The sequence below is a fragment of the Marmota monax genome, unplaced genomic scaffold, assembly GCF_021218885.2.
Source record: "Marmota monax isolate L192 unplaced genomic scaffold, Marmota_monax_Labrador192_F-V1.1 WCK01_AAM20220418_F8-fsc00006, whole genome shotgun sequence".
Taxonomy (NCBI): domain Eukaryota; kingdom Metazoa; phylum Chordata; class Mammalia; order Rodentia; family Sciuridae; genus Marmota; species Marmota monax.
Window position 1 is genome coordinate 8,870,029 of NW_026693712.1, and position 237,947 is coordinate 9,107,975.

At 48.9% G+C, this 237,947-nt stretch overlaps 4 protein-coding genes and 1 long non-coding RNA gene across 13 annotated transcripts; 2 read left to right on the plus strand and 3 right to left on the minus strand.

Moving 5' to 3' along the window:
* Positions 1-27,461: 27,461 nt before the first annotated feature.
* Ndst1 (N-deacetylase and N-sulfotransferase 1) lies at positions 27,462-118,793 on the minus strand. Of its 7 annotated transcripts, XM_046460295.2 has the most exons (17): positions 70,007-70,030; positions 67,932-68,017; positions 62,241-62,443; positions 57,319-58,215; positions 51,948-52,442; positions 48,607-48,694; positions 47,187-47,341; positions 46,392-46,577; positions 44,667-44,795; positions 43,682-43,864; positions 42,352-42,448; positions 41,141-41,264; positions 39,071-39,245; positions 36,454-36,624; positions 35,449-35,558; positions 33,320-33,422; positions 27,462-32,470 (listed from the first exon to the last, which is right to left on the minus strand). In XM_046460295.2, the coding sequence occupies exons 4-17, from the start codon at positions 57,829-57,831 to the stop codon at positions 32,351-32,353; spliced, it is 2,649 nt and encodes an 882-aa protein (XP_046316251.1). In that variant the 5' UTR covers positions 57,832-58,215; positions 62,241-62,443; positions 67,932-68,017; positions 70,007-70,030; the 3' UTR covers positions 27,462-32,350. The 7 variants fall into 7 exon arrangements, with proteins under 7 accessions (XP_046316251.1, XP_046316255.1, XP_046316252.1 ...); XM_046460299.2 differs by lacking the exons at positions 67,932-68,017; positions 70,007-70,030 and adding an exon at positions 118,652-118,793; XM_046460296.2 differs by lacking the exons at positions 67,932-68,017; positions 70,007-70,030 and adding an exon at positions 87,697-88,053.
* A 17-nt stretch (positions 118,794-118,810) lies between these two features.
* Positions 118,811-123,762, plus strand: Rps14 (ribosomal protein S14). Its single transcript, XM_046460301.2, has 5 exons — positions 118,811-118,920; positions 121,300-121,450; positions 121,944-122,105; positions 123,099-123,175; positions 123,648-123,762. The coding sequence occupies exons 2-5, from the start codon at positions 121,302-121,304 to the stop codon at positions 123,713-123,715; spliced, it is 456 nt and encodes a 151-aa protein (XP_046316257.1). The 5' UTR covers positions 118,811-118,920; positions 121,300-121,301; the 3' UTR covers positions 123,716-123,762.
* Positions 123,763-126,106: 2,344 nt separating this feature from the next.
* LOC124103609 (uncharacterized) lies at positions 126,107-127,575 on the minus strand. Its single transcript, XR_006855240.2, has 2 exons — positions 127,476-127,575; positions 126,107-126,679 (listed from the first exon to the last, which is right to left on the minus strand). It is a non-coding gene; the product is annotated as an uncharacterized LOC124103609 (long non-coding RNA).
* Positions 127,576-147,154: 19,579 nt separating this feature from the next.
* On the plus strand, positions 147,155-156,229 carry Cd74 (CD74 molecule). Of its 2 annotated transcripts, XM_046460302.2 has the most exons (9): positions 147,155-147,378; positions 151,910-152,082; positions 152,195-152,274; positions 152,770-152,832; positions 153,506-153,601; positions 153,876-153,963; positions 154,736-154,927; positions 155,343-155,405; positions 155,681-156,229. In XM_046460302.2, the coding sequence occupies exons 1-9, from the start codon at positions 147,302-147,304 to the stop codon at positions 155,689-155,691; spliced, it is 843 nt and encodes a 280-aa protein (XP_046316258.1). In that variant the 5' UTR covers positions 147,155-147,301; the 3' UTR covers positions 155,692-156,229. The 2 variants fall into 2 exon arrangements, with proteins under 2 accessions (XP_046316258.1, XP_046316259.1); XM_046460303.2 differs by lacking the exon at positions 154,736-154,927 and having other exon boundaries at positions 147,182-147,378.
* A 999-nt stretch (positions 156,230-157,228) lies between these two features.
* Tcof1 (treacle ribosome biogenesis factor 1) lies at positions 157,229-192,819 on the minus strand. 2 transcript variants are annotated; one of them, XM_046460248.2, is made up of 27 exons: positions 192,673-192,819; positions 190,255-190,310; positions 187,519-187,661; positions 184,915-184,988; positions 184,249-184,435; positions 183,645-183,718; positions 181,486-181,716; positions 179,858-180,070; positions 179,460-179,678; positions 179,180-179,362; positions 178,810-179,019; positions 178,390-178,644; positions 178,103-178,300; positions 175,436-175,570; positions 175,049-175,243; positions 174,676-174,876; positions 171,808-171,915; positions 167,037-167,223; positions 165,576-165,694; positions 164,422-164,532; positions 163,932-164,175; positions 163,357-163,442; positions 162,490-162,661; positions 160,033-160,572; positions 158,670-158,767; positions 157,974-158,019; positions 157,229-157,704 (listed from the first exon to the last, which is right to left on the minus strand). In XM_046460248.2, the coding sequence occupies exons 1-26, from the start codon at positions 192,778-192,780 to the stop codon at positions 157,993-157,995; spliced, it is 4,374 nt and encodes a 1,457-aa protein (XP_046316204.1). In that variant the 5' UTR covers positions 192,781-192,819; the 3' UTR covers positions 157,229-157,704; positions 157,974-157,992. The 2 variants fall into 2 exon arrangements, with proteins under 2 accessions (XP_046316204.1, XP_046316205.1); XM_046460249.2 differs by lacking the exon at positions 179,858-180,070.
* Positions 192,820-237,947: the final 45,128 nt, after the last annotated feature.

Genomic DNA, 237,947 nt, shown 5'->3' on the forward strand with positions numbered 1-237,947 from the left:
CAGCCAGGGGAACACATCGAGGAAAGGTCTGGGGACCATCTCAGCCTTCACTCCCTTCTTGATCCTCAGCAAAGATGTGTCTCCCCAAGGCGGAGGCAGGCTCCGACCCAGACATCAAAGGGCCTACGCGGCTGGCGCTTTGATGGGAGCCTTGTAGAGTAATAGGAAACATGAGGATGACGCTGTGCCCCAGTCAAGCGCGAGGCCCCGAGAAATGAGAAGAAGAAACTTGGCAGCCTGCTCACGGGCTTTGGCTGAACCCAGCCCGTGCAGCTGCCGGCAGCCTGTCCTCTCCCCACCAGGCCATTGGCTGCTGCCCCTGGGGGAGACAGGTTCTCGCATGGCTGAGGAAACTGGGCCTCTCCCCACAGCAAGGAAAGGTCTCCACGAGGCCCCTCTCCCAGGCTCCAGAAAGCACTACAGAGACCACCAGGGTTCAAGGTTAGGAAAGAGCTCCCGGGCCTCAGGATGGATCCATTAGAAGACCCTCCAGCCTGTCTCAGACCTTGAGATTGTGTGGCTCATAATCCAGTCATTGGCTCTTTCCACTCCCTACCAAATGCATCAGCAGCAGTGAACTAGACCATGGAGGTGACAATTTGGTAATATCTGCTGAATAAAATACACACACCCAGCAACACCAGTTCTAAGAGGTTACCCAGCACATGAACCAGACCGTGTGCTCGAAGGGAGGCGCCAGGAAGTATATTCACTGCAGGGTTATTTGCAAAAGCAAAAGGCTAGAAACAACGTCAATGTCTATCAGTAAGGACCAAGTAACAAAGTGCAGAGCATCCATTGCAGCAGGCCAGCTTGAAGGGATAAAATCAATGACACAGACCTGTGCGTGCTACCAAGAAAAAGCTGTCTAAAGTCCACACTGGACAGAATGGCGTGTGTAATAAAGAGGATACCATTTGTAAAAAAGGAGGGCTGGGCTGGGGTGTAGCTCAGTGTACAGGTACAGCACCTGCTGAGCATGTGCAAGACCCCAGCACCACAAAAATAAATAAACACATAAATCAATCAATAAAAAGGAAATGATGGACACATTGAGTCAATATAACCGAAAATATCTCTCCAAAGATGTGCTCAAGAGTGGTCCTCAGTGGAGGGGAAGGGAGTTCAGTTGTGCAGTTTGCTTTTTAAATCATTTTTACAATAAGCATTTGATATGAATTTTTAAATGTCCAAAGCCTTTTTAAAAACAGAGTAATCATGGAGGATAAAGTCCAAAGGCCTCAGCCTGACTTTTATGGCCCCTGGGAGTGTCACCCTGCCTCTTCTCTCTGCCCCTTCCTGTACCCGACTCTTGCATGGTCACGTGGCATGGTTCTCCCCGGGCCCAGCAGCAGAGATTGAGATGCCCTCCTCGCCTGACTCTGTAGCCCTGTGTCTGGGCCTCCGAGCACGCTCAAGACCTACTTTCAACCATGACTGTCCTTACTTACCAACATGAGACCCTTTTTCTCCGGGCTGGGACAGGCAGCCCAAGGCCAAACGCACCCCCAGTTTCAGAGGCAGGGGCTACAGGAATCCAGGACAGTGAGGAAGTCCCAGGCAGGGCCACATGTTCTCTGAGGGGCTTCCACCACTGACCTCCCTCAACACACTGGAGTGGAAATCACACATGAGACCCGGCAGGTGGCCAGGCTGCCTCAAGTAGGGATGGAGGCTGGTCCTCTACCACAGACCTGGGGCCTCACTCCACACTTGCAGTCCTCCTTCTTAGATCCTCGTGGCTTTGAGGAAGGGATGAGGAGGGGCATCAAGACCCAGATCTGACAAAGCCCAGAGAGGCTGGCCTTCTCAAGAATGCAAAAGAAATGCTGCATGTTGGGTCCTTGGGGAGAAAATGGAGGTCAAATAACTTGTCCCAGGTCACACAGAAACATCAAGGCTGGAATGAGGGATTTTGACCCCTTTCCCAGAGGTTATTTCACACAGTGGTGAGAAAATAAGGATTTGGGCTCATCTAATTTGCTGTGTGACCTTTAACAAATCTCACAGAGTGCGTCTGGTCTCTGATATGACAGAGGTGAGCTCTGTAATTGTCCCTTCTGATAATGTTGAGGCTGTTACGTTCAAACCATACGAATAAATAATATCTAATGTTAGCAATTAGAGTTTCATGCTCATTAATATTCTAACAGTCTAACATCACAAGTTCCACCCACACGTCCTTCCGTCTACCCTGCCATCCACCCACCCACCTACCCATCTACCGACTTATCCAGCATCGATTCATCTAAGCATCCTTTCCCTTAACCACCCACCCATCCATTTGTCCTCCTGTTCGCCCATTCACCCATCCATCCACCTACCCACCCACCCTTCCATCCATCCATCCATCCCACATCCATCCACAGGTACCTGTCCCCATCTGCCCATTCATTTGTTCAACAAACATTTCTTGGGTTCTTACTCTATGCCAGTGCCTGATATCTCCCTGGTAAATATTACAGAAATATTTCCTGCCCTCTCAGAGGCTGCAGCTAGAAAGGGCCCAATGTCAATCAAATGACCCCACAAGTGAGGGTACAAGGACAAACAGAGAGGAGGAGCAGCCCGACTCCAGACGGTTATTCTAGAGGAGTCGAACCACATCCTTGAGGGTGGGGCAGGTTTTCCAGATGAGGAGTCACTGAGCTGAGACCTGACACACGAGAAGGCTAGAAGAGGGGAGATGGAGCTCAAGGAGGGCCACAGGCTGCAGCTCCGGAGGCTTCTGCCTAGGTCACCTACAGGGTCACCTACAGGGTCTACGGTAGTGTCGCTGATTCTTCCATTGATTTGGGGATGTACCTGAGCACATCACTCTGCTGGCCCCAGATGCTCCACTCTACAGAGGGATGACTAATGGCGGTGGGGTCGCCCTTCTCCCGTCCCCACCTTCCAGCCACCCCCACCACCCTCTGCAGGCCTGCCAAGGCCAAGGGCAGCCTCTGCCTGGACTCACCCGGGTCAGCCTGGAGTACTGGCCTGCAGCCACCACGTACACAAGGGAACTGGATTCTCACGCATCCTGAGGACCTTGAGCCTGGTACCTGTGCCCGCCCCTGACAGTGTCCCTCTTTGGGGGTGGCACAGCCACTAGAGTTCTCTTGGCTCCTCCTTCCATGAGGCCTGGTTTATGACACTGAAGAGACCTTTGACCAGCTCAGGGCCTCCTGCAGCTCCTCTGGCAGAGCCTCCAAGGGCTTCCTGGACCTCGGTATCTGCACCAGACTGACTTGGTGGCGCCTCCTTTGAGAAATAATTTGAAGGATACCAAGAGCTCATCTTGCTTCCCAGCCATCACCCCTTAATTGCTATGTCCCTTCATTGGTTGCAGGGACTCACAAGGATCATTTCTGCCTCCATATGTTGGCTTAGACAGTGCCCACTTCCCAGAACACTCTCCCACCCCCATCAATTTTTTTTTTTTTTTTTTTTTTTTTTGGCAGTACTAGGGTTTGAAGCCAGGAGCTCTTTCTCCTGAGCTACTTCCTCAGAATATTTTATTTTATTTTGAGGCAGGATTTTATTAAGTTGCTGAGGCTGGCCTTCAACTTGCAATCCTCCAGCCTCAGCCTCCTGAATCACTGGGATTGTGGGTATGTGCCACCGCACCCAGCTCCTCCTATCCCTTTTAAGTCTTGCTCACAGCCCAGCTCCTTGTCAAAACCGTCAGCCAGGGCAGAGCAACCTGGTGGGAGAGCTTGGGTTTTGAAGAAAACAGACCTAGACCTTGGCTGTCTGTGAGCTTTGGTTTCCTTCACTATATAAAATGGTAACAAGATGGTCACCACGGTATCCACCTGTCAGGTCATCAGGACAGGTAGGAAGGAGAATGCAGACACGCGCTGATGCCTGGGGGCCGGGGCCTGTGTCAGGGCTGCGCTGCACTCCAGAGCATTCCAGGTCTGAGCCACGAGTTTGCGCCGCAGTTTACACTGCCTTCCGCCGTTCCTTCTGGCAAGCCGGTACTGGTTCCCCAGATGGAAGCCCTGGCCTGAGCAGAGCGGCCTCAGCCATCTGGCCTGGCTCTGCTGCTCCTTCCTGTGTGGCCTTGAGCAAGCCCCTTCCTTCTGGGCCTCCTCTCGACGCAGGTCCAGCATCCATCCCTCCCAGGGCCAGGCACACAGTAGGTAGATCCTCACGGCTGGCTTGAGAGGGCAAACAGGGAGCAAGGGGAGAGGCCTGGGAGGGAAAGAAAGGGGACTCTGAGACATGGAGGGGGTGTGGCGGCTGTCACCTTCCAGTTAAGAAGCTCAGGTTTGGGACAAATTCTTGTCTACACAAGAATCCAAGAAGGTAGTTTATAACCCAGATTTACTGCATCTCCAGCAGCCTAAATCTGGACAAGTCAGGTCTGTTCAACTGTGTACCAAGGGTTGGGTGAGGCGAGGCGGGGACTATGTGGCAAGCGCTGAGCCACCACAGCCTGGGCAGGAAGGCAGCAAGCAGCGGAGCGAGCAGGCCAGGGAGTGTCCAAGTGGGGTAAGGGCAGTGTGTGTGTGCAGGGCGGGGCTCCTCAGCTCAGCACTCCTCTGACCTTAGACAAGTGACTTCACCTCCTCCACGCAATGGAGTTAACAATGGAAGGATTAGACAATGCCTGGGAAGGGCCTGGCACATAGTAAATGCTCAATAAATCAATGAGTGTGCTATTAAAAGTATCATTCTATTATTGTGTATCTTCGTGCAATGACGTGAGTGCCTGAGGCATTGAAAGTGCAGGCTTCAGTGTGTGTGTGTGTGTGTGTGTGTGTGGTGTGTGTGCTTGTGAACATGCATAGGGCAAAGCATGCTGCTGGGAGTAGTTGACCAACAAGTTTTCAAGCAAAGATAAAGGTGAATATGTGCATTCAAATGTCACAAAAGTGCTGGTTCCATGCAGTCGACAGGATTCTTGGGTTTCCGGAAGCCTTGAGTCATCACCCCCAAGTCTGAACTCCTCCAACATCCTCTGAGTGTCACAGCTCAGGCTGCCTCATCACACATCCCTGTCCCCAGGGAGGAGCAGCCAACTCTTCCTGAGCTGCCCACTTCAGGGCTGCCCTGCTCCCATCCTAGCCAGGTCTCCCAGTTTCTGTGGCCAGAAGCACGGGCCCAGGCCTGGGGCAATCATTCATGACGTGGGCATCCTAATTGTGTCCACCAGTCTCCACCCCAGTTGCAGACATTAGGAAATGAAAAGCCACATCGACCTTTTTAGTGCATTGTGTAGCCACCCATGTTGGAGGGATTTTAGGTGATTTTTCAAAAACTGCCTCCAGTGGGATTAGAAAGGAGGCATTGTAGGAACCAAGGATCTGGACACTGGATCCCCCAGGTCCCGATGGGAAAGTGTGAACCAGACAGGAACCTACCCGATGGCTGCTCCCCCTCCTTGGAGACTCCTAGGGAACCCTGGGACCACAGACGCAGGCCAGGGCCCCTGCAGGGCCCATCAGCCACCTTCCTCCCCAGGCAGGGCCAGGGCATGGCAGACACAGAGAGGATCTCCTGAGGGAAGGCTGAAGGCAGGCGGGGGGTAGGAGGGCCTGCCCGGGCCAGTGCAGCTGATTCATATGAATTAGTCTTTGAACAGTTTTATCTCTTGGAATTTCTTCCAAGCAAACAATCCACATGTGTACCAGTGTGCAGAGTCAGAGACTGGGCTGTCTTGACCATATTAGGGCAATTTTTGAAAATCACCTAAAATCCCTCCAACACGGGTGGCTACACAGTGCACTAAAAAGGTCGATGTGGCTTTACATTTCCTAATGTGAGCAGATGTTCATGGCCTGCTATGGAGTGGAGAAAGGCAGTTTAGGAAGCTAGACAGAGATGAGGAGTCTCTCTCTCTCTCTCATATATATATATATATATATATATATATATATATATATATATACACACACACACACACACATAGGTGTGTATATATGTACACACACAGATATTTATATGCATTGACCTAGAATATAAATACTAGAACAACTTATACCAACATGCTAGCAGTTGGTCTTTCTGCATGGTGAATCTCTTTTTGTTTTCTTTCTTTTCTTTTCTTTGTGGTGCCGAGGATGGAATCTAGGCCTTGCACATGCTAGGTGAGGCCCCACCATGGAGCTACCCTCATGTTCTTGGAACTCGGCAATTCTGCTCCAAGCTTGGTGCTAGAGAGGAGCTCATGAGTCAGCATGCCGGTCTGTCTTAGCACCCACTGCTGGAACCTTCTTTGAGGAGTCCAGTCTGCCTTCAGACCCACTCTCCAAACCAGGATACAGGAGCCTCCTCTGTATCTCTCCACCCTCTGGAATGTTCAGACCCTGGTCACATCTGAATAGAAAAACACGAGCACCTCAGGCAGGTGGAACATGGTCCTCTTTGGAGCAAAAAGCCCCTTCTTGGGCAGCCATCTGCCTCTCCCAGCAGAACAGGGTAAATGAGAACCACCATCCCCAGTTCTGCACAAAGTTCAGGGAGACCCAGCTAATGGCCAAGGTCAGCAACAAAACCAAAGCCACCTGAGCCCAGTTGCTTAGGAGGAGGTAGAGGCCAACATCTGGGTGACTGCCCTCCGGCCCACTGCCAGCCTTCCCTGCCCCCACTTTGAGTTCCCCAAAGGCCAAGAACATCTGGCTGCTGGCCTCACTCCAAGAGGGTGATGGGGGGCCTCCTTCCGCCAGGCCCAGCCCCGGGGCTGCCTGCCGCAGTGCAAGGCACATCAATCAAGGCTGCAGAGCTGGCTGGTGCGGGGAGAGAAGCAGGCTTCTCCCCACCCCCTTCCCAGACATTCCTGCGTAATGGAATCTCCTTTCCTGTTCATTTATTACCAGCCCACAGAGCTCCGCCAAGCCCAGTCTGTAGACTCAAGCCCCACCAGTGCTGCCTTTTCCTGGGGAATGAGGTTCCCTGGGGAGGCTGGAAGAGCATCAGACCCTAATGCTCACCAGCATGCCCCTACCACACCCCCTGCCCTGCACATGGACTTGCCCAAGGGGCCAGCTCTGCAGCATGCTTCACCTAAGGCATCTTCTGTGTCTCTGCTCATGAACTGGGAACATTTCTCATTACGTTCATGTTAACAGATGAGAAAACTCAGGCTCAGAGATATTAAGTCACTTGCTCAGAGTCAAACAGCGAGACCATGCAGAGTTTGCTTGATCCTCAAACCCAAGTTCTTTCCTTGCCCTTCTCTTCCTGTTGAAAAAAATTATTCTTTCCTCAATGAACGTTTAGCAACACTTGTTGACAATCTGTTGACCAGAGGTGTGTGGGTTTTCTGGACTTCCAGTTCTAGCCCCTTGATCTTCAGGGCTAGCCTTGGGCTGGTACCACATTGACTTCATTACCGTTGTTACATCCTGAGATTTGAGATCTGGATCTGGATTTTTGTACTTGGTTCTTCTTTTCAGGGTTGTTCTGACTATTTTGAATTCCTCAGAGTTCCATCTGAATTTTAGAATCAGGTGGTCCGCTTGAACAAAGAAATCAGCTGGGGTTTTGATGGAAGGGTGTTGAATCTGTAGATCGTTTGGGGAAGAGTTGCCTTTTTAACTATGTGAATGTGTCTCCTGGTCCATGAATGTATGATGTCTTCCCACTTACTTAGATCTTCAATCTCATCCCCCCAGTTTTATAGTTTTTAAAATGTTGTACTTCTTTAAAGTTATTTCTATGTATTTTATTCTTTGGAATGCTGGGTGGATAGAATTGCTTTCTTAATTAATCTTGGGTTGTTCATTGTGAATGTACAGGAAGACAATTGATTTTTTTTATACCGATCTCATATTCTACAATCTTGCGGAACTTATTAGTTTTAATTATTACTTAGTGGATTCCTTAGGATTTTTTTATATATGAGATCATGTCGTCTGTGATTAGAGACAGTTTCATTCCAGTCTGGATCTATTTATTTATTTATTTATTTACCTTGCCTAATTGCCCTGAGTAGAACTTCAAGTTCAATGTTGGACAGAAGAGGCCAAAGTTGGGCATCCTGTCTTGGCCCTTTTCTTCTTTATGCCCTGCATGACCCCCCTTCCTTCCTAGGCTTCCTTTTCATTCCCTTCCACCCTAGAAGGGATAGAGCGGGATATTAGGAGAGAAGAGTGTATGTACAAGGTGAGTGGGAAAGAAAGACGAAAAGAAGGAAGGGAGGGAGGGAGGGAGGAAAGAGAGAAAGAAAAGAAAGCCAGTCAATGTATTGGAGACCTAAAATTCCTAAGGACTCTACCAGGATGCCCCCTGAGGCCCAGAAGAAGAGATGTGACAATTAATATCTACCAAACACCTACTCCATGCCAAGGACTCAGGATACAAAGATAAACCAGATTCTCAAGAGTCAAAGCTGGAATTCAAACTGAGAAAGCCCGAGCAGACTCACACTTCCATCTTGTTGAGGGGCAAAGGAAAGGAGCCCATCACTGTCACTCAAAACCCCTTTAAAGCTCTACAAGTGGCAGGCACGGAGCTGCTGGGAGGTGGAGAGTCCTGGTTCAGGTCGAGAGTCTGATATTTCACTTCCTAGCTACGGGAAAGTGGCACGTAAGAGCTTCCCTGCAATTTAGTTCGCCCTTCGGTGAAATGGGGTAAACTACAGCAGCCATCTCAGAGGGCTGTTGTGAAGATCTCTAAGAATTGTTCCTCTTCTGCATGTTTGGAACCCAGAGAAGCCAGCCTGGTATGGTGTGGGGTAGGCCACTCTCATACTGGGGGAGCTTGGGAAGGGACCTCTTCTTGCTGCCTGCACCCCTTTGGAATTATGAAAGAAACTGCCGTAACTTCTACTCCCCCTTCTAAGACAGGATTCCTTGGCAATTGCCAAGGTCCTACTATGTGCAGATTGGGAAGTCCTCAAAGAGGATCATGATTATTATTATGACAGCTCACTGTGTGACCAGTCCGGGTTCATGAAGAGGAACATAGTGAGAGATTTCTTTTATGACATTTATTCCCCGGATCTGTCCTACGACTGCGGAGGCTGACTAGGAGGTCTGACATCCACAGGCGTGGCGGCTGATCTTCTGCATACATTTGACTGGGCCACAGGGTGCCCAGATATTTGGTCAAACATTATTCTCAGTGTTCCGATGAGGATGTTCTTGGATGGGATCAGCAGCTGAATCCCTGGACTGAATAAAGACAATGACTCTTTCCAATGTGGGTGTTCAATTAATTAAAGACCTAAAACAACAAAAAGTTTGACCCTTTGGGAAGAATTCTTTCTGCCTGCCTACCTTGGAACTGGAACATCAGCTTTTGGCTGCCCTTGAAGTTGAACTGAAATATCGGCTCTCCTGGTTCTCAGGCCTTCACACTTCAACTACAACCATCCCCTCGGCTCCCCTGGGCCTCCAGCTTGTTAGCTGCAGGTCTTAGGATTGGTCGGACTCCATAGTCGCCTGAACCATTCCTTATAACAGACCTCTTTGTATGTACAAACACACATACACACACACACACACACACACACACACATTCTATGGGTTCCTTTCCTTTGAAGAACCCTGACTACTCCAGGAGGGCAGGTCATCAGGAAGGACAGGCTGGAACTGATGTCCACAGGCAAACTATCCTCTGCAAGGGGACCTCAGGTCTGCTTACCCTCAAATTGACTAAACTAGGTGCACCCAAGTCATTGAGGATAATCTCCCTCACTTAGAGTGAATGGATCATGGATTCAATCACTACTAGATCTCTTCAGGCAAAACCAGGTAAGTGTCTAACGACACACCTGGGGACTGTGGCCTGGCCAAGTTCACACATCAATTGACCACCACGTGTGCCAAAAGTAATGCCAAGCCCATATCAGCTGATTTGCTTCCCCAATAATCCCAGGAGGAAGATTTTTTAAAAAATCTTTCCTAGAAGAATGTGACCTGCCCAAGGTCACACAGCTGCAGAGAGAAGAGCTGGGTTTGAACCCAGGAGGCCTCCAGGGCTCTGGGGACTCTGTGACACTAACTCACCACCTCAGTTCTCCTGCAGCCCTCCCTGGTGGGATGGTCTTCTCTGCCTTAAGGACATGGGGGCTCAGAGAAGGCGGTGGCCACTAACTGGGGAGAGGAGGGCCGTCCCACCAAGGCTCCAGTCCCTCCCCTCACCTCAGCAGCCTACCACACTTGCAAATGCTCCATGTGAACCCTGGGGACCATGGACTCACTTCCCCTTGGCCTCAGCATAGCCCTGTGTAAGGAGGCTCCTCCGGCTTCACGTTGAGGGCCTGGCCTCAGAACCCAGGGTAGTCTGGGGGTCCTGACTCCAGACAGCTGCTGTTCTGGGGAGAGGCCACCCTCGGGAGGAGGAGAGGAGGGCGCTAATCATTCAAGACCAAATGCCCCTCTCCCCAGCCTCAAGCTACACAGGCCCAGAGTAGCCCCAGAGAACGTGCATTCCTTGGGAAACCAGAGTACCAGAGACCAGCCCCCAAGGGGTCGCCGCTAAGCCAAGCCTGCGGTCAGTGCTGGCCATGGTCTGGCCTACCCACCCACCCCTTCCTGTGGGGGCCTCGGTGCCAGGAGACGCAGGCCTGTGAACAATGCCCACTCTGTTCTAGGGCTGAGCGGGGGTGGCTAGTTCAGGTACACCTCACACTGCTGGGCATCCTAGGTTCCTGCTCACCCTCACCAGCAGACACCTTGGGGCCTTGGAGGAAACCCAGATGGTCTACACACAGAATGTCCTCGCTCCCTGACAAGTGACAGCTCAGAAGTCAGGAGCCAACCAAGGAACCTGGGGTTGGGAGACGAGGAATAGCAACCCAGCAGAGCCAGCCATGGACATCCAGAACCCCACCCCAGCCAACATGGCTCCGTCTTTTTTCACTCAGCAACATTAACCAGGCCTAGATCATCATGCAGTGAATGAGGACAGAGGGCTCAGAAAGGCTGGGCAGTTTGCCTTTGGTCACACAGCCCAGAAGTAGCAGAAGCGGAACTCAAGCCCAGGTCTGTGACCTCTAAAGCCTGCACCAAACCACGCTTGGGAAACTCTGAAGGGATCATGGGTCCAAAGTTCACAGATTTCAGCAGATACATGTATGTTCACACCATGTGCAAACACGCACCTCGTTTTTAGTAACCAAATGCTGCCGGCAGGGTCTGACCTTCCTGGAAAGGTCTTTGCAAGGGGCTGAGGCATTCTAAGCCTGGTTCCCCACCCTCACCTGGAGGGAGCCTCTCTGCCTCCCACATACCCAGCCTGACCCAGGTTTCAGGGTCCCAGTCCAGGGTGCCCTTGGTGTGAGTAGATGTCCCTGCCCCGAGCACCAACAGCCTGGTAGGCCTTTGGGTCAGCAGGCCCCCCTCCTCCCCCACCTCCCAGAGCCCACAGGCTGTGGGCCAGGCCTGGCTTCCGGAGCTGCCGCCACCTTGGCCGGCCACACCACACATGGTTTTAATCAGCAGCCCGCCTGGATGAATGGCGCCTTGTGAAAACGCCACAGGGCTCACCTCCACGGCAGGACTGCGCCAGGTGGGGCCACCTCCGGGAGGGAGGAGAGTGAGGGGACCCCAGTGGTGGAAGGGGCAGAGACAGGGGATAGCACAGCACAGCAGTTACCAGCCAAGGCCTGTGGTCAGACAGAGAGGGGAGGGTCCTGGCCCTGCCACTCACAGTCTGAGTCTAGGCAACTGAGTGGACCGCTCTGAGCCTTGGGTCCACCCTCAGTACACAAGGGTGGTCACAGAGCTCCTGTTGGGGGCTGTGAGGACTCAGTGAGGGGACATTTGGCACACACTGCACTTCACACCTGGAGTCCTGCCCAACCTGTGTGGGGCGCAGGCAGGAAACTCACAAACCAGATTCACTGGGACAGCAGAGGACCCAGATAGGAGCCAGGGAGTGGCATTTCTGAAGAGAGGGAGGCTACAGTTGGCTCTGGGGTTTCATCAGCTCCTAGGGCCTGGGCCTCTGCTGCCCCTTCCTCACCTCCAAGGAGTCTCCTCTGAGCGTCAGGAGAGACCCCAGTACCTGAGGGCCCTCAGCCTCCCACTCAGTGACGACAGCTAGACCTTCAGGCAGCAGCAACTGATGTCCCCGAGCATTCACTGCGTGCTGCACCGTAGGCGCCTCAGGCCTTGACTCAAGTAACTTCCTTCTTTTGTTTTTGTTCCCATTTACACACAACGAACTTGGAGTCAGAAAGGTCAGCCAGGCCGAGGCCACGCAGCTCTGGGGAGGAGGACCTGGGCTGTGAAGCCACACGGGTGCCGCTCCAGAGCTCCCGACCTTGCCTCTACACCTCTTGCCTTTCCAGGGAGCACCGTGTCCCACCTGCAGCACCTGAGGGTGGCCTCAGGTGGGAGCACCTTGCCTTTCATGAGACCATCATGTCCCACCTGAGGGCGGCTTGCCTGAGAGAGCTCAGGGTGACTTCCCCGTGGGCCTCCCGCGGACAGGGCTGTTTTGCACACCAGCACCCCTGCCCAGCTTCCTTTCCCACCCGCCCAGCTTCCATAAGCTCATGCTAAGGCCCAGGACCCATGTCCTCCTCCTTGCCCCGACCTGAGCATCCCACTACCTGGCACAGAGAAGGGGCTGCTGGGCATTGAGAACAGAATGAAGAGAGGAAAGAGATGTCTAGGGAAGGCCAGACCTCACCACCTCTCCTCGCTGGACCAGGGAGATCCTGCATAGGCTCCTATCCCCTGCACTAGGCCCCACGGGACTCCAGTTCAGCAAAGGTCCCCGGTTCCGTGCACCTCTCCCTGGCTCCTCTCCCACCTCTACTGGGCAGACTGAGTGGTTAGGGCCTGGCTGTCCTTGCCTTCTGGCTTCCACCTCCAGGCTTGCTCATGCTTCCCCTGCTGAGTCCCCCTCCCCACCCCGTAACTAGTCCTCTAAACCCAGCCCAGCCCCCAGCACCCTGTGTGCCAGGACGCCTGCTTTGTCTGACTGGGTCGGGCCCCTTTGCTCCTGAGCTCCTGAGCCTCCGCCCCAGCACTTCCGGGAGCAAAGCCCTGGGGCTTCTGGGAGTTGCCTCAAATTCAAAATCCATCTCTGCAGAGACAAAAGCTGCTTCCTCTCCCTTCTGCTGAGGACTGATGCCACCGTTTCAGATTGGTTTGTTCTTGTTCCTCTTCTAACCCACAGCCTGTAGAGTCGTGGGTGTACTCGCAGGTCACCATGGTGTCATCTGTAGAAGGGTCATTCCTAACTCCCAGCTTTTGGGGCTTCTCTGAACTCAGCTGAGAGACCCGTTTCTGGGGGCCCATTTGAGCCAGGAATGTCCCCCTCAAGCTGAGCCAGCCCAGCCAAGCCCGTCTGACTGGGTCTGCTCCAGAGCCACCCTGACTCCCTTGCCCTTTGGTAGAATGGGTCAGTGAAGGCCACTGGGGAAAATAGCACTGTGAAAATAACTATGACATGCTCAAAGGTTAAGCCACAAAAATGTTCAGCATGCCTTTGTTTATGATACTAAAAAAATCTAAAATAATCCACATACTCTTCAGTTAAAGTGGGGGACCTTCGCAAAACTGAACCCCCTGAAGGATATTTACGTCACAATTTTATCTGTAAGTGAAGAAAAACAGATTGTAAATATTATGTAGAAAGAGGAAAACCTCCAGGCAGCTCTGTAAAAGAGGCAGAGGGCTGTGGAGCAGGGAGCGCTCATAGTGGAGCCCAGGTCCACCGGAGAGCCTACCCTTTCAGAGCAAGACACTGCGCCATTCGCCACCTGCAAATTGGGAACACTACTGTGTCTATTGACATGTACTGGCACTGAGCACAGTGTAGGAGGCACAGACTGAACCCTGTTAATACACCAAATGTGGGCCGTGCTTATTTCCATATCATGGGTGATAGATTTTTCTTAGATTTGCTTATTTGTATTTTTAGAATTGTCTGCAATGACTGTGTATTACTTGTATTAATCTTAAAAACAAAAGCAAACATGGTTCTATAAGGAAACAACCCAGTGGCACTCATTCCTGTGTTTACTGACCACATGTTTTTGAGGACACTGCTGGTTATGTTGCCCGACTGAGATTTTGGGGGGAGAAATTGTGATCTGATCTTGTTATCTTGTTAACATTTTCCCTAATCACACTGGCTGCCTGTGGGCTTTAAGCTGCAACTGTACACGTAACCTCAGTGCTCAGTGTGAAGGGATCACTTAAATAAACTATGACACAGCTATACCACATACCTTTGTTTGCAGTGTGCAAGGAAAATGTCTGAGGGATTCCCACCAAAGAAGCGTTACCCCAGATATGGGGACAGGGGGACACTTGTGCTTTAGGTTCTGTGACCTTTACTAATAATTGCAATTCTTTCAAAATAAGCTAGTATTATGAGACAAAATGGAACTTATGGAGACTCAGTCTCAGAATGAAAATAAGAAGGACTCTCAGTGGTAGAGTGATCCTGGATTCAATCCCCAGTAACATACACACACACACATACACACAAATTTGTCTGTATAGTCTCCTTTCTACAAAAACAACTTTATATATAACAGATAGAAAGCAAAAGTCCTAAAACGGTGGGATATAAACATTTACGTTCTTTTTGGCCTCTGTGTTCTAAGTTTTCCACAATGAATGAATGAATGAATGAATAAACACACACGCACATATGTCAATCACAGCATACGTGTGTATGTGTGTGTATGTGTGTGTGCATGTGTTTGTGTGTGTGTATATGTGTGAGTGTGTGTATGTATATTCTTAAAAGAAAATACATGGCCAAGTCCTGTGGTGCAGGCCTGTAATCCCAGGCTCTCGGGAGGCTAAAGCAGGAGGATCGCAAGTTCAAGAACAGCCTGGGCAACTTAAGGAGACACTCTCTCAAAATAAAAAATAAAAGGGATTGGGGATGGAGCTCAGTGGTAGAGTGCCCTGAGTTCAATCCTAGTATCCCCAAAAGAAAAAAGAAAGATTTGGCCCCCATTTCTTCCCGTACTAAGCGCCTAAGGCCCCACCGACTGCACTTTTAGCCTTTTCCCGGCCTCCACTCTCCCCACCCACGTGTGTCTGTTTTCTCACCTGCTTTTAATTTGCGCCATCTTGCTGTCCTTCCTGTGTCCTTGTAAAAGGCCTTAAGTCCTTGCTGGAACCAGGCAAGGCAGAAGCCAGGGCACGGGCCATCCAGTGGTCCCCCACCACCCCACGCCACCTCCTGGGGTATTGTTCCAATTAGAGGGGACTTGAAGCCGATCCAAAGGCAGAACTATAAACACCAGAGGCAGGGACCCATAAACAGCTGGGTAACCAGCTCCAGCTGTGCAGATGGGCCCTGGCCCATGTTCCCACTGGGAACAGAGGGGGACTGAACTGGCCACTGAGAGTCGCCCTCTGCCTCCCCTCCTTAAAACATGAGCTGCCATGATCAGGACAGGCACAATGAGTTAGAGAACTGAGGGGACTGGAGAGGCCTGAACAAATCTGGGTGAGCTCATATCCAAGGGACCAGGGCTGTGGGGGCCAAGGGTTCTTAATCACCTGAGCCCCATGACCTTTATACCTGGACCTCAATTTACCTGTCTGTAAAATGGGGTAGTCAGGAAGAAATGGACTGATGGGACTTCTCAGCTCTACCACAACATGATTAATTTGCTATGCACTGAGCCTCAATGCTTATAATATAGTTCTACAATATGATAAAACTATATACCATCTGATAACATATATATGGTATAATAAAATCATCTGTATATAAGCCATACATATTCTGTATTATCCACTCATACTCTTGATTACAGTTTTTCTGTATTTTGTAATGACCATCTCCGGGTACCTGTGATCAGAGAGTATGTGAGGCCAGCCAGGAAGATTTAAGAGACATGAGTTTAACAGGGGAAATGAGCCTCCAAAAAGGTCTTAGTGGAGGGGAAGGGGAAGACTGCGAGTAAGGGGATTTCCAGGACTGCTTGGGTGGGTGGTCATCAAGTATAAGGGAGTAAGATGACCAAGACTTATAAGTCCATTTACAGCTCTTAAACTTGGCTACACAAGAGATCCCCTGGCAAACTTGATAGACTCCGGGCTCTTACCAGAACTCCCAAATCAGAATCAAGGGCAGCAGGGCCCATCTGAATGTTTGATAATTGTGTGGCGAATTCTGAGCCTAGAATTCAGAAACAGGTGGGTGTTGGAGAAGCCCTGGCCCAAGGGCCGTGGATAGGATGTGGGGTAAGGAGTCCCCCATGATTTTCACACCCTGCCATGTGTCTGATCACCCAACTACAGGGCGCGATCCTCGCCAGGCAGCCAGGTGCCACCCTAGGCTTGGACCCTGGGGAAGCAGGGTGCCTGGCAGGGTATGGGACCCCGGGGAAGCTCATCAGCTAATGAGGGCTGCACATCCCCCCGAGTCAGTCATCTGAGCTCCGTGCTGGACGTTGGGGTCTTCCTGGCATCCTAGCCCAGAGAGTGGGTGCTGGAGGAGCTGAGGCAGGGAGATCTTACCCTGAGAGCAGGAGTAGGAGGGGCCACCAAGGGGCCACCGAGGGCGGGGTGCAGTCCAGCCGCAGAGCATCACCGGAACCAGGGTTGGATCCCCAGCACTGCAAAAACACCAGCAAACAAACAAACAGAAGGACCACAGAAGGCGTCCTGGAGAAGGTACCCTGAAAGATGGGAAGGATCCATGCCACGTGGCTGAAGAGGAAAAGTGGAGATTCAGTAGAGGGGGAAAAATGTCGGGGTTCCTTTCTGGCCACACAGTTTGCCAGGGGCTCTCCCCTCTGGGCACTGAGTAAAAGCAAGGCACTGGATAGCACAGGGCCCAGGGCCAAGCAGCGCACCCCCATATCACAGGCAGCTGGCCAAGCCCCAGGTGGAAAGCCCAGACCCGGGGCTCCCCAACCTGCCTGTGGATTTCTCCCCTCACTCCAGGCCCGGCCACGTGACTTCCCAGTTTCCCCCGCCTACAATCCCAAGGGGCAGGGGTGAGTGGCAAATTCCTGTCTCCAGTGTCAAAATCTCCTTTTTCAGAAGGGTCCCCAAGGCCAAGCCATGCTTGACCCAGGTCACATCTCCCCGGGCCAACTCAGTTCCAGTTGCCTACCTATCCGCATCCCTTTATCTCACCAAAAACATTTCCTATGTTATTATAAAAAACAGCAGAGCCAGACTGGGGACACTTGAAGCTACAAAGACTCCTTGAAAACAAGTAAAGATGATATAAATACCTGGAAAGACATCCCCTGTTCCTGGATCGTGGGAGACAGTATTAAGATGGCAATTCTCCCCCAAATTGATCTATAGATTTATTGCCTTCCCTATCAAAATTCCAGCTAAATTGACAAGCTGATTCTGAGGTTCACATGGAAATGCAAGGAACCCCAAATAGCCAGAACCACCTTGAAAAGGAAGAAGAAATCTAAAGGACTCACCCAACCCAGTTTCAATAATTACGACTCAAGTACTTTTGTACTTTTTCAGTACTCAGACAGAAAAACTGGCGTGGGCTTAGACAAATAGACCAATGGAAGACAACTGAGAGTTTATTTACATATTTATATCTAAAGTCAATTTTTTTTTTTTTTTACTAGAGCATCATGACAATTCGTGGGGCAAAAGAATGTCCTCTTATTTAATGGTGCTGGGATACTGGATATTCACGTACAAAAGAAGGAAGGCTAGTCCTCTGCTAGCTTACACCATACCCCAAAATTATCTCAAGCCTAGTGTGGTGGCACATGCCTGTAATCCTAGCAGCTCCGGAGGCTGAAGCAGGAAGATCGAGAGTTCAAAGCCAGCCTCAGCAACTGCGAGGCGCTAAGTAATTCATTGAGACCCTGTCTCTAAATAAAATACAAAAAAATAGGGCTGGGGATGTGGCTCAGTGGTTGAGTGCCCTGGAGTTCAATCCCCAGTACCCCCCAAAAAAAAATTTATCTCAAGTTTGAGGTCTTGGGTTAATCCTCATCATCTCACACACACACACACACGCACACACACACACACACTTTGACTCAAAATGGATCAAAGATCCTACTCTACAATAGAGCTAGGCACAGTAGTTAATGCCTATAATCCTAGGAACTAAGGGGGGGCCAATGCATGAGTGTCTCAAGTTCAAGGCCAGCCTGGGCAATTTAGTGAGATCCTATCTCAGAAATGGAGCCTGGGATGTAGGTCAGTGGTAGAGGAGCAGTGAGTTCCATCCCCATTACTGGAAGGAAAAAAAAAATCTCTACAACAGAAAGACAAACAGCTCAACTCACAGAAGAGCAAAGAGCCTGAATAAACATTTCTCCAAAGAGATACACAAATGAACAACCAACACACAAAAAGATGAAAAACATCATTAGTTATTAGGAAAATGCAAATAAGCACCATAATAAAATACTACTTCGAACCCATGAGGATGGTTGTGATACCCAAAAAAGTGGAAAATAACTAGTTTGGGTGAGGATATGGAGAAATTAGAACTTTCCTACATTGCTGGTAGGAAAGTAAATTGATTCAATTGCTAGGAAAAACACTGTGGTGGTTCCCCAAAAAGTTAAACATAGAATTACCTTGGGACCCAGCAATTCCTCTCCTGAGTGCAAACCAAAAAAATTTCAAACAGATGCTAGTATGTGAATGCTCATAGCAGCACCATTCACAATAGCCCACTGTCTATCAGCTATGCACTGATAAACTACACCAGACCATGGAACGTTATTCAGCCATGAAAATGAGGTCTTGACGGACCCTATGAAATGGGGAAACTTTGAAAGCACGATGCTAAGTGAAAGACACCAGACACCAAAGGCTACGTGTTGTGGGATTCCACTAGTGTGAGATGTCCACAAAGAGTAATCTCTAGAAACAGGAAGTAGATTAGTGTTGGCCAGGGGCTGGGATGGAGGAAGAATGGGGAATGACTGCCACTGGAGAGGAGGTCTCTTCCTGAGGTTATGAAATGTTCTGGAATTAGATAGTGGGATGGTGTACCAAAAAGCCACCAAATGATGCTTTAAAACATCATGTTATGTGTGTGAATTATAAATTGATTTTTAAATACAGATCTTACTTGATTTCTGTATAACCCTACATATTTATTTTTATGGTGGTAAGATACATATGAAATTTGTCGTTTTAACCATTCTTAAGTATACAGTTCAGTGGGCGTAGGTACAGTCAGCATTGAGTAACCGTCACTACTTCCTATTTCCAACATCTCCATTACCCCAAGCAGAAACTCGGAGCCCATTAAGCAATAACTCCCATCCTCCCCCTCCCTTCATCCCTGGTTAGGGATCATCTGTTTCCTCTATGAATTTGCCTCTTGTAGATATTTCATGTAAATGGAATCATCCAATATCCTCGAGTGTCTGGCTTGCTTCACTTGGCATAATGATTTCAAGTTTAATTCAGGTTGTAGCATATATCAAAACTTCATTTCTTTTCTGGCTAGAAAACATTCCTTTGTATGTATCGACCTCATTTCGTGCATGCATTCATCTGTTTGGGGGCACTTGAGTTGTTCCCAGCTTTGAGCTATTGCATCTAATGCTTAGCTTTCTGAGAAAGCACCCAATCCTTTTCCATAGGAGCATCGCCATTTTACAGTCCCACCAGCAATGTAGGAGCATTCTGTTTCTTCACATCCCTGCCTTTAAAAGAAAAAAAGGCACAGCCATCCCAGAAGGTGTGAAGGTTTGATCAGCATTTCCCCAATGACTAAGGTTGAGCACTGCCTCCCATGCTAATTGGCCATTGGAGAAGTCGAGTCAAGTCTTCTGCCCATTTTTAAGTTGGGTTGTTTATCTTTTTATTGTTAGTAGTTCTTTATATGTTTTTGACATTCAACCTGTATTAAACATGATTTGTAAATATTTTCTCTCATTTTTCTGTGTATTTTTATCACTATCTTTATAGTGTCCTTTGATGTACAAGAGGGTTTTTTATTATTTTAATGAAGACCAATTTACCTATTTTGTTTTAACCAATTTCTTTTTCTTTTATTCATCAGAGCTTTATGGTTATACATAGTAGTTGGGTTCATCCCGACATACTCACATGCATAGAAATCAATTTCAGTTCATGGTCCCCCATTTTCCCTCCCAACCACCCCAATTTATCTATTTGTTGTTGTTATTGCTAGTGCTTTGGGTGTCATATTGCAGAAACCGTTACCAAATCTAAGGTAATGGTCATGGAGAGGTGCGCCTGTATTTTCTTCCAGTAGTTTTATAGTTTAACTCTTACATCTAGGTGTTTGATCCATTTTGAGCTTATTTTTTCTGCATGGTATAAAGTAAAATCCTATCTTCTTTTGCATGTGATATCCAAGTTTTGCAGTGCCATTTTTTTCAGATTTTGTTCAAAAGTCTGATCTTTCCCCAGAAAGTGGTCTTAGCATTCTTGTCAAAAGATGCCTGTAGTCCCAGCTACTGGGGAGGCGGAAGCAGGAGAATCACTTGAGCCCAGTAGTTCAATACTGGCCTGGAGAGCATAGCAAGGCTCTGTTTAAAAAAAAAAAAAAATTGAGGGTGGGAGTAAGGATTTGTTCCAACTCCATCCCATAGTCCATGTATCTATACTATGCCAGTACCACACCATTTTAATTACTGTAGATTTATAGTAAGTTTTGAAATCAAAAATAGTGAATCCTCCTCAACTCTGTTCTTTTTTGCTTTTTTAAAATATGTTTTAGTTATTAATGGACCTTTATTTTATTTATTTTTATGTGGTGCTGAAAATTGAACCCAGAACCTCATACATGCTAGGCAAGCGCTTTACCACTGCCCCACAACCCAGGCCCAACTCTGTTCTTTTTTAATATTGTTTTGCCTATTTGGGAGTTTCTTAAAATTCCATATCAAAATTAAGGTGGATATTTTTACTTTGGGGTTAAAAAAACCCTGTTGGGATTTTGATAAAGATTACATTGTATCTGTATATTCCTTTGGGTAGTATTGTCATTTTTTCCATTTTTAAAGAAATTTTATTAATAATTGATGGACTTTTATTTATTTATTTGCTTATATGTGGTACTGAGGAACCCAGTGCCTCACACATGCCAGGTAAGTGCTCTGCTACTGAGCCACAACCCAGCCATTTTTTCTTTCATTTTTTATTGGTTCTTTTTTAAAATATTATTTTAGTTGTTGATGGACTTTGTTTATTTATGACTTTTATTTATTTATTTACAGGCAGTGCTTAGAATCCAACCCAATGCCTCATACATGCTAGGCAAACACTCTACCACTGAGCCATACCCCAGCCTCTGTGAGTTCTTTACAATTATACATAATAGTGGAATTCATTGTTGGATGTTCATACATGCGTCTAATGTAACAGTATAATTTGGTTAATATCATCCCCCAGTATTTCTTTTTTCCCAGTATTTTTATGTTAACAATATAATTTTTTAATCAATAAATATGGGCTACCCTTCTATTTATTCAGGTATACTTTAAGCAATGCTTAGTCATTTTCAGAATATAAGACTTTTACCTTCTTCATTAAATTTATTGATACCTCTTTTATTATTTTTGATACTAGTACAAATGGAATTATTTTCTTAATTTCCTTTTGGGGTTATTCATTAGCAGTGTATAGAAATACAACTGATTTTTTTGTATGCTGATTTTGTATCCTACAACTTGCCTAAATTCATCAGCTCTAATATTTTTCTGTGTGTGTACAGATTCTTTAGGGTTTTTTCCTAGACGTGAGATCATGTGGTGTGTGACTAGAGAGTTTCACTTTTTCTTTTCCATATTGGATGCCTTTGATTTCACTTTTGTGCTAATTGCTCTGGCTAGAACTTCCCATGTCATGTTAGATAGAAGTTCCCACACAGAAATGATGAAAGCAGTCATCCTTGTCTTGTTCCTGAACCCCAGGGAAAAGCTTTCCACATTTTACCATCGAGAATGGTGTCAGCTGTGGGCTTTTCATATCTGACTTTTGTCATTTGAGCAACTTTTCTTCCACTGCTAGGATATTAAGAATATATAATATTTTTTATCACAAAACAATGTTGGACTTTGTCAAGAGCTTTTTCTGCTTCAATTGAGATGATCATTTTCCCCTGACATTAATGTGGCATATTTTGTATGTAATTTTTTTTATTTATATGTGACAGCGGAATGCATTACAATTCTTATTACATATATAGAGCACAATTTTTCATATCTCTGGTTGTATACATAGTATATTCACACCAATTCGTGTCTTCATACCTGGACTTTGGATAGTAATGATCATCGCATTCCGCCATCATTAATTACCCCCTGCCCCCTCCCTTCCCCTCCAACCCCTCTGTCCTATCTAGAGTTCGTCTATTCCTCCCATCTCCCGCTTCCTATCCCACTATGAATCAGCCTCCTTGTATCAAAGAAAACATTTGACATTTGGTTTTTTGGGATTGGCTAACTTCACTTATTATCTTGATTGATTATCATATGCTGAATCACCCATTCTTAGGATGAAATCTACTTGATCATGACATATGATTGTTTAGTATGATTGTTTAGAATTTGGTTTTCTAGTATTTTCTTAACAGATTTTTGCATTTATAATCATAAGGGGTACTGCTTACAATCAGTGTTCTCTAGCTTTAAGATCCGGGTAACAATGGCCTTGTAGAATGAGTTAGGAAGTGTCCCTCCCCTTCAGAATTAATTCTCGTGTAATTCTCCCTTAGATGTTTGGTAGAATTCACCAGTGAAGCCATCTGGTGCTAGATTGTTCTTTGCTGGAAGTTATTTGATTACTGACTGATTCAATCTCCTGACTTGTTATAGGTCTATTCAGATTTTCAATTTCTTTTTGAGTCAGTTTTGATAGCTTTTGTACCTCTAGGAACCCATCCATTTCATCTAGGTCCCCATTCATTTCATCTAGGTCATCCTACTTGTGTGTGCAGTCCTCCACGGTAGCATGTTAAACACATGATCATTTCTGTGAAGTGGGTGATTGTATGTGGATACTGAAGGGTGGTTCTCAGTGTCCCAGATCACCCAACTACTTCCATCCCAAGGGTCTCAGGAGGAGCCATCAGATGTGATGAATGTCTATAACTGGTGGGCCTCTCAGCCTCTCATCCTCATCCTCATCACTCTCAGGACAAGGTGGTAGTGGTGTTCCAGGTTTGGGCTCTGTCATGGGGATTACTTGAGTGTGACACCAAGAACCAGAGAAGACTTTACAGGTTACTAACTGTGCAGCAGGCTCCTGCCGTGGGCTTTCCAGGCACTGACTCCTGACTCCTCACAACAGCCCTGTCTTCTGGGTGCTACTACCATCCCCATTTCACAAATGGAGAGACTAAGGCTCAGAGACCCAAAGAACCTATCCAAGGTCACACAGCCAATCTGAGCCTATATTTGAGACCAGATTGGCCCATCTGTGGGTACTTTGACAACTATGCCATATATAGTCTCATCCTTTCCAAAGGTAAGTACCTCAGAAAGGGACAAAGGCTGAGTATTTCAAGCTCCAACTTCTCCCTCTGTCCCTGAAAGGCATAATAGAGCTAAGCCCCCCGCACCCTCCAAGTACTTAAGGCAGAAGACAGCTTCCATTTGTTGTCTCACAAAGCAGCAAATAACCCTCCACCTTTGCCCAGGACATGAAGGTTACAAACCAGCAGGGAATATATACATAGCTGCTCATATATGTAAAATAATTTCTGGAAGGGTCCACAAAACTTGGTAGTGGTAGTGTCCTCTGAAGAGGTGAACTGGGGACAAAGATCAGGGGCTGGAAGGAGACTTATGTCCTGCAAAACTTTTTTATTTTTTAATTGCAGGGGGGGGCTTTAAATTGGTGGATACATATATTTTTAAGTGCCTGACATCCCTGAGAGGGGCAGGGTGGGGCTCAGGGCATTGGCCCACTCGGGGCATGGCGTCTCAGCTCAAAATGCCAGGGCTCACACCCAGCCTCAGACTCAAGAGGACGTCAGGCTGGGGAGTGAAGGACCAGGGACTCTGGCTATGTGATCCTAGCAGCTCCTTGGCCTCTCTGCATCTCAGACTTCTGCACAGTACCAAGGTGGAAATGCCTCCCCCAGAGAAAGCCCTAGGCCAGCAGAGTGCCTGAATGATGCACACTGAGAAATACTTTTTATTTATTCCTGTTTACTTAATGTGTTGATGTTATTATCAGAATAGCTTTACCTCACCATCAACTACAAGCCCAGTCTCCTTGGGCCGACAAGTCAGAGAGACTGGGGTGAGAGTGCCCCCTGGTGGACACATTCTAGACTGCACTGGGTAAGTGCCAATCTAACCCTCCAGGGAAAGGCAAAATTTAGTTCCATTTCTTCTGTTAGCCCTAGATCAATGTTTGCGTCTTAAAAACAATGATATACCCCTACAGAACAGCATAATAGTCAAAGAGAGAAATTTTAACATCTAGAGAATACCGTTCTCTAGTCCCCACAGTCCATATTCCCGTTGCCGGTCATCCCTCCGGTGTCTTTCATAGCTCATTGCTTCCTGGTCCAAGACCCCACCAGGGTCTCTGTGGCCTTTGATTACCAGCTATCTCTGCTATCCTTTAATGCCAAGCCATTTCTCAACCTTTCTGTATCTTTCATGACCTTGACATCGTTAACATCCGGGTCAGTTATTTGGCAAAATGTCCCTTTATAAGGTCATATCTGCCATTTCCTCTCAGCTCCATTCAGGATCCCTGTTTTTCTGGGTCCTCAGGGGTCACAGCACAGGGCACATGATGTCAGTTTGTCCCAATACTGGTATTAATCTCACCACCCTGTCGGTGAGATTGGAGAAACTGAAGAGGAGCTGAGACTTGCCTCAAAAGCCAGGCTCCCCAGCTCAGGATAAATATTGCCGGATGACAAATTCATCACCACCTGTGCCTGCTCAGGACAAAGCACTGGCCTTGATGACGCCATCCTGACCAGTCTGGTTATCTGGAGTGTCCCTTTCTGCGTCATCCATTCCTTTTTTTTTTGTAAGAAAAACAGTTTTTAGTTGTCAATGGACCTTTATTTATTTATATGTGATGCTAAGAATCAAACCCAGTGCCTTACACCTGCTAGGCAAGTGTTCTGCCACTGAGCTACAACCCCAGGCCCCTATTAATACTTTTTATACCACAAATGGTATGTGATTACATTACCCTTGTTTTTTTTTTTTAAGTGTTCACCAAGACTAATATCTTCTTTGAAAATTCCATCTTCCAGGTCTCCGGATTCTCCAGAAGTAACCATATTTTTTAGTTTGCTATGTGTTTTAGTCAGCTTTTTCACTGTGTCACTAAAAAGACCTGACAAGAACAATTAAAAGGGGAAAAGTTTATTTGGGGGCTCACGGTTTCAGAGGTCTAAGTCTACAGACAACCGGCTCCATTCCTTGGGACTCAAGGTGAGGCAGAACATCATGGCGGAAAAGTGTGTAAAGGAAAGAGGCTCAGGACATGCCAAGGAAGCAGAAAGTATCTCCACTTGCCAGATTAAAATATATATCCCAAAGGCACACCCCTAATGCCTACCTCCTCCAGCCACACCCTAACTGCTCTCAATTACCACTCAGTTAATCCCATCAGGGGATTAGTTCACTGATTGGGTTAAGACTCTCATAACCCAATAATTTCACCTCTGAATCTCCTTGCATTGTCTCACACAGAAGCTTTTGGGGGACACCTCACATTCAAACCATAACGATGAGGATATTTATATTTATACCCCACAAACGGTAACACTGTATAATTCCATATTATAGAAATTTCTTTGGCAGGATTTAGAAATGAATTATTTTTTATTGCATCATCATTTTCCAACATGTAGATATACACGAGGTCATTTAGCTGATCCCCTATTGATGGACATTTAGGTTGTTGTCATCATTTTGCTGTTATGACACCTTTCAGCAAAAACACATGATCGTGGGCTTCTCTGAGGGAATTTCCTACCTCTAGAAGCCTGGACCACTTTTGAGGTAGCAGAGTCCCTCCATCAACTCCTCACCCAAGGGGACGAGGAGGGCCCGATGGACTTTTATTCCTGGAACCTATTAGAATTTTAAGGTTCCTGTGAGCAGGACTTCTGTGAGCACCTGGGCTAGATTCCCATCATGTGTGTCAAGGAATCTTAGGGTTCCAAGATGGCAGGGAAGAAGAGAAGGAGCTGCGCTAGTGAGACCCTCACCCCTACCCCAGCAAGAGTACCCTGGTCTTTATCTGGTTTTCTATTCAGTCTTTGAACAATTTTATTTTTTTTTCAGCTGTTTTCAAATCCAGAAACCTCTGATTGGGTCTGACCCATAGCTGGCTCGGGTGTCCCTTCGGCACCATGTCATCCGGATCTGCTTCTGGCAGTGCAGCCTCTAGTTCCAATGGTGTTGGTGACACCACATGACCCGTACTAGGCTCCCACTGGCAAACTCAAGAGAGGCGTCTGCAGGAGCTACCCTGTGCCATCAGGATTGGCATCTTGGTGTGTTTTTAGTCTTCTCTCTTGGGTCCCAGGATCCAGGACTGCAGCTACATCCCTAGCACACCCCTCCTCTACCCCTGCAGAGTTGTGCATGGACTCACACTTGGTATCAGAGAGATCGTTAAATACACATTGCTGGGTCCCAAATAGGTTCTGAATGAGCGGATTTGGGGGCAGCCCAGGAATATGCATTTTTAAAGCTTCCCAAGGGGACTCTAGGAGGTGGTTCAGATTTCTGCCCTGAAGACAGCCGGCTTGGCTGGGCTCTGTCCCTTCCCTAGCAAGTCTCAAATCTGGCCCTTTATGAGGTGAGGAAGTCTAGAAAGTCACTTATTCTACCTAAAGTTTTCCTGGACAGTGGGGCTCTCTGCATTAATTAAAACCTGGAGGAACTTTCAGCCAGCCAGGATTTCCCAAAGTGGAGCCTTCTCTGTGCTAGAGAGCTTGTTCAGAAGGCTCACCCCACATCTGCAGGAGCTGAGTCACTGCAAGTGAGGTCTGGGAATCTGCAGCTCAGGCACATTCTCTGGGTAAACAAACTCCCTCCACATCCCCAACAGACAAGAGAAACTGAGGATCAATAGTAAAAGTAAGGCCGAGCGCTGTGGTGCACGCCTGTAATCCCAGCGACTCAGGAGGCTGAGGCAGGAGGATCGCGAGTTCAAAGCCAGCCTCAGCAATGGTGAGGTGCTTAGCAGCTCAGTGAGACCCTGTCTCTAAATAAAAAATAGGGCTGGGGAGGTGGCTCAGTGGTCAAGTGCCCCTCCGAGTTCAATCCCTGGTACCAAAAAAAAAAAAAAAAGTAAAAGTGAATTGTCCCCAGTCATGATACACATTAGTAGTAGAAATGGTGTAGCCTCTGAATCTCCTCTTAGCTGAGTGTCAACTCCTCGGAACTCTCTGACAATCCAAGGTGTCTGCAGGCTCTTGGTCATCTGAGATGCCCCACGTGGCTGCCCTGGGATAGGCCTCTGCTATATTTGAAAAGACTTCAATTTCTAATCCAGTGGAAACTATCTGCTTTGGCCAGGCCCCTATGTGTCTGTGTGTGTGTTGGGCAAATATTTGGGCTATCCATGCAAACCTCCCTAACTTAGAAAGATTTCAGAAAGACAGACAGGAACAATGTGTACAAACAGAACCCCACTTTATTAGCAGTTAGTTCGAGATTGTACATTAATGGAGGAAGGTTCCCACTTTTAACACAACCCAAAACGGCTGGTTCGAGAGCCCTCGTCAGGTGAGCCAGGTAGCATTCCCTGGCCTACCCTCTCCCCACCCCCACAAGGGAAGAAAACCTCTGCCTGCTCCCTAATGTGCCCCCCACCCACTCCAGTCAGCCCTCTCCTGTCCCCAGGGAACAACATGAATTTCATGCACACATTACAAAAGGAGCCCTCTTGTGGATGAGAGAAGCCAGGCCAGCCCAAGATGCCCCGGCCCTCACCCTCCTCCAGGGCAGAGAGAGGAGTAAGTGCAGGAAGATGAGTGTCTTAGGAGAGAGCACAGCTGAGGTCTTCCCCAGGTCCTTGGCACTGACTATACACCAAGCCCACACCCGTCCCTCAGGGGAGCTGGAAACTCACCGGTCCTCTAAGCAGGAGAGCCTCCAGACCAGGAGGGCAAACCCCACATTGCCCAGAGGGCCTGGGGGTGGGCCTGGACCCCATCCACACTTCAACTCAAGCAGAGCTGCTTCCTGCACCTGTGTTTCAAAACCCCTGCTGTAGCCCCCATGGGCTCATTCTAGAGGTGGGGAAACTGAGACCCTGGGAGGAAGACTGTCATGCAGGCATCCAATGGATGCAGTTAGGATAATATCTCACAGCTCTGCTCCAGCCCAGTGGTCAGTCCTCATACCACAACTTAGGGAGGAATTTCCCCCAAGGACATTCCTGGTACGGGCCAGAGGCCTAGCTCTGCTCCAATGCCTAAGACCATGGGCCTCCAAGAAGTGAAAACCCTGGGACCACAGAACAGAGAGATGGATGCTATGTCTGGGACCCTGAGGTGCATCCCAGAGTCAAAGGAGCAGCCAGGCTCTTCCAAGCCAGAGACGTCTCATCCCAACAGGCCACATGCCTGGCTGGCATCCATGGTGCAATCACTTCTGCATGCCCTCCGTTCTCTCTTCCCAGGCCAGCATGTGCTGCTTGTGTCCATGGGCACCCCTCCCTGGCGCTCCTGTGGCTCCCATGGCCCCTCTGCTGGTTTGGCACTTGCTACAGGTGATGGTGGAGGTGCGTCTTAGGCAGGAGGGCACTGCCAAGTCAGCACAAAAGAAGGCAAAACCACCCTTGAGAGTACAGGAGATGGGGAAACATCAGACGGATTCTGACAGTGTGACAGTGCGACCTGACAGCAGGCCTGCTGGCCCCCAAAAGGATGTCACTTAAAAAACCAGATGGGCAGAAGGAAGACTTTTCAGCATTCCGAGAGATTTGAAAAACACAGTGACAAAATGCATCATATGCACCTTGATTGGATGCAAGTGCAAAACCAGGTCCGTTATTTGGGGGACAACTGGGGACAGCAGACTGTCAGGAAATGTCCATTTCTTGGCTGTGGTATTGGCCAGTGTGTAGGAGAAGGCTCTGACTTGGGTGATACGGGCAGAAGCATCTGGGGGCAAAGTCTCACAATGCTTGCAACTTACTTTCAAACTAGGTCAGAAAAACACACATATGTAGAGAGAGAGAAAAAAAGCCAATGTGGCAAAATGTTAATCATTTCAGCTCTCAATGCTCGGCAATGGGCATTCATGACCAATGTCTGGTAAAATATTTTTGACCTTGCTCTTCCCACTAACACCTGTGGGATGGCTCCATGTTGAGACCTCAGCCTCAGTGGGTCAGGCCAACAGTTTTCCTTTGCTGGGAGCTGATGGCCACCTCGTAAGCATGACCCAGAGCACCGGCTGCTTGTAGGCAGGGGCTCAGAAAAGGTCCATCTTTAAAGGTCGGACTCCTCTGAACTTTAAATGCAGTAAGATGCTCCAAACAGAAAATTCTCTCGAACCCTGAACGACACTCCACCTGCACCCACCCTAGGGCAAAGGCTGGCAGAGGGACTGCAAACTGGATGACAGAGTTACCAGCATAATTTAAGCTATTTTTCTCTCTCTCTTTATTTTTATGTTTTGCCAAATGCTTACAGTGGACAATGAAGACTGGTGATGCTGCATTTGCTCACCCTGGTTCTGTCTTCTCATAAGGGGGATCAACGCCTATTAGCTGAAAGCCCCTAGGACAACTCATTTCCCTGTCCTTACCCAATAGCTACAAGTTCCGGCTGCGTGTGGCCTGGCAGGTCCTTGAGAAAGGCTTGTTAGTGGGAAGGGACGTGGCAGTCACTAACACAGAAATTTAGAACAGGGGCAGGTCCAGTTCCAGGCTTCCAGAAAGATCTAAGCCAAACTCCAGAATATCTTTTCTGCTCTCATGGGTTTCAATCTGCCTGCTCCTACCTGAGGCCAGAAGCAGAGAGAAGTAGAGCCTCCCACCCCACCAGGGCCATTCCAGGCCAGGCCAGGCCAGGCCAGGCCAGCTTGCTGAGCTTCAGCTGAGAGCAGGCCTCCAGCCCAAAGGGTGTGTGAGCCTCCCAGATCACGGGCCCAATTACCCATGGACAGTTGGGGAGTGATGATCAAGGCTGGCATTGGTGGAAGCCACTGCCCCACTGAGGGTCTAGTTCCAGCTTGTCCCTGGGAACACAGCAGTACAGGAGTAGACAAGCCACCCTGTCCCCAGGCACTGTGCTCCTCAGCCCTGCGGGGCCGACAGGGGCCAGGATTCTCCAGCTCATGGGCCCCAATGAGAAACACGGTGGAAACTCTGTTCTGTCCACACTAAAACCACCACATAGCGGGTCTGCCCAGTGTCCCACTTCCTTCTTTACCCCGTGGAAAATTCGAGAAGAGGGAATCAACTCAGAACAAAGATTGATGGGGCCACAGGATGGGGAAAGACCTCCCGAGATAGAGAGAACAAGGCAGGGAAGTGAATGCAGATCTGGGGATGAGAAGGCTCAAAGGCACCTGGCTGGGAAGGAGTGGTTTGTCCCCATATCCTGGAATGACCACGGTTGTGACTGAGGGAGGGAAAGGAACCTGGCACAGAGTAGCGTCCCAAGGGTGGGCTCAGAGGCAGTGTGGCACTGGAAGAAGAGCACTGGACTCAGATTTGGGTCCCTGAGTTCAATTCTTGGCCCTGCTTCCAACTAGCCCTGTGACATCAGCCAAGCAGGCTATCTGCTTCCTGGACCCACTTTATACCTGCTGAAGGACCCTTCCAACCTCAAGATGCCAGAATCTTCTGAATAAGACCAGGCTCTCCAGAAAGAACTTCCCGGGTGTCAGGTGGAAGCTGAATTGGCAGTTGAGGGGCCAGGGAGAGGCACCTCCCTGGGTGCCTCAGTCACTTCACATTGTTAAAAGAAGGGGGGCAGGAGCAGAACCCAAGCAGAAAGCAGCCCAGAAATCCCAGGTCTGCAGGGGGCCTGGAGACACTCTGTGAGTCCCAGTGGGCACCCCTGCTCCCAGGGCAGCTCCCAACCTAGCACCATGTGAGGGGAGAGGGACAGGCCAGTTTGGGGCCCCAGGTCTCCCACCCTAGCCCCGGCTGTTTCCTTTGGCCACAACCCCACCCTCAGACTCCTGGGCTTCATGAAGCCAGATATCCTAGAGTTAGTCTTCCCTGTCCATGTCACCACCACTGTCCCCCTAGGGCAGGCCTAGGACAGCTGTGGCACTTGAGAGAGGGAACAGAGACCTCTCCAAGGGCACCTCCATACGGTCTCCTTGAGTCCCCAGACACGTGAAGACACACCCTCCCTAACTTCCATCTTATTCTCTAGCACTAAGATATGACATCCTTTGAGGCTGGGGCTTACCACCATTGTGTACGACTGAATTAAAAACAAACCCAACCAAAAAAAATATAATATATATATATACACATTATATATATATATATATATATATATATAAAACACAGTGCGACCCCAGCACCCAGGGTATAAACTCTGGCACCAAGAAAACAAAACCCAAATATTAAAATACTTTAGCTTCTTAGTATTTGAGAGGTTAAGGGGTCTCTGAGAACCCTCGGCCACAGGTGTCTGGGGCAAAGCAGCGGGCGGCAGTCTTGCGAGCTCTGCCATGTCTGCCGGGGCCGAGGCGGTGGTGTGGGGACAAGGTATGTACAGGGGAACATGTATACTGCAGACTCCTCAACAGCCTCCGTCTTTTACCACAGGAAACCACGCTTGTCATTACCCAGGGTGCAGCCAGGGGGCGGGGTTGAGCCGGAGTCTCTGGGCCCACATGGCATGGCAGTGCCCCAGGCCCTGCAGGAGGCCTTGAGGACTGGGTGGATACTGGAGGAACCAGAGATTCCTTCCCCAAAAAGGGAAGGTGAGATGTGAAGGTACTGACCCGAATGTGGCGGATCAGCATTCTTCCAAGGTGGCTGCCCTTACATGCAGCCTAGAGACTGCCCCTGGGTACCCAGCTGACCCCTGTGAAAGGCCTGCCTCAAAACACTCAGAGCCATGTTCAGTCTCTCCCCCTGGGTTGGTGAAAGGCCCAGCTGGGCTCTTCTCCCTTCCTGTCTGGAGAACAGGGAAGATATGGCAGCTAATACTGAGGAGACGCCCTGCTGCAGCAGGGGTGGTGGAGGCAGGAAGAGGGGGTGGTCAGTAGAGCACAGTGAGGGCCAGAAAAGAGTCTCACAGACTCCCTCTACCAGGAAGTGGCCTTCCACCAACAGGAAGCAGCCTCCCAGCACAGGCTGTGCACAGAATGGACCTCTGGTGGAGGGTGGTCCTGTAGGTCACAGACCCAGCAGTGGATGCTCGGAGGTGCTTGTGGGCCTGCCTGGCTTCTCCTGGCCCCACGTGGGCCTCAGCAGAGTATTGCTCATAGAACGCTGCCTGGCCCACTCCCCTCTCTGCAGGTCAGTCTGGCTCAGCGCACGGCAGGACATCCCGCCAACGTTCAGTCTGGCTGTGGTAGCTGCAGCTACCTGGTGTTCTGGAGGTCCTCCCGCAGCCAGGTGGGCAGTGTCTGGCCCATCTTGTACAGCAGCTTGGAAAGCTCGACATTGTGGTCCCGGTAGTAGTCCTTCAGGAAGGCTCGGGACTGCAACAGGAAGGAAAGCTCGGATGGGGCAATGAGCTGAGGTGGGCGTGGGCCCCGCCTTGCTGACCTACTGGCCTACACCATCCTCTTACAGATAGCAGGCTCCCCAGAAGGCCCCGGCACAGGAGCAGCAAACTCTCGCCCACAAGGTCAGAATTCTCATGACAGGGAGGAGAGAGAACTCTTCAAGCCAGAGGCTAAGGAAATACCATGAGATGCAGTCTGCACCCCCATCTTATGCAGTCCTCTCCTATGAGAATGGCTATCCTTCCATTCCATGGCTCCAAATCTTGTGGCATGGACTCCAACTCCAGAGATCTTGCCCATCCTCTGGAAGCCTTCTTCCCCTCCCAACCCCAGCTTCTAGCGCACCCCATCCTGAATGCCCATAGCACAGGATGCACCTCTTCCTGCAGGAAGCTCTCCCTGCCATTATTCTAGCCCTATATGTGACTCATCTCCCCCTGGACTAGGCGTCCTTGAAGGTGACGACCTGTCTGTTATTCTTAAAACCTCATAGCACAGCCCTTAGCAGAAGGGTAGGGTACTGAAAACTTGTTTTAATAGATCAGTTCTGATCCACCATGGCCGAGACTGTCTTCTTCCCCCTTAAGAATACTGCCCAAGGGCTAGGCACGGTCCTGCATGCCTATAATACCAGCAGGAGGATCACAAGTTAAAGGCCAGCCTCAGCAACTTAGAGAGACACCCAGCAACTTAGAAAAACCCTATCTCAAAATAAAAAATAAAATGAACTGGCGATGTGTCAGAGGAAGATAGAGGCTCTGTCCTTTATGGGGACAGCTCCCCACCTGTCCAGCTTCCACAGGTGGGGTTTCTGCCACTTACGTCCAAATCCATCTCTGGATACTTCCGGCCTTTGCTTTTGCCCAGACACTTGGTTTTTCCTCCTTCAAGCAGCTGGCACCAAAATCCTTTCTTTGGATCAAACCTGTAGAGGTGAGGAAAGATTGGATGGAATTGGCCCAGCTATCCCTTCCCCACTCCAAGGCTTTGTGCACAGATCTAGGAAGAGCAGCACCCAGGAGCTAAGGAAGTCCACCCCCCTGTACACATGCTTGCACCCAAACCCACTGTGGAGCTGATATATGCCATCACTTGGCTCAAGTTTTGCCCTTGCGCTACACTAAACACATCCTCACTTCTCCCCATCAGAGGGCGGTCCCGTGTTCTGAGTCTTCTTTTGTTGGGGCTGAGCAGCCCCAGTTCCTCCAGCAATACATAACGTGGACCCATTCCCATCCTGCATGACCAGGGAAGAGTTTTCTGAGCATTATTATTATTATTTTTTTAAGTCAAGAAGTCTTCTTTGGGGCTGGGATTGTGGCTCAGTGGTAGAACACTCGCCTAGCACGGGCAGGACCCGGGTTCAATACTCAGCACCACATAAAAAAAAATAAATAAAGGCATTGTGTAGAGTCCATCTACAAAAAAGATTCTCTCTCTCTTAAAAAAAAAGAAGTCTTCTTACCTGTCCCAACTTCAAGTGAAAAAAGTGTAGGGAAAAGGTTTAGTCTAAGATTTTTGCTTTTAAATAACTTGCATCTTAATTAAGAAATGCTAAGGCATTGGCACTGGAGAGTTTCAAACTTTGGAGTAACTTTCAGAAATGACAGTACAGGACTAACTCCCGTGTGTGACATCATGGTGCCTTCAGGGACCCAATGTGCGCTGAAGCTCAGGAGCCATCAGAGGGTCTTGAGCCTGAGGGCATCAGGCAAGCAGAACACACATGTGGCAGGGAAGAGAGGTAAAGAATTCCGCACGATGACGGGGCAGGCATAAGACGACGATGACAATGACAATAACACTAGCAGTCAGCACCATCTAGCTCTGAGCCAAGAGTGCCACACTCATGCTCTCATCGAATTCAGGGACCCTCAGGAGGGAGGAGTCATACTCCTTAACCCCATCTTACAGGTGAGGGAAGCCAAGCCCCAGGCTAAGGGACTCATCCAGGGTCAGAGCTAAGGATGGGTCTGCGGTCCTGAGCAGGCCTCTTGGACACCAGGGCCCACCCCTGGGGCTGCCGCTGCTTTCGGTTCTGACATGAAGATCTGACTTCCCTTCCCTTCTCCACTTTCAACCTCCAGCCCAGTGAGGAAGGGAGGGAATATTCCTTTTTTTTTTTTTTTTGTACCGGGGATTGAACTCAGGGGCACTCGACCACTGAGCCGCATCCACAGCCCTATTTTGTATTTTATTTAGAGACACTGAGCTGCTTAGCACCTGGCCGTTGATGAGGCTGGCTTTGAACTCGCGATCCTCCAGTCTCAGCCTCTCAAGCCACTGGGATTACAGGTGTGCTCCACCCAGCCTGGCTAGGAGGAAATATTCTTGCTGTAAGATTTCCCAAGAAAGCGCCAGGCAGAGGGCTTTATTCCACCTTCTCTTGGGGCCCCTCCTCCAGCCAAGTGTGTCCTTTCTCTATGACACCGCACTGGAGGCAGCCTCTCCCCCAACCCCCCACCTGGCAGCACAGGGTGGCTCTTCCTCACGGTGAGAAGGCATTCCTGGTGCACTTGCACCAGGTTCTGGGTGAGTGGGGTTACTGGCCACCGACAACAATAGTTCTAGCTTCCTTTTCCTGAAATCATATTATAAGTCAAAATCTAATGTTAGGAAACTCTTGTGGAAATTGGGATTAACACTCTGAAAATGTTCAGCCCAGACAGAACTGAACTGGATACTCCAGGGTGGGCTGACTGGAGCAGAACAGATTCATCACCTCCCTTTTCCTTAAGTTAGTACTTTTATTAATATGATTTTTTATTAAAATAACATATTGATATTAGCTTTCTTGCTGAATGGCCATCAGGGCAGTGCTGCATACTTTCTCAAACTTGCCAACTCTATTAAGTTGTGTCCCCCCATTATTATTCAAGCCTTTGTCTTTTTTGGCCCAGGTGCCAAAAAACAGGGAAATCACCCTGTTGAATGGTCAATACAGTACTCACGCCAAGGTTTTGTGGTAGTCAATGGTATTGGTCACCCCAAGGAATTTCTGCACTGTGTCCATCACTTTGGCAGGTTCTGTTCTTAGCAGTTTGCCATCCAAGACCAGAATCTAGAAAGAACGAAAGGAAGAAAGGTGATCTGGACTTGCTTTCACCTAAAGGGCAAAACAGGATCAGAGGCCTCGACAGCAAGAGTGGCCTGGCTGTGGGTTGGGGTCTGTGCTTTCTAATCTGCCTCTGCCTCCAGCTCTGAATGGCAGGTGTCCCCAAGACTCAGTCCTTTGTGGTCTAACTTCTTGCTCTCTGCCAATTTCCCTTGGCCCATATCAATCTTTCCTAGAATTTAAATGATCAAAAAAACCTTGCTTACGCCAGATGCAGTGGTGCACGCCTGCTACTAGGGAGGTCAAGGTAGGTAGACTACAAGTTCAAGTCCAGTCTTGACAACTTAATAAGACCCTGTCTCAAAATAAAAAATAAAAAGGATTGGAGATGCCAGGCATGGTGGCACATGCCTGTGATTTCAGACTCAGGAGGCTGAGGCAGGATGATCGTGAGTTCAAAGTCAGCCTCAGCAATTAGCAAGGCCCCAAGCAGCTTAGAGAGACCCTGTCTCAAAACATAAAAAGGGTTGAGGATGTGGCTCAGTGGTTAGTGCCTCTGGGTTCAATCCCCAGTACCAAGAAAAAAAGGCAGGGGAGGGGTGGTTGGGGATGTAGTTCAGAGGTAAAGCACCCGTGGGTTCAATCCCCAGTGCCACACAGAACAACCCGGCCTACTCTGTGTATCCCTGTAACCTCCCTCTTCCACCTCTCAACAAGCTTCCAGCCCACACCCCCATCTCCAGCTCCAGACTTCAGGGGGGTTCTCTGAAAGGCCTCATGGAATCTGACCTGTGCCCCTCTCCAGCCAGGCTCTTGCTTCCCCCAGCACACCCTAGCCTCCTGGTCCCAGCTGCCACCATGGCAGAACTCACCCTCCCAAAGGGCAGGGGCAGGGAATTACCTGGTTGGCGTGAAAGGCACTAAGCCAGCGCTCAATGTGGGTGGCATACCAGCCAGGGACCAGGCAGCGGCTCTGGAGGGCACGCAGCTTTGCGGACGCAGCAGGGCCAGCTGTGATCACCTCGTGGAAGGTGTACTTCAGGGCCACTGGGTCATCATGGGCTCGCTGGTGCTGCAGGCAAAGGGGGGAGGTGAGCATGTCACAGGAAGAACCAAAGAGGAGGCCTTTGTGGGACAGCAGATGGGTCATGGTGCTGGAAGATTCTAGCTGGAAGCAAGAGGCCTGTGCCCAAGTCCTGAGTCTGCCTCTCCTCATTGGCTGGCCCCTGGGAAGTACTGGCCCCAGAGTCCTAGTTTCGCCATCTTTGAACAAGATCAAGTTTCCAGCGTTGGTCATTCTCATGTGGTCCCTGAGCCCTGCTGGGCAAGAGGCCACGCCGTTTCCTTTACATCAACTCACCTTTCTTTTTCACATATATTTATTTCAAGAAAACTAAATAACACTTCCAAAAATGGAAAACTGGAATCAATGATTACATATAGAAGGCAACCATTGATAAACACAATAAAAATAAAGCAAAGTTCCTAAACTGGAGGCAAACACAGATGTCTGCTGAGGTCCCTGATCCCTAGGCTGTTGTGAGCAGAGTGTGGCTGTTTTAGAAAGGATGTGAGACCCCTGCGCCAAACTGAGCACTCTGTTTCAAGGAGACCAGAAGAACTGAGTAAAACTGAAAAAGAAAATGCCAGATCTGAGCCACCTCAAATAACCCCAGTGGGCCATCAGCATCTGCAGAACTCTGAGTCCAGAGCGTGGGGACTTGCCCACCAGGCGACGCTCACCAGCCCTGGGCCTGACGAGCACCACAGGCAGCCCAGGGCAGGAGCCGCAGTGATAGTGCAGAGCAGCCTCCTGCTCACCAGACCTCCCAGACACCAGCCTGCCCTCATCTGGCTCCTTTTTAGATCCTCCTGGTATAAGTTAGTCTCCATTACCTGCCTTCATCATGGACAGAGAAAACCAGGTCTTAGATTGACAACAACTGGGTTCAAAATGCCATCACATGAACCTTGCTGAGTGTTAGTTTGCTCTTCTGTGTGAAGGGAACACACACACACATACACACACACACACATACACACACACAAACGAAGCCTTCCTCTGCTTTCTAGAAACTACTGTGAAGCTCCAGTGAGGTGGCAGAAGTTAAGCACTGTCACTAGCATGGGACTAGCTTCACCTCTGACACCCTAATGTCCCCCATGAAAGTGGCCAGCCAGCGCCTTCCTCCTTGCCAGGAGGTGGGAGCACAGGCGCAGCAGGATGGGGATGTGGCCTACCGTGTTGGTGGGACTTTCCCCTAAAGAGTCAGACCACAGGAAAGGCAGAATTAGGGCATGAACCAAAGTCCTGGGGACAAGAAGCAGAGAGGGCTCAGGAAGGGGCAGAGAGGCAAGAGGTCTGAGGGACTCGGAACAGGGAGAACATGGCGCCTGAGCACTGCAAAGACACAGCACAGCTCAATGAAGCAGTACAGAAGCAACCAAGTGAAGAGGACCAAAGGGTGGCACAGAGCCACCCAAAGTGGCCAGATTGGAAAGACAGCTTCCTGGCTGGAATAATGGACACCTCCCCCATAACCACACGCTAAGGCCCAGGGGTCCCCTGACACCACAAATAAATCTGGTCTGCTGGCCTGATGAGGGTGGTCAGGATCCTGGCCTTGGTCACCAAAGGTACTTCTGAATCAAAGCACTTGGCAGCATGGCATAATTCCAGAAAGACTGGCAAGCAGAGGAGGGACAGGCCTGTCCCAGGAGCCCAGGGAACAGTCTATAAGCATTTCTATAAGCCCAGAAGACTGCACTTAAGGAATTCAATCAGGTCATAGAAATGAAAGAAAGCTCTGCCATTTAACATGTCTCCAGTAGAGACTAAGACTCATCCCTCTCGAGATGTCCTGCAATCCAGGTAACTGCTGTCCCTGATCAGACACCCACTAGGAATGGCAGGTCCTGAGCTAGGTACACTGGCACACACCTACAATTCCAGCTACTTGGGAGGCTAAAGCAGGAGGATCACAAGATCAAGGCCAGCCTTAGCAACATAAATTGAGCCAGACCCTGTCTCAAAATAAAAATTTTTAAAGGCTGGGCTTGTGGCTCAGTGGCAGAGCACTTGCTGGGCATGAAGAAGCCCTGGGTTCAATCCCCAGGACTTTCCCTCTGAAAAAGGCAGGTCCTGTGTCTTGTCCTCTGAGTTCCCACTCCCTCCCCACTAGTGTCCGGCAGAGAAGACGCAGTCAGTGTGGCCCGACCACTGTTTGCAAATCTAGACTGCATCAAGGTCTAATCAGCCTCTAAGCCATGTCCATGTCAGAGTCACAAGCAGGACCCTCTGAAGCTCAGGGGTAGACCAGTAACTGGTGCCGCCCTTCAGCATCAACTTCTGCCAGTCACCTGCACATGCTAGAGGCATCATGAAGACAGGCTCTATTCTGACCCATCGCCACATCCACACTGCTCAGGGCTGGCACACAGCAGCATCTGATCAGCATTCGCTGAGCGAATGAACATCAGACAGATCCCAGCCCCCAGGACCTCTACCATGCTCTCACCTGGTACCAGGAATAGGCCCGGTCAGCTGGGTTGATGAGGATGGTGAGGATCTTGGCCTTGGGCAACAGGGCAGCTGCACGCTGGGGCGCCACTTCCGAATCAAAGTAATTGGCGCTTTTCTCAAAGTAGAAGTCGGAGGTGGTATTGGAAGGGATAGGGAAGAACTCCATGTACCTGCAGGAAGCCCAGAGAGGGGTGCTCACAGGCAAGACTCATGAGGAAGGGGCCGCAGGAGAGCAGTGTGAGAGCGAGTGTCCCAGCGGGTAGAGCATCCTCAGAAAGCAAGCAGGGCACACTGCTCCAGCCAAACCAGGACTCGCTGATTCTAGAGAGAATGGTCACCTGGCAGTCTCCCTAGTCAAATTCGTGCCTTTTCAGTGGAGGCTGTGGCATCAGGAGGATCTGAGGATTTGTGGGTGTGATGGGGTTGCAGGCACGGGGTGGGGGTTGTGTCCTTTATCCTAAACTCATATCCTGCCCCAGTGGAGGCTCCCACAGCACAACTGGCAGGCCCTAACTCTGCCTCTAGGGGGCAGGATGGGGCTCAGAGTGGCTCCCCTCTTAGCCCACACAGGACCAGCCCCGAGGGGATGGCTGCCCTCTGGAGCTTTTTTCCTGACCTGGGATGATGTCCAGTCTGTCTCTATGGACCTGGAGACAAAGGGGAGGGTCACCTGCCACCCTCCCCAGTCTGCTAAGCACAATTTTTGAGAATACTGTCCCATATCCTGCCCACAGGGATGACTAAACAAACCGCCCAGACTCCCCCAAGAGCACCTACTCACATAGAATCACGTGCAATTGGGGATTCACAGGAAGCCAAATATTCCCTAATTAAGGGTATAGGTTTTCCATCCCATAAAATGGGGTTTCTCGAGGGGGCCCGAGGACCCCTTTACAGATTGCCTAGAGCTTTTTAGATTCCTGTGCCCCATCTAAGACCTATCTACAGAATCAAAATCTTGGGAATGGGGTCATGGAATCTCCCTCTCTCACTTTTCTATATCTTGATTGTGATACCTACTTTGAGAAAGCTCAGAAAACAGAAGTTTTTGCTTCCTAAGCTATAGCAAAGACATTTGGCAGCCAACTTGGCTTTTCTACTTTACCTGGTAATAAACAGCCACACTTACTACAGACATGCAAATGTACTGCTGCGGGTGCTGCCCCCAGCCCTACTGAAGACTGCTACCTACATGGCTTGCACCATATTACCTTTATTAAAACAAACACAACACTAACTTCCAATAATATATCTGGTCACATGGGGTTTTAGGTAAGAGACTAGACATGTTGAGAGATGTAGAAAGATGGATGGATGGCTGAATGGACACACAGGTAGACAGACAGACAGTGAGAAGATAGGTAGATAAAAGAAAAACACCAAATAGCAAAGGGAAGGCACACAATCTCTCCCTCCAGGCAATCTGTCATTATAATAACACTACATCATGGTCACACCTGTACATACAAGGTTTAAAAAGGCAACAACAGGGAAAGATGCAAACTGAGAAACTAGAGAGTAGAACCAGCCCAAGCTATCCCCCAGTGCACACTGACGGTCACCTCTGTAGAAGGTTCTGGTGGGCAGCCTCCACTTTAACTACCTCCCCAGGTGCCCCCTAGAATTCAGCCAGTGCTTCCAAAGGCCCACAGGAACATCTTCTCTCCACAGTTGGCCACACATGGTGGGAAGGGCCAGTTGTCAGCCAGAGCACTTGGATTTTAGTCCCTGCTCTGTCACCAGCAGACCTTGGGACCTTGTGTGAGTTCCTCCCCTCCTCTGGGACTCAGGATGTTTTGTACAAGCCAGGGAAGGACTCAACCCTGCCTTCAGCAGTCTCTGTCCCAGGCGATAATGCAAAGGGGCAAAGGGCTTCCTCATGGAGCACCCTGCCTGTGACAACACTCCCACCATGACTCAAGGGTCACTGTGCCTTGTCCCTGTTTATAGGAACTGTAGCTGTGTGTGAACAAGCAGCAGCTGCTTCCTGCTGTGGCCACAGTGACCTCCCCACCACCTCTGGAATGGCCTTCCTGTCCTGCTATAGATTGAGAGGCTCACTCACCAGTCAATGCCTCTGTGATAGTTGTGGCCATTAAAAAACTGGATCTCCTCGAAGGTCTCTGAGCTGGGGTAGTTGCTGCTTAGGTCCGGGTGCATGCCCAGGAACAAGTAGAGGGCTGTGGTGCCTGTAGGGATGGGAGGCAGCTGAGCCCACAGCCGAACCCCCAACTCAAGGATGGAGCCTGGGTTCTGGGCCTCGCTCCCCCTTTTCTCTACAAGGACCTGGGAAAATTCCTGCCTTTCTCTGGGTCTTGGTCTTCTTGTCTGTACAAGGAACTGCACTACATCCAGGATGGCAAATACAGGGCCTGCATGTGGACACCCCAACACCTGTACCCTGCAGACATCACTCATCTATTACAGCCTTCTTCATTCCTAAACAAGGGCTTGTCCTCTGACTCCTCCTCACAGCACTCCGACAGCCACGTCCCACTGACTGCTGTCTCCTTAAGAATTAGAACTAGATGCTTTCTGCTGGCCTTTTCTGCTTGAGACCTCTGTCCCCTGGCACTTGGGAAAAGCCCCTGCCCAGGCCCTCCCTGTGTTAACATGGAACTCTGAAGACCCACAAGTTCTGGTTCTGATGCCTCCTGTTCCAGCTCCGCTCCTCCCTCCTCCCTAGAAAGACTCCTCATTCATTCCCTATGGCATGTTTCCATGGTTCATATCTGCAGAAGCATCCAGAAGAGGAGGCCATAGAGTCTGGTGATTGAGAATATGAGCTTTGGGGTCACAGAGATCAGGGTGTGGCACTGTCATTTCCTAACGTGCTGTGTTAGGGAAAACTCAACCTCTCTGAGCTGTAACCTGGGAGTGGTCTTACAGACTCACGTGGGTGGCAAATGCCCGGCGATCATGTCACTGCTCCCTCCCTGCACCTCTGTTAGACACAGCTGACTGGCCACAGCCCACCCTGCACTGGGCCAGTTGTACCAGGTACTGCTTAAACTTGCAGATAAGCTGCCAGAACACAGAGAGAGGTCCCTGAGGCTGCAGTTCAGGACAACCAGGAGAATGCCATGCGCATCCCATCCATCCCCGTCCCATGTCCACACTGATGGGCGATTCACATTCCCCCAAATTTTACTCTCACTTCTGGGGAAGGAGTGGGTAGACTCCTGGGGAGTGGGACCAAGGGAATGTGGTCCCTAGAATTCTGTGGCTGAGATGGCAGGTGTTGGGAGAGGATGGGTGAAGGGTGGGGAGACCTACCTGTTTTCTGGGGACCAATGATGAGGAGCTTTGGGAAGCGGTCACATGTCTTCTCCTTGGACCAGATGTCCTTGTGGCGTTTGTCTTCGCAGGGGTCCTAAAACAACATTGGGAGGATGTGAGGGAAGCCCAAAACCCAGTGAAGAGGCTCCCAGGACCATGTGGCCCTTCCATTGCTGACTGACAGGCATAGTATCTGCATGTGGCCTTGCCACCTCTCACCCCCAGACACTTGGGCTGCAACAGGCAGGGACCATTTCTGGTTAGTCTCACGTGTCCCACAGAGTCTGGCGAAATGCCCAGCTGTATGCTGGACACATAATGGGAACTCACAAGCACTTGAATTGAACTGGACAAGCAGTGTCTGGACCAGGGGTCTGCAAACTCTCCCTGCGAAGTTGGTAAATCTCTTGGTTAGTGTTTGGTAAATATCGTGGGCTTTGGGTACTGTCCAGCTTCTGCTGCAACTTCTCAACTCGGCTGCGAGGGCATGAAAGCAGCCACAGAGAACGCTCACAAGAACGAGCGTGGCTGTGTGCCAGGAAAACTGTCTTTACAAAAGCAGACCACAGGCTGGAACTGGCCCACAAATCAAGGTTTGGGGACCTCGGGTCTGAACTGTTGAGACTGCCACCATTCTCAGGTCTTGCTTTCTATTTTTAACAACCCCCAGGTGCCGACTTTCCCAAGAACTGTTTTCCCCCAAACCCTCCCCGTGAGCTCCCTCCCCGGTGGCTTAGAGCCTGCTGTAGTTAAAGAGGCTGGGAGATGACCTGAGTCTGACCAAGTCAGGGCAGGTGCTGCCCACGCTCCCTGCTCTATGTTCACCCACGGGGCTTGGGGGTCTTTTTACTGAGGGCTTTGTGTGTGCGTGTGTATGTGTATTGCGAATTTAACTCAGGGGAGCTTGATCACTGAGCCACATCCCCAGCCCTTTTTATTTTGAGGCAGGTCTCGGTAAGTTGCTTACGACCTTGTAAAGGCCCTCGAACTTGTGATCCTCCCGTCTCAGCCTCTCAAGGGGTTGTGATTACAGGTGTGTGCCACCACCCCCAGGCTCCACGGTTTTTTTTTAAAGTTGTTCTTTCCAAGGCTGTGTATGAGTATGGATGTGTACAGGTCTGTGGGGAGGTGCACATGTACATATGCGTGCACATACATGTTCCCGAGAGGGAGCATGCCCACACTGGCAAGCAAATGGACACCTGGGGTTCCCTTGGGGAGAGTGTGTGAAGATATGAAGGCTGAGCCCTCACAGCCCTGGAGCATGAGCCTATGAGCAGAAGACTTTCCACCCCTGCAACAAGGCACGAGGCCTCCCTGTCCCCACCTGCCACAGTGGGTCCTTCTCCTCAGAGAATATCTGGAAGTACTTCTGGGCCAGCTGCACAGGTGGCAGCGTCTGCAGTCGCAGGTTGGTCCAGGAGTGCAGGAAGCGCACCAGGTGCTTGAAGGTGTACAGGCCCAGCCGGTCATTCCCGTAGTTGGACAAGTGCGTCATGAAGATGCTGATCTGCTCCAGGGAGGGGGAGAGGGAGGGAGCAGCTGGGTCAGCATCTGAGCCACTTTACCCCCACCTCCGACCTCACCTCTGCCTCACTTTGCAGGGCCACCTGATGACCAGGGCAAGATACCCCAAGGCCACCAACTCAATGTATGGGCTGAGTACAGACAGAGATGAATCCAGGTCTGACTGACCCCCAAGCATTTCAACCCTAAGGTGGGAGGCTGACCTGAGGCAGGAGCTCTGAGTTTTGTCTTGGTAATCACGAGGAGAGGTGTGGAGAAAAGGTACTAAGCTCAGAGAACTGAACAAAACAACCACTTGAGATTTATTTAATAGTATTAAAGTACAGGTGATTATTTCCATTTTGAAGATAAGGAAAGAAATGCCCCGAAAGCTCGAGCAAAAAGGTTTTGTGTGTGTGTGTGTGGGGGGGGGGGGTGCACATGTGCGTGTGCATGCACACATGCACATATACACACAGGAACAAAGACTGGAAAGAGAACAAACACAAAAATGCAAACACGCCAGTATTAAAGTGCAGAATTAGGAAAGAAAGAAAAAGCATGTATATCTAAAAAGAACAACAACAATAAAAGAGCAAAACGAAAGAAAGAAAAAGAAAGCTCCAATCCATTAGTCAAGGTCACACAGTGACCCTGACAGTGCCAGGGCTGGGGAGCAGGTGTCCCAACCTCCAGGTTCTCAAGGCAGCCTCTCCGGTCTTTCCCAGCCAGGGAGGTCCCTGCAGCCAAGGACAGGCCGCCCTGCAGCCTCACTTCCCATCAGCTGCAGACCATGGAGCACTCACAGGATTGAGGAGCACAGTGAGGAAGAGCTCGCCCCCATTGATGATCTTGTCCAGTTCACTGGAGCCCCCAGGGTACTCGTTGTAGAAGATGGTGTGGGTGAAGAGGCCACAGGTCTGCCGTGGGAGGACCTGGGAGGGGATGAGGAAAGGAGCTATGGTACCTCTGGCATGGATGGCAGTGGGAGATGGGGTGGGGTATCTCCACAGAAAGGCAGCCTCCTGTGTGGCCACCAATCCTGGTAGGTACTTGGTCCCAAAGACCCAGTAGCCTGTGATATTCCCCTAGGTGAACCACAGGCCCTTGACATTTTAGACTCCATTACTATTTTCCGCACAAAATAATAAGTAGGATCCAAAATAACAGAGTAAGAACATTTCTGGAAACTTGGGCCATTTGCAGTAAGGATCCTTGACCCTCCAAAGCAACTCTTCCAGTGGCACTTGGCAAGCCCTCTCACAACACCAGAGCCCCATCTGGTCACACTCATAGTCATGCACTGGCTTAACAGTTCACTGTGATCTCCCCTAAGGAAACGGGCTCTGAGGGAACAGGGAATGGGTCTAGCCTGTCACCACCTCATCCCAGAGTTAATATGAGTCCCTGGTACTGAGAAGGTGTATGGAGGGAAGGACAGATGGTCAGGGAGATTCACAGACAAATGCACAAATCTTGTCTTCCCACAGCTGCCCCATCTCAACTGATGATAGCTCGTTTTTCCAGTGTCTCAGGCTGGAAGCCCTGAGGTCAGCCTGGACTCTTCTTTCTCCTACATCCTATAGCCAACTGATGAGCAGATCTCAATGGAACGAACTTCTAACAAGTCCAACAGATGATCACTTTCTTGACCCCGCTCCAAGCAACCACCATCTTTGGCTAGAAGATGGCAGTGGCCCCTAATTGGTCTGTCTGCCTCTTTGGTACCCTATATTCTCCATTTCACACAACAAGAAATGATAAAAACCTTTGCAAGTATGAATGATGTCATGCTTCTTCAAAATCTTCCCATCTCTAACTAAAAGCTGAAGTGCCTTGATGATAAGCCTTACATGACCCCATAGCATTCTGCCCCCAACCCCTGACATCCTCTACCATCAGCCTCTAACTTGCTCCCCTCCAGCCATGCTGGCCTCCTACTTGGTCCTCAAACACACCCAGCACAAAGCCTCAGGGCCTTTGCACTTGTTGTTTTCGCTGCCTTGAACACTCTTCCACATATAGCAGCATGGCTCATCCCAGGAAGGTCCCTCCTAACATTTATTGAAAATTGCCTCCCTCATCTCCCTTCCTCGCTGATTCTCTGAAGGGCACTTATCACCGACTGATTGTTATATACTTTACACATTTTTTTTCTGCCACTAGGACATCAAGTCTATAAGAACAGGAACCTTTCTGGGTTTTAAGCAGTTCTGTGTCCCGAATGCCTGAAAAAAGGAAAGACCCAAGTAGAAGCTCAAGAGAAGTTCTTAATGAGCAAATGAATGGAGCAGAAGACTGTCCTATATCCTCATCAGGAACCCCTTTGAAGAATGCCCACTCCTTAATCCTCTACGGAGCTCATGAGAGGAGCCAGACTGGCAGCCCACCTTCCCAGGGACGGAGCCTCAAGCCACAGTAGCAGCAAGGGTTGGTCTGGAGGCCGAAGCCGGCCAGCCACAGCCATGCCTCCCAGGACAGCACACGCCCGCCCCACCCCCGCACTGCCGTGGCCCACTTGCTACACTTGCCATGATGCCATTGTGGATGAAGCCGCGGCGGTAGCGGGCTGGCTTCAGATGGGGGTACTCCTCTGTGCTGGTCACTCGGATGTTCCACACCTGCTTCCAGGCCTCGTACAGCTGCACATGCACGGGATACACGCCCGAGTGGTGGGGGGCCACCGCGTACCCCATGTCTGTGGGAATGCCATGCTCCTGGGAAGGGGATGACCAGGGCAGGATGAGCACGGGGGTCTTTCCCCTTTGGGTCTTATTCCCCCTTGGTAGAACATAAGAGAAAAATCAGAGGCCAAGACAGCAGGGCCGTTGGTCCAAGCCCTCCTGGCACAGATGGAGAAGCTGAGGCCTGGGAGGCAGGGGAGGGGCTCAGAATCTCTGAGTCAGAGTCGCAGGCAGAGCTGAGACTACAGCCCAGGTCTCCCAACTCTTGGTAGAGTTCAGAGGCCTCATGTACCCCACAGCGAGGGATAAGGTGGAGATCTTTCCTGCCTTCTCTTGCCTCTGGTTGGCCAGTGAACCCAGGCTGGTACCTCCCACCCCAGCTGAGAGGTAGTAGCTTGGGCCTAGGGCACACACAGCTCTGGGTTTAACTCCTGGGATGACCTCCCTGAGCCTCTGTTCCTGTCTACAAAGTGGGGCTCTTCTCTATAGAACCAGCTCCCCTGCCCTGCCCCCAGGCCCCAGTGCAGGCACACAGATGTTGGTGGGAGTCCATCGACTAAAATGCAAAAGCAATATGACAGCCAGGACCCCAGGCCCAGCCCCGAGCCCACCCAGCTCTGCCCTTTAGGGAATCTTACTCACGACAGCGAACTTCTTGTTCAGGGCCATCTGCTCCGCCAGCACCGACTGATTGTGGAAAAGGTGAGGCTGCATGTGGCTCCACATGTGGGGGAACCACCAGAACTCCTTCACATACGACAGCAGCAGGTCATCCCCAGCATCCTCAGCATCAGTACCTGCAGTCCCAGCACACAGCTCAGCCTGGCCCACAGAGCCATGAGGCCCTCCAAGCTGGCCCAGGCCTGGGATGGGCAGGCATAGCCCATCCAGAGGCTGCCATGAGCTACAGTGCAGGAGAAGATGGAGTCCCAGAGCCCTGGCTTCTGATCTAGAGTGTGTCCTTAACTCAGGAGTGACTTTGGCCAAGCTGCCTCAAGGGTTTCCTCCACCTCTGACATGTCTGCCCTGACCCTGTTCCAATAGGGAACACAGGTCATTTGTCTTCTACTGGATTGTAGAAGGGCTCTGTGTATACACAGGATGGTTAACCCCTGTCTTGTATGTATTACCACAACCACCACTGGTAGGCTGAAGATTAAGAAAAGAAAAATGCAGAGCTGAGTGTGGCAGTGCATGGCTCTGAAGCCAGCAACCAGGAGCTGAGGCAGGAGGATCACACACTCAAGGCCACCTGGACAACTCAGTAAGAGCCTGCCTCGGAACAAAATTCGCAAAGAAAGGGCTAGAGACACACCTCAGGGATAGAGGTTCTCCAGCAACACCCCAAAATGCAGAGGCCCAGCAGCATCACTCCTGTTTGTCTTGGGGGCTGTGTTGTACATCCTGCCCCCCTACCCACCCCACCCTGCGTCGTTGACCAACAAGTTCTCCTAGAATGCAGGAGAATCTGTCCTTGCTGTGACCTGAGCAGAAGACAGAAGGCAAGGCTACTACAGATGACCAGTTCAGGGGCTGTTCCCTCTTGCCTAGTCCCAGAAGAGCAGTATGGGAGGAACTTGAAAGGCTCAGAAGAGGAAGGAAGGCAGGCAGGCATGAACCAAGCGGCCTACTGCCCTCAAATTCAATCCTTTTGACTCCAAACTGAACTTAGAACTTGGTCATGCTGGGGAGGTACAAGTACAGGGTACCTTCATTTTCAATGCTACATATTTCTGTAATGTTCTTAAAATTCAACTAGTTTTTCTTACAAGCAGAAATAGCACAAATAATTTTAAAAGGATGAGGCAGGGGGAGTGGAAGGGAAGATGCACCACCTAGGACAGCACAGCCGAAGGTCAGGGAGTGAGGCATGGAAACTGTTGTCAATTTTGTCCCCAAATGCCCCTGCCTGGGACTCTCACTACTCTTGTGGCCTACTGGTCCTAGCAGACTTGCCCTTAGTATGGGCAAGCCCAGCTGCTGAGTCATGGCAGAGGACTCCAAGGTTGTGGGTGTGGACAGCCCTGGAAGTCCCAAGAGGGGGCAGGGCAGGCTTACGTACCTGTGTGGAAGAATTTCCCTGAGTATCCCAGGTTGAAGGTGAAGTTTGGGATGTGTGTGCGTAGTTCATTCTGTGTATCAAACAGGGCCTGGGACAGCAGAGGAGAAAGGAAGACAAGAGAGGAAGTCAGAAGCTCCCTTCCTTCCAGAGACCTGAGAAGTGTCCCATTCCAGCAAGACCAGCTGCAAAGCTGACAGGGCCCAATAAAAATGCAAATGCAAGGCTGTGGGTATGGCTCTGTGGTAGGGCTCCTGCTGCCACACAAGGCCCTGGGTTTGATCCCTAGCACTGTGTGAAAACTTGGGACCTTTATGCAAAAGTAACTAAGAATGAGGGGCTAACAGCAGAGCATTGCACTATGTTTGAGCCCCTTGTAGCACAGGGCTCTGCAGGACGACATGGGCTGCACACGGGGAGACTGGCCTGCACTGCCTTCACCAGGCCTCCAGCACGAAAAGACCTGGACTCCAGTCAGGCTCTGTCATGTGTCCTCAAAAAGCTTTGTGACGCCTCTAGGTCTGTTTCTTCAACTGCACAATGAAGATGGTGTCTTTCTCCCTCATGGGAGAATTAAGTGAAATGCTGTATATAAAACTGCCTGCTGGGTGCGGTGGCGCACCCCTGTAATCCCAATGGCTCAGGAGGCTGAGGCAGAAGGATCATGAGTTCAAAGCCAGCCTCAAAAACTTAGCAAAGTGCTAAGCAACTCAGTGAGACCCCGTCTCTAATAAAATATAAAATAGGACTGAGGATGTGGCTCAGTGGTCGAGTGCCCAGAGTTCAATCCCAGTACTAAAAAAAAAAAAAGAAAAAAGAACTGCCTGATGTTTGGTTAAGTGATGAAAAATGGGGGCCATCACAACATCTGTGGTCACTGCCACTGAAAGCCTCAGTATCTACATGGGAAGGCTTTCTCCCCTTTGGTGGATTGCCAGGCTGATGTCAAAGGATCATGACCTGTCCAGGGATGTGCTACGTGCCCAGCACCATGGCGTTCCCATGCCTGGCACGCGCAGCTCTCTGCAGGTCAGTCAAGGGCTGCTGGCCCTTGGGAAACAGATGTGCTGTCACACTCTAGGGCCAGGACTGCAGGGTTCACAGGCTGCCAGGAAACCTCCCAAACCCTGCTTTCAGGACATGCTGCAAAATAAAAGTCCTGGCTCTCTTAGGACAGTATTGTCACCACTTGACCAAGGCTGACACTGCCTGCTAGACATGCATGTTCCAGTCATGTGGTTTCTTCACTTCTTTGAGTCTCGGTGCCCTTCTCTGAAAAATAGGACTCAAAACAACACTCCCTTTGCCAGGCCACCGGGAGGACCAAATGAGGCAGTGCACAGAAGGGGCTGGGCACAGTGCAGCACCCACATAAACAGCTTCTGTTGGTATTTTGTCAACTGTGCTGCGGAGTTAACAAGGTGACATGTACATCTATGAAAGAAGGCCACAGTGGTCACCTGTGTTCAGATTAAAGAAGAAACTGCTCTGCCCTTTCCTACTAACAAGGATGTTTAAGGGTAATGAGACCCGCACCGGAGAAGCACTCTGCAGGTTGCTCTGAGCTGAGAGCACAGGAGAGGGCACCTCGATTTATATTCTTCCACAGAAATTGCTCCAAACTGTTATCATGCTTTTTTCACTTTATAAATGGGGTGAATAAGAAACCTAAGTACACGATCCAGAGCTCACTGGAAGACACACTGACTTCCCCATGGGCTCGACCCTGGAGCCCAGTCCTGGCCCCCAGTTTCACAGGGCTCCCCTGCACAGTAGCAAGGGCCTGGTCCGAGCAGGAGACAGCAGGGCTGGGGCATGGAAAGGGCATCCCAAGTAGGGAACAGAGCAATCTACTCTGCTAGAGGTTGGTCCACTGTGGCTGCATATGAAGATGTTTAGAGCAAAGACTCCGCAGAGGTCATCTTCAATTTTTCTTCAACAGGACAGCCCTCCAAGAAATGAAATACCAGGGAAAAACACAATCAAAGCCATGCTGCCCTGTCCAGCTCCACAGGGGGCATGGAGGATGGAGTCTGGCCATCAGAACATGACCCTCACTCCACCCAGCTCGTGGGGCACCCCTGTGAAGCCTCTGGGAGTGCTGTGAAACAGCCTAAAATCCCCTATCATTCCATCTCTTCATTTCACAGGGGAGACTCAGCGGTGGGACAGAACTGACATGTGTCACCTGGTCAACCAGGGTCACACTGGGACTCAAATTGATTTCAAATCCCTACAGGACAACCACTCCTCAACACAATCCACTCTATTCTTCTCCTTCGGGGTTATACAGAAAAGCACAAAGTGTACTCCTGACCAAGAAAAGGGCACAGACCCTACTAGGGTCCATCCTTGCAGACCCCGGGCCACCCTAGCAGAGATTTCAGGTGGACAGAGAACACAGCTCACCAGGCAGATCTGTTCAGGGAGAGTTGTGAGCCTCTCATAGGTCTCTTTAAAGCCTCCTGGGAGCATCAAAGAGAGCCCTGGTTTGGTGCTAATATGTTTCTAACACTCGCTAATCTCCTGTGAGAGAGGACACCGGTCAGCAGGCAGCCGCATCTCTCAGAATTTAATCCCCTGTTTTGTTTTCATTGGATTTATTGTTATCGTGCTCTCCACTCCCAGCAACCGACTCTGATTCCCGTTCACACTAGGATGTCGTCTCCTTTGCAAGTAACCTGAAAACTGCATTTTAAGACTGTTTAGTGGTCTTAATTCGTAGGCTTCTCCTTCACGGTGACAGCTCACATGTATAAAATCTTGTGGTTTGCAAAAGTGTCTTCACACACCGCTCTGTTGGGTAAACACTTTTGGAATTCAATGCATGCATTCACTCTCTCCATAGACCTAAGTTAAAATATGCCATATGGTAATCTGAGCTCTCCATTTTTGTTTTAAGAATTTTATGGGCACTCTGATGTTGACACAAACATTTTTAAGCGTTTACAATCATATCTAGATGAAAAGGCAGATGGCTGCCATTGCGGTTCCCACTTTCATGTTCTGATGACTGGATCTCTTCCTCCACACACAACTCTGCACTAAGATGCAAAGGTCTTCTGTGTCTGCCAAGCGCAGTGGCACATGCCTGTAATCCCAGCAGCTCAGGAGGCTGAGGCAGGAAGATTTCGAGTTCAAAGCCAGCCTCAGCAACTTAGCAAGGCCCTAAGCAATTCAGTGAGATCTTGTCTCTAGATAATGGCACTTGCTTTGAACACAAGAATTAATATAAACTTAGTGGTGGGGTCGGGGGACTTTATTTTGAATAACAGCACAGGGGAAGTGCAGGTAGGGAGTCACACGGGAGCCACAAGGATTGGAATCCGCGAGGCCCGCCTTACCTTCACGTCCTCCACCTTCATGCGTGTTCCCTCCTTGCCCACGAAGATATCGTCGATGTCCACCAGGATGTAGCGGTCCAGAGGCAGCGAGAGGCGCTTACCCGTGAGGAAGGCCACAGCATCAACGAAGACCAGCTTGTGCAGCCAGAAGTTGAGGTTGTTGCCAAACAGCACACGCTGGATGCCGTCGTGGAGGCCCAGGTCCTGGACCACCGTGGCGTGCAGTGCAGCATGCAGGCCCGCATCAGCTCCCAGGTGCGGAATGGACTCAGACGAGCGTGTCTTGGCCAGAAGCACAGGCTCATAGGTGGAATGGTTGGACTGGAACACCGTCCAGTCCTCGCCAGGCAGCACGCCCTTCTCCACCTCGCTGGGCCGTGTCACGTAGAGCAGTGGGGATTTGGGGTTGATGCTGCAGTCCTTCAGGCCCAGGTTAGAGTGCAGGAACAGGGGGAAGCCCTTGAGCTGTGCGCTCAGCAGGCTGTTCTCATTGGCCTACAGCCGGGCAGGGGGGAAGGGGAACCGCTGTCAGATCTGGAACTCCAAGGGACGTGGAACTCAGATATGCACCCCAAACTGTAACATCAACAATATTCATAACATTCACGGGCAGGCTCGCCATGCCCCGGCTCAACTGTCTACCCTCTCCTCTGTCTACAACAGAACACTAGTGAACACTTCTGATTCACTTACCAAAACTAGGCAGGGGGTCCGTGAACTGTGCACGCTGGAATGCCGCTAATCCTCCCAGTGACCCCACAGTGGAGGTGCTGTCAGACCAGACCATTTTATACATAAAGAAATGGAGGCCCAGAAAAGCCAAATCACCAGGGGAAAGTCCAGCAGTTGAGAGCATGGACTCTGCTACCAAACTGCCTGGCCTTGGCCAGTTATGACTCTTCTCCAGGCCAGAGAAGAGGAACTGTCTGTGGGGGGAAGCAAACACACTCTGCTACACAGCACTCCCAACCTCCCTTATACCGGCAGCACCCCTGAGGCCACCCTCTTATAGCAGTCCAGCTCCCATGCCCACCAATCTCTGCCAGCGTGGTGAGGTTTCTGGGGCTACCCAGCTCCCTGGGGGTCTACAGACAGCCACATCACTCCATCACCTCCTCCCTAGCCCATGGCTCCTGTTTCATCATGGTACATGCTACAAAGAGGAGATTCACAGTTATAGACAAGCGGCACAGTCAGCTGGCTCAGAGAGCCTTCCAGAGAAAGGGATTTCTGAGGTAATATTTAAAGAAAGAGTTATCAACTAGGGGAAAGGTGGGAGCCACGTCCCCAGGAAAGTGCAAAGTGCAAAAGCCCTGGGGCAGTAGAGGTTCAATCAAGAGGGAGAGGAGGAGATGAGGCCGAATGTTCTGCTGAGGCCAGACCTGAAGGACCCTGGAGGCTAGAAAGAGCAGCAGAAGTCAACAAAGACCACATCAAACAGTATCCACAGGGATGACAGGTTCCAATCTATCTTGAAAAGGTCTATATGACTGTCTTGTGGAGAATGAGTGTGGAGAAAGAGTGGGGTCGGGCAAACCATGAGTGAACAAAAAGTATATGAAGAATTTGGGGAGGGAGACAGACTCATGTTCAGGTGGTATCAGGGCTGCACGGGTGGGCACCAATCTGGGCACACAGCCAAGCAGTGAGTCCCAGCTGAGCCCTGTGCCCCAGTGTGAAACCATGCCTACCCAGAAGGGTGCCCTGCACTGGTCTCCTCCATAGACACTGCTTTTTTCCCATTTCTACAACAGTTCTTTGGGACCCTGGCCTTGTAAACCGCGATAAAGAGCCTATACTGGTTGCTCCACACACAGGGATAGCTGCCAACTCCACCCTGCAGCACCCTGAGCCAGCCGCAGAGGTGGCCCCATGCTAAGCCCCATCAAGCCCCGTCCTCAGAAGCTACCTTCCCCAGCTCCGGGCTCCCCACAGCCCAAGTCAGCACTGGCCAAGGATGTAACTGCTTCAGCTATGTGGGGGCCAGAGACCCTGTTCATATGTGCCAAGGCCTGGGAAGCCACACAGGACACGAGGGCTGAGGATCCCATTTCAAAGTCCCGACCCTGAGCTGACTGCCAGGTGCTGGCAGCTCAGCCCACTGCCCAGAGAGAGAGAGAGAAAGCCAAGTTGCTGATAGCTGACCCTGGTCGGCAATGACAGGAACCTGCCAGAGAAGGGAACAAAGTGGCTGGCCTGGCACTGCCGCCTGGCCCCACTTCAGGCTGCACCCCCAGGAGTAAAAGCTTCTGTTCCTCAGCTCTGAGGACCCTCTCAGGAGACACTAGCTCTTCCAATGGGGTCACCCAGGCACAGGAAGGAAGAGCCCTGAGCCAGGGATGGGAAGGCAGAGGCCTCACAGACTTAAGTATTAACTGGCTAGTGCCCTGGGGACCCCAAGTCCCCTCTCTGGGCTCAGATCCCCCATTAGCCAGTTTCTTCTTACATGGTATCCCGTGGTCAGATTAGAAGCAACAAGCTTAGTTGTCAAATCCTGGCTCTACGACTTACTAGCTATGTTGCTCTGGTAAAGCTATTTAACTTTTTCAGCCTCAGGTTCTTATCTGAAAATAAAGTGCCCACTTCACAAGGCAGCTGTGAAAATTAAACATGATAATGCCTGAGAAGCAATGAGCTCAGTGTCTGGAACATGTAAGTGCTTAATCCAAGAGGCCAGGTAGCCCCTGCCAGGCCTCTGCCAGGTGTGTTCAGGGCCAGAGCATCTGGAGTCACAAAGATGGGGCAAGACAGTGCCAGGAACTAGGGCTACAGAGGAGGAAACTGGACTCCACCCTCCAGGACCTCACAGGAGCACACTGGCCAAAGCCACAAGACAATGCCACCACTACTACGTTGGCTGAACTTAGAATGACAAAACAAGAGAGCCACCATTTATTTTGTGGCTCTGGGTCCCAGGCAGAGTGCTCAGTGCTTCCCGCCCATTGTCTTGTTTTATCTCCAACACAGACCAGCGAGGCAGGAGCTATAATTAGTCCCACTTTACAAATGGATTGAGCATCCTGCCCAAGGTCACTCTGCTTTTAAGTGCCAGAAAGATTTAACCCAGGACATGGAGCTTTAAGTCCCTGCTCTCACACTGCCCTAGAGTCCAGCCTTGGTGGGAACAGAAGCACAAGCATCTCCAGAGCCCCACAGTCCACAGGCTGCTCAGGGCTTGACAAGTCCAAGGCACAGAGCTGAAGCCCCCCTTGCAGAAAGGGCCAAGAGATGTGCCTCGACTACCAGGGGGCACGAGTTTGAGCTGAAAAATCACAGGCCTGTCATATGCACTTGTCATGTGCAATAATGTAGGAAGAGTAAGAAAACCTAGAACTGCCACTGACTCCGCAGTGGGACGCTACACAAACCCCTTCCTGGGCCTCACGTTCCCCTTCTGTAAAGCAAGGAACCGCAGGTAGACAGGGTACAAACTCTGCTGCACCAGCTGTACCCAATGTTCTGTGCCCACTGCCTGGTAGTGAGCCTGAGAGCTCTGTGCACTGCACATGGCCTCTGATGCAGACTTCTACTAAATAAACGGTAGCGGGACTCCTGGACTTGCCACACCGTCGTTAAGGCCAAGGCCTCTGGAGCTGGACTGCTGGGCTTCAAATCCTAGAGAATACTAACTGGAGGTGTGAGCTTGGGCACTTTTCTTAATCTCTTTGCCTCAGTTTCCTTCTCTCTTAAATAAGGACATTATCTGCCTGCCTGGGTAGATGGTTTATCAGAGTGCAGCGAGTTCATTTACGAGGAGCATGTGGGCAGTGCACTGCTCCAAGCAGGCGCTCGATAAATGTCAGCCATTCTGATGATTTTCAGGCCTGGGGCTCTGAATCAAACTTAATGAAGTTCATGGCAGGAAAGGGTACAGAGTCCAGGAGAAAAGGCAAAAAACACAGACAATGCAGACAGTCTGACTTTGTGCTTCTGTAAAGCCATAAACCAGGCCAGTGCTCCCCAGAGGGTGCTCTGTGAACGAGCTCAAGCCAGCAGGGGATGAATCTCACCGGCTCGCTCTGCAGCAGGACTTCTAAGGGCCTTGCGTTTCGGGGCTCACAATGCCTTTTCAGTGGCAGAGCCTCCTGCTGTATTAGTGCATGAAAGAACATGCCATGGGAAACGCTCAGCCAGACCAGTCCTCCCGCACTGAGGGTAGGCCCAGAACACAATGCGCCAGGGAGGCCTGGGACACAGCCACCTCTGATCATCTCCTACGCCTCCCCTCCTGACTCACGCCAAGCAAGAGCCTGCATAGGACCCGTGCACTTACCGTCCCTTCCTTCAGAAGGGCTCTTCGCACTGAAAGCCACCCAGAGCCTTCCCTCACTTCCCACAGTTGGTTTTACCAAAGATGACCTCTCTGGCCTACTATGAGAGCGCTGCCAACCGCCCACACCAGGACCCTCTGGGCTGCTCTGCGCTCTGCTCCTGGTGCACTTCTCACTGCCACATGCTAAGTGTGTTTGCCCAGTACCAGCCCCCCACCCATTTCTACTGCGCTAGTACGTCAGCTCCCTGGAGCAGGGGCTTTGTCCATTCCCATGACCACTCTGTCCAGCGCCTAGCACAGGACTCAGAACGCTGAAGTGGCTGGTACCTATTTGCTCAATGAAGAAGCAAATGTCCCCCAAAGCACCCAACCAGAGTCCTGTCAGCGTCTCTCTTCATCTTGCCTGACCACACCCTTGGAACCTGCATCCACTGCTCCCAACCTCCCCTTCCCAGGGTAGATTCTCCTTCTCAGCAAGGATCCCAGTCTTAGTGGTCATTTTGAGAGCTCCATCAAAACCAGAATAGATCCCTACCCACCCACCCATCCATTGGGATTTCTTTCTCCTATCTCCCAATGCAAAACAGCTCTGGTCTGGCAGGTGCATAAATTCCACACTCCACTGCAGCCAGGAGTAAAGAGCAAGAGATAGAGCCCAAGTTGCCCAAGTATGGGTTCCAATCTCAGCTCCCCACTTAGACTGAGAGCCTCAAATAGGTAACCCAACTCCTCAAGCCTTGATTTTCTCATCTGCAAAATGGGAACAAGTCGCCTCCATTGGGAGGATTGCCATGACAGGTTTCAGAGTCCCAAGCAGAAAATGCTCTCTCCAACCCTGCACCCATTCCCAGGGATTTTCCAGGGCAAATGCCTTCTATGTACTGAATCCACTGTGTGTCAGGAAGTCCCCCTGCCAAGCACCCCTAAAACGCATAAAGTACACACTGGGCACAAGGCCTGCTCCCACCTAAGCTTCATGACAAGCCTGGGAGTAGATATGACCACTACATGCATTTTACAAATGAGAAAAGTCCAGTGCTCTGCTAGTGAGCACAGAGATCAAGGCGGGAAGGGCTCAGGGACCTGCTCTCTGCCTACCTTAAAGAAGCCAATGATGCCCACGCCGTAAGCCACACAGTACTTGTCCAGCAGCTCGCGGTTCCAGGCATCCAAATTGACGTACTTGAGGATGTTCTCATAGATGATGAGGGCGAAGCGGCCACGGCCCTTGTCAGTGAGTGTGGGCATGTCCCCCTTGCCTGGTGCAATCTCGGTGCGATACTTGAAGCGGCTAGACTCCAGGATGGCCACGACCTCCTGACCCAGCTGTGAGTAGAGACTCTCCACAAACACCAGCACCAGCGGGTCGGTGCGGGAAGGGGTGACCACCTGCACAGGCTTGAGGGGCAGCAGGCGGCTGGGGGCCACAGGTGGTGGGTCCCCACAGTCAGACTCAGGGGCATCTGCAGAGGGCTCCAGACCCCGCTTCCAGCCATATAGGTAGTAGGCCGAGACAAAAACACTGAACAGGCAGAAGATGAACAGCAGGAAAAGGACAGCTTGGGGGGACACATGCCGACACAATCTCCGGAGGCATGCCAGGGCAGGCATCCTGGCCCCCAAGACCTTGGCCACCGGAGGTCTGCCCTGCCCTGGCCACCCCAAGGCCCCACGCAGGAGACACGAGAGTTGCTGACCGACCAAGAAATTCACAGAGACTTAGGAGGCAAGGCCCTCAGTGGGCAGCAGGAGTGGAGGATCCGGGTCCCCAGCCCTTCCTCCCAGCCAGGGGCGCAGTCTAGAGGCTGGTCTCGCTCCTTCCTTCCTCTGCGCCCCTTTATGTCACCATGGCAAACCCCCACTTGGTCCTGCACAGAGCAGAAGTGCCCCAGGGCGTCAGGGCCTCCTTTGGGGGCTGGGCAGCAGGCCAGAGGACACTAGGCTGGCCCAGGGGTGTCGCATGCTGCTCCCTTGGTAGGGCCCACGGGGCCGAGGCTGTGGAGAGAAGAGGAATCCATCAGTCACACAGGTCCTGACAAGGTCATCATAGTTTGAGTTTTGCTGCCAAACCTGGTGGAAAAAATGAGACAACGGAGCTGTTTAGCTTCTCTGGGCCTCTGTTTCCCCGTGTGTGAAATGGGCAGACAGTAAGCAGCACCCATCTCACAAGGGGTTGCAGATATGAAGTCCAATGATATATATATAAATCACATAAAGCAGTACTTAATGCACGGTGTCTATAATAGTAACTGTTCTTTTTCATCATTATCAGAGTCTAAGACCGGGCCAAGAAAAATTCAGAAGCAGAAAGAACAAAGTGAATCATTGAACAGTTGCAAAATGTAAGAGCAAGTGGTAGGACTCTAACCAGAACCTTCCCTTCTCTTCCCCTCCCTTCCCCACCCATTTCTCCGAGTGACCACAGCAGCCCATGCAGCAGATGACAAGACTGTCTCCAGCAGAAGCAGCCACAGCAGGATTCAGGCAGGGATGTGGGGGTCCCATGCCTTGGTGGTGCCAGAGGCCCAGGTGAATCACTGCACCTCTCAAGCACCAGCAAGCTCATCTGAGTAAACGTGTCCACGGGACTTGACACAGGACACACTCAGAAAGGGCAGCTGTCACCACGTGCTCCTAATGCAGCCACGCGTCCCTCGCCCTAGGGATACAGGCTAACAGTGCTCACCATGACTCTGGACACCAGATGACCACATCCCCTGCCTGGGGATCCCAGGTTGCCAGGAGACAGGAGGCTTCCCCCACACTGGTCTGTGTACCCAGACAGCCAGAACCTGGGGTTCCAGCCTCCTCCTCCTCCAGCCTGAAATGCTCACCCCGGCCACCTCACTGCCCCATTTCAGTGGGAAGAAAGAGTACACAAAGACCCACACACATTGTGCAAAGACGACAATTCCCTTGCCCCAACAGCAATCCCAACACAGCCCTCTGGTGTCCCCTGAACACGAGTGGAAGCCTCCAAGAAGAGTGAGATTTCCTAGTGATTCAAGGAGCTACTTTCTATCAGCCACACTTACTAAGAGGCGGCAGGAGATGACGCCAAGCCAGAAAGCAAGTGTGAGAGCCTGGGCTGAGGCAGTCAGTGAGGGAACTGGAGTCCCAGGCGTGGCCTTGAGGGTGAAGGCCTTTGAAGTCCCTCCCAGCCCCAGACTATATGCTGTGTTTGCAGGGATCCTGCCTACGAGAGACCCAACAGTTGCACTTCTAGGATAAATTCCTAGAAGTAGTAACTGCAGGAGCGTGTGAAGATTTCTCCACAAGAATACAAATCCCAGGGCTGTTTATAATGGCAATTGCTCAATAATGGGGGACTGTCATTATAGAAACTATAATGCAAGCATGTGACAGAATCCTAGGCAGCCATTTATAGTATCTCCAAGAAAGACATTTACTGACATTTACCATATATATTGTTGAAGTGGGAAACATTTATAAAACAGTTTGTATGTGTGGTCATATTTTTGTTAAATATTTTTATGCATAGGCTAGAAACTGGTACTAAGTGTAAAAGAAAAAAAAAGAAAAAAACAAAAAAAAACCTTAACAGTAATTACCTCTGGGTAAGAGTCATTTTCTGCTTTTTTGTCTGTGAAATGGAGAGAAGAGGGGGCAGCAAGTTTGGCCCCAGCTGTGCCAGGACACACTGTGAGATGCCCAGCACACCCTATCCCTCTCTGGGCTTCCTGCCTCTTAGAGGGAGCTCGGGTCAGATGGTTTCTGGGGTTCTCCCACCTCTGCTGCTCTACACTGTAGTCCTCACTATGTGTCAGCACCGTGGGGAACCTGAGGCACCAGGAAAGCAGGTATCCATGATGTGGCGGGACGGGTGTGGTAGCAGGGACAAGGAAAGGCATTTGGGAGACCAGAGGGGTACTTAACCTCTCCAGAGAGGGAGAGCAGGACCAGGGAAAAATTTCTGGAGGCACCAGAACTGGCCAGAACAAGGGCAGGCTGGCCAGGGACATGGAGAAAGAATGGCCTTCACTGCAACCTGAAGATAAGGGACTGTGTGTACTTTCTAGGAGACTCCGTGCAATTCTCGGTGAGAGCAAGGCAAGAAAGGGCAGGTATTCTAGGCAGAGCCAGGAAGGCTGCAGTGGCTAGTCCTGTTCATGCCCAGAGTGCACTAGTGTTCCATTTACCACTGATGAGGACCACCTGCAGTCGCAGCCAAGCCCCCGACCTTTGGCCTATGGCCAAGGCAGAGGCAGAGTGGGGTTGGAAGGCAGGATGCCCTGATGGTGCCCTGCCCACGCAGAAGTCCAACCCACGATAGAGGAAGAGAGGCTGAGCCATGGCCACTGACCCTCCAGCATATTAACAGCCTCTCAGCAAGTTAATGATGCAGTTCACAGAATCTCAGGCATCTGGGGGTCATGGACCCTTGTGGGAATCTGGCAATATTTCTCAGATATTAAAAAATATGCACATTTTAAAAATGAACGTGGCTGCCAGGGGTTAGGGGTGGAGAGATGAGTGGGGAGCGCAGAGGGCTGTTAAGCCACTCTGGAGGATGCTGGGTGATGGGTACGTGTCATCATGCACTTGTCTAAGCCCATGGAATGCACAACATCAAGAGCAAACCCTACTGTCCACTAAGAGAGCTGGGTGACAGTGACATGTCCATGTGGTTCATCAAATGTAGCAAGGGGGCCACTCTGTAGTGGATGCTGATGCTGCCTGCCCTGCACTTGGAGAGGTCTTCCTTGCAGCCCCCAAGTGGCCCCTGCTTCCTCCTCTCACTGCACACCTGAGAAGAATGCCTGTCCTTGGCGGCCTTGGCCTTTCCAGGGAGGCTGGGATAAGGCCATTGCAAAACCCAGGCCAGAGAGGGCAAAAGAAGCCCTGCCTCTGGAGAAAGCCAAGTGCCCTGGGCCTGACGCGAGCCAGCTGCCTTGTAAACAAAGTGTCGACCACCCAGCGTGCTGGCAGGGGCCTCGCACGGCCTCACCATCCGCTCAGAGGCCCACAGCCAGCCAGAAAGCTCTCCTCCCAGTCCACCCGGAGTTATGGAGTCCCGTGACTCTGAGGTAAAGTCCGGGGGGGCATCTCATCCCCCTGGCCGCCAAGGCCTCAAGGAGAGCTGGGGCTGGGACCTCAACGCCCGCCTAACACACAGGTCACACACCCTCACCACCCTTCCCCTAACCACAGCTGGGCCCAGCCCACCACCCAGCCTAGTCAAGCATCCAGGCCTTTGCTGGTGAAGTTCCCATGGCCAGGAATGCCTCCTCCAGCCGCATGGGACACTTACTCATCCTTCACCACCCAGTTCCAATGTCACCACCTCTCTGAAGTCATGTCCAGCCCCCACCTACCCCACTTACCATGAGAGGCTGGGAACCAGGACCCTTGGGCCTAAACAGAATGCAGATGTGTGGTCTTTGGCTTGCACAGTGTTTTTCTTTAATTTGGGATTAGTTATCAACATTTTTAAAAAATTTTTTTGTACTTATAGATGAACAGAATGCCTTTTTTTGTTTTTTATATGGTGCTGAGAATCGAACCCAGTGCCTCATGCATGCTAGGCGAGCGCTCTGCTACTGAGCTATAGCCCCAGCCCTAGTTATCAACATTTTAAAGTCAGGAGATTTCATAGAACTTCTCTTTTAAAACATCACGTTCTAGTGACACTGAGCACACATCGCAACCAGCCACCATCCGCCGAGGCACGTGCGGTGCCCTCCTCAAGGGCCATGCACCCTGCGGTCAGCACAGTCACCAGCCAACCTCCTGCTCTCACTGCCTCCTGCCAGTGTCTGGGGCACCAGAGCTTGTGATCTGTGCAGAGCAGGGGTAGCAATTTTACACCACCCTGCCCCTGTACTTGCACACCCACAGGGCAGGCCCAGCACCTACCCCTGCACAGATGGGCCCTGCCCAGCACCTGGTATACAGAGGCCCTGGGCAAACAACTTTTGCTTTCTTCCCTCTCCCCCAAGCCTTGGGTGCCACTCAAGGACAGGAACCAAATCTGGTTCATCATGGAAGCTTCCACTTACCCTAGAGCCAGGTCCTTATTGAGGACTCGGGATGTGAATGAAGTAGTAGCTGTTGTTACTCCCAATTTCCAGATAAGGAGAAGAAAGCTCCAAGGTAAAGTGACTTGCCACGGTCACATGGAATCAGCTAAATCTTGATTCAAACAGGTTTCCTTTCTGATTTTGAGTTTGGTCTTTTATTCCTCCATGACACTCAGGAGTTTCTATAATAAAATAACAACAGTGCCATTATAACTATCATCATTATTAATACTGACATCATACCTGATCATTAACTATGAGCCTGACACTATGCTATGTATTTTTCACACCTTATCTCTTTCCTTACAACTTATATTGCCATTATCTACATCTACAGCTAAGGAAAATGAGACCCAGAGAAGTTAAGTCATTTGTCCAAGATCACACAGAGCTTAAATTTAAGCAAGCCCAGACTCCATGAAAGGGAGCACTCCAGAGACTATGAGAGACCTTAGCTGGGGAGTATGAGGGGGACCTTAGCTACCAAGGCCTCCAGGCCTTGGTCAGGCTCCCACTGTGCTCTCCCAGCCCTAGCCCCAGCTTTCCCTGCCAAGGTGCTGGGGATAATGAATGAGATGCTCTGGTTGTCATGGAGACACCATGGCAACACTGCACTTTCAGGAAATACCACAGTAACTGTGGCCACTGCTCTAAGAGTTGAAAGTCATTCCTTACCCCACCTCCCTACCCAAAAGTGTTCTGGTCCTCACAGTCCTCCTAAGGATCCCTAAGGGAAGGGAGCCTCTTTTTTTTTTTTTTAATGTGAATTTTTTTAGTTGTAGGTGGATAATACCTTTATCTCATTTTTATGTGGTGCTGAGGATTGAACCTAACGCCTTGCGCATGCCAGGCAAGCACCCTACCACTGAGCCCCAGCCAGAGCCCGGAAGAGAGCCTTTTTACAGATCAAGCAGGGAAGGGGTCCTGGCTCGGGCCCTGGACGATTGGGTGGGCTCCAGTGGGGAGACAAGAGCTCCCTGAGAGCAGGCACAGACACTGAGCTAGCTTAGCCTCTGATGGTGAGGTGTGTCCAATAGCTCAATTCATGTGTGTTTGGCGCCTACTGCATGCCACCAGTCCCTAGGGAAAAGCTGTGTGCTCATCCCATTTCACCCTAACAGCCTGAAAAATGGAGTGCGTGGTCGCTAGCAATTCAGTAAGGTTTAGTCCAGAGCCAGCTGCCGGAAGTGGAATCTCAGCTCCATTTTCTATCAGTCTGTGACTTTGGCACAATTCTTTCATCATCTCTGAGACTACAAAATAGGGTTTGTACTATTATCTATCTTGAGGGGCAGTTGCCACAACTAAGAGAGATGATACGTGTATAATGCTCAGTTGAGTGCCTGGCACATGATAGATAATACAGGCTAATAAACTGACTGTCCATTCAACAGATTTGAAAACTGAGGCTCAGGAAGGCACTGGCCCAAGGCCACATATCAAAATTAGAGTGGACCCAAAAAGAGAAGATAGCAAGTCAGGCCAGAAGAAAGGAGAAAGAGAATAGGCTCCAGGAAGAAGCATCAGATGGGATATCACCCTGGGAGCTAGGAATGATGATGGTTCCCTGCTCCCTGGGTCTGTATATAAGGTGCTGAGCACAGTCTCAGGCACTGAAAAGGAAGTGGTAACTCAGACCCTCAAACTAGGATTTCTAAAGGCCCCTTGGGCATCTTGTGTGATGCTGCTGCCGGCCAAATGGGGACAGGTCCCTGCAGCCCCCAGGGCTCACCCACCACACAGTGTATTTGCAGCCTGGCCCCTTCCCACACACCCGCCTAACTCACTTGCACATGAATGCACGAGCAAACGCACACAGTACTGACATGCCCGAAAGGTGCCATCATGGGCATCCCAGCCACGTGGACACTGGGAGGAGGGAGAGGAAGCTGAGAAGAGGTCAGTGTGGGAAGAAACTGCAGGCAGGCTCAAAAGTGAGTGAATGGGAGAAGCTGGGGGTGGCAAGCTGGCAGACTGGGCAACTTAGCCAGACCCTCTCTGGAAACACACATACGTGAATGGGTACCAGAGCTGGGGCATGACTGGGGCAGGGGAAGGTAGTGTGGCTGCAGGCCAGGAACTGATAGCTCCACACCCTACACTCACCCAGAGCCACACCCCACAGCTGCCCCAGCCCCTCCCAGCCTGTCACACCCCCAGCACAGTCATACCACCACCCACAGCCCAGCCCCACCCCAAGCCACCCAGCTCCACCAACCATCCTGACAAGACCAACCCCACCCATCACATCCAGTGCAGAGAAGAAAATCCTTCACATTTGCTTCCCAGCTGTGCAGGAGTTTCTCGGGGGCAATTACACCCCTGGGAGGCAGAAACCAGAAGCAAATCCCTTCCTCTGCTGGAATCTGCCGCCTGCTGCGTGCCCCATCCCCCACCACCCCTGCAGTGCTGCCTGGCCAGGGGCCAAGTTGCTGCCTGTCAGTCACCCCACCACTACCAGGGCTGCCACCAGCAGGGAATGTCAGTGATCTGGCTCAGAATCACAGGGCCACAGAAAGCAAAGTCCACCCTGCAGTGGGCACTCAGGGACACTAAGGCCAGAGGAAAGGGAAAGGACCCTGGTGTTGCACCAGCCAGCACTGCCTCACTCCCACCTACCTTGGCCCCTTTTCTTGTCCATTAAAACCCTGTCCATCCTCCTCCAAGGCCAGTTTCAGCTGAGAATCAGATTTTGCTCATTGTGGATTTCAAAAGTCCTGTTGAGCTCCTTCTGCCTCCCCGCTCCCCCATGCCATGCCCAGCTCAGCTGCTTCCCAACTAGAACACCACCTCCCAACTCCAGAAAAGCTTCCTCCCAAGGCAAAGAAGCCTCCTACAAAGTAGGTGCTAGATCCGTGTGCCCTTGACAATCACCTTCCCCTTTATGAATCTACCACAAGAAGAATGAAATCCTAATTAGAATAAGTTATAGTCCATGTATGTATGTGTCAAAATATACTCTACTGTCAAGTATATCTAAAAAGAATTTAAAAATAAAATAAATGAATCTGCTACAGAGAATCTCTAAGCTAAATGCATTACTAATAGTAATGTGCATTTCTAGACCTTTTGTGTCCATAACACATGCTTATTTCATGATTATTTCTTCCCTACAGCAGCACCCTGACCTAGATCCCCCTTGTTTCACAGATGATAAACTGAGGCCAGAGAGGTCCAGAGCACTGACGAGTAATGGGTCACTAGGAAATACAGCTAGAAGCCTGGGCTCTCTCAGCTCCTGGCCCCTCTGTTCACCTGGCACAGCAAGCGCTTGCCAGGTGCCCTGCACATCCCATTCTCTGCTTCCTTTGACTAGTTCCCTTCATGGTTTTGTTTCCGTCCATTCTGTCTCTGTTTCAACTTCACAAGCAGCAGCTAATGATCCCTCCTGGAAACAACCGGACCAACCTGCATCAATCAGTGAGCACACACAGCACGAGGCGCAGGTTCACTCCCTGGTTCTCAGCTTGGGACTCTGTCTGGGTTCCCTGGCAGGCAGGGAGGCCCCAGAGAAAAACCTCAGGAACTTAGACCCCACTTGTTGGGAATCTGTCTTTCCTCCCACAGGATCTGAGTTGAGAGCTTACCTTTGTACCTGCTATGAAGAAAAGGTTTACCAGGCAAACAAACCAGATGGCCTGGGGGAGGGTGTGAGGGACAAGGCAGCCCGGGGCCACTGCCCAGGACCAGCTCCCTCCAGTCCTGCTCTCTGCAGACTAAGGCCAACAGAAAAGGATAGTAATTGCCCACAAAGCTTCTGTAAAAAGGGCTCTGCCCACTCCTCAAGTCTGTCTAGGACAGTCTGATCCATCCCCAGATTTTTTTGTCTTAGGTTCTGATCAGAGACACTCAAAAGGAAAAGAGCACTTCCTTACCAATGTCACAACCTCCCTCTTTGACAGCAGCCAACGTGGACTGAGCTCCTGCTCACTCCCTAGGGCTGGGCTCACTTCCCCACCATAAACCTCGCACCCTGAGAGGGTGCCTCTGGGCATCACTCCACAAACAGAGGCTGAAGAGGGGAAGCTACTGACTCAAAACATGGCTAGGCAGAGATGGAGCTAGAGTGGCCCCTCCCAGCCCACCTTGGAGCCCCTACAGGATCCTGATGCCCATACTCCACAGCCTCCTGCAGGGGGCCAGTCCAAGGGCTGCTGAGCCAGCTTCTCTAGTAATAGTGAGCTTCAACCCTGGGGAAAGTTGCACAGGTAGTGGGAGGCCATGGTCTCCAGAAAGGTTCACACCTTCTCCTGCTCAGGGGCCCCACATGGGAAAAGGGAGCTGCCTGCATGCCCCAGTCAGCAGCCTCCTCCCTCAAGAGGAGAAAAGAAGGAGTGAGGGTCATAGCAGGCAATCTCAGCTATAGGACAACACGAGGGACAATAATGACCATCACATCTCCCGGACTTTGTACAAGTCAGGACTCATACCAAGCACTTCCAATCATTGCCTCAGTTATTTGTCGTTTATTCCCAATGAAGTAAAAATAACTTTGGACCTTGGGCTTCTCCCCTGTCCACCCCCCTGGCAGAGGAGCTGGGAACTGGTGTCCCCCTACCCTCCCACATGCCCAGCTCCAGGCTGCCAGGCATCCAGAGTCTGAGCAGCAGATTTACTAAGGGGCCAGTTCATGGATCTGGGAGCCACACTCTGTGTACAATTCACATCAAAGTCCCCACTTCTCCCAGGCTCTGAATATTCAAGAGCTAGAGATGAGATGCTAGTGCCCCCGACCCACAGTGAGTCAGGCTCCCCCAGCCCTGGAGGCTGGGAGCTAAGGACAGAGTGCTGGCAGAAAAGAGGAGACAACTCAGCACCTCCAACACTCTCTGTGAGTCCCTGGGAAGTCCCTTCCCTTCTCGGAGCCTTTGCTTCCTCAACTACACAAAGAGATGTGTGGATCAGATCAGAAGATTTCACCTTTAGGGGATTACAGAACCTTTTGAGAAGCTAATGACAGCTGCTAGCAGATTCTCTCCTCAGACACACATATTCAGATGAACCTACGGCAATAGCCAATTTATGAACACGGAAACTCTGCAGGGGTACCTTGTCCTGTCTAGTCCAAGAGAACCAAGAATTTCTGCAGGGGTGCCTTGTCTTTGACAAGTCCCAGCTCTCATGATCTAAACAAGACTGAAGTCACAAATATCACATCCTAGCACCTTGGGGCTCACCTTTCCAGCTTCCCCAGGACCCTGAAATAAATCTTTAACTCTTGAACCTGTTGTCCTCAGATGGAACTGTGGACTTGCCTAGCTGTCCTGAAAAGCTGTAAGAGAAACTGAGCCCTGTTTTCTCATCCCCAGCCTTCTCCTCTTCTTCCCTCAGCCACCTGTCCACCACTGTAGATACCAAGTCCTCATCGCCATCAGCACACCGCAGCCACCACCTGCCATTTTTTAATCATTACACTTGTGTAATCTGCTCTTGGGACAGCCCTGGGAGCTGACACACTTGAGGAACCTGCTTCTGATTCTGACTGTAGACAGAGCTGTGCTCCAGGCTCAGGTACCAGCCCTTCTGCATGGGTACACACACTCGGCACATGCACACACATGTTCAGACAGACAAGAAGAACTAGACAGGGTGGGGGACTAGGAACAGTGGTTGGAGAGTCCAGGGAGACCAACACAGACAAGGGAAGCCAGAGAGAAGGACAAGACCCACCAGAGCTCCAGAGTTCCAGACCAGGCCCCTCTGCTCTTGGCTATGTCCTCTCCATGGCTCCACACTCCTCACTAACACGGCTGCACCTAATCCCAGGGCAGGACAAATGGCATTATTGTCAGTCCAGTCCCCTCCCCAGGAGGGAGGGAAGGAGGTGTCCCTAGGGCACCTGAGCCACCAACCACATTCCTAGAAACCCTCCCCCACAATGTCACCTCCCTTGCCAGGGCTGCCAGCCACTACCTCCTGCCCTCTCCCAGTCTGCCCCAGCATCAGAGATCCCCAAAGCAGGCAAAGGGCCCATCTAGAGATGCCCTCCAACCCTCATGTCACCAACCCTCATGCCAGTGAACCCTCTGGTCTCTCTAAAGAAGAGGCAGTGAAGAATAGAAGAAGCCCTCTTTGGCAATGAGAATAACTGGGTTTCAGCTCTGCCTGACTTCCCACGTGACCTCAGACAAGCCCCTTCACCTCCACTCCTGTTTTCCCACCAGTCCTGACAAGAAGAGGAAGACTGATATCTCCTCTTGGAACCAGCTGATGGTTACAGTGTCCATGACATTGGTTTTGGGATCCTGCCTCCACTTAGCTTGATTGTCAGGCCCTTCCTGTTGCCCTGCCCTGCAGAGGAGCAAGAAGGACAACTGGCAGAGGTGTGGACAGTGCTAGTCTTTGCCAGAGTCAAAATGTTAGAGTTGAAAAAAGGACTTTTGAGGGCTGGGGCTGTAGCTCAGTGGCAGAGCACCTGCCTCACACATCTGAGGCTTTGGGTTCAATCCTCAGCACCACATAAAAATAAATAAATATATATATTTTAAAAAAAAAAAGAAAAAGAAAAAAGGATTTTTCTTTTTTTCCTTCCACATTTTTTATTGGTACATTATAGTGGTTAGTGACAATGGGATTTGTTGTTACATATTCATACATGCACACAATGTAACTATAATTTGGCCAATATCACTCCCCAGCACTCCCTCTCTCTCCCTCCCTGTCTCTGAAAAGGGACTTTTGAAGCCAAGGTCCAGAAAGGAGAAGCAACTCAGCTGTGGTCACACAATGAGCTAGAAAAAGTCAGGGCAGCCTGTGTTCAATTCTTGGCAGCAAGCACTTCTAAGTGTCCACTTGAAAAGGTGTTTAACTTCTCAGAGGACACCAAAGGACAGCACAAGGCACTTTGCTGATGGCGGAATCTCAGGCCCCAAGAGCAGCAGTAGAACAAAAAAGACGGTGTGTCCATACATGTATAGGCCAACCTTCCAGCCTCTCATGTCACACCATGAAGGTGGCTGAGGTCCTACCAGCCACAGGTAAATCCTAGGAACCCCTTGCAGGGATTGACAGTCATGGCCACATCTTAAGAAGTCACCTGAGGCCGGCAGGCAGTCCCAGCAGTGGAGACAGGGAGCCTGACCCAGAAGGGCACCCCAAGACCAGCTGGCTCTGCAAGATGCCAAAGCCTTGGGAAAACTGAAAAGCTTCCAGGTGGGTGCCCAGAGCAAAGGTAAGCCAGGTGGACTGAACGACAGAGGAAGGGAAAAGCTCTGAGATGCCTGGAGCCACAGAAGCCCCCTAATCTCCTAGAGGCCTGGCCGGCCCAACACAGGGCCTGCTGAGTCCAGGGAGGCTTCACCGAGGGCACACATGAAAGCAGCCTGTCCCCACAGACTTGCTGGGGCTTGTCGTCACAACAAGCGCCTGCTGACAACACTCCTGGGTGGGAGGGGGCTCAGCACACTCACAGAAGGCACAACTGGCAGGGGGGAGGGGCAGGGGGTGGGACTGGTGGGCAGGAGGTCCTGGCTGCTGCTAGAACTCAGCCAGCCAGAGGCGGGGAAACAGCAGCACAAAAAGCAAAACGCCAGGTGACCTACTTCACACAGGTCCCCTTTAAAAAAGTGATCAGGGGCTTCTGTGAGGTGCTTCTAGAAGGTACCTCTAGATGTCCCTAAGAATGAGTCCTAAACTAAGCACTAACCAGGGCAGAGCTCAAGTAATGCTAGCGAGGGCCCCTACTCCCCATAGCCTGCCAGAAGAGTCCCTCCGGAGACTGCACCTGGGTGCACCTCCTGCCTTACCCTGGTCCCAGTCTGGCACTGGCTCCTTTCTGGGCCTTGCTTTGTTTACCTGTAAAATGGAATAGCACCAGATGACCATACAGATCCTCCTAACACTAAGCTGGGAAATTCTGTAGGAAGCATAAGTGACCTCCACAGGAAGTCCTCAGAAATAGATGCAAGGCCACAGCTCCCCACCGTCCATAACCCCATAGCTCACCATGCCACAGTCACATTGTACAAGTACCCTATACCACAAGGTGCTGGGTACTTTGCTGATTGTTTGGCCTTCCCCACCAGAGCCTCATTTTACAAATATGAAAACGATGGTTTGTGGAGATGAAGCAACTTGCTCAAAAGCTCCCCAATGGGAAATGCTCACCTGAGATCCAAAGTAGCATCTGTCTGGCTCTTAATCCCACATTCCCAGGCATCAGCCACAGAGAACCCCAAACCCTCCAGGGCCTGGAAAGTGCCATCAGGTCTTTGCACTGCCCACATTTTCTAGAATATAATGCTGGGGCTAATGTGCCAGGCAGCAAGGAGCAGGGAGGCGGGATGGGGAAGTCCATGTGGGTGCTGGACATCCTGCAGACTGACCAGTTGTCCAACACTGTGGTTATCATGTTCTCATCACCATCATCAGCACACCACAGCTACCATCTGCCATGTTTAAGTCATTACACACTTGCAAAGCTCTTTCATAATAAGCATTGCTCTGACATCCAATGACAGCTTTATACAAGCAGAGCGGGAATTTCTTACCACTTTCTCAGGAGAGGAAAGTGGTGCTCCCAGAGAATGAGTGACTTCTCAAAAGAAATACAGGAAGGCAGTTTCTGAAAGTAAACTTGGAGCCCACCTCCTTTGCCTCCCTGTGCAGGGCTGGGTCTACTCCGACCAGCCCAACAGCCTCGATGGGCCTTTGTAACAACAGTGACTACTTTGGAGAGCTTACTCCATGCCAGCACATCACACGTTACCTCAGCTACCTATCCTGACATCCTGTAAATTAGTGTTGCTCTGCTTTCATTGAGCAGATGGGAAGTGCTGAGGCTCAGAATGGTAGGCCATCATGCCTAGGTGGGCCAAGCTATGAAGGGGAGAGCTGGCATTCAAACACAAGTCGTTTGGTTCCAAAGCCTGAGGCCTAAACCTCTATGCTGCATGGCTCTGCCTGGGAGGCTCCATCCCAAGCAGTCCCTTGAAGGGAATGGAGGCCAGACACATCAAACACTTGAGTGCCTGGTAGGGTATGGCAAGATTATGATAACAGGAGGACAAACAAAGCTCTTGGGGAGTCCGCAAGAGGGAGGCTGGTATAAACATCTGCCTGGGCAGCAGGCCAGGAATCTGAGTAAGGGACATGGGAACAGAAGGAGGTAAGATATGAGGGGGAGACCTCGCTCTAGTGCCTTGCTCGCTCTAGTGCCTTGCTCTCTCTGAACCTTGATTTACCCAGGTGTTAAGGAAAGTCCTTGGAATAACTCCAGAGGCCCTGCTATCCAAAGACCCTTGGACTTGGGAAAACAAGCAAGTCCCAGTGACACCCTCGCTACGAGACGCAGGGACTCTGAAATGTCCTTGGCTGTCCTGGCCAGCTCAGCTGCTGGAAAACAGGCTTGCAGAAGCAAAGGGCTTGGCTGGCATGCCTGGGCACCAGTGAAGTGTGGGTCCTTAGGGGGCACATTCCACCCATTGTCAACTTCTCCATGGCTCCACTGGAAGAGGTACCACCCAGCCTGGACTCAGCCCAGGAGCCGAGGTCATATCCAAGTGCCCAGTGGAATGCCTCTCCAGGCCCTGCTCTGCCCTGTCAGCCCTGTTCAGACCCATATGATACTTTTTTTTTTTTTTTTTTGTGGTGTGTGTGTAGGGGGTGCCGCTTGTATTGTAAAGACTGGCCTTGAGCTTTGGGGCTTAAGCAATCCTCCTGCCCCAACCTCTAGAATAGCTATGACTATGGCCACCATGCCTCACTCCAGAACCTTATATGTCACTAAGTCCACTCAATATCACCCACCCTTCAAAGACCCTCACTAACATTTCCCTAAGGCTCACACTGGGATAGAGAGATAAGAAGTCCTATTAGAAGCCACAGAGAAAATGGCTACCCTCCTCCCCAAAGGACTGTGCAAATCAGAGGCTGTCATGTCAAGTCAATGTAGACCTTTAGCTAAGGAATGGGCAGAGAGTCCAACAGGGCCAGCCTCAATTCTTACTCTGGAAGGTGGAAGGGGCAGAGACTTGCTAAAATAACTCAAGTACTCTGTACTCGCAGCTCTCATAGCTGCCCTGTCAAATCATATGCATAAAATGTTTCTGCTCAATAACCTCCCATGAGTCCCACCACCAACTGGGCAAAGCCCCTTAAGCAGATGAACCACACAAGTCATTGCTAACAGCCTCTATTAACTGGGTGTTGTGTGTGCCTGGGCCTCTGCTTGGTGTTTTCTGTTCATTTCTCTTAACCATTGCAGTACTCTGTGAAACAGGTGCTATGATTAGCCCATTTTTGTAGATGACAAACTGAGGATCAGAAAGGTTATGTTACTTGCCCAGAGTCACAGCCACATGGCATTCATGCCTGACTGATTCCAAGTCCAGATTCCTAACAACTGTATTATATCATCTCTTCAAACGTTCCCTGCCACCCTTAGAATTCTAGGGCCAGCTCAACACTTCTATGCACAAGAGAGTAAACCAAGGGCCAACCAACAGAGCTCTCTCGAGCCTCCCCTTCTACCTCCGGCCGTCCCACCCCAGAAGAACTCCCACTCAGCAGGTATGCCAAGTGGGAAGGCTGGGACCTCCACCATGACAACAAGTCCCTTCTGTCCAGAAGGATGGGAAAAGTAGGAGAAAGTTTGCAGAGAGGGAGAAGAACATGAAGGAGTCAGGAAACATGCATTTTCATAGAAGAGTCTCAAAGCTGGGGCATCCCTCACCCCAACAGAAACAGGAGCATGCATTTATTTACACCCACAGGACCCCCAACAGCATGTGCCCATATTTAGCACAGCTGACTGCTACCTCTCTCCCAAAACCTGCTTGTCCTGCAACCTTTCCCTTCTCAGTAAATGACAACACCATCTTTTTAGTTCCTCCAGCCAGAATCCTGGTAGTCAACACTCTCTCCTTTCATACCCCACAGCTAATCCCTCAGCAAATCCTGTCAGCTCATCCTGCAAAATGAATCCAGAAACCCCTGACACCCACCCCTCCACTCCCCCACCATAGCCCAGCCACCGTCCTCTTTCATTTGCATGATCACAGCCACCTCCTGACCAGGTGTCCTTCATCCCCCACCAATCTCTCCCCACCCTCCAGTGTCTTCTCCACACAATAGTCCACATGATCCCTCTAAATATAGGGCAAAGCCAGGCTCAGTGGTGCACACCTGTAATCCCAGTGACTAGGGAGGCTGAGGTAGGAAGGTCCCAAACTTGAGGCCAATCTTGGCAATTTAGTGAGACCCTGTCTCAAAATTAAAAAATGAAATAGGCTGGGGATATAGCTCAGTGGTAAAGCATCCCTGGGTTCAATCCCCAATATCACAATAAATAAATAAGAATAGGGCAAAGCAATCAGTCCTACCCCAAGCCCTCCAGCATGTTCCCCTTCCTCAAATTTAAAAGAGCAAAGTCCTCCTGTGGGCCAAGAAGCAGAACCCTATCTGCCTGCCCCAGGCCACTCATTCTCTGCTCAGCAGGCCTCCTGCCTGTTCTTTACCCATGCTCTGCACCCCTGCCACACAGCCTAGATGACTGCTCCCCTCCCAGAATGATCCTCCCCAGATTTCCTGTGGCTCCCTACTTCACTCTGGGAGTCTGCAGCCCCCCTTTCTGGAGACACTAACCGACAAGGTAGAGATGTGTCCCAAAGTCATACTTTCTACCCCCAAACCAGCTTAATTTTTCTTTCAGACATTTCTTGCTGCCTGGACATTGTGAGCATTTGGTGGCTTGTTCACTCTATCCCACCAGCAACTCCACCTCCAAAACAGGGACTTGGTCTGTTTTGTTCATCATGGCATCACAGTTCCTAGAAAAGGGCCTGAAACAAAGTAGATGTGTAATAAAAATGTGTCCAATGAGGAGCTATTACCTCCCTCACTTGGACACACCTTTTATTCTTGGCAGCCCCCAGGAGACCAGGAGGCTAATACCACACCTGTGCCAGGTAAAACCCTGAGGAAGAGGTTTCACACAACCAGATCCTGGGCAAATCCCCAGTACAGCATTGGGACAACTGATCACATGAATCAATGGACAGGCCTTTACATCTGTCCCTGACTGGTGCCTCTAAACATCTTTTTAGCCACTGAGGAAGAACTTCTGGGTCCTGACATGGGCAGGCTGGGGCTGCTGTTGGCCTCCTCAGCCCATCAGTGCTGCCCCATGCTCCCAGCAAATGAGGCGGAGGAAGGAGGCCCAGCACCACGCCTGCCCTGTTCCTCTCGTCAGCAGGAAGACTGTCAGAAGGAAACTTTGTTCTCAGAAGAAAGAGCAAGAAGCCAGTGCCAGGCGGAAGTGGGCAGAGACAGCTGGCCCATCAGAGAGTTCAGGGAAAAACAAAGAAGTGGGATGGAGTATGTGTGAGGGGTCACTCGCACACCCAACCGGTTTCATGCCTCCAGGGTGCAGCGACCATGGTTCATTTTCCAGAACCTCACTTCTAGGTCCTCATAGATAATCAGATGATTGTCCTAGCTGGGTGATCTGCACTAACCTGCAGAAGCAGAGGGGATAGAATCAGGAGATCTGGGGCTCCAGTCCAGCTGCCACTCATGTGTGACATTAGAAGAGCCTCCTACCTCTATGTGCCTCAGCTTACCCAGCTATAAATGGCCTGTTCATTTGATGTTTCAACCTGTATGTCACAGAACCACACAGTGAGGGACCCTCAAGCTGTGGCCAGGTCACTAGGCCACCCAGGCTCTGCCCTCCATGCAAGGGCCTACACCAGAGGCACAGCACCTGCCTGCCCCAACCCAGTCCTCCAGCCTGCTTCCACCTGTGATCACAGCACTCTCCTGATGTGAATGAAACCCTGTGGGCCTGGCCAGGGTGAGGCCAAGCCTCTTTATCCTACTCGCCACACACCTGCCTGATGATCTCTGTGTTACCCTCTCTAGGGTAGTTCATAAGGCACAAAGACTGGGAGGAGCCCAGCATGTTCGTACAGAGGATGAATGTGCAGCCCAGAGAGAAAAAGAGGCATATGGAAGTCACAAGGCCCAACTGTCACCCACAGTCCTCCCTAGCAGCCCTGGGCTCCATGCACTAAGACACGGTCCCCAAAGTATGCTCTAAAGACCCCCATGTCTGGATCTTCTGAGGAGGGGAGACTGTATCCCAGGCAGAATGAATCAGAGCAGAGGACTTGGGTGAGAGGAGGGCAGAGATCTGCATGCCTTTTTAGCAAACTTCCCAGGTTTTTCTTATACCCAAACCACTGCAACCTCTCAGCTAACACCTCTTCCAGGAGAAGACATCTTAGCTGGCCTTGAGAATTTCTTGAATGGAAAGACAGAGGGACAAGGGAGCAATAAACAATGCAACACACTCTAGAAGGAGCATGAAGCAGATAAAGGGGAAGCCCAGCAAACACCTGAACCCTCCACCAGGAAGCCCCCAGGACTGCTGGGCCATTCCTTCCCCAAATTCCCCAAGTTCCTGTGGGGGTGTGAGTAAGGGGAAGGACAGCAGGCGGAGGGCTCCTCTCCTGTTGTGCTCCAGGGCTGTCATCTGCAGCTTAAGATGCTGCCTGGGTCAGTGGCTACTCAGTGGCTATGCAGCCAGAGCTTATCTGGGGGGAGGATTCCAGGGCTACAGGGCAAGATGATCCAGAGCCTCTACCAAATGGAACCCGGACCACTGGTATCGACCTACCACTGCCATGCCTTTCTTCCCTTAAGAAGCACTTGTTATGCTCCTGCTGCATACAAAGTCCTGAGCCTAAGCACAATGCTTTGAGGGACACACAGATCAGGCAGCCCTCACCCCCAATAGTTACCAGGAAGACAGATAAGGCCGCTCACTACAATACACGGGGAAAGTCTTCTGCCACTGGAGAATGTAGGCTCAAGGTTTTTCAATCTTCCAATTTTTGAAGTAAAGCCAGAAGTCTGGATTTTTATGTAAAATCTCTTTGTCAGCAATTCGCTCGATATTTGGCATGAACCAAACAAAACCTGCCCATGGGGCAGATGTGGCCTGCCAGTTTGTGACCTCTGTTTTCTTAAAAGGGACAGAGAACAACACACTGTGGAGCTTAACAGAGGCCCCTGTCCTGTGGCTGAGGTAGCTGGGAAGGCTTCTTGGGGGAGGAGATCCGTGCTGGGCTGCAGGAATGGGGAGGCTCTCGGGGGAGGTAATCTTACTGAAGGAGAAGGGCTTACATTGCCACTGGAACCACAAGGCCTCAAGCAGAAGCCACCTGGCAGGCCAAAGCAGGGACCTAAGCCACTCAGGCAGCCTGTCTCCCCACCCTCCCAAAAGAAGAATGCCTGTCGCTGCCCCCAAAGCAGGCACAGAGACTTCAGCTCGGTTCTGTCCCCAGGTGGTAGGAGGAGGGGCCTTGGGCCCAGCAAACCTTCAGGACTCAATCTATCAGTGGCAGACTAGCAGAGGTCCGATTTCAAACCTGAAGCCTGAGGAAGGCCAGCAAACAACAGCTCTGTGGGGGAAGGGAGAGAAAGAGACAATGGAGGGACAAAACGAAGCTGAGAATGTGTCCTGCCTGGCCAGGCCCCCGCTGTTACATAACCCTGCCTTAGGACAAAGCCAGGACTCAGGACACCCTGCCCAGGTCCTCCCAGAATGTGGAGAGAGATGCCTCCCTCCCAGTCCACCACTGCGCTCCAGCTTTGCCCTGCTGCTCCCAGAAAGCCCAACAGGGAGTGCAGAGCTAGGAGAGGAGACCAAGACTCCAAGATAAGAAATGTACAGCATCACATCACAACTTAGCAGCGAGACCAACACCAAGAGCAAACTCTTACCCTTTCACCAAGTGATTACTTTGTACCAGGCACTGGAGTAAGTCCTTTACTGCACTATCTTAAGTCCAATGATAACATCATGAGATAAATATCCTTAACTACTGCCATTTTCCACATAAGAAAACTGAAACAGACTAGATAACTTACCCAAGGTCACACAGCTAGCTGTAAGTGGAGGAGCTGTCTCAGAACCTGACAGCCGCCTCTAAGGCCACACTGACTCCCAGCACTACACTGCCCCTGGGCTGCTTTCTGCCTGCACCCCACCAAGGCCGCAAGTCTCTCAAGTCTGCAATGTATGTGGCCCCTGCCCTTCTGTTGGCACTTCACAGAGACACCCAGCCTTCTGCAAACCTGATGAAACTGATAAGACTTTTTCTTAAGAATGTACAGGATCACATCACAACTGATAAAATGTACCTGATTTCAGGGGCTCACAGTCCCTGCACTGGTGGGAGGGCGAGTCAAGATCATGCAGTACTTGAGACAGGAGGTGGCAGAGGGAAATGAGGCACCCAGGCCCTGCCAGCTTCTCCTACCTCCAAACTCAGAGCCCTTCATCCCAGGCGTGGGCAGGAATCGGGGTTCAGGGCCTACTCATCCCTTCAGGCTGGGAGGACAGAATGAATCACAACACACAATGGCCTGCTCCTCTGCACCCACTGCGTGTGACTCACAGCTCCCAGCTGCTAGGCAGACGGAGCACAGCTGGGCCTGGCATCTGGATGGGGGTGGTATCACCAGGCACACCGTCCAGCCTTTTCTCCACCCCTGGGCCACCTTGCTGTAGACTGGCAGCTCCCTAGTAGTAAGGCACATTTCAACCCCTGCCCAGTCCCCATGCCAGCTGGAGCCCCAGGGTGGTAAGGCAAAACAGAAAACCCTTGTAGGGTGCAGGAAGACCCAGTTCTAGCCCAAGTCTTCTGCCACCTCTCTATGCCATGGTACAGACCCCTCACACCTCAGCCTTGTTTCACCAACTAAAAAATGGGAAGACTTCCCAATGGTCCTGCCCAGAGTCCACAGCCCGAGGCTATCAACAGCAGCACCTGACAACTTCACAAAGCGCTGAGATCCTGCTTTCAGCAAGTTCCATAAACATCCTTCAGAGAAACAAAAGTTAAACCTAAAGACTACTTTTTTTAAGGATATCAAGAAGTCCTTTTTATAGTCCAGCTTCCCCCATCCCACCTCCATTGTTCCAAATATCCTCTAAGGACCTAGAAAATACATTTGATTTCCGACTAGGGTTTGGGCTTGGTGTTCTTCCTCTTGGAAGCCGCCCTACTCCTTGCTGGCAGCCTTCTCACAGGACACCCCAGCAGCGTCCTGAGCCACCCTGAGGGCTACAGCTACCTAGTCAGCCAATTACAGAGTGGGGTATGGAGAGTTGTGGGAAGAAAACCCTTCCCTGCTTGGAACAAAGATAATTCTGTGATCTGACCCCAACAGTGACTCTGCCCAGTGTGGGCAAGTCCATGCTCCTCTCTGGGCTTTAATCCCCTAAACAAGATGGAAGGAACCCTATAACTGTGAGGGAAGCCCTTAGACTCCTGGGAAGTACCTTGGGGACACTAAGGAGGAAAGAACAGCAGAAGGAATAATAGGCAGATCCTAACCCTCCCACACCCTTCTGCTAGAACCAAAGGAGACCCGCTTTAATCTCTCTGATTTCATCTCATCCTAACTACGGACCTTGAACTTACTACTGAGTCTCTGAGCCTCAGATCCTCTGAGTTTTGTGGCCCATCTACAAAACAGGGAGGATAACAATGTCTATAGGAGAGGCTGCAGCTACCCCAAACAAGTCCCACCAGCCCTTCCCCATGCCTCACTCACTCTTTTGCTAGAATACATACTTGGAGACAACTTTAGAAAATCAATCTAAATTATGCAACACAAATACTCTAGGACAATTCCCCACTGTCCTTCTTCCAATGAGATCATGCTTCTAAGCGCCTCTATAGAACTATAGAATTCCTATATCTAGCCCCTTAGAGCTAAATGGCCTTGGTATTTTTATCTATAAAATGGAGACGATAACAGTTCCTACCTAACTTATAGTATTATTCTGGGAATTACTCCAGAGTAGGTAACATGGAGGTGCTTAGCAAACATTGATAAGCTGTCAAAAATGTGAGCAACAATTATGATCATTGTTTCAGTTACTGAGATGCTTAAAAGCACTGGCCTGGTGATGGTTCAGGTCCCTTAGCCCTCGCAGCCTACATGTGGCCACTGCAACCCATTCATGTGCATGTCCATATGTGCACACACCTAAGCACACACCGTCCTCTAAGGCAGGACCCACACTCTCTGCCTGGCCCCGGCCCTAAAACATAGCCAGATAGCTTGTTCCTGGCACCCACCCATGTCACCCACAGAACTCCCTACTCTTACATCCCCAATCCTGTCTTCCTCAAGTTGCCCCAGCACTGTATCCTGTAATCATGTTGGGGTAGAGCTGTACCTCACTTCTATGTCACAAGATTGTCTCCTAGGGAATAGGGAGATATTCTAAGATGGTGGCTCCTTGAGGAAGAGAGAGAGAAACTGGGCTTTACTCTGCATCCCCTATTTTTTTGAGGGGAGAGAGTAATCAGGGATTGAACCCCAGGATATCAAGGGGTTTAAAAAGCCAGGGACATGGCTGGGGATATGGCTCAGTGGTTAAGCTTTTTAAAAATATATTTTATTTAGATATAGGTTCTCACCAAGTTGCTTAGGGCCTTGCTAAGTTTCTGAAGCTGGCTTTGAACTTGAGATCCTCCTGCCTCAGCCTTCTGAGCCCCTAGGATTACAGGCGTGCACCACCACTCCCAGTTCATTGCTCACATTTGCTAGGTATCTGAATATGCTAGAAGCTGAAAAGCCTCAGGAAAAGGGCATTGATTTTCTTAATTTTTATTTTATGACAACCCAGTGGTTCTCAAACTTTAGCATGAATCAGAATCACTGGAAGATTGTTGGGCTCCACCTGCCACAGTATCTGACTTGGTAGGTCTGGGGTAGGGCCAGATAATTTATTTGCACTTTTAACTAGTTTCCAGATGATGCTGATGCTGCTGATCCACAGTCCAACTTTGAGAACTGCTGACTTAACCTACAGGTGAAGCAGGGTGGTAGACAACACTTCCACTCCTATACAAGCAGGTGTAAGGAGGAAGGGTAAGCAGGCATGGAGAAAGGCCCTGCTATGACAACATTCGCTTCTCCTCACCTGGCCTCTGCCTGGGCAGGTAGCTCTATGTGCAAGGCTGGGGGTGCAAATCATAGGTGGATGCCGCTCAGCAATGACTACAGCAAATCTCCACCCACCACCACCTGGGACCTGCCCAGACAAGCCAATCCTTGGCCAGCCTGGGATGCTGAGAATTCAAGCCCTCCCTCAGGGAACCAGACCACAGGTCTGAACGAGACCAAAATCCCCACCATATCTGAATCACATGAGCTCCAGGATTCTGTTCTCACCTCCAGAAACAGGGAGCTCAATCCCTCCAGACACAGCCCCACCATTTTGGCCCATTCCGATATTTTTGTTGTTTCTTTATTCGACTGAGTTGAAGTCAGTCTGCCCTGACACATCCACCCATTGAATCTGCCTCCCAGGGCCTCCTAGAACCAGGGACAGGCCATAGCAGCCCCTTATAAATCAGGAACCCTGGATTTAATCCCCTGGGTCTAAACTTCCCCAGGTTGAGCCACCCACTTCACTAAGCCTTAGCTGACCCATCTGTTAAAAGGGAGTAGCAGCAGTACATATCTCCTACTGCTGCTGTGAGGGTTACACAAGCTCCTTAATCAACACTAACAGTATTGGAAGGAAACACGTACACCTATAACTATCTATATGCAGCCTTGATTATAATTCTGATAAGACAGTTGGAAATGTATTCAGAAGTATGTTAAAATTGCAATAAAAGATCATACCTGGGGGAAAAAAAAAAAAAAAGACGACTAATAATACCAGGCTGGCGAAATAGCTCAGTGGTAGAGAGCTTGCTTAGAATGTGTGAGGCCCTGGGTTTATCCCTAGCACCATAAAAACAAAAACCAGGGCTGGGGATGTGGCTCAAGCGGTAGCGCGCTCGCCTGGCATGCGTGCGGCCCAGGTTCGATCCTCAGCACTACATACAAAACAAAGATGTTGTGTCCGCCGAAAACTAAAAAATAAATATTTAAAAAAAAAAAAAAAACTACAGCAACAAATGCCAGCCACAACAATAATCATAACTAACCTTAACTGAGGTTGTAGCTAAGCTCTGCCCTGCCTTATCTTTCTAAATGCTGCAAAATGGGACAATCATTATCCCTTTTGTGCAGATGAAGAACTAAACTGTTTGCCCAAAGTCCTATAAGCAGAAAGTGTCCGAGGAGGGATATGACCCCAGCCTGTCTGGCTCTGCATCTCGTTTCCATCCTTGGCTCTGTCTAGATCTCCTACTTACTATCCCAAGATTAATTCCAGGTCACCTTTCCCTGACACCATCACCTTTCCCTGGCACGGGAGGCTGGGCAGAAGGACTCACAAAGCTCCAGCCCATAGTCTATGCAATATGAGAATGGGTCCCTGATGATGAGGGTAGCCACAAGGCTACCAGCCCAACTCATCTGGTGAAAGCTTAGATACCACTCACGCTGACCACCAGGAAGGAGACTGAACCTTTAGAACTGGACCATCTTAACAGAGGCATAACAAGGGAGAAATTCTAGCCAGGCTGCCTGGATGTGACCAGTAGCTACTGCATGCCATGCAACTGCCCCTCTCTCTCTCCAGGCCTCAGTTTCCTCATCAGCACAAGACTTCTCTGGCCATTGGGCAGAAAATTCATAATTTGTCATGTCCCTACCACTTTTTTTTTTTTTTTTTGGTACTAGGTCTTGAACCAGGGGCACTCCACCACTGAGCTACATCCCTTGTTCTTTTTATTATTTATTCTGAGACAGAGTCCCACTAAGTTGCTGAGACTGGCCTCAAACCTGTGATCCTCCTTCCTCAGCCTCCTGAGTTGCTGGGATTACAGGCATGTGCCACCATGCCCAGGCCTATCACATCTTAATCATAAATGAATTCCTGGATTCTGTTCCTGCCTCCAGATTTTACTCAGATTCTAGAGATTCTTTCCTCTCTCCGTAAAAGGACAGATCACTTCCTAGCCATAAACAACAGAAACCACTGGTGTCTGGAAACAGTTCCTACATACTAGACTCTAACCATGCCTCAGGCACCAGCTGTTCAACCTCCCTGCCAAAACAGGACTATTACTATCCCCATTTTACAGCTGAGGAAACCAATGCCCAAGGAGATTTAGGTATTTTGCCCTACACCACACAGCTAACAATGACAGATCTGGGACTTGAACTCAGGACTCTGTACTCCACGCTGCAATGCTGCCAACCTCCTCTAGAAGTAAGTAACATGCAACTCCTGCCTATGGAGCACAGTGCCTAGAAGAGATGAGATAGCACTTGAAGGATTCCGAGTTCAAAGCCAGGAGTGGAAGAGCACATGAGAGGTCCCTTCTGCATAACAGGTACTACACATGTAAAGAAAAGCACAGGCAATGCCAGCACTGGAAAATTATGAGTGACTGCATGGAAGAAGTGACACCAGAGCTGTGCAAAGCTAGGAGGATTTGGGATGGGTGAGGGGAAGTGAGGGGGTACGGCCTCCTCATCGTGAGCAGAGATGTAAAGGCAGGAGGAGACAGGGCACAGCCAGGGAGGGGAAGAAGCTGGCTCTGCTTAAGGGTTGAGGGGATGGGACATTAGGTGCCACCATCACATATCGGGCCACTTCTACAACCTGGCCCTCAAATAAACAACCATTCATTTGTCAAGCACAACTTAAGTTTAAATTCATCCAACCTATATCCAAAAAAAAAAGGCAGTTACCAAAAAAAAAAAAAAAAAAACCAAAAAAACCCAGGAGGCAACTTAGCACAAAGCCTCCTCCACCTGGAAAAGAGCTTCGCCGGCAGCCTGGCTCTATCCCCCAGCACATGCATTCCAAGACCTGTCCACCCTTCCACTGACCTCCAAGACTCAAATTGATGAGTGAGCTTTGTTAATGGCCCCACAGGCAGGAAAAAACACCTTTGCTGGTGAACTCTGGAGACCAAGAGACCCTCCTTTCACCTCTACTACAGGAAAGGAGGGGAACAGCCCCGTCATCCCACCACCAACTTCTCATTTTCACACCCATGAACCCACCAGCTGTTTTCCCCAACCTGTACTGACCTTTCAGCCTAATTCATTATTCAGCCTTATCTACTCATAGTTGAGGACAGAGAAAAAGACCCCATTTCACAGGGACACAAAAGCAGAGGTTCAAGAACTCTGTGAAACCACAGACTTCTGCAGCCCAGGCCCTGGCCGCTGCTCCAGACATCCTCGAGGGGCTGAGAGCATTCCAAGACACAGGACTCTTCCCAGGCGGAGCTCTGCAGGCCAGTGGGTATGGAACTTCCCAAGTCGCACAGGAAGGGCAGCTCCAAAAGCCATGAGAAAAGCAAGGGCTGGAAGTGGGCCGAGCACCACCCAGATGCTAGATTCTTGGGTGAAAAGGGAACTGAGAGAAGTCATCCAGGCCCGACCCTACCATACCCACTCCTGCGCCCTTACTCTCTCTCCAGTCTCTCCACACTCCTTTAGCAATGGGGCCCACACCTCCACCCCAAGCAGCTTGTTCCTGAGTGATATTCCCTGGGCCTGTCACTTTGGTACTGCCTGTGTCCTTAAAAGCCCCACAGTACAAGACTATGCCCTTTGCCCACAGTGAGCCTGTCACAGATTTGAAAGCAGTGATGCTGCTTCTTAAGGGTCCTTCCCCAACCTTAGGCCATATATGATGACTCCAATTCCCAAAGCAGCTACAAAGTCCTGTGGTCCCCCTTCCTCCCTCTCAGTCCCACTGCCTGAGTCAGACTTTGGACAGCTCTCTGCTAGTCCATGATGAGCATCTCTGGGCTGGTATCAACCCAGCCACCAACTTTGGCCAAATGACCCCTGAGAAAAACAACACAAAGGATGGAAACAGATCAGGCATGAGTTCAAATTCCAGCTCTATAAGTGACTCCACCCCTCCGAGCCTCCATTTCCCCATCTGAAATTAGGGTGGGGGTGGGGTTACCAGCAGCAGCAGCAGCTACTTTGCAGGGTATTGTGAGACTTCAATGGGGTGTCTGTAAAGAGCCTGGCATAGTGCCTGACACAAGGCACAGTAACAGGCAGCGACTCAACGAGCTGCTTACAACCCTCTGTCCTCTCTGTCAGTTACAAAATAAAACTCCGGAGCAGGACGCTGCAGGCTCCCCACAATCCAATCTTGTCCCCATTGCCCCTTCCCACAGTCTGCAGCCTCACAACATGTCCTCTTTCAGGAAGCCTCACTGACATTAACAACCAGATAACTTTCCCTACCACTGGCATTACAGAGCCTGTCTATCACTGATCACAATCACCTCCTGCCTGAAAGCCATCACTTGGATCCTCCAGCTTCCCCCATCAGATCAGGAGCCTCGCCAGTCAAAATCTAGCAGCACCTCACCCCATTCCATGTCCCCTGTCACCCTGGTCACACACATTTTCCATACATATTTAACAAACTATCTTAACGTTCCATTTCAAGTCAAGAATGTCCAAGTCCTCCAAACAGTCCAGATATTTCAAGCTATACTCAAAACCAAATTCCAATCCAGTAGAAGTCTGCCCAGTCTCCAGAGACTAGGAGGCCTGGCTTTGGTCCCAAAGCATGGACACGTGGTCCAATGCATGGACTAGCAGGTCCCAAGCCGAGACAGAGAGAGCTTTGGGCTGCTAAGACCACGGCCCATTTCTAAGTTTCTCGGATGCAGTTTCTCAGTTGGCTCCTAAGCCAACCCTGCCTATGATTTCTCATTCCTGACCACATCTTCAATCTATGATTGCAAAACCGTTGCCCTTGTGTCAAGAGGTTTACTACCCATCTTTTCTTGCTTGCTGACTCCCTCCCTTCTTCTGTTGACTTTCCCAGAGGCCTCTCCTCCTGTTCTGCCCACATTAACAAGAAGAGTCTGACACATGACAAGGGACAGCCCTAGCACTCAGGACCCCTTTCACTCTATCACTTAATTTGTTGCCTGAGCCCTCTCAATATCCAGCTAAGTAGTGGAATTTCCACTTCTATTCCTACAAGCAGGAAGTGAACTGTCAATCCAGGAGGGCTCCCTATTCCCAGGGCCCAAGAAAAAGCCTACAAAATGTGCAAATTTCACTTTCTCTTCTGCAGCAGCCCTTGGAGCTGTTAGAGTATAATGCACAAACTTTCCTCCCCCAAGAATTTCTTTCATCATCTACCCTACCCTATCTCCCTCAGTCCCAGGTTCTAATGGCAATTTGCTCACCATTTTTAAAATAATTAAAGCCCCCTATCAGAGACTGATTGGTAGTCATGAGATATCACCCCACCAAAAGATAGGGCCAGTCCTGAGTAGGAAAGCCAGTGGAGTCTGAGTCACCCCACACATTCACTCTATGGAAGACTTCCTGAGGACATACAGGGGGCCCAACACTAGGCTGGCTAGGAGAGGAACCTGTAAATACATATATTTTCCACTAAGATTCTGTAATCCTGACACTAGCTCATTGTCCCCCCACCCCCCATTACTAGCCTCAAGGACCTTCAGGGCTGGAGCACAGAGACTTGTTCCTTAGCAATGAAGACCCTACTATCACAAGGGCCATGTCACACAAGAATACACTTGGGATATAAATCCCTTGGCCTCAGGTCTCTCATCTGCCTTAAGGGCTCCATTTCTGGGCTCTATCTCTGCCCCCTGCTGATCTGAAAGTGACAGGGTCTGAACCAAGATGAAAGACTTTGCCGCCCCCTGGGTGCTGAGGAAAGATCTGTTGACAAAGCCCCAGCTGTCCCCAGTCAGAGCCAAGGAGACCAGCTCCTCCCTGCACCACCCACATGGGTAGATCACTCCTGCTACCAACCCAGCCAGCAACAGAACTTGGACCATTAGGGAGCTCCAGGCCAAGACTCCAACTGACCTCCCTCCTGTTCCAGCTGGCCACACTAACATGAGCCAGGGCACAAGATCTCACCCTAACAAGTGTCAGACAGAAGGGAGCATCACCCGGGGGGGGGGGTAAGGGTGATGGGGGAGGAGGGGCAGGAGTTCATATAATTTAAACTGAAAATGAAACTGACAGCACAGTCACAGCAAGACCTTGTAGAGACCTATAGTGAAACATAGGGCTGGGAGAAGGGGTCAAATCCCCCGCTGCATTTCCTACCTGTGTGACCTTTACCATTCTGTGCCTCTGTAAAATGTAGCTAATAGTAATGTGGGAGAAATAAGTTGGATGATGTATGTAAAACAATTAATCAGCCCAGAGCCTGGCACAGAGTAAACATGCAGTAAATACTTGTTGAATATAAGCATGCCAACATTTACTGAGGGACCAGAGTCATTGCACATCCTCACTTTCAAAGATACTTTATTTTTCCCATTTTATAGGTGAGGAAACTGCGGGTAGGCCAAAGTAAGGAATCTGCACAGGCCACACAGCTGAAGGCACAAACGCCCAGGTCTATCAGACCCACAGACCAAGGGGCAAAACTGCCCCAGGACATTCCGAAAGCTCTCCTGGAGGCATGGGGAGGACAGACAATGGGGCATGACAGGGTGGTGCTATTATGCTGGCACGATTTCTGGCACTAAAGAGCCAGGTGGCGATTCCTCCGATTCCTGGCAGGTCCCAGAGCCCAAGCGTCCTACGGACGTCCCTTCCTCGCTTCTGTCTGAGGCATTAAAGGCAGCGTTCAAAGGGGGGGACTCCCCGCTCCCAGAACCCGAGGGAGGAGGGAAGTTAAAGACCAGGCCGCTCAGAGCCCAGAGAAAACCGGTCTGGCCGCCTAACCCTTCCCTGAAGCCGGGACCCGGCCTCTAACCCCCTCCCCTTGCTAGACAAAAGTTTCCCCTGTTCGGGAGCAGGGGAGGGGGAGGGGGCATTCCTCGTGAGTGACATTATCCGTGACCTACAGCTGCCGCGCTGCCCTCGCCCGCACCCCGGCCTGCCCCCGGCCCCCCGAGCGGCCCCCCACCCCTTTGTCCTCCCACCCCCGCGCGCTGGGCCCGGCAGGGTCCACCCGCCCGCCCGGCGCCCGCGCGTACCAAACTTGCGCCGGCTGCAGCTTGGGCCCCGTGCGGCCTGCAAACCCGGTTCGGGCCCCGCCGGCTCGGCGACAGGGGACTGGCCGGACCCGGCCCTCCCGGCCTCTTACCTGCCACGGCTGGGGCACCGCTGGGGAAAGGGACGCTCCTGGCCAGGCGCCGGACGCCGGGTCCCCCGGGCAGTGCGTGAGCCGCTGGGCTCCGGCCCGGGCCGGGTTAACCCCTTCGAGGCCGCCTCTCGCCGCTCCCACCCCCGCTCCACGCCGCAGCCGCCGCCGCCGCCACCCGCCCGCCCCGCCTCCCGCTTGCCCTCCTCCCCACCCCTCCCTCCCGGTGCCCAGCCCCCAGTCCCGGCCCGGCACTGCGCTGGGGCAGCTCGCAGCCGCCTCGGATCCCGCGGCGGGGAGGGGACTCTCCCTGAAGCCTGGAAGTTGGGGCGCGCTGCCTCGCCCGCTCAGGCCCGAGGAGCACAAGGGGGCTCCCCCGCGCGCCCAGGGCTCCCCGGCCTGTCTCCCATTAAAGCGCTCCAGCCCCGCGCCTACCTTCCCGAATCGCTGCCGCTGCGAGCGGGGTTCGATCCGGCGGTGGGTGCGGGTCGGAGATCCGCTGCGGAGGCCAGGGCAGCCGGCGGGCGTGCGGCGAGCGCCCCGGGGCGGGGGCCGGGGCGGGACCGGGCACTGCTATCGGGGCTGGATTTCTCGGCTTCCACCCGGATTCTCCCTCGGCTCTCCCGGCCGATTCGGTGCTGCTCGGCGACCACGTGACGCGAGCTGCCTTTGACCCCTGTCTTGGAACGAGTAGGGGGCGGGGGCCAGAGGAGGGGTGTCAGACGCGGGACCCACGAGAGCCGGGCGGCTGCCGAAGGTCCCGGAGGCGATGACCTCGGAGAAACAAAGCCCAAGGGAAACCAACAAGTTATTTGGGGTCAGAGAGGGAACAGCGCTGGGGGTCGGGAAAGGCGGCAGAGAGAACCAGGGAGACAAAGGCCCGCGCCCGCCGCGCCTTGGAGGGCCTTAGGAACGCCCGGGCTGGTCCACGGGGTCCTCCTAGCTCTGCCACTGCAGGGCTTGTGACAACCCTCTAGGGCCTCCTCCAACAGCTCCCGACAACCAGGTCTCTCTGGAGTGACCCCTCCTGGGCAGGACCTTCCCACCCTGCACACTCACACTCTTGCCCTGACTGGCAAACCCCTTTTATTTCCTTTACCATGATTACTGGCTTCACTTACTGGTTTCATTGTTTACTAGATTGTCATCTCCCTCAACAAGTTGTTCTCAGCTGAATCTCATCTGGCATATAACTGGCAGATGAAGAACTTGATGACCTTGTACAAATTTCTCCTCTCAATGAGTTTATTTCCCACCCCCAGTGCTATTCCATCATCCCAAGGACCCTGCAAGTAAGGCAAGATGACAATGGTTGTCCCCATTAAATATATGAAAACACTGAGGCCCAGAGATAAGATTTTGGAGGAGTCTATGTAGCTGAGAATCCAAGCTGGTAATGACATCTAACTGCTCCCCAGCCCAGAGCTTTCAGCCATTAATAAGCCATCTTGTAAACTGAGGGGTGGATGGGGACAGGAATGTTGACTGTGAATCCCTTAAGGACCTTGCTAAAAATGCCCTTTGCCAGACTTTCCTCCCCAGGAGATTCTGATTCTGTGGGTCTTGGGTAAGCCTGGGGCAAATTTGGAAAACAGTGGATTGCAGGATCATAAGGTCCTTCTGAGGCTCAAGATTATCAACTATGGGAACAAAGCTCAAAAAATATAAGCACAATCAGAGCAAAACAGATGAGCATAGAAAAGGCAAGCTAGCCATGTGAAAATCAGATAGACCCGTCCTGCTTTCCCTTAAGTGTAGCCTCCTTGTTCTGGGAGGAGGGGGCTTTCTGTCAGCCTATTCATATCTCCCATGGGGAAAAGTGTTGAGGCCTGAACACTGAGAGATGCAGGGGAATGAATGAGACCAGGCTTCTGATTCTCACAGGGTACCTATGTAATACCTCTGGGTGGGATATTCTCACATAGGCCTTGGCCTAAGGATGATGGCTACAATCCAAAATGCACCTCTCCAGGCACCACCAGATTAGCGAGGGGAAACAGCATAGACCAGCAAATTCTTGATGATCTGGGTTCCTAAGGCAGGCAACCTGGAATACTTAAAAGATGGCCTGAGTCTTGGACAGGTTGAACAAGTTCCTAGAACCTTATTCACGTTAACCTCTGCTTTTAAAAGACCTTTCTATCTGCATGTGGCCCTGTGAGCATCTCCTCTGTTCTAGGAATTTCTGGCAAGGAAATGCAGAAAGTTGAAAGAGACAAGGGTCTACACTCTCAAGAAGTGTCCAGGCTTAAGATGGGGTTATGGCTCAGTGGTAGAGTGCTCGCCTAGTGCAGGTGAGTCACTGGATTCGATCCTCAGCACCACATAAAAATAAGTAAATAAAAATAAAGGCATGTGTCCACCTACAACTAAAAAAATATATTAAAAAAAAAAAAGTGTCCAGGCTTTCCGGGTACAGTGACACACACCTAATATGGAGGATTTCAAGTTTGAGGCCAACCTTAACAACTTAGCAAGCCTCTATCTCAAAAAATAAATTAAAGAGGGCTGGGGATATAGCTCAGTGGTAAAGCACCCTGGGTTACATTCTCATTGCCAAAAAGCGCCAGGCCAGGGGTTGGGGGTGGGGGGGATATCCAAGCTTGTTTGGAGATGACCTGCATGTCCCTCCTTTTGTGTCCAGAATCTGGCCAAATTGAGCCTGATGGGGAGGTACAGGACAAGTGCTATGATTCACAGGAAGAGGAGAGAAAATGAGAAGGTTTTTAAAGGGAGGCAGTATCTGAACAGGACCAGGAAGAATGGGTAGGACTGGGGTGGTGAGATGGACAGTCCTAGTAAAGAGAACAACCGGTCCAAAGGCCATGTGGAAGGGCTCAGGAAAAGCTGAGTGTTGCTTAGGAAGGGAATGGAGGAAGCAGGAAGGAAAGAATGAGCAAGAAAACTGAACAGGGGTCAGGAGAAGATGATGAGTGACCTTATGTGACTCCGTGGACTGAAACTTATCCTGAGGCCTGGCAGAGTGAGAGGGCTACAAGCAAGCAGAGCAGGTGACCAGAGTCACCTGCAGAGGCATGGAAGGGAAGGAAGGGTCAGAGGTGAAGCAGTCAGTTAGGTCAAGGAGCCATGCTCCAGGCACACTGAACAAGAGCCAATCTTTGACCAGCACCTCTGAAGGAGCTCATCCTCAGCATGTGGGAGCAGCCTGTGAGTTGGGGTCTAGTCTTCTAGAGTACTCTTGCTCTTCTGGAGTCTTCAAATGCACTTATTGTTCAATGAGCAGTACCAGAAGCCTTCAGCTTGCTATCACCTGGAGACAACGAGGCCCCAGGCCCCAACCAGGGAGTGGGCCACATAAATATAGATGAAACGAAGGACCTGCACTTCTAACCTCACTCCAAGTCTTGAGGAACACTGCCCTTGAGCTTCCCTGCTCCTTCCTTCCTTTGGGACCTTCTTCATGCCTAGCGGACCCCTATAAGGTCCCCTCCTCACACCCACATAACCCCACTGCTCACTTGACTGCCCCAACCCAACAAGTCAAAGGCTGAACTCAATCAGGTACAGTGGCACACTCCTGTAATCCCATAGGCTTGGGGGCTAAGATAGGAGGATTGCAAGTTCAAAACCAGCCTGGGGAAGGGGGGGGGGGGGCTGGGGTTGTGGCTCAGAAGTAGAGCGCTCGCCTACCATGCATGAGGCACTGGGTTCCATCCTCAGCACCACATAAAAATAAAATAAGATATTGTGCCCACCTATAACTAAAAACAAAAACATCCTCACCAAAAAGTGAGGCCCTAAGCAACTCAGTGAGACCTTGGGGATGAAAATAGGGCTGGGGATGTGGTTCAATGGTCAAGTGTCCCTAAGTTCAATCCCCAGTACCAAAAAAACAAAAAACAAAAAAAAAAAACAAAGGCTGAACTTACTGTCTTCTGCCCATTTCTGTTTCTCCCCATCTGTGTGCCCAATCCCCATGTTAAGTAAGAGACCTGACACCCTCCTTTGCCCCAACACCCCACCTAAGAGCCCATTCTACTGGTTCTGACTCCAGTGTGTTTGTTTTTTTTTCTCTCACCCAATCCCATTTCTCCTTCACCACCACCCTCCAGGACTAAGCCCTCATCAGCTCTGCAGCCTCTTCACTGCTACCCTCTCCCTACCTCCCCCCCACCCCCACCCCGCCGCCTGTGCGCCCCCCTCCCCTCCCCTCCCCTTCTCTTCTCCTCCTCCTCCTCCTCTTCTTCTTCTTCTTTTCTCTCTCTCTCTTTCTTTCTCTCTCTCTCTCTCTCTCTCTCTCTCTCTCTCTCTCTCTCTCTCTCTCTCTCTCTCGGCATTTATTGCAACCTCAACATGCCCATTTTTTACTGAAAATCACCAATGGCTTCTCATTGTAACCAAGATAAGTGCTCTGCCTTGGTGTCCAGTTTCATCAATTCTTTGTCCTAAGTGAACATTTATAAATCCCCACCTTCCCCATTATCTGAACTATCCTCTTCAAGGATGTGGACTTGAGCCAGACTTCCTGGGTTTGAATCCTGGCTCCGCCACATAAAAAACTGTGACCTTGTTCAGTTCCTCAGTCTTTCTGTGCTGTTTCCTCATCTCTCCAGTGTGGGTAATAATAGTTTGTACTTCCCTGGGCTGTTGTGAGAATTAAACAGGTTAAATAAGTAAAGCCCTTAGTATAGTATCTGTCACAATATAAGCACTATGTAAAAGTTAGTTAAGTGAGACAGTGTGATCCTGTAGGTCTCAGGTCAACCTTGATTTCCTCCCAGGCTCTCTCTAAGCCCCTAGCACTGACAAAGCCTACTGGAATACACTTCGCCTCTCCCTCAGCGCTGCCTTTGTACTTGCTTGTCAGCTGCCCATCTCTTCTTCCAGAGTGCAAACTCTATGTGGAAGAACTGAGTTTGTCACAGACACTACTGAGCACATGGCAGGCAGGCAACCAGAATACATTTGTGGTATAAACAATATGAAAGTGAGTAGGTTCATCACAAAATAGAGGACACTGCCTACCTACAAAATGCCCATCAGCTGGGCGCAGTGGCGCATGCCTGTAATCGCAGCGGCTCGGGAGGCTGAGATAAAAGGAACTCGAGTTCAAAACCAGCCTCAGCAATGACGAGGTGGTAAGCAACACAGTGAGACCCTGTCTCTAAATAAAATACAAAAATAGTCTGGGAATGTGGCTCAGTGGCCAAGTGCCCCTGAGTTCAAAAAAACAAATAAATAAATAAATTTATATATATATATATCCATCAGCCATCAGGGCTGGGGATGTGGCTCAGTGGCAGAGCACTTGCCTAGCATGTGTAAGGACCTGGGTTCTACTCCCAGCATGGTTTAAAAAAAAAAAAAAAATGCTCATCAATGGTACTTCATTCACTCATTGACATTACTAGAGTCTTCACACCATTCTGGAGATGGGGGAGGGGGGACACAGGGTTGAACAAGACAGCTGCGGTCCTGTGGGGAATGTACTGCAGAGACAGACATGTCGATACATAGGAAGATACAATACAATATAACAATATTATTTTAATGGTTTATAACATTTCCCTGCCTGGGAGGCTAGGGTAGTCTTTGGAACAATAAAAATAAAGTGGAAAAGAAAAACCAAAACATTATTATCTTCTTTGCCAGCATCACCAGTTACCAGCAAGTCTGTCTCTTCTTTTTCTTTTTTAGTACTGAGGATTGAACCAGGGACACATTACTGAGCTACATTCCTGATCCTTTTTTTAAAGAATAGGGTCTCACTGAGGGTCTTGCTAAATTGCTGAGGCTGGCCTCTAACTTACTATCCTCCTGCCTCAGCCCCCAAAGTTGCTGGAATTATAGGCATGCACCACTGCACCCAGCCCAGCAGGGCTGTCTTTAAAGCAGGGAGAATAGATCCTGTCCCAAGTTCATTCAGACCATCCCTTCCTTCTCTGTTTGCAGACCTCCTATTCAGTCTTCAAAGCCTCACTTAAGCAGTACCTGCCCAGGAGACCTTGCTTGCAGAGGTCTGTATGGGCAGTCGCAACTCTGGTGATTTTCTGGGAATACAGTGGAACTTGTTAAGGATAATCCAGATTTCATGTCATTTGCTTCTTTGGGAAAAAAAAAAAAAAGGTGATTCTCAATGAATATATAACTACATGTGATTTCATGTTTGGACTTCAGTGGAGGCAGAAAATAGTCTCTGTCATACCATGTGACCTGATTTGTGGTTTGGAGAACATGGTCACCATAATTACAGCATTGACCACATGGTGTAACAGTTTCCTCTCTCTCTCTCTCTCCACACACACACACACACACACACAGTGAGCTCTTTAGGGACAAGGACTTTTTGCTTACAGATACAGCTTGATATACATTTTTTTTTTTTTTGGTGCTGGGGATCAAACCCAGGGCTTTATGCATGCAAGGCAAGTACTCTACCAACTGAGTTATATCTACCAGCCCCCATTAAACAATAAAGGGAAGCAATCTGTAAAATGGGCAAGTTATCCGTGCTTCAGATGGACAACAGATGTAAAACATTCTGGTAAGCAAAGTGTGTCTGAGATAGGGGATGGGGGCAATTAACAGCAAATTAAATACTCAGGCATGTCACCCATTCTCTTTTGTTATTACTTCTGGCCACCCAGAATGCATGAAGCTCAGAGATATGAAGTAACTTCCCCATGGTCACACAGACAGGTATGGCAAAAGAGGCTTCAAGTCTAGGGCCATTCAACTAAAAACTAAGTCTTTTTCACTACTTTCCTTATGCCGAAGTGCCCAGCGTTCATAAATCCCTCAATCATCTAAGACCACTGGATTTCGTGTCTCCTTTCCTCTCTCCTGAGGCATCCCCTCAGCCCTTCAATGTTACACATCACTTTCAGCAACAATGCTACTATTTGAAGAGTGTGCCAGCTGGTTCCCAAAGCAGTCCCATCTTGGGGGCCAGGTCCCCTGTATCAGGCAGAGCCTAAGCATGCATGTCAGGTCTTCCCCAGACCAGTTCTCACTCCCAGGAGCTGCCACCAGGGAAAAAATGGTCCTCAGATTCACATGAGGCACTTTTTCTGGTTTTTACATAGCGTTTTCCCATTCTGTGCACCAGTTTCTGGGGACCCCACAGCAGTCCTGAAAGGTAGACATGGTGGAGATTTTTCACCCCTATTTTTCAGAATTAAAAAAATGAAGGTTTGGCTAACCTACAGGAGATCCCTTCAGTATGCAAGAGAGCCAACCTGGGGCTAAACACAGATCTTCAGAGTTCTTACAAGTCCCTGGAAGGTTTAACTTGACCAAGATAACTGGGAAAGAGAATGAGAAAGATCTTCAAACTCCTCACACAGAAAAAATAATGGTTATTGCAAACTAATGGAAATCAGTTAATTTCCCATATTTCTTTTTTTTTTTTTTTTTTTTTTTTTTTTTAATTTTTTATTGTGGGTTGTTCAAAACATTACAAATTTCTTAACATATCATATTCCACACTTTGATTCTAGTGGGTTATGAACTCCCACCTTCACCCCATACACAGATTGCAGATTCACATCAGTTACACATCCATTGATTTACAAATTGCCATACTAGTGTCTGTTGTGCTCCGCTGCCTTTCCCATCATCCACCCTCCCCCCTCCCCACCTCTCCCCTCCCCTCCCCTCCTCTCTCTCTACCCCCTCCACTGTATAACCCTGAGGGTCTCCTTCCATTACCGTGCAATTTACCTTCTCTCTCCCTTTCCCTCCCACCTCTCATCCCTGTTAAATGTTAATCTTCTTCTCCTGTTCTTCGTCCCTACTCTGTTCTTAGTTACTTTCCTTATATCAAAGAAGACATTTGGCATTTGTTTTTTAGGGATTGGCTAGCTTCACTTAGCATAATCTGCTCTAATGCCATCCATTTCCCTGTAAATTCTATGATTTTGTCATTTTTTAATGCAGAGTAATACTCCATTGTGTATAAATGCCACATTTTTTTTATCCATTCGTCTATTGAAGGGCATCTAGGTTGGTTCCATAGTCTTGCTATTGTGAACTGTGCTGCTATGAACATCAATGTAGCAGTGTCCCTGTAGCATGCTCTTTTTAGGTCTTTAGGGAATAGACCAAGAAGGGGAATAGCTGGGTCAAATGGTGGCTCCATTCCCAGCTTTCCAAGAAATCTCCATACTGCTTTCCAAATTGGCTGCACCAATCTGCAGTCCCACCAGCAATGTACAAGTGTACCCTTTTCCCCACATCCTCGCCAGCACTTGTTGTTGTTTGACTTCCTAATGGCTGCCAATCTTACTGGAGTGAGATGGTATCTTAGGGTGGTTTTGATTTGCATTTCTCTGACAGCTAGAGATGTTGAGCATTTTTTCATGTACTTGTTGATTGACTGTATGTCCTCCTCTGTGAAGTGTCTGTTCAGGTCCTTGGCCCATTTGTTGATTGGGTTGTTTGTTCTCTTATTGTCTAATTTTTTGAGTTCTTTGTATACTCTGGATATTAGGGCTCTATCTGAAGTGTGAGGAGTAAAGATTTGTTCCCAGGATGTAGGCTCCCTATTTACCTCTCTTATTGTTTCTTTTGCTGAGAAAAAACTTCTTAGTTTGAGTAAGTCCCATTTGTTGATTCTAGTTATTAACTTTTGTGCTATGGGTGTCCTATTGAGGAATTTGGAGCCCGACCCCACCGACTGTAGATCGTAGCCAACTTTTTCTTCTATCAGACGGCGCGTCTCTGATTTGATATCAAGTTCCTTGATCCATTTTGAATTCACTTTTGTGCATGGCGAGAGAAAGGGATTCAGTTTCATTTTGTTGCATATGGATTTCCAGTTTTCCCAGCACCATTTGTTGAAGATGCTATCCTTCCTCCATTGCATGCTTTTAGCCCCTTTATCAAATATAAGATAGTTGTAGTTTTGTGGATTGGTTTCTGTGTCCTCTATTCTGTACCATTGGTCCACACGCCTGTTTTGGTACCAGTACCATGCTGTTTTTGTTACTATTGCTCTGTAGTATAGTTTGAAGTCTGGTATCGCTATACCGCCTGATTCACACTTCTTGCTTAGCATTGTTTTTGCTATTCTGGGTCTTTTATTTTTCCATATGAATTTCATGATTGCTTTCTCTATTTCTACAAGAAATGCCATTGGGATTTTGATTGGCATTGCATTAAACCTATAGAGAACTTTTGGTAATATCGCCATTTTGATGATGTTAGTTCTGCCTATCCATGAACAGGGTATATTTTTCCATCTTCTAAGATCTTCTTCTATTTCTCTCTTTAGGGTTCTGTAGTTTTCATTGTATAAGTCTTTCACCTCTTTTGTTAGGTTGATTCCCAAGTATTTTATTTTTTTTGAAGATATTTTGAATGGAGTGGTTGTCCTCATTTCCATTTCAGAGGATTTGTCGCTGATATACAGGAATGCCTTTGATTTATGCGTGTTGATTTTAAATCCTGCCACTTTGCTGAATTCATTTATTAGCTCTAATAGTTTCTTTGTAGAGCCTTTTGGGTCTGCTAGATATAGAATCATATCATCTGCAAATAGTGATAATTTAATTTCTTCTTTTCCTATTTTTATGCCTTTAATTTCTTTCGTCTGTCTAATTGCTCTGGCCAGTGTTTCGAGAACTATGTTGAAGAGAAGTGGAGAGAGAGGGCATCCCTGTCTTGTTCCAGATTTTAGAGGGAATGCCTTCAGTTTTTCTCCATTCAGAATAATGCTAGCCTGAGGCTTAGCATAGATTGCTTTTACAATATTGAGGTATGTTCCTGTTATCCCTAGTTTTTCTAGAGTTTTGAACATAAAGGGATGCTGTACTTTGTCAAATGCTTTTTCCGCATCTATCGAGATGATCATATGGTTCTTATTTTTAAGTCTATTGATGTGGTGAATAATATTTATTGATTTCCGTATATTGAACCAGCCTTGCATCCCAGGGATGAATCCTACTTGATCATGGTGTACAATTTTTTTTATATGTTTTTGTATCCGATTCGCCAGAATTTTATTGAGGATTTTTGCATCTAGGTTCATTAGAGATATTGGTCTGTAGTTTTCTTTCTTTGAAGTGTCTTTGTCTGGTTTAGGTATCAGGGTGATGTTGGCCTCATAGAATGAATTTGGAAGTTCTCCCTCCTTTTCTATTTCCTGAAGTAGCTTGAAAAGTATTGGTATTAGTTCTTCTTTAAAGGTTTTGTAAAATTCTGCTGTATACCCATCGGGACCTGGGCTTTTCTTAGTTGGTAGTCTTTTGATGGTTTCTTCTATCTCCTCAATTGATATTGGTCTGTTTAGGTTTTCTATATCCTCCTGACTCAATCTGGGCAGATCATATGACTTAAGAAATTTATCTATGCCTTCACTATCTTCTAATTTATTGGAGTATAAGGATTCAAAATAGTTTTTGATTATCTTCTGTATTTCTGAAGTGTCTGTTGTGATATTGCCTTTTTCATCCCGTATGCTAGTAATTTGAGTTCTCTCTCTTCTTCTCTTCACTAGCATCGCTAAGGGTCTGTCGATTTTGTTTATTTTTTCAAAGAACCAACTTTTAGTTTTGTCAATTTTTTCAATTGTTTCTTTTGTTTCGATTTCATTAATTTCAGCTCTGATTTTAATTATTTCTTGCCTTCTACTTCTTTTGCTGTTGTTTTGCTCTTCTTTTTCAAGGATTTTGAGATGAAGTATGAGATCATTTATTTGTTGGTTTTTTCTTTTTTTAAGGAATGAACTCCAAGCAATGAATTTTCCTCTTAGAACTGCTTTCAATGTGTCCCATAGATTCCGATATGTTGTGTCTGTGTTTTCATTTATCTCTAAGAATTTTTTAATTTCCTCCTTGATGTCTTCTATAACCCATTGATCATTCAGTAACCTATTGTTCATTCTCCAAGTGATGTATGCTTTTTCCTTCCTTCTTTTATCGTTGATTTTCAGTTTCATTCCATTATGATCAGATAAGATGCATGGTAATATCTCTACTCCTTTATATTGTCTAAGAGTTGCCCTGTGACATAATATATGATCTATTTTTGAGAAGGATCCATGTGCTGCTGAGAAAAAAGTGTAACTGCTTGATGTTGGGTGGTATACTCTATATATGTCAATTAGGTCTAGGTTATTAATAGTGTTATTGAGTTCTATAGTTTCCTTATTCAACTTTTGTTTGGAAGATCTGTCCAGTGGCGAGAGAGGTGTGTTGAAGTCTCCCATGATTATGGTGTGGTGGTCTATTAGACTCTTGAACTTGAGAAGAGTTTGTTTGACGAACATAGCTGCACCATTGTTTGGGGCATAAATATTTATGATTGTTATGTCTTGTTGGTGTATGGTTCCCTTAAGCAGTATGTAGTGTCCCTCTTTATCTCTTTTGATTAACTTTGGCTTGAAATCTATTTTATTTGATATGAGTATGGACACGCCTGCTTGTTTCCGAAGTCCATATGAGTGATATGATTTTTCCCAACCTTTCACCTTCAGCCTATGTATGTCTTTTCCTATCAAATGCGTCTCCTGTAGGCAGCATATTGTTGGGTCTTGTTTTGTGATCCATTCTACTAGCCTGTGTCTCTTAATTGGTGAGTTTAAGCCATTAACATTTAGGGTTATTATTGAGATATGGGTTGTTCTTCCAGCCATATTTGTTTATTTCTGTTACTAAACATTGTTTGTTTTCCTCTTTGATTGTTTCCCCCCCCCCTTTACTGTCCTACCTCCCACTGTTGGTTTTCATTGTTATTTTCCATTTCCTCTTCCTGTAATACTTTGGCTAGGATGTTTTGAAGAGATGGTTTTCTAGCTGCGAATTCTTTAAACTTTTGTTTATCGTGGAAGGTTTTAATTTCATTCTCCATCCTGAAGCTTAATTTCGCTGGATACACAATTCTTGGTTGGAACCCATTATCTTTCAGTGTTTGAAATATGTTATTCCAGGATCTTCTAGCTTTCAGAGTCTGTGTTGAAAGATCAGCTGTTATCCTGATTGGCTTGCCCCTAAATGTAATCTGCTTCCTTTCTCTTGTAGCTTTTAAAATTCTCTCCTTATTCTGTATGTTGGGCATCTTCATTATAATGTGTCTAGGTGTGGATCTCTTATGATTTTGCACATTCGGCGTCCTGTAGGCTTCTAGGATTTGGGATTCTGTCTCATTCTTCAAGTCTGGGAAGTTTTCTTGTATTATTTCATGGAATAGACTGCTCATTCCTTTGGTTTGGAGCTCTGTACCTTCCTGTATCCCAATGACTCTTAAGTTTGGTCTCTTAATGTTATCCCATATTTCTTGGATGTTCTGCTCATGGTTTCTTAACAGTCTTGCTGAGCTGTCTATGTTCTTTTCCAGTTGAAATACTTTGTCTTCATTGTCTGATGTTCTATCTTCTAAGTGTTCTACTCTGTTGGTAGTATTCTCCATTGAGTTTTTAAGTTGGTTTATTGCTTCCTGCATTTCTAGGATTTCTGATTGCTTGTTTTTTATAACCTCTATCTCCCTGTATAGTTGATCCTTTGCTTCCTGGATTTGTTTGCGTAATTCGTTGTCGAAGTGATCTTTCATTGTCTGATTTTGCTGTTTAATGTCTTCCTTGATACTCCAGATCATCTGAAGCATGTATATCCTGAATTCTTTATCTGACATTCCATCTGCTGCAGCTGTTACCTCTTCTAAAGTTGCGTTGACCTGCATTGCTTGTGGTCCTTTCTTTCCTTGTCTTTTCATACTGCTTGCGTATCTTTCCTGCAGGTGCGGGCGGCGGCTCTGCTCTCTCCTTATTCCAATTGGGGTGTCGTGGCTACCACGCCGGCAGGTCACTGGGCCTGTTCTGGGAGCTGGTGGCGGCTCTGTTCTGCCCCTACTCCAATTGGGGTGACGTGTCTGTCGTACCAGCAGGCCACTGGGCCTGTCCTGCTGGTCGGTCGCAGATCTGCCCACCTTTCGGGCACGAGTGGAGGCTCTGCTTTGCCCCTACTCCAATTGGGGTGTCGTGACTACCCCGCCTGCAGGATGCTGGGTCTGTTCCTGGCAAGGGAGGCGACTCTGCTCTGTCACTACTCCAATTAGGGTGGTGTTTGTACCCCGCCGGCAGGCTCCTGGGCCTGATCCGCCGGTCTGTTGTAGGTCTGCCTACCTTGAAGGCGCGGGCGGCGGATCTGCCCTGCCCCTCCTACCACGCCTGCGGACCCCTGGGCCTGATCTGCAGGTTGATCACTGGTCTGCTCACCCTGCGGGCACGGGTGGCGGTTCCGCTCCACCCCCACCCCAATTGGGGTCACGTGACCACCACACCGGCAGGGCCTGATCCGGGCGTGGGATAAGGATCTGCTCTGCCCCTACTCGAGTTGGGGTGACGTGTGTACCACACTGGCAGGCCACTGGGCCTGACCCGCCAGGCTGTCACAGGTCTGTTTACCTTGCAAGCGCGAAGGGCGGCTCTGCCCTGCCCCTCCTACCACGCCCATGTACTACTGGGTCGTGGGTCTGCCCACCTGGCGGGTGTGGGTGGCGGCTCCGCTCCGCCCCCTCTCCAATTGGGGTCACGCGGTTACCACGCTGGCGAGCCGCTGGGCCTGCTCCGGGGGCTGGCGGCGGCCCGGCTCCTTCCCTCCGGCTCGAGGACAAATTGAGGAGACTCGGGTGACTGAGCCTCACCCCCCTTACCAGAAGACCAACTGCTTATGTCACCGCTGGTATTGATGAAGATCTCTCCTCCACCGCTTTCTGCTGACATCAGATCTCTGCTATGTTGGTATCCTATGCGAATGGCAGCATTTCGTTCCCCTTGCCAGGCAACCCAAGCAACGGGTGAGTCCTGACCTGCCCTCAGCAGGACCCGGACCGAGACACAGTTTCCGCGGGCTCCTAGCCCCGGTCCAGGGAAGTTCCGGGAGCCGGAACTCGGCCGCTCCGTGCTCGGTGTAAGCTCCTATAAGTGTAGGCTCCAAGAAGCAGCCCCCGCGGGCTCAGTTCCAGGAGCCGGAATTCGGCCGCTTAGTGCTTGGTGTATGCTCTGATAGTAGCAGGGTCCAAGAAGCAGCCTCCGCGGGCTCCGCAGCCCTGAGCCAGGGCGGTTCCGGGACGGTTCCGGGAGCCGGAACTCGGCCGCTCTGTGCTCGGTGTAAGCTCCTATAAGTGTAAGCTCCAAGAAGCAGTCCCCGCGGGCTCAGTTCCGGGAGCTGGAATTCGGCTTCTTGGTGTTTCGTGTTTGCTCTGATATTAGCAGGGTCCAAGAAGCAGCCTCCGCAGGCTCCGCAGCCCGGAGCCAGGGCGGTTCCGGGACGGTTCCGGGAGCCGGGACTTGGCCGCCCCGCGCTCCGTGTTCACTCCGATAAGATCAGATTTTAAGAAGCCCCCAGGCGCTGAACCCTAGCAATCTGTCTGCAAGCCGCAGGCGAATTGCAGCCTGAAATTACCTGTTCTATGGCTGAATGAGCTGCGGTCAGTCAAAAACAGGTGTGGTGACGTCAGTTTACCAACATGGTGGCTGCCGGCCTCCTCTGTGGTCTGACCGGTGTGGAGAACCGAGATGGAACGCTTCCTTCCCCGTCTCGAACCCAGAATTCAGCCCTGAGTGCGGTGCTTGCGCGTCTGGCAGAAACTGCAGCGCTGTAACCCTGCGTCTCTATCCCAGCGCGCCTTGCAGACTCTAGCCGCGGGGCGATTTGCTGAATAAGCAGTTTTACCCTCCGTGCGACAAACCTCTAGCGTTTGAGTCCCCGTAGCCGATCCTCATGCGATGGAAATCCTTCCTCCAGGTTCCGGCGCACCCCACTATTGCTGGAAATTCCTAACAAGATATCCTTTAGCCGTCCTGACTTGTCATACTCCCACACAGTGAAGCAGCACACGGGGGTAATGCACTCCCCTCGCCGCCATCTTCCCTCCTCCCTCCCATATTTCTTGAGTTCATTCTGATGCACCAACTAGCAGACAAGGGAAAAATACTCCCATGCACTGGTGGTTTCTAGGTGACTGTTTTCAGCAAGAGGCTTCAAGTTCCCTAAGAGCAGGGCCAGATGGCTGAATCCAGACCTCCAGAACTCAAGGTCAAGAAAGCTGCCACCAGGGCAGTTCCTTCATCAATATGAAAAAAATCATCAATAAGATGTCTTATATTCTTTCTTCCATACTAAGTGTTCAAAATCTACTGTGTAAAAAAAAAAAAGAAATATTTAAATCACCATAAACTTAAAAAATCTACTAAGTATTCAAAATGTACATTAGCACACCTCAATTCAAACTAGTCCCATTCTAAGTGCTCCAAAACCATACATGGCTAGTAGCCACAGTGTTGGAGAGCATGATCTAACAACCTAAAATCCTATGACTCACTTTTCTAACATTCCAGGATATTAGGCCTCTGGATTCTAGAATTCTGCAGCATACTACGGTTTTTTTAATGCTACAACTGGGATTCCACCACCAGATTAAAATGTCTTATGAGCCCTAAGTCTGCTGTGGAGAAGGCTTTTCCCCACATGTCTTTTGTATGGAAAGAAATCTGTATCCATGCAGAGCCCATGGGGAAGGTGGGGACTAAGAGCCCTCCCCTTGGCTGCCCCCACCACCTGGCCAGCCTGTGGGAGACGGGGTAGGCATGACTCTCCATGTGGAGCTGCCTCCCCCACCATCCCTCCAGCTCATCTCTCCATCTATGTGCACTAGCCTGGAAGTGAGACTCCCACCTTTGAGTCCTCCTGGGGAGGGGGTGTGGCCCTGCATCCCTCTAGTTTCTAGCCACTCTGGTGGGGGTGCTACAACAGATGGACATGGGAAATTGAAACCTCAGATAGAATCCCCCAAGGCTGGAGCCTAGAGGCCTGGGAGGGCAAAAGTGAGAGGCCCTCAGTCAGGGGTTAGAGAGTCAAAAGGCCTCTCTGAGTATCACATCTGCCTTCATAGTGCAGAGGGGGAAACTGAGAGCCAAGAGCAGAAGGGCTTTCTCAAGTTAGGACCAAGGTGAGCGTCACACTCTGCCAAAAGGAACTTCTGGTTAGCCAGAAGTCTCCTTTTCCTGCTTCCCAGTTCTTTTTCCCATCTCCATCTGCGGGGAAAAAACAAGGAGCAAAATGTCAAGGAGGCCACAGGAAGGGTTTGCATCCGGGTGGCTGCCTTCTTGGCTTTGGGATGTATCTTAGTGCATTTGGGTTGCCATAACAAAATATCATAGAATGGATGGCTAAAGCACAGAAATTTGTTTTTCACAATTCTAGAGGACAGAAGTCCAATCAAGGATCCAGCAGATTCTGTATCTGATGAAGACCATTGTTTCCTAGAAGGTGCTTTACTGCTGTGTCCTCCTGGTAGAAGGGGCAAATGAGTTCCCTTGGCCTACTTTTTTTTCTTTTTTCTTTTTTTTTTTTTGGTACCAGGGATTGAACCACTGAGCCATATCCCCAGACCTTTTGATTTTTTATTTTGAGACAGGGTCTCACTAAATTGCTCAGGACCTCACTAAGTTGCTGAAGCTGGTTTTGAACTTGTGATCTTCCTGCCTCGGCCTCCTGAACTGCTGAGATTACAGGACTGTGCCATGGTGCCAGGCTCCCTTGGCTGGTGACACACAAATATTTGGATCATAGCAGAATACTCATGCCAGGCCCAGAAATGTCCTGATTACAGAGCCTTGCCCCAGGCTCCCCTTGAGCACATAACTCCCTGCCTTAATTTCACACAAAGGGCCAGCACTGGAGCTTTGGGGGCAAAGCTATGACTTGACTCAGTCTATAGAGCCAGGAGGTTAGGCTTCTGGGAGTCACTGGCTCAGCACCCATCAATGAAACCTTTACCACTCTCTGCCCTGAGACATCCAGGTGCCCTGTAGCTGTGACAAACATCAGGAGTCACTCATAGCCACATTTTCCATGGGCTGCTTCCAGGCTGGGTTTCCCCTCTGAGGAAAGCCCCAAGGTTGTTCCTCATGGTCAGAACCAAAGAGGAAATGACAAAGATCCTGCTGCAGAAGGCAATGAAAACAGTGCAACTTGGGTCTCTAGGGATCTGGTTCTGCCAAAGCAGAGTTGGGGGAGGAAGACGGGGGTCCAGCAGGAATGTGGACCTGGAATCTAGATTTGGAAAAGTGCAAACACTGGAGTGAAGTGAGCCTGGATTCTAGTACCCAGACATGCTCCTTGGGAGGCATGTGATCTTGGGTCTGGGCTCCACCTGGGCTCCTTCCTGTTAACTGCACATGCCCATTCACAACCAGGGAAGTAAGGATCTGAGTGCATGTGGCCAAGCCCATAGGTGCTAGTTCTCACTCACATGGCCTCTGGGAAACCGTCTGGTTTCATCTGCTACTCTTTGCTGCTATATGCCCCATAAATATTTATTGAATAAAAAATGAATGAATGAATGAATGAATGAATGCTGCCAGCCAAAAAGGCAAAAAAATATAGGGGAAGGCACTGAACTAGGTCAATCAGGAGATCTGATAGATTTGTTTTGAAAACAATATGACAATATTGAACCCTCTTAAAGCATCCACTATGTTGAAGGACATGCTAATAACTTGAGAGCACTCAGTTCTCCCAGCAGCGCTATGTCAAGGCATGATTATTATCCCTATATTCCAGGTGAGGAAATTGAGATGCAGAGAGGCTAAGTAGTCCCAGGGTCTCATTAGAGCTGAGCCTACACTTGGAACTAAAAGGCTGACCCCAGAGCTCATGTTCTCCACTCTGAATGGCGCTGAGGATCCTTTTAGCCTCCTCTTTCAGGTTTCTCAAGAAAGGACTACTGTGGGGGATGAGGCTCCCCTCCTTGAGATGGTGATCCTCGGGTTTCCAAGAGTTTTGGAGGCTCCTGCAAATCAGCCACTGGAGAGCGCATGTGGGAGATGAAGTGGGCCCTTTTTCAGAGACTAATTCTCTGCAGCTTTCCAGCTGCTTCCTGCCCCAAAGTAAGGCAGGAAACAAGGCCACCAGGAATTTTGGCTCCAGCATCTTTGCCCTCCCTCAGCCCATCCTCCCACTCCCTGCCCTGATTTCTGGATCTTACTCTTTCTTACCCGACCATGGACCTTGAACTTGAGGTTCACTCCCAAACACACTTTCCAAAATGAGAGCAACAAGTTAAGGCTGGGAATCCAGAGACTGGGTTCTCTATATAGCCAAGGAATGGAGGATGCTTTTCTTTCTGAGAGGGCAGATTTGGAGGAAACCTACCCTAGATGGGAAAGATAGGGATTGGGAGTGTGCAAGCAACTCACACGTGCACAACTAACAAAGACTCTCCAAAGTGACCATGTTGGATCCTCCTGACCATCCAGGTTAGAGATGGGTTAGACTGCCAAAATTCGAATCTAACAGAAGTGAAAACCAAGATCCACAAGCATCATAATGCTTGTGACTATGCAGACATTTAAGAGCAGAAGCCAATGTCTCCCCAAGCTTCAGAGACTATAGAATAATTATAATAATTACTACTGCTGCAAATAGTTACTGTTGCAAATAGCTCTAACTCAGCCAAGAGTTTTCCTTTCATTAATTGATTTAATCCTCTCAACAATTGTTGTGAGTCCCATTTCACAGATGAGGAAACTGAGGCTCAAAGAAACAAGTCACATGCACAAAGTCCACTTAGTCACATCTACTAGTCAGAGTGTCAAAGTCAAATATGAACTCACATCTGTCTGGCTCCAAAGTCTCAGGCCTCATAGGGAAGATAGGGCAAGCCCCAACCTGGGGCAGAGGAGTCACTGTTTCCCAAAGCAGGACTCAGGACAAGTGTGGCCCCACCCAACAGCTCAAAGTTCCTGGGAAGCTTGCAAGCAGCATGCTGTAGACAATGTACCAGGCACTGCAGGGTGTGGGGCCACATCTGTGAGTGAACACTCTCCACATAGCAGCAGCCCATGATCTAGGCAAATGTAACCCTCTGATGACCTCACAGACAAGCTCCCCACGTGGGTAGTCACTCGCCACTAACTCATTTACTCACCAACACCAGCCAAACGGCCCTCGTATTTCTACACACAGAAACCCACTTATTTTGCCAACCTCCCCAACCAGGACCAGCCAGCTATATAATTTGCAAGGTGCAGTGCAAAATGAAAACGCAGAAGCCCTTGTTCAAAAATTAAGAATTTCAGGACAGTGACAAAAGAGCATGGGGACCGTGCAACTGTACAGCTTGCAAGCCATGCCACCAGCTCCATCCCCACCCTGTCTCCTCCTCCCCACCTGCTACTTCATCCTCTTTTACAGACATGCTAAGCTCTTTCCCACCTGGGGTTTGTTTGCAAGGGCTGTTCTTCTTGTCAAGAACTCTTTTCCCAATCTCCCTCAAAACTGGGTCCTTCTCATCATTTAGGAATCTGCCCGAATATTACCTGCCTGGTCCCCCAGTCAAAAGTAGCCACCCACATAGCTTTCATCAGAAATGTATTTACACCCTTCATAATGTGGACCACACCCTGTGACCTTTCATGTCTGTCAGGTTACTATGTATTGTCCATCTTCCCTGCTAGAACGTCGACTTATGGGGACAGGACCCATGTCACTGAGTCCCAGTGCCCAACCCAGGGCTTGGTGCACAGAATGGGTTCAATAATTTCGTAAAACAGTGAATAAGTGAATGAATGAATGAGTGGTCACACACCAGAACACACACCCTCCTGCCACTACATCTCTCCTCTCTCACCCTGCACCCTAGACTAGCACAGGGTGTTCTCCAAACAGCCTGGCCCCCAGGGCATGCCAATACAGACAACCAGTGAACAGCACCAAGCGAGGAAAGCAGATCCCAAGGCCCTGAAGGACAGACCACAGTGGCAAGGCCCAGGGCAAAAGAAGGAAAGAGAAAGGAGCCAACTGGAAGGAAAGAAATAGACAGAGTCGGGACAACAAGCTGAGCTTGGTGATGATCCCATTTCCTTACTTTACTAGTGAAACTAATAATTACTATTAATACCTGGCTCTTTCATCCAGGCTGGCGGGAGGCTACAAACATGAAAGGCCGGGGGCCTCTGACACAGGTTCCAGGGCTTCCTAACCACCAATTAAGCTTGGTAGCCCCTCCAATTACCCCTCACCCCAAGCATGCTGTGTCACCTGATTCAACACCTTTCCAGGTGGGACCAACAGGCCACTGCTCCCTGGGCCTGGCCCTCCTCAGAAGGAAACACAAGGAACTGCAGTTGGCAGGTGGTGCTGGCAGCCCAAAAAGTCATAAGGGAGGTGACAAAAAGAGGAACCCTACACCAAGTGGTTGAAACTCAGGAGCCCTGCCCCCATTCCCAAGGCTGCCCCCCACCCCCACTCTACCCCAGGGACCGTGAGCCTCTGGGCCCTGCCAGATGGCAGTAGGGGGAGGGTGCCCCTGGGAAAGGAGGATCTAACCAAAGAGACAGAGTCAGCAAGGCCAGCTCCTCCTCACTGCCCCAGGGTCACCCTGGCCTTGGTCTCTGGTATCCTCAAGTTTTATATCATATTATCTTCCCTCAAAGAGGCCTCCTCTCAAAGCCATGGCTGACACCAACCAGCCTCTCCTGCATACCTCAGCAATGGGGCCCTCACCACCTCCACCTGCCAAGTTGCTCAGACTTGCGGGGCAGGTGCTTGCAGTGACCTCATCCAGTCTCTTGGCTCTTGGAGTCATGTCAGAAGCCCTGGTCTTTCCAATGAGCTCCAACTGCTTGTGCCACCTTTACTAGGACGTCACACAAGTGATTCCAAATATAACAGGGTCTGATTACCTGTTAACTGCCATCTTCCACGCAAGCATAACATCCCCCAGCTTCCCCTTCTTGGTAGGGGTCTCAAGGCTGAACCCAGAATCATCCTCACCCCTGTTCCAATTCATCTGAAAATGCTATAGATTCTGCTCCCAAAGTCTCTCCATCATCTACATTTCTTCATCTTCATAGCTGCCACCGTGGTCTACCTCCCCCTTGTCCATCACTTACATAACCATCTTCCCCGCTCCTGTTTCCACTCCTGCTCCCCTCCCACTGACCCTCCAAACAAAACCAGAGCTGATTTTTCTTTCTTTCTTTTTTTTTTGTTTTGTTGTTGTTGTTGTTGCAGTACCAGGACTGAACCCAGAGGCACTTCACCACCACTGAGCTACAGCCCCAGCCATTATTATTTTGAGACAAGGTCTTATTAAGTTGCCCAGGCTGGCCTCTAATGTGCTACCCTCCTGCCTCAGTCACCCAGGTCACTGGGATTACAGGCATGTGCCACCACACCTGGCCAGAGTGGACTTTAAAAGACACCAATTAGAACATTCTGCTCCCCATTTAAAGCTCTTCACTGGCTTTCCGTGACATGGAGAATATACTCCACTGGCCCTCTGCCCTCCTGGGTGACCTCGCAGCATTACCCTCCCCTGTCATCCCTGCCTCCTTGCAGTTCCTTGGAGCTTCCTGGCCTTGGCACTTTTGCCCTCTAAGAGTGAACCCAGTCCTGTAAACCACGCAGGTCAGTCCTTTACCTTCACACACTGACAATGATGAAGTTATTGCTGGTCTACTTGTGTAATGTCTACCTGTTTCCACATTAGAGGACCCAAGTCTTACCTTATCCAGTGCTGTTTTTTGTTTTTTGGTTTTGTTTTTCCTTCTTTGGTGCTGAAGATTGAATCCAGGAGTGTTCTACCACTGAACTACATCCCTAGCCCTTTTTACTTTTTTATTTTGAAACAGGGTCTTGCTAAGTTGCCCAGGCTCAATTTGAAATTGTGATCCTCCTGCCTCAGCCTCCTAAATGGCTGGGGTTACAAGCCCTGTGCCTGGCCTTCATTCACGGCTTCATCACTCACCAGTACCTGCACATACGAGGCACTCAGTCTGCTGACCCAGGATCTATCCCTGTGGTGCCAAGCCAGTGGGTCCAGTTTTTCCATATGAGGGAACTCAGAGGAGGCCCTCGCAAGTCAGCCTGGGGCACTCCAGAGGCTGGACACAATCTTTCCCTGAACCCCCGAAGGACTGGGCGTCACCTTCTCTTCTCCTGCTCTGTAAAACAAGGATAATCATCCAAGCCCCTGTAGTGTGCTGAGGCACAAAGGAAGTGTGCACACCAAGACCTGGTCGCATCACAGCCCTGTCCTAGGGAGAATGTCTTGTCTGAAGTGCAGATAAACACACAAACACACACACACCAACTTCTAGACTCAGAAACTACAAGAATGTGGGCAACAGCCAAGGCTTTCCCTGAGCAGCGAGGATCAGGCGCCATCTAGCGGGCCCTTCGGCAGGAGCAGGCATTTGCAGTCTGTAGGGCAGCTGCCTGGGACCCGCCCTGACTTCCCCACCTGGCAGAGCTTCCTCTGAGCCCCCTAGACTAAAGTTCTACCCCAGTGCCATTTAGGCCCAGTCCCAATCTTTGATCTCAACTCCCCAACCCCCTCCCCTTAGCCACACAGACCTTCTCCCAAATCTGAAAGCTCCAAGTTCCCTATGACTCCAGACCTCCACTGGCTGTTGGGCTTCAGGACTCTCTTCCACCACCTCCTCCCTGTCCAGCTGACCTGGCCCACAACACACACACACACACGCGCACACACACACACACACACACACACACACACGGATATCATGTTTCTTGTTCATATTACTCATTAGACAGAGAGTCCTTGGCAGGGGTCCTGGCACATTCATGTCTGTGTGGTAAGGAGGGAGGGGTCCCGGGCCCACAAGGGAGCTCCATGAGACACTGCGACGTAGGGCAGTGCTATGTGCTTCGGAGCAGGAGAGGTCGCCCGTGAGGCCTCCAGCAAGGGGGCAGGACATTGCCTCAGCCTGCACCACCTCCCACTGGAGGGTGTGTGCACTGGCGTGAACCTGCTCACACAGCCCCCTCCTCACCTTGTTCCCCACACTCAGAAACAGAGACCAGAGTTCCTGTGGGTTCTGGGGCTCAGACCAAACCCAGAACCACAGTGACATCACGACAGCTTCACAGGGAAGGACACTTTTTTTTTTTTTGTACTGGGGAATTGAACCAGGGGTGCTTTACCACTGAACCATATTCCCAGCCCTTTTGTATTTTATTTTGCTAAATCACTAAATTTCCCAGGCTCACTAAGTTGCTTTAAACTTGCGATCCTCCTGTCTCAGCCTCCTGAGCTGCTGGGAGGAGACATGCACCTTACAGCTTACAGGCATGCACCACCACGCCCAGCTAGGGACCAACACTTGTGAAGGTCCTACCTCCAAGTCCCAGGGCTGCAGTTGGTGTCTGACTGCTAGCTGTGTGTCAGGATGAACTAAGTTACCCCCTCTGGGCCTTGTCTCCACCCCTTCCTCTCTCATGTTTGAAAAACTTCTCCAAGGGGAGGAGAAGATGAGCCTATGGGCAAATTAAAGTATAAACTGTTCCTAAGAGCAGGGAGTGAGAGTCTTCCAGGCTAGGCTTGGGGGTCCAGGAAAGGGCTCAGATTTGCTTTCTCAAGGCCTATTACCCACTCTTCATTCACCCAATCAACAGACAATTAGAAGACACCCAGACTGGTTGTCAGAAATATTGGGGCTCTGCAATCAGACTGCTTAGGCCCAGATCCTGGTGTCCCACTTACAGATAAAAACTTGTTTCCTTGGTTGCAAGGTGAGGGGAATACAATTTCTCTACTTTCTATGGTTATTGAGAGGAGTCAAGGACATGAGACATTCAACTCACTGAGCACAGAGCCTGGCATGTTCTAAGTGTCCAATTAAGGTCATTATCACCACTGAACAATTGAGTGTCAGTCACTCGTGACCTAGTCACATTTTGGTTTTATCTACCCACATACACGCAGGCATGCCTTGTCCATGGTCCTCTAGTCCCTGTCCTCAGTCCCTTCCTTACACACCTCCTCAAGGCCTTCTGCTGCCCTCAGGAATTCTAGAAGGTCTGCAGCAGAACCTCCTCGGTCCCTAGTCTTTTCTCTGCATAGTCCCATTTTGTCCTAGGAAATGCAGCTCTCCCCTGGGGTTGCTGTCCCTCACAGGCCTCTTGAGGGCTCTCCTTCATCCTTCCACAACCTATGGAGTGAGAGAAGGGGGGGGCAGAAGACAGGGAACACTCCTGCTTCTCACCACCACATCCAGGCTATTCTCCCGCCTTTCTCTCCAAAAGACCCAGCTTTAATTCCATGTCACATCCTGAGAGGCACCCAACATCACCCCACCTTCGCACAGGGTCTCCCAGCCCCTGGGTCCACCCTGCCATCTTTGGATGCTCTGCCCTGGACTCATGGTCACCCTCAGTCAATCGGTGTCTCAATTCTTGGCATTTCAATGGTCACATGGATGATGCTTCTACTACTCCAGCCTCCAGTCTCTCGACATATTTTTATCTAACCATCTTGTCTTCCTGACCATCTCTGCCACTTGTTCCCATGGTTGTGACCAATACCTGGGACTCCTCCCTAAACCATCATCTCCATGACGCCCCCTAGTCCTTGATCATCAGCTTGAAGACACCAGCTGGCATGTTGATTTCAGTCATCCCTGACTACATTGGGACCCCTAGTCCCTCGCTCCACCCTGTACACACTGTCCCTGCCAGTGTGGACACTTGACTACTCCAGCTATCCACCTCGACGCCACACGTGGACACATCATACTTCCTTTCACCCTCTGCTCCCCTGTCCCTCTCTTAAGCTGTCCTCTCTTGGCGAAATCACAACCCTGGTTAAATCCAATGCTCTGCAAGTTAAATCCCACTCCGTGCCTGCATCTGGGAAGCCATGCCGGCTGGAGAAAGCACCACACACTAACCTCAAGAGGGCCGACCCTAGGATGCTCAGGAACTCCATTCGATTTCTCCAGCCTTGGTGTCAAGCCTTCTCTCACCCAGCACGTTCAACTTAGAGCTGGCTGCTGCCACTTCCCTGTAGAGAGTCTCCCAAAGCCCTCCTGCCACATGCCCACCCTCCCACCTTCCTGCTGATGGCACTGAGGACACATTCTCTCTCCTACCAAAGCCTATCCTCTCACCTGAGCCCTAGAGCCCCTCACTTCTCACCTAAGCAAGGTCATGTCTCCACTCCAGCTTTCTACTCTCTACTGGACCATCCCACCCCCAAACAGACATCTGCTAAGAACAGAATCTTTAAAAAAGAGATTTCTGTGGGTACAGTGGCGCATGCCTATAGTCCCACTGGTTTGAGAGGCTGAGGCAAGTGGATTGCAAGTTCAAAGCCAGCCTCAGCAACTTAGTGAGGCCCTAAGCAACTGAGCAAGACCCTGTCTCTAACTAAAATATGAAAAGGGCTGGGGATGTGGCTCAGAGGTTTAGCACCCAATCCCTGGTATCAATCAAAAAAAAAGAAAGAAATTTCCCCATTCTCCATCTGCCCCTTTGCAACAAACTCAAAAGCTATCTACACCTCCCTCTTTCTCTCTTAAATATACTCACTTCAAGCTTTCGCCATTCCTCCAGCTCCCCCACCCCATGAAACCTGTTCGTATCATGGTCCCTGGTGGTCACTCTCGGCGCCCATCCTATGGGACCTCTCAGTGCCCCAACACAGCTGCCCACTCCCCTTCCCGACTGTGTCTTCATGTGACTTCCTGGAACACCTTCGTAGAGTCCCCAATCTCACCCTCACTACTTCCTTCTCACTCGCTGTCTCCTCCTTATTCCATCGTGTGCACACGCACGTGTGCAAGGACCCCAGGGCTCCGTGCACGCAAGGCAAGCACTCCACCACCGACCCCCCCATGCTCTCGACACTCCATCCTTAGAGCTCTTTTCCACCTACACCACGGCCCTCAGTGGTCACAGTCCCCGATTTGAAATATCACCCCTATGCCCAAGACCCCAGATTTACACACCAGCCCAGGCCTACTCCTCAATTCCAGGTTCATCCAACCTGACAACCTCCTGGACATGTCCAGTTGGTGTGTGATAACACCCCAAACTCAGGCCTAAGACCAACTCGGGTCTCCCCTCCGAGCCCTCACCCCCCTGGGCCTCCCAGCCCGCAGCTTCACCCTTCAGGTACCCCAGCCCTGACTGCGGGAGTTGGCTCTCGACGCTCTTCCTCCAGCCCACGTCTCGTCTCATCTGCAGGAAATCCTGTTGGATCTACTTTCAAAGTACAGCCAGATTTGAACCACTTCTCTCTGCCTCCACTGAGGCCCCCCTGGTCTCGGCTATCAATACATTACACTTGGTTTACTGCAAAAGCCTCTTAACCCTGATCCTGCTTCTATTTCTGCCCCTCACCCCTCCAGAGGCTGAGTGGGCTCCGCACAGAGCATCCACAGTGAACCTATTAATACAAGTCAGACCTCCCTCCTCTGCTCAAAACCCTCAACAGCTCCACTCAGGGCAAAACCAAAGTCTTTACAATGCCCTGTGGGGCCACATGACCTCTGATCATTACATCGCCTCTCTGACCACCCCCTCCAGTGCCACTCCATTCCAGCCACACTGGCTCCCACCACTCCGGTTCCCACCACCCCCAGAATATGCCCCCCACACTTCCGCCTTTGGGCATGCGCATGTGCCCAGGAGCCCCATAAAGATCTTCCCCTAGATGCTGGCAACACTCCCTTCCGCATCTCCCTCGGGCCTCTGCTCAAACCTCTCCTCCAGCCTCCCGCCTTTTGCATTGAATTCTGCCACCTGCCACACCCCTTTCCCTTCCTTACCTGCCTGGCTTTTTCTTCCTTCCCTAGCACTGACTGCCTACTAACATAATGGGAAAGTTACTCAGATGCTGCAGCTGCTCTTTCTTCCAGAATGTCAACTGTAAGAGGGTGGGAATCATTGTCTGATTTGGTCATCAATGTATCCCAAGTGTCAAGAACCTAGACACATACGCAATGCTCACAGCCTTCACTGATGGAATGACTAAGCTGTGAGTGGTGAGCACACTCCTGTACTCACAATGCTGACAGCGTATGGAGTGGGGTGGGGTGAGAAAGAGAAGAGGCAAGACACTGCAGGAGTGTTCATCCCTCTCCCCTTCTCACAGCACACTGGTCATACCAGCTAAGTTTTAATTATTTGAACTCTCCAAACACATTCTTACCTCAGGACCTTTGCACGTACGATTCTCCATTCTTCCATTCTTCCTGTCTTAATTTAGCTAATTTCTACTTCAGATATTAACTCATTTTTCCATTACGGAGTATTGAACCCAGGGATACTATACCAGTGAGCCACATCCTCAGCCCTTCTTTTTTTTTTTTAATATATTTTTTTTAGTTGTAGATGGACACAATATTTTCATTTTTATTTATTTATTTTTATGTGGTGCTGAGGCTCAAACCCAGGGCCTCATGCATGCAAGGCAAGCGCTTCACCACTGAGCCACAACCTCAGCCCACCTCAGCCCTTCTTAATTTTTATTTTGAGACAGGATCCCACTAAGTTTCCAAGGCTGGCTTCAAACTTGTGATCCTCCTGCCTTAACGTGCCACTCCATGCTTCAGCTTCCCTACTCTACTTTCAAGTCTCAGTTTAAATACCATTATGATTGCATCCTACAGCTTGGCTACAGAGTAGGAGTCCAACAAAGATATGTGTTTTCAACAATTTTTTTTTTTTTTTTTTTTTTTTTTTTGGTACTAGGGATTGAACCCAGAGGCACTTTACCACTGAGCCACATCCCCAGCCCTTCTTATTTTTTATTTTGAGTCAGGGTCTAAGTTGCTCAGGGCCTCATTTAGTTGCTGAGACTGGCCTCAAACTTGCAATCCTCCTGTCTCAGCCTCCCAAGTCACTGGAATTACAGGCATGTGCCACCATGCCAGAATCAATATGTTTTTTTGTTTTGTTTTGTTTTTTGATGCTGGGGATCTAACCTAGGGCCTTGCGCATGCAAGGCAAGCACTCTACCAACTGAGCTATATCCCCAGCCTAGTAATCAATATGTTTTTAAAAGCACTATTATTATACCATTCTATATATGAGAAAACTAAACCCTAGATAGGCTCTAATTTTTATTCAAGAATACACAGCTAAAAACTATTTGTAGAATCACAAACGTGTTGATTAAATAATCCAAGAGGAGTTTTGAAGTAGTAACTACTATAGTTTCTGAAATAAGACTTTTCTTATTTCTCTGTGGAAAAATCTGTCCTGAAGAAACTGTGTGGGCTGCCTTTGGCCACGCTCACTCCACAAAGCCTTCCCGCTGCCAGGTGGAGAGGTCTCTGTTTAGTACCATGCTGATTCAAAGCAGGAGCTCATCCCACAATACTCCAGTCTCCACCACTATCCCGACTCTGCTGGGGAACACACTACCTGAGAACAAAAAGCCCTGGCCTTCAAAGAACACAGAGAGACCATTAATAGAAGAGATGCAAATGGTCAAAACATTCAGAAAGATGTCTGACTTCACTAATCACGAAGAGAAGGGATGCAACAAGGATGTACTTAGCTTCTCAGCTTATAGAAGTAAAGTGATACGAACTTTCAGGAGAAAAATTTAACTACATATATCAAAGTTTAATGCCAGGAACAATGGATTACGCTTGTAATCCCAGTGACTTGGGAGGCTGAGGCAAGAGGATCACAAGTCTGAGGCCAGCCTCAGCAATTTCATGAGGCCCTAAGCAAGAATAGCAAGGCCTTTCTCAAAAATAAAAAGGGCTGGAGACATGGCTCACTGGTAAAATGCCCCTGGGTTCAATCCCTGATACCAAAAAAAAAATTTTTTTTAAATGCATGTTCCCTTTGATTTCAAGCAATTTACTTTGAGGAAGGGATAGCAGAAGTGAGTTATTTTTGTTGTTGTTTTGTTTGGTTGAAGAAATGGGGTCTCATTACATTGCCCAGGCTGGCCCCAAACTCCTGGGCTCAAGCGATCCTCCTGCCTCAGCCTCCTGAGCATCTGGTACCACCACAGGCTGTGCCACCACATCCAGGACAAGTGTGTTCTTGACAGTTTTATATTTGAAAATTCTGGAGATTAATCTAAACATCCATCAATAGAGAACTGGTTAAATAAGCAATTATACACCTATACAAAGTGATACCAATAGTAGTTAAAAAGACACAACATGGTAACTAGTAAGGAAGAGGATTTCTGGGGACACAGTTGAAAAGATGAATTTTGGGGGGAGATTTTGATATACTTTTTGGTAACTTTAAAAAAATGTTTGTGTGGGGCTGGGGTTGTGGCTCAGCAGTAGAGCACTTGCCTAGCACGTGCGAGGCCCTGGGTTTGATCCTCAGCACCACATAAATAAATAGAATAAAGCTATTATGTCCAACTACAACTAAAAAATAAATATTTTTTTAAAAAGTTTGTGAATGACTTTATATTCAAAATAATAAAATTAAATATTTCTTTTAAAAAATGCTATAGGGGGCTAGGGTTATGGCTCAAAGGTAGAGCACTCATATAGCATGCATGAGGCCCTAGGTTTGATCCTCAGCACAAAATAAAAATAAAATAAAGGTGTTGTGTCCACCTACAACTAAAAAAAGTAAACAATTTTTTTTTTTTTTTAATGCTATAGGGCCAGGAATAGTGGCTCACAACTGTAATCCCAGTTACCCTGGAGACTTAGGCAGGAGGATCTCAAGTTTGAGATCAGCCTAGGCAACTCAGTGAGACCCTGTTTCAAATAAAATTTAGAAACAAAAGGGCTAAGGATGTAGCTCAGTGGTAGGGTGATTGCTTAGTGTACGTGAGGTCCTGGATTAATACCCAGTACTGCAAAATTAAATAAATAAACGAGCAAGGAAACAAATAAATACATAAAAAGCCGCAGATTTCTACTGGTTGTTATGGAAAGGTATCTACAATGATGTTGGGTGAAAAAAAGCAAAATAGCAAATAAAATGTAATTTTCTTTTACATAAAATTGTAGATTATATACTAAAGATATTGGTATACATGTGGGTATAAAATGTTTCTGGAATGATGTACTTTAATTTCGTAATAGTGTATTTCCAGAAGGAAAACTTGGGGGACAATTTTTACTTTTTTACTACATACTTCTCTGTATTATGTGGACTATTTATAATGAGCATAGCTTTTTTTAAAAACCATAAAAGGCAAATTATTGTAAAGCTCTTTTCTTTCCTTAAAAAAGAGAGTCCTTCAGCCTTAAAGAAGAATGAAATTATGGCATTTGCTGGTAAGTGGATGGAGCTAGAGAACATCATGCTTAGGGAAATAAGCCAATCCCCAAAAAGCCTAAATCCAAATGTTTTCTCTGATATTCCAACACTAACTCACAATAAGGGGCAGGAGTAGGGAGGAAGAGAGGTATTTTGGTTAGGTAGTGGGGGTAGGAAGGACAGTGGAACGATCTGACATTATTACCATATGTACATATATGATTACACAACCAGTGTGATTCCACTCATTTACAATCAGAAGAATGAGAAATTATATTCCACTTATGTATGATGTGTCAAAATACATTCTACTGTCATGTATAACTAATTACAAAAAAAAATTTTTAAAGGAGAGAGTCTTTTCCTGTATGTATATGCATAAGTGATTCCTGGGAAGGACATGTGCCTAATTATGAACAGCAGTGATTAAGACTGTTACTTCTTTTTTCTTTCTTGTTCTTTTCATGTTTCTGTAATTAATTGTTTCTTTTGTTATTGTTGTTTTGGTACCAGGGATTGAACCCAGGGGCACTAAACCACCGAGCCACATCCGCATCCCTTTTTTTATTGTATATTATTTAGAAGCAGGGTCTCACTGAGTTACTCAGGGCCTCAAACTAAATTGCTGAGGCTGGCTTTGAACTCATGATCCTCCTGCTTCAGCCTCTGGAGCTGCTGAGATTACAGGCATGCACAACCATGCCCAGCAATTACTTGTTTTTATAAAGTGGAAAGAGGATACTACAAATTTTTTTGAAAAATTTTGGCCAGGTATAATGGCCCCTGAGTTCAATCCCGAGTAAAAAAAAAAAAAAAAAATGCCTACACAAACTGAAGTCTTTCAAAGTGGTCAACAGCTCATACAGACATATGCTATTCTTCATGCTAGCTCATTTTTTCCAACATACACAATATCTACATTTCATTATATAGATTTCATATATATTGTTCATGCAATGTATGCATGTTTACCCAGTTTTGCTAGATACACTTATTGGCCCTTTCCACATCTCCATCTACACATTCTTCCAGTCCTTCAAGGTCCTTCTACATTATTGTTAAAGGAATATATGGAAATGGCTATTGAGCATACAAGTTTTAAATCAGAATCTCATATCCACTACAATTATGTGGTCTCTGTTAACATCCCTCATCTGTACAAGGGAAACCAAAAGCCTGCTTGAAAATGTGAGAATTAAATGAAGCATATAAATTGCTTAGCACAGGCTTGCATATAAACATTCTTATTTTGCTCGGGGCTGCACAAAATAAGCCAAAGGTACATTATTAGAAGTCTCTTGTTGTTCTTCCCCTCCGCGCCACTAGGTGCGCTGCCACTCCCAGGATGCTAGGCTCGGGGTTAGGACGGCGGAAGTCTAACTAGTCGCGGCCCCCCGCCATCTTGGAATATAAACCCGCCTCACCTCGTGGGTGTATCCGCTTCGTTCGGTCCCGTAGGCAAGCCCGTTCGCGCAACACTCATCCCCGTGCCTCTTTTCGCTCTCCCTTAAGTAAACTATCTTCCCCGAGGGCGGAGTCTTAGTCTTTTCGTGAGCAATAAAAGCGTCGTATTCCGGGAGCCGACCTCGCCCCCGTGACCTCAGCGGTATACTTCCGGCAGTCGGAAATGACCCATCGCCCCGCCCCTTCCCAATCTCTCTTTCCGGTGGCAGAGTCTGGAGGCGACGCGCAGGTATGAGGCCCAGGCACCATAATCGTGCGGCATCCTGTGGCCAGAGGGCCCGGTGGGGCTCGGGACGTGGTAGTGGGGTCTTTCGGCGGAAGCCAAGTCAGGTGCTGGGCAGGAGACGCGCTACCGGCAGACTCCGAGCCCGGCCAGTCTAGGATCAACTTCGCGCCTTGTCTCGGAAGGAGGTCGCCTGGTTTTAAAGTGGGGGAGGGGGGGAGGCTTATTTCTGTGAAGTGGACACGAACTCGAGTCCAGGACTTGGCCCTGAACTAAGTCACGTTTCAGCGATTGCACAGCGTGACTTACGGGACCCAGAGACCGTAGTCTGTGGGCTCCTCCCACCCTACCCCGCTAGCTTCTTCCTGGGCGATTGCAGACCCGTGTCTAATCTCAAGATTTGGAAAATAGGACTAATAGCGTCTGCCCTATGCGGTTGTAGTGAGAATTCAGGGAGAGAATGCAGGAAAGACTCGGGCCCTGTGTTGGGTGCTTCTGAATTAGGGTGATTCTTGATGCTAGTTCTGGGCCCTCGGGGCCCGACTCAGAAGCTGATGGTAGGGACTGCACATTAGTGTTTGAGGTATGTTAATACCCCTGAGTGACCATTTCCTCAACACTTGAGGGCCTTGGGATCGGGGAAATGCAGGTAGACACTGGATATAATACTCGCTTAGGTAAGATTTCCTGTGGCACCTTCCTTAAAAGTACTCACCCACTGAGTACCAATTTCGTTTATCTAATTTGAAGGTGGGAATAGGTGGTTTTGCACACAAGAAAGGCACCAGAGAGATCCAGGAGCACTGGAGACAGATTTTTAAAATCTAGGGTAATTGTGAAGTAGAAGGATCTGGCCAGAGTACAGGGCTGAAATGGTGTGATCTTAGGTGGCTTAACTCCTTCTGCAGGCTATAGCCTGATTTCATTTGAGCCCTTCATAGTTTTGGTGCCTTCTGATAATGTTAAGAAATTGTTGTGATGCTTGAGCCTCAGAGGGGTTAGAAGGCCTGGGGCTTTAGGCAGGAAGTAGTCCTTCTAGCCTTGCCCATTCTCCTTACCTTCTTCCTGTCAGTGTGCCTTTTTTGCTAGTCCTGTATTCCTGTGATTTCACCTAACGTTATAGACGATGTCAGGTTAGAGCTATTTGGTTTCATGAACCAATTGGATTTCTGGAATGGGTCTTTTTCTGGAGGGCATGTTTTAGTGCCTTTAATATTTGGTGTTAGTAAAGTTTAAGGACTTGGTTCTAAGCAGTAGTAGAAGGAGATAAGTTGGTAGGCAAAGATGATTTCGATTGGCTTTGGGAGAGAACGGGTAGCGCATAGAATTAGGAAATGAGGCTTGAGGGGCATATTGGTAAAAGATCCCTGAATGCTAAGCTAAGGAATTTGTTCAGAATTCAGATGTGGCCAGTTTTTTTTCGCCACTTGAATAAAGAATCTTTGGAGCACCATTGCTGATACATAGATAGGTATTAGCCTTGGCATTGCCTTTTGGTATATAGTATTTCAGGCTTCTTTGGGTCTAGCCAAAGTATATAGTATCCAGGGCCAGGAAACCTAGAAGTACTCCTAGCATTACTGTGTGTGGATCAAGAATTAATCTAAACTGGTTCTGATTTCTGCAACTGAATTGCTGTGTTACCCTGGATAAATCAACAAAATTTTTTTTTTAATCTTAATATATTTGAAACAAGAAGGGTCAGAAAGAATTGATTTGCCAGCTGAGGATGTAGCTCAGTGGTAGAGCACTTGGCTAGCATGTGTAAGACCTTAGGTTCCATCCCTCGTACCACTGAAAACATAATTGATTCCCTCAGTTAGATAAAATTGCCAGAAGTGTGTTGTCCTTATTTTGGGTAGAAATTAGGGGTACTTTTGGTCAGCTGCTAGAATTTAGGCTTATCCTAAAGGTTCTGTGTAGCTATGCTTTGGTAGTTTCTGGAAGAAGGGTTACCTAATGGCACATTGCTTTTTAGCCACTAGTTGACATCAACCAAGTACAGGGAAAAATGGGTTTTAGTGAGATACAGGTGAGAAAGTACACCATAGTCCTAGGTATAGGGAGTCGGGGACAAAAAGAAGCAAAATTGGGATTTCTTTAAAAGTTTCGAACAGCAGGTTCTGGGTGGTTTGGTGTGTGTGTGTGTGTGTGCACGCGTGCTTGCGTGCCAGGGATTAGACCCAAGGGCATTTAATCGCTGAGCCATATCCTGGTCCTTTTCATTTTTTTATCTTGCGACAGGGCCTCACTAAGTTTCTGAGGCTGGCCCTGAATTTATAATCCTTCTGCCTCAGCCCCCTGAGCTGTACTCAGATTACAGGCATGCACCATCATGCCTAGCTATGGAAATCTTGTCATTAACTCTAAGGTTCTTTTATTCAGAAATGGCACCTCGCAAGGGAAAGGAAAAGAAGGAAGAACAGGTCATCAGCCTTGGACCTCAGGTGGCGGAAGGAGAGAATGTGTTTGGTGTCTGCCACATCTTTGCATCCTTCAATGACACCTTTGTCCACGTCACTGATCTTTCTGGCAAGTGAGTACCTGGGTGGAGAGGCACAAAACCCACCTGGCAAGAGGCTGAGGGAAGAAATGTCCCCAGTTTAGGAAGTTCTCTCTAAAGAATTAATGCTTTGTCCAGGTAAGGAAATGTGTTTGCTCGTTTTGTCCAAAAATGCATAATTTTCTAGGAATTAAAAGGAGACATTCTTTGTGAAGTCATTCAGATTCTGACTTTGATTTTTCTCCTACATAAAATGAAGATATTAATACACCTCATAGACTAATCTTTAAAGATTGAATGCAAAAGTAAAATATAAGGTTTAGCTGTGTTGTTTCTTTCAGCCCACTAAACTGAACCCCATGAAGTCAGAGCTCATGACTCTCTTGTCCAGGATCAGGATATAAGCTCAAGTTGACTCAAGCTCTGCCATACCTGAGTTGTGGCAGTCTTTATTTGTTAGACATGATAATCACTTAGTGAATCATTGTTGGGAGATGAAAAAGAATGACTCTGCTTTTGTCCCCAGGGAAACCATCTGTCGTGTGACAGGTGGGATGAAGGTGAAGGCTGACAGAGATGAATCCTCTCCATATGCTGCCATGTTGGCTGCCCAGGACGTAGCCCAGAGGTGCAAGGAGCTAGGCATCACTGCTCTACATATCAAACTCCGGGCCACAGGAGGAAACAGGTATATAAGGCTAGAGATGGGTGGTGGTAAGACTACTGGGCTTAGGTGCCAGAACACTTAGATTTGAGAGATTTGGTTTTCTTTTGTAATCAGAAACAAGATATTTTAGGCATATACGTATAATTGGCTCCTGGATGTACCCCACCCTTATCAAGTGCCCACTGTATACCAGTCACTATGTTTCCAATACTAAAAAAAGAAAAAAGAGTAAAGGAAGAAAGCAGATAATGCCTTTGTCCTCCTTGTATGCAACTTAGGCTTGTGGGAGAGTCAGACTTTAAGCAAATAGAGCAGCAGTGAGTGTGTGACCTCTATTTGTGGCAAACGCTAGGAAGAGAATGTATGGAGTTAGTGATGACATATATTTTCAACTAAGTCCTAAATGATATCCAGAAGTCTTTCAGAGAGGGCAAGACAGAAGGAAGGTATTCCAGCTAGAGACAGTTGCAAGAAAAAGTTCTTGGGGTAAGGATGAGCTTGGGCAACTAGGAGAAGGAAAGTAGTATGAGGTGTGATTAGAGAGATGCAGGGGTGGAGCCTTGCTGGGTATTATAGAACAGGACAACAATTTGGGCTTTATTGGGCATGAAAGCTAGAATAGATGATTACCAGGTAGGGTATAGACCAGATAGAAAGCTGTTCAAGTGGTCCCATGCAGAGGTGGTAGTGTCTTGGACAGAGCAGCAAAGAAGACTTAAGGGTCACAGCATGTGGCATGAAGGGAGGGGGCTTTACCTGGCTGCAGACAGAGCAGGGCAAACTGACCTATGACTAGGTTGACCTGCTGTTCTTTCTTTGTACTGTCTGTACAAATTACTCTAATAATAGTTAAAGGAATTTTTGTTTGTTGGCTATGTAACAGAAGCGATAGTAACCCCTCTAAGCCTTAAATATTTATTGTCTGGTCCTTTACACGAGATTTGTCATTAGAGAATTTATGAGATTTTATGGAGATTACCATTGGCTTGTCTAACTTGAACTTCTACTTCCTAGGACCAAGACCCCTGGACCTGGGGCCCAGTCAGCTCTCAGAGCCCTTGCTCGTTCAGGAATGAAGATTGGGCGGATTGGTAAGTCTCCCCCTCACAAACACAGGTTAGTTTTGAAACTAACCTGGCACATACTGATCTTAAATTTTTTAATAAATGGGGACCAGGGGATATAAGTCTTAGAATTCCAAGAAATGTAATGAAACCTTATTGTGTAGGAGCCACCCAAGGGGTATTTATTGATACCAGAAATCATGTGCCGCTCCTATTTTGTACAGAGCCTGGTTTGGTGTCTCTTGGCAGTTACATTTGCTGAAAGGAGCTGCATGGTGTTCTTCCCATCTGCTTGGGATGGCCTAGTGTCATTTCTAAATCTGTCTTCCTGATTTTGAGGATGTGGAAGGTGGGACAATTCCCCATTCATCTGTTGATAATAGGAACACATTTGGGGAACAATAGGATCTACTGCTGAATGGGTAGACCATTGGCCTAGGGAGGCCTGGGGTTCTTCCCATCCAGCTCCAGGCACTGATGTTTTCTCTTCTCCCCACAGAGGATGTCACCCCCATCCCCTCCGACAGCACCCGCAGGAAGGGGGGTCGCCGTGGTCGCCGTCTGTGAACAGTACTCCTCAGATTATTTTCTGTTAATAAATGCCTTGTAAACTATTTCAACACTAGTCTTTTCTTGTGTAGGAGCCACCCAGGGGGTATTTATTTCCCTTCACTTATCTAGGTGTGATGAGGGCATGACAAAATATTATATTGTTTCAGAAGATGTAAAAGACATCATGCAGGAACATAAGTGGAACTGTTTGGGCCCTTGGTGTAGAACAGGTGAACCTGGGTTCTGCAAACTGGCTTCCTGGAAGAGGTGAGGTACTAGGACTTACTTGGGTCTTTTGCATACTTGCTTGTTGTGGTGTTAAGCTTCCTCAGTCACCTAAAGCAAATCAAGGCCTTGGAGACCTTGTTTTGAAAATGAAAGATGTTGGTTCTAAAAATGAACCAATTCTTAAAGAGCCAGAGCAGAGTGGGAACTGTTGATCCAAGTGTAGCCTGAGCAGAAGAGGAGCCTTCCAGGCCTGAGCCATATATAAACTCAAGTGGGCGTGTATCTCCCCCCACACCTTCTGTGCAAAATGGGCAGCTCACTCTGCTGTGCCTTGCTTTTCTTTACTTGGCAGATCTTAGAGATTGTTCCACATCGGTACATAAAGTACATAAAGATTCAGCCACCCCACAAATACACACCAAGTCCTATTTTCTCATCAGCAATAAAAAGAAAAGTTCTTGCTTTTCCGGAAGCTTGATTCCAGCTCCAAGGACACAGTGGCACCAGATGGTGCTGAATGTTCTGCAAGGGATTGCCACGGGACCCTGTGGTGGGGAGGTAGGGCCCACTGATGGAGCAATGAGATTAGCCAGGCCAGTGGAAAGGAGAGGATGTTGTGTCCAGGACTGGAGAGGTGAGTGCACCAAAACACAAGGTGGTTCTGGAGGAGGAGATCAGCAAGAGGGGAAACCTTGATGAGATGCTGCTGTTGGGGTGAACCTTGGATGGCATGTTTTGAGCAATGCATTCAGGCAAAGGGAATAAGCAAATTGACCTGAGGCACAAGTGGATTACTGTGAGGAAGGACATTAGTTACATGCCAGATCCTATTTTAATTATGCATTGAATCTTAAAGTGATGGAAAACCATGATAACAGCTAAGAAAACCAGTGTAGAAAGTAACCTGGCAAAAATCAAACTCCTGAGCTGCTGGCAGCTGCCAGCACTGAGCTGCACTTTTTGTTTTTGTTTTTGCTGTACCAGGGCCTTAGGCATGCCAGATAAGTACAGGAAGTACACCCAACTTTTTTTTTTTTTTTTTGGTACTAGGAACTGAACCTGGGGGCACTTTTAACCAGTGAGCCACAACCCTAGCCCATATATTTTCTGTTTAGAAATAGTCTTGCTGAAGCTGCCTTTGAACTTAGATTCTCCTTCTTCAATCTCTTGAGCCTTTGGGATTACAGGTGTGTACCACCATGCCTGGCCACATCCAGCCATTTTTATTTTGAGACAAATTTGCTGAGGCTGGCCTGTTGAAATCATCTTTGTCTCAGTCTCCTGAACTGGTGGGATTACAGGTGTGAACCACCACAATGATTTAAGCTGCACTTATTAAATAGTCATACAGATCACCTCTTTATGCAATTCAGTGGTTTGGTTTTTTTGTTTGTTTTTGGTACCAGGGATTGAACCCAAGGATGCTCAGCCACTGAGCAACATCCCCAGCCCTTTTTATTTCTTATTTTGAGACAGGATCTCACTATAAATGAAATCTACATTATGTGGTCTCTTCTAAATTTGTTAACCTTGGCATGATGTTTTAATAAATCATTTTAAAAATCCGTTTTTTTCATTTTTAAATGAAGCATGTGGTTAAACCCAAAGCATAAAACATTAAAAATAGTGACTCCAGGTTGATTGTGTTTTATTGGGAATTAAACCCAGGGGTACTATACTACTGAGCTACATCCCCATTCTTTTTTTTTTTTTTTTTAGAAAGGGTTTCAGGTTACCAGGGTTCAAACTTGGGATCCTCCTGCTTCAGCTTTGAGTTACTGGGATTATAGGCATGCATCACTGTACCTGGCACATACTGATCTTAAAAATTTTAATAAATGGGGACCAGGGGATATAAGTCTTAGAATTCCAATAAATGTAAGTAGATACTCTACCTTAGAGTGGGCCTAACTGGGTGACTCACTTTCCAAAGAATATAAAAAAAGGGAAAATAGTAACTTCACTGTGGGAGCAAACTGACACTAACTTAACCAAAGTAAAGTTGGCATCACTTGTGAAAAATCATGTCAATATTTGCCCTCTGGGTTGACATGGTAGGAAGAGCATTTCACCTCTTGATATTTTTTCCTAAAGACCCATAACTGATTAGAAGACATTCTACAAGATACTCCTTAAATTGTCACAAGTCATGAAAATCAAGGACAAAGACCAGAGGAATTTAGAAAGTACCAACATTTATTTCTTCTGATAAATACAGATAAGATAGTATCAGTAAGAAAATTGGGTGACTGGTACATGGAAACATTTGTAAATTTTTAATATCTAAAAATTTCTTCAATGGGGTGCTTCCATCCTGTCTGTTTCCCAGGCAGAGACCCTCAAGAGGTGGCTATGCCAGGATTAAAATCCTAGTACGCAGATTCAGCCTGCAACCTTAGGCAGAGTCAGCCATTTAGTGAAAACGCCTGCAATGACGGCTGCCTGGGGATCACAGGATGGAAGTGTTTAGCACAGTGCCTGGCACTGAAGAAGCTGCTGCTATTCTTAATGCCTCTTCAGTTCTTGTGCCAAGCAGCATAAAGGACAGCTGGCTGGAATCCTGGTGGGAAAATGCTGGCAGTTGCTGGAGCATTCTTTATATTTCCTGTGATGGGACATTGCAACTTGTTCTGCTGTATCCTGGTAACCAGGAATGCAGTCATCCAGGTCTTTGGAAGCAGGGCCAGGGTTTTGTTTGCAGGAATTCGTAAGTTGTGCAGCTCAGTTTGGAACTTGGCAGCCTATGAGCCACTGAGGTGGGAAAGAACTTGATGGGGGCTGTTGCCTACTGAACCTTCAGACCCTGAAAGCCCAGCCTGAGTACATAACCTGAAGGTGACGGCTATGACTGCAACCCCACCAGGCCCCACTTCACCACCATTTACAAGACTTCCTGTCTTCTCTCTGGCCCCATCCTATCCTTGGGCCATACTGCAGGGCTGGAGGCTAAGCTCTGCAGTAGAGCCAAGCCTGAGGTCCCTGCTTCCATTCTGGGCACTGTGGAAGTAAATGCTAACTGCTGTTCCCTTCTGTTAAGTCACTGCCCCACCCTGATCTATTCAGAATAGAATCCAGACTCCTCAGGGAATCTCAGTGTTTTGTCTGCCCCAGCTGGTCACACCCTTCACCCTTCCCTCACACTGCCCAAGCCAAACAGTTCCTTTCCCTTTTCTAATTCCCCAGTCCTTCCCTGGCCTCTCCACCCTCAGTTTGGCTCCTTTGGCATTTGCTCACTTTCATGTGGCCTTATTGTCTTCTGCTCATCTGAGAACCAGCTCTTCTCACCCATTGAGTTTCCTTCCTCACTGCCCCTCAGGATACCCCTCCACTGAATTCCCATAGTGCCTCTATTCCCACATGACACCATTGGCCACCCTCTAGTGTAATAGCCTATTTTTTCCCACTGACATGGGCTCTGAGAGGGCAAGGAGTATGCCTTGCTCATTGTCTGCTACCCAGCACCTGGCCAATTTTGCACAAAGTAGGGGCTCAATAAAGATTGTTAGATTGTTTGATGAATTGTAGGAAGATGGATGAATATACTTACCTCTTCTGTGGTTCAGCCAAGTGGTACTTTGAAGGACTTTTCTGGATCCTGGATAAATTAAAACAAAATGTGTATTCCAGGGCTCCAAAGGAGATCTCCAAGGGCTTTAAAGAAATGAGAAAGATACAGGATGTCAAGATGGAAATGGATTAGGGAACAGAAAGATTCAGTCAAAGAAGGCTGAGCCAACCCTGAGAGCAAATTGGGCTCCTTAGCCAGGGGGTTGAGCTGAGGCTCTGTCCCTACACCCCCAAACCAAGGTGAGGGAGCTCAACATTCACATGATGCCAGAAATAATCTGAATCTCTAGGCTAATGTAGGCCCAGTGAGTAGTGTTCCTAAACTCTTGGCAGAAACAAAAGCCAATCTTTGAAAGCCATTCACAACAGAGGCCCTCCAGTTTCCCACTACAAAGAAGTCAGTACACACGAAAACAAGAACAAGAGAGCAGAAATATCAAACACTTAGATACTCCCGAAGACTTAAGGTATTAAGATATAAAACAACTGTGTATGAAATGTTTAAGGAAATACACAGTGGAATAACAAAAAAAGACCAGGCAAAAGCTATAAATAATAATTAAGTACATGTGAAAAAGACCAAAGAAAATTCTCGGAAAAATACATGTAATTATTGAAATTAAATGCTCAGTGGATAGGTTAAATGGCAGCTGAAGGAAGAATTACTGATCTCCAAAATAAATCTGAAGAAATTACAGAACAGAGAGACAATTGCAAGAGGACTGAAACTAAATATACTTCTGGAAAACCTCCTCTGAATTCTTCCTGAGAACATTAGTCTCACTAGATGTTTCTGTCTTCCAATCAGCCTTCGTTCACCCAGGTACACGCGGTGGTAGCCTCCTGTTGCCCAGAGAAGGTACTATCAAAGCAATTCAGTCTCTTGATGCAGGATCAGTAAAACCTTTCCCAAAATATAAATTCAGGGGAATATTGTTGACCTTAAGTGGCCCAAGAAGAAGATATATGAGGGACTCAAAGTTGTGTCTTGGGGGAAGAGGCAGCAGACTTGTTGATATAGCTCTAAAGTAGTAGAAGTTGCTGGGTGCAGTGGCATGCACCTCTACTCCCAGTGACTTGGAGATGGAGGTGGAGGATCATAATTTTGATGCCAGCCTGAGCAACTTAATGAAACCCTATCTTTAAAAAAACAAAACAAAACAAAAAGGAGGATATAATAATGGTAGAATGCCCCTGGGTTTAGTCCCCAGTACTGAAAGGGAGGAAGGAAAGGAAAGGAAAGGGAGGGAGGAATAGAAGTCAGCCAGTGGGTAGAAGTTGTGGAAAATAGAATTGAACCTCAAATAAAGAGTTTTATAACAGCTGCTAATAGAATAAAACCACTTCATGAGTAGGAATCTCTTCATGATTGGAGGCATATACATGAAAAACAAGACCCACACCCCCCCCCCAGGCTGATTACGCCAGAATCATTGTGGCAGAAACAATCTCTTCATTTTCTATTGTAATTAGGAATCTTAATTTTTAGCTGGATGTATGACTGATCAGAATAAAGACTACAATTCTCAGTCAGGCATGGTGGCTCACTCCTGAAATCCCAGTGGCCCAAGAGACTGAGACAAGAGGATTGAAAAGTTCAAAGCCAGCCTCAGCAATTTAGTGAGACCATATCTCAAAAAATAAAATAGAAAGGGTTGGAATGTGGCTCAGTAGTTAAGAGCCCCTGGGTTCAATCCCTGGTGCCAAAAAAAAAATTAAAAAAAGAAAGAAAAATACAAATTCTCAGCTTCCCTGGACAGCTAGGTGTGGTTCATGTGATTAAGTTGTGGGCTGTAAGGTGAGGAGATGTAGGCAGAGTTGTATGTGTGTGTGATTTACAGGAAGTATCTTGCAGTGAATCATGTCCTGCCTCTTCCCTTTCTTCCAGGTATTCGCTTTCAGATCTTTGCTGGAACTTGTTATTTTATTAGCCAGATCTTCCCTGATCTGGCCATCATTAGCATCCCTCACCTCTGGCCATCATTCTCCAGTTATTCATTTACTCTGCTGTATTTATAGCCCTTAATGCCACCTGATACATGTTTTTATCACCAAGTCCAATGCTTCTCCAACATGAGCATTCATCAGATTCAGATCCCATGGTTTCTGCTGAAGGCTTGAAGATTTGCATTTCTAATAAGTTCCCAAGTAGTGCTGACATTGGTCCACAAACCTCACATTAGAGCCCTAGCCTGGGCAATTACTGGACTTGTCTAATGAGGTCACTACGTATCCCAGCACCTGAAACAGTGCACATCTATAGCCACAAATTGTGCTCTTAATCACCCTACTGTCTAGAGCAGTCTGGCTGCCAAGGGTCACAGGAGGCAGACCTTTTCTGTCCTCATGTCTGCAGAGGTTGAGAAGTAGATGGTAGCAGAGTCCTGCATCTGAAGGGAGCCCAGTTGCTATAGGAGTTTGCATCTATTATATATGGATGACCACGAGATGGCAGCATCGTTGTGGCAGGAACTGTCTGCCATGTGGGTGCATTGGTTCTAATTCTGTTTCCTTTTTTTTTTATTTTATTTTGGGGCTGGGTATTGAATCCTAACCCTCACACATGCTAGACTAGTGCTCTACCACTGAGCTATATCTCCAGTCCTGCATATTTCTTTTGTTGTTGTTGTTGTTGTGGTTGTTTTGGGACTGGAGATTAAACCCAGGGGTGCTTAACCACTGAACCATGTCCCCAGCCCTCTTCATTTTTCAAAAATGAAGGGATGGCTTCATTTTTGAGACAGGGTCTTGCTAAGTTGCTGAGGACTTCACTTGCATTGCTAAGACTTGTCTCAACTTGCTGTCCTCCTGCTTCAACCTTCTGATTTCACTGGGATCACAGACATGTACCACCAAGTCCAGCTTGCATATCACATTTCTTCTAGGCCTTTTCTTAACTTTATAGAGAGGAGGTTGGACTCTATGCTATTCAAAGAGCCCTTGCAGCTCAGATAATTGCAATCGGTAAAATTTAAATCTCTCTTCTCCCCTACTGAAAAACAGCAGAACCCATTAGAATTAGCACCAAAAAAATATAATGCAAGCCACAAAATGAGCCACATATGTAATTTCAAATTTTGTAGTAGCCATATTAATAAAGCATAAAAACATTAATTTTAGTAATATTTTATTTAACCCAATATGTCCAAAATATTTTTATGACATGTAATCAATATAAAGAAACTATTATAAGTATATTTTACTCTTTTTGTACTAAATTTGAAATCCATTGTGTATTTTATACTTTCAATGTATCTTGATTTGGACTAGCTGATTGGGGTTGTAGCTCAGTGTAGAGTACTTACTCAGAATGTGCAAGGCCCTGGGTCAATCCCCAGTACTGAAAAAAACAATTTTTTTCTGGTTTGGACTAGCCATATATAAAAGAGCTCAACCACCACATGTGGCTATGGCTGCCATGTAAAATAGCATAGCCCTAGATATTCATACTAAATATGTATTGAGGTAGGTACTATGCTGAGTGTTTTACACACATTCTCTTACTCCACACAGTACCCTATGAAATAGGCTAGATTAATGTTAGTCCCATTTTTCAGATGAGAAAAATGAGGCTTTGGGAGACTGTCAGCCCAGATCACACCACTGGATTTGACCTTAGCTGTTTGGCTCCAGAAGCTGGGCTCTTCATCATAATATAATCTTACTCTAATAGTAGATACTTAGGGTATATAAACAAAGGGACCCACTGACAGAGATTCCAAATCTAGGGGATACAATATACAGGCCTGTGAGGGCAGGAGCACAAGCCTTGACGCTACCATGCTCCCACCCCTAGTTGTGCGTTTGACAAAGTTGAGCCTGCTTGGGAAACAATCAGTGACTCTGTAAGGGAGAAACAATGGTCTTAGGAAAATCATGTTTGTACAATGAGTAATTGACCTTGGATTAAAAATCCTGGCTTCAGGAAAAAACAAAAATTGAGAAATGCAGAACAATAGAATAACCTGCAGGTAAGTGAATGAGAGGGTGGGCTAGACTTAAAGTGTGATGGCTATGGGAGGTAAGTTATAGCTCTACTCAGGAATATAACATTGATTTTGATGATGTTAGTAGATGTAAATTTTTTAAACCTTTACTGTGTTAGCCTTTTGTCTCTGTGACCAAAATACCTCATAGTTTCAGAAGATTCAATCCATTATCAGCTGGCTCCAAGGCAGAGAAACATGGCAGAGAGGCATTGCAGAGGAAACTGCTCAGCTCATGGCAGCCAGGAAGCAAAGAATGAGAGGAGGGGGCCAGAGAGAAGATAAACCCTTCCAGAGCATGCTCCCAGTGGCCTACTTCCTCCAAACAGGTTCCTAGTAGTCAGTCCAGCTATGCATGTATTAATCCATCAATTGGATTAATCCACTGATGAGGTCAGAGCCCTCATGATTCAATCATTGCCTAAAAACCCCACCTCCAAACCTTGCTGCATTAGGGACCATACTCCCAGAGCATGGGCTTTTGGAGATATTTCAGATTTAAACCATAACACCAAGCAACTAAAATGTAGCATCTTATTTAATTCTCATAATCATACTAGGAAAAGATATTGCTGGGGCTGGGGATATAGGTCATGGGTTCAATCCCCAGCACCACACACACAAAAAAGAGATACTACTATTATTACCTTTTTGCAGATGAAGAAACTGAGGTACAAGATGCTAGTAGGTAGCAGAGTTAAAATTTAACCAAAGCAACTTGGATCAGATCCATGCACTGAACTGCTCTGCTGTTCTACTGACTCCATTGGTTTCTTCATGGAAATAGTAAGCATACTGACTCTAGAGGTGTGGGAAGCCATCCTGACACGTGACTGGGCGACTCCCGTTAAGGGTCTGAGGCTTCTGGCTGTGTCGGAATATTCCCGGCCCTTTCCTGATGAGAGAACCCGTCCGTGTGGGGGTGTGACTGACCACTGACCCCGGGGGCCCAGTCACTGACCCTGACCTTGGAGTGCAGTCCCCCCTCAACCTTCATTGGATGGAATTATCCCCTGAATTTCTTTTTTTTTTTTTTAATATTTATTTATTTATTTATTTTAGTTTTAGGCGGACACAACATCTTTGTTTGTATGTGGTGCTGAGGATCGAACCCGGGCCGCACACATGCCAGGCGAGCATACTACCACTTGAGCCACATCCCCAGCCCCCCCCCCTGAATTTCTTTTTTTTTTTTTATTTTATTTTATTTTTTTTATTGTTGGTTGTTCAAAACATTACATAGTTCTTGATATATCATCTTTCACACTTTGCTCCCATTTTTACCCCGTATAAAGATTGCAGAATCACATCAGTTACACATCCATTGATTTACATATTGCCATACTAGTGACTGTCATGTTCTGCTACCTTTCCTATCCTCTACTATCCCCCCTCCCCTCCCCTCCCCACCCCTCTTCTCTCTCTACCCCCTCTATTGACCTTCATTTCTCCCCCTTGTATTATTTTTCCCTTTCCCCTCATTTCCTCTTGTATGTTCTTTTGTACAACCCTGAGGGTCTCCTTCCATTTCCATGCAATTTCCCTTTTCTCTCCCTTTCCCTCCCACCTCTCATCTCTGTTTAATGTTAATCTTCTTCTCATGCTCTTCGTCCCTACTCTGTTCTTAGTTACTCTCCTTATATCAAAGGAGACATTTGGCATTTGCTTTTTAGGGATTGGCTAGCTTCACTTAGCATAATCTGCTCTAGTGCCATCCATTTCCCTGCAAATTCTATGATTTTGTCATTTTTTAATGCAGAGTAATACTCCATTGTGTATAAATGCCACATTTTTTTAATCCATTCGTCTATTGAAGGGCATCTGGGTTGGTTCCAAAGTCTTGAATTTCTTGTTTCCCAGTAAAAGGCTACTCCCTGGCGTGTTCACTCTCTCTCTCTCCTGCTAGCCCTGAGTAATCCTTGCTGCCCTGCTGGGCGGTTAGAGGTTGGAGCCAGAGAGGGGAGCCGTCTCGGACCTGGCAATAGAAATAAGGTAACTGAGTCTGTGTGTTTTATTTCGATCTCTTCTAACTAACTTTATGCCAAGAACCTCATTAATGAAACCATTGCGCAGGCCGCGTGGTAGAAGAGGCATGAAAGCAGAATATCAGAGATGTGAGAAAATGCTCGAAAGCCTTCATTCCTGGGTAGGATTTGTATTAAGCCTGTCTGGAGAGTAAAGGAGGTCGAAGTTATCCATGTGAGTTGTAATCCCAGCAGCTCAGGAGGCTGAGGCAGGAGAATGGAAAGTTCAAGGACAGCCTCAGTAATTTAGGAAGGCCCTATCTCAAAATGAAACATTGAAAAATAAAGCTGGGGATGTGGCTCAGTGATTAAGCACTCCTGGGTTCAATCCCTGGTACCAAAAAAAAAAAAATGTTATCCATATGAAAAATGATAAGGAAGGAATCCCAAGTGCCTTTCTGATCCAGCCCCTTCAGAAGAGACTGCCAAAGCTATGACCTTCACTAAGGTCATAGCTTCAAAGTAAGGGACCTATGGGAGGTGGCCTGCATTTTAGTTAAGAGAACAGGCTCTGCAGCCACTCAGACCTGGGTTCAAATCCCAGTGTTACTACTTGCTAGCACTTAGTTGCTGTCCCAACAAAAAAGTGAGAAACCACGTGGGAATAATTTCCACTCCATCAAAAAACTATGAGCACTTCTAATCTCAGTTACTTGGGAGGCTGAGGCAGGAGGATCTCAAGTTTGAGGCCAGGCTGGGCAAATCAGACCCTGCCTCAAAATAAAAAATAGAAAAGCACTGGGGGTGTGGCTTAGTGGTTAAGCACTCCTGGATTCAATCCTGGTACCAAACAAACAAATAAAAACATAAATGAATGAATGAGGAGGTAACTAGAGCTCTTCCAGGACCCATAAGAGTCAGGAGCTAGGCCTGTGATTCAGGAGTTCCACTCTCCCTCCAGCTCACTGGATAGGGGAAGTGGTAGCAGAGTGAAAGAAATAAGCCGAGGAGGATGGTCTGAGTCCTAGGGAGCAGGAAAAATAGAGGGTGTCAGTTGGTTCGGCGTCTTGGAGAGGCAATTCAGGACCTAACCAGAAGCCATTCCTGTTCCTTCTGTCCCATGTTTACGGTGGGGCTCACAGTGCTGGCTGTGTAGGGACCCCTCCTAGTGCCTTCCCTCAGCAGCCTCATCAGCCTCTCCATCCTGCTGTGTTGTTCCCCTGGCAGACAAGCACACTCACACACATGCCCCTGCTATGTCCCCTCCCAGCTGCTGTCGTGCCCCTGCTTCCCCTCACATACGGTTCCACTCACCCCCCACATCAATTTGCAAACCTACTCTGGTCAGTGTTGCCAATCACCTCCATGTGGCCAAGCGCAGTGGGTATTTCCCTGTTTGGCTTGTCCTCTGAGCAGTATTTGACCCAGGTGATCATTTCCTCCTCCAAGCCTTTACTGAGGTAGAAGATGGAACCCTCCCTGCTCAGGGCTCTTCCAGCCAATCTGTAAACACAGAGGCTCCTCAGAGCATGGCCCTCAGCTTCTGGCTTTAAATACTGTCTGCCTGTTGAGCATTCGCAAATGTATGTTCGCTTTTTTTAAATTTCAGAGTGGTGTCCTCAGCTGTCTACTTGATGTCTGCACGTGGGCGTCCGCAGAGCCCAGCCAGAACAGAACTCTGGGTTCTACCTATTTCAGGATGTGTTCTCACAGCCTTCCCCATCTCAGTGGCCACCACCATGGGTACCATCTTTACTTCTCTCTCCCCTCTCCCATTCCAAGTCCTAACATTTCCACCTTCAAAACAGCTTTCAAATCTTTCCCCTTCTCTCCATCTCCATCACCACCTGAAGTCACCACTCTTTAAACTCCTCGACTCCTAACTAGCTTCCAGAGTCCCACTCTGACCCCCTTAATTCTCTACCCTTCCACACATCAATCCTCAATGAGCCAGAGCCAGCATCTGCCTGCCCCCTGCCCTCCCCTGGCTGGCCACCATGTCTAGAATAATTCCCAAGAAGCCCAGGCCTGCATGGTCTGGCCCAGGCCTGTGTCGTCAGTGCCATTCGAAACCCCTCTCCTGGCTTCCCCTCACTTGTTTGCTCGCTGCACTCAAACGCACTGTACTTGTTTCTGTTCCTCAAATATGCCAAGAACTTCCTGTTTTTATGAACAACATCATCACTTCTCCATCACCCACACGTGAAGTCTCAGTGGCATCTTGGTCCCGCCCTCTTTCCATGTACAGTTGGGCTGAGCTGTGTCCACTCTTCCTCTGGACTTTTCACTCTTCCTCCCCTCTTCCCCACACTCAAGGCTGCAGCCCCATCAGGCCTGCCCTTCCAGCTTGCAGCCAGGAGGCTGCTCCCCCTGCCTGCAACCTCAGGTTGCAACCTGTCCTGGCCACAGCTTGACTCTTGACCCCCTCCCCCAGCCATCGATAGCTTGCACTTCAGCTAATATCTGACACCTCCACCCCCATCCCCACACAGACTCAATCCTCACTCCAACCCTGGCTGGCTCTAAATGCTTCTGCCCCAGCTACCAGTTCAGATCCTGCTTGACACTGAACTGCTACTTAATAAATATTGCTGAATGAATGAGTCACAGGGGCAGGACCCAGTCCCACTCAGCAGTTGTCCAAAGCCATGCCTTTACCTACCTGCCAGATGGTGCTTCACCCTAGGGAAGAGTTGGGGGAGTCCCAGATGTGAAAGCCGTACTCCTCAACGGGAGCTCAATTGCCTCTTAAGTAGGATGGGAAAGAGCAGAGCCCCTCTTTTCCCAGAACATTGTAACTATATATAGGGCCTTTTATGACAAAGTGCTTTCCCAAAACTGGATAGCAAAAGATGATACTAGATCCCTATCTCTCACCCTGCACAGAAGTCAAATTGAAATGGACCAAAGACTTAGGAATTAGACCAGAAACCTTGCAACTGATACATAAAAACAGGGTTAACTCCGTCACATAGGGGTAGGCACAGACTTCCTTGACAAGACCCCTAAACCTCAAAAAATAAAACCAAGAGTCAATAAATGGATTGCCATCAAATTAAAAAGCTTATGCACAGCAAAGGAACCAATTAAGAATGTGAAGAGAGAGCCTACAAAATGGAAGACAATCTTTGTCACCTACTCCAACAATAGGGAATTAATATCCAAAATATATAAATAACTAAAAAAAAACTTAACACCAAAAACCAAATAACCCAATCAATAAACAGGCAAAGGAACTAAACAGAAACTTCTCAAATGAAGAAACACAAATGGTCAAGAAATATGTGAAAAAAATGTTCAACATCTCTGGTAAACAGGGAAATACAAATCAAAACTATACTAAAATTTCATCTTACTTTAGTCAGAATGGCAATGATCAAGAATACAAGTAATAATAAATACTGGCAAAAAAAAAAATACTGGCAAGGTAGTGGGGAAAGGTACGCTTGTACATTGTTGGTGGGACCTCAGACTAGTAGATCCAACCACCATGACAAGCAGTATAAAGATCCCTCAGAAAACAAGGGGGTAGGGCTGGGGATATAGTTCAGTTGGTGGAGTGCTTGCCTAGCATGCACAAGACTCTGGGTTCAATCCCCAGCACGCCAAAAAAAAAAAAAAAAAAAAAATAGAAAAGAAAGAAAGAAAAAGAGGGGTAGAACCACTATATGACCCAGCTATCCCACTCCTTGGTATTTTCCCACAAGAACTAAAATTAGCATACTTTAGCAATGCACTTCAATACATATTACAGCAGCACAATTCATAATAGCTAAATTATGGAATCAACTAAGATGCTTGTCAGTAGATGAATGGATTAAGAAATTGTGGTATATATACACAATGGAGTTGTACTCAGCCATAAAAAAAAAAATGAATTTATGGCATTTGCTAGTAAATGGATGGAAATGGAAAACACCATGATGCTAAGTGAAAAAAGCCAGACTTAGAAACTCAAAGGTGGAATGTTTTCTTCCATATCTAGAAGACAGCATAAAATAAAAAAGGAGGAGCCTGGCGTGTGGTGCACTCCTATAATCCCAGTGTCTCAGGAGGCTGAGGCAGGAGGATGGAGCAAGTCCAAATCCAGCCTCAGCAACTTAGCAGGGCCCTAAGTAACTCAGTGAGACCCTGTCTCTAAAGAAAACATAAGAAGAGCTGGGGATGTATGTGGCTCAAAGTTAAGTGCCCCTGGGTTCAATCTCTGGTACTAAAAAAAAAAAAAAAATGGGAAGGATAAAATATCAAAAAGAGGCAGGGAAGATCAGATCAGTAGTGCAGAGGTAGAGGGTTGGGAAAGGGGAGGCAGTGCACAATGAATTCTTAAAAACCATGTTCTGTGCATATATAAATACACCACAGGGAATTTCACACTTCTATGTATAAGTAAAAAGAACCAATCAAATGTAAATAGACAAGGAAAGGATGTCCAGCAGAATAGAGGAAGGAGAGGGGGTGGGGAGAATGAGGGGAGGGGAGGGAGAATGGAGGGGAAAAGGGAGAGAAAAGGGGAAATGGTGAACTGTAATGGAATTCCATGTTTGTCAGGATGAACCCGACTACTGTGTATAACTCTCAGGCTCTAATAAAAACATTTTTAAAAAGTGTTTCCCCAGCCAGTCTCCCCTCTGACCTTCACAGCAGTCCCCGGGGATTATCTTCCCCAGTTGAACAGATTCTCATTGCAGCAAGTCCAACCATCCTTTTAATACACAAGTCAGATAACAGCCCTCCTCTGCTCAAAACCTTCCCCTGGCTTCCTCTTCCACTCAGAGTAAAATCCGAGACCACTCGGCCACCCAGCCTCCTTACTGCTCCTCAGACAACTAGGCAGGTTCCCACGTAGGAACAGCTCTGGCCTGCCTTCTGTCGGGGACTCTTCCTGCAGACATGGACCTGCAACTACTCACCTCCCTCAAGCCTGCACTCAGATCTCACCTTGTCAGTGAGGTCCACCCCAACACCCTATAAAATACGGGAACCTGCCCCCTTCTCCACCGGTGTCTTTCCTTTTTGCCACGGCACTTGACATTCTCCAACACAATATAAATTACTTGCTTGTCTCCTGCCACTAGGGATGTCCATGTGTTGCTATGCATCCCAAGCACCTAGAATAGTGCCTGGCACCAAGTAAATGCTCAATGAATAGTTGTTGAAGGATGAATGAATGAGTGACCAAGAGAAATGATGTGTATTTTCCTGGAACAAGTATAGCAAATAAAGGACTAGAACTCAGGCCTGTTCCCCCACCCCCGCAAAGAGCCACTTTTTCAGTCCCTGTTCATGACCAAACTACCAGAGTCCAAGAAGGCCCCATAAAGAAGTCAACACCTGAAGTTACTGCCTTGTTAGATGGTAGACAGGCTGGGCAGGCACTGCCTGCCTGTCGCTTGGCTTTGCTCATCAGGAATTTAGGGACCATGGAGAAGAACTGGGGAGAGAGTGTTACCGCTGTTGACCGGTGACAAGTCCTTGCTTCCCCGATGTTGAAGAATAACACCAAAGAAGCACGCCGAGGCAAGGACAGAGTAGAAATTAGAAGTTTATTAAAGGACAGCAGAAAAGACTTCTCCCGGAGGAAGAAGGGGACCCAAGAGGTGGAATCCGTGGAAGGGATGTTGTCTCCCCTTTTTATAGTTCTTTCAGTGATGGAATGTAGGTGGGAAGGCCCGAGGGGTGGGACACAGGTGGGCCAAAGAAGTAATCTGGTCAGGAAGGACTTCTGAGTCAGCACCTTTTTGCTGGGGGCTGTTCATTAACATTTCTTTGAGGTGGACTTTGGCCTAGGGCCTTTTCGGGACTTCATTAACATTCCATGAGTTGTCCTGCGTTTCCTGGAATCATTCTCAGCATGGCCTCCATTTTAGATTTCACTCCGTATTAGACCCGATTTATCTAACTACACTGACTACCTAACTTTAAATCTGGCTTCAAGAGGTCCCAGGAGACTGCCTGCCTGGCCCACCCAGGGTGAACTGGAAGAAATCCATATTTCTGGGGCTGCTCAGGCAGTCACCTAGACTAGTGTAGGGAGGACACCATGGGACCAGACTCCCAGGAAGGTTCAGAGAGGATGAGGTCCCCTTAGTTTCTATTGGACAGCTCCAAACCTCTGCATGTATGCAGGATCCTAGATTCAGATTTAACAAATTGCAGAAAAAGGTGTATCACTGAACTATCTAATATTTATTGCACACTTTTTCTGTGTCAGGCATGTGGGTATTCATTTAATCTTTGGAGTAACCTGATGAGATAGGTTTTACTAGCATGCCCATTTTACAGATGAGGAAACTGAGATACAGATAAATTAAATAACTTGCCAATCACATATATGGTAAGTAGTAGAGTTGGAATTTTTTCCCCTATCAAAAGAGAAAACAGGGCTGGGGATATAGCTCAGTTGGTAGAGTTCTTGCCTTGCAGGCACAAGGCCCTGGGTTCAATTCCCAGCACCACACACACACACACACACACACACACACACACACAAAGATAACTGTTAGTGGTACAGGATTTATCTAGCATATGCAACTTGCTGGGTTTCATTCCCAATACCATTAAAAAAAAAAAAGAAAACTTTTGGCAATTTTATTGTTTTGTTTTTCAGTTTAAGAATTGAACCCAGGGTGGGCTGGGGATGTGGCTCAAGCGGTAGTATGCTCGCCTGGCATGCGTGCGGCCCGGGTTCGATCCTCAGCACCACATACAAACAAAGATGTTGTGTCCGCCGAAAACAAAAATAAGTAAGTAAATATTAAAAAAAAAAAAAAAGAATTGAACCCAGGGGTACTCTACACTGAGCTACATCCCCAGCCCTTTTTATTTTATTTTGAGACAGGATCTCACTAAGCTACACAGATGGACCTTAAAATAGCTCTCTTTCTGCCTCAGTCTCCCAAGTTGCTGGGATCACAGGTATGCACCACCACCCCTGGCAACTCTTGATAATTGCTGAGAAATTTCAATGTGGTTTAAACACATGATGTGCCTATGCTGTGAGGAAACCCACCCCCGACCAGTGTCAATGTTACAATGATTCAATTTTTTAAATTTAATGTGTTCTTCTACTCTTTGTATTGACTATAAATTGGAACTCAGGCCTAAAGGTAGATGCAGGTTAAATCTTTGGCAAAAATATTACCCAGCTGATGCTAAATGGTATTAGCATATTCTATCTGGAGGCACATGTCAGGTTGTCCCGCCATTGATGAGGCTGTTTGACCACTTGCTTAAAGTGACAACAGCAAAACGGCACTATTTATACTACTGTAAAACACCTTTCCTTGTTTTTAAGCAACAAGGAGCTTTGGGTTGCTACTTTGGTATGTGACTAGTCTGTTCTCCCCAAGTTTCCATTTCATGGCCTTGGCCTTCATTGATGACCCTTTCCTGATCACTTATTACACTGGGAGTTACAAAAAAGGTAATTTTAAAACTCTACCTTTTCCTTTGTAACAATGCAAGAAACTTCCATTGTTCTGGAAAGAGTGTTTCCTCATCACCTGGAATGGAACTACAGTTTCCTCTAAAGGAGCAGATAAATGATTCTATTTAAGTCTGGCATTGACCTGTATTTGACTGGCAATTGACCCTTCAAGTCGGCTCCTGAGCCATTCTGACAAACCCCAGTAGTCTTTGAGTTTGGTGGGGGGAAAGGGGGAGATGACTCAGATTCACCTTCTTCAGCCTTGGAATTGGCTGTTTTGGAGCTGTTTGGGAATTCTTTTGTTTTGAACACTCACACTGTACTGCAAGGGGCCATTTTCGACTCTGTGACCTTGCTGTATGACCGTGGGTCAGTTCCCTTCCCCTCTCTGAGTCAGACTTTCTTCTATGAACAATATGGGAGGTGGATTCCACCTTTTTCATCTCCCCATAAGATGTGACATCCAAGTCCCTCTGCTTCCTGTCTCCCTCCCCATACAGGCAGAGGTGGGTGACACAAGGCTTCTCGGCTACGCAATGGGCCTGTGTAATAACTAGGAAGCTGGAACTTACCCAGTTAGGAGGGATGGAGGTGAAGACAAAATTGGACAGGCAGTCAGTATAGATAGGTAAATCAAGTCAGGTCGGATCAAGGAGGCCAATTTGAGACTGTCCCCTGAGGGATTGAAATGTAAATTCCTTCAGAGCCCTTCCTCTGCCCTTATCAAGAACCTGCCCCTGCTCTAACCTGTTGCTAAGGTAACCTGTCCAAGGAGGCCCCATAAAGAAGTCAACACCTGAAGTTACTGCCTTGTTGGATGGTAGACAGGCTGGGCAGGCACTGCCTGCCTGCCGCTTGGCATTCTGTTCCTTGCTCATCAGGAATTTAGGGACCATGGAGGAGAAAGGGGGAGAGAGGTCCCAGGAGACTGCCTGCCTGGCAGGCCTACCTGTTGAAGGATGAATTGCCCCTCCCTACAGGTTATTAATCCTGCCCTTCCCCCTTCAGCCCACCAGTTTCTCATATTTTGGCCAGCCCACCAAGCTTCCTGGGCCTAGTCTCGTACTCAGGAAGGAGAGCCATAAAGGGCAGGAGAGGAGGAGAGCAAAGGAAGCCTAAGACAAAAAGAGCAGAAGGCCTCACTTCTGGGGATACCAGGATACCAGCTATGGCCCCCTTCTCCCTCCAGGAAGAAGTCTATGTTACCCCTTTTTAAATTAACCCTGCTTTATATGCTTGCCTCGGCGCGCTTCTCTAATGTTCAAACTTCAACATGAACTTGGCACCAATAACCTACAGTATCGGAGGGCGAACTAGTCCAGCTCACCCTGGGGCACTCAGTGTAGGGACCTACCTTTCCGGCTGGAATCAGTCTATAGCCTCCTGGGAGGAGCACAGGATGACCTTGGGGTCACTCTCAGCCCTATCCTAAAGTTGCTTTAGAGGGAAAAAGGCTTTGGACTCCCATCTATTACAATCAGCTTAGAGTCTACTGGCTTTGATGTATTTTTTTCTTCATTTTAAATTTAGTTTTACTTTGTATCAAAGTTATGAATTCACATAGTTTGAAGAATCAAATACTTCTCCAAGGTTTGCTGTGAAAAACAGCGGACCCTCAATCCCCTTTTTATATCACTTTCAAAAATTTCAGCTGATTTAGGTATTTATTTCTCAGTCTCTGAATGACTCCGGTATTGTTACTTCCTGATTTTTCCAGTTTTGACATTATCTGTTTGGTTTTCCACTGTGGAAGATGAAGATTTAGCTTTCTCTTCTCCCTTGCCACCCTCACCCCACAAAGTCCCTGTTCCTGTCTTCTCATCTTCCCATATGCCCCTAATATGTGTTTGGTTAAATCAACATTCAACATTTACCATATCATGACAATATGAATGCTATTCATAAGTCTGCTACACAGTACACTAGCTTCTACTGCTCGTTCCCTATATGACTTCTGTTTCCCTAGAAGTTAGTGGTGGTCTTGGTTTTTCATTTGTTTCATTTTCTACAAAATTATTATAATCCAACCTCATATTTTCCAAAAAAAAAAAATGACCTAAATGGCCTGTCAATACATTCAGACATACCAGATAGCTGTCAATTTTTCTCATTGAAGAATTGTGTCTCAGAACTGTTGGGCTTGATCCAACTGAGACCTGTTGCTTTATCCTTGGATTTCCCCTTGTAAGTAACCCTTGGGATCCCCATTTCCTCTCTTTAGCTGAGTTTTAGTTTCCCATTATCCTGTCTCTTCCTTTTTTCTTGATGAACTCCTCATTTTCATGGAGTCCTTCTGAAGAAGGGTGTTATGGAAGGAATTTTTTTAGACAGTGGATGGCTGAAAATATGATACTACATACTAAATAATTTGGTTCAGTGAAGATTCTAAAATTCTATGGTGGAAATCATTTTCCCATAGAATTTTGTGTGTGTGTTTTGTGTGTGTGTGTGTGTGTGTGTGTCCAGGGATTTTTGGTACGGGGGATTGAACTCAGGGAAACTCGAACACTGAGACACATCCCCATCCTTATTTTATATTTTATTTAGAGACAGGATCTCACTGAGTTGCTTAACACCTTGCTGTTGCTGAGGCTGGCTTTGAACTTGAGATCCTCCTGATTATAAGGTGTGAGCTGCCACCGTACCCAGCTCCCAAAGGATTTTGAAGGCATTGCTTCATTATCTGGTTTCCAGCATTACAATTAAAAAGTCTAGGCTGGGTGTGGTTGTTCACACCTGTAATCCTAGCAAGTCAGGAGGCTGAGGCAAGAGGATCAAAAGTTCAAAGCCAAGCAATACATATACACAATGGAATATTACTAAGCCATAAAGAAAAATGAAATTATGGCATTTGCCAGTAAATGGATGGAACTGGACTAGATGCTATCATGCTAAGTGAAATAAGCCAATCCCAAAAACCAAAGAGGGAATGTTCTCTCTGATATATGGATGCTGACTCACAATAGGCTGGGGGAGGGTTCACCAGATTGTACAGGGGGAATGAAGGGAAGGGAGGGGTGATGGGAATGGGAAAGACAGTAGAATGAATTGGACCTAACTTTCCTATGTTCATATATGAATACATGACCAGTGTAACTCCACATCAGGTACAACCATAAAAATGGAAAGTCATACTCCACATATGTATAATATGTCAAAACACATTCTACTGTCATGTATAACTAAAAAGAACAAATAAAAAAAGTTCAAAGCCAGCCTCAGCAACTTAGTGTGGCCCTAAGCAACTTCACGGGGGAGACCTAGTCTCAAAATAGAAGCACCCCTGAGTTCGCCCCAGTATAAAGAAGAAGAAGGGGAAGGACAAGGAGAAGAAGATGAAGAGCGAGGAGGAGAAGTCTAAAGTCACTTTCCTTCTGTACTCTTTGTATCTATCTTGTTTTTTTCTTCTGTCTGGAAATTTACAGAATCTTCTCTTAGTATTTATTTTTCTTAAACTTCACAGTGATGTGTTTCTGCTGTGAAATTATTTTCATATATTGTCCTTGGTACTCATTGGGCCTTTTCAGTTTAAAAATGTATGTCCTGGAGTTCTGGAAATTTTATAAAATCATTGTTTCACTCAATTTTCTCTGTTCTCTATTTCTGGAACTCTGCAATTGACCTTCCTAGATTGTTCTTTAATTCCCTTCTCTCTCTCTCTTCTCTCTCTCTCTCTCTCTCATCTTTGTGGTTTACTTTTCTGGAATATTACAAAATATCTTTCATTTTCAACTGTTTATCATCTGCCTTTTTTTGTGTGTGGCATTGTGTATCAAAACCAGGAGTGATTTACTACTGAGCTACATCCCTGGTCCCCTGGTCCCCTGGTCACTTTCTTTCTTTCTTCTTCTTCTTTTTTTTTTTTTAATTTTTGAGACAGGTTCTCACTGAGTTGCCAAAGCTGGATGGCCTTAGCTTGCAAAGCTCTTGCCTCAGCCTCCCAAGTAGCTGGGATTATAGGTGCGTGAGCCATGGTGCTCCACCTCTATTTTTAATCTTTTTTTTTTTTTTTTTGGTACTGGGAATTAAACTCAGGGAAATCCAAACACTGAGCCACATCCCCAGCCCTATTTTGTGTTTTATTGAGAGATAGGATCTCACTGAGTTGCTTAGTGCCTCGCTTTAAAAAAAAAAAAATATATATATATATATATGTATATGTATATATTTTAGTTGTAGTTGTACACAACACTTTTGTTTTATTTATCTATATTTATGTGGTGCTGAGGATTGAACCCAGCACCTTGCACACGCTAGGCAAGCGCTCTACCACTGAGCTGCAACACCAGCCCTAACACCTCGTTTTTGCTGAGGCTGACTTTGAACTCTCAATCATATCTCAGCCTCTTGAACTACTGGGATTACAGGTGTGTGCCACCATACCCAGCCTGTATTTTTCCTTTTTCTTTTCTTTCTTTTCTTTATTTATTTTCATGTGGTTTGGAGGATCGAACCCAGTGCCTTACCTGTGCTAGGTGAGCACTCTACCACTGAGCCACAACCCCAGCCCCAGCCTGTATCTTTCGTCTTGAAGAGCTCTTTTTCTTGTTCTTCTGTAGTACTTATGCCTTATAACATCCTGTTCTTTGTTTTAGATGGATCTCGCTATATTGCCCAAGTTGGTCTTGAAATGCTAGGGTTAAGTGATCCTCTTGCTTTTTTTTTTTTCCCCCAGTACTAGGGATCAAGCCCGGGGCCTCACACACACCAGGCAAGCTCTCTATCACTGAGCCACAACCCCAGCCCTTAATCCTTGATTTTCTAAACATCAAGTGGAAGCTGTGGCCCATGAGCAGACTTATTCGATAAGGGCTTCCTGTAGGGCTACCTGGCTGCGTTGTTTCATCAGGGAATCCCCAATGTCAGAATCTCAAGTACATCCTCCTGGCATGGTCAGGCCCCCCAGAGAAGGTTCCTTCTTTTCACAGAGGGAGAAAGCCTGGCTTCTAGCATTCTGAACAGGAGAGAAGACTGGCCAGCTTCAGTGCAGGGTCATGCTCTTTCTGTGTCTGGAGAGTAAGTTTCCAGTCTGTTCTCTGGGAGGAGGGACACTCAGGGAAACTTTATTTACCAGTTTATTATAAAAGACACAGTTTATTATAAAGGAACAGCCAAAGAGGTACATGGGGGTAAGGTATGAAAGTGTCCCTGGCACAGGAGTTTCTGCTGTGGAGTTGAGGTACACCATCTTATTGGCACATGGACAAAGAAGCTTTCCAAGCCCTATTGGTTAAAGTTTTATGGAAGTTCCATAAGATACACATGATTGATTCAATCATTGGTATTGGTGTTTGAACTCAATCTCTAGCCTCTCTCCTTTCCATGGAGATCTGGAAGCCCCAGCCCCCTCATCGCTGGTTCGTTCATCTGGCAGTCATTGCCCATCCTGGAGCTACTGGGAAGGGGAGCTTTTAGCCACAAGTCATCTCATTAGCCAACAAAAAGACTTACCACTCTAGAGGGTCCAAGGCTCTTAGGTGTTCTTCTGTCAGGAAGCTGGAGGGAGACCAAGTCTGCATGAGCCACAGATAGGAGGCAGTAAGGCCCTGCGGGCACTGTTGACTCTCCCTAGGCTGCTTCCCAGCCCTCACATCCTTTTCCTCTCCCTCCAGAGGCTCCATTCTCCTGCATTTGAACCCCACAATTTGAACATCAGGAAGCAGAAGGGGAGAGTGGTCAAGAGTGTGGGTTCCATCACTTTCCAGACTTAAACCACAGGCAAACACCTGGCCTCTGAAAGTCTTGGGGTCCTCACCTAAAAAGTCTCGGGGTCCCAACAGGGGAATGATTAGCACAGTGCCTGGCACAGAGGCTTCATAAGTGGTGGCAAGCATTTGTTGCCAGGGCCTTAACAGCACCGACTCTCAGATGGAGCAGAGAGGACACCAAGTCCAACCTTCCTTCCCCATTTTGAAAGGACATAACTGAGGCCAGAGAGAATTTGTTTAAGCTTATCGAAGATACACAGCCCCTTCCTGCACCCACTTATGCATGAAGGAGAGGGGAGTCAGATATAGCCATTTTCTGCTTCAAAGTGATTTCCTGTCTAGGCAGTGAACACATTTGTCTGTTTCTGGAAACATCCTAAGAGCCTTATGAATCCAAAAGTCTGCCCAGAAACAAGTGATGAGGGCCCTGGGCAGCCAATGGGATTGCGCTGGCCTTTCTACCTGCCTGGGGACTCCCCCTCCTCATCCTGGCCCTCAAAAGGCAGCTTGGCCTGAGTGGGGTATTTCCAGCTTTGTGGCTTTCACTTCCACATCTACCAGGTGGGCGGAGTGAACTCCTCTGGACGAATCAGATTCCTCCCAGCACTAACTTCAAGAGGTGAGCCAGGGACTCAGGGTCCCAGATACACGGACAGCAGCAGCAGCAGCAGCAGCAGCAGCAGCAGCAGCAAGAGCTGAGCAAAAGACCAGAGGTCAGAGCCATGGAAGACCAGCGCGACCTCATCTCCAACCACGAGCAGCTGCCCATACTGGGCCAGCGCCCCAGAGAGCAGGAGAGGTATGTGTGAGGATTAGACGAGACCACGCAAACCCTGGGCTGCACAGATATGTGCAGGTGCCCAGAAGGAGCACGCACCAAGAGTTGCAGGGAGGCGTCATGGACGCAATGACTTGAACACTTTCTGAGTGCTTTTGAGCAAGTTTTTGGCCAGTTCTGGGCTTTGATTTCCCCTTCTGTAAAGTGAGGGGTTTTGTTTGTTAGTTTGTTAGTTTTTTGGTACTGGGGATTGAACTCAAGAGCACTCAACCACTGAGCCACATTCCCAGCCCTATTTTGTATTTTATTAGAGACAGGTCTCACTGAGTTGCTTAGTGCCTCACTTTTGCTGAGATTGGCTTTGAACTCATGATCCTCCTGCCTCAGCCTCCTGAGCCACTGGAATTACAGGTGTGCGTCATCATGCAGGGTTTGTTACTGACATTGCGTGATGCACAAAATCAGAAGACCACCTGGGTTCTTTCTCTAGAGTTCCATACGATATCAGGGGCTTCACAGACCTGCCTTAAGCTGGGCCATGAATCCTGGGTTAGAAAACTTGGACCAGATTTTGAAAATGTTCTGGATCCCAGTAGAGAAACAGAGTTTCTAAAAGAGGATGGTAGAAGCAGCTCCTGGTTGAGGAGTTTCTTTGTTACCATCAGTGGGCATAGGTGTCTGTATCAAGGGAATGAGAATTTCAGGTGTCTGTAAGGGACACAGAGATATCTGCTGTTGCAGCAGTGATTCCAAGTGGAGGGAGGAGTGCCAGATAGGTTTCTGAGGGGCCCCAGGTTTGACGTGCGTCATACCCCATCTGTGCCTTCTCCCTTATAGCAAGAGTCAGCACAGCCATTCCAGGCCCCTCTCCTGGACCAGAAATGGCCTCCCCCATGTACCCTCCCTCACCCTCTCCCCCCCAAACCCAAAAGGGGTTAGAATGTAGCACCCTAATGCTCCTGCTTCTCCTATCATCAAAAATGTAATTTGCTCTCTATGGGGACTTACTTACAGCTACATTGACGTCAGCTGTTGCTGGCAGAAAGGGTCTTGGGAGAAACACTAGAGTTGTCATGAGGAACTATGTTCTGAGGAAAAGATAACCAGATACAGACCATTAGAGCAGCAGCCTGTGAAAATCCTAGGGCGTCCCTCGGCAAGGAGTGCCCCCCTTCACTGAGGGCTGAATTTTGGTCAGGGTTCTGCTATTGTTATGTGTGACCTCAGGTAAATCACTGCTTCTCTCTGGGTCTCAATGATAATAGACAATAGCCATGATACCAGTTCCCCTCCACGGGTCCTCCTCACTGTTCTTTGTTACTATGACTGTTTGCCAGACACAAAACTATGGCTTATTTCTCACAGTTGGAGTTCCCTATGAGTCGGGTATATTTCTTTTTTTTCTTTTCGTGGTGCTGGGGATTGAACCCAGGGCCTTGTGCATGTGAGGCAAGCACTCTGAGCTATATCCCTAGCCCTCTGGAATATTTCTTTCCCCCGATTTTCACAAAAGAAAATTGTGTCTCTTATTGGTAAGTCACGTAGCCAAGTTCTCATAGCTGCTGAGTGTTAAAGACAGAATTTAAACTAGGACTAGTCTAATTTCAGTTTTTAAATTTTTTTTTTTTTTTTTTTAGTTGTAGATGGACCCAATGCCTTCGTTTTATTTATTTTGGTGTTGTGCCGAGGATTAAACCTGGTGCCTCACACGTGCTAGATTAAGCTACACCCCCACTGAGCTACATCCCCAGTCCCTGATTTCAGATTGAGCCCATTCTTCTTTCTGGCCCCTTCTACAGTCAGGATTTGCGAGGAGAGAGAGGTGGGCCCCCTCCGAACTCAGGCTCCCCAGTGAGTGGCAAACCCAGGTGGGCTCAGTGTTCAGAGTGATCCAGAGTCATCGAATCCTTGCTTGGTTTTCACTTTAGTTCAGTTACTGCTTCTGAAGCTGGCCTGAACCTTTGTGCTCAGGCCATTCCAGACAGGACCCTGATTCCTACCCTTGTGTGAACACTTCTGCTTGGCAACATCTGCACCACAATTCCTAGCTAGTTCTGGTTGGCTCCTGGCGTCAGCTAATTACTTTTTTTTTTTATTCTTCAAGGAGGCAGTGCAAAGGAGGAAGTAAAAAGAGGGGGTGACAAGAGTTGGCCCTGTACCAGAACCAGGGGACAGGCCTTCAAGAGGCATAAGGAGGAAGGAAGTCAAATGCTAAAGTTAACTATTAACTCTCTTGAGATTAGTGTATTTATTTATAGAGAGCTAACAATGTGTTAGGCAAAGAACAAAATTTTACCCTCATCACTATTATGTATGTGTTGCTGGGAATTGAACCCAGAGTCTCACAGATGTCAGGCAAACACTACCACTGAGCCACACCCCAGCCCTAATCTCATCACCTTATTTAACATAACATTTTTGTCAGGGGTACTGGGGATTGAGCCCAAGGGCTCTTTACCACAGAGCTACATCCTCAGTCCTTTTCTTTCTTTCTTTTTTTTCATATTGAGACAGGGTCTCACTAAGTTGCTAAGGCTGGCTTTGAACTTGTGATCCTCCTGCTTCGGCCTCCTGAGTCACTGAGATTAACACATGCATCTGGCTTGACATAACACTTTGAGGCAATGCTCTTATTTAATTTTACTCATGCAGAGGGGTTAAGTGACCTGCCCACAACCAAAGCTAAGTGAGTGACAGAGCTGGGATTCCAAGTCAATTACATGGTCTTATATTCAATATGCATCTCAATTCTTAGGTCTTCTGAGAAGCTGAAATTCAGAATGGAGAAGGGATAGGACTTCCTCAAGCTCATATGGTGGGATATAGAACTGGGATTAGAATAGGGTGTGGGGTTGAAAAGGGTGTCGGGGGGCTGGGCCAGGTAGCACATGCCTGTAATTCCCAGCAGCTCAGGAGGCTGAGGCAAGAGGATCTCAATTTCAAAACCAGCCTTATGGGCTGGGGACGTGGCTCAAGTGGTAGTGCTCTCGCCTGGCATGCATGCGGCCTGGGTTCGGTCCTCAGCACCACATACAAACAAAGATGTGTCCGCCGAAGACTAAAAAGTAAATATTAAAATCTCTCTCTCTCTTAAAACAAACAAACAAACAAAAAAACCCCAAAACAAAACAAAAAACTAGCCTAAGTAAATTAGCTAAATAAATAAGTAAATGAATAAATAAAAAATAAAGTTAAAAAAAAAAAGAATAAATAATGCAGCTGGAACTTGGACCCAGGCAAGAGTGAGGACAGGGAACTTTCCACTGTCTTTGGAGCCCAGTCCAGACCTTCCTTGGGAAGGTCACTAAGTGGATTTTGTTTTCGCCTCCTATTTGGTTTCTTCCTTTCCCCCCACAGAGTTTTCGCTTTTTCCTTCTAGAATAACTCTTCCCTTGGGCTGACTCTTGGCTTAGAAAGCAGAGAGCTGGCAAACAGAGAGCCAATGAGAATGAGCTATGCCTGTGATGTCATGAGTTACTAGGCAGAAGGGTCTCCTGGAGTTTCCTAAACCATCCTTGCCAGGGGATGGAGTGAGCTGGGTGCAGACTCATCCTGACATTTCCAGTGGGCTGTCTTCGTCTATTTTGCCACTATAACAGAATATCACGGATTGAATAATTTATATATATAAAAAACAGATTTATTTTCTACAATTCTGGAGGCTGGAAGTCCAAGATCAAGGTGCTGCAATCTGGTGACGACTTCCTTGTTGCATCTTCACATAGCAGTAGGCAGAAGGGCAAGAGAACACAAGTCTCACAAGTCAAGTCCTCTTACAAGAGCCCCAATCCCATTCACCCGCCAACACCAGCACACTCGCAAACCTGAATTCAGATGGCACCCATCAAACCACAGCAGAGTCCGGTAGTCGCCCTCCACCCCAGGGGTGGGTGCAGCTCTGAGAATAGGCCAGGAACTCTCAGGGTCTTAGAAACAGGATCCTTATATCCCCCATGCACTTACACCCCCAAACTGCATCCAAGGCCCACAGCTGCAAGGGCTCCCTGAGATATGAGGGTCTGGCCACACCTCATTGTGACATTGATCAGTGCTCCCCGTACCCTAAATGTCAAGGCCACACTTCTGCTTTCCATGTGGGCCACATTCTCTGCTGTCCCAGTCCCATTTCCTTCCATTTTCTCCTTAAATATGACTTCACTGGGGAAGCATACAAAATAATAAAACAAAACCCTTTCCTCTCGAGGGCAGCCCTGTTTTGTTTGTCCCATGGCAGAGGGAACATGGGGAGACCCTCTGCTCCAACCTGTCACAGCACACGTGGGACACCATGACCCAGAAAGGACAAGAAACTTTCTCTTGGCTCTTTTCCACTTGACCAAGGCCGGGGTCAGCTCCTGCTTGGGAGGCCCCTAGGGAAACCATGGTTGGAAGGAGGCTGTGGATGTCTCCAAGCTGCATCTCCGTAGCCAGCGTATAATGTGGATGGGTGGGTGGCTTAGGGGCCGATGGGTGTTGTTGGTCCCCTCCCACCCCGCCACTGGGGCAGCTCTCTGGAGTCTCCTCTAACCCATCCCCTTGTCCCTCCCCACAGCAAATGCAGCCGTGGAACCCTGTACACAGGCTTCTCCGTCCTGGTGGCTTTGCTCCTGGCTGGCCAGGCCACCACTGCCTACTTCCTGTACCAGCAGCAGGGCCGGCTGGACAAGCTGACGGTCACCTCACAGAACCTACAGCTGGAGAACCTGCGCATGAAGCTTCCCAAGCGTGCGTGCCCCTCCTCCACCCTGCCCTCCCACCTCCCCCATTCCTGCACCCCGCTGGACCCACTGTCCTTCCCTGAGTGCGCCCACACTCATGCTGCCTGCTTTCCCCACAGCTCCCAAGCCTGTGAGCCAGCTGCGGATGGCCACCCCCTTGCTCATGCAGGCACTGCCCATGGAAGGCCTGCGCCAGGGGGTAAGGACAGCCCACGGTGGTGGGAGGGAAATGTGATCTAGGGACAGGTGCCAAGCAGAGGGGCAGGGAGAAGGGACCAGAAAAGGCCCAGTGGGGAGTGTCCTGACTGTGGGAGCAGGAGGCCGCCTCAGGAAGGGGCTTCCCATGGAGGTGGGGCAAGAGCCTTGGGGCCATGCTGGGAGGAGGCCTGCCCCGTCTATTACACAGCGCCTGGCGACCCCTCCCCTTCTCTTGATATTATGTATGGATTGAAGGTTTCTGTTCATAAAACTGCTCTTGGTAAGGCCTTGTGCAGGGAAGCTTATGCCAGCTGTGACCAATGAAGATCCTGAGGCTGGAGACTCAAGTGACACAACAGCTTTCCTGTGGCAGGGACAGGCCTGCTGAGTGCCTGGAATTTGACTCTTCCCCAGACCCTGGCTGCTGGCTCCTGCTGCAGGTCCCCACTTTCAGGGCCACAGCGGGTGAGTGACCCTCTGTTTTCTCCCTCCACAGCCCAAGCAGAATGCCACCAAGTACGGCAATATGACGCAGGACCACGTGATGCACCTGCTCCTGGTGAGTGCAAGGAGCCTGGCAGCCCATGCCCACAGGAGCTCCGCCCACACCTCACTGAAAACTCCCATGCTCACCTGAAGGAACCCAAGGGGGCCCTTAAATGACGTGTAGTTCATCCTGCCCTCATCTGTGAGATGCAGAAAAGGGCCGACAGCTCTGAAGTGACTTGCTCCAGCTATTTTTTCCTTTCAATTTTTTTTTTTTCAAAATTCCTACCTTCTGTGCAAGACTCAGAGGCCACAGTGGGAGCTCCCAAGGCCAAAGGGATCCTAGGCAAGTGGGTGACCCCAGGCAAGTGACCAGATTACAAGGCAAGTATAGGTGGCTTTCAAGTAATAGGCAGAGGACCCAACTAAGCTGGGGATGGTCAGTCTTCCTGGGGAAGGTAAGACCTTGAACACAAGTAGGTGTCTACAGGGACAAGACTGGGGGTGGGTATTGGTAGAGCTGGTCTGGAACCTGAAGCCTGTCTCCCAGCCCTGGGCCCTTGTAGTGACAAGGTGAACAGCCCTTATTTCCTCCCCTTCCATATGGCTGAGGTCCAGGGTCCAGGCTTAGTGCAGCTCAGGTCCACATCTCAGAATGGAAGACAAGGGGAACATGGGCTGCACATTTTCACCTTGCCTGACAGGGAGCTCTTTTTAACCTTCCTTCTTGCCTTGCCACTCTGCAGAAATCCAATCCCCTGAAGGTGTACCCGCAGCTGAAGGGGAGCTTCCCGGAGAACCTGAAACACCTCAAGAGCACCATGGACAACCTGGACTGGAAGGTCAGTAGTTTCCCTGCACTGGAGCCCTTTTTTCTGGTGTCTCTGGTAGAGTTGGAAAGAAATGGGGCGGGGAGGGCTGGGCTAGGGGAGCCATTCTCTGGAAGCTGCTCTGGGTCCACCAGCACTCACAAAGCCCAGAACGCTGGAGAATGCGTAGAGTTGAAGAATCCACTGGGCCCTGTATGATCCTCCATGTTTCTGTTCCCAGGCAGGGTAGCAGCTTGGTGATGTCTACTGAATGTGACCTCTGACCTCTAACCTCTACCCACATTAGGTCTTTGAGAACTGGCTGCACCAGTGGCTCCTGTTTGAAATGAGCAAGAACTCCCTGGAGGAGAAGCCCACTGAGGCCCCAACAAGAGGTACAGGGAGTAGAAACTTTGGGGTGCCAGGGATCTGGGGCTCCCTCAGGGCTCTCTGGAAAGAGAGGGCCTGTAGCACTTGCCAATTCCATGATCTCTTGTCACTCTCCCGCTTCTCACCACCTCTCCTGCCTGTTTCTCTCTGGGTTTGGCTACCCTGGACCCTCTTGTCTGGTCTGTGCTTTCACACCGTTAACTGCTCTTGGGGTCCGAAGGCCTCCTGTCATGACAAAACCTCCGTCACAGAAGACACTGCCCAAGAGGGCCTGGGGCAAACCCAACATCAAACATACCAGGCAGGAACCCCAGTATGACACCCATTTTTTTTTTTTTTTTTTTTGCCTGAAGCCTTTATGAGTGCTACAATCTCATCCTCGTGCTGTCTCTTCCTTCTGGGCTTCCATGTCGTTAAGCACCCCCAACAAAGGGTAACCTCCCTTGTATTTGGGTACTCCCAGTAACCGAAGGCTGATTTCTGCTTTCCTCTTGAAATCACAATCATGGGTCAATTCCACACTTTAAGGCTTTGGCTGTCAGAAGGGGTCATCCAGTTCTGGGGTGAACGACACACAGCCACCCACTTCCTCTTTGATCTTGGACTTGTTGGTCTAGGCCTTGGGCCTCAGTTTTCGCTCCTATGCAGTGAGTGGAGGAGGCAGGGACATGAGGGCGCAAGGCATTAGGCCCACGGCAGGGTGTGTAAGTCCGGCTCTGCTGAGACCCCAGCCCAGAGCCTGCTCACTCACTGTCTTCATCACACCTGTCGCTTCAGTATTGACCAAATGCCAGGAAGAGGTCAGCCACATCCCTGCTGTCCACCCGGGCGCATTCCGTCCCAAGTGTGATGAGAACGGTAACTATATGCCGCTCCAGTGCCATGGGAGCATCGGCTACTGCTGGTGCGTCTTCCCCAACGGCACTGAGGTCCCTCACACCAGGAGCCGCGGGCGCCATGACTGCAGTGGTAAGCAGGGGCCACCATGCCAGCAGTGTGAAGGACTAGCAAGGACTAGGAAAGCCAAGGGGCAAGAGGTCCCTCCTGGCACATGGGACCAGGACATGGGATGGCAGCTCTTGGGGACAGCCACTGTCAGCCACACATCCAGCCCTTGATCCATCGACCCATCTGGGCACTCCTCTTCTGTCTGTCCCTTTGTCACTTGTCTCCTCTGACATCCACACATCTGTCCATGCGCTGTCCTCCTGCATCCAGGAGTCCTATGGACTCCCACTGCGTCGCACCACCCCTTCCTGGGCTTTCATTCAGCCCCCCCTGCATTGTGGAGCCTGCTCCACCTCCAGGGAAGGTCTTCAGGCACTTTGCCCCGAGGTGGGGTGGCTGGCATTACAGGGAACAAACCATCTGATGCTCCCAACAGAGCCACTGGAACTGGAGGATGTGTCTTCTGGACTGGGTGTGACTAAGCAGGACCTGGGCCAAGGTGAGAGCCCTGTGCAAGGGAACCTGGTCCCATAGCTCATTTCGAGGATTGTGACAGCCTGGGATGACCGTTTCCCAACTGAGGAACAGGGCTGGGGGCTGCTGGGGGCGGGGGACAGGAGTCTCTGCTGGGTAGGACTTGTAGCTCAGCAGGGGGCAGCGGAGGGTGGAGAGTCCTTGACTACTCTGAAGCCTCAGGATGCCAGGGGGGGGGGGGGGAGAAGGGCAGGGACAACAAAGAGGGGACCAGCCTCACTCTGATGCTCCTTTCCATAGTCATCATGTGAAAACAAGAAGCGGTCTCCAGCACCAGCCAGCTCTGTGTAGTCACAGCTTTCCTGCTCCTCCGTGCCTCCAGCCTTCCCCAGTCCCTCCAAACTCCATTCTCTCATACCCTACACCTCGTCCCATGAGATTCTGGCGACTGGCTCTCCATCATCCTGGAGCATAACAGATCAAAATAGCACAGATGACACAAGAGGGCCCTGCTGCCCAACTCCTAGCCATCAGCAGGGAAGCAAAACTGGGAGGTGGACCCCAACTATGAGAACCCCCATTTCCAACATCATAGTAGTCATCAACATGGGGCTCAGAGATCTAGGCCCACGGACGGGGAACAGAACACCTCACCCCCAAACCCTAGGATGAACATATTCGTGGTCCTCTCCCCTTCTGCCCCCCTTTTTTTAATCACTCCCCAAAGAACCCAGCCTCACCCACCAACTAGCCCTCCTCACTTATGCCAACCCAACTCTGCTGCTCAGCCAAGCTTGTCATCAGCCTCAGGGCCATGGCTCACGTAAGAATAAAAGGTAGTAAGTAGAACATTCTGGCTCCCGGCTTTTTTGTTGGAATCCAGTTAATTTACCATAAGGAGGTCAGCGAAGACCTAAATACAGTCATCTAGGTGTGAGAACGCAGCCTAAGGAACCAAAGCACTGAGGCTGGTGATCTAGGGATTACGTCTTTGAACAGACACACATGGATATGTGAAGAACTTTCACTTCCAAAACAAGTTGGTTCTTTTTGTGCAGTGCTGGAAACTGAGCCCAGGACTTTGTGCATGCTAGGCGAGCGCTCTACTGCTAAGCTACATCCCCAGCCCAAATAGATTTTTGCATACAGTTTTTTAAGCACAAACTCCTCTTGGTTCAGCTTCCATTTCCCCATGTCCCCAATTTCATTTCTATACTAAGAACAGCACAAGTATGATGACAGATGGCAACCAACACAGGGCCTCAGTGTCAGGAATGGACAGGAAGCGGGGGCTGTGAAGAATGGGGTGCCGGGGCTGGGGATGTGGCTCAAGCGGTAGCGCGCTCGCCTGACATGCGTGCGGCCCGGGTTCGATCCTCAGCACCACATACAAACAAAGATGTTGTGTCCGCCGATAACTTAAAAATAAATATTAAAATTTTTTTTCTCTCTCTCCCCCTTCCCTCTCTTAAAAAAAAAAAATGGGGTGCCCAGGCTGAACTAACTGGGCCGAACACTACTCAGCTCCAGCTACTTATTACCAAGAGAAGAGCCTATCCCCACTCACGTCAGTTCCTGAGGCCCCTTCCCATTTCCCCTCTCTGGGTGTTTATAGGAAACCAACCACAACCACCCTTCAGTTCCACATGAGCTTCGCTGCAGCTGAGTCTTTCCCCATCGACTTAGCCCAGGCTCAGGCTATTTCTCTGGCAAACTGTCCCACTCACAAAATCCCAGAGCTCTACTCCATCAAGAAGGAATCCCAAGTGCTGGCTTGCTCACTGCCAGGTGTCAGACCGTCTTTCCCAAGTAGCCAACTACATAGCCTTGTGCCAGGTACACCAGGAATTTGCATCTTTCTTTTAAGTCTTTTATTCTAAGTTCTTTAAAAAAAGAGAAAAAACAAAACACAGAAGCCACAACCAGAAGAATAGACAAAAAGAGGACAAAGGCTTGGGATCAGCCAGAGTTACCAAGTGCATGGATGAGCACACACTTGGCCTCACTGGGTCTGCAGAGTGAAGCGGTAGAAAGTCCAGCCCTTGGGCATGTTAGATTTAAAGGGGGGAGACAGGTCACTTAAAAAAATATATATACTGTACACATCTATGTGAAGCGCTCTGTGCTGGGATCAGTGGGGCAAGGTCCCAGGAGCTGGGATCCCTCCTCCTCAGACCAGGCTTCCAGCAGGCTCACAGGCTTGGCCATCATGGGGACCCTGCACTGGCCATCTTCTGCAGAGGGAGAAGTTAAAAATCCAGTCTCAAGCCAGGGTAGGCAGAGGTCAGAGGCCTGGAGATGGTCAACACTCCGTTAAGAACTCCCTGGGGGAAGGAAGCACATCCAGACGTAAGATCTCCTGACCTTTCCCTCCATCAAGGAGGATAAAACCTGGCCTTCTTGCTTCAGGAGAGGGGGACTGACTATCCTCCACGTGCTGATGCTGGTCGCTCTATTCTGGACCCTTCCAACACTGCAGCTCCCTCCAGCCCCTGGTGTTGTCACATGGCCCCACCAACTCTTGAGGAATGGAACCTTCCCCAGCCCCCCTTCCTTTGGTCCTCCCATGGCTGGGAAGGGCCAGAAAGCATACCTGTCTTGTGCCTGGCCTCTCACACAGTCTGCTCTGCGGTCTTCTTCTGTGAGGAGAGAAGTGTCAGGGCTCTTATCCCTGAGGTGTATCCCACTGCCACACCTGCCAGGGACTGGCGATTCCCCCAGGACAAATGCCAGGTCTATAGGGATCCCTGGGGATGGGGCAGTGCCTCATGTGCCCTCCAGGAAGGAGCCCAGGGCTTTCCTGACAAATCGAGGCCTACTGGGCACAGTGGGGACGCCATCCTGCCTGAGGGGCTAAGGCTCTGGCCATAGCATAGACCCTGCTCAGGCCATCAGCCCTGGAACCCTGCTGCTCCACAGGCAGAGCAGATGGCTATAAGAGTTTCCTCAGTAGGGACAGCCTGCCAGCTGGGTACACGTAGCCCAAGTCCTGTTTCTTCTCACCTGAAAGTCTGCGACAGCCCATGTGGGTCTCCCTGACCTCTGGGGGTATCCCTTTCCTTCATCCCTAACCCCCCTCATTCTCCACCTCACAGATGAGACAGGGCCACTTCTGTGGCTTCCAGAGGCTAGGAATACTCCCTTCCGGCTCTTTCTCACAAGATCCCACTTTAGAGTCAAGAATGGAGAGGGCAGGGACGTGTCTGGGTGTGTGAAGGGCTAACATTCACCCTGGGAACTGGGTTTGGGTCCCTTTTTCGGTCTGAGACGCTGCAGGAACTCATTTTACCTTTTTCTTCTTTTTCTTCTGAAGCAGTGAGTCAGGGTCTTTGGTTGAGGCCTTTTTTGCTTTCTTCTTTTTTTCCTTTTTGTCCTTTTCTTTTTTACCTGAGGGAAGAAAGGAAGTTTCTTGAAAAACAGATTTTAATCCTGAGTGCTGGGCCATGCTGGAGGTATAGGGGTGGGCAGGACAGGGTTCCAGGGCCTGCTCCTCCTGGCTGGTACTCAGCTCTCCCCACAGCCCAGCAAGCCATCAACACAGCCCCAGGGTGGGGCCAGGACACCTGTCCTTCAAAACCAGCCTCATGCCTTCTTCATCCATGGACCACTTGGACTATGACTAATTTTCTTTAAATTAACTCAAGTATTATTATTATTATTACTATTTTTTTTGGGGGGTGGGGCAGTGCTGGGGATGAAACCCAAGGCCCCTCGCATGCTAGGTAAGTGCTCTACCACTGAGCTATATCCCTGGCCCTAAATTAACTCATTTAAAAAATTCCCTCACAGGGCTGGGGATGTGGTTCTGTAGTAGGATGCTTGCCTAGCATGCGTGAAGCCCTGGGTTTCATCCCCAACCACCCCCCGCCACACACACACACCAAAAAAAAAAAAGAAAGAAAGAAAGAAAAAACAACAAAACCTCCCACTGTTATTTTGACAGGAAAGTGGGAACCTAGTACAGTACTGAGCACCAAAGGGTCAAGCGTCCTGCTCTGAGGGCCACCCTGCCTTTGCCCTGGAGGCATTAGGCATCTACCCGTCTCCTGTATTCCTCTACCACCACTGGTGCAGCACAAGAGGGTTGCCTGTTTGGAAACGGTGAAACCCCCTGACCCTGAGCATCCTCCTTCTCTGAGCCTCAGTTCTCCATCTGCAAAATGGGAATGAAATACCTCTTGTGCTGGCACAAGGACTGACGAGGACCTACTGAGCGCAGACTCTAGCACAGGTCTCAATGAATAGGAAACCGAGGTCTAGAGAGATGATGAGGGCTCAGGTGTTCTGGTCCATTTTGCACCCCAGAGCTGGTGGGAGAAACAGGCTCTTCCAAAATCTGACATGGGCCAAAGAGGCACAGGACACCATTCTCTGCCCTTGTCAGGCTGCAGCCTGAGCCTGGATCTTCTAGAAGCCTGAAGCTGAAAATGAATGTGACTGTCAGACACTAAGGGAACATTCTGGGCTTTGGGGAGCTGGCTCGCAGCTCTGGCCCAGGTGCTCTGGAATCTTTTCCGGCTTTGCCACTGGCTGCCCCCAAGACCCTGGAAAACCCATCCAGGGATCTCCTTGTGCACGGGGAAGAGACCAAGAGTTGGCTAAGGACCCCTGCCGCCCTCAGCATGGGCCTAGGGAAGCAAGATCTTACTTACTTTTATCAGATTTTTTCTTCTCTTTTTTGCTTTTTGGGTCACTTTGATCTCCACCCTCAACCTTCACCATCCCCAGCTCCCCTTCTGGCTGGTCCCTGGCCCCATGGGAGCCGGAAGGTCCCTTTCCCTTCCCCTTCTTCTCCTTTGTGTTGCCACTTGCTCTGTCTCTCTTTTTCCCTTTGGAAGTCCTGGAGGCCTTTTCTGAGGAAACAGCGCTCTCCCCGCCTTCCTCGGACACTAGCTGCTTCTTCTTTTTGCTCTTGGGGGCTCTGGTGGCTGACTGGTCTCCTGACAGCTTCCGCTTCCGGCCTTTCCGGCTGCTGTCCTTGGCGGCATCTGTGGCCTTCTTCCTTTCCTGCTCCAGTAGCTCCTTCAGGACCTTCATCACTGAGGCCTGCACCTGGGCCTCACTCAGGGGCCAGGGAGCCCCCTGGAAGTGCTGGGCAATGTTGCTCTGCAGTCCCTGTGTGGAGTCTGTGGAGCTCGGGGCTTCCTTCCTGGGCTTCTCAGAGGTGGCACCTGAGGTGGCTTCCTTTTTACCTGTGGAGAGAGGAGTTGGAGTCACGGATCTGGGGAAGCTGAGGACAAATATCTATGGTGAGCGCTGAGAGGATGTAAGGAAAGACAGCTCCTCCTCTTGCAGGGGTATAGACGGGAAGGGAAGGTCCAGTGGTTACTCTGTCCCATCTCGTCTCCAGAGTCCTTGCGCTCCCCACACCTGGACCTTGCTTTCAACTTAGAGCTCTTTTGTCTTTCCATACAAAACTCAACTCAAATTAGGGTGAGGGATGGACAATGAACCCAGATGTTGATGTGAGGCCCTGAAATCTACCAACGAGATGAAAGAGCAAACAGAAGGGAGACGGTATTGTGTAGCCAGGAGTCCAGAGCTGGGTCAGGAGATCTGGTCTCTGAGTCTGACTTTACCACCAACCTCAGTGACTCTAGCCAGGACCCAGCTCCTCTCAAGGGCTGTTTCCCTGCTTGTAAAATGAGGAAATGGATGAATAATGAAGTCTCTCTATTATAAGCTATAGATTTAAAATAAAAGTGAAGCTTGTAGACGCTCAATTCATAATCCATCGACACAGGGGGCCCTTGGCCCTTCTAGGCCAGGGTTCTAGGCTGCTGGTGGGGGCACTGGGTGCACAAGTGGTGGTGGCTGACTAAGTAGGTTTACTGCCTGCCAGAGTGACTTCTGGTGCAGCCTTTGTTTAGAATTTTCCACGCCTCTGCTTGCCTTTGATAATTGTGTGCTGACTACACGTGTAAAAAAAACCTTCCACAGCCCCCTCTAAAATGTCTCCTTGTCACACCCGCCTCTCACAAAGAGAACACTGGGGAGGAAAGTGAGCAACGACTCCGCTTCTGACCCAGCACGCGAAACTGCTACTTAAAGCCCAAAGACTGGGCCTTGCCACTGCCTCTGGCCTGGACAGGGCTCTACTCCATTCTGGGCTAAGCAGGCATAAAGCTCTTACCTGCCGTGCTCTGGAAGAGGGCTCAGTGGTTTGGCTCTGGAGGTGACTGCTTTGAGGAGGGATAAAGGCAAACATCCATGTCACACTGGGTTGGAGGCTACTCCCTGCAGCATGCAGTGGGCCTGACTGTGCCCATAATTCCCTCCAGTCTGTCCTCCAAAGCCCATGTGACTATTTTCTGCGTGCCATACCTTGACATGCCCTGGAGCACCACCCTCTGCAGGGCCTGTTTTAGACATGTTTAGAAACCCAGGGTGGGCTAGGGATGTGGCTCAGTGGTAGAGCGCTGGCCTGGAAAGCATGAGGCCCTGGGTTCAATCACCAGCACCAAAAAAAAAAAAAAAAAAGAAAAGAAACGAAACCCAGGGTGGTCTGGGGATTGTCAGTGCTTTAGAGTGCGTCAGAGTGGCTCTGGGCTGGTCCATTGCCAACTCCTGCAAACAGGCTTCCAGTCTTCTGTCTGAATCATCCTCAGTGCCTACACCCCACACCATGATCCTGTGTGTTGGGAAGAATAGTCAACGGGGATGGCTGGAAAGAGCAAGGTCTATTTCACAAGTCAAGGAGCTGCTTCCAGGCTGGGGACATAGCTCAGTTAGTAGAGTGCTTGCCTCACACACATATGGCCCTGGGTTCCATCCCCAGCACTACAAAAAAAAAAAAAAAAAAAAAAAAAAAAAAAAAAAAAAAAAAAAAAAAAGAAGGGTGATGCTTCCTCTAGGCAGATATTCTCCTACAGCTGCAACCAGCTTCCTCTAGCTAGACACACCTGGCTCCTGGGCTGCCCAGACCATGGGAGCCAGATACCTCAGGGTGGGCCCCACTTACACTATGAGAAGGTCTCACTAGAGACCAAAGCCCCTCATTTGGAGAGCCCTGGTGGCAGACAGGACCATGTTAGTGGCACCGTTGCTGCAGGAGGACAAAAGGAGGCCCACTGCCTTGTCCTTCCACGTCCTAATGTCCCTTGACTTACCTGTTTTAAGGGAAACAGTGCCTGCCTGCTGAGACTCCAGTTTGCCGTCTGGGTCATCTTTTTTTGCTAGAGCAGAGGAAACCAAGGGGCTGGAGTCTGGCTTTGGAGTCACCTCTGAAGCCTGGGATTTGGCCAGGTTCAGCCCCGGGGTCACATAACCTGAGAGGAGAGACTGAAGAAGCCCAGTGTGAAAGAGGCTGCAAGCCCACCCATCCCGCCCAGAAGCATGACCTGCTGTGAGGACACCAGCCCAGGGCGCTCAGGCCTACCCTGCTGGGGCAGACTGAGTGGGCACGGAGCCCTGAGGTGCTTCAGTGCACCTTGTGAACTCCTTGATCAATACACATTTTAGATAATACATCCAAAAAGGAAATTTCTTATTATGAATGCAAACACAAAAGTCATCAGCACTTGCCATGTACAGAGAGAGTAACCTTAAAGAAACCTGGTTAAGAAATGTTTTTGTCTGGGAATCACCTAGAATCACAGACCCAGAGGTTAACTGCTTGGGCTCCTAGGGATTGGGGTAGGAGCTTGCCTGGCTCTTTCTTTTTTGGGGGGATTGAACCCAGGGGCGCTTAACCACTGAGCCACATCCCCAGTGCTTTTTTATATTTTATTTAGAAACAGGGTTTCACAAAGTTGCTAAGGCTGGCTTTGAACTTGCAATCCTCCTGCCTCACCCTCCCAAACCACCGGGAATAGAGGTGTGCACCATCATGCCCAGTTGCCTGGTTCCTTTGCAGGCAGGATTTTGCCCAGGGCAAGAGGAGGGGGCCAGATGTCTGACCTGAAGGACACCTGGTCTAACTGGTCTAAGAGTCCAGCCCAACCCTGTGGGCAACCAGCCCTCTTCCTGGCAGTTACCTGGGAAGGGGCCACCACTTCATCCTCGCTGGACTCTTCTGTAGTCTCCTCCACCAAAGTCTCCTTCTTAGAAGGGGTTGGACCTACTGGAGAAGCAAAGGTATCCTGTTGAGGGCCCCTGGTGGCCCTTGTCAGTTAGGCAGAGTGAACCTTTCAGAGGCCTGAGATGCCAGGTCTAAGTCCCCCCATCCCTCCACCCAAGGACTCAGGGTTGGGCCCTCCCTGTGGAAGGTCCTGCTACATCATGTTATTCACGGCCTTCATCTCCAGCTCCCAAGGCCCCACTTATATCCCCTGCTTTCCCTTGTGGGGAAGCCTGGTCTTGGGAGTTAGGGGAGTCAATAAGAGGAGTCTGATACCAAGAAGCTACCAGCAGTTCAACAAGAGTCAGGGTTTTGAAATCATTTGGACAGATTTCCTCAGAGGGCTGGATAAATGGGTAAACTGAGGCCCAACATGGGATAACATGGCCAAGGTCTCAGATCAAGCTGGGACACAGAGCTGAGGCCAAAGCCCAGGGTTCTACCAGGCTGCATCCCACCCCTGCGCTGGACCTGCCCTCCTAGCACCCTCACCTAGCCTGGGGATTGACTTGGCTGTCTGAGGTCCCCTAGTGTCCTCACTCCCTGAAGAGCTGTCGCTGCTGTCCTCGCTGTCGTCTGAGCCCCCAGGGGCTTTGGCTTTGGAGTGGCCCGAGGGTGTGGCTGTGGCCTGCTGGCCTGCAGGAGGCTTGGGTTGTTTGAGCTTGTTGTTCACTCTGTTCTGGACAGGGGAGCTCTGGGGATGAGTCACAGTGAGTGCTCCCACAGCACTGTCAACCTAATTTGGTGAAAGAAAGAGTGGAAGGTCACGCCGAGCAGTATGGTGCCTGCTTAGCACAACAACGGGCTGGGCACTGTATCAGGGCCACACAGGTGGCCTCCTGGATCCTTCCCGCAGCTCTCCAGGGTGAACACTGTAGTTCCTCCTTACACACCAGCCCACCGAGATCCAGGGAGGTAAGTCCTGGGACTCAGGGTTGGGCCCTCCCTGTGGAAGGTCTGGTAACCCTGCTTCCCAGCTCACCTCACTTGAAGACTGGGTCCTGGCAGGAGGCTGGGCTTCATTTGCCTTGTGGGCGAGGACTTTCAGGGCGGCCTGCGTCAGCGGGAGGGAAGCTGAGTTCCGCTTTGCCACCTGTGGACAGTGAGGGGCAGCCCTGAGACCAATGGGTAACTGGGATGCCATCTAGGTCATGCCTGGTCAGACCCTGTCTGGCTGGGGTAAAAAGGGACCCAAGTGCCAAGAACCATGGGGCTAGAGTTGGGGACGAGCAGCAATTAGAGGGGCAATGTCACCATTTGGGCAGAAAGATGGGTGGCAGGTTTAAGGTTATGAGAAAATCACCTTGTTCTTAGAGTAGAGAGAGAGCTCCCAGCAAGAAAGGGAAGTAGCTTGGTCCCACCTGAGGCCCACTCTAACTCGCACCCTCTTCAGGATAAACCTCTAGCTGGGGGTCCCCCTACTTTCTGCACCCACCAACAGTCAGAGAGCAAGAACTTCAACTTCCCGATCTGCAGGGTGCCCCCAGCTCACCTCCTCAGGGGGGCTTCCCTGCCCATCCTTCCTAAAGCAGATCACTCACTACTCTCTAGTTTATGTTCTGTTTCCTTCATTGCATCAAACAGTTGGTGGGGAACTTGTTTCTATTTGATTTCCTTGTTTAATGGTTGCTTCCCGACTGGCTTGAGAACTCCATGAGGACAGGGGCCCTCCTTGTCTTGTTCCTGCTATCGCCGTGTCTGGCAAGGGCAGATGGTCAACACCATCTACTCGCTGAGGGGCCAAACAGGTATGGGCTTTGGGGGTGTAGTGATCATGGGCTGGTTATACCCACACAGCCCCTCCAAGTTGGCACTGCCCCCTAGATGCATGGCAACTTTCTCTCACCCTCTCAAGAAGAACTGGGTGGGGTGCAGTGAACAGCTCCTTCTCAATGGGATAACAAACCAATAAGGCTGAAAGAGCAGGGACTTGGGAATCAGGAGACCTGGGTTTTGGCCCTGCCCAATCCTGATCAAACCACAGCCCAGGTGGGGATGTGTGCTGTTTTATCTTCTGAACAGTGGGTCACTGCATTTTTAGATTCAGGCAAGGGTCAAATAACAATGCACTAAAAATGGTGAAGTCTGGGAAGAATGCTAAAGTGATTGTTCCCTCCCTCCCTGTCCACCAGGTACCTGAGTGGCTGCTGCCTCCTGTTTCTTGCCTTCCGATGTCCGACTGGACTCCTCCCTGCTGTTGGCTCCGGGAGTCGTCCGTGCATGGGCAGTGGGCACAATCACATTGGTCTTAATAGCTGAAATAGAGGACGGGAGCACATCAGGATACAGAAACCCATGGCCTCCTCAGTGGTGGCACAACCCAGTCACTAGCCCATCTGGGGACCCAGTGCTGTGCGTAGGCCTTCCACAGAAAGAGGTTTCACTCCATACCCCAAGCATTCCAGGCAGGGGCCTGTCATCTGACACAGCTCAGGAATATCCAATGGCTGCTATGGCAGTAATCCCCCACTTTTTCCTCATGTCCTCTCCTCTCAGCCAGTCAGGCTGCTACACCTGAGCCATGTGCTAGAACACTGGTACCAGAGACTCCTCATGTAAAATGGTCTCTCCTGAGAGTCACCCAGATATTTGCAAAGGCTGTTCTAGAGTTCACCGGAGAGCAACTCATCAGAGCCCAAGACAAACCCCTGTCTCTTCCGACATGGTGCTGGCAGAGTGGAATGTGGTACTATCTTGTAACCAGTAGGAACCACACCATAAATATGTACTGACAAACCTACAACGTCACAACATACCCACTGAGGATGACAAGCACTATGTACAGTATGGTCTACTTTAGAAACACAGGTGTGTCTTAGGCTTCAGTCAAGTCAGCAGCAGAGAAACGTTAGAAGTAATAATATTTGAGATGCAGGCAGTGGGGTTATAGGTGATATTTTTTCTTCTTCCTTTTTTTTTTTTTGTGGTACTGAGTTAAACCCAGAGCCTCACATATGCTAGACAAGAGCTCTACCAATGAGCTACATCCCCAGACTTCTAAATTTTGAGACAGGGTTTTACTAAATTGCCCAAACTGGCCTTGAGCTGCAATTCTCCTGCCTCAGTCTCTATAGCGGGGATTACAGGTGGGTACCAGGTGCCCAGCTGGTACTTTTTCTTTTGTGCTAAATATATTACGGTTTTTTAAAAAAATATATTTTTTAGTTGCCAATGGACCTTTATTTTTATTTATATGCGGTGCTGAGAATCGATCTCAGGGCTTCACACATGCTAGGCAAGCACTCTACCACTGAGCCACAACCCCAGCTCATAATATCATTTCTTAATTACCTTGCCAGCATTAGGTATGATTTCCTCATTAAAGTGTTATAACAACAATAAGAGTAGCAGCCATTTTTTGTTGTTATTGATAGAATCACAGATTCTTTTAAGTCAAGGACACCCCAGATCTGGTCCTACCTTCTGTTGATAGTGAGCTAGCCCTTCATCAGAGTGACAATGCAGGGCCTAGACACCTGGTCCCTGACCAATCCCTGGCCATGCAACTCGACCAGAGTTCTGTCCCCTTTCGCCTCAATGGGGTCATTGCCAGCAGCTCCACCCAGCTGAGCCTGGCAGGTGAAGCAGGGCACTCACCAGGAGTGGAGGACTGTGTGGCGGGGATCAGGTCTTCATCCTCGCTCTCGGAGGAGGAGTGCCGGGCAGTGCCATCTGAGACCCGGGCCTTCCTCAGGGTGTTCGCAGCTTGGGCCTGTGCAGGAGTAGCAGGTGGGCCAGCTGGACTACGATTAGGGTCGACAAAAATCAGAGGGGGTTTAATCACCTTGAAAAACAAAAACAGAACATACCCCCCAGTGATTAAAAGCTTGGCCAGGGAAAGAGGAAGACAGGAACTTTGTAAGGCAAAGGGGTCCAAGAAGCGTAGGCGCAGCTGGGCACAGAGGCTACTCTAGCTGCCTAGGGCACTCCCAGCCCACACCCATCCCAGGGCACCTTCCAAGACCCAGCACAGCACTTCACAGTTCACAGGAGCCCACCTGACCCTGACAGTGAACCCCCGAGGGCAGCAGTATCAGTTATACTCACAGGTGGGAGGTCTACAAGCTACAAGTCCAGAAAGGGAAGGAGTGCCCACCATCATAGCCTGCTAGAAGCAAAGCCAGGGCCACAGTGTTCAACTGAGCCTTCTTTCCCCTGGCTGACTTTAGAGACCTGGTGAGGCGGAGCCCTAAAGTCTTTCCTACAGTGACCTGGCCATAATGTAAGGTTCCCCAGGAAGGTGCTTAGAGTCTAGCTCTCCCCATTGCAGCAACTCTGACATGTCCTTGAGATGTGGCCCAGGCTGCAGCCCCAGCTACACTGACCTAGTTTCAATACATAAAATACATGAGGAAAACAAGGGTGGTTGGGTGGGGAAGAACCACGGGATTAAGATTTAAAGGGATTAATAACCTAATGCAGCGTGTGGCCCTTATTTGGAATCTTATCTGAACACATCAAATATAAAAAATACCATTCATGAGGTAATTGGGGAAATGAGAACGCTTGTCTGGGTAGGTCAGTTTTTTTAGCTGTGATATACAATCGTGGTTGTGCTTAAAAGGAAGAAAAAAGAAAGAGACCTCATTCAGACCGGCACACTGAAATCCTAGTGGATGAGACGACAGGCCTAAGACCAGCTTCAAAGTGGCCAGGGTGCTGGGAGGTGGGGGGGGGGGGGTGTGCTCGGAGCCAGCCTGATCGGTGCGTGTGACTGCAGAGACTGGGCTGGCTGTGGAGTTCTTCACACTGCCTCACCTTTGGGTGGGCTCTCAATGTCCCAATGAGAGAGTGACAGGAAAAGCAGGTGGCAACAGCAGCTCACTGGTATTGTGCAGGCCAGTCTGGCTAGGAACTGCAGCTCCTAGAATATGCCACCCATGCACCAGGGGAATCCAGGTCTGCTTCCTCCTAAAAGCCCCCAACTAAGGAGAGCAGGGAGAGCCATGAGCCAAGGATGGGGGCACCTACTTTCCACTTGGGAAATGTCAGCACTAACCTGAGGTCTGTTCCTGCTCTGGCTAGTGGGGCAATTCAGGGCAGGAGGGGGAGGTGCCTGAGGCCTGGGTGAGGGGCAGTTAGACCTGGGGCTGGGTTGGGTCGGGTCTCTGTTCGACACACCACCCTGCCCACCTCGTGGGCCTGACTTGTCATTCAGTATCCCTCAAGGTGCTGTGCTGAGAGAGGTAAAGTAAAAAGTAAGCAGAAAGGTGCCTGCCCGAGGGTGGAAGCTCTGCTGGGCTTAGGCCCTTCCTACCCCTGCCAAACAGCCTCCCCCACGGCTGCTCTGATCTGCCACTTCCAGAGCCTTCCTTCCCACGTGATGAAAAAGAGAAGGATGCAAAGTGGGAGAAGGCTTGCAGTGGAGGGAGGGGGATCTATATATATGTGAGAAGACAGAAGAACAGATTGTCGGGGACCAAGAGAGGCAACGAACCCACTGAGGCAAACAATAGCGTCTCGGGATGTTAAAAGCAGCGCAGCAGCAGAGCCTCCTCCCAGCTCCACCGGCCCACGCCACCCCGGCCAGGCCCGGCCGCTGGGCTGTGGGAGGGAGGTGGTGCAGGGGCCCGGATGCAGAGGGCAGCTGGGCCACAAGGGGCCCACAGCCCGGTACTATTCTAAGCAGGAGAGCAAGAATCAGGCCTGGAGAGTTCAAAGAGGAGGGCTGCATCACCAAGGGTGCAGGGGACACCCCCTTCTGTGCCTGCCTTTGCCATGACAATCCTATGTGGTCAAGCCCCAAAGGCCGGAGACCTAGTTTCTCACCTGTTGAAAGAACAAATAGTAATCCCTGTCGGTCACTCACTGGGATGGGGGCACTGAACATTAGCTCATGCAGGGGCTCCTGTTCTGGTTAGAGAAGCTCCTTGAGCGTCATTGCTCTGCTCGAGCCCATGGCTGCACCTGTAGGTGCGGCATACTAAGGACCAGAAGGAGCCCAGGGGCTCCCTTCCCACTCGTGCTCTGGTGCCCGTGGGAAGAAGCCAGAGGCTTCCTGGGCAGCACCTGCGGCCTGTTAAAGTGGAGGTCACAGCTTGTGTCCTCACTCAGTAAGACTGGGGCCAGGTGGAGCTGGTGGCTCAGGCTGCAGACCCCAGCATGGGACACAGTCACAAAGGCATGATTGCTCCAAGAGTCCCTGCCAAAACTGCCTGTGGAGTGGAAGTGTAGCTCATTGGTAAGAGGAGTTCTGAGCACAGGAGTCCCTGGGCTCATCCCCAGCACCTCAAAAACAACACAAAAACCTGTCCGCGGATTGGGTAGCAGAATCTGGGCCAGTCCTACCCTAGGGGACTAAGAAATGCCACTATTTGGGGATGTGGCTGAGAATTTTGAGCCTTGCCCCAGGGGTTGAAAAGGCTGAGGTCCAAAGACTTTGCTCAGGGTGACCAGCAAAATGCTCTAAAATGCAGAATTGGAAGTTAGTTCTCTAGGGACCAGCCAGGAGCTCCTCCTAGTACCCAGCATGCCAGGCCTTAATTTAACACCCTTAGTTTCTGACAGGTTTCTCCTCTCTGAAACTCTGAGGGCAGGGCCTATGTCTTTTGTTGTTTGGCACAATAACAGAGAAACTGACACTTTCAAAAAAATTAATTAAGCTGGTAGGTAAAAACCACATATGCTCTTGGTGCATATCCATGCCGTGACACACATGTGTCGTGGAATGGCTCCCTTGAGCTATTTAATGCATGCATTGCCTCACACACCTACCACTTTCCTTCTAATCAGCACCCAAGCCAGGCTGCAGTGCAGGCCCTAGCCAAGGCCCCTGCTCTACACAACATGGCAGAGGTGCAGCCAGGGGACTGGGATTGGAGCCTGGGGCTCAGCCCACATCAAGCTCTTGCTAGGTTGGTGGGCTAATAAGAAAAACAGCAAAAACTGCCAATAGCAAAATGTTTGATAAATGCTTAATAATGATAGTAATCATAATTAAGGGACTGAGAAGCTTAAAGTCCCCCAGCTAGGCGGAGGCCACAGCTTCCCCAGGAAGTGCCTGTCTTCCCAATCTTCCCTGGGGAATGCACAAACTGCCGACTATTTTCCCTTCTGCTTTTCAAACAGGGGCTCCAGAATCTTCAGGACTAACGTACCAATTAAATGGTTCAGTTTAAGCATGATGTTCATTTTAATTGTGTTAGCCAGCCCCCGCAGGGAAATTCAGAGGGGCCCCTCCCTCCCAGCTGTTCTGAGCCCTCAAGAAGGAGACTTCACAAAGCTCCACAGCAAGCCAGGGGCACAGCCCAAGCCCCAGAGAAATGTCTGGACAGGGCCAGGGAGCACGGCCTGGGTTCAAATGGATGGGGCAGGCTGCTCAACTCTGAGCCTCATCCCCCTCCTTAAAATACAAATAACAAAAGGACCTTCCCTCAGAGTTCTTGTGGGATTAAACAGAATAACTCAAAATGGGTTTCAGTACAGTCCCTGGCACACAGGGAGGGACCAATAACATTAATTTTTCACCATGGTTTTGGTGAAGGTGTGCGAGCAGCCGTCAGGAGAACCTCAGTGACAGACTGACACCTGATACAGAAGGACAGTGGTGAAGCAGGCCCACTGGTGTGGGGGCTGCAGGATTCCAGCAGCTCTGGTGAGGCTGCTAGAAAGGCCTGGGTTCACATGAAAATTTAGGCCCCAGCAGTCAAGCTCCCTTGGTCTCTGAAGTCAGAGAGAAGATGGGCTTGGTCCCTCCCTTGGGGACTCTGTCTAAGGAACACCAGGGGTGCAGCAGAGCATGCTAAGGTGCCACAGTTGCTCAGGTTGGGGTCTTGGGCGAGGCCATGGAATTCTGATGAGCCCTGCAGAGAAGCTCAGGTCCCAAGCCAGGACAAGAACATACAGGGGCCAGGAGCCAGTGTTTGTGCCCTTCTCAGCCTCTTCCTGAGAATCTGGGGAAATTGCTTCAACTCTCAGGGCCTCCATTCCTGAAGTGTCAAATGGGGCAATGCCACCTGCCCTCCTGACAATCATAGGCATTCTGGCACAGGCAGAGGATTGTGCCAAGGACTTGAGGTACTTGCATCAGTACAGATGAGGAGACAGGCACTGTTACCGACCCCACCCATTTTACAACTGAAATGCCAAGCCTCAGGAAGGTCAAAGCATTTGCTGGGGCCTAGGGCTGGTAGGTATGGACCTGGCCTCTACCCTCCGCTACCCTGCTTGGAAGCCTATGTGTTCAACTTTCTCTGCCGCCTGCCTCATGGGGTTACTGTCCAGATGAATGTGTCAGAGAGAGCTCTGGAAACTGTGAAGTGTGTTTAAAAGTGGCAAGTTTTCCCTGTGGCAAGATCTGCACCCCACCCCCAGTTCACCACCCCTGCTGAGCTGGGCCTGGCGTGTCTTCGGACCAGGTGCTGCCTACCTGGCTTGATGGCAGCTCTTCGCCACTGCTGTCTGAGGACACCTCTGCATTCTCAGCGGGTCCTGAGGTCAGGGCCTTGCCTCTGGCAGTCTTGGAGGTACCATCCTTCTGAGGAGGCAAGAACATGATGGGGAAGGGGTATGAGCTGAGGGGGAACACAGCTAGTGACAATGCCCCTCTTGTGTTCTGGCTCTCTGGGGAAGATGGCACAACTCCATTCTGCATACACACAAAAAGGGGACACCTGCTGGCCAGGCATGCCCCACAGCCACTGGACACATATCTCCATCTACTTACTTTCTTCCAGACCTGACTCTGAACTTGAAAGGTGTGTATGACTTAGTCACAGCTAAAACCTGGGGGCTGTGGTGTTGGTGGCCTGTAGCCTGGGGCGAGGTTGCAGGTCAGTGGTCTCAGAACAGCTCATATGTGATTCTAACACCCCCAGCTAAAAGTGGCCTGCTGGCCGCCATCCCTCCCGGCCAGGCCAGGCATGAGGGGCTGGCTGAACGGGCCCTGCAGTCAGGCCAGAGGGCAGTTCCGTGCTCCCTACCAGGATAGAGACTCTATCTGTCATTACTTCAGTTCAGCCACAAGAAGCATTGGGTGTGCCTGAGCCCTTGATTCCTCAGGAGGAGCTAAAAGAATCTGATTTGTATGAGGCATTTATCAATTTTAACTTTTCTTATTTTTGTCTTTTTCAATACTGGGGATTGAACCCAGGGGAGCTTTATCATTGAGCCTTGTCCTTACGCCTTTTCATCTTTGAATTGCCATTTAAGTTGCCAAGTCTGGCCTGGAACTTGCCATCCTCCTGCCTTAGCCTCCTTTGTTGGAATTACAGGCATGTGCCACCGCACCCAGCTTCCCAATTTTTTTTGGGGGGGTACCTGGGATTGAACCCAGGGGTCCTTAACCACTGTGCCATATCCCCACTCCTTTTTTTTTTTTTTTTTAAAGAGAGAGTGAGAGAGAGAGAACTTTTTAATATTTATTTTTTAGTTTTCAGCGGACACAACATCTTTGTTTTTTGTATGTGGTGCTGAGGATCGAACCTGGGCCGCACGCATGCCAGGCGAGCGCGCTACCGCTTGAGCCACATCCCCACCTCCCCACTCCTTTTTAATATTTTATTTAGAGACAGGGTTTCTCTAAGTCGCTAGGGTCTCACTGTGCTGAGGCTGGCTTTGAATTTGTTATTTTCCAGCCTCAGCCTCAGGAACTGCTAGGATTATGGGTATGCACCAACAGCTCTGGCTCCAGCTTCCCAATTTTTAAATGGGGCAACTACAACACACACAGTTGACTGCTTCCCCAGCAGTGATGCCTATCAATCTTCCTTACGGATTCTGACTCTGCTCTGGTGGTGCTCATCACCTGCTCTGGGGAGGGTGGCCCTCCTCCTAGCCACTCATGGGAACTACAGGCCCCTCATCAATGATCAGGGTGAGGGCTTGGGCACCTCCAGCCGGAAATCTGGAAAAGGAGACCTGAGAAGGGGTCTGCTAGGAATGTTTGCAGCTCTTCAGGAGCTGCTACAGCCCTGCTATGACCAAGAGGCTAGTGGGTCATCAGGGAAGCTGAAGAACCGGTCCCCCAGTGCTAAAGCCCTTCTGAACTGGGTTTTCTCCTGCAGCCTGGGACACCATGACTGACACAGCAACTCACCAAAAACTTATGAATCAAAAAGCTGCACAGGTCAGTATATGACTGGGATCCATGTCTTCGCCTGGGATCTAGACCCTACATATATGTTACCAGTGGCAAGCAACAGGAAGGATGCTGTCTGTGAGACAGTGCCTTTACTGACCACCTGCCCTTGGGTCCATCGGCTGCACACACTGCTTTGTGAAGTTCACATCTCCACCTGTGCCTGGGCATGTCTGGTCTTCCTTCTAGCTCAGTTCAACCATACTTGCCTCTGGCCTCTCACAGACCTGTTTTCCTCACTCCAGAAGATAAAAGCACTACCAGAACATTCTTCCATGATCCAGTCACCTGTCTCGCCCTACATACTACAGGCTCCTTGAGGTGAGGGCCAATGCCTTCCATTCACAAAGGCAGAGGTCAAACTTAGGAGCATCTAACACAGTTCTTGATGTTTGTTTTACTTATGAAGAAAATGGAAATCTAAGAGATGAAACTTGGCCAGGAGTGATTTCTGGCTTCCTTCAAGAAAAGGAAGATTTGGCCATAATGAGGGTACATTTCTACAAGGTCACAACTGGTAGTTTTATAATAGGGCCGTCCCTCCAGTTGGCTCTAATTTTGCTACATACCTATGGTCTCTCCTATTCCCAAGGCTCAGCGTCAGTTGCCATCGTTTATCACTTCTGTCAGGCCAGTGTCAACCACTTCCATATCGTGCCTGAGCCCTAACTAGAATCTGTCACCCTAAGTTTCTGTAGGACATAGCTAGTCCTGGTGCCTTCTATAATCAGAGAAAATTGTCCTGATAAAAGGTCATTTCTCATTTCCTCTCTCCCAACTCCCCAGGACCAAGGCTCCACACTAAGCTAGCTGGGACTTCCCTTGGGAGACGCACCTGCCTCTGAGGCCTAGGATATGACTTCCTTTACCCCGCCAGACCTCATGATCCCTGCACCACAGTCCAAACCTCTGTGCCTTAAAAGGAGCTGCTCAACTGAACTTGCACAGATATCTGCTCGAGCCTCGGACACCCTTCATTGGGGAGACCTTGGTTTGAGGGATTTACAGCAGATGACATCTAAGGGACATGGAGGATAGCAGTAAAGGAAGGGACCCTAGAGCCAGAGCCTTACTGTGCTCTTCTTTCCCCACCTGGCCCTGAACTTGAGTTCCAACTGAGGAGTGGATGGCGGTGCCTTGGAGGCCTGCAGGTCTTACCTGAGCCGGGGTCACAGCTGCTGGTGTCTCCCCCTCACTATCGGACTCCTTGCTGCTGCTATCTGAATCATCCTCCTGCTTCCCCAGTGGGGCCTGGGCGGATGCAGACTTAGGGGGAGCTGGAGGAGCCCCTTTCATGGGGGAACCCTTGGCAGGGCCTGAGGCATTCCTGACCTGGAGTTTATTTTCCAAGGGCTTCGCCTGCAGTGAGAGAGCGAGCGAGGGCAGAGAGACGGGGAACGTGTGAAGACGAGGAGGTGGATGGGCAAAGAGGGGCCATGGCCCTTGTAGGGGCTGGGCTTGGAGCATGCCTGTGGCTCTTGGCACAGACAGTGAAGCACAGGGGTGCTCCCCACCCAGCACCCTGGCCCACCTGTGCTGGTGCCACCTCCTCCTCTTCACTGTCTGACTCCTCCTCGCTGCTCTCTGAGTCCTCCTCCTCTGCCCTGCCAACAGACCCCTTCTGGGTCTGGGCTGCTCCGGCCACTGCCTTTCCCGTGGTGGCCACAGATGCCTGGCCCTTCATTGTGACGGTGCTATTCTGGGGGGTTCTCACTGATGGCTTCCCCTGAATTGGGAGGAGATTATGGTACTGGAGACACAGGGGAACAGCATAGCTCCTTTCAGACTAAACTCCCCCATGGTATGACTCCCAAGGTCACCCCTGCCCAGGCAGGGCCTTGTCCAGGCTGGGGCCACTGCTTGGTTGTCCTTTCTGCCCTAACTCCTGACACTTCTTGTGGCTTTTGGCCCCACTTGCCTTGGCCGGGGACCCCTGTTTGGCTGGAGCAACTGCAGTAAGCACTTTTCCGGGGGCTGACGTGGCTTTGGCTGAAGACGCTCTAATGGGAGCTGGGCTGGCTTTGGCCTGAATGGTGTTCCCCAAGGCCTTCACCTGGAAGGAAAAGAGAAAGTTACAGGAGCAGGTGACATGCGCAGGCAGAATGTGGATTCTGTAGTCAGATCCTGAGCTCGGATTTGGGTTCCTTCATTTAATAGCTGTGTGAATGTGAAAGCATTTGATCTCACTGGGCCCCAATTTCCTCTTCTGTAAAATGAGGAAAATAACCCCACCTATAGGGTTATTGTGAGATTAAGTAGGAAATCCTGTTTGTTTGACACAGTGCCTGGCACATGCGAAACACTCAAATTCATTACCGTAAGCATTTTTCTTTGTGGGAACTAAGCATAAGCCTATCTAGAACCAAGGTGCCTTCTAGGTTCCCTTTCAGTTAGGTAAAAGTTGAGGGCCATAAAGGGTAGGTAACATTTCTCTGCCTCCCTGCTGGCTGGAATGCCGAAGTAATAAACGGAGCTTGAGCAGCCACATTAATCTATGAGGAGGGAGCCAGGTACTGAGGATAATAGAACAAGGCAGAAACCATTTCCAAAATGTCTGTCTGGGTCTCCGGCAAATGCAGATCTTACAGAGAGTTTGATAAAGGATATTTCCAGAGATCCTTGCCAGAAGTATAGCAGTAGGCCTGGCATTGTCAGCATCTCAAAGCCCTGGCTCATTCAGAGATGTCGTCTGGTCAGTGTCAGAAGATACCCTACCCCAGTGTCCCTCAGGTGCATGAAAGTAAGTGGAATGAAGAGTCAGGACTTCAGAAAGGAGAAGGCTACCTGCACATAACCCAGGTGAGAGCGTGCCAGCTCCTCAGGCTGAGAGCTCACCAGCACAGAGCTCCTGTCACCTAGGAGAGTCTTGCTTTTACACAGACATGAGAAAAAGGACAGAAGCTGCAAGGGCCACCCTGACCCGACAAGTCTCAACACATAAAAAAAGGACTGAAATCATACAAAATCTGTTCTCCAACCACAGTGCGATCAAATTAGAAATCAACAACAGAAAGAAACCTGGGTAATCCCAGATATTTGGAAATTCAACAACCCACTTCTAAATAACCCATGGTTCAAAGAATAAAAATAAAACGCCCACCTCATGGTACAGGTGGGAGGCTCAAATGGGAAGACAAACACTTAAGTGATCTGCACAATAAAACCCGGAGGCACTGGATCTGCAATGTGTCTGCATCTAGGAGGAAGGGGAGGAGCCTGCTGGCCCTGGAAGGGGCCCCTGCAGAGCCTGAAACCATGGTGGAGGAATCCCGGGACCTTGGGTGCCATAAGTCAACAGTAAGCAGGGGACAAAAAGATTAAATAAATGTATCTGGTACAGAGAAAGAAGAAATGACTAATATCTGAGTGATTATTGAAAAACACCAAGAGCGACAATGAAAAATAATAAAAGTGAGGGTGTAGAGGGGGTAGGGACTCTTTACTGCTCCCCACTCTTCAGGGCAGGGAGGCCACTCTGAATTCTGTTGCACATCAGCCTGGCCACCTGCACATAACCCAGGTGAGAACTTGCCAGATGCAGGCGCTCTGCTGGGTGCAGCAGGTGAGATCCACCCCCTCTCACCCACCTGGGAGGGCTGGTGGCAACACACAGTAGTCCAATGAGAGCCCCCACAGACTAAACACGTGCTAGGACAGGAGCTGGAACTTGAACCAGGCAGTGTGGCTCCAAACCCTTGCCATCTACCCCTGCCACCAGACAGATGTGCAGTACCCAAGCCAGGTGTGCTCCCCTAACCCCCCCCCCTTAGAGTCTGTAAACAAGTCAAAAATAACACCTGGCATTTTGCCAGGGGAATGTTAGAGTTCGTAAACAAGTCTGGATGGTGCCTGGCAAAATGCCAGAGGGAGTGGTTTGAGAAGTAACAAAAGCGAGCCATTAAGTGTGGAGATTCCTTATTGGTTGACTGATGTATCTAGTTTATGCTAATTAGATAAGCTGTGTGGAATGTATAAATACTGCTCCTGTCCTGCAATAAAAGGCTCCCACTCCTGCTGTATCAATCTACACAAGTTCCTCGTCACCCCCCCGGTTATTCTGCTGCGCGGCACCCCCCATCTGGTCTTTGAACGGGCTGCTTTCTCTGTCTGGAATCCTCTACCCGACACTTCAAGGGCGACTTCTAGCCCCTGGCTTAGATGCCATTTCTGAAAACCCCCGGATCTGACTTCCTTACTCTGCTAGTCCAGGCACACATCCTCTACTGTAACCTTGCCTCACCCTGCTGGAAGGATGCATGCCTATGTATATCCACACCCTGCTGGTGGGGGGGACTTCTATGAGGGCCAGGGCCTCAGCAACCCCAGCCCAGGAGCGCTCCTGGCAGGGTGGGTACTCGACAAAGCATGTGGAAAGCACTGGAACCTACGGGAGCTCACAGGGCCACAGAGACCCTGGAGTTCTGCTGGGCAGAGAAGCTATAGAGAGCCTGGTGGGGAGCAGAACTGGTGGAGGCCATCCTGGGGCTATTGCGAGAAGCGAGCAAGAGTGGCCCCAGGCAAGCCCACCCTCAGACCTGGCCTGGGCCTAGCGCGGGTGGTGCCACTGGCTCCTCCTAGGCCTCACCGGTGCTGGAGTGGCAGCCTCCTCCTCACTGTCGGACTCTTCCTCACTGCTCTCAGAGTCTTCAGAATCCTGAGCTCTAACCTGGGAAACTGAAGGCCCTGTCTTCCGAGGGGGCGCTGGGGCAGTTCCTTGCCCGGAGGGCCCTTTGGTGGGTACCAAGGCAGCTCTCGCTTGGAGGCCTTTCCCCACAGACTTCACCTGGAATGAAGGAAGGAAGAGGGGTCTCGCAGGAGCCCAGAGAGCACCACGGGGCCAGCCCTGAGCTGGCAAGCCTACACGGGTCTCACCTGTGCCACAGCTGCTGCACAAGCAGACTCCCCCCGCTCCTCCTCTGACTCCTCTTCACTGCTCGAAGAGGAATCCTCCTCTGGCTTCTGGGTACTCCAGGCCACAGCTGGGGATGAGGAAGAAGTCATGGTTCCTGCTTTCCAGGGAGCTGGGGTGCCCACGTGCACTGGGGGGATCTTGGAAGATGCAGGGGTAATGGGAGTGCCTTTCTTGGGGGAAGCCTTAGTTTGAGGAGTTTTCAAAGCTGGTTTTGCCTGTGGGGACAATGATAATAAAGATAAATTAGAGAAGGTTCCTGGATTCTGAGGTACAGCCCCATTGCTGTTCCCCCAACAGCCAGAACCCATATGCCGACTTGCAGGGCTGGAGGTCAGGGCGCTCCAGTCAGGATGAATAGCTGCCTCAGCACCCAGCCTCACCTGGGCTGGAGTCCCAGCTGCCGATGCCTCTTCCTCACTGTCAGAAGATGTCTCGCTGCTCTCGGAGTCTTCCTTGGACCTTTCAGCCTTGACCTGGCTGACCCCAGGCCCTGCCTTCTGTGGGGGCGCTGGGGCAGCTACTTTCCCCAAGTGTCCCTTGGCAGAACCCGAGGCAGGTCTGACCTGGGCGGTTTTCCCAGAGAGCTTGGCCTGAGTGAGACACACGGGATCAGGAGAGGGAGCCCAAGGGGTGACGTATGCAAAGACAAAGACTGAGACAGCAAGCAGAGTCGCAGCAGAGGGGACAGGGGATGGCAGGCCATGCAGGCTCCCACACTGAGAATGGAAGGGCCTGGCAGAAGGACCTCACCTGGGCCAAGGTGGCTGGTGGGGCTTCCTCCTCACTGTCCGACTCCTCACTGCTGCTCTCCGAAGCCTTCTCCACCTCCTTCACCTGGGCTGCAGGGACTACCGGGCTTATGCCCTTCCCTAGAGGTCCCTGAACCACAGTCGAGGCAGGTTTCATCTGGAGATTTTTCCCCAGGGACTTTGCCTGGGAGTGGCAAAGGACAAGATCAGGGAAAGGTGCTCTGAGGGGGATGCACCAGTCCACAGGAGACCTTCCTAAGCAGGGTGTCCTTCAGCCTCACCTGAGTAGGGTTCACGGTTAGGGTCATGGCTACTGGTGCCCTCTCACTGTCCGAGTCCTCACTGCTGCTGTCCGAGTCCTCCTCTGGCTTCCCTGCCGAAGCCTGGATGGCAGCAGGCCCTGTTTTCCCAGGAGGCACTGGAGGGGCCCCTTTCCTGGGAGACTCCTTGGCAGGGGTTGAGACAGCCCTGACCTGAGGACTCTTCTCTGAGGGCTTTGCCTGCAGTGAGACAGTGGTGGGGACAGTCAGGGTGTGGGTGTGTACACGGAAGAACTGACAGGCCAGTGACACCACAGGGCAAGAAGGTAAGTGGCTGGAGCCCAGCACAGGGTAGGAGAATAAGTCCCTGGAGACCTTCGGGAGAGCCCATATTGCCAGGTGTCCCTCCTCGGCTGTACCTGAAGCAGGGCAGTGGCGGCTGGGTTGTCCTCCTCGCTTTCAGACTCCTCCTCACTACTGCTCTCCGACTCCTCCTTCGGTTTCCCCACCTTAGTCTGGGTAGCAACAGGCCCTGCCTTCCCTGGGGGTACCGTAGTGGCCCCTTTCCCGGGGATCCCCTTGGCAGAGGCTGGGGCAGCTCTAGCCTGGAGGGTTTTCTCAGTGGCCTTTACCTAGTGAACGAGATGAGGCAGGTGACTCTCCCTCTTCTAAAGATCCTCTGGCGATGCCTTTAGGCCAAAGCCCAGAGGCCCCAGGGTTGCTGAGACCCCCAGCCTGCCTCCCCACCCGTGGCTCCTCTTCCTTTGCTCTTCTCTCTGCTCTCTGGCTCTGTGTTGCCTGGTGGCTTTTCTGTCTCCCCCTAAAATGTCCAGGCCACGCAGCCCTGGGTCACCCCCCCACACCCCTGAAAATAGGTGGCTCCGATCTTCTAAGAACCAGTTATTCCAGGTGGCCTTTGTTTGGATCACTTCCTTTCAATTTTTTGAACCAACAAGGAGAATGTAGTTTCTGTAAAAAAGACACACCTGGGCTCCTTCTGAAAAGTGGACAGCCATGTGGTCCTCACTAGTCTTTGGGCACAGGGGAAGGGCCCTGAGCTGGGGAGCAGCAGCAGGCACACTCAGACCGGTCTCTTCCTACTCCTAATCCCACCTGGAGGCCTGGGCACAGGCTCTGCTTCCTGCCTAGAATGACCTTCCTTCCTGAAGATGTCCTTCTTCAAGCTAGGCCTTGACTCAGATCTCTCTTCCTGGGAGCCACTTAATTTGATTTTGTCATTTCTATGTACCCTGCCTTACTTTCCTTTCTTTTCAGAGTTGGGGACTGAACCCAGGGTTTTGCCTGCAAGGCAGTCTCTTAGCTTCAGCCTCCTTTCATATTCCCTAGCATCTAACATAACTTGCTCTCCTGTCTTCCTCTTGCTCTGATTCCAAGGGCTTTGCAAACCCTCTACCTTGCCCCTGGGATGTGTCCAGAGCCTTGGGGGCTGCAGATCTGGCCATTCCTTAGGGGAAAGGTCCCAGCAGCAGAGGAAGGTACCTGGATTCCGTTAGCTAACATGGTATTTGTCTACTCAGAGTCTGGGCTGACCTGAGCCAGCGGACAAGGTAATTGAAAAGGTCTCAAGACCGTTCTTGGACTGGGGTTATGGCTCAGCGGTAGAGCCTTGCACATGTGAGACCCTGGGTTCGATCCTCAGCACCACATAAAAATATATGAATAAAATAAAGATATTGTGTCCAACTAGTCTATAAATATTAAAAAAAAAAAAAAGTTCTTAGCAGGACTAGCTAAATTGAGGACAACAGCCCATTTCCAGACAGGGAAACTGAGGCAAGTGGTGTGGTCACTGGCAGAATTAGGATGTAGGACCCACTCTCCGGGAACTAGCTATTCTAGGGTGCTGCATGGGCCAGAAGGGCAATGTCCACAGGTGCTGAAGCCTGCTACCCAGCTGTCCTGATCATCAACTCAAACACACTGCTCTCTTCCCTCTCCCCAGCTCCACATAGGTCTTCTCTGGCAGAGGCACTCATCACCCGGTGGCTCTGCCAGAAACTGGGGGCCATGGGCATCAGGGCCTCACCTGGTTGTGTATCCCTGCAGGGACCTCTTCATCACTCTCAGATGACTCCTCGCTGCTCTCCAACTCCTCTTTTGGCTTCTTGGCCCCCTGGGCTGGAGTCAGGGCACTTTCTCTGACCTGGAGTGTCACATCCCCCATCTTCCCAGGCCTTGGGGCCGCCCTTTTTGCTGGAGACTCCTTGGGGGCAGCAGGTGAGACTTTGACCTGGGCTGGTTTTCCAGAGGTTTCCACCTGGAACACACAGAATCCTCTGGTGATGCCAAAGCTCAGAGGCTGAGGAAATACATAATAACCATTTCATTTCCCCTTAGGTGCAGAAGGTGCTTCATTTGAATTTCAAACAGCTCCTCCAGGCAGATATTATCTTTACTCCCATTTTTCAGATAGATACAAATCACTCAAGGTCAATACAAAGGCCTTGGATGGAATCCCATCTGGAGGGGTCTTTCCTGGTTGGTGTCCAACCAGGGCAAACTCTCAAGCACCACGCTTGTCCTGCACATGGCATGCGTAGGGTCCAGCTTGGAGAGGGGCAGCCAGCCTCTCAGGAGAGCTGATCTTTGTCAGCCCCTTAATCTAATGTTGCTGATAACAGGGTCTTGCTGAGGGCCAGGATCTGAATGCTAGTCTTGCCACTGGCTTACAGCTGGGGCACATTCCTTCTGTGAGCTTAAAAATTCTAATTTCTAAAATTCTGATATAAATTTTTTTGGGGATTGAATCCAGGAACCTTAACCACTGAGCCACATCCCCAGCCCTTTTAAAAATATTTTATTTAGAGACAGGGTCTTGCTGAGTTGTTTAGGATCTCACTAAGTTGCCAAGGCTGACCTTGAACTTATGATCCTCAGTCTGCCTCCCAAGCTGCTGGGATTACAGGAGTGCCCCCACTATGCTCTGTAAGACCCCACCTGACCCTGGGTCATTCATGTCCTCAGTCTCAAACTCTGCCTCACTGCCACTGAGTTCTGCACTGGTCCTGGACCACTTAGGCTGCCTGCCTCAGCACTGGTTTGCCAGCAGTAGCAGTCCCCTTTCCCTTGACCAGCCTGGGGTGATGGGACCAGGAGCATCCTTATAGCTGACTACATCTAGGGCCTGGAGAGGATGGAAGTTGGGGTCAGGCCTGGGGCTGATGGGAGTGGCCTCAATCCCCCTAACTCCTGCTGGTCCTCCCTCTAAAACAGCTTTCAAACTAGACACCTTGATCCCAGTCATTAGCATCCTCAGCTATTGTTATTCCAACAGCTCCCCAGCTTGTCTATACAAAGGGCCCACCTGGAACCCTTGGCTGTCTTGCTGTGAGAGCAGACATAACTCAGGCCACCTTAACCTCTGTTCCCAAAACACTGCAATGGACTCTCATAGTCCCTGCAATAAAACCCAAACTCCCATGGTGGTCTTCCAGGTCGCATAGTGGATCTGGCCTGCCAACCTGTGAGTGACCGCATCTTGTAACATTCTGGCCCCCACTCACAAAGCTGCAGGTCAACATTCTTTAAAGCATGAGCTTTCTCTGCCTCCATCTCTGCATGTGCTGCCCTCCTGCCCATGTTTATTCATCAGGGTCAGGTTCCTGCTTCTGCCCTCATGACTCTCCACTTCCCCTTCAAGTAACTGATGGATCCCATTATGCCTAAACATCTGGGAACCTTCTCTTTCCTGATGGAGGCAGGCTCACCAGGTGTTCCCAAGGCCTGACACTTAGTATATAGGGAATGACCTCTGAGGACTTCTCCCAGGTCAAAGTTCAGAGAAGAGACAAGGCCACAGAGTCCTGCCCTAGGTGGGCATTCACCAGTGGTCTGGAATACTCTCAGCAGCCTCACCCATGGCCACACATGACAGCGACACTCCTGCCCAGGGGCCTTGGTCCTACCTTTCTTCCTGTTTGGAATATGCCCCCCTCCCTTCCACTGTGCTCCAAGGCCACATCTCTCAGGAAGCTCACCCCATCTCCTTCCCTCACCCTAGTTACCTGACCCCTGAGCTGTGATCAATACTGGGATCCCTGTAATCCCCATGCACCAAAAAGCCTTGCCAGGTCCTGGCCCAGTTGTTGCACTGATCTGGGCCCATTGGTATTTGAAGTCCCAGTCAGGCCCCTGGGAAGGTCAGAGGCTTGGAGAGGGTGACTCCTGTGGATGAGTAGCAATTACCTCCATATCTGTCTCATCGCTGGAGCTGGAGGTGTCCTCACTGGAGCTGTCAGCTGGACCGGCTGACACTGTCCCTGAGGGAGGAACATAGAGATGAACATCATCTGTCTACTCGCCTGACCCTCCCCCGCACTGCCCCCATGCTGGCTGCTAAGCACTGATTAGTTCCTCATCTGCACAAAAATCTCTCCTCTTCTGAAATGGGAACCATCATTAACTGTTTTCCTGCACAGCTATGGTAAGGGCCAGAACAGGACCCCACAAACATGCACCAGCACCTGAGAGTTCGTGCATCTCCCTTCACCACGATGCCCTCAGAGGCAGGAAGGGCAAATACCCACTTTGCTTAAGAAACAGTCAAACCCAGGCCTTTCTGTTGAGTCTCCAATCCACCAGAGTGATAAAACAAAAAATGCTCTGACCACCACCCAGGTTGCTTGGATGTTTACAGAAAGTGACAGTGACATCCTCCAGCTAATCTACGCTTGCTATTATGGAGACAAACCTTTGAATTCCAAATGTCTCAGAGCTTTAACAAAGCAGTGCCCAGGCTGGTCTCCCAGCCCAAACCTGGTGCTGGGCTACTAGAGGTGGGGATTCTCACCAGGCTTGGCAGCGGCTCTGTGGCCTGGGACACTGCTCTCCTCCTCTGTTTCTGAGACCAAGGTGGTATTTGCTGAGGGCTCTGTTGACTTCTTGGGTGACTTTCCAGAGAGGAGATGGACCACTGCCTTTGCCGAGGGAGGATGTGGCACAGAGTTCACAGTCTTGCCCGCTTTCTTTGTCTTTGCCTACAGAGAACAAGAAGGTCAGGAACACCTGGTATGGGAGGCAGGATGTGTGAGCGTAGCCCACCTGCTACTAAACCTACCACTGCCACTTCTGAAGTGCGCAAGTTCAAGCAAACTGTCCCCTACCCATGGCCTTTACTTCTTCTTTCCTGCAGTTGGGCTGAAATTGCCTTCCCCGGGGCACTGAAAGAATTGCAGTACAATCCTGGGGCCACAAGGGTTCCTTGTCAAGTGGTAAACATCGGTTTGGTACAAATGTTATAATCATTTCACAATTACTTTTACATATTGTTGCTACTGTTCCAATTTCAGGAACATAACCCTTTATAGGTCTATAACCGCACTTTATGGGTTATCAGAAAATGATATCTGACTTTCTAAGCAGTTTCTGATTTAACCTCAACTTTTAGACATAGGGGACTGTTCCCTATTGGACACTTCAACTCCCACAGGCACAGTGTGGAAAGCGGTCCACTCACCTTGGCCTTCTCTTTCATGCTTGATGGCAAATGCGCCCCCACAGCAGAGACATTGGTAGATGCAAGTCTAGGGGCTGCAAGACACAAACACCACACCGCTGGATGAGCCAGATGGGCCTCCCCTCGAACAATGGGAGGCGGGTTTCATCTCAACTAACAACTCAGTTGCTATTGACTGCCTGGGGCTGCTGCGAGAAGTTGACGCTGACTTCAAAAGTGGGAAAGAGCTACGATCCATTAGCCATGTCTATCAAGGAACATGGAAGCTCTGTATCCACATCCTGAGGCTCTCCCAGCTCCCCTGTGGCACGAAACAGCAAGGCCCCAGAAGGAAAAGACTGGCTCATGTCCCTGCCACCCACTACTACAAGCACTGCACAACTCTGGTGGGTAACATTCACACAGGCCACCATACTACAGGCCTGAAAGTCGCCTGCATGAAGCAGCAGTGGGGGCTGGGAATGCAGTTTTGTCAGGGGGCACTTACCTAGCATTCTCGAGGCCCTGGGGTTCCACCCCAGCTTCCCTGCAGCCCCTCACCACACATCCAGGAAAAGAAAAAAGGCACAATAGACAGACGGTCAGCCCTGGGTCCATAGGGAAAGCTACTTGGAATTCAAATGTCTTTTTAATGGAGAAGTGGCTGAACCATGAGACATAGGCCCAGTCAGATGTTGAGATTTATAGATTCTTAGTGCTTTGAACAAAGGTATAGCCTCCTCAGATCTCAGACAGGAAAAGATTTCTAAGTTATTAAAAAGAATGTTACTGAGATGAATGAATGCATGATCTAATTCTTTTTCTGGCACTTAGTACCATCTCTCTCCTTTCTGTAATGATGGAACATTTTAAACATATTCATAAGTACAGGGGAAGGATACTGAACCACCCAGCTCCAACCATTATCAGCTTGTAGCCAATCTTATTTCATCTTTTGTCTCATCCGCTCTTCCCCATCATGCCTTGTTTTGAAGAAAATGCCAGACATTCTGTCATGTTGCCCACAAATACTTCAACTTATTTTCCTCAATGAGGACTCTTTTAAAAAGTATAATTACAATTCCATTATCACAGCTTTAAAAATTGCACAGCCAAGCCAGGCACTGTGGCACATGCCTGTAATCCCAGCAGCTCGGGAGGCTGAAGCAGGAAGATTGCAAGTTCAAAGTTAGCTTCAGCAATTTAGAGAGACTCTTGTCTCTAAATAAAATACATAAAAAAGGGCTGGGGATGTGGCTTAGTGGTTAAGCGCCCCAGGGTTCAATCCCCAGCACACACACAAAAATTGCATAACCAGTCACTTTGAAATTTGACCATTTCTGTTTGGTGTATAGGTGTGCACATATGCATGTAAGGATGGATATTTGTTTGACCTTGCATGCAAGACAGGAAGTTTTACAGGCCACCCACCAATAGACACATGCAAGGAATGAAAGGAAGCAGGGGAGGAGAACAGGAAACCTTCCAGTTTTCTTCTATATAGTTTGTCTAGTTCAAAGTGAACTTGTTTTGCATTTATAATTTAAGAAGATTAAGCAAGACATAAAATATATATCCAGTGTGATCTCAAACATCTTTCAAAGTAGGCTCAGGAAAAATAAATGAAAGAATAATTTGCTGAATTATAGGTAGCAAGAATATGAGTGATTTTTTTTCCTTTTCTTTTTCAAAGAACCTTCGCAATATTATACCCCTCCTCCTCTGTACTGAGGGTTGCCAGGCAAGTACTCTACTATTGAGCTATATATCCCCAGTCCATTTTTTTTTTTATAAATTCTGAGACAGGGTCTTACCCAGGCTAGCCCTGAACTTGTGATCCTCCTACCTCAGCCTCCTGAAGAATATAATGAATACTTTATAATGAATCTTGCATTTCTTTTACAATCAAAAATTATATTTAAAAAGTCAAGAAACTGAAAAAAAAATTAAGGAACTGTCTTTTATGTAAGCAAAAAAAAGGTAACACAATGCCTAGGAGACAGGTTATGGCTGCTGCTAAGAAAGCACAGGGAGGCTTGAAGTGAGAAGGGCAACAGCGACCTTCACAGATCACTCTATGCTCGGAAATCATTGCCTGGCACAGCCCTTAGCACCAATGTGCACACTGCCAAAATGAGGGGGGACAAGCACTCCTGAAGCAGCGCCCAGGGCCACACAGAGTAGAGGGGTCTGTTAGCAGCCTTCTAAAGCATTTCCAGCAGCGCTTCTGAAAATGTGGTCTTCTTTCCACCCCATCAGAATCACTTCAGAGCTTGTAAAAATCAGCTTCCTGGGTCCCTCTGAAGGACTATGTGCTGCACGGACCCACCTGGGTTTTTGGGTTTACCCTTGGATCCCCAAGATTGGGGACACAACATTTGGCACAGCTAAAAGGCTCAAACAGATCTGTGATGGCTTCCCAATCTCCCCACTAAAAGGTTCTGTCTTCCCAGGGCTCACACTAGGGGAGAAACTGGAGGAAGGCTTCACCCCGGAGCAATCTGCTATCCCACTGGCCTTTCCCTATGGTACAGGCCCCCAGCTGGACCCCCACCGGCACCAGGGATGGGGACCCGACTGAGAGGCCCAAGTCCCCTAGCAGCACCCCACACGCAGGGCTCTTACTGGCTTTGACAGTTTCAGCTTCTGCCTCATCCTCCTCCTCTTCCGAGCTCTCTGAACTACTGACAGGGTCTGACACTCGGGTCTTCTTGGCTTGCAGGGCTGCATCTTTCTCTGCCTTCCGCTTCCGGCCAAGCTCCGAAGTCCTGCAGGACAGGGATGATTGGCTATACCAACTGGATGACAGCACACCTCCATAAGATTTGGGAAGAGAGTCCTTACCACATCCTCCTAGCCCTCAAAGGAAATGTGTACAGGGTTTAAACAATGATGAGAACACAGCGTAGATACAATCTGTATTCTGCCTTTTCACTCCTTTTGTAAAGTGCCTTTCCAGTTCTCAGTCAGTCTTGAAAATAACCATGAATGATCAGTAATGTCACAGAACAGGAGCAGCTAACTGTCAGTGACAGGTGCTGTCCCATGTAGGCACTTTGCAGAACTAGCAGCACTCCTGCACTGCAAGCACTTAATGCACGAGCTGTTACCTCTTCTTGAACCAGGGTCCTTGTCCCTCCTACCTGAGCTCTAATCCAGCCTCCTCAGAGCAGCCTGCACTGATGTCCCCTCCCCTGAGGCATTCTCTGCCCTGTCATCCTATTTCCTTTCCTTCTGAGTACCTTTCTCTATCTTCCATGATTTTACTTGCTTCTGGCCTGACCCCCTCAACTACACAGAAAGGGCTGGGGGTGTGGGAAGACTGGCAGCTCACTAGAGTCCCCTCAGTGCCTTGCACACTAAGTGACTTGTCCAGGTCGAGGAGTAAGTTGGGGGCACTGACAGAAGAAGCACCCAGATGCCTGAGTCTCCTGAACTTTCAGGTTATCACCTCTTTTGACCCACGTTCCCACCTCCAGGGAGTCTACCTATGCCCCATGTCTTCCAGCTGGGGTGGACACTGCTCTGCCAGTTCGAGATGTGTGGCACAGGTCCCTTTTTTCCCAGGGGGAGCACTTGTCAGGAATCTCCTGCTAAGAGGCTTCATTGACTACATTTATCCACTTGTTCTGCCTCTCTCCTCCCAACAGAACGTGAGTTCTGAAACACTAAGGAGTTTCTCTGGTTTGTTCCCTATTACATCAACAGTGCCTGGCTTATAGTGGGTGTCCAATAAGCACCAAGGCAGGCGGGGACCCCTCCAGTTGTCAGCTTTAGCACTTTACTAAGGACTATTGGATTTAATCCTCAAATTGCAATGAGATAATTACGTTTTCATTTTACACATGAAGACAGACTCAGGGAGGGCAGAAACTTGCTCAAGGCCAAATGGCTGGTGGATGGGTTTGGAATTTGCAGGGAATCATTGGGCTAGTTTGCCTAAAGGGCAGGAGTCTTAGTAGTACTCCTCACCCATAGAGGGGCCCAGGACAGGGAAGGGCTTACAGCTGCTCACTGATGTGGTGTTCTAGGGAAGGAAGTCCTATCAGCAACACCCACACACCTGGCTAAGACAAACAGGGTGAGGAAGTATGGGGTGTGTCCTGAGCTCTGAGCTCAATTTAGCAGCAGAGGGGAACCAAGACCTGAGGGCAGGCAGGGTTTTCAATGACCTTAGCTCTTCCTGGGAGGCTGGGATTTCTCTCAGACCATTCCTGCCTTTGCTCACACACCTCTGAGGATAGGAAGCTCACTAGTCTCTCTATCACTTAATTTTTGGACTTCCCGGATATTCAAGTGTTTGTCTTCAGAAATGAAACCTATCTTCTTCCCGCACAGGTATACATGTGGGACCACTATACCCACTCCCTTTGTCCTCAAAGATGTGCAGACAATGGTTCCTCAGTTCTCTCCTAATACTCCTGTCATTCCTCATGGGACTGTCATAGCACCCCTCTCCCCAGTCAGCCATGGTCAGGCCAGTGCAGGGACAGAACACAACCATCCCCTCCTCCACTCATTTTTTTTTTTGTACCAGGGATTGAATCCAGGGGTGCTTAACCACTGGCCTCTTCCCTAGCCCTTTTTCTTATTGTGTTTTGAGATAGGGTCTTCCTGAGTTACTTAAGTCCTTTCAAAGTTGCTGAGGCTGGCTTTGAACTCATGATCCTCTTATCTCAGTCTCCTGAGCTGCTGAGTACTGGAGATTAAACCCAGGGGTGCTCTACCACTGAGCTATATCCCCAGCCCCTTTTATTTCATTTTGAGACATGGTCTCGCTAAGTTGCTGAGGCTGGCCTCTAACTTACGATCCTCTGGCCTCAGACTCCTGTTGTTGAACTTACAGGTACGAGTCATTGTGCCTGGCGCAATACATGTTTGTTGACCTGTACACAGTGGTGCATGCCTGTAATCCCAGCAGCTTAGGAGGCTGAGGCAGAAGGCTTGTAAATTCCAGGCCAGCCTCAGCAACTTAGAGAGGCCCTGAACAACTTAGTGAGACACTCCTCTAAATAAATAAATAAACAAATAAAAATAAAGGCTGGGGATGTGGTTAAGTGTCAATGGATTCAATCCCCAGTACCAAAAAAATAAAAAACAACAAACAAACAAACAAAAAAACTTTGTTGATCAAGTGGATAACAAACTTGTGAGACATCTTGTTCTTAACAGATTAAAGCTCTTACTTAATGCCCACCCCACTAGTGGCCAGATACCCACACATGTGATATGATCTGGCTTCCTGGGAGCAATTAACAGTGTCCACAGTGAGCTGTCTTAGACAAGATTAATAACCTTGTTTATTCCCAAATGATAGCTTGGAGGTATCCCTATTTAAACCTTTAGCTCCACAAAACTTACAGTTGCCAGTGTGTATAGATGTCCAGAAGGGTGAAAGGCTGAACCGGGAATTTTTTCTACAGAGAAGAAAAAAGAGACCCACAATTATCCCCTGACACAGTAAGGATTCTCCCTGGGCTGAAATATCTTCTCCTTGACCTTAGGGCTTACATAGACAGGTGATTCAGACATTTGTCCTTTGCCCTAGGACAAATGTCTGTTTGGCCTTGCCAATCTTCCAGAGATGAGAAGTGCACGTAATTCCAGTGGGAAACCTTTTTGATACAATGTGATGGTAAGAGGCACCTTTGTGAGGCTAAAGCTAAACTATTCCAAGCTAGCATTTATTCAGCCTCCCTGGTACTAGCCACTTTTAGATGCCACAAGACAGGGTTTTTCCTGCCCCTGACCTTTTAGAAGGCCTTCAAAGGCCTAGCCAGTCAACTCCCAAAGCACAAACCACAGCCCAGAAACTTAGGCATCCACTGGGCATGAGTGTAGCCCACTAGTCTGCTGGGAAGAGACTGAGCCCATGTGGTACTGGGTTCTGGAAGAAGAAGAGGGAAGCAGGTAGAATCTAAACCCTTGGAACAAAGGCCAGAGGGTCTGCTTTCTCTGTGAATGTCAAGAACCCAAACTGTCATGTGTTCCAAGGAGGGTGAACAAGCAATGAGACAAGGACACAGAGTATCAGCAATCTGAACAGAGTGGCCAAGAGGCACACCTGAGTCGGGCAGAACTCTTCAGTTAGCTGGATACGCTATTTCTTCAAATTTCAGAATCCTTCTTTAACATGGGGATAATAAAACTCACCATCTAGGAAGGTATCAGGTATGAAGGGGACAACAGGTGCTGGCACAGCACAGCGAGCTGGTAACCCTGATATTCAAGGATCAGCCTCACTCTGCTCCCCCTGCCTCCTAGCTCTAGGCACAGTAGCTTCCTCACTGCCCTCAAGTGTCAGGTAAACAGCCCCCAGTAGAGCTTTGCCTACTGGGAGAGTGCTCTCTTTCCCCTGCTAACTACATTGTTCACTCCTTCCTTTTCTTTAGTTGTCTGCCCCAAGTGCCACCTTCTCAATGAGGTTTTCCTGATTGTGCGACTTACAGTGGAACCCTGACATTTCTTATGCCCCTTGGCTGCCTCGTTGTGATAGCCAGCACCTACCATCAGCTGGATACACTACACCATAAGCGTCTGTTTTGTCTTTGTCACTATCTGTTCCTGCTAGAACATATGTTTCATAAGGGCTGGATACTTTTGCTTAGGCACATACTCCAATGAAGATGGTACTGTATCTTGCTTCTCTTATCTGGTAAGTAATATAACCAGAGTAAGAAGGGCAAATGAGGTCCAGGGAGGGTTGGGAAAATCACAAATAATGTCTTAGGCCCATCACCCTTTGGTCCCTCCAGGAGGTCCAGCAAGCAAGCATTAGGACCAGAGATTTTACTGTAACCAAAGTGATGTTGACCCATCAGGTCAATATCCCTCTCATCAGTTTAAAATTCTCCAACAATTTACTCTTCAGGTGAAGACCAAAGTGTCTATGAACAGCTCCAGCCAATCTACCCCCCCATCCCCTGGAGACAGGATTTCATACACAGGCCACAGCTGATTTTCCAGAGGCCAAGGCATCTGCAAATTCCTACCCTCCCTGCCACACACACAGGGCATTTGCTCCTTTGCCTGGAATACCCACCTCTCTTCCTTCAGCTCAAGTTAACTGCCACTTCCTCAGGGAAGCAGTCCTGGATATTCCTAACAAGGCACTCTGCAATCCCGGTTTTAGCACGGTATCTCTTATTCTTACTACCTAGTGTTAAGTGCAGTTACTTTTGTGATTCTTTGATTGGTCTCCTGTGCCAGACTGCAAGCTCCAGGAGGTCGGGGAAACGTGTTCACCACTCTATCTTCTGAGCACAAGATTAAATTGCCCAATGAATGAAGTGAGAAATGACTGCACCAGGAGTTGGTGATCCAAAGTTGTCCGTCAGTGATCAGTACCCAGGATGGCCAAGGGCCTGAGTTCTAGAACAAGAGGTAAGGACTCCCTCCTCTTGGTGCTTAACACGGGGCTGATCGCAATCCTTTCCGAGACCGGCACCAACCACCGCGCCCTAGGGGGGGCCGCGCCGAGCCACGTGGCCCAAGACTCGGGAAACTTAAAACCGCCGCTACCAGAAAGGGGGTGGAGGGAAAGGGCGCGGGAATTACAAAGTCCTGAGCGTGGGATCACACGTCCTGGCCCGCCCACTGCCCAGATGGGGAAACTGAGGCCCGAGTGGGTTGGAAGTCGCAGAGGGGAGACAGAGGCTACCTCTCTCCCACCCCTGGCCCTCGACCCCGAGCCCTGCAGGGACCCGCCGTCCACCAGGTCTCCCGGGGAGGAGGCGCGGACTGCTGCTCTAGATCTCGCACGCGGCCTCGAAAGCTCACCTGGCTGCTCTGCTCCTTCACTGCCCGCGCCGCGCGCACGTATCCGGCCTGCACCAGATGCTGGTAGATCAGGGGAAGCAGCTCCTGCCGCTTCCTGGCTTCAGCCATGCCCGCGACCCGGGCCAGCGGCTCACCTGCACGCCCCGCCCCCACGATCCCCGCCCGCCACTTCCCTCTTGCCCTTAGACCTCGCGCGTCCCACTTCCGGCTCCTCGTTCGTCCCCACCGCGCGGCGAGCCGGGAAGTGTAGTCTCACTCCCTGCAGTGACGGGTCCCGCTCCGGCAGGCCAGGGGGCGGAGACTTCCCGGGCAACAAGCCCTCCCATTGGTGAGGGGGCGTGTCAGGTCATGGACATACCCCCAGGGCCGGCCATTGTAGGAGTGACCCTCTTAATCCTTTAGGCTGCTTCTTGAAGAGATTTGCCCTCCATGGTAATTCTCTAGAGCCTGCGACAGGTTTGACTCCTCTCTGAATTCCCTAATCTACATCTCTGGCTGCACCCGAGCTTCCAGTTATCTACTCATTCACTTCACACATTTTTTTAAGGACCCATAAACTTGGCATGAGTTGTCATTGGTTTATTCATTCAGTCATTCACTGATTGAACAAATCCTTGCTGAGCCCCATACTTTGGGCTAGCATCTGGCTAGGTGGGGGCATAAAAAGATGAATAAGATGTGGTGGTTGCCATTATAGCTCACGGGGCTAAAGACAGTTACCAAGCAGCTATACAGTTCAATGCCTGGTGTGTGCAGTCGGGACAGGCGCACCCCAGGGGAGGACGAAGGAGGGGCACTTAATCCCACAGAAACATCTAAACTAAGGCTCAAAGACAGTAGGAGTTTACTTTTTTATTTTTATTTTTTTGGTACTGAGGATGAAGCCAGAGACACTTTACCACTGGGCTACATCCCCAGCCTTCTTTATTTTTTTATTTTGATACATGGTCTCACTAAATTGCTTAGGGCCTCATTTAATTGCTGAGGCTCGCCAGGAACCCTCTCCCAGGGAGTCGCTGGGATTACAGGCATGCACCTTGCTGACAGGAATTTTTAGGTGCTGAGGAGAGACTGACACACCAGGCAGGGGACACAGCTTGAATTAGGACATGAGAAACAGCCTAGGTATAGTCTAGGAATCCCAAACAACCCTGTGCTGCTGGGCTGTACAGTAGGGAGGAGAGGAATCCCAGTTAGGACATCTAAGGATGCAGAAGTAGACAGATTTACAACACCCCCTCACCATGACCAATGCATGGAGGGTGGATTTTTGGAGAGCAAAACTAGATGTCAGGTTGTTGAGGAGAGTTGGCAGGAAGAGGATAAGCTGGGCTAGGGAATATTTAAGACAATGGTTCTAAACTTTATGGACCCCTTGAGAATCTGATGACAGCTTGAATTACCCAGCCTTTGCTCTAGAAATGTTGGATATGTACAACATATAACACTTTCCACCCAAGTTCAGGAACCAGATAAGCAGACATCCAGACTTCCAAGGGTTAGGGACCACTGCCTAGGGGAAGAAAGAAACAGACAGGACCAGGTGACTGATTAGAGGTGGTGGGCAAGAAGAGGGAGAATAATCTACATTCACCATGGAGTGACTGTCTACTGAGTACCTACTTTTGGAGATAAATTGTCTTTACTCCTACAGAACTCACAGTTGAATGGAGAAGACATGCTAAACAAATAGTCACATAATTCACTGTTACAAACAGCTGCTAAACACAGACAGGAAAAGGATGGCATTTTCTTATGTAGTACGGTGTTTGAAAGCTACACTGAAGTCACACAGCCTGGGTTCAAATTCTGGCTTTGCCTCTTATTAACTAAATGACCTTGGGAAAATTACATAACTTCTCTGGGTCTCTTTTTAAAAAAAATATTTATTATCTTTTAGTTGTAGTTGGACACAATATCTTTATTTCATTTTTATGTGGTACTGAAGATCAAACCCAGGGCCTCACACGTCCTAGGAGAGCGCTCTACCGCTGAGCCACAATCCCAGCCCCTCTGTGCCTCTTTCTTTATTTGTGAAATGGAGATGATTATAATTTCCATCTCCTAGGGTTATTATGGGGTGGGTGGTAAATGAGATTTTTTTTTTTTCTTTTCTCCCTCTCTCTTTTCTTTTTTACCATTTTGTTCTTGAGGTCCTGGGGATTGAACCCAGGGCCTTGGGCATGGTAGGCAAATGTTCTACTACTGAGTTACACTCCTAATCTTTTTAATTTTTCTTTTGTGATGAGGTCTCACTAAGTTTCCCAAGCTGGGCTTGAACTTGCCTCAACCTCAAAAGTAGCTGGAAATACTGGCATGGAGGGATAAATGAGTTCTAAGTAGAAGTACTTAGAAGATCTCCTGCACACACGCATATGTATATGTGTGTTCACTATTATTATCGAAGCATTTAACAGGAAGGAGGGATCTATCTTTTCTTTTTTTATTATTTATTTATTGTTTTAGTTGTTGATGGACCTTTATTTTTTATTATTATTTTTTTAATGTTTATTTTTTAGTTTTAGGTGGACACAATATCTTTATTTTATTTTTATGTGGTGCCAAGGATCGAACCCAGTGCCTCATGCATGCTAGGCAAGCGCTGTACCACTGGGCCACAGCCCCAGCCCCTGGACCTTTGTTTTATTTACTTATTTTTATGTGGTGCTGAGATTCAAACCCGGTGCCTCACACATGTGAGGCGAGGGTTCTACCGCTGAGCTACAACTCCAGCCCCATCTCTCTTTTCTTAGAGGACTGGAAAGTGTTCTCTGAGGAAGTGATGATTGGGAGGAAGCCTAGATTATAGTATAAGGAAGGCTGGGGGACAAGAATCCTGGGCCTAGGGAGGGACCGATTCAAAGCGACTGAGACAAAAGGTACAGTTGAAAGAAGAGGCAAGGCAAGGCTTAGCAGAGGCAAGAGGGTGAACCTGAACCGGGAATCGGGGAATGTAGAAGTCTGCAGAAGGTAGATTCCATATTAAGGGATCAGCCACATTTGGGCTCCTTCTTTTCAGCCTGAGTGACTGGATGCCAGTGACAGCATAAGCCCAAAAGAGACAAGAGGCAAAATGGATTTTGCTATGGCCTGTGTGAAGGCCCAGTGGGAGTGCCAGGGGGTGTATGAGTAGATATGGGAAGAGCAGTTAAGGCATTCAGGGGAGGGCAGTGGAGCCTTCCTAGAGTTGGTGAGACGGCAAGTTGCCATCAAGATGTGTTGGAGCAAGAGGGTAAAGGAGCGGCAGTGTTGGGACAGACTCTTGGGTATCTGTGTGATCAGAGCCTTTCTCTGAGATGGGAAAACCAGAGTGGGCCTGTAACAGGGGTTCACTCGATGCTTTGACTATATCCTTTGTGGCTTTGAAACTTAGATTTTTTTTTTCTTTTTCCCAATCTTCTTTTCCTTAAACTTTTCCTCCCCGATCTTCTTTTCCCTGATCCTCTCCTTCCTGATCTCTCCTCCCTAATCTCATTTTCTCTGAATCACTTCTATAAAAGTTCTGTTCCTGTGGATGGGCAGAATCACAGCCTTTGGGACAGGATTCCCCTGTGTTTCTCCTTTGCTAGCAAAGCAATAAGCCGTCTTACCTTTTTCTCAAAACCGTGTCCTAGTTGTTGAATTGGCATCAGGGACAAGGATCAAGCTTTTGGCAACAGGCCTTGATAGAGAGCGTTGAGGGAGAAGAGGTGGTGGAGGGGATGTGAACAGTGCAGGTATTATTTTAGACATCCTGAACTTGAAATGCCTTTGAACATCAAGAGCACATCTCCAGTGGCTGTTGGAAATCTGGTTTGGGTTCAGCATCGAGGTCCGGGCTGAACATGGAGATGGGAAGTTGTTGATGGAAAGATGATCACTGGAGCTGTGGATGAGGACAAACTTTGCAAGGGAGGAGGATGTGGAGTGAGAAGAGAAGGTGGTCCAGGGTGGAGCTTGGAGACACACACACAGGGTGGGACCACATAAAGAAGGATGAGACTAGGAGCCAGAGAGGGAGCAGTAGAGATGTGGAGAAGCCAAGGGAGGATAGAGCAAAGAGTCCAATGATGGGTGATGCTCTTTGAGGTCAGAGGGGGTGAGGATGGAACCAGGGGCTCATGGGAGTGCTTTAGGAAGTGCTACTTACTGGAGCGATGGAGGGGGTCTCATGGCCGTGGTCTGAGTGCAGGAGGAATGAAGGAGGCAGGTCCTTTGAAAAGTTTCTTGTGACCAGGAAGGGAGAGATGATGGGACAGGATCCATGTGTGTAATGCGGGGAGGTGTGTTTTAAGATGAAAGAGACTTAATTCATTTAAAAACTGACGGTAAATCCAGCAGAGAGAGATTTTAATCAAGATTGTAGGAAAGAGGGGAGATAACCAGCGAGTGATGTTTAGGAGCATGGGTGAGGGGAGGGGATCAGGCCCGTGGGTGGAGGGGTTGGTCTTGGAGAGGAGGAGGGATGACTTCTCTGGAACCCAAAAGCGGGAACAAAGAGAGAATGGGTGCAGATGTAGATGTAGGTTTGTGGTGGGATGTTAAGGGAGATTTCATCTTGAGCTTCTATTTTTTCTGCCAAGTGGGAGGCAAGGTCTGCTGGGAGCGAGAACGAGGTGGTGAAGAGCTGGAAGGAAGGAGAATGATCAAGAGTCAAGAAGCAACTTGTCCACAGAATCCCCTGAAGCCTGACAGCCTGACAACCCAGCCAGGATTGGTGGTCATTACCGTCTGTGTGTCCCGTCTTGACTTGCTGAGTAGCTTCCACCATCAGGGCTCACCTGCCCAGATGCATGCAGTGGGGAAGTACTTGGAGTTTATCCAGGTCCAGGACTTTGCAAGATGGAAGGGAATAAAGGGCACAGGATCAAAAGATATGCCTAACTGGGTCCTGGAATCTAGGGAAATGAAGGCAGGTGGGACCAGTTGTCAGGGAGATAACGGGAACTTTGTGGACAACTGGGCTCTCTTGAGATTGGGAGCCAGAAGCCTTGCATCGGAGAGGGCTGGTGATTGGAGTTGGATAAAAGAAATAAAAAGTAGGTAAAAAAGGAGAGATAAAGGAGGCACAAGCATATACAACTTTAATTTCCACATAGTTTTTCTAGACCTGTCAATCCCCAAAGCCAGTTTCTCTCCTAAGCCCATTGCTCCCAAATTTGGGGGGAAATTTATAAATCTTAGAGTTACCATAAATTCACTCACTTATGATCAATACCTGTGCACTGTTAATTAACCCACCAACAAATAGATCAAATGAAGAGGAATGAATTCTTGAAAAACTGTACTTTGGGAGACTTTCTGACATTGTCTGTTGATCAGATAATGGAGACTACCTTAGCCTCAGGAAACTAAGAACAACCAGACTGATGTCATCGCTACATATCTTCCCATACCCAAGTTTCCTTTAAACTCTCAGAGATGCTTACGCTCTCCCTTGAATTGTGCATTCTTTACTTTCCTAAATAAATCTCCTTGCCTCTACTGACACATGCTGAAATCCTTTTATGTCCACTTGTCCCCAGGCTAGTTTCCCCCTTCTCTGGAATTTCTCTGGAAATATTTCTTCTCTGGTGATAGTGAGGAGCCTGGGTTTCTGCTTGCTAACCGGCTAACCGAGTGGGTGATCAGCATATATGATGTGTGATGTGCTGAGTTCTTTTTTAAGGTACTAGGGATTGAACCCAGGGGTGATCTATCACTGAGTTACACCTCAGCCCTTTGCATATTTTATTTTGAGACAGAGTCTCTCTAAGTTACCTGGGCTGGTCTCAAACTTGCAATCTTCCTGCTTTAGCCTCTCAAATTGCTGGAATTACAGATAGGTGCCACCATACCCAGCCCATCTGGGATTTCTTTCACTACCCTTACCCTCCAGAATCAGTTGAGCTCCTTGAGGACGTGGCCCCAGGTGAGGTGCACAGAAGGCTGCTAGAGAGAGGGCAGCAGGGCAGACCAGCAGGTAGGTACTCACCATATGGGTCTGAAGGCAGGAATGCAGAGGGGATCTGAGACCACAGAGGAGGAACTGGTTGTGCGTCCTTGACTGACCTTGGAAGAAATGGAGAACTGGTATTAAATTAAAAAACAAAAAAACCAAACCAAACCAGGACAGTCTAATATCTTCTGTCTGGCAACAGGTTGTTTGTTTTTGTTTGGTGCCTAATAAAATTAATTGTCAGCACTTAGGCTTTGTCCTCGGCTCCTGGGAGGCTGCCTCTTCTGTGGACAATTTCTTTATTTCCTTGATTTTCCAAATCATACCCTTCACTGAATTGCCTCAGGGCCCAAGCACAAAATTAAAACATTAAACTGATAAAATATAACATGGCAACAATTAAGGCAGCAGCAAACAAAACAGTGCATTAAAAAACATTCGCCTCAGAGCGTTTCTCTACCAGTTAGAAAAAAAGATGTCTTTGTTAGCTGGAGAAGACAGAAGCTTCCAGACCACTCAACTGTGAGTGCCTCTGGGGCAAGCAGTATGCCTTAGTCACTTTGGATTCCCATGCAGGGCACAGTGAGGGCACTCAGGAAATGAAGGAAGGAAGGATGAACACCAGGGAAGAAAGCTATATGGGTAGGGCACTCCTTCCTCCCCAGCAGGCAGCACAGAGTGGGAGGTGGCATGATACAAGAGAGAAGCTCCTAGGCATGGAGACAGTCAACTACCTTTTTGGTCTGGCTCTGCTCTGTGACCTTGAGCCAGTCTCTTGCTTCCTCTGGTCCTCAGAATTCCCTTCTGTTATATTTGGATAGGAGGTATCTCTCCAAGGTTCTTGTGTGAATGCAGAAAGTTTTGGAGGTGAAATGGTTGGATTGTGAGAGTTGTGACCTAATCAGTCTATCTTAGTTTAAATGAACTGAGTAGTGACTGAAGGCAGCAGGGGCGTGCCCTGGAAGGGTTCATCTTCCCTGTGGCCCCTTCCCCTTTCTCTCTCTGCTTCCTGGCCACTGTGAACGGAGTAGCACTCTCCCATCATGCCCTTTGGCCATAATGTTCTGCCTCCCCTGGGCCACAGCCAAGGAGTCAGCCCACGGTGGACTAAACCTGTGGAGCTGTGAGCTAAAAGAAACTTTCCCTTGTCCAAGTTGTTCTTGTTGGGTATTTTGGTCACAGTGATGAAAAGCTCACTAACACACCTGCTTAATGAAACTACCAGACAAAGACCTTCTAGTACTGTATTCTTAACAGAAGGGCCCCCCTGGGAAGGCTGCCCTCACCCCCAGGGCTCAAAGACAGCCCCCTTCATCCACAATTACAGCAAGTGTTCCCTGCCCCAAGTCACTTTGGCCAGTAGATTTCCCACAGCTTCTTTCCCTCACGTAGGATGACAATTTCTCTTTTTTTCTTTCCCTTGATCCTACAGAAATTTTTTAAAGGTTTCCAAATTGTAACTGAAGTAACATGTTAAACAATTTGGAGTGGTGTGAAGACAGTGGCTGTCTTTGCCCTCTTCTTAGGCTCTCCCAGGCCACTTCCCTAGCTGCAGCCCCCAACCCCCACCCCTCCAGCAAATCAGAGCCTGGCGTCAGATCCTGCCCATCTTTAGTAGGATTCCAGGCTTCTCCTGCTCCTTCTCATTTCTCTATTCTTTCTTTCTGCTGAGCACAGTTGCATACACCGGTAATCCCAAAGGCTCAGGAAGCTGAGGCAGGAGGATCTCGAGTTCAAAGCCATTCTCTGCAAAAGTGAGTTGCTAAGCAACTCAACAAGACCCTGTCTCTAAATAAAATACAAAATGAGGCTGGGGATGTGGCTTAGGGGTTGAGTGACCCTGAGTTCAATCCCTAGGACTCTGCCCCAAAACAAACTCTTTTGTTTCTTTCCTACAAAAGGGATCATCTTTAACATAAAACTCTGCAACTTTTTTTTTTTTTTTACTTAAGAAAAACACATCAGAGCTATTTCCTCCAAATATTCTGATTTGCCTCCCCACATTTTTTTTTGGTAGTACTGGGGGTTGAACCTAGGGTGCTCTACCTTTGAGCTACATCTCCAGCCTATTCATTTTTAATTTGAGACAGGGTCTCACTAAATTGCCCAGGTTGGGTCAAACTTGATATCCTCCTGCCTCTGCTTCCTGAGTAGATGGGATTACTGGCATGCTCCATTGTGTCTGGCACCACAGCCTTTTGAGTGATAGTAACAGCTCATTTTGCAGAGTGCATGCAATGGGCAAGAACTGGGGCTTAACCAGTTTAACCCCCACCATACCCTGGGAAGCATGACCCATCCTGTTTATACAAGAGGAAACGGGCTCAGAGAGGTTAAGGCCTGGGCTGTGTGCTGAGTGGCAGGATTTGGACCCTATCCAGCTGCCCAGGATCTCCTTTTTTTTTTTTTTTTTTTTGGTGCTGGGGATGGAACCCAGGGCCTTGTACATGCAAGGCAAGGACTCTACTGACTGACTATATCCCTAGCCCCTAGGGAGCTCTTAAGCAGTTCCTGAGTGGCACCACTGAGAGACAGGGATGGGAGATAGTATGATACAGGTTATTCACTTTTAGTTTTTTGGCTAAAACAACAGAACACATCCCAGTAAATATATCCTTATAGACTAGAGTTTTAATTTCTGCAGGATGGAATCAAGAGGAGGCCAGAGGGGATGCGTGTGTTTTATTTTAATAGATAAAGCCAGACTAACTGCCAAAAGGGCTGTAGCAATTCATAGTCTCATCAGCATAATTTTTTAGTTTTGTGGTTTTCTTTCTCAGAGCTGGAAGGGTCCTTGGAGAGCATCTAGCTCAGCTCTTTCCTCTTACTGTTAAGGAAACAGCCCAGTGACAGGAAGTGTCTGGGCAATGTCCCCAGAGGGTTAGAAGCAGAGGTAGGCTCTTGTCACTGCTGCCTGGAGTCTGCCTTATCCTCTCGTCTGCAGACTCCTCTTCTCCTGCCTGGTCTCTGCTCTGTACTATTTGGCATCACATCACTTCCTGTTTGTCAAACCTCCCCTGGTGATCCACCGACCACAGGCTCCAGGCAGAGCTTCATAATAGGCCTTCGAAGCCCATCCCAATCTGATCCCTGGTGCATCTCCTCTCACCCAAACCAGCAATCAAGTCTGGAGAACGCATTGTCCTGGGAACATCTCACTTCTTCACACCATTTGAACAGACTGCCTTTTTCCTCTTTGAAGTTTTAACTGTTTCCTATGTATCCTTCAAAGCCAAGTGCAAATGCCACCTCTTCCACGGTGTTTTCCCTGACTATCCAGGCTTCCCACCTAAGGGAGTCATCTCTGCCCTGCAGCAAGGTTCTCCCTTCTGGCTGTTCCTTCTAGAAGGACAGCTGTTACAGATGACCAGCCAGGAGGGGGCAGTGCACAACCAAAGGAAGGTCTTCCAAAAGGTCAAGGTCATCAGGGGACCTGGGGCCCGCCCTCTACTGTGGATGCCTTTGGGAACAGTAACTTCAACCCCAGTGGTGTGACCTCAAGCAAGTTCTGCCCATCCCTGGGTCTCAGTCTGCATCTCTGTGAAAATAGCATTGGGCTAGTTCAGTGTTTTCTGAAAGCCTGGTGATGCAAGAAGTGGCTTTGTGAGATAAATAGATGGACACTTTAAAATGGAAATCATTATGTATTAAAATAAATGTGTATCAGACAAAAAATAACTAGCACATCAAACCTGTTATTTCGCAGATATTATTGCTTAGGATGGGGCTAAATAGGCATTTAAATAAAAAAAATCAGTGAGTCAATGTAAAAGAAAGTACCAATTAAATAATAGTACTGGTGGTAAGACGGCAGTGAATGGCGGCGGTTGAGAAAACATTGGTCTGCCTTTAATGTTCTAGAAGGCTGTGATTTGCAGGAATGCCTGCCTTTGGTAAGGGTGGAGGCAGGGAGAAGGACCTGCCTCCAGGAATTGGGGTGCTGATCCTTGGGTGGAGGGGAAGGCATTCCACACACCCCAGACCCACCACAGCCTGTGGGGGGGCTACGAGTGCTGGCTCCCCCTTCCTGCCTCTTTCCCCAGCTTCCCTGCAGTTACTAGGGAGTGGGAGGCTGAGAGGGGCCGCATTCTGGAAGCTCATCTGCTCCCTCATTCTCACCCAGCACCCTGCTTGGCATAAAGAATTCAGGGTGATGATTAACCAAAATGCAGAAAGGAACTGGGGGTGGGGAGAAAGAGGTAAACAGAGTTTTCCTGCATATGTGAATGCCCAACATGGAGGGACCGTCTAGTGATTCCCAACTTGACCGTGCCTCACTGTTCCATGGAAATACAATTCCAAGACCCCACCTTAGGCAAGTGCAGTCTTGGGGCCCCTGCATCTGTGGTTTAGAAAGCTTTGCAGTAGATTCTGACGCATCTACATTTGGAACCACTGTTCGACAGCACACATCCCTCAGTGTACTTGTGGAGGCTCAGAGAGGTTCCATCACTTATTCAAGTCACCCAGCAGGTCAATGACTAACATCCGGACTCCCAACTCAGTTCTTCTTGCAGAGCATCTCTTGCAGAGCCTGGTCCATTATTAGCAAAGAGAAGTTCCACTGACAAATGCGGTGGAGTTTCTCTGAGTTCCTTTTCCTCTGGGCTTGTCAAGGACTTTCTCTGGAAGAGAACATGCTGTATGAGCTGCCATCTGCTAAGGAGGCCAGAAGGGGTGGTAAAGGATGGTGGTGGAAAAGGGTGCAGGGGGTGCCAATGGAGGGGGCGGCCAGGAGATGGGCCTCCTCTCTGTGGTTGCCAGCCTGCTGAGGGCAGGAGCCAATTGGGATGTATGCCACCAATGGTTAGGCTTTCACATGGGATCCTTAACGAACAAAATTAGGGCCAATGACTGGGAGGTAAATTCTAGATAAAACTTTCTAATGGTGATCAATGACCTAGGAGACAATTGGCCTTAGGGCAACTGCCCAGCTCCCAGATTTTTTTTTTTCTGAACTACACCCCCAGCCCTCTTTATTTTTATTTTGAGACATGGTCTCAAACTTTCTGGCCTCAAACTTGAGATCCTCCTGCCTCAACCTGCTGAGTAGCTGGGGTTACAAGCATACACCACTGTGCTTGCATGCTTTTTCAAATTATAAATTAGAAAACATCAAACATATGACAAATACAAGGGCAGTTTCTATTTTCCTGTGACTTAGATTGTGAAATAAGACATTACGGATAAAATAGGAGCTTCTCAGTTAATTTCCTTATCTCCTGCCCGGTGGTGCTCAGCAGCCCGTTTCCTGGGGTTGGCTCCAGACATTCCTGTACATGATCTTTTATTTATGCTCCCTATGCACACACTCATAAAACAGAATGTATTTCTTGGTAGTTTTAAAACTTTTTGTAAATGGCATAATATTGTGTATAGTCTTCTGCAAGTTGCATGTTCCCTTAACATTATGCTCGAAGTTTCTCTGGGTTGAAGTACAGAGCTGTAGCACTACATGTCCACCTCCAATCTACTTCATTGTAGGTACTATGACTTATGAACCCATTGTGTGGATGGATATTTGAATGATTTCCAGTTTTCTACAATAAAAACCACACAGCCATAATCAAACACGTATGGGAATTGAACTCAGGGCACTCAACCACTAAGCTACATCCCCAGCCCTATTTTTTTTTTTTTGGTACTTAGGATTGAACTCAGGGATGCTTAACCACTGAGCCACTTCCCCAGTCCTTTTTAGTATTTTATTTAGAGGTAGGGTCTCACTGAGTTGCTAAGTGTCTCAGTAAGTTGCGGAGGCTGGCTTTGAACCTGTGATCCTCCTGCATCAACATTCCGAGCCCCTGGGATTACAGGTGTGCACCACCTCACCGGCCCTTGTATAAGTCTTGCGTGTGCTTGGTGGGGAGTCTCTGAATATATGCACATCGTGTTGCTGGTCTGTCATAGCCCAGCCGCAGTGGAAGGGTGTTTCTGCCAGCAGTTGTCAGACCTCGGAATGCTTGCCACTCTGATGGGCCAAATGTCTCTCATTCTTGTTCTGAATTTGTATTGCTCTGCTCAGTGGGTTGAAATGTTTTTGTGATGTGACTGGCTGTTTGGACTTCTCCTTTTAGGAGTTGCCTTGTGTGTCCTCTGCTGGGGTTCTATGGGTTGTCCGTGTCTTTCTTACTGACTTTCAGGAGCTCTAATCTATTATGGTCTGTTGCTGGGGTCTTCTGCCAGACTGTGGCTCCTCTTTTCCCTTCACCTGTGCAGTTTTATATATATATATTTTAGCTGTAGTGGCCACAATATTTTTATTTCACTTTTATGTGGTGCTGAGGATCGAACCCAGCGTCTCACGCGTGCCAGGTGAGCGCTCTGCTGCTGAGCCACAACCCCAGCCCCACCTGTGCAGTTTTGATGCACAGCTCCCGTGTCTTCTGCTGTGTTTGGGGGCTCTGCAGTCTGGCACCCTCCCAGGAGGTGGTGCAGTCGAGAGTGTGGGATCCCATGCTGGGCATTCTTGGGTGAGCTTCAGGCTGAGTGATTTACAGGCTGGGTGAACTTGGGGTCAATTATTTTGTCTCTGGGCTGCAGCTTCTTTTCTGTAACATAGGGATAAGAAGAGCCCCCAGCTCTCAGGGATGTAGGAGGATGGAAGGAGGAGGCCAATGTGAAACAGGAAGCACTGAAGCCCCCAAGGAAAGCTGGGGTCACAAAAAGTCTCTGGAGAAGCCACTACCTGAGAGCCAGGGAGTGTGATGTCCTGATCTTGTCTGGCCCTGAGGGGTCAGCACAGGCCCTCCTGAGCATATGCTCTGTGACTCCAGAGGCAGTGACCTCTGTGGACAGGCATTGCCGATGTCTCATGAAAGCCAGGATGTGCCCTCACACTCTGTACATCATGCTGCTCAGAGCTGCCCAGTTGCCTATGGCCACCGGCCTGGGAAAGCATCTGGTGGTTCCAAGGACAATATTGGTTTAGGAAAAGAAAAGGACACACGTGCCCAGTCACTTTCACTCATTTGAGGCCTTTGGCATTGGGCGGCTATTCCTGTGACTGAGCAGTTCATCCTGGGCACAGTACACACCAGGTTGGGGCAGGAACAAGCCAGGAGGAAAGGGAGGACAGAGGCTTCTGGGGTCTGCCGTCTCTTGGAAAAGGTCATAGAATCATAGGTCAATAGGTCATTGACTGACCCCAAGTCACACCCCCACCCCAGGGGTCATCCTGCTCAAGTGGTCAAGGAACATTGTTTAAAATGGAGCCGGGCACAGTGGTGTACACCTATAATCCTAGTGGCTCTGGAGGCTGAGGCAGGAAGATGACAAGTTCAAAGCCAGTCTCAACAAAAGCGAGGTGCTAAGCAACTCAGTGAGACCCTGTCTCTAAATAAAATACAAAATAGGGCTGGGGATGTGACTCAGTGATGGGGTGTCCTTGAGTTCAATCCCCAGTATGGGAACAAAAAAAAAAAAAAAAGAAAGGAAACATATTTCTGGAGTAGGTGATATATGTGAATTATGCAAAAAAAATGTAAAGGTACAAAGAGGGTACAGAGAAAAGTAAATTTCCCAGCCTCCCACCCTCCGTCCCCCAGCTTCCCAGGAGGAAGTAATGTTACCAGAGATTTTATATGTATGTATGAAATATTGACAGTAGCACGTTATGCATACTATGGTAAAGCTTGCTTATTTTTTCCATGCCATCTTTTCTCCCCCGAATTTAGGAACTAGAATATGACAGGCAGGAGTGAATGTCTGAAGGATGACGGTTGAGTGGTTGGGGTGGTGGGTGGATGGATGCACGACGGCCACCCAGGTCTAGGCTTTTGTCCTGTGTATTTCAAGACTCAGCCCTGACCTTGGGAGGCTCCCTTTCCTTTGGCCTGTCGCTGTAGGTGGGTGAAGTCAGGCCTTCCTGACCCAGGCACAGAGCCACAGTGGGGGAACTAAGTGAACCAGGCAGCTGAGCAGCTTAATTGTCATTTCCACCAGCAGATGGTTACCAGGGAAACTCGAGGACTGTTAGAACGGGGAGGGGTTAGCAGGCAGTGCAGAGCAAAGAGAGAGACTCTCGGACTGGGGAGGGGGAAGTTCCCACAAGTTCCTTAAGACTTGAATTTTTAATATTCCTCCAGTGATGATCCAGAACAATTAAAAACTGTATTTGATGCGTGCCTTATAACAGCAGATGGCCACGTGACTTCATGCATGTTGTTGTTTGTATTAACGATCACAATGACCCAGGGATCATCAATGATCTTGCAGTCCCCTGAATAAACTGAGATTTTGCTATTGATCAGACTAAGGAGGTTTATTGTTTGTTTGTTTTTTGTACCAGCGATTGAAATCAGGGGCGCTTAACCACTAAGCCACATCCCCAGCCCTTTTTACATTTTTATTTAGAGACAGGGTCTCACTAAGTTGTTTAGGGGCTCACTAAGTTGCTGAGGCTGCCTTTGAACTGACAATTCAAGCTGCTGGGATTACGGGTGTGCACCACTGTGCCAGGCCTGAGCAGTTTTTTTTTTTTTTTTTTAAACTGACCCGTGAAAACAAAGATTGTACTAAAGCACTTGCCTAACATGCCTGAGGCCCTGGTTTGATCCCTAGTACCACACAGACACACACACAAAGTTGTACTTATTAAAGGGGTACCATATTATATTGAGCAGGTTTTTAAATTTGGGTCCCTAGACCCTTAAAATCCCTGAATACATTTTTAGGGTCAGAGAATTTTCCTCTGACATCTGTACGTTACTCAAGCATGAGAAACCCTGGCAAGGATGAGAGGGCTGGGCCAGGACAGGGAGCCTGGATTCTGCTCTGCCTCTACCTCTTATTCGTTGTCTTTTCTGTTTTAATTTCTCCATCAAGAAAACAAGGGGGCTGGGGATATAGTTCAGTTGGTAGAGTGCTTCCTTGCATGCACAAGGCCCTGGGTTCAATCCCCAGCACCACCAAAAAAAAAAAAAAAAAACACACAAAAATAAGGGTGAAAATGCCCTCCTCACAAGAGATTGAGTGTGAGGTGAGATATCGAATGTGAAAGTTCTGTCTGCACAATTGTATGAACGTTTTCATTTCATCAGAAAGGAAAAGGAGCCTTGTGAGAAAGATGAAAGGTCTGTTCATTCATCACTCTGTCAGAGTGGAAGAGCTGGGCTGGGAGCCCAAGCATCTTGCCCTCTGCTGCCGGGGGCACGTAGACCACTAGCAATAGGGTTAGATTTTCTAATTCTGGAAAGTATAATAATAACACCTCAGATGGGTCTGTCACTATTTGGGCAAACATACTCTTTATTTTTATTTTTTAAAGAGATTCAGTTTGGAAAACCAAACAAATAAATGAGCACATCGAATTTCCCACAGCTATATCTCTCTGCCCAGAGCAAAAACATTCTTTCTCAGGTGAAAGGTCAGACAAGAGGCAAATGTCAACACTCTACCCAGGTAGCTTGGTGCCCACACTTAGACTTGTCATTTTGCTGGGTTGCAGGACCACTTCATTTCAGTACCTGGAATTTGGAAATATGGATTCAGGGTTGGGGTCAAGCAGGCTCCAGAAAGAAGGGACCACGTCTGATCACTGTTGTTTCTTCCAGGTTCAGCCCAGTGCTTTGCACAAGGATGAGAGGGCTGGGCCAGGACAGGGAGCCTGGATTTTGCTCTGCCTCTACCTCTTATTCATTGAGTTTACCTCTTCTGTCTTTTCAGTTTTAATTTTTTCCATCAAAAAAACAAGGGGGCACAGTCAGTATTTAAAGAATGAAGGAATGAATGACTGGAATCACCTTTTTGTGTTTAAACATTTGAAGGGGTCTCAGAGAAGATATGTCTACTGAGTCCAGGTTCAAAGTCAGGAGGTCAGGGAACAAGGGAACTCAGGGCTGAAGTGGTCTTCTGGTCTGGACTTCAGGGAACTGGGAGACAAGCAGGTGGTGAAGCCCAGTCCAGAGGCTGAGGTCATTTGCAACAGAGTGATTGACTGATCAGTGGTGTCAGATCTCTGTTGACTGAGCATCTTCTATATGCGGGGCTCTGTGCTATCTGCTGGGGATCCCAAGCCAAACAAAATCCTGTACCCCAAGAAGTCCCAGATAGTGAAAATGTGCCCACAGTGGTGAAGATATGTTTGGGCTTTGGAATCACACAGACATGAACTCAAGCCCAGATTCACAATGTGTGACTGTGGGTGTGTCCCTTCTCCGTTTCCATTTCCTGACCTATAAAATGAAATGAAGAACAGTAGCTGTTACCTGGGCTGGTAAATAAGACCCATAGCCCCTGGTCCAGAGAGAATGCCCACTACCTGTTCTCCAGCATGACAGTCTGACTGGGCCTGGACCCCATCTCTTCCATCTATCCTGAACCTCAGAGGAGCTTGTCTGCCCTGACCCAAGAAAGCAGCTGTGATGGGCACCTCCAGTCCCCCAACATCTGGTTATTCATAGCTGTTTGTTTTTTGTGGTTGTTACGGTTGTTGTTTCTATTAAGAATAGTGCTGCTATGAATAACCCTGTGTGTTTCTCTTGGTGTGTTTGAGCAAGGGTTCCTGCAGAGTGTACAGAACAACAACAAACTGCAAAGAAAGGCCACTGGGCAGTCAGATGAATGCTATGGAGCTGGAACCTGGTCCTGGAGCTATTCTATGAGGCCTGGTGTTAACCTTTTAGTTGCTGGAAACTGGGGAGGTTGCCTGGGAAAGGGGTTGAGGCAGGCAGAGCACAGTGGGTCACACGGCAAAGGGGAGGGGGAAGAGTTGGGAGTAATAGTTTTTATTTTGTTTTGGTAGTGGGGATCAAACCCGGGGCCTTGCCAGGCTAGACAAGTGCTCTACCACCGAGCTGCATCCCCAGGACCCTTTATTTTTATTTTGGAGAGAAGGTCTTCCTAAGTTGCTTAGCTGGCCTTGAACTTTGTGATCCTTCTGCCTCAACCTTCTGAGTCACTGGGATTAGAGGTGTGCCTGACTGGAAGAGTAGTTCTTTACCAAATAGCATGGAAATACTTCAAAATTCTAATCACTGATGTGGTTAAAATGTAAGTACTGGCGTGTACATGCCTGGGACAATACATTACCTATGGGTGGAGTTACTAGGGTGCAGGGAAAGTGAATAATCAACTTTACAGGATAATACTGAATTGTCACAGATTCCCATAGACATTCCCTCCAGCAGCTTATAAGCCTCTGGTTGATCCACACCCTTGCCAACACTTGGTATTATCAGGATCCATAATTTCTTGCCAATCAAGTGGGTGTAAAGTGATATCTCATAATGGTCTAATCTTCATTTCCCTGAATCCTAGTATGGCTGAATATCTTTTCATATACTTATGGGTCTAGAGCTGTTTGTTTAAAAGATGTAAGCCCTATGTACATTAAATATGTGCAGTTTCTTGCTTATAAGTTTTATCTCTGTTAAGCTGTTAAACACACACATATACAAACACACACAAAGATACAGTCTATAATTTTATCCTTAATAAAGTTGCTAACATTTAGTAGATACTCAGTAATATTGAATTGAATATTAAATAAATGTGAGTCCCTCACACCACAGGGAATATTCGACCACATGCCTTGGCCAGTGAATTAGAGCACAGACCAAGAACTATGGGATCTGGTTTCAGCCTCGAAGTGTTCACAACTTTACTTTGGGGCCTTAGGTGAGGTGTTTGCCTTTTCTGAACCTCAATTTAAGCTGAGGTTGGGGACAGCCCTAACAAGTTGGGGACAGCCCTAGTCTGCTCACAGGGAAGCCTACACAGGCAGCCCTCAAAAGCAACTGAATGAAATCATGCAAGCCAAGTGCTTCTGGGACTGAAAATTCCAGTGTGTGTGGTGGTGGTGGGGAGAAGGATTAGTGTTCCCTCTTTAAAGACAATTTAGAAAGTCCTCAGAACCCCTGCAAGCAAGAGCAGCTGGCCACACTCCTAGAAGCAGAGAGCATCAGTTCCTAGGCTTGAATGAACATCCTTCCTCACCTGCCCCTGTCTCCAGGCAGCCCTAACGGGAGAGGAGGACCAAGCCCCATTTATTCCTGGCTTAAGTATTCCTTAGCCCATTCTGAGGGTTACTGGGGACAAAAACTTGAGCCCAGGCAACTCTAATACAAAGATGGTGGGCATCCTGGTGCTGGATCTCCCTGGGAGGCTGCTACTGCAGGCTACCGGGCAGTAGGCAGCTATGGGCCTGGCTGCTCAGGCCAAGATGCAGGGATGCCACCAAACCATAGTGCCTGACACTTAAGTTCTCAGCTGTTTCCTTTGTTCCTCTGGCCTCACATCCTGCCCCTGTTCCGGCAGGAGGGTAGCCTACACAGGCAGCCCTCAAAAGTATGGCTGAGGGACGCTAACCACTGTGGGTGGTGGTTAAATGGGGAAATGGAGGGGAGGTTCTATGGTCACATCAAAGCATTTAATTAAATTTTTATGCCACTAATTTTTGCTGCATGCATCAGGCACTGGGCTAGGCATTTTACAAGCATTATCCATTGACTTGGGAATCACAGAAACTGCTGCCACCATCTTGTAACCACTAGAGAATGACAGAAATGATAGCCCTGAGATTCTTTCCCTGTTCTTTTTGTACCATGTATTGCTTGCTAGACAAGTACCCTATCACGTGCTACATCCCAGCCCATCCATTGATTTTTTACAATAGCCCTGAGGGACAGATGCTATGATTGGCTCCATTTGACAGGCAAGGAAACTAAAGCTTTGTAAGGTTAAGGACCCCTCAACTGGTGACAGATTCATATTCAAACCCATGTAAGCTGTTATCAGAGCTTGTGATCTTAACCAGATGAATGGACAGGCCTTGCTGACTGATCCAATTGTGGGATATGGGGGAAGAGAAGAAAGCATTCACATCCTACCTTGACTCACTGTCAGACTGTGTCCTGGAGGCCAGTAGAAGAGTAGAATGCCCAAAAGGCCTTATTCCTCCCCTTCCAGAAGCAAGGAGATGGGAGGTAAGTTCAGCAGAGAGTGAGGCACACTGAGGGGTGTTTAGGGGAGACCAGGCTCCTTAGTTGCTTTCTTCTTTTTCTTTTCTTTTCTTTCTTTTTTTTTTTTCTGGTACCAGGGATTGAACCCAGGGACACTTAACCACTGAGCCACAACCCCAGCCCTTTTTTGTTTTTTATTTAGAGGTAGATAGAGTCTCACTGAGTTACATAGGGCCTCACTAAGTTGCTGAGACTGGATTTGAACTTATATTCCTCCTGTCTCAGCTTCCTGAGCCGCTGGGATTATAGGCATGTGCCAACACGCCTCACTTCTTTGTCTCTTTCAAACCAAGGCTTAAGGGACCATTGGCCACATGAAGAGCTGGGAACAGGGAACACCAGGCAGGGAAAATAGCATGTGCAAAGGCCAGTAGGTGACAAAAAGCATGCAAAGCCACCGCCACAGTTGATGGAGGAGGTGAGGCTTGGGAGATGAGGCTGGTGTCACTAGGAGCAAGCACTTCAGGTCTTGACTTTGAGGCTCCTAGATGGGGAGGGACAAACAAGGGACGAGACTGTCAAGAAAGCACCCAGGGAACTGAGAGGCTGCGGGCTAAAGCTGGGTATGTGGGAGGAGGAGCAGGCAAGGGACTGCGGAGATGGCAGCAATGAACTTGGTTTTGGTCTCCTTGATTTTGAGGAGGTCACTGCTAAGGCTTCTCCTAGTGCTGACCTGCTCAGCTTCCCTGGAAGGAAGGAACATCTTGCTGCAGCCCCTCCACCCTCAAGTATTCTGGGCAGGAAGGAGCGGGATCTGTTTTGTCAACGCAGCTTGCAATAAAGAGTCTCATTCAGGGAAGCAAACAGCTGCTTGACTATTAATAGGCAGGGGCCTCCGCCACAGCCTGCTGGGAGGGCCTCGCTTGCAGCTTTGCAAAGGTGAATCGCTCCCTTCTGCCTGTCTGAGCTTTGCACCCTGTGGTGGGACAATTGGCTGGTTGCTTATTTCTCAGAAGGTCGATCACCTCTAAGCGTTTGCTGGGGCACCTTGGGAGGTGTAACCTGGGCCTGTGGGGGTGGGTGCTGGCTCTTCCTCTTCAGCATGTAGCTCAGTGGTGAACACCCCTGGGTTCAATCCCCACCAAAAAACAAGAGCAAAATATTACCCACAGAAACCAAAAAAAGCACTGGTCCATGTGGCCACAAAGACAAGCGTGAGATAGAGGAATGGTGGGCAGGCCACAAGGGTCTAAGTCCCGATGCCTCTCCAGCCAGAAAGACAGAGTGCAAGGACCCAAAGCTGTCCTGAGAAGTAGCCTCCCTGACAGATGTAGAGAATGTCCGGGTAGGGTCTTCATCACAGCTATAGAAAGGTCATGCACCCTTGAGGGAGATCAGAATTGGGTGACTGGGAAAGGAAGGGGTGTCATTCTAGCAACAGGAGGACTGATAAAAGTAACCGGGGGTAGGGATCAGGGAGAGCCATGAACCTCCCTGGTCATGAGCCAGTCCAGGGCTGAGGGGAGCCTGGGAGTCCATACCTGAGTAGGTGAGGCCTAGGGAAGGCCACAGTCTCTTCTGTTGCCGCCGTCATGATGTGTGACCTCACTGTGGCCAGACAGATGGCCCACCTGAGGGAACCCGTAGAGAGGGTGCTGGGAGCAAACTAATGGAAACCTGAGGGCGCCCCAGGCCACACTGGGGCCTCGTCCTACATGCTGGAGCCAACCCCGTGGCTCCATCCCAAGTGGGCGTGGGACTCACAGGCTGGCGTTGTTCCCCACCCTCTCAGGTGGTGGCTTCAGGTGGTGGCCACTTCAAAGAAACCCCATTTAAAGCAGTGCCTGGACTCAAGTTTCCTAAGGGTCCTGTCCAGGCTAATGAGATCATTAAGAGACTCCTTGTTAAATGGGTTTACATAGAGTTTGCCTGGCTGTGGTGTTTTTTAATGTATGTGTGTTTGTATCTGTACGTAGCTGGGCACTGGAGAGGGCAGGTTCTGGTTCAGGCTGGCAGGAGTGCTGCTGGCCCCAGCACTTTCTGGTGGTGAGACCCTAGACAAGTTACTTAATCATGCCTTGGTGCCTCTGTTTCCCCACCTGAAATAACAGCCTAGGAACTGGGTGGAATTACACCGTAGAATCCTTCCACGATTCCCCATTGATCCCAGGAAGGTCTCCAAGTTCCTTGGGACTTAGACTCCTGTGGCCTGCCCACCATTCCCCTATCTCACACTTGTCTTTGTGACCACGTGGACCAGTGCTTTTTGTGTGTGTGTGTGTGTGTGGGTAATTTTGTTTTTGTTTCTGTTTTTTTTTGGTACTGGGGATTGGACCCAGGGGTGTTCACCATGAAGCTACATTCCCAGTCCTTTTTGTTCTTATTTTAAGACAGGGTCTTGCTAAATTGCCCAGACTGCTCTCAAATTTTGTGATCCTCCTGTATCAGCCTGTTTCAATTGTCGCTGGGATCATCAGTGTGCACCACTGGGCCTGGCTGGACCAGCAACCTTGATCCGACTTCACGTGAACTGTTTATTCATCTTGGAATGTTCCTTCCGGCGGTCTTTTCCTGCTTCTTCCTTCCCTTTCGGGTATCACTGAAGTGTCCCTTCCTGGGAGTCCCTGCTGATGTATCATGCCAGTTCTGGTCTGTTGCCCACCACATGCACTGTAATTCTCTGCCAACCTGTTGTCTTTCTGTGCTAGGCTAAATCCCAAGAGGGCAGGGATTATGCCAGCTGCTTGCTGTATCTCCAGTCCCTGGGATCCTTAGCTGCTCAGCACAGTTTCTTTCTAAGCTCTGTGGTGACTTCCGGGTTAAGGCTGCCTGAGTCGCCTCTGACCCTTCCTTGAAATTACTCCCTGTGGCTTCTCACCTTCCCGCAAGCCTTGACTCCGAACCCTGCTGTGAGCCCAGAGAGGTGGTAGCAACTTGGGAGGCTGAGGCAGGAGAATCGAAAGTTCAAGTCCAGCCTGGGCAACTTAGAGAGAGACCCTGTCTCAAAAACAAAAACAAAAACAAAAACAAAAACAAAAACAAAAAAACAAAACAAAAAAACCCCTGAACCCTGCTGAACCCTGCTGAACCCTGCTGCAGTGAGGTAGCTCAGAGGTAACATGCCCTTGAGTTTTATCCCTAGAACCAAAACAACAGCAACGATGAAACCTGCTGTCCTGAAGTCTGTGCCAGGCACAGGGCAGAGGGAGGACCAGCCCAGGCACCTAAGCCACATCCCCCTGAAGCACCTTGTCATTTCTTCATCAAAACACCACCAGTTCTTGATGCAGAGCCTATCCCAACTTGGGCAGCTTTACCATGGTGCAGATTTGCTTTCTAAGTCTGTGATTTTTTTTCCAGCTTCCCAGGATGTGGAACATCTCCTGGGTGGTTAGAATGATGGTTTCGCAGGATCCTCGTGGGCAGGAAGGTAGGGAGGCCTGGGGCAGAGCACAGCTCCCAGTGTGTGGCCCTCAGGCCTTCTGGCCAGCAGGAGTTAGGTCACAGCACTTTTCAAGTCAAATTGTTGAGGGAAGGGTAGAAATGGGAGGTGGAGTAAGAAAACTAACATTGGGAACCAAGCAATTAAGAGAGAAGCCCATCCAGCCAGCTCAGAAAGGAGCTAAGCCAGCACATCATGGCTTCTGGGAACAGAGTGACCTCTGCAGCAAACTGCTCTCAGGGAGGGCCTAGCAGCTTAGGGGGGCCACTTGGGCTAAATATACATCTCCTTTCTAACCAGGGAGCTCCTTATGGGGGATGACCTTGTGCTCCTCACATCTTTATCCCCTGTACTGTAGAGTGAGTCTCAGATCCTTTCAGCCGTCGACACTGAACAGCAGGGTTCTGTCCCCTGGGTGCTTGAAATTGATAATACTATACTACTACTAACAAAAATAAATGACAATTGTTGAGCTCTTACCTTGTATCAGGCACTTTACTAAATACTTCACATCCATCATCTCCAAGACTGTCAGATCCACAAGAGCAGGAACTGGGTCTGTTTTGTCTCACCAGTGCATCCCCAGGGCCTAATGCAAACCTGACACATAGTAGATGCTTAATATGTATTTGTTGCATAAACAAATAATCCTGCCTATTTTCCCTGTTTTATAGATAAGGAACTGAGTTTCGAACAGGCTAAGTAACAGAGGTTATTCAGCCAGTGGGAAGGGGAGACCAGGATTTAGACTCAGGCCTAACTCTGAAGTTTGTGGGCTTAGCTATTCTACTGTCACTGCCATTATCTTGGACCTCGCTATCCGTGTGGCCTGTGAACCATCATCATTGGCAGCTTGTTGGAGCTTGTTGGAAAAGCAGAATCTCAGCTGCATCCCAGATCCACTGAATCAGAATCCACATGGTAACGAGATGCCCTGGTGATTCAGATACATGTTCAAGCGTTGGCTCCCCAGCCACCCACCCCCACAGTCACTCAGGGGTCTACATCTCTGGCTGCCAAGCAGCCTTAATCAAACTGCACTTGGCCATTGGGTCCTTTGTCCTTTGCCATGAGACTGCTGAGTGTAATTGCAGGGCAGGCACTTTGGCTACGACCTCTAACATTATTACCACTCAAGGATCAAAAGCATATTTTCACTTTTTAATCAAGCATGTCCGTGAGGTTTCTGCTGTCCCCAGGAACATGAGAATGCAGCAGGGTTTTGTTGCTAGTGGTGTTGTATCTGAATAGGACCATCTCAGATGGGGTCTTACCCCCACAGGGGCCCTTCTCCATTTTTCCCTCTTCAACATTCAATCATGGGGACTGTGGCTTCTCAGCCTGGATGTCTTTATAAGCAGATGACTTAATCCAACAATTATATTTATAAACAATTCCCCAATGATTTTAAGAGGCTCTGTTTGCTTATGTTTTGAAGATTATGGGTTTGGTCAAAACAGCTTAAAAAATTGCTTGTCTAACAAAAGGAACAGGGAAAATGGCTCATAGTTTATTTTACCCAAGCTTTCTCCTGTCCCATCAAGGCCCCTTAGGCCATTGACTCTATTGTGTCATTGTGGCCTTTGTGTCTCTAGCCTGTCCTAATAACTTGAGTGGTACTCTTGTTCAAGAATTCAGCTTAAGGATTTGCTCCAGATCTGCCCAACTTTTACTTATGGGTTTATCTAAATCTATAGTTGTTAACCCGGATCACCCAGAAATTGCATGAAGATTGTGGCACATTTTGTATGGGGGAGGGAAGGTCATTAATTTTTTCAGATTCTAAGTGAGGTCTGTGACCCCCAAAGATCACTGATCTCTCTGCCTCTGAGCTTTCAGGGTCCCTGTCTGTTTTTCTCACTGTATTTGGGTTGCTTGGGTTTTATCTTCTTGGCTAGATTGTGAGCTCTGTGAAAGTGAGGATGATAACCAATGCGCTTTATGTCAGAGTTCTACCTTTTTTTTTTTTTGGTGGTGCTGGGGATTGAACCCAGGGCCTTGTGCATGTGAGGCAAGCACTCTACCAACGGAGCTATATCCCCAGCCCAGGTGAGATCCTTTTGCAAAGTGCATTAGCCTCCTCATTTCAACACACTGAGAGGCATTGGAATGTCATATACTTTTTGCAGATAATGTTTGATGCATGGACTATTTCCCAACCTCTTCAAATGCCCCAGTCCTCCCTGCTCTAGAAATCTGTAGCTCACAGTATCATAGATAATAAGGTCATAAGACCAGATAATAAGAAAGGAAATAGCTTTAGGCATCAAGTCCAATACCCCCATTTTACAGATGAAGACTCTAGAGACTAGAGAAGAGAAATGACTTGCTCAAGGTTGCACAAAAAGTCCTATAGGAGTTGGGGCTAAAAACCAAGTGTTCTGATTCCCCAAATTTCATGCCTGTCCTCCATCCTTTCTGCAGCCCCAGCTATTTGCAGACATTTGAAGTGTTTGCAAAACCATTGAGTGAATACTGAGCAGGATAAGCAGCTGATAACAAAGCCCAAAGATGCCCACAGTTTTCTTTAGTTAGCTAAAGTAAGTTAAAAAAGTGTAACACTCCCTGTCTCTCTCATACACACACACACACACACACACACACACCTACCTATCCTTAGACTAGGTGGATCCTGCAGTTGGAGCCTAAAAAGACAGATGGGGACTTCTCTCCTTAGAGCTTAAGTTTGAGAGCATTAACTCGACTGCATTTGGCTTCAATCTGAGTTTTCTAATAATACTTATCATCCCAGCCTTTCAGCATACATGCATTCATTTGGTAATTATTTATTGAGCAATTTTAATGTGATGAGTACTATGCTGGGCTGAGAAGTGATGGTCAGTACATTCAGGTGTGGTCCCTGTCCTCTGGCTGTCTAGAGTAGGGATTTAGGACTTTGATGTTGGATCGGGACATTCAAATGTGCAATCACTATTGATGGTTCATTTGTTCAATGATTAAATGTGACATGAAGACTTCCTCACAGGCCATGGGCCAAACCATTGTCCCCATTCTTCTGATTGCAAGCCTGGCCGGGTCTTCACTGAGCCAATGGAATCTAAGCAGTGGGCATCATTTTCTTTTCATGATAGGCAAGATTGCATCTGCCATTCCCAATGCCAGGGTTGAAGGGAACTCAGAGGTCATTTGTTTTTGGAGACAGGGTCTGGATAAGTGGCTTAGAGCCTCACTAAGTTGCTGAGGCTGGCTTTGAACTCTCGATCCAGCCTCTGGAGCCACTGGGATTACAGGCATATGCCACCCAGTGAGGTCATGTTTTTTAATTCCTTTATTTTGTCTGGGGAAACGGAGGCCAAGAGTAGCCAGGGGACTTACTCCAAATAATCAGAGAATCAGGGATCCAGCCAGGACCAATGCTAGGTGTCATAGATTAATCCTGAGAGCTGGATCAGACAAAGGGGAGAGAGGAGAGCATTGTTGGGGAAGGCAAGAGTGAAAATCAAGGCCTACAGAGGGAATGTGCCTGGGTGGGGACGGCAGGGAGGAAGGCAGTCCTGGTTTTCCATATAGGGCTGAGGAGTCAGAGAAAGGCCACCCTGGATGTGAGGCTGAGTTTATTATCATGCAGAAATTGTCACAAGGCCAGCATGAGAAACTGAGCCCAGATCAGAGATGAATGCTACCCTTGGGGGGATGTCCTGTCAGAAAAGAAAAAAAGAGCTTTATTGTTAAATTTATGGAGTACTTATGTGTATTAAATGTTGATATCTATTTTCCCTGTCCATGAGAAAATTGTCCATTCCACCTTTCCTCAAGGAAAGCTGAAGACCAAATAATAATATACACTTATACTATATGTAAGCAATATGTTATTGTTACAACAATAATAGCAGCAGCTGTTTATCTGAGTGCCAACCTGCAAGTAAGAGAGAAGTTGCTGGCTGGCAAGCTGTCAGATATGACTGTTCCTCCTGGAGACGGAGCAGTGTGTACATCTTGATTATAGGTGACGAGGCTGGGCTATGGAGAATCGCCTTGCCCACAGTCACAGGATTAGAACTAGGGTCCTCCTGACAACAGATCAAGGCCTGTACTGATGCCTCCCTGGCTCTGCATCCAGCCCCATAGAGAGTGAGCGTGGATTTGAACTTCTATGGGTGTGCTGAGACCCATCAGTTTCTTTCCACAGTGCCTCTGCCCTCCCTGACTCTGGGAGACTAGCACCCTTGGGGCTGTGCTTGCTCTCTCTGCCCTGCAGGCAAAGGCATCACCCACAGGCTCAGTAGTCATCTGACCTGTGCTACTGTGAGTGTGCTTTTCCCTGACTAAATCTTGTAGGTGGCCCCAGGTCCACAGATGTCTCCAACCATCTTCAGGTATTAGGCCTTGAGGGTTTGTAATAATGCAAAGCTCTTCAAAACTCAGAAAGAGAGGAAATCGACTGGACTCTGAACAATGTGTGTGTGGCCTGACAGACACAAATCAGGTGGCTTCGCCTACACGGCAGAGGCATTTCACCTAAGGAAGGGATACACCCCTGCAATGGAGGTAGGCGACGACCAGTGCAGCTCTGAACAACTTCCAGTCACTGATGAGAAAGAAATAAGAAGTTAAGTGATATTTTCCTTCCCCATACTATTTCAATTTTTATGCTAACATGTTTTTTAAATATATTTTTAAGCTGGTCCTGGTGTCACAGGACTGTATTCTCAGGTACTTGGGAGGCTGAGGCAGGAGGATTGAAAGTTCAAGGCCAGTCTGGGCAACTTAATGAGATCCTGACTCAAAATAAAAAATAAGAAAGGGCTGAAGATACACCATTGGTGGGTCTCAGCACCACATACAACCAGAGGAATGAGAAGTTATGCTCCATTTGTATACAATGTGTTAAAATGCGTTCTACTGTCATGCATAATTAGAACAACAACAAGGAAAGGGCTGAGGATGTAGCTTAGTGCAGAGCACTTGCCTAGCACATGTGAGGCCCTGGGTTCAATTCCTTTACTGGGGTGGAGGGTGGGGAAGGGGGTAAAAAATAAAGAGAAGAAAAGAAAAAAAGTTTCAGTCAACCAAAAACCATGAAAACCCCAAACCTTTCTAAGTTTTCCTAATGTGTATGTATTTAAAAAAATTTTTTTAAAGAGCAAGCCTTGGGCTTGGAGCCTTTGGCAAGCAACAGTATCTAGTTAGAATTTAATAGCATTGTTTTTATTGTATTTATTTTTACTTTTAGCTCCTATTTATGGCAGGTGAGACTAGTTTTCCATTTGCAATAATGATATAAAGTTTCCATTTTAAAGACATTTATTTAAGTTAAAAAGAGTCTATTTAAAGAAATGAATAATAATACAGGTGCTGTCCAGACAGAGCCTATGGGGTAAGGGGGGGGTATGGGAACAAGTGAAATTGGGCAATACTGACACACGCAATCATGGAACAAAAAAGTCATATATTCTGAGAATCAAAGACCATTGAAGTTTAGAAGCCCAGAGAACACAGAATCTTAACACCATCGATCCTAAAATGTACCATGTAAAACATGAGACACTATAAAACTTGGTCTCTCACAAAATATTAGCATCTGGGGGAGAGAAAGCCTTAAAACCATCTGTCAGTTCAGTCTCCTCATTTTGATCTTGAGAAACTGAGGATCCAAGAAACTAAGGCTAGGATGAAATATTACATGTGAAAAAGCCTTGTCAAACATAGAGCCTTCAAATATGAGGGGTATTTGCAAAGGGACTCCCCAAATCAAAAGGCCTCCACAAAGACACAGGACAGGACTGAAAGCAGCCTTCTTGGTCCCTGTCCTAGCATCTGTGACTCTCTCAGGTCTCCACAGCTCTTGAGGCTCTGTGGCCCAGGCTGGCCTCTTCTAGGGCTGAGGTAAGTCTAGGGAGGGTCAATGGGAGGGAGGCTATGGCCAGAGATCCAGGATGGAGGCCATGTTCAGAGCTACATGGAGGGTGCTGGGGGCACTTTTCATCTTTTCCTCTTACTGAGCTGTAGCATTTCCACTTGCAAAACTAATGAGTTGCTAAATTTCTGTTCTGTGATTTGAACTCGGCTTTTCCCTGGGGTCTCAGATTCTCCTTCTGTCCATTAGTCAGGCACCTAAGCACCTCCCAGGGCTGCAGGCTAATTCCAGGGTCTTATTTACAAAGAGAGTAGAGCTCCATTCCACTTGGGTTTGGAGAGTCTCAGTGGGGACCAACATTAATCAAGGCAGGGTCCTGAGAGCTGCTGATGTAGGGAATGGCCTTTTTTAGGAAAGGTCTCTGTGTCCTTACTTTTACAAGAGTGAATTTGTGCCTGGTGTGGTGGGGCACACTTGTAATCCCAGGGGCTTGGGAGGCTGAGGCAGGAGGATTGAGAGTTCAAAGCTAGCCTCAGCAATTTAAAGAGGCCCTAAGCAACTCAACAAGAACCTGTCTCTAAATAAAAAATATAAAAAAGAGCTGGGGATATGGCTCAGTGGTTGAGTCCCCCCCAACCGTCCCACCCCACAAAAAAAAAAAAAGTGAACATGTTTCTCCATGTACCTGGAATTTATCAGCTCTCCTTGGCCAGGGGTACCTCCCTTGGAAATTTGGGGTTCAAGGTGTGGCCACCAGGCTGGACCGTGTGATGAGGTCAGAATCGCTGTTCTGACTTAGGGCTTCTGGTATTCAGCTTTTAGAATTGCCTGCCTCACTGCAGGCACAACATGTGGCCCTATCTAGGGCCCAGCCCTCTGTCACATGATAGGGAGGTGGGGACAGGGTGGGCCAGCGCTTCTTCTAACCCCATAGCCGATGGGCCCTTTCTCCTAATGCCAGACTGAAGGGAGCTCCTTTAGTTGAGGACTCCAGGATGCCCAAGGCCCTCGGGTTGCCCGTTTCTCATGGATGGCATCCCGTCTGCCAGGACCAAATTTTCACTCTCACTTTTAAAGTGTGCTTTGCCCTCCCTCTCCCCCAAGAACTGTTTCATGTGGCTGCCGGGAAGGGAAGTACCATGGGTAGCTGCTTCTCTGGAGTTGCCTGGCTGGACCTGCAGCAGGACCTTCTTCCTGAGGTTACCACCCGCAGCCCACCTCCCAGGAGCCAGGGGCCCTGGGTGTCAGGGATGTGGATTCCTGTGTGCATTCCAGGTGGCCCCACAGCAGCCCCACCAACATGGCTGACCCTTCTCTGCCCACCATCCTCCAGACAGGCGCCTGGGGATGAGGAAAGAAAGGACCACTTTTCCTCACCGGGCCTCAAAAACGGCTAAGCCATTCTCTCCACATTAATCATGGAAAAGACAGCGCGCCCCAGCTGGGGAGGGAGAAAGCTGCCTTTTCATCTGTCTGTCTGCATGGGTCTTGACACAAAAGCTCAGCCCTGGCTGACCTTGATAGCTATCCCACCATCTCTGGCCCACTGGGTTCTCTTCCACCCACAACCCCAAAAGGTAACAGGACTGGGTCCATGTCACCCTTCTGAGAAAACCGTCCACAGCCTGTCTTGTGCCCTGTGCCCCGAGGAGGCCCGCTCTCACTCCTTGGCACCGTCCTCAGGCTCCCCGCCGGCCCTCCTTGGGCTGGGACTGTTAAGTATTTCCTCATTAAAGCCTTGGCTGCTCGCACAGGCCTGCAAGCCAACACCAATAGTTACAACCGCCCCGGAATGTTTGGACAGATTTCTGCAGTTACGAGTTTCTGAAGTTGAAAGGTTTTATGGACGGGGACTGCGCTGGTATAGGGGAGCCCATTTCTCCAGGGCCCAAGTCCTCTGTCTTAAGATCCCAGCAGCAGGAAGAGAAGAGAAGGCCTGAAGGAAGACTTGGAGGCCCAGCAAGGAGTAGGAGGAATGTGGCCTGACTGCCCCCCACCCAGGGATCTGCTGAGTTGGGGATGGGAGTGAGGTCGGGATGGGGGGACACCAAGGAACACTTTTGGCCCCAAGTGAGGAAATATACACTCCATGAAGGGGGAGCGGCAAATCTTGGGTCCCTTTTACAATCATATGAACAACTATTTGATCTGAAGTGTTTTTCTTCCCAAGGCTGACAACCTCAGAGCAAGATGGAGGATTCTGTTGTGAGCTTCACAGGGTCCAAACTGGACCCAAAGTGTGTGTGAGTATGTGCCTTCTGGGGCAGAGGTTCCCTAAATTATACTTAAAAAAATAAAAATTATTTTGAGAGAGGTTCTTGCTAAGTTGCTGAAGGGGGGCCTCTGACTTGCAATCCTCCTGTCTCAGCCTCCAGGGTTGCTGGGAATACAGGCATGTGCCACCAACCACACCTGGATTCTAAATCGCACTTTATTTTAAAAAGGTATTTGTGATCAGCATTACTAAGTTGTACTCACTCCCTCCTTGTGTTGATACACAAATTGAGGCCCATTCATTTATTCAACCACTCATTCATCAAATATTTCTTGAATGTCTCAGCACCGAGGTCACCATGGGGAGCCAGACAGGAGGTTCCTGTGGTAGGGTGCTGACTGTCCTGGGGCTGAACTGGGAAGTGCACCCAAAGTGAAGGTAGAAATGAGAAAAGAAGTATTCAGATGGCAAGGTGGCACTGGGAAGATGCTGACAGGGGCTTGTGGATAGAAGCTGGGTGGTAAGAAGACCGCTCTGACAGTGACAGTTCAGCTGGGGCTCCAAATTTAAAGGGAACAGCCAATGCTAACGTCCTGAGGGGGTAAGCTTGGAGGGCAAGCAGGGAGGCCAGGGTGGCAGGTCAAGTGTAAGATGCTGCAAGCAGATGAGGCCAGCAGGGTGGATTATGTAGGTTCATGGAAAGGAGTTTGGGGGATAGTGGGAAGCCACAGAGAGTTTGGAGAAGATTTCAGAGACTCTGAAGGGGTCAGATCAGGCTCCCTAGATCAACTCTGATTTGGAATCCCTCTTCCCACTGGACCACATTGCTTCTCCTAGTCATCCAGCTTCACTCTCTCTCTGTTCTTTGTGGAACAGAAAGGATCTTGGTGGCTAGAGTGATCTTCCTGATTCTCGCAGTTCTGGAGCTGTGGCATGATAGGACCCTCTTGCAACATCGGGTCCAGGAGGGAAAGGCACTGGCCCAAGGGGACCCTGTGTACACAATGGCAAAGCAGGGACCAGGCCCAGCTTCTCTCTCAAGCTGCTGTCTTTCCACTGGTTTACATACTCTGTGTGATCACAATACACTCTGGTCCCGACAACTAGTCACAGGCCAGAGCTAGGCTAGGGCATGCAGTCAGGGTAGCCGGGATCCAGAGCCAGAAGAGAGGATAGGTAAAGAGGAACCAAGTGGTCTTGGGAAGGGAAGCCAGGAGCATGGCCAGGAAACCTGGTAGTTCTTCCCCACTCTACAGGTGAAACCACTGAAACACAACGAATGCCTACTTCTTTTCTATCTTATTTTAATATTTTTTTTGAGTTGTAGATGGACATGATACCTTTATTTAATTTACTTATTTTTATGTGGTACTGGAGTTCGAACCCAGGGCCTCACACATGCCAGGCAAGTGCTCTACCACTGAGCCCTAGCCCCAGCCGCCTTTTCTATTTTAAAGAAATTCATGCTCATATTAAAAATTCGTCATACAGAGAAGTAGAGAATAATTCACCTATGATCTCATCCCCCAACCCAACTGAGCCATTGATGAATAATTTGCTATATTGTATATTATGCCAGACTAAATGGGTATGTTGTAGGTTTTACTGAATAGATAATTTTGGGGTTTGCTCTCTTCATTCAGCTGAACTCTCCCATCTAATGGAAAGCAGTGACGTATAAAGGAAACAGATGGACTTTCAGGCCCAGCAGCAGAACTGGTGTCATGTGTGTATGACCTAAGCAGTTGTAAAGGGTCCCTTGCTTGGTTTAAAAAATTTGTGTGTGTGTGTGTGTGTGTGTGTATGAGTTACTGGGGATTGAACCCAGGGCCTCACACATGCTAGTCAAGTGCTCTACCACTGAGCTACTACATTCCCAGGTCTTTTTATCTTTTATTTTGAGACAGGGCCTTGCTAAGTTGCCCAGGCTAAACTCAGACTTGGGATCCTCCTGCCTTGGCCTCCTGAGTAGCTGGGATTATAGGTGTGCACCACCATACCTGGCTTAAAATTCTTGATGATACATGAAAATGGACCCTACATTCTCCTTTTGCACAGGGCCAACAAATGAAGTAGCTGGTTTTGCTGGGCAGTCTGGATGAGAACCCGCCTCAACCCTGGCTCACAGCCAGATCTCGTGCATGTTTAACCTTGCCGTATCTTGTTTCTTGGGCATTAGACAAGATAATTGGAATATATTCCTTGCAGGGTCAAGGGGAGAAGTAGATGGGATGGCTTCACAGGGAGCCCTTGGACAAGCAGCTGTCCTCTTAGGTGCTTCTCCCAGTCCTTCTCTTCCAGGGAAGCGCCCCTGCTCTGAGGACTGCCCCAGGATCTGCCTCTGGAACCACCTCTCCTGACTGTCCCCTGCACTTTGGCATGTCTACGAAGCCCTGTTTTTACTTCAGCTTGTGACAACACGTGTCCGTTTTCTCCTTCCTTCTCAGCTGTGGCCTCAGAGCTTAGATTTCACAGAGCAGACAGGTTCCAAAAGTTTTTAAAAATTAAGAACTAGGAGACTGAGATGGGATTGTCAACTATTTTCTTTGGCTAAAGACATTTTTTTTTAAAAGCTATTGTTGAATGCAGGGTGTAGTGGTACATGCCTGAAGTCCCAGCCCTCTGGAGGCTGGGGTAGGAGGCTGTCTCGAAAAAAAGAAAAGAAAAAAAAAAAGCTATCGTTTTAATACAGTGATAACTTCCTTAAAGAAAGGACTTTTTAATATCAAACAAAGCAGGATGGGTATAATCCCTGAATAGAAGATAATCCTTGAAATGAAGGAAGTGGAGCTTTAAGAAATCCACACCGTTCCTACCGGTTTCTTTGCTAGGGATCTGTGAAAGCCTCCCCTTGGGCGGGTACTTGGGGCTGTTCCTCATCACACTGCTGAAGGAGACCCCTGGTTCTGCTCCCTGCTGAGGAGAGGGGGAGCTTTTCTCACTAGCAACTGTGATTTTCAAGGGGTTATTTTTTTTTTTTCATTCTGAAAGAGCAGCAGGGTCCACAGGTTTGAAAAACTGTTATTAATCCTTAAAAAACTTCCACATTGAAACCAACACGGGCATGCTTTTAAATGTTTGTAGTGCCTCCCTCTCCCTCTCGGCTTTCAAGAAGTGGGGACTTCAAAGGCCATTTCCTTGCCGAAATAAACACTGGGGCTGGAGGTAGGGGAGAGAAACATGGGCTTGCGGAGTGGAAAAGAAAATCATATTTTTCTTCTAAACGGGATCCAGACCCGTCACTGTGTAAATGACCTCTAGTGTGGAGGCCAAACATTCAGAAGGTTGAGGACAAGGGCTGGGGGTGTGCGTGGGAGGTGATGACCAGTGCCTCTGCCCAGTGTGTTCCAAGGTTGGAGCCTGGGTGGCTCTGTGCTCAGGGGCTGTGTTGGCGACTTGAAAATGTTTCAAGGGGTTTTAGAGCTGGATTCTGGAGCCCGCTGGCTTTAGCGGAGGCTCCATTACCTAGAGCTGTATGGGTGTAACTTTCTCCTGCCTCAGTCTCCTCATCTGTATAGTGGGGATACTAGTTTTTGTGAGCGTTAAGCTAGTGTAATTGCATAAGATAGTGCCCGGCATTGAAGGAAGCCCTAGATAAATGTCAGCTGTGGCAGTCATTTGTGAAAACACTCAGAAGACAGGATCTCTCTCCAGTTTGCTTCTCTAAGGTCTTGTCTAAGCTTGAGCCATTCTTTGATTCTGATCCTTCCACAGGGAGACAGTTGGACTCCCTGGAAGAGGAACAGACCTTTGACTTCCTCTTGGCCCAGGGGGAGGCCTGCCGCAGGGATGAGGAGCACAGGGGCTGTGAGGTCTGCTCCTCATGGAGCCAGGGTGTGCCAAGGGCTCTTGTGCCTGCTGCCCTGACTGGGAGCCCCTGCTCAGCCTCCTACCAAGGAAGTGCTACAGGCCACAGAAATACAGGGACAGCTCTGAGAAAAAGAACCTGGTCCCTTGGTTTGCAGAAGGGGCCAAAGGGCCCTGCCTTAGACAATGGTGGTCCAGGGGCTGCTAGCAAGAAAGGGTTCTTGTGGGAATAGGTGGAGGAGTCCTAGGTCGGGAGGGCTGAGTCTTGTCTGGACTGTCATGGCCCCTGCCTAAGCAGACATTCAAGGCCTGTGTCACTCGCTTTGTGAAGCCCTCCCCTCACTCCTCCCTGCCTGTCCTCTGCATCATAGTCACACAAGACCCTGTTCTCCTCCCGTACTCCCTGGCCACATTGCTGGCTTATTTTGTGGGCTACATGCTAACTTCTGTGTTTCACAGAAGACGGATGATCTAGAAGAAGAGGGCCTGGGACATCAGGATCACTACCCCCCTACACACTATACCCACTGGTTTGGCACAGCACATGACTGCAATAAATATTAGTTGAACAGATAGATCCAGGCTAAAAAGATAGCCACAATAAGGGTGATAAAGAAAAAAAGGCGGGTTGGGGCTGTGACTCAGAGGGAGAGAGCTCGCCTACCATGCCTGAGGCACTGGGTTCAATCCCCAGCACCACATACAAATAAAATAAAGATATTGTGTCCACCTATAACTAAAGAATAAATATTTAGGGGCTGAGATTGTGGCTTAGCGGTATGTGCAAGGCCCTGGGTTCGATCCTCAGCACCACATAAAAATAAAATAAAGATAATGTGTCCAATTACAACTAAAAAAAAATTTTTAAAAAGGTATTTTAGTGATTTTAGATTCAGTTCAACCATGTACGTCAAGTCTCCCTCCCTCCCCGGCGCTCTCTTCCTTCCAAAATACGTCAAGTGCCTCCTAGGTGCCCAGCCTTAGGTTAGGCGCTGGCGTGGGGTGGGGTCCATATTGAATGAGATGGAGAAGGTCTTTGTCATTATGGAGCTTATATTTTGGTGAGGGAGAGTGACAAAAGGAAAAGCTTCAGAGCAATGTGAGGTGTGGTATTTAGGGGAAAACCGGGCATAAGGGTCGTGCTGTTGGGGTCGGTGGGAAGGAAGGCTTGGCTGAAATGCAGAAGAACTGAATGGAGAGAAGAAATGCAGCACATGGCTACAGGGAACGGTCTCCTGGGGCGGGGGCACTGCAGGGTTAAGGCCAGGTGGGGAGGGCAACCTGGGCCTCTTCTCAAGCAGTTGGTCGGTTGGTCGTGGAGCTCCAGAGAAACAAGCTGGAAGGTTCGCCCTGGCTGGCCTCCTCTGTGATGGGGGAGGCAGTGCCCTAGAAGGGAGGGACTCTACCAAGCAGGGCAGTGACAAAGCAGGAGGTGGAACCGGGAGTCCTGGCCTTGTCTGAATATCCTCCATGGGGTCCGTCCTCCATACTGGAGCCAGGTGTGTCCTGAAGGATGGCCTTGGCTACAATCACAGGACGAGAAAGCTGCCCAGGCCTCTCAGAGCCTGTCCAGTCTGAAGTCCTCTCCGTGCACTCGAGAAGACTGGGGCTCAGAGACAAGGGCGAGGTATGGAGCTGGCCCGATGCTTGAAGGAGGCCTAGGAGCTGAGGAAAGAAGCCACGGTGGCCCGCCATCTGTACCTCCTGTGCTCTGTTCCCTGTGGGGACGATGCGTGCTTTTGTGCCAAGTCAGTAAGTTTGCCACGTGTCAGCCCTGTGCTGAACTACTGGCACTGCCTCAAAATTTGATCTTTGAAATGACCATACGGGGCCATACCACCCTCCCCACTTGGCAGAGAAGGAAACTGAGACCCAGGGAATCCAAATGACCCAAAAGGAAGGCCAAGAGGAGGGATGGGTTCACAGAGAGAAGAGTGGATGGGGATGGCTGAGCATGCAGACTTGGGGCACTTAAGTAGGACAGTTGTGTAGAAAGACAGCCCTGGAAGTGACTGCTGAGCTCAGGCAGAGGCACAGGAGGATGCAAGGACAGGTCTTCTCCCTGGTGCGTGGGCTCTCGGCCTGCACAGTCCCTTCTCCTTCCCCACCTCACTTGGATTTCACAAGACCTGGTGGTTAAAAGGGGGACTTTTTCCCCTTATTACCAGGAAGACCCAAGTGAGGCCCAGAAAAACCAAGTGCTCAAGGTCTTACTAGGAGTGGCCTGGTCCTGCAGCTAATGCTCTCCCTAGCCCCCTTTCTTTTCCAGTTTTTGTGGCCTCCCTGGGGGAAGCTAGAGGTCAAAGATCCATGTTTTCTGACTCCCAGTTAAGTTGGGATACCTGAAAAGACACGTTGAAGTCCTAACTCCAGCGGTACCTGTGAAAGTGAGATTATAGGGAATAGCGGTCTCACAGGTGAATAAGATTAAGACAAGCTTGTGTGGGGAGAATCCACCATGACCAGTGTCCTTATGAGAAGAAAGGAGTCACATATAGAGCAACCATGTGAAGACACAGACACAGAGGGAGATCCCAGTGTGACAGCTGAGCCAAAATTGGAGTGATGAACGTACAAGGTTGCTGCTGGCCACCACCAGGAGCCAGAGGCTCAAAGGGAGCATAGCCTGTTGGTATCTGGGCTTCAGGTGTTTGGCCTTTAGAACAGGGAGAGCCAATTTCTGTTGTTTCAAGCTACCCAGTTTGTGGTACTTTGTTGTAGCAGCCCCAGCAAACACTGTACGTAATATCCAGCTTTTCTACCTGGTACCCAAACTGACCCCCTGGGAGTAAGGGAGTGGGCCCCATTTGATGCACTGGTTTCGTGAGACCCCCTGACCATCCCCAGGTGAGCCTCACTGATGCCCAAGGCTCCTCTCTGTATCTTGGCCTGAGTCAGTTCAGAGCTAACAGCATTCGTTAGTCCCACTGTGTGAGGCCAGGTGCTAGCAGTGTGGAGGAGGCAGGAGATCCAGATGTCAAAGATACAGCTCTGAGGACAGACCTCTGGTTGGGGTGACACCATACAACTGCCCAGAGAGGGCTTAGGAAACACTTCCACTTGGTGACTGTCAAAGGCACCCTAAGAATGGTGACCTATGAACAGGGTCTGAAAAGGCAGGAGGGGTTTCACCAAGCAGGGATAATGCTGAACAATAGTTCAATGTTTATAAACACCTCACGATGCGCTTTCCATGAATCCTTCCCCCATTTTGAAACCTCACTCCAGCTCCTTGAGCAGGAGAGTCACATGACTTCTTCTGATACCGCGGGTTATTGGTGACGAGTCCTGCTTCCCCACATGTTGAAGTTTGAACATTAGAGAAGCACACGGAGGCGAGCATATAAAGCAGGGTTTATTTAAAAGGGGGTAACATAGACTTCTCCCAGGAGGGAGAAGGGGGCCATAGCTGGTGTCCTGGTATCCCAAGAAGCGAGGGTGTTTTGTCTTTTTATAGGTCTTAGGCCTCCTTTGTTCTCCTTCTCTCTTCCCCTTATCTCTCTCCTTCCTGCGTACTAGGTGGGCTGGCCAAAAGGTGGGAAAGAGGTGGATTGAAGGGGGAAGGACAGGATGGAGCAGCCTAGGACACATTAATTAACAGCCTTATAGCTCCCTGTAGGGAGGGGCAATTCCTGGTACAGGTACAGGTTACCATAGCAACAGGTTGGAGCCAGGGCAGGTTCTTGATAGGATGGAGGAAGGGCTCTGAAGGAATTAACATTTCAATCCCTCAGGAGACAGTCTCCAACTTCCTGGACGCTCAAATTGGCCTCCTTGATCCAACTGACTGGATTTACCTATCTATGCTGACTGCCTGTCTAATTCAGGCTTCATTTCCATTTTATAGATGAGGAAACTGAGGCCCATAAAAGTTAAGGGCGAGTCTTAGAGAACAGCCTTGTAGCAGAGCCCAGATTCACACACAGGCTGTCTCTTCACCATGACTTTGGTTGGGGCGGAGATGGAGGTATATATCATTCCTGAGAGAGGAATGGTAAGATCCAAGACATGGAGAGTCAAGAGCATTTGGGGGAAGAGGGCAGTTTTCCAAGGTAGTGGGCTTGGGGAAGGAGGCAACAGAGAAGGTAAGAGCATTCTCCATGGTATGAGGAGGCTTGGCTCCCGCCCTGGCTTGGTCAGTGTCTAGCACAGCACGATAATTAAGCCTGTGGCTGTGGAAAGAGGGGGGCCGTGTCTTTGGTAGGAGTCTGGGTGGCACTCTGAATTTGTCAGATAGCTTCATTTATGCTGCGGTAAATAAACAACCTGAAAGACTTAATGGTGTCTAACATTCAAGCATATTTTTTTGTTCACGTTACATAATCATTATGGCTCAGCTGGGGCTCTCTCCTCTGCACTGTCCTCACTCTGGGACCTGGGCTCTGGATGTCCTCACACCAGGAATTACATGTTCTAGCCCAGAAGTAATGCGCAATTCAGAAAGGGCTGCAATTGTCACGTGGTCCCACCCAATCATAAAGGAATCAGGGGGTGGCAATCTTCTACCAGCCAGGGGGGGCAAAAAGCCAGAAATGTTTGCTGAGATGACCACGTAGCTAAGCTGAATTAAATAAGAGTGAAACACATGGTAAGAACCTGAGATCCTTTCCAATCTCATTTTAGCTCTCTGATTATTTTGAGGAGAAAGGCTTGGGCAGCACTTGCGTGTCATGGGCTCTTATCCACACCTGCCAGCAGAGAACAGTTCTCAGGCTCATGTCTTTGAACAGCAGCAGAAGCTAGCCACGATTTACTCCCATTATTTGGTTCTCATTGCTTTTATTTTCACCTTTGCTCGATAAGGATTTTTGTTCATAACAGCAAAAGAACTTTCTTTTCAGAAAAAGAACTTAACATAAATAAACAAAACAAAAAACCAGAGTGTGCTTTAGAGTCAGAAGGTCTGAGTTCAAATCCTGATTCCTCTACTTAGTAGTTACATGACCCTGGGCCCATCATCGGAATGCCTGAAGCCTCAATTTCCCCATCTGCATTAGTAACCACAGCACAGGGTTGTTGTGAAATGCTGGCTGAGCTCTTGTGACACTGTCTGACTCATAGTAAGCTCTCAAAGATAGAGATTATTGGTATCTAGGTGGGTGGCCCCTCCTCCCTAGCCTCAGTTTCCCTGCCTCTGAATTGTGTTTGGGGATGATCTACAGCAGGCTGTCATCCTTGCTTAGGAAAGTCGCTGTAGAAGCAGGTCCTTGAGTGCCAGGATAACTGAACTTCATAGGTAGGGAGAGGACCCCAGAAAGCCTGGGCAGCCTGCCCCCTCCCCTGTGCTGTCCCTCTCTGCAGGTGCTGTGCTGGGCCTCTGGCTGACAGCTGTATTTTCTCTGCTCAGCAAAAGCTCAAATCATAAACAGCAGAAATCGGGTGACCTCCAGCCCCCGGAAAGCCTCACCCCAGGGGCCTGGGCAAGAAAAAGCTCCTTGTGTCTGGGACAGGGGTGGGCTCTGCATTCCTCAGGTCCAGCCACTCGGGTAGATTTGCTCCTGGAATGCAGCTGGAGGGCCAGGTTCCCCCCCTCCCACCCCCTACCGCCAGAAATAGCGTGGTTAGGGCATCTCTGCTGTGGTCTCCCACTCACTCAAAGGCTCTGCTGATGCTGGAGGGCTGAGGGTCACAGCAGCCTTGACAGGGCATGGGACGTGCCCTTGGGAAAACGGTCAAGCTCTTACAATTTAGTTTCGATTGAGGCATTCAGGGGTCTTGATCTGGAACCCCAGTCTACAGAGTCGTGGACTTGCATTTGCAAACAAGGGAACATGCTTTGTCACAGGATCGGCCACCCCTGCTCTCACGCCCCATGCTCCCCTTCCCACTGTAGCCCTGTGATATTTTTGCTCTTCCTTCCACACCAACCTTCCTCCTTCCTCCTGCCAGTCTTGCCCTTGCCCCTGCCCTTGACCTGCCCGAAACACTCCTCCTACCTCTTCACAGGATGGCTTCTCACATCCAGCCCTCACATCTCTGAGTAACCGTCGCCTGGGAGAGGCTGCTTCGGGCCACTTGCCTGTGGTGGCCTGCCCCTTTACCATTTTTGTTGCTATCTTACATATTTTCCTTTTTGCTTATTATCTGTTTGCTGCTCACTTTCCCTACTAAGATATAAGTTCTACGATGGCAGAGACCATGTCTATAGATATCTGTGTTTTCTCTGCTCAGCAAAGGTCATAACTATGAATATCAGCAATCGTGTGACCCCCAGTCTCTGGAAAGCCCTGTTCTGAACTCTGTCCCGCCCAGGTAGGGACTTACTACATACTTGTTAAACCAGTGAATGAGCTAATGAATAGAAGGAGCACCGAGAAGAAACCTGGATAATATTTTCTATTTCCTTAATAAGCCATGAATTCCTGCAGCACTGAGTGCATGACACACGTGTCCCCACTTATTCCTGCCATAGCCCTGTGAGGTGGGGACTGGTTTTCCTATTTTCAGAGGCTCAGAGAAGTTATGTACTTGCCAAAGTCACACCATGCATAAGAGGCGGGTTGAGACTCCAACCCCAGCTACCAGGTTTGGCTGTGGCAGAGTCTGTGCTTTAAGTCCCCACTCTTATCACCCAGAAGTGAGGAGTGACTTGCTCAAAGAGTGGTGGTGGGGTCTGAGAGAGATTTCTTACTGCTTCCTACCACTCTCCCAGCCAAGATAGTTGCTGGTACCTTCTGCCCCGGCCTACTTCAGAGACACAGTGAGGTCAGCATTTAGCGTCTGGGCAGCACAGAGGTAGCTGGGGTCTCTCTGAGTCATAGAAGCCCTGTGGTCCACAGGTCAGCTCCCAGGTTGTCAGGCTGTGACCCGAGGCCACTCATCCGGCTGGTACTTTTGGCTGGTCTAGCTTGAGGATACACAGGAAGGTCTGAGGCTGAGCTACAGAGTTCTCAGCCACAAGAATGCTGCTGACTCATGGCACAGGCCCATAGTGACTCAGGGGCTGTGCAGGCACAGCCTCTCCAGGGGAGGGGAGGGAGGGTCTTGTGGTGGAATGCAGGCCAGGCCCCAGAAGGACCTGACATGCCAGGAGGGCTCTGTCCATTTCAGCAATTGTTATTATCTAGCTGAAAACCCTTAGGCAGCCCTTCCCCTCTAGGACCTTGATTTCCCTGTCTCTTTGTGAAGCAGTCTATGCAGAGGATGATCCAAGATGGGCTGTCATCTATGATTAAGATAATGAAAGTCGGTGAGAACCAGGGGATGCAGGCCTCAGATGCCTTGTGAAGAATTGAGACTGGACTTTGTGGAGGCCGAAGTCCTAGACTGAAAGTTGAGTTCCAGGTTCCAGTCCCATTCTTGACACTGGCTCACTGTGTGATCTTGGTAACATTATCTCATCTTTTTTTTTTTAATATTTATTTTTAGTTATAGGTGAACACAATGTATTTATTTTACTTTATGTGGTGCTGAGGATCGAACCCAGTGCCTCATGCATGCTAGGTGAGTGCTCTATTCTGAGGCACAACCCCAGCCCACATTATCTCATCTTTTGGAGTCCCCATACCTGCATCTCTTTAAGGCCCACTGCCGGTGGGCAGAATGCCATATCACAAGTGGATTTTTACTGTGCTTTGATCTCTGCTGAGAATGCTCTGCCACCATTTCTGTCTCCTAATTCTTTAAGGGCCTGGGCAATACCACTTCATCAAAAGAGCCTTTTAGAATCTTCCGTTCAGTATTAATCGCTCATAGGTATTAAAATGATGGCACGAATCTCATTTGATGACACAAAAGTGTCTGAAATATATTGTGAAAAAGGAGGCAGAATAAAATGCAAAGATGTGTTTCTATCCATATATATGTGTCTATAAGTAGAAATGCACAGAGAAAAAGTAGGATATATATATATGTATGTATATTTATGTTAATTATGATAATCTCTGAGTCATGAAAATTGTGTTGATCTTTATTTTTTTCTTAATATTTTTAAAATTGCTTGCAACAAGCATGCTGGTTGACAACATGAGTTTCTTTCCAATTAAAAACTTCACCTCCACTTCTTCTAAACTAAAATCTGTCAGTTCTGGTTGGCCCTGAACAGTTGTCTGTAGTGACAGAAGTCCTTTCTTCTTTCCAGGCCTTGTTTTTCTCACCTATAAAGTAAGAGCTGTACTCTCTGATAGAACTTTCTGCAATGGTAGAAAAGTTTATGTCTGTGTTGCTCAGTAAGGTACCATTAGTTCTTGAAAGGTGGCTAGCGCCATTTAGGGACCTGAACTAATTTAAATCTCAGTAATCACACATAGCTAATGTCCATCATATCGATAGCTCTAAATTCCCTCCACACTCTGATGGGTTACGTCTTACTTATTAAGCTAACATTTCATTTTTCCAGAAGAGTAGCCTGTTTTCTGCCCTTCAGGAATGTCAGTCTCAACTGCAACCATGTGGTTCCAATTGGAGGGGTTGGTTTTTTTTGTAGATCCCACCCCTAGGCTCTGTTGATTGGCCAGTCTGGGTATCTGACTCAAACTTGGCCAATCAGAGCCCCTCTCTGGGAATTTTAAATTTTGTTGTGATAAAATTCACGTAACCTAAAATTAGACTTTGTATGTATATGTGGGGACTGCATATGCTAGGGAAGCCCACTACCACTGAGCTACATCCGGAGCCCTAAAATTAACCCTTTAAAGCCAACAGTTCAATGACATTTAGTACATTCCCAATGTTGTGCAATATTACCTCTACCTAGTTCTAAAACTCTTCCAGCTTCCACCAGCCCCTGGCAAACACAATGTATATTCTCTCTGTATGGATTTACCTATTTTTGGATATTTCACACAATAATGAACTTTTGTGAACTGGTTCATTTCACTTAGCAATTTTTTTTTTTTAAATTTGTGTTATAGTATACATCAGGGCTTCATTATTTTATGACCGAATAATATTCAATAGTATGTATTTACTGATTTATTTATCCATTCATTGAAAGGGCATTTAGGTGGTTTCCCTCTTTGGCTACTATAAATTTAGTGCTGCTGTGAACATCCATGTACATGTATTTGCTTAAATTCATTTTCAGTTCTTTTGAGTGTTTACTGAGGGGCGGAATTGCTGGGTCCCATGATAATTCTGTACTTAACTCTCTGGGGAACTGCCAAAATGTTATGCACAGTGGCTGTGCCATTTTATGTCCCCACCAGTAATGGCACATTGTCTTACCTGGTGATCCTACTTGTCTGGAAGAATGAAAATGAATCCAAAGAGGGATCGAGGTGAAAGATGGGATGGGTCCAAGCCCTTTTTGAAGCCTAACTTTATCTTGTCCCCTTCTTTGTGGTCATACCAGAGATCTCCTCTGCTTGCCTAAGCTGGTCAGTGGGTTTCTCTCCCCCAAAATTCTCAATGGATACCTTCTTACTGCTGAGTTCAGAGTCTTGAAGGCCTGAGTCGTATTTGAGGGTGTTCTGGATAGAACCCTCCACAAAGTCAGCCACCTATTTCTAGCCTAGACCTAGCAACTGAATCATTTTTAGCTCCTCTCCAGGTCCTGAGCCCAGACAGAACCCTAAGGCACACTTGACCCCTGCTGGTCATCTGATTGGAGAGAAGGCCAAGGAGGCTGGTGGTAAAGGCTGGTGGGAGGTGGGTGTTAAGGGAAGAAGAGAGCTGGGGTTCCCCTGAGGACACAGTGGAGCAAGGAAAACAGAAGGGAGGCCAGAGGCCAGGCCGGGGGGAGAGGGAGGAAAAGGTGGAAAGAAAAACCCAGCAGAATCGCCAATGTTTAGATGGCCTTTCACGGGGTAATTGAGACAGACTGTCCGTGGCCAAACATGAAGGCAATGTTCTTTCAGCTTCTGAACAGAAATAACTCCAATCTCATTTTCTGGGTAGAGGAAGGAATGGAAAGTGATGGACAGGGGTAGTTTTGGAGACAGAGGTCAGGCCACTCTGACCCCCTTCATTCGGTATCTCACATCTGAGATCTGGGCCCGTGAGAGCAGAATGTTGCCAGTTATTTTTCTAAAAAGGATCTGGGAACACATGGGCACCCAGTATGAGGGCCCTGGATACAGTGGTAGGGGTGTCCTAGCTGCAGGCCATGGGAGAAAGGCCCTGAGGGTAGGAGCAATGTAATATTTGGTGGAGGAAAATAGGCCACAGGTACCTTCTTAGATAAACCCTGATAGGGGCTTTGATCTTATAATTATCTTCTATACACAGAATGGAAGGATAATCCACCCTTCCCTGTTGCATGGTTAGTTACAATTTTCTTCTTACTTTTGGATAGCTGAAATGCATAAAACGCAGGACTTCATGCATGGAGGTTCTCACTGTAATACTTCTACAGGTTTGTGGCTTAGAGACATAGGACTTCTGATAAATTTTACCTCACACATGTATGTACCAGTTTGCTAGGCCTGCTTATAACAAAACACCTAAAACTGGGTGACCTAAACAACAGAAATGTACTGTCTCACAGTTCTGGTGTCCAGAAATCCCCCATCAAGAGTTGGTTCCTTCAGAGGGCTGTAGGGAAAATCTGGTCCTTGCCTCTCTCCTGGCTTCTTGAGGTCTCCTGGCAGTCTTTGGTGTCCTTGGCTTAGATAGTCGTCATCCCAATCTCTGCCTGCCTCTTCACATAACATCCTCCCGTGTTTGTCTCTGTATCTAAATTTCTCCTTTTTATAAGGACGTGAGTCATATTGGACTCACCCCAAATACTTCATCTTAACCTGATTAACTCTGTAAAGACCCTATTTCAAAATCAGGTCATATTCTCAGGTACTGGGGGTTTGACATATCTGTTTTAGGGAGCAAAAGTCAAAGCAGAACAACATGATACCCATCAAAAGGGGAAAAAAGTTTTGATACATTTATAATTGTATGCACCAAATTATAGAGAATATTCCTTACAGGAAATAATTTCCATTTTGTCTAAGCGTCTCTGTGAGTGAGTCCTCTGCTTCTGATTTTATGGATCTGATAATGGGAAGAATTTTCCACAGCCTCTCCTCTGGCTCCCTGCATTTCACTTCTCTTCAACACACTCGCTTCTATTGCCAGGTACAGGGAACAGACTCCTGATACCATTCAAGTTGGGAGCCCATACCTTTGTGTGAGTACACCAGGTGAGTCAGCTCAGTGGGCGGCAAGAGATTTCTACACCAAGACGGCCAACTCTTACATGTTCTCGGAACCTAAAATTCCACTGAAGGCAAACTAAATGT

Excerpts from the sequence above, each read along its gene's own strand:
- Ndst1 (XM_046460299.2), bottom strand. The coding sequence starts at position 57,831 with ATGCCTGCCCTGGCATGCCTCCGGAGATTGTGTCGGCATGTGTCCCCC. Across the intron at positions 35,559-36,453 it reads GTGCCTTTCACGCCAACCAG|ATTCTGGTCTTGGATGGCAA; the intron begins GTAATTCCCTGC and ends CGTTCTTTCTAG. Across the intron at positions 33,423-35,448 it reads GACTACCACAAAACCTTGGC|GTTTGATCCAAAGAAAGGAT; the intron begins GTGAGTACTGTA and ends TCACCTCTACAG.
- Rps14 (XM_046460301.2), top strand. The coding sequence starts at position 121,302 with ATGGCACCTCGCAAGGGAAAGGAAAAGAAGGAAGAACAGGTCATCAGC. Across the intron at positions 121,451-121,943 it reads GTCACTGATCTTTCTGGCAA|GGAAACCATCTGTCGTGTGA; the intron begins GTGAGTACCTGG and ends TTTTGTCCCCAG. Across the intron at positions 122,106-123,098 it reads CGGGCCACAGGAGGAAACAG|GACCAAGACCCCTGGACCTG; the intron begins GTATATAAGGCT and ends TCTACTTCCTAG.
- Cd74 (XM_046460302.2), top strand. The coding sequence starts at position 147,302 with ATGGAAGACCAGCGCGACCTCATCTCCAACCACGAGCAGCTGCCCATA. Across the intron at positions 152,083-152,194 it reads GCGCATGAAGCTTCCCAAGC|CTCCCAAGCCTGTGAGCCAG; the intron begins GTGCGTGCCCCT and ends CTTTCCCCACAG. Across the intron at positions 153,964-154,735 it reads CACTGAGGCCCCAACAAGAG|TATTGACCAAATGCCAGGAA; the intron begins GTACAGGGAGTA and ends CTGTCGCTTCAG.
- Tcof1 (XM_046460248.2), bottom strand. The coding sequence starts at position 192,780 with ATGGCTGAAGCCAGGAAGCGGCAGGAGCTGCTTCCCCTGATCTACCAG. Across the intron at positions 171,916-174,675 it reads CAGCTGTGACCCCGGCTCAG|AAGGATGGTACCTCCAAGAC; the intron begins GTAAGACCTGCA and ends TTGCCTCCTCAG. Across the intron at positions 162,662-163,356 it reads AAGTGGTGGCCCCTTCCCAG|TCTCTCCTCTCAGGTTATGT; the intron begins GTAACTGCCAGG and ends GGGCTTCTTCAG.